The sequence below is a fragment of the Acinonyx jubatus genome, chromosome A3 (genome assembly GCF_027475565.1).
Source record: "Acinonyx jubatus isolate Ajub_Pintada_27869175 chromosome A3, VMU_Ajub_asm_v1.0, whole genome shotgun sequence".
Taxonomy (NCBI): Eukaryota; Metazoa; Chordata; class Mammalia; order Carnivora; family Felidae; genus Acinonyx; species Acinonyx jubatus.
Window position 1 is genome coordinate 10,234,747 of NC_069388.1, and position 243,793 is coordinate 10,478,539.

Below are 243,793 nucleotides of genomic sequence, written 5' to 3' on the forward strand. Positions count from 1 at the left end.
GAATCCCCAGCAGGCTCCTCGCTGCCGGTGCAGAGCCCCATGTGGGGCTCGAACTCACAAAACCGTGAGATCATGACCACGAGCGGAAACCAAGAGTCTGACGCTTAACCGACTGAGCCACCCAGGCGCCCCAAGAGATCTCACATACTCTTCACTCATTTTCCCCTAATCGTAACATCTTACATACAATGGTACATTTGTCAAAATTGAGAAATTAACTTGAGTAAAATACTATTGACTCAACTCTGCAGTTCATTACGATTGCATCCATTTCCCACTGATGTTCTGTTTCCTGTTCCAGGACCCAATCCAGTATAGCACGCTGCATTTTTCTAAAGTTTATTTATTTGATTTATTCATCTCTACACCCAATATGGGGCTTGAACTCACAACCCCAACATCAAGAACTGCTGTTCTTCCCACAGAGCCAGCCAGGTGCCCCATCACGTTGCATTTTCAGTGATATTTTTCCTAATCTTATTTTGTTTTCAGCACATTCTTTTTTTTTCTTTCGCCATGCAATAAAAAATCCTGGGACAGTGGATTTTTGAAAGGAATCCTAAAGTCGATTTATTTCAGTAATTCCTAAATGGCGGTACACATTTTACTAGTGGTACAACTGAGATAATTTTAGGTAGTATACTGATAAACCGTTTTTACTGAAATAATTATGTGTATATTTTAATGGCTTTTAGAAAAATATATAACAAGGGGCACCTGGGTGGCTCAGTGGGTTGAGGGTCTGACTCTTCATCTCTGCTCAGGTCTTGATCTCAGGGTTGTGAGTTCAAGCCCCACTTGGGGTGTGAAGCCTACTTAAATTGAAGAAGGAAGGAAGGAAGGAAGAAAGAAAGAAAGAAAGAAAGAAAGAAAGAAAGAAAGAAAGAAAGAAGGAAGGAAGGAAGGAAGGAAGGAAGGGAGGAAGGAAGGAAGGAAAGAGAAAGAAAGAAAGAAAGAAAGAAAGAAAGAAAGAAAGAAAGAAAGAAAGAAAAAGGAAGGAAGGAAGGAAGGAAGACAAGAAAAATATACAACAAGCCAATTAAGACCACCTTACAGGTATTATTTGCGAGGATGAGGCTAGATGTAAAAAAGGGAGTCCAAATAGAGATAGCTTATATTAAGTAATTGTACAAGGGGATTCACAGGTGAGTAAAAGCAGGAGCTTGGAAAGACTCCTCTCTTTCAAACCGTTTCTTATGCACTTGAGGAAACTGAGGCCCAAGAGGGAAGCAGGCTGGTGCCTCTCAGCTCCCAGGCCCACCTCCTCCTGGGGAGCCGTATCCCCAAAGAGGAATGGTGGTCCTGCGTGTCCTGTTGGGCAGTGAGTACAGTTCTGGGCTTGACATCATTCTAGCCGGTGAGACAGGACGACAAATCTGCCTGGGTCTCCAGGAAGGTTTTCCTCCATCTTTGAAAGGGACCCAGTCATCACCAGCGGACAGGATCCATTAACCACGGTGCCTCCACACGACCAAGGCTCCACAGGAACGAGGAATATCTGTTTGTGTTCCCCACCACAGAGGGGTCCCCAAAGCACACTGCCCTGCGGGAAAGGCCGGGAGAAATGTGTCTGCTTCTTTTGCTGCTCACCGTCTTGGACGGGGGGCAAGACACAAATACATATACTTGTCTGCCTACGTGAAAAAAATCACGGGGGCGCCTGGGTGGCTCAGTCGGTTAAGCGTCCGACTTCGGCTCAGGTCATGATCTCACGGTCTGTGAGTTCGAGCCCCGTGTTGGGCTCTGTGCTGACAGCTCAGAGCCTGGAGCCCGGTTCAGATTCTGTGTCTCCCTCTCTCGCTGCCCCTCCCCCACTCGCACTCTGTCTCCGTCTCAAAAATAAACATTAAAAAAAAACTCTTTAATAAAAAAAAAAGAAAGCAATCCCCAAAACTTGAAAAGAGAATAAAAAATTAACGAAACTAACTGTATATTTAGTTGGTAGCATAACCATACATAAGGGAAAGATGTCAAGGGACTTAACACACATAATTTGGCTCTGTCTTTGCGGCCATAAGGACAAAAGGAAATGCAAATAATGTATCTTCAAAACGATTTTTCCAAGGTGCCTGGTAGGCTCAGTCGGAAGACCATGTGACTCTTGATCTTGGGGCCGTGAATTCGAGCCCCGCGTTGGGTGTAGAAATTAAGTAAATAAAAACTTAAAAAAAAAATAGAACTAAAAAAAAAAACCCCAAAAACCACAACTCTTTTTCCAGATAGGTGGTGTTAACATTGAATGTCTTTCATTTAGTTTCCTCTGCATGACTGCCCACTTCTCTTATAAAATTGACATCATTCTGAATATATGTTCAGTAACCCATTTTTCAAATTTTTTGTGACTGCACGAAATTCTTTGCGGATCCCTAACGTGTTTTTCTGCATCTGCTACAATGTGAATGCCACGAGGGCAGAGCCTTTGAACAGTGTTTTCCCAGCCTTATTCCCGTATCCCACTCTAAATTTTGCTTATGTGTTTAATGGCTGTACAGATACTTAATATTTTCCTTTAAAGCAACTCACATTTTTTTTCTTAGCCTAACATTATGCGGTTGTCTTCTTGAAAGTGTGGGCTTGATGAACTAGCTAGACATTCTTCTAATAGGAATGAATATAAATACATAACTAATACAATTCAAATGTTCATCTGCATATTACTGTCAGTCATCTTGCCTACACCCAGAGGTGGGTGTACCCCATTTTGACAAAGTTCTATAGCATCCTATTTAAACAGACTTTAGGGGTTTCTTTTATTATCCACTTTGCACATGTGTCTACATTCTATGAGTTTTGACCCACTCTGAGAGTTGTGTGACCACCACACAATTAGGATTCAGAAGAGTTCCGTCAGCCCCCAAAATTCCCTCCCGGTGCCTCTTTGTAGACGGCTCTCCTCTGGACAGCCCACGGTCTCCTACTGCTGGGTCATCAAGTTGTTTCCTAGTTTTCTCTTTGATGATTAACTCACTTCCTTTCAGTATTGTTGTGTTTGAGGCCCTCTGGGATAGCTCCGAATTGTAATCAATCTGGGGTTTTAAGCACTTATATAAATACCCAGATGGACATAACTTACCCGGTTTTTCTTCTACTTTAATTCTGTCTCCCCAAGATTTTATGCATTTATGAGGAAGCCATGCTTTCTGAGGTCTCCGAGCACAATGAAAGAAAAACGGTGTAAACAAAGGTGGAGTACCTCAGATCTAATACACAACACACGTGGGTGCCCGGTTTGGGCTTGGGGTTTCTCTCTTTCATTCCCTGGGCCCTTCCCCATGCTCCTGCGGTAGGCAATCCAGCCCTGACCCTAACAATACCAGCCAGCACGTGGACCCCTCACCACCAGCCTGTGACCGTGAGAGACATCACTAGTCGATCGCCACACTCTTCACCTGTCCCTAGGTGCCTCAGAGCCCTTCTCAACCAGCACTCCAGGCTGCACCTGTAGGTGCTTAGGTTACGGTAACGTCTCTCTCTTGATCTGTTGAGTCTCTGAGCCCACGTGTCTTTGATCTTCACGGCTCCGTTCACTTTTCCCCAGTGTAGACTCAGGTCTACAGTCCCAGCTTAGGGCTGGGAGGAGGGTGTGACTGGAAAGGGGTAGCACAAAGTAGTCCTTTGGGGTGCTGGGGCCGTTCTGATGGTAATGGTGGTTACACAAATCGGTATATGTGTTGAAACACATCGAAACGTACATCCCCAAAAAGGAAGAGTTAATTTTAAAATGTTATCAGAAGTGAGAGCGGGCAGGGCGCCTGGGTGGCTTGGTCGGTTAAGCGTCTGACTTCGGCTCAGGTCATGAACTCACGGTTCGTGGGTTCAAGCCCCGCGTCAGGCTCTGTGCCGACAGCTCGGAGCCTGCTTCGGATTCTGTGTCTCCCTCTCCGCCCCTCCCCTGCTCATGCCCTGTCTCTGTCTCTCAAAAATAAATAAATGTTTACAAAAAAATTTTTTTTCTAAAAGGAAGTGAGAGTGGGTGCTATTATTCCAGAAGTAATTTTGAATCCATTCTCATTTATTTATTCTTTTTCAGATTTTATTTTTAAGTGATCTCTATACCCAACACGGGGCTCGTACTTGCTACCCCAAGATCAAGAGCCACATGCTCTATGGACTGAGCCAGCCAGGCACCCATGAATCCACTATTAATGGAACGTAGTGAACCGATTTCCAGCCTGGGTACTCTGACTCGTTAGGCACATTTCATACACAAGTGTACTTATGTCTTGATCCCAGTGAGGCTGGAAAGTATCGGCCAAGGACAAAGTGAACTATCTCGTTTTGACTTTTTCTGTTTGGACCAGAGGTATTCTCCTTTACTAGCAAGCAGGGTCCTTCCCGGTGGGGTAGTTGTTAACTACTTGGAGATCCCAGAGCCTCCTCCCTCCTGGCCTCATTCCTCTGTCGACTCTTCACCCCACTGCTTCCCCTGGAGCTTGGGTCCCAAGCGTCCTGGAAAAGCCACCTTCTCCCCTTCTCCTCCCTTCTCCTGGTCTGAATCCTGCCCGTCCAAACAGTTCCCTTTTCTACCCCGGCCAACTGAGACGAAGAGATGAGTTCATTTCAATTCACGCAGCACCTGTCCTGATCTGGATCAGGGGAGACCTTTCTGGAAATGGATCAAGGCAGTGCTCTGCGGGGTCAGGTCTTAGAAGGGCGTACGGATTCCACGTAGTAATTCACGTAGTAATTCACGTAGTAATTCATTCCACGTGCTCCAGCCGGAAGCGGTGCTTGCCGAAACTATTCCACCGTGGTGCTCCAAATGTGGTCCCAGGCCAGCAGCGTCAGCAGCACCTGTAAACTTGTCATAAAAGCAAATTCTCGGTCCCCGCCCCCGACTTACTAAATCAGAGACTCTGGGGGTGCCGGCCAACAGTGAGCGTTTGCACACACCCCCAACCCCCCCCCACCCCCCCCCCGCCCCCCGAGTGATTTTCGCACTTGCTGAGAAACGCTGAGGTTTGAGAGCCACTGGCCTCAGGTACTGGTCCCCCTCCTGACTGGGTATTCCGGGGGCCTGTGAAATCCCGACATCCAGGTAGGGGATGATGGCATCCGGGACAAAAGTGGCAGTGACGGAGGGGATCAGAGGTGGTCAGACACGGGATGTATTTTTGTGGCGGAACCAGTAGAATTCGCTGACGAGCTGGAGGAGAATCAAAGAGTTAGAAGCACCTGGGGAGCTTTGAAAACTGCCGGGCCGACCCCCCTCCGCCCCCGATCCTAGGCATTGCGGTGTTTCTTAGAAGCTTTCCAGACCTTTTCCAACGTGCAGCCAAGAGTGAGCAGGAACCTCGAAAAGCATTTCTCAAAAGTGCGATGTGCACGGGGACCACCCGGGGATCCCGTTAAATGTCGGCAGGTGGTGTCGGAGCCCGAGAGTCCCCACTTCGAGCAAGCACCCACATGATGCAGGTGTTGCTGGGGCCGCTGGCCCGTGGACCGCGCTTGGAGCACTTCAAGCAGGATCCCGGCTCCGTCGGAGGCTCGTCGGCCTGCCAGCTTCCCCTTGTCTCCTACCCTGCACCCAGTCAAAAGGTGAGTCCTGTCAACACTGCCTGGCGATATCCAGAGACTCACTACTTCTCACCTCCACTGTGCTAGCCCTCCACCGCTCTAAGGGCAAGTAACCACTGGGCTTCCCTACTGGTGACTGTTTTCTGTGCAGCAGCCAGAATAACCATCTGAAACCTTGGCCCAGATCGCACTGTCACTCTGCTTAATTCTGATCGCTGGTCTGACATAATCTGCAACACCTGTCCCATCTCTCTGACTTTGCTCCCTACCCCTCCGTCTCTCCCACATCTCTCCAGCGATGCCAACCAGAACCACAAGCACGTTCCTGCCACAGGGCCTTTGCACGTGCTCTTGTCCCTTGAAAGCTCTTCTCTATCTGCATCACTCGCTCTCCACTTGATTCAGGTCTCTGCTCCGCTGGCCCCTCAGCCATCCTATTTAGCCGTCACCCCCTGCCACCCTCCACCTTCTTTCACTCTCCTCCCCCTGCATTCATGATCCCTTATTGCATAACAGATTATCCCCAAACTTGATGGCTTACAGCAGTAGTAATGATTTATCATCTCACTTGGTTTCCGTGGGCCACAGATTCAGAAAGGGCACAGGGCGGAATGGCTTCTCTCTCTCCACACTGATTGGGACCTCAGCTGGAAGGCAAAAAGGCTGAGGCCTGAGATCACCTGAAGGCCTCTCACTCACAGGCTGGCTGTCACCTGGAACCCTCAGCATAGCCTCTCCGTGTGGCCCGAGTTTCCTCCCAGTGTGGTAGCCGGATTCTAAGGGTGAGTGTCCCAGGACGTCGAAAGAGGGCCAGGCAGAATCTGTATCCTTGGAAACCACATCACACGGCTTTACCACATTCTGTTAGATGTGGGCTCTCAGTCCAGCCCACATTCGAGGGCAGGTGAATAGACTTCACTTGAGACCTATTTTAAAAGGCCCACACTCGCCCTTACCTGGCCGTGTCTTTCCTGGGAACCGTATCACTTCCTGATGTGCTACGGTTCTATTTCTGGGCGTGTGTGTGGTGTTGTTCTTTCCCTTCCGAACGTCAGCACCTTGTTGGCCTCGATCACTCCCCCACCCCCTTTGCTCACGACCAGGCACGACAAAGAGCAGGTGCCCGATATCTGTTTTCTGCCGGAGTCCGTTACCGTAAGGGAATGCCTGTGGGATTTGGGAAGCAGTCCTGCTGTTTTCTGGAGACCCAAAGAAGCTGCATGAGTGGAAAACAGTCTGCTAATGGGGAAGAGGCTCAAAGAGGCTCGCGAGTGGCTGAGATGTCCCTTGTCGTCCACCTTCGGGAAGGACTCCCGCTCTGCCGTTCATGTGAGATGGTCCTGCTTCCCAGACAGGCTGCTTGCTCCCAAAGGGGAAGGGCCATGGACGCGTCTTAGTTGCTCAGTGTCCCGCTCCAGAGGCAGCATCCTTAAAACTCAGTGGCTACCTAACTGAAAGGCACCACAAGTGGTGGAAGGGTAGTGGCAGCTACCTTTTAAAACGAGGACCCAGAGTGAAAAGCAGCCAAGAGTCCGGGTACGGAAAACAATTTATACTAGGGGCTCCTGGCTGGCTTAGTCAATAAAACATGGGACTCCTTTTTTATTTTATTTTATTTTATTTTATTTTATTTTTTTTATTTATTGGGGGGGGAGGGAGCACGTGTGCGTGCACTCCCCTGGGGAGGGGCAGAGAGGAAGGGAAAGAAAGGATCCCGAGTACAGATCTGTAGAGTGATTGGGTCCCCGTCATCAGGTTATGCCTTCACGTTATATACTGTTTTGAAATCAATAACGGACGTGTATGATTTGGAGGTAAATAAATGCATCATTTGGTCATAGGCTGCCAGCTCCTGAGAAGCCACATCCGGACTAAAGCAGAGGAAGGCCCATCACCTAGAAGTACTCGGAGACTGAAGTGCCTCCTGTTGGGTGAGTCTGCTTTACTATGTTAACACAGGGCAGCTGAGGTAGCATTTTTAGAATTTTGTGCAAGGACGGAAACCGGTTGGAGCTTGAGAGTGCCTGTCGTTGCAGATCCTTCAGTCACTTTGTCCGCCGGCATGGATGTTTCTCTTTCTTCGTATGATGATCAGGGATTCGAAAGGCTAGGGAGGCACCGTTTGTTCCCGGCGGAATGGCAGGCTTTGCAGCAATTGTTGCGTATGGACCATATCAATTGAAGAGCAGGGGAGGTACTAGAATGTCTGTTCAGCTGATCCACGTGCGCGTGGCAGCCCAAGGCTTTGTCGTGGGAACAATGACTCTGGGTATGGGCTATTCCATGTGTAAGGAATTCTGGGCAAAACCTAAACCTTGGAAAAAGAGAAGCTGCCATGGGGCGCCTGGGTGGCTCAGTCGGTTGGGCGTCCGACTTCAGCTCAGGTCATGATCTCACGGTTTGTGAGTTCGAACCCCCGCGTTGGGCTCTGTGCCGACCGCTCAGAGCCTGGAGCCTGCTTCGGATTCTGTGTCTCCCTCGCTCTCTGCCCCTCCCCCGCTCATGCTCGGTCTCTCTCTCTCTCTCTCTCTCTCTCAAAAATAAACATTCCAAAAAAAAAAAACATTTAAAAAGAAAAAGAGAAGCCATCCTGGTATTGTTGGTGGTGCTTGTTCTGTACATCTCATGTTGAGTTTATATGTTGAAAATAAATGGCTTGAATGGGTCAGACAACAACGTGGGAATTTAAATATTGTCTTCCTTTCTTGCAGGCTCAATTTGCCTGGTAACCAAATTACTAATGACTAGTTAGCCGGGTCATTCCGGGGAGTCACATTAGCCCAAAGGAAACACGTCACTTATAAACGTACTCGTTAGTGGTAAAACATGCATCTTCTTAAAGTCTTCTGACAAAAGGAATGGCAAAGAGAACAACTTGGCAATCCCGAACTCCTCCCAGTGGCTGCAGATTGTCACGTGCTTTGGATGTTCTGTAGGAATCCTGTGTAATTTAACTTTTTTCTGCCTGTTTTGCAGACTGGTCGAGTACTTCAATTTCTAGGGCTCTTCGACCCCTTTCAGAGCAATGCATAGAATATGCTTTGTTTAAGCCAAACCTAAAAACCTGATGACAGCTGCTTAGAAGTAGTATTTATTTCAGAATCCTGTGTACACATGAGAATAACTTCAGTATGGGTCCCAGTTCAGCTTTTTTTATAGCTGCAGAATTATATTTATGCTGCTGTTGTATTAGAATAATTTTTAAATGTCCTCTGGAAATGGGAATGTGTATTTTAAGGACTAACGCAAAGGTAAATGGAAAACACTTTTTAAATGTATGAAATTTGTTTATGTTTCTTTGTAAGAAGCATAGATGTGAACAAATTACCTATAATCGAAGTGATTAGTGATTTGTCAGCAAGGTGGTTTGGTCAGACATTATACACAAACTTTGGTATATTTCAGAATGCTTTATTGCACTTGTGGAATTTTCTTGTCTGACCTGAATTTACATTCCGTGGTGATAACATGGTAAATGTAGTGTTATTAAAGTAAGTGAACACGCACACACACACACACACACAATTTGTGCAAGGACGAAGGACATTTACGTCCGTGTGATTCTCTGAGAATGATGGCCCCTGGGGTTGGGCAATAGATTGCTCCTGTCTTCCAGCAAGGTTTCTTCCATGGCCACTCTGCTTTCCTTGGAGAACTCCCTCCCACCTGGACCATGGGGAGACTGCCAATCAAGGTGTCTTATTGTGTCTCCCCCACCCACTCACCCAGAGATCAGCCAATTAGAGAGCTCTATTCCAGTCTCCTACCAACAGTGCCTCCCTGATTGGTTCAGAGATGAGCAAGGGCTCACACTGAGCCTATCAGAGCACACCTTGGGGCTCCTCTGCCAGAGTTAGCATGGAGAATAAACTTAGCCTTAAAGGTTAAGGAAAACTCCCCAAATTGGATGCCTTTAGGTCCAGGTTATCCTCCGCTTCAGCTCTGTCCCAGACATTAGATCTACTCAGTGGCCTTATCGCGAAGGCACAGAGATTTCTCTCCCTCCCCGTAATGGCCATCCTCACAATACCGATTCACATATACCCAGAAATTCAATTTGGGAAGAGAGATGGGCTGGCAATTGTAGGGGGAAAGAAAGTAGTGGCCTCCTAGCTTTATATTTAGAGTATTCTTTAAAAAAAAAAAAAATGGAGGGGTGCCTGGCTGGCGCAGTCGGTGGAGACGTGACTCTTGATCTTGAGGTTGTGAGTTTGAGCCCCATGTTGGGTGTAGAGATTACTTAGAGTTAAAATCTTGGGGTGCCTGGTGACTCAGTCAGTTAAGCGTCCGACTTCGTCTGAGGTCATGATCTCACCGTTGGTGAGTTTGAGCCCCATGGGGGGCTCTGGGCTGACAGCTCAGAACCTGGAGCCCACTTTGGATTCTGTGTCTCCCTCTCTCTCTGCCCCCTCCTCTGCTCTCCCTCCCTCTCTCTCTCTCTCTTTCAAATATAAACTTAAAAAAAAAAAATTAAATGTAAAATCTTTAAAAAAAAAAAAAAGGCAGAGGGGAGGGGAACTCTGGTTGCATATTGGTACCAACAGTGACCAGGTTTAAATTTGGATGCTGAATTCCTGGCACTGAAGGGTTTGACCCAGCCTCTCATGCTTACTCCTGTCTATTGCACGGTGATTCTATGCTAGTCATTGTGCTAAGCTCTGAGAACACAACCATGAGAAGACGTACCGTGCTGGGGAGGAACAGCGGAACATCAGAATTCAGCTCCCCCTGGCCATTCGCTATGAGAACTATTTTCTAAACCCACTTACCCAGAGCCCCCGGCTGTGTAGCCTCAAACCTGACAGACCCATTTTCTTCCTCAGGGTACTTGAAATTCAATAAATTCCAGAAAATATTCTCAGATTTGTCTCCCACCCTTGCTACCTGGTCACTGAACTTGAAACAAGTTGAACTTTCCGAGTTTGGTTTTATTTTGTGGGGGCCATTTGTTTTTTATTTCAAAATAAATTGATCACAGAGGTTATCCAGATTCCAGAGTTGTTAAAAAAGTGGGCAAAAAGGTTTGAACCATGGGCTACGTGGGCGGCTCCGTCGGTGGAGCATCCGACTCTTGATTTCCGCTCAGGTCACGCTCTACGGGTTCATGGGATTGAGCCCCTGCATGGTATTAGCATGGAGCCCACTTGGGATTTTCTCTCTCCTTCTCTCTCCCTCTCTCTCTGCCTCTCCCCGCCCCCCCATCTCAAAAATAAATACACATTAAAAAAAAAAACCGACAGCTAAGATTCTTTTGAGGACCTACTATGTGCCAGACTATTCCCATTTACTTTATTGTTATGAGAGGGCACTCTGCTTCTGTCCCCCCACCTTTTTTTTTTCTTTTTTTTGAGAGAAAGAGAGAGAGAGCACGCGTGCACAAGCAGGGGGCAGGGGCAGAGGGAGAGAGAACCCTAAGCAGGCTCCACACTCAGCGCAGGGCCTGACAAGGGGTTCGATCCCACAACGGCGAGATCATGACCTGAGCCAAAGTCGGGTCGAATGCTCAGCTGACTGAGCCACCCAGGCGCCCCACTTCTGTCTCACTTTAGAGCCGATCATAAAAGGGACTGTGAATGCGGCGGGGGGCGGGGAACCTCAAGTTCCGATCATCACAAATTCTGGATATCTTCCCTTACACACGTTTTTCACTCTTCCTGCCTAGTTAGGGGGCCGAAAATGGAGAACAGACTAACTGGTTCATCTCCCATGTTTCCCTGGCTCATAGGATCGCTTTGCTTCACTATTTTAGCCCCAGAGGCTGGGCGCTGCGTTATGATAAAGTTTTCTTAACGGAGATGGAAATAGAGTCGCATAACGTTCTTATGCCTCGTGAAATAGCCTTTTTTTTTTTTTATTGTTTCTCAGCCATTAGCCGGAATAAAGTGTTGCACCTTGCTGTGTGTGTGTGCACTGCGTGTAAACTGAACACCGTACCCCTCCCTTTCAAAGATTTTCAACCGCCTCCACACCCCCACCCCACCCCCACCCCGCTTAACAAGTTTCCTTCTATTGTGAAGAGAAAATTCCGTGCATGCAGAAGCTGAGGCTCATGAATTTTTTTTCTCCTCAAGGTGCTTACCTAAGATGAGCTTTGCGATTGGAATGCAAAGGGGCATCAAACAGAATCTCAATCGCATTAGAGAAGATAAGCAGTTATCAGATGGCTTGACTGATTGGCTGGTTAAGGATTTTGCTAAGGAAGCCACTTTCGGTATTGCATTCGAGGGGCTTAAGCTGGAGGTGGCCTGGTAAAGTCCTGTCACTAACTTGCTTTTTGGTAATATCACTTTTTTTTTCCTATCTGTTGCTGCCAACCCAGGTTGTGATTTTCCAAATGAAAAGTCTGGAAGATCTCCCTACTTTTCTGCCCACCGAGGCAGTCCCCAAATCAGTGGGGTCATCCCCCCTGCAATCAAGCTCATCGGTCTTCTTCTAAAATGAGGGTGTGGAAATAAGGCTGTTTGGGGCTCCCTGCCGAGATGCTCACAAGTAAAATTCCAAGCCCAGTTGAGAGCCACCCGTGGAAATTCTGAGATTCGAAAACCAAAGTGCACAACCGCCTCCAAAGCAGACTGATCATTTCGAATCCATTTCTTTTCTTTCTGCCTAAAGACATTCTCAGCATCTGAAAAAGCCCATTCAGCGGGCAAGAGGTGATCATTATCATACTCCTAAAAATGACAAGGATTTAAAAAGCCAGATGCCAACCCAGGGAGACTAGGGCTTAACAGGGCTTTGGGCGGCGGGACCCAGAGAAGTTTCCCATCTGCAGTGCGTAACTTGAAGGGAAATCCTGACTCCAATTATAAAGCAAAGACAAAATCCCTTGAATCCTTTCAATACATCCATCTTCCCCAGCCAAATTGTGTTCTTTTTCCTCCCCACACCCTACGCCCTCCCGCATTTCCATAAACAATATGACTATCGGCTGAGCCCCTTGGTCAGCAAATAAAGGCAGAGGGCTAAGTAAATTTGCTTCCCAGCAATTATTTTTGTGAGGTCACGGAGTTAAGCATTAAAAGAACACGACTGCGGCTGGGGGTATTCAGTAACTGTATGATTTGTGCTCAAAACTGACAAAAGGGCTCGGCCAGTCTTTTACTTCCATACCCACAGAAATCATTGACCACGAGGGCTTTGTTCCCTAAATTCATCTAAGAGGAATCTTTCACATGAACGCCCCTGCATGACAGCTAATCCCTCCTGCACTCTGCTTGCCAAAGAAAGTCCGTTTGGTTAGTCGGTCTGAGTCTACACCTGCAAATTATCAGGATAATTATGATCTTTAAAAAAAAAAATGGAAGAAAGTAAAAGAAAAGACAAAGGTGGGAGGCGGGCTGGGGAGAAAAAGGAAAATCTACCAAGATCTTTAGTCTCCGGAGTAGGAATTAGCCAGCTTTGTCTGTAATGGGGCAGAGAGGGAGCATTTTCTTTTTTTTTTTTTTTTTATTTTTTTTAACGTTTATTTATTTTTGAGACAGAGAGAGACAGAGCATGAACGGGGGAGGGTCAGAGAGAGGGAGACACAGAATCCGAAGCAGGCTCCAGGCTCCGAGCTGTCAGCACAGAGCCCGATGCGGGGCTCGAACCCACGGACCGCAAGATCGCGATCCGAGCCAAAGTCGGACGCTCAACCGACTGAGCCACCCAGGCGCCCCGAGAGGGAGTATTCTCAGCTTTGAGGGTCATACACAGGGTTTGTGTGGCGAGATCAGTAACTCTGCCTTGCGGCGCGAAAGCCAGCCAGATAATACTGAATGACGGTCGCACAGGGTTCCAAGACAACTTTATTTATAGTCACCAGAATTTGAGTTGATACAATTCGCATGTGTCATAAAAATCTTCTTCTTTTGATTGTTTCTCAACCATCTAAAATGTAAAAATTGTTGCAGGTTGGGCCCAGGGGTTGTAGCTGATCTAGAACAGCCAGGCTTGGAAACCCCTTTTGGTCTTGGTGATGTGAATCATTTTTGAGGGGTCTCACTACACTCACAGGGAAGCATGGACCCTTGATGACACGGCTTGGACAGTGGTTTCTGGATTTGAATATGCTCTTCAAAATGTAACGGGGGACTCCAGGGATTGAAGCAGGCTATCATGCCACAGGCACTGAAGCGTCCTCGTCGGGCTTTTAATTGCAGATTAATCCCATCTAAATCTTGGGAAACTTAGCGTTCTGGTCGTGCAGAGAAAATTCTCACCCAAGTGTCTTCCTGTAAACCACGTTTCTCAACTTCAGCACTACTGACCCGTTGGACCAAGTAACTCCTCTGTGGGGGCATCGCTGGCCTCTGCCCTCAGTTGGTTAAGCGTCCAACTCTGGATCTCGGCTCAGGTCATGTCTCACGGTTCGTGGGTTCGAGCCCCGCGTCGGGCTCTGTGCTGACGGCTCGGAGCCTGGAACCTGCTTCGGATTCTGGGTCTCCTTCTCTCTGCCCCTCCCCTGCTCGTGCTGTGTCTCTTTCTCCTTTAAAAATAAATAAACATTAAAAAAAGTTTAAAATATATATATATATATATCTATATATATCTAAAAATGTATTTAAAAAAATTTTTTAACGTTTATTTATTTTTGAGACAGAGAGAGACAGAGCATGAACGGGGGAGGGGCAGAGAGAGAGGGAGACACAGAATCGGAAGCAGGCTCCAGGCTCCGAGCCATCAGCCCAGAGCCTGACACGGGGCTCGAACTCAGGGACCGCGAGATCGTGACCTGAGTCGAAGTCGGACGCTTAACCAACTGAGCCACCCAGGCGCCCCTAAAAAATGTATTTGGAAAGAAGTCTGTAAACATAGCCAAGGGCCCCTGGCTCTAAGTCAGCTGTGTCAATAGAACTTTCTGTGATGATAGAAATGTGCTCTTACCCAGGCTACCTAGTACCACTGAGAGCTTGAGTACTCAGTACTTGTGTGTACCGAGTACTTGAAACGTGCTAGTGTGCCTGGGGAGCCAAATCTCTACTTTTATTTAATTTTAATTCCTTGAAAGTTAAATTTGAGTAGCCACTCATGGCTACCAGATTAGATGGTGCTGCTCTAACCTCAGGACCATTACCAACCTCCCCCCCGCCGCCATCCCCAGCACCCTCCCCATCACTGTGTAGGTCACGAGAGGAAGCACAGCTTTGTGCCTGCAGCAGGGACTCAAGTCAGACATGGAATCTGAGGCTCATTCATTTATTTAGTTAACAAATTCATTGAGCACCTACTGCATGCCTCGGGATAGACATATAGATGAAAGGGAGGAATAAAATCCCTTCGGGGACCTGCATTCTCCCGTTGAGAACAGACCAAAACATAAATGTAAATAAAGTAAATGAAAGCCATGATCCGGGCTCTGTGCAATAGAAAAAGCGGGGTTGGGAGAGGCTCTCCTTTAGATCAGATATCCAGCGATGGCTCTCCAAAGCGCCACTTAAATGAACTTTGCAGTGTGGATTGCTTAACACAGTGCACCCTGCCTGGAACAGAACAAAGACTTAGTGAATGTGACCCACTTTGCCTTTTAAAAGCCAGCACTCCTTGACCTTGTAAGACATTTCCTATGCGGCAGGTACCCTCGTAATCGTTATAACAAGGTTGTGTCTATTATCCCCATTTTACAGATGAAGAAAACTGAGTCCCATTAACTTGTTCAACACTACACATCTATGTTATGAGAACGCTAGGATTAGAACCCAGACAACCAAAGTAGAACCCAATCAGTGCCTGCTGGTACGTGAATGTGAGCAGCACGTTTGAGTTTTCTAGACCCCAAATATACTAGCATCAGTTTTTAAATATGCCTCACAAATTAGAGACAGGGAGGGAACAAGATGTGCCTTCCTGTCCTGGAGAAGAAGGACTTCTGCAGTCTTCACCTCTTGATGGAAATCTCCTGGCCACTGAGAATTCTTCAGTAACAAATTGTAACTTGTCTTGAATGTGTAGAAATCTCTGGTGTTTAGATACAATGGAAAACGTCGCTTTTGCTTCATGATTCCTGAAAAAGGAGAAGCTGGGTCAGCTGGGAGACTCACAGATGCAAACAACTGAGAAACTTTACCTCAACCTTTCCCCTGCCCTGACACCTTCACCATCACGCGGAGGCTGCCTCATCTGACCGCATTCACGCCAACGTGATCTTCAAAAGGCAGTGGATTCCCATCATTCCAGAATTGCATATTTTAGCTGCCCATGAAAGCTTATTTCCAACCCCAAAATCAATACTCTGGTATTTTCTCAGTCATTTGCAGACCTATGCAAAGAGCAGTGCCGGGTACACATTGCAATTTCTTTTTTCTTTAAGATTTAAAAAAATATTTATTTATTGAGAGAGAGAGAGAGAGAAAGCAAGCACAAGCAGGGGAGGGGCAGAGAGGGAGAGAGAGAATCCCAAGCAGGCTCCGTGCTCAGCTCAGAGCTCCAGGCGGAGCTCGATCTCACAAATCGTGAGACCACGACCTTAGCCGAAATCAAAGAGGACTCTCAACCGACTGAGCCAGCTAGGTGCCCCTAAAGAGTTTATTTATTTTATTTAATTTTTTTAATTTAATTTTTCATTTTTTAAAATTTACATCGAAATTAGCATCTAGTGCAACAATGATTTCAGGAGTAGATTCCTTAGTGCCCCTGACCCATTTAGCCTTTCCCCCCTCCCACAACCCCTCCAGTAACCCTCTGTTTGTTCTCCATATTTAAGAGTCTCTTATGTTTTGTCCCCCTCCCTGTTTTTATATTATTTTTGTTTCCCTTCCCTTCTGTTCATCTGTTTTGTCTCTTAAAGTCCTCATATGAGTGAAGTCATGTGACTTTTGTCTTTCTCTGACTAATTTCACTTAGCATAATACCCTCCGGTTCCATCCACGTAGTAGCAAATGGCAAGATTTCATTCTTTTGGGTTGCTGAGTAATACTCCATTGTATATATATACAACTTCTTCTTTATCCATTCATCCATCGATGGACATTCGGGCTCTTTCCATACTTTGGTTACTGTCAATAGTACTGCTAGAAACATGGGGGTGCATGTGTCCCTTCGAAACAGCATACCTGTATCCCTTGGATACATGCCTAGTAGTGCAATTGCTGAGTTGTAGGTAGTTCCGTTTTCAATTTTTTGAGGAACCTCCATACTGTTTTCCAGAGTGGCTGCACCAGTTTGCATTCCCACCAACACCACAAAAGAGATCCTCTTTCTCTGCATCCTCGCCAACATCTGTTGTTGCCTCAGTTGTTAATGAGCCATTCTGATAAGTGTGAGGTGGTATCTCATTGTGGTTTTGATTTGTATTTCCCTGATGATGAGTGATGTGGAGCATTTTTTCATGTGTCAGTTGGCCATCTGGATGTCTTCTTTGGAGAAGTGTCTATTCATGTCTTTTGCCCATTTCTTCACTGGATTATTTGTTTTTTGGGTGTTGAGTTTGAGAAGTTCTTTATAGATTTTGGATACTCACCCTTTATCTGATCTGTCATTTTTAAGTAACCTCCACACCCAAGGCAGGGCTTGAATTCGCAACGCCGAGATCAAGAGTCGCACGCATTGACTGAGCCAGCCAGGCACCCTCCACCCCTATCATTGCAATTTCTCACTTCAGCTCTCATGCTATACCCATGTCCTTTCCCCCACCTATTTGTTGCCATGTTTCGCATATCTTTGTGCTTTTTGTTGGAGACTGTGTTGCTTAGAATGGGCAGGGGAGGTTCTGACAAGTTCTGAAGCAGGGGAAGACTGGCATGTGCCTTAGGAGGCAAATCCTAGGGTTAATCAGGCTTCCTTCAGGCATGAGTTACAGTCATGTTGGCCATGAGCTCAATGTTAATGAATCACCATTGTATATTAAATAAGGTGTCTTTGAACAGAGACACACGGGAAACAAGGATGTGTATTGATTGGTGGATGAAAATGTTGTGACCATAGGCTTGGAGGAGGAACCTAACTCTGTATTTGTTCTAACAGCAATGGTTCGGTATTTGAGAATTCGGTGTTCACGGCAACTTTATGGAACACGGCTACCTTGAATAAGGAGAATCAGCATGGGTAGCTAATTTGGCAGGTGCCAGTCAGAATACACCCTGGATATAAACCCCCTGGGTGGTACCACCAGTTCATACAAGCGAACCCCTGCTCAGAGCGGGCCATAGCAAGCACTCACTGTACGTCGGCAAGGCTTATCCTGCCGATCGTGTTTTCTCCTTTCCGGTGTGAATTTTTCTTTTTATTCTTTATCTACTTTGTACACAAGTCTTTTGTCAGATATCATAATATCTGTCTTGGGGCACCTGGGCGGCTCAGTCGGTTGAGCGTCCGACTTCAGCTCAGGTCATGATCTCCCGGTCTGTGAGTTCGAGCCCCGCGTCGGGCTCTGGGCTGACAGCCCGGAGCCTGGAGCTGCTTCGGATTCTGTGTCTCCCTCTCTCTCTGCCCCTCCCCTGCTCATGCTCAGTCTGTCTCTGCCTCTCAACAACAAATAAATGTTAAAAAAAAAATTTTTTTTTAATAATATCTGTCTTGCCGCCTCACGGGACTGGGCAGATAAGATAATGAGCAGCAAAATGGTCTGCAAATGGGGGAACATAATTCAAATATTATTCACTAAGGGCGTAAAATCCTTCCTGTTGTGGTCACAGAAGCTGCCTCTCCTTGCTTTTCATAGACCAGTGCTGTGGAGCCGCCCAGGCCACCTGTGTTGGGTGCTATTAATCAGAGGGTTTTTGTCTGTCTTTCCTTCCCATGTCATTCCAATTTGCGACACACAGTCAACCACCATGTGTGTTTTTGGTTATGACGCTGGCCTCGGAGGCCAAGAAGTGATGTGAAGCGGGTTTCCCTGATTTTGCAAACAATTGTGTGTGTTGCGGGTCTTATTACGCCATCTTCTTCCAACACGAATTCATGGCGAGAGACCTTGAAGACCTTCTCCCTTCTTTCTGAATTTGATTTCTCATTATTGTAATGTCTGTTTGTTACTTTATTCTTTTTAAAAATAATTTATTTCTTAATGTACATCCAAATTAGTTAGCATCTAGTGCAACAATGATTTCAGGAGTAGATTCCTTAGTGCCGCTTACATATTTAGCCCATCCCCTCTCCCACAGCCCCTCCAGTAACCCTCTGTTCTCTGTATTTAAGAGTCTCTTGGGGCCCCTGAGTGGCTCAGTCGGTTAAGCGTCTGACTTCAGCTCAGGTCACGATCTCGCGGTCCGTGAGTTCGAGCCCCGCGTCGGGCTCTGGGCTGATGGCCCAAGCCTGGAGCCTGCTTCCAATTCTGTGTCTCCCTCTCTCTCTGCTTCTCCCCCATTCATGCTCTGTCTCTGTCTCAAAAATAAGTAAAACGTTAAAAAAAAAATGTTAAAAAAAAGAGTCTCTTACATTTTGTCCCCCTCCCTGTTTTTATATTATTTTTGCTTCCCTTCCTTTGTGTTCATCTGCTTTGTCTCTTAAAGTCCTCATATGAGTGAAGTCATATGATTTTTGTCTTTCTCTGACTAATTTCACTTAGCATAATACCCTCCGGTTCCATCCACGTAGTAGCAAATGGCAAGATTTCATTCTTTTCGATTGCCGAGTAATACTCCATTGTATATATATACTACATCTTCTTTATCCATTCATCCATTGATGGACATCTGGGCTCTTTCCATACTTTGGCTATTGTCGATAGAGCTGCTATAAACATGGGGTGCATGTGTCCCTTTGAAACAGCACCCCTGTATCCCTTGGATAAATGTCTACTAGTGCAATTGCTGGATCATGGGGTAGTTCTATTTTTAATTTTTCAGAAACTTCCACACTGTTTTCCAGAGCGGCTGCACCAGTTTGCATTCCCACCAACACTGCAAAAGAGATCCTCTTCCTCCCCATCCCCGCCAGCATCTGTTGTTGCCTGAGTTGTTAATGTGAGCCATTCTGACAGGTGGGAGGTGGTATCTCATTGTGGTTTGGATTTGTCTTTCCCTGATGATGAGTGATGTGGAGCATTTTTTCATGTGTCGGTTGGCCATCTGGATGTCTTCTTTGGAGAAGTGTCTATTCATGTTTTTTGCCCATTTCTTCACTGGATTATTTGTTTTTTGGGTGTTGACTTTGATAAGTTCTTTATAGATTTTGGATACTCACCCTTTATCTGATATGTCATTTGCAAATATCTTCTCCCATTCTGTCAGTTGCCTTTTAGTTTTGCCGATTGCTTCCTTCGCTGTGCAGAAGCTTTTTATTTTGATGAGGTCCCAGTAGTTCATTTTTGCTTTTGTTTCCCTTGCCTCCAGAGACACGTTGAGTAAGGAGTTGCTGTGGCCAAGATCAAAGAGGGTTTTGCCTGCTTTCTCCTCCAGGATTTTGATGGCTTCCTGTCTTAAATTTAGGTCTTTCATCCATGTTGAGTTTACTTTTGTGTCTGGTGTAAGAAAGGGGTCCAGATTCATTCTTCTGCATGTCGCTGTCCACTTTACCCAGCACCACTTGGTGAAGAGACTGTCTTTATTCCATTGGATGTTCTTTCCTGCTTTGTCAAAGATGAGTTGGCCATACGTTTGTGGGTCCATTTCTGGGTTCTCTATTCTGTTCCATTGATCTGAGTGTCTGTTTCTGTGCCATACGGTGTGAATTTTTAATACGTGTAAGATGGAGAGCAGAAAAATCCTTTAGGCTGTTCATCAGGTGCACCAGAATAGTATAACCTTGGCAGCCTAAATAATAAGAACAGCCAACACTTATTGGGTAGAAACTAGGTGCCAGCCATTCTTATAAGGGATTTACTTGAGTTTGCTTATAACCCTCCCAACTGTTCTGTAAGGCAAATTCTATTATTGTGCCCATTTTACAGATGAGGAAACTAAGGTCTCAGGAAACTAAGGGTACTGGCACCACCTCACACAACATGTAAGCCGTTGAGCCAGGATGTGAATTCAGAGCCCATGCTCAGAACCATGAAATTGTTCTGCTGTCTAGTCCCTGTGCCCTCTGTCTCCCTCCCTGTCGTGTCACCTTGTGCCTTCAGTGGGTGTCAAAGAGGAAGGAGCACATCTGTTCTTTGACTCCAGTTAAACACTGCAAATTTGCCTTCCCAGAAGATAGATCCTGAAAGGCTGCCTTTCCAGAGGAGCTTCTGTAGAAAGAAAGGCTGTCGAATTTTGATGATATTCTTTTGTAGCAAAAATCTGATCACATAGGACTGTCTCTGCAAGTGTCCCCCAGTTCAGATGACCAAGGTGTCTTCGTTGTGCCTTAGCCCATGCATGCCTCTATGCCCAGAACCCCCCTGGGACTTGTCACCATCTTAGATTAGTAATTTATCAACTCCCAGGATTTCTTGCACACTATTTATTAAGTGCCTACTGTGTGCCAGGCACTATTCTAGGCTCGAACGGTGAACAAAACAGACACACCACTGGCATTCACAGCGTCTAACAAGAGAGGCAAAATTTTAACAAGAACTTACAGAAAGCACTTAATTTTGCTTTGGAGCACTGCCATGATGGAGACACCCAGGACTGAAGGGCAGGGAGAAGGCAGATGTGGCTGTCACATGAGAAAAATGGCACCAGAGTACAGAGAGGGAGGCTCAGATGTGAGTTGGGGCCACGATTCAGGGGGTCTGGGGGGCAGCAGAGAATGGGGACTTTCTCCTGACACAACTGACAGTAATGGAAAGTGGGGATTGTTTCTGCCAACACTATTTTTTTTTCAATGAAGATGTAATTCAGGGGTATCTGGCTAGCTCAGTCAGTAGAGCAACTCTTTTTATAAAAAAAAAATTATTAAAAATGTTTATTTTTGAGAGAGACAGAGACAGAGCATGAGCCAGGGAGGGGCAGAGAGAGGGAGAGACACGGAATCCCAAGCAGGCTTCAGGCTCTGAGCTGTCAGCGCAGAGCCCGATGCAGGGCTCAAACCCACAAACTGTGAGATCGTGACCTGAACTGAAATTGGACGTTTAACCAACTGAACCACCCAGGCGCCCCTAGAGCATTCAGCTCTTGATCTCAAGGTCATGAGTTCAAGTCCCATGTTGAGTATAGAGCTTTGTTAAAGAAAGAAAGAAAATAATATGACTCATATACCATAAAATTTCTTCTTTTATTTATTTAAAGATTTTCTTTTATTATTTAAAAAAAATTTTTTTTTAACGTTTATTTATTTTTGAGACAGAGAGAGACAGAGCATGAACGGGGAAGGGGCAGAGAGAGAGGGAGACACAGAATCCAAAACAGCCTCCAGGCTCTGAGCTGTCAGCACAGAGCCCCACGCGGGGCTTGAACTCACAAACTGTGAGATCATGACCTGAGCCAAAATCAGGCACTTAACTGACTGAGCCACCCAGGCGCCCCAAAGATTTTATTTTTTTAAAGTAATCTTGGGGCGCCTGGGTGGCTCAGTCGGTTGAGCAGCCGACTTCGGCTCAGGTCATGATCTCGCGGTCCGTGAGTTCGAGCCCCGCGTCGGGCTCTGTGCTGACAGCTCAGAGCCTGGAGCCTGTTTCGGATTCTGTGTCTCCCTCTCTCTGACCCTCCCCCGTTCATGCTCTGTCTCTCTCTGTCTCAAAAAATAAAAACGTTAAAAAAAAATTATAAAGTAATCTCTACACCTAATGTGGGGCTCGAACCTACAGCCCCAAGATCAACAGTCTCATGGTTCACTGACGAAGCCAGGTAGGCGCCCCTGAAATTCACCTTTTTTTTTCCCTTTTTAATTTTATTTATATTCAAGTTAATAAGCATACAGTGTTGTCTTGGCTTCAGTGATTCGTCCCTTATGTATAACGCCCAGTGTTCATCCTGAGAATGCCCTCCTTAATGCCCATCACCCGTTTAACCCATCTCCATCTCCCCTTTAGCAATCCTCAGTTTGTTCTCTGTGTTGAAGTCTCTTATGGTTTGCCACCCTCTGCTTTCCTCTTATTTTTTCCTGCCCTTCCCCTACGTTCATCCCTTGTGTTTCTTAAATTCCAGACACGAGTGAAATCATATATTCGTCTTTCTCTGACTTACTTTGCTTAGCATAATACCCTCTAGTTCCATCCATGTCGTTGCATGACTTTCACCTTTGTAAAGTGTACGATTCAGCCTGGGACGGCTCAGTAGGTTGAGTGTCCAACTTCGGCTCAGGTTGTGATCTCGCGGTCTGTGAGTTCGAGCCCCGCGTCAGGCTCTGTGCTGACAGCTCGGAGCCTGGAGCCTGCTTGGGATTCTGTGTCTCCCTCTTTCTCTGCCCCTCCCCTGCTTGTTCTCTCTCTCTCTCTCTCTCTCAAAAATGAATAAACATTAAAAAAAAAAAAATTGAAGTGTAAGATTCAGTGCTGAGTATGTTCCCGGAACTGTGCCACCATCACCACTATCTAAGTTGGGAACATTTTCCTCCTTCTCCCCAACCCCCATAAGGAGCAGTACCCACCAGCACTGACCCCCATCCTCCACTCCCTCCAGCCTCACCTAGTTTCCGTCTCTATTGATTTGCCTGTCTGGACATGTCACATACATGGGTTCACGCGGCACGTGGCCCTTTGTGTCTGGCTTCTTTTGCCCGGCCGTGTGTTTTCAAGGTTCATCCGCGTTGTCGCGTGTCAGCACTTCATCGCTTTTTCTTTGTTGTGTTTCTCCCACTTTCTCTTTTGTTTCAGTTGGTGTGCTTGGTTTTTTGTGTTTGCGCTTTAAAGATTTTTATCTTTGGGGCACCTGGGTGGCTCAGTCGGTTAAGTGTCCAGCTCTTGATTTCTACCCAGGTCGTGATCTCACGACTCGTGGGTTTGAGCCTTGCCTAGGGCTCTGTGCTGACAGCACGAGGCCCGCTTGGGATTCTCTCTCTCCCTCTCTCTCTCTGCCCCTCCCCTCCTGGAGCTCTCTCTCTCTCTCTCTCCCTTTCTCCCTCTCTCTCTCAAAATAAATACACATTTAAAGATTTTATCTCCGAGGGAACCTCTACACCAAACACGGGGCTCGAAACGCACAACCCTGAGATCAAGAGTCCTACACTCCACCAAGTGAGCCAGCCAGGCACCCCTGTTTTGTTTTTTCAATGTGCCCTCCTAACAGTGTTTAAGTGTATATTACAGTAGCATTAGCTGCATGCCCACTGCGATCCCACAGACCCCCAGAACCCGTTCGTCTTCCAGGGCTGAAACTGTCCCCACTGAACAGCAACTCTCTGTTTTTCCCTCCTCCCAGACCCTGGCCACCGCTCTTCCGCTTGCCATTGCTGTAGGTTGGTTATTTTGGATGCTTCCTATAACCAGAGTGACGAAGTGTTTGTCTTTGTGTGGCGGGCGCATTTCGCTTAGCATAACGTGCTCTAGGTTCATCCATGCTTCAGCACGTGACAGAATTTCCTTCTTTTTGAAGACCGAGTAATACTCCATCGCACGGAGATACCCTGTCGCCTTCATTCAAATGTCAGCGGACGTCCGTGCTGCTTCCACATCTTGGCTGCTGTGCGTAGTGCTGGAATGAACGTAGAGGGGCACGTCTCTCTGTGAGGCCCCGTTTTCAACTGTTTCGGTTAAATTCGCAGCAGTGAGATTGCTGGGTCGCGTGGTAATTGTTAAAGGAAACTTCACACTGTTTCCGTCAGTGGCTGCACCGTTTTACAACCCCACCAAGGGTGTGCAGGTGTTTGAATTTCTCTACACTCGTGTCAACACTTATTATTTTCAGGGTTTTTTTTTTTTTTTTTTTTTACTGTGACCATCCTAATGAGCATGAGATGATACATCATTGTGGCTTGGATTTGTATCTTCCTGATGATCGGTGATGTTGAGTATCTTTTCCTATGCTTGTTAACCATTCGTATATCTTTGGAGAAATACAAGCCTTTTGCCCATTTTTAAATCAGTTTTTTGTTGTTGCTGTTTATTTATTATTGAGTTGTAGTTCTTTTTTTTTTTTTAAGTAATCTCCATGCCCAATGTGGGGCTCAAACTCATAATATATACAATATATGTATATATATATATACACATATATATATATGTACACACACACGTACATATAGACATATATATACAAACACACATACATATATATACATATATAAAAATATATTTATATTTATATTTATATTTATATTTATATTTATGTATTTGTCCAAAATATGGCTTGCAGGGGTACCTGGGTGGCTCAGTTAGTGAAGTGTCCGACTTTGGCTCAGGTCATGATCTCGTGGTTCGTGGGTTCAAGCCCCGTGTCTGGCTCTGTGTGACAGCTCGGAGCCTGGAGCCTGCTTCGGATTCTGTGTCTCCTTCTCTCTCTGCCCCTCCCCTGTTCGCACACTGTCTCTCTCTCTCTCTCTCTCTCTCTCTCAAAAATGAATAAACATTAAAAAAAATTTTTTTTAATATGGCTTGCAAATACTTTCTCCCCTTCCATCTGGGAGAAAATGATCACTCTGTTGATTGTTTCCTTTGCTCTGCGGAAGTTTTTAAGTTTGATTGTGGTCCCATTTGTGTATTTTTGTTTTTGTCACCTGTGCTTTTGGTGTCTAGTCCAAGAAATCATTGCCCATTCCGATGTCACAATGCTTTTCCCTATGTTTTCTTGTGGGAAGTTCATAGTTTCAGATCTTATGTGTAAATTAATCCATTTTGAGCTAATTTTTGTATATGGTGTAACAGTCCATCTTTATTCTTTTTTTTTTTCTAAGTTTATATACTTATTTTCAGAAAGAGAGAGAGAGAGCACAAGCGGAGGAGGGGCAGAGAGAGGGAATGAATCCCAAGCAGGATTTGCTGTGTTAGCACAGAGCCCCTTGTGAGGCTCGATCTCAGGAACCATGAGTTTATGACCTGAACCGAGATTAAGAGTCAGACATTTAACTGACTGAGCCATCCAGGCGTCCCATCCATCTTTATTCTTTTGCATGTGGACATCCAGTTTTCCCAATGCTGTTTGTTGATGAGACTATCCTTTCCTTATTGTATTGTCTTGTCACCCTTGTTGAAGGTCATTGGACCATATACACGAGGGCTTATTTCTGGGCTCTGTTCCATTGGTCTGCTTCATTCCTTCGTTGTTGTTGTAGTTGTTTGAGAGAGACAGAGTGTGTGTGCAAGTGGGGGAAGGGCAGAGGGACCCGGAGGGAGAGGATCTTAAGCAGGCTCCACACCCAACAAGGGTCCAACGCAGGGCCCCATCTCACGAGTATGAGATCATGACCTGAGCCAAAATCAAGAGCTGGACGCTCAACCAACTGAGCCACCCAGGCAACCCTACTTCATTCCTTTTCATGACTAAATGATATTCCATTGTATAAACGTACCACATTTTATTTAGTCATCACTAGATAGACATTTGGGTTGTTTCCAATTTTTTCGATGGGGAATAAGGCTGCTATAAACATTCATGTACAAGTTTTTGTGTAGACATACGTTTTCAATTCTCATGCCTAAATACCTAGACATAGAGTTTCTAGGTCAATGGAAATTCTGTGTTTAATATTTTAAGGTGCTGTGAAACTGTTTTCCAAAGTGGTTACACCATTTTACATTCCCATGGCAATGTATGAGCATTCCAATTTCTCTACATTTTTATCAACGTTACTTTAACATTTTTATTATTATAGCCACTCTAGAGGGTGTGAAATGATATCTAATTGTGGTTTTGATTTGCATTTTCCTAATAACTAATGGTGTTGAGCATCTTTTCATGCGCTTATTGGCCATTATGTGTCTTCTTTGGAGAAATATCTATTCAAATTTTTGCCTACTTTTAATTGGGTAATTTTATGGTCTTAAAAGCAATAAAATTGTTAGGTTGTTGTATATTTTGAATACTAGTCCCTTATCAGATATATGATTTGCAAATATTTTATGACAAGGTGTTAATCAGGCAGCGACATGGTCAGATTAATGGTATACAAAGATGTCTGTACAGGTTCATCCATTCTTGCCTGTTTACCAGCGGATGGAGTCAGTTATGGTACACATAGGTGTCTTTGTGTGTTCAACTCATCAACTAGGAATGGTATGGATTTTAAGAATATTAGTAGTGGCTAGGGGCACCTGGATGACTCATTCAGTTGAGCGTCTGACTTCGGCTCAGGTCATGATCTCATAGCTTGTGAGTTCAAGCCCCACGTCGGGCTCTGTGCTGACAGCCTGGAGCCTGGAGCCTGCTTTGGATTCTGTGTCTCCCTCTCTCTCTACCCCTAACCCACTCGCATTCTGTCTCTCTCTCAAAAAAAATAAATAAACATTAAAAAAAAATTTTTTTTAAGAATATTAGTGGTGGTTAGATCAATGGTATATTTGTAAGTACATAATTTACCATGTGTCAGATACTGTCTTAAGCATTTTACAGGTTTTAAACTCATTTAATTACTACTGTAATTACTCTCATCTGCATTTTACAGACACAAAAGCTAAGGTATAAAGAATGTTAGGTACTTTGCCTAGGGTCCTACAGCTGGTCAATGGTGGAGCTCAGATTTGAACCCAGGCCTCTGGCTCTCAAATCTGAGTGTTTAGCCACAGCACCGCAGTGAGTCTCGTGGGCAGCTGGGGATCTTTCTTCTCATCTGGAATATCTTTTCTAGTTTGTGACCCAAGGTAGGCTTCCAGCCTCATCATTTTAAAACTGGGTTGTTCAGGGGCGCCTGGGTGGTGCAGTCAGTTCCATGTCCAACTTCAGCTGAGGTCATGATCTCACATTTCATGGGTTCGAGCCCCACATCGAGCTCAGTGCTGACAGCTCGGAGCCTGGAGCCTGCTTCGGATGCTGTGTTTCCCTGTCTCTCTGCCCCTCCCCTGCTCATGCTCTGTCTGTCTGTCTCTCTCTCAATAATAAATAAACGTTAAAAAAAATAGTTTTAATTGGGTTGTTTAATAAGATGATTCCAGTGCCTTTTTCCTCTCAAAAATCTGTGATGTCATGGCCACATCTCTTTCCACCAGGCATTTAGAGATGACTTCACAGCTTACAGTTCATCTCATTTACATCATCCCAGAGACGCCACTTTAGGTTGAGTGACTTAGAGTACGGTTTTTGCTGTCAGGTGTTCCTGGGTTCAAGTCCCAGCTGTGCCACTTGGAGGCTGTATGACCGACCGCAGGCAAGTCCCTCAGCACCTCTGTGGTCCAGAGTCTTCCCTCCCCGCCCCCCCCCCATCACATGGGGGTGCTAATAACTCCCACTTGATGAGTTATTTTGGAAGTATAATGGTGCATTCACAGCACCTTGCTCATAGTTTATACCCAATTAAATCACTTGCAATTACAATGAAAATAAATAATAATAATTGATCAGGAACATAGGTATTATCAGCTTCATTTTACCAATAAGAATATTTGGGATCAAAGACAATGAGTTAAGGGCTCAAGACCACACTGTTGCCAAGTGTCAGGGTAGGACTTTCCCCCTGGCCTTCCAACACCACGTCTTGTGGGGATTTTCTCCCATGCCCTCCCCCAGAGGACCTGGAAATCAAACATACACATTTCACATATGAATTATTTATTCGATTGGATTCTGGAAACGCCATAAAATCTTGTGTGATTTTATGCAACAGTTCATCCACTTTTCTTTTTCTTCATATTTCATCCCGGGAAATATAAATATATATTTCCAAGTTAAATATAAATTGTATTCTGTTTTTTATTTTTATTTGGTGAATATTTATTTATTTTATTATTTTTTAAATGTTTTTATTTATTTTTGAGACAGAGAGAGACAGAGCATGAGCAGGGGAGGGGCGGAGAGAGAGAGGGAGACACAGAATCCGAAGCAGGCTCCAGGCTCCGAGCTGTCAGCACAGAGCCCGACGCGGGGCTCAAACTCACCAACCGCGAGACCGTGACCTGAGCTGAAGTCGGAGGCTTAACCGACTGAGCCACCCAGGCGCCCCAGTATTTATTTATCTTTGAGAGAGAGAGTGTGCACGAGCAGAAGAGGGGTGGGGGGTGGGGGGGGAGAGAATCCCAAGCAGGCTCTGTACTGTCAGGGGAGCGCCCTTACGCAGGGCTCGAACTCACGAGCCCCGAGATCATGACCTGATCTGAAACCAAGAGGGGACACTCAACCGACTGAGCCACCCAGGCTCAATACACTCCAAATTGCATTATGTTAAAAGGAACTATGCAAACCAAATGGGGACGGGGTAAAGTGCTGATACCACAACTTAACAACAACGACGAAAAAGTAACATTAAGATTTGAGTGAGTAGTCAGGAAGGGTCAATGGATATTGTGGCATATGCGTTTTTCTTTAAAAAAAAAAATGGGAGCGCCACAATGAGCAGGATTGGAAGGAGTAACCTATTTCCTTGTTCCTTCAAATTATAGATTCCGAGATTAAACCTGAGGTATCGGTCACACACTCTGGTTTGTTTCTCATCACTAATGGGTAGCACATCTTGGCGGGGGGGGGGGGGGGGGACCCTCAGCCTTCAACCAGGCCTATTTCAGGAAGAATGTCCACTGATTGGTTACAAAAACAAAACAAAAAAACCCCACCGTATTTATTTGTTCAGAAACTCCTCTCCCCGCTGAGAGGCAACAGTTGCCTGGCTTTGCTGATTCTGCACCGTCCGTGTTAAATTCCTCATCAGTGAGCCATGTGGGCCATCTGCAGAGGCTCCCTCGCCGTCCGCGCTCAGCACAAAACTGCACTCCTGGCGGGCGGACCCGCCCAAGATGACCATCCTGGCGGGGCAGTCCTCGCGGACGCTTGATGCGGTTTCGTGGGTTTCATTCGGCTGCGGCCGAGCAGCTTAGGCGTGTAAATTGCAGGAAGCACTGCGGAGCCAAAGACGCTTCCTCGGAAGCTCGGTCAGGAAGGGGTGGGATCGAGGGTCGTAAATTGCCCTGTGGCTTTTCAGGACTTTATGAGCTCCCAGGCCCCCTCCACAATAGGCTGCGGGATGACTCTTAACACCTCATTAAGGTTGGTTTTTACCAAATGCTAATAATAAAAAGGAGCCCTAAAAGCCTGGTTCATTTTTATTCAGAATCCTCTCCTCTGGAATAGAAAAAGATGTCATAAAATGGAAAACACAATGGAGAGCCCACATCTCGGGGAGCCCCATTGAGATTTTCTTGTTGACAAGAACCCAGGGAAGTCAAGGCTAGGCCCCTGGGGTGGAGGGGCCTCCTTCCCCTCCTGGCAAAGGTACCTTCTGTCTCTGCAGAAAAGTAATGCCTCTGAGGCCTGAAATTCGTGTATTGCCCATTTCCGGCTGTGCAATATTATTTAGATCTTTTTCTTTCTGATCACAACGCCGGGGCCTTCTCATGAGCTGTCTCTGAAGGCCTTTTATTTATCTTATAGTCCACAGCATCCACAAGGGCCAAAACCAATTTAAAAAAAAATAAAAGAGGGGTCAGTGCGAAAAAGAGGGGTATGTTCATAAATCCCGGGACAGGGGAGAAAAGATATTGAGTACGAGCTCTGAAAGCTGTTCTTGTTTCTGGATGTCCTGGTGTGAGACAACACAGTGCGATGGGGGACCACCTCAGGGACCCACAAAGTCTCTGTCCAGCTGTCTGGCCCCAGCACGGGACCACTCCTCTCTGCGCCTGCCTCCCTGCTCTGCAGACAAAGTCCAAGGGTAACAGTGCCTGCCTCTGAGATGTGGGCAGATGTTCTGCGAATTGAATGACCCATGCTCACTGGGGTGCCTGGCGGACAGAAAGCCTTCAGTGAATGCTACTTAGTATTCTTTCATGCATCCATTCAACACGTATTTCCAGAGCATCTGTGTTGTGCCCAGCACTGTTCCAATATCAGACAAACAAAATGTCCATACCTTACTGGGCTAAGCTTTTAGTAACTGTTCTCCAATCCCTTGAGCTCTGGGATGAGGATGCATGGGCCCTTTCTTGGGTTAGACCAGTTTCCCAGCCTTGGCGCTTTTGACATTTGTGCCTGGAAAACTCTTTGTTGGGGGAGAGGGGGTCGTTCTGTGCACTGCAGGATGTTTAGCGCCCCCCCCCCCAATCTGCGATAACCAGAAGCGTCTCCAGAATTGCCCTGTGTCCCCTGGGGTTGAAGTTGCCCCTGGTTGGGGAACCCCTGCTCTGGATGACTCTCTCAAGCTCCCCACACCTCAGTTTCCTCATCTCTGAGCTAGAATAACAATCTTATCTGTTTCGCAGATAGTTAGATGTGAGAAGTGAATGGAATAAAGCCCCGCCTGGCACGTAGTAAGCCCTCAATAAAAGTGATCTATTAGCTGATGTTGATGCTTCGGGGAGGCCAGGGTTTCCCCTGTGGTCACAGGTGCTCTGAATGCTGCTATGCCTTGAATTTGGTGGGGCAACCTCGCCTCATCCCATCTCTAGTCCTCCCCGGTGCTGGGACAAACAGGATGTGTACATCTGCGAGTGATTTATTGACCGTCCTTCCAACTTGGCCTCTGCCAGTGAAAAGGTCCAGGCAGCTCTAGAAAATTAGACTTGACTTTTTCACACACAAATGCATTTCAGCTGCAAGTCCAACCCCTCGCAGGGCATTTTCCTACCATCCTGGTGCACAAGTCTGCTTGCTCCCAAGTCTCTCTTTGTGGGAAGCTTCTGAACCCCACCCCCCCAAGAAAGCCCAGTTTGTGCAGGAGACAGGTCAAGAAGGAAGAGGGAGAAGAGAGCAATTCGGGGGATGAGTTATGGAGACATAGACACCGTCCAAGTACGACCTTAGGTAAGTCACTTCAGCGCTCGGAGCCTCAATTTCTGAACCTGTCAAGAACAGTGGTTGATTGGAGGGAGAAAAAGCATGAAAAGAGCTGTCTTGACACGTAGATATGGTAGCTAAATACGAAAAAAAATTCTGTTGCCCTGCTGAGTTCCAAGACATGTTTTTCCTCCAGGTACAGAGGAAATGGGGTGACTTTTTCATTCCAGGTTTGCCTGGGACTTTCTGGGGTTTAGCCCTGAAAATCTCAAGCCCCAGGAAATCCTGCGGTCCTGGGCTAAGAAGGACAGTTGGCCACCCTACGGGATGACTTTGAGAGAGATTTTCTGGTTCAGTGTCCTGGGCAGAGAGCCCAGTAGGGTTAAACTGTGACTAGCTGGTGGTTTTGGGGGAAAAGCTGTGAGCCCCTCACCACATGGGCCACTCAGGAGAGAATCTGCTTTGTGAGTTTGGAGAGAGGGTTTACGAGCACTCTTCGTGATGGTTTAATGGTCCCGGGTGATTTATCCTATCTGGAGAGTCATTGCGCTGAGGAGAAACCTGCTTCTCTGAGCTTCGGCTTTCCTTTATCATCAAACCTTTCATCTTCCCGCAGAGTGGTCTCCATCCTCCATAAATAACCTTATTACGGCCACACAAAGGCAGGACCTGGCCGCCTGTGAGACTGGACTTCTCTGACTGTGGTTTCATAAACCAGTTCGACCAGAACCTGGGAATACTTAATGGGATCTGCTGGGGATGTTTTAAATGGATGGAAAGATGTGGGGTGGGGGTGGGGGTGGGGGTCCATGGAATGATAAGCTCAGAATCACACACAACCCACTCTCCAAAGTGGCAGCTTAACAAAGAAAAGGTATCCACTAAATTACCTTTTCCTGGACATCTCTGAGGACTTCAAATGCAAGAATGCCTTCCCACGGAAAAAATCCTATCAAATGAGGTAGACAATGCTTTAAACCAGTACTATTCAATAGAAGTTTCCACTTCGATGGACATGGTCTATAATCTGCACCATCCAATATGGCGGCCACTAGCCACAAGCAACTGCTGGGCGCTTGGAATGGTGTTAGTGTGCCCTGATTACATTCCCTATGCTATATGGACAGCACGGTTTTAAAGGAATAAAATTGACGATAAAATACGTCAATGGGCAGGCTGTGCTTATAATTTTCCTTTCAGATCCAACAGTATGAAGGGAATGTTACCAACTGCATCGGAGCAATGGTCCTATGCTCTTGTAGCCTATGCGTGCTGGTCAGTTCTGAGCCACACACCCCCTCAGGGTGGGGGCATTCTGGGTCCTTAGAGATTTGCTTTGTTTTTCATACCTGTGATGGTCAACAGAAAATGTGGACACTTACAAAGAATAATTTGCAAAAATAGGTTTGTAAAAGAACAATAAAAATATGGGACACCTGGCTGGCTTAGAGGAGCATGTGACTCTTTATCTCTGGGTCATGAGTTCAAGCCCCACACTGGGTGTAGAGATTACTTAAGAATAAACAAATAAAGGGGCGCCTGGGTGGCGCAGTCGGTTGGGCGTCCGACTTCAGCCAGGTCACGATCTCCCGGTCCATGAGTTCGAGCCCCGCGTCAGGCTCTGGGCTGATGGCTTGGAGCCTGGAGCCTGTTTCCGATTCTGTGTCTTCCTCTCTCTCTGCCCCTCCCCTGTTCATGCTCTGTCTCTCTCTGTCCCAAAAATAAATAAACGTTGAAAAAAAAATTAAAAGAAAAAAAAAAGAATAAACAAATAAATAAGTAAACAAACTTTAAAGTGGATAATAATATATACCACTCCTGCAGCCTCTATCCTTACCATCCTCTTAACTCTGGGCCTTTTTCTCTATGCATTTAAAAAAATTATGTGTTTGTCTTTTTAAAAAAAATTTTTTTTTTTAATATTTATTTTTGAGAGAGAGACACAGAGCATGCGTGGGGGATGGGCAGAGAAAGAGGGAGACACAGAATCCAAAGCAGGCTCCAGGCTCTGAGCTGTCAGCACAGAGCCCGACGCGGGGCTTGAACTCACAGACTGTGAGATCATGACCTGAGCTGAAGCCAGACGCTCAACCGACTGAGCCACCCAGGCGCCCCGTGTTTGTCTTTTTTTTTGTATGAAAATGGGATCAGTTACACACATACTGATCTATATCTTGATTAACTTTTATTTTAAATTTTTATAAATTTTTTTTAATGTTTATTTATTTCTGAGACAGAGAGACAGAGCATGAATGGGGGAGGGGCAGAGAGAGAGGGGGACACAGAATCTGAAACAGGCTCCGGGCTCTGAGCTGTCAGCACAGAGCCCGACGCGGGGCTCAGACTCACAGACTGCGAGATCATGACCTGAGCTGAAGCCGGACGCTCGACCGACTGAGCCACCCAGGCGCCCCACTTTTATTTTAATTTTATAGGAAGTATATGAAAACATTTTTATTGTAGAGGCACCTGGGTAGCTAAGTGGGTTAAGCTTCTGACTCTTGATTTGGGCTCAGGTCATGATCTCATGGTTCATGAATTCAAGCCCCTCATAGGGCTCTGTGCTGAGAGCACAGAGCCTGCTTTGGATTCCCTCTCTCCCTCTCTACCCCTCCACAATTTGTTCTCTCTCTCTCTCTCAAAATAAACTTTAAAAAAAAAAAAAAGAAAGAAAGCAAGAAAAGAGAAGAGACACAGAGGCATAACAAGAGAGCATTACATGAAGACAGGAGAGATCAGGGCAGTGCACCCACGAGACCAAGATTGCCAGGAGCCACGGGAAGCTGGACGAGGCAAGGAAGGATCTGGTCTCTGAGCCTCCAGAGGGAGGATGGCCTTGCTGACCCCTTGGTAGCAGACTTGCAGCCTCCAGAACTGTTGGAGAATAACCTCCATTATTTTCAACCACCTCATTTGTGGTTTAGGAAACCAACATACCCTTAAAAAGGTTCGACCAGTTGATACTCCTACAAAACAACACGCGAGAATCCTCAATAGTCCTTCCTTAATTCCGTACCTTCCCCAACACTGAATGTTATCCCTCTTTTTTTTTTTTTTAAGTAGGCTCTACACCCAGCGTGGAGCCCAACACTGGGCTTGAACTCATGACCCTGAGATCAAGAGCTGAGCTGAGACCAAGAGTCGAATGCTTAACTGACTGAGCCACCCAGGCGCCCCATCCATCTTTTTTTTTTTTTTAATAAACTTTTTGTTTCGGAATAACGTAAATTTACAGTAACATTGCAAAGATAGTATGGAGTGTCCCATAAGCTCTTCATTCAGCTTCCCCTAAAGTTAACACGTTGCCCTGGAGCGTTTGTCAAAACTGAGAAATTCGTGTTGGTAAGATGCTACTAACTAAACTACAAACTTCATTTGGAGGTCACCAGCTTTTTCATTATTGTTATTTTTCTGTTCCAAGATCCAACCCAGAAAACTGCATTGTGTTTTTTAAACACATGCTCTTATATATATATGTATATATTTTTTTATGTGTATTTATTTATTTATTTATTTGATGTTTAGATATTTTGGAAGAGAGAGCACGAGCCGGGGGACAGGCAGAGAGAGAGAGGGAGACACAGAGTTCGAAGCAGGCTCCAGGCTCCGAGCTGTCAGCAGAGAGCCAGATGTGGGGCTTGAACCCATGAACTGCGAGATCACGACCTGAGCCAGAGTTGGAGGCTCAACCTAATGAGCCACCCATGTGCCCCTAAAATATATATTTTTTAAATTGTTTAAAGTTTATTTATTTTGAGAGGGAGATAGAGCGCAAATGGGGGAGGGGAGGGGCAGAGAGGGAGGGAGACAGAATCCCAAGCAGGCTCCAGACTCTGAGCTGTCACTGCAGAGCCCCATTTGGGGCTCAAACTCACAAACCATGAGATCATGACCTGAGCTGAAATCAGGAGTTAGACACTTAGGCAACTGAGCCACCCAGGCCCCCCTAAAAAAAAATTTTTTTTAATAGGTGTTTTCATTTACTACCTGAGCAAAACAGTTTGAGAAGGATCCTTCTCATCTTTTAATAAAAGTTTTAATAATCTTGGGACACCTGGCTGGCTCAGTCAGAACAGTATGAGACTGTTGGTCTCCGTGTCATGAGTTTGAGCCCCATATTGGACGTAAACCCTACTTTAAATTTTTTTTAATGTTTATTTCTTTTGAGAAAGAGACACAGCATGAGTCGGGGAGGGGCAGAGAGAGAGGAGAGAGAATCCCAGGCAGGCTCCACACTGTCATTGCAGAGCCGGATGTGGGGCTCAAACTCACGAAAACTGTGCGATCATGACCTGAGCCGAGATCGAGAGTTGGACAGTTAACTGACCGAGGCACCCAGCTGCCTCTGGAACCTAATTTGTTTTTTTTTTTTTTTAAGTTTTAATGGGGACACCTGGGTGGCTCAGTTGTGTCTGACTTTTGATTTCAGATCAGGTCATGATCTCGTGGTTCGTGAGATTGAGCTCCATGCTTGGGATTCTCTCTCTCCCTCTCTCTCTGCCCATCCCCCCTCTCAAAATAAATAAATAAACTTAAAAAAAATTAATGATCTTCTATTTGGAAGCATTTCGGACATTCAGAGAAGTACAAACAAATAATGCAGCAGATGGACCTGTTTTGTACCATCCAGATTTAATAATGTTAATACCTGCAAATCCGTGAGTCCTTATTTTCAGTTGCAAAATGTAAAAAGCCCTGAAACCCACAAGTTAATGTGAGGCTATTTGTAATCCTCAGATTTTACTTAATTTGAAGTACATATGTTTTATTGGAAATATATCAGTGTGTTTGATTACAGGGGCTGCCCCAGGTCCCTTGGGAACACTGTGTAATATAGGTATATGCACCATATTACCTTCCTAAATTCTAGAAAGTTCTAAAGTTTGAAACACATCTGGCCCCAAGAGTTTCAGATAAGGCATTGTGGGTCCATCGAATTAGTTTCAAATCTCTTCATACACAGTTTTTAAGAGAAATAAGTCATCACAGATAAAGCTCATGTCCCACCCACCCTCCATGATCTCAGTTCCCTCCATCCCCCTCCCCAGAGAAAACCCCCAACGTGAAGCTGAAGTTGATGTTCAGTCAATGGTGCAAGATAATTAGTTATCCTTAGGGAGAAAAATAACATTAGATCTCACCCTCATATCATACATAAAAATCTGTTCTAAAGGGTGAATTTTATGGTATGTGAATTACATCTCAAAACCAAAATCAATTCCAGGTGATCAAAGACTAAAAAGTGAAAGGCCAGTTTTGAAGATACAATATAGAAAAGTGTTTTTATATGCTTGCATTAGGAAATGCTTTCTTTCTTTTTTTTTTTTTTTAAGATTTTATTTGTAAATGATCTCTACATCCAGTGTGGGACTCAAATTCACAACCCTGAGAGCAAGAGTCACATGCTCTACTGACCCTGCCAGCCAAGTGCCCCTGAAATGACTTTTTACATAAAACACAGAAGATACAACCATAAAGGGAAAAAATTGATAAACGCAACTACATTAAAATAAAAAAAATTGGGGCACCTGGGTGGCGCAGTCGGTTAAGCGTCCGACTTCAGCTCAGGTTACGATCTTGCGGTCCGTGAGTTCGAGCCCCGCGTCGGGCTCTGGGCTGATGGCTCGGAGCCTGGAGCCTGTTTCCGATTCTGTGTCTCCCTCTCTCTCTGCCCCTCCCCCGTTCATGTTCTGTCTCTCTCTGTCCCAAAAATAAATAAACGTTGAAAAAAAAATTTTTTTAAAATTAAAAATAAAAAAAATTGATAAATACAGCCACATCAGAGGACACCACAAAGAAATTGAAAGGATGAGCTAGTATCTGGGAGAAAATACATTTACAGTTATTAGAAGATTATCCAGCGTATGTAAAGAGCTTCTGTAAATCAATAAGAAAAAGACAAAGAACTTAAGAGAAAATGGACAAAATACTTGAATGGGCATTTCACAGAAGAAGAAACATGAAAGCCCAACAAATGTGCAAAGTAATTATCGACCTCCTTCATCATTAAGAAGATGCAAATTAAAACCACCAGATTGGCAAAAGCTCATACATTTGAGAGCATCAGTGTCGGTGAGGATGTGGGTCAACCAAAACAGTTTTGCACTGTTAGTGAAAAGTGTAATTGGTATAATCACTTTGAAAAATAATTTTGAAATATCAGGTAAATCTGAGGATGCACATACCCTATGACCAAGTAATTCTACTTTTAGGGCACGTACCCTAAAAACGTCTTGCATTTACACACCAGGCATGATGTATGAGAATGCTCCCGGCAGCACTGTGAGAAATAGCAGGAAACGTGGACGCAACACAAATGCTTCTTCACAAGAAAATGGGTAAATAAAGTATGTGGCAGCCGTACATGAGAATACGATACAGCAGTGAAAATTAATAGTGTTCCTGTATGAACCTCGAGAACATAATCTTCAGTAAAAATGGGAAATACAAGAGAAGGTGTAATACATTTCCAAACAAGTATACAAGAATTAAAAGAATAATTGTTGGGGCGCCTGGGTGGCTCAGTCAGTTAAGCGGCCAACTTTGGCTCAGGTCACAATCTCGCGGTCCATGAGTTCGAGCCCCGCGTCGGGCTCTGGGCTGACAGCTCGGAGCCTGGAGCCTGCTTCCGATTCTGTGTCTCCCTCTCTCTCTGCCCCTCCCCCGTTCATGCTCTGTCTCTCTGTGTCTCAAAAATAAATAAAAAACATTAAAAATAATAATAAAAGAATAATTGTTTACTGATGTAGGTATAATGCAGTCGTACTATTAAAAAAAATGGGAGGGGCAGTAATAGGTCTAAAATTCATTATATGGATGGTGTTGGAAGTGAGCTAGGGGATAAGATATGAAAGATTCCGGAATATGGTGATTCAGGGCAGTGGATGGATGAGTGTTTGTAGTATTGTGATTGTATCTACCCATCATAGGTCTCTTATGGATTTCTTTCATATATTCAAATTTTAATTTTTAAAAAGTGCTTATTAAATTTTTAAAAATTTTATTTAAATCCAAGTTCACATATAGTGGAATAATGGTTTCAGGAGCTGAATTTAGTGATTCATCACTTACAAACAGCACCCAGTGCTCATCCCAAGTGCCTCCCTTAATGCCCGTCACTCATCTAGCCCATCCCCCCCATCTCCCCTCCAGAAACCCTCAGTTTGTTCTCTGTATTGAAGAATCTCTTATGGTTTGCCTCTCTCTATTTTTACCTTATTTTTCCTTCCCTTCCCCTATGTTCATCTGTTTGGTTTCTTAAATTCCACGTATGAGTGAAATCATGTATTTGTCTCTGTCTTATTTCGCTTAGCATTATGCACTCTAATTCTATCCATGTTGTTGCAAAAATAAAAAAGTGATTTTTTTTTCATGATAGAACCTTGGGTTCAAATCTCCACTCCCTCCTTTATAAACTTGGATCTCAGGCAATTATTTACTTCCCTAAACTCTAGCTTTCCCAAGTTTAAAATAGGAATTCTCGGGGCACCTAGATGGCTCAGTCGGTTAAGCGTCCAACTTCGTCATGATCTCGTGGTCTGTGAGTTCAAGCCCCGCATCAGGCTCTGTGCTGACAGCTCAGAGCCTGGAGCCTGCTTCAGATTCTGTGTCTTCTCCTCTCTCTGCCCCTCCCATACTCATACTCTGTCTCTCTCTGTCTCTCAATAATGAATAAATGTTAAAAATTAAAAAAAATTTTAAATAGGAATTCTCTGCAACTCTCGTATAAATAAAAAAAAAGAGAGAAGATAAAGCAACTGTGGCAAAATGTTAATTGGTGAGTTTAGCTGATGCTAAACTTGTCATCATCTTGCAACGTAAAGCAACAGGTGACATAACTCAAACTTACACAATGTTATATGTTAATTATATCTCAATAAAGGTATGAAAACTGGTGGGAGGAAAAGAAAAGGTGAGCTTTCGATTATAAATCTGATTTCTTAATCCTTAGCTACTACTTCCTAAAAGATACTTTCAAAAGTTTTATGTTTGAAAGAGAAAAAGTAGCACAGTGGCTGAGGATGTAGGGCTTTAGCAACAAGGAGACTTGGGTTGCATCTTAGAGCTGGCTAACGGTGCCTAATATTTCTTTTTTTTTTTTTAACGTTTTATTTATTTTTGAGAGAGAGAGATAGAGAGTGAGCAGGGGAGGGGCAGAGAGAGAGGGAGACACAGAATCCGAAGCAGGCTCCAGGCTCCGAGCCATCAGCACAGAGCCCAATGCGGGGCTTGAACTTGTGAACCCCGAGATCATGACCGGAGCCAAAGTCGGACGCTTAACCAACTGAGCCACCTAGACGTCCCTAATATTTCTAAGTCCCAATTTCCTCATCCCAAAGAGATAAGAATAGCACCTACTTGGCGAGGATGCGAATGACAATCAAATGCTGGGCTCTTTGAAAGCTCATTTATGTCTTATTTCTGTGTCTCTAGCGTGTAACTGTAGTGCCCGCTGCATAAATATGTGTTGGATGATCCTGATAAATGTATAAGCTTGTACCCCCAATATGGTCATGATTCCAACCAAATTTCCCATTCATACTTCTCATCTGAATGTCAATGCTGTATCTACACATGTCTACTCTACAGGTACTCATTCAGCCAATTCATCCATGCAACAAATACTTATTGAAGGCCAGACACAGCTCTAAGTTCTGGAGACACAGCAGTGACCAGGAGAGACAAAGTCACTGCCCTCATGGAGGAGACATTCTGCGAGTGTGAGAAGGATATTAAACAAATGAATTATTGAATGGAAAAAATATCTTGGTATGAAGTCACAGGAGATAGAATGGTAGGGAGGGGGAGATATGTTGACTAGATGGTCAAGGAAGGTCCTTCCAGAGAAGTATCTAGAAACATCTGGGCAGTGCATTTCAGAATGACAGCAAGTGCAAAAGCCCTGAGGTGGGCACAAGTTTGGCTTGTGCAAGAGAAGTCAAGAGAGCCAGTGCAGGGCGCCTGGGTGGGTCAGTCAGCTGAGCATCCAACTCTTGATTTTGGCTCAGGTCATGATCTCACGGTCACGAGATCAAGCCCCACATCGGGCTCTGCACTGAGCATGGAACGTTCTTGGGATTCTCTCTCTCCCTCTCTCTCTTTCTGCCCCTCCCCTGCACACGCACACGCACACACACACACACTTTCTCTCAAAATAAATAAACTAAAAAAAAAAAAAAAATAGAGCTCTCATGCCAGTGCAACAGGAGAAGAGAGTGAGCACAGGGTTGAATCGTAAGGCGTCAGGACGGGAGAGGCCAGGTTGTGTAGGGTTTGGAAGTCCAAAGAACGTGCTCCAGGTTGTGTTCTACGAGTGAAAGGTAGTCCCCGAAGGACTTTGAGCAGAGGAGTGAGGGACTCTGGGTTCCTTTTTTAAGGTATAACTTACCTACATTAAAATTATCTAGTGTTATTATACAATAATAGTTCAATTAGTTTAAACTTTTATAATCACCACCCAAAAACAAGTAGAGACGTTTTTTCCCATCGCTCCAGAAAGTTCCTTGATGTTCCTTTCCAATCTGTCCTCCTTCACACTTCTACCGGCAACTGTTTTCCGACTTACATCATCACTCATTAGCTTTGCCTTTTCTAGAAACTGATTTTATGTAAATAAAATCATCCGGTATATCCAGCCCCTTTCATCCTGCAGAATGTCTATAAGATTGACCTCTGTCATCGCTTGTACCCGTACGTCATTTCTTGCACTGATAAGTATCCCATTGCATGAACGCACTACAATTGGTCCGTCTGTTCTGCTGGTAGTGATCGGAGTAGGTTTTGGTTTGCAACATTATGAGCAAAGCTGTTTTGAACATTCAAAATGTTTTTAATTCCTTGTGGGCAAATATCTAGGGGGAAGATTGCTAGGTTATAAGGTACATGTACCTTTCACATCGTAAGAAATGTCTAAACATTTATTCAACATGTTTGCACCATTTTACGTCCCCACCACCTGCGTGTGAGAGTTCCGGTGACTCCAGATCCTTGCTGGCGTTTGATATCGTCAAATGTCATTCTTGTGCAGGAACGTTCAGATGCTGCACCCACCATCCAGTAGGGAGGACTGTCAGTCTTTTTTACGTTAGCCATTCTAGTGGGCCTGCGGTGACCCAGTGGGTCTCATTGTGGTTTGATTTGTATTTCCCCGATGACTGAATGAAGCTAAGCATCTTTTCATGCTGAGTTTCATTTTTACTAGATTTCACTCTGGCTGTTTGACAGAGACCAGCCTGGAAAGGTTCAGCAGAGGAAGTCAGGGGATGTCTTAGAAAGTGAGCTGGGGCGAGGGTAAGGAGGGACTCGAATGGACGTCTATTTTGGGATACAGGTGGCAGGAGTTCCTAACAGGTGGGATGTGGGTTGTGAGAGAAAGAGAAGAATCGAGGAAATTGCTCAGCTCTTGCCCTGAAACAAGAGGGTGACTGGTGACATCAATCCCTGAGCTGGAACCCACTGGGGAAAGGCAGGTCTGGACCCATTACTCTTGCGCGAGGAGGTGTCTATTGGGCATCTCAACGGTGATGTTGAGGAAAGAGATAAGCAGGTCTGGAACTCTCAAAAGAGGTCACAGCTGGTGTCATCTGTGGACTGAAGCCGTAGCGATGGCTAAGGCCACCAGGCAGTGGATGTCGGCTTTGGCTGTGGTTTGGAATCACCTGGGAGGGAGCTTTAGAAACACTGATGCCCACATATTGAATCGGTCTAGGGGCGAGGCTCAGGCTTAAGGATTTCTAGAAGTGTTCTGGGTGATTCTAAAGTACAACCTTCCCGGATTGAGAACCACTGATGGGAAGGAGTGGAGGTGAGGAGAGGAACTTTGAGAGCCCCTGGGCACTCTGTGTGTTGCCCATAAGGTCTACTCGGTAGCCTCAACCCCATTTGCCGTGTCTTATCCCCTACCGGTGTTCAGCTTCCCAAACTTCTCCAGTTAAGCTCAACAATACGCATCCACGGGAGAGTGGGAATGAATGTATTGACTGTGCGGATAGCAGAGTCGCTGGACCTCTGAATCTCAGAGTTTGAAATGACATTAAAGGTCGTGCCCACCTCTGTGTTATGGGAAGTTTTCTGCCTCTGGTTGAGTGCTCCAATCAGTGGGGGGCTCACTGTGGCTGGGATAAAAGTGGGGGGAGAGAATAAGTCCAGGGAGAGCTTGGATGGAGAGCTGGAGGCAAGAGAATCCAGCTGGAACCAGGGGCATCGGTGTGGGGACAAGGCAATACTTCCTGCCTGTCCCCCGAGGAGCGTTATTTTCTGAGATATGGACTTCAGGGAATATGTAAGCCATGCCTGCAAACATTACAGCCTTTCCCAGTAAAGGAAACTTTTTTTTTTTAACGTTTATTTATTTTTGAGAGAGAGAGAGCGTGTGCACACACACGTGAATAAGCGGGGTTGGGGCAGAAAGAGAGGGAGACACCGACTCTGAAGCGGGCTCCAGGCTCTGAGCTGTCAGCACAGAGCCCGATGCGGGGCTCGAACTCGTGAACCATGAGATCATGACCTGAACCGAAGTCGGACGCTTAACCGACTGAGCCACCCAGGCGCCCCCCTTCCGTTCTAGTTAAACCTCAGTTTAGCCGACCTACACCCTAAACTAATAGCAACACAATGGCAGCTGGTGCTGGCCCCTAGCTTGTGCCTCAATCTGACAGGAGTTCCTGACCTCACCCCACCACACCTCTGCAGCTGCCCTTTGACCGGGCCAAGCGATTCAATGTTTATTTATTTTGAGAAAGAGAAAAGATGAGCTGGGCAGGGGCAGAGAAACAGGGAGAGAGAGAATCCCAAGCAGGCTGTCAGCACAGAGCCCGAGGTGGGTCTCGATCTCACAAGGGTGAGATCACTACCCGAGCCGAAATCAAGAGCCAGATGTTTCACCGACTGAACGCCCCCCCCCACCGGGGCGCCCCGGTCTTTGATTCTTTTTCCAACCATTTTGAAACGTGGAAACCATTCCTAGAGCACAGGTGGTACAGAAACTTGTCTGTGGCTGTGGTTGGCCAACCCCTGACCTTAGGCAGACCCTTATCCGGAATGATCCATTTAGGGATGGACGTGTGAGCAAAGACAGCAGACCAGAGTGAATCCTGACATTTGTGGTGAAACTCATTGGAAAGACCATCTCCTGAATTTCTTCTGGGCTTGCTGAGCGGATAGTCTGCAAACCAGCACCCCAAGGGGCTCATCACGAGTTGGTTGAATGAGGCAGGAAAGCAGATCCAGAGACTAAGAGGTCCGTACCTGAGGACACGGTCGGAGACCCTGGATTCAGCCGTACCTGCAGCCTTGGGAGGGGGGGTTGTTTGGTAATTAACTTATTTTTATTTAAAATGTTTTCCTTTTCGGGGCGCCTGGGTGGCTCAGTCGCTTAAGCGTCCGACTTCGACTCAGGTCACGATCTCGTGGTCCGTGAGTTCAAGCCCCACGTCGGGCTCTGGGCTGACACCTCGGAGCCTGGAGCCTGCTTCCGATTCTGTGTCTCCCTCTCTCTGCCCCTCTCCCCCATTCATGCTCTGTCTCTCTCTGTCTCAAAAATAAATAAACGTTGAAAAATTAAAAAAAATAAATAAATAAAATAAAATGTTTTCCTTTTTTTTTTTTTTTAAATATTTCAAGTTTTTATTTAAATTTCAGTGAACACATGGCGTGACCTTGGTTTCAGCCGTAGACTTTAGTGATTCATCACTTACGTACAACACCCAGGGCTCATCAGAACAAGTGCCTTCCTTAGTACCCATCACCCATGTAGCCCATCCCCCCACCCGTGAATTTATTTTTGTTGTGGTTAAAAAAATAACACGAGATCTACAGTCTTAATATATCTTTAAGTACAAAAGGCAGTATCGTGAACTATAAGCACAAAGCATCAGTACAGAGGGGCAGTATAAGTGGCTATTACTGCATTCTGAAGTCTGACTGCCTGGGTTCAAATCCACCACGTGACTTTAGGCAAAGCCGCTTAACCTCTGTAAACGCCAGTTTCCTCCTCCGCACGATCAGAATTTACTTATCAAGGAAATACGTACCGATGCTATAATATTTCGTTTTGTTTGTTTGTTTTTAAGATTTTAATTTTAAGTAATCTCGGTACCAATGGGGGGCTTGAACTCACAACCCTGAGATCAAGAGTCGCACTCTCCGCTGACCGAGCCAGCCAGGCACACTGATCCTATGATATTTCTGACACAGGGGATGGAGTGGTGAAGGATACAGAAAAATCCCATTTCTTGCGAAGCTGACATTCTGTTTAAGAAGATAAGTAGATTTTTAATAATTTTTTTAAATGTTTATTTATTCTTGAGAAAGAGAGAGACAGTGCGAGTGGGGGAGGGGCAGAGAGAGAGAGGGAGACACAGAATCCGAAGCAGGCTCCAGGCTCCGAGCTGTCAGCACAGGACGTGATGCAGGGCTTGAACTCACGAGCCGTGAGATCATGACCTGAGCTGAAGTCCAACGCTAAACCAACTGAACCACCCAGGCACCCCAAGAAGGTAAGTGGATTTTTAAAAAGGAAGTAAAGTATGTGTCAAATTTTATAGAGGTAAGCACTAAAGAAAAATATTAAAACAGGAAAGAGTTCTAGGAAGCATTGGAGGGGGCATAAAATTATATGCAAGATGGCCTGGGAAGGTATCTTTAGAAGCTGAGTTTTGAGGGGACACCTGGGTGGCTCAGTTGGCTAAGCGTCCGACTTCAGCTCAGGTCATGATCTCATGGTTTATGGGTTCGAGCCCTGCATCAGGCTCTGTGCTGACAGCTCAGAGCCTGGAGCCTGCTTCGGATTCTGTGTTTGCCTCTCTCTTTGCCCCACCCCTGCTCATTCTGTCTGTCTGTCTGTCTGTCTCTCTCTCTCTCAAAAATAAACATTAAAAAAACGTTTAGAAGTGGAGTTTTGAGTAAAAACCTGCAGGAAGTGAGGAGCAAGCCATGCAGATACCTGGTAGAAAGGAGCAACAAAGGTAACAACAGCAAGTGCAAAGGTCCTGAGGTTGAAGTTGCGTGAGGATTTCAAGGAACAGCAAGGAGGCCAGTGTAGTGGGATGGAGGGAGCAAGAGTGAGAATAGCAGGAAATTACAGCAGAGAGGTGATGGGGGCCAGATGGAGTAGGGTCTTGTACATGATAGTCAAGATTTTGGCTTTTATCCCAAGTGAGGGTGGGAGCCATGGGAGTGTTTTGAGCTGAGAATGGATGCAAACTCACTTAGGTTTGTTTTTATTTTTGTTTTTGTTTTGTTTGTTTTTGTTTTGTTTTTGTTTGCAATCTTTACACCCAATGTGGGGCTCAAACTCGTGACCCCCAGATCAAGAGTCTCGTGTTCCACAGACTGGGGAGCTAGCCAGACACCCCTCCATGCTTCTCTCTTGGTCTCTCCTGATAGACATTGAGCCTCATAAGGACGGGGCTGGTGACCAATGTGCATGTCTGATTAAGGACCAGGATAAAATACAGCGGCTCCCTGGGGGCCGAGGCAAAAGACTGTAGAACAACACGCTTTCCCAGATTTTCTCTCTCTGCTCCCTTCAGGATTGAATGCTTCCTACAGCCAGAGGCCAAATTTTGCCTTTGCATCTAAACTGGGGTCTCCATGGAGTCCGTTATGTTCTATTTGTTTCTGTAATCTCAACAATCTTGCAGCAAGCACCAGGCAAGGGAGGCATCAATAAGTGAGTGGATAGGTGAATGGATGGATGGATGGATGGATGGATGCAGGAATGGAGGGAGGGAGGGATGACGGATGGGTGGATGGATGGATAGATCAATGGTGAGTGAGTTGTTGGATAGATGCATGCATAATTTTGTCTTTCCACCAAAGGCAAAAATTTTTGAGCTCTCATTCCATGCCAAACAATGTAAGCAGATCATTTGATCTGATCATCCCCACCATTTTCAATATATGGAAAATAAACTTCAAGAAGGTTCAATCACAAGCCCAGAATGACACCATATTCTGCCGACTCCTGAGTGGGCCTGCTAAACCATTATATCCTAATGCTGAAAAATCGATGAGTAAATGAATGAAAGATTTGTCTGGAAACAGGTTTTTCCCAGGGCATACACACAAGGTAAACAAGAATAAAACTGATCTGATATCTTCAGTGTTACCATTGCCAGGAACAAACCTGCAAATTCTTCTCCCGTTGCTTTGCAAACCAAGCACCGTATTTGTGGACTTTGGAGCATTGAAACAGACAAACAAACAAAACCATAGTGTGGGTGTTTAAGAGGGTTCCAACTTCTAAATTAGCTTGGGGCCCTTGACCATAAAAGGGTAGAAAGCCTGTGGATAGAGCAGCAGTCAGAGAGCCAGGATAGAAACTGGAATCTGCCCCTAGTTGTCCCTGTGTGACCACAGAACCTTAGAATCGTACTGGTCTGGTCAGTAGGTTGGATGATCATGAATGTCCTTTCCAGAGACTGTTCTGGTCAAGATTTGCACTCACGCTTGACCAGGACAGGGTGGAGTCGCCCTGAGCCAGGAAGCAGCGATGATGGCATGATTGTGGCGTGGGCTCCAGATTCAGTCAGACTCGGCCTCTGATTCCGACTCCGCGGGCTTTAGACTACTGACTTCATTTCTGTGCCTCACTTTCCTCCTCTGTAAAATTAGACTAGAAATAATTGACACCCCATAGGACGGTTGGAAAGCATTATCACAGTGTCGGCTACTGGTAACCTCAATTCAATATCAGCTATTGGGTTTTTTTTTCATTTTTAATATTAATTCAAAAAATAAAAATACATAGTCATCGCGATTCTTCTTTTTTTGAATGGAGTTATTCTAGAATATCCTAGAATAAAGTTATTGTATATGTCCTTCTAGAATTTCTACAAGGGCGCCTGCGTGGCTCAGTCGGTTAAGCATCCGACTTCGGCTCAGGTCATGATCTCACGGTCCGTGAGTTCGAGCCCCGCGTCGGGCTCTGTGCTGACAGCTCAGAGCCTGGAGCCTGCTTCCGATCCTGTGTCTCCCTCTCTCTCTGTCCCTCCCCCGCTCATGCTCTGCCTCTCTCTGTCTCTCAAAAATAAATAAATGTAAAAATTTTTTTAGAATTTCTACATAAATACAATCATTCCGTATAAAGCACTCCTGCCGTTTACTCTTTTTGCTTGATAATGGGACTTGGAGGGATTTCAGCAGAGTGGATATGTCTTTGCCTTACTATTTTTAAAAAAAAATTTAATGTTTACTTATTTTTGAGAGAGAGAGAGAGAGCACGCAAGTGGGAGAGGAGCAGAGAGAGAGGGAGACACAGAATCCGAAGTAGGCTCTGGGCTCTGAGCTGTCCGCACAGAGCCCAACGCGGGGCTCGAATTCACAAACCGTAAGATCATGACCTGAGACAAAGTCGGATGCTCGACCAACTGAGCCACCCAGGCACCCCTCTGTCTTATTAGTTTTAATGCTGCATTCTATTTTGTGGGTTGTTGGGCTTACAATTTACGCACCTAGTCTTCTACAGATGGCTTTCTTCTTTACTTTTTAAGCTCACTAATAATGCATGAACATATTCCCTTTGCAAAAAAGAAAAACTAAAACCTTATAAGTAAGGTTAAAGTCCACTTTGATGGCCTGGTTACCCAATTTCTTTCCCTCGCCTCCCCAGTGAAAACCTCAGCCATCACTTTGGAATGTAGGCTCCTAGAACTTTTTCAGTGCATGTTCATACGTAATTATGTATCCGTGGAGAACATACAGCACTGTTGTGTGTTTTCTGTGTTTTGTCTTGCAACTTGCTCTGCCCACTCCGTAATGTATGTAGAGCTTCCAAAGTCAGCTCATACAAATCCATCTCTTTTGCTTAAAAAAAATATTTTTAATGTTTTTATTTATTTTTGAGAGACAGAGAGAGAGAGAGAGAGAGACAGAGACAGAGCGCGAGCAGGGGAGGGGCAGAGAGAGAGGGAGACCCAGAAACTGAAGCAGGTTCCAGGCTCTGAGCTGTCAGCACGGAGCCCGATGCGGGGCTCGAACTCACGAACCGTGAGATCGTGACCTGAGCCGAAGTGGGATGCCTAATCGACTGAGCCACCCAGACGCCCCCCCCCCCCCCCCCCCCCGCCTTTGTCTTTAACTCCGGCAGAATATTTCTAGAGTCTGGACACATCCCAGGGCTTCAGTGCTTAGTTCCCTATCAGTGGGTGGTGTTCAGTTTCTCTGTCTTACCATTAATGCTACAGCCCACGTCCCCCTCCGTGTGCACATGGGACATCCATTCGTCAGTTGCTTGGAAGCCAGGTACGGGATACAGAGTCATCGACCAAGTGAAGGGATTTCTTCTCCATCGGTTTAGACCATGTGACCTGGTAGAAGGAGGGAGGGCAGCAGCACCAATAGAACTCCTCTTAATCGCAGCCTCTTACCAACAGCTTTGAGTCCTTAGGCAAACTGCTCTTTCAGAGAAGCTGAACCCCTCCCGGGACTGTCGCGAGGACCGACTTACACAGCATGGCAGGCACCTGCCCCTTAGGGAAGCCTTAGTAGATACAGACTGTCACTGTTAAAATGTAGTCTCTAGGGGCGCCTGGGTGGCTCAGGCAGTTGAGCGTCCGACTTTGGCTCAGGTCATCCTCTCCTGGTCTGTGGGTTCGAGCCCTACGTGGGGCTCTGAGCTGACAGCTCAGAACCTGGAGGCTGCTTCGGATTCTGTGTGTCTCTCTCTCTGCCCCTCCCTCCCTCTCTCTCTCTCTCTCTCTCTCTCTCTCTCTCACACATACACACACACACTCTCTCTCAAAAATAAATAAACATTAGAAAAACATGTTTTTAACGTAGTCTCCTTTCTGTCATCCCATAGAACCCGCAGTCTCCAGCTTAGACTTCCCATGCGGCTAACTTTTAAAAGGTTACTTCTGGCAATCTCTTTCTAAAGTGACAGTCAAGCGACTTAGCCAAGGTTTAAGCAAAATCCGAAGATTTAGATTTCCTGCCAATATACCAGCATTATGTAGCGAAACATGGCACATGAAGGGGGGGGGGGCACTTAGGTTACTTCTGGCAAGATCCAAGCTTCTCGCACTCACCCCAACCCAATAATTAATAGGAGCCAGGGCGAAGCCGCTGCATTTCTAAGTGCCGATCCCCGCTGTACGGGCGCTGCAAACATCTGAAGGAAAAACAGTTTGTTAATTGCTGTCTAGACAGTTTATTGCGGCAATAAGATCAAAACCCAGAATCCTAAGGTTTGTGCTATGAATCATGCAGACTAAACAATTGTTTTATTGCATTTACAGAGAACTTGATTTATAGTGTCACCGGGTAATAAAATTCCTTCATGGTTTATCCAAAATAATTTTGCTCCTTTTACACCACTCTGTGATAATTCCACCTCTCCGGGCCGTTAAAATGTGTTCTCTGTCACATCTAAACAGTTTCTTGTCAGATGTCTTGTCATCAGGGGCCAGGATTCATCCCGTCCCGGCACAGCCCCTGTGAGGGCAGGCAGCCCGGCTGGGTGGCCTTTGTGACCCAGCTCTCATGGCCGGGTCTGGCCACCCCAGGCGGACAGTTTCTGGGTCGAACACCTTCCTTTGTCGGCAAAGTCGGGTCTGATGGCTCTGCCTTCACCCCACTGACCAGTTCTTGGATGAAATGGGCCCCACTGACCAGTTCCTTGTGCCTCTGAGCCATAGGGCTGACTTCCCCCACTGCTCGCAGCCCCATCTATACCTTGGTCACCTATGGCATATAGAGAAGGAAGGAACAGGCCAACGGGCACACGTATCCTTACTTCCCCCAGTCCCCACGGTTGCCCAGTAGAACGGGGCTGCCCCCCGTTCAGAGGAGGGGCTCAAAGCTCAGAAAGTCTAAGCAGCTCACTCATGGTCGGATATTGGGATACTGGTCCTTCAGGCTCCGAGGCCAGTGCGCTTTGGTACCAGAAGCCATTTCTGGGCGTTTATTCCAGCACGATGAAAACCTAACATTCACACCAAAGCATGTACATGAGTGTTTACAGCAGTTTTATTTGCTACAGGCCCAAAGTGGAAACACCGCTGATGTTCCCGGCAGGTGAATGGTTAAAGTGTGGCGCATCCTGCGGCGCCTGGCTGAGTTAAGCGGCGGACTCGCGGCTCAGGTCATGATCTCGTGGTTCGTGAGTTCGAGCCCTGCATCGGGCTCTGTGCTGTCAGTGCAGAGCTCGCTTTGGATCCTCTCTCCTCTGCTCGCTCGCTCTCTCTCTCTGTCTCTAAAAAAATAAATAAACAACAAAAAACCCAAAAAACAAAACTGTGGTACACCCTTACGGCAGAGTGCCATTCACTAATGAAAAGGAACAAGCTGTTGATACATTTAACAGCCGGGATGAGCCTCCAGGGAATAACATGCATGAAAAAAGCAAATCCCAGAAAGTTACATAATATATAATTTGATTTATGTAACTCCTTGAAATGGCAGAACAATGGAAATGTAGAACAGATCAGTCCTTGACACCCCCCCCCCCAAACTACACTCCACCCCCTTGCTGGGGAGGGGGGCAGGGGGAAAGTAGATGGGTCCACAAAAGGACAACAGGAAGGGTCCCTGTGTCCTTATTGTATCAAAATCAACATGCTGGCCGTGATATTGTACTATGGTTTTGCAAGACGTTACCATCAGGGGAACCAGACAAAGACTACAACTGACTTTTTTTTTTTTTTTTTTTTACTTTTTATTTTATCTTTATTTTAGAGAGAGAGAGTGCACAAGGTGGGGGAGAGGGGCAGAGAGAGGGAGAGAGACAGAGAATATCAAGCAGGCTCCACACTCAGCACGGAGTCTGACGCAAGGAACTCAATCCCACCACCTTGGGATCATGACCTGAGCCGAAATCGAGTCAGACGCTCAACTGACTGAGCCACCCAGGTGCCCCTCCGCATAGTTTCTTACAACTGCATACGAATCTACACATATCTCAAAATTAAGGTTAAGTGAAATATATACCTGTTATGTTGCATCATGTCAACGTTTTGTGCTTCTATGTCAAAAATGGTTTCATATTGGCACTTTCACACGGTTCAACCTAACTTTTTTCTTTTTTCTTTTTTTTGCTACTCTACTGAGTCGGTAGCACCTAAAACACAGTGTGATGGCTTCTTTTTCTTCATTTCACTCTACCCCTCGTAGAATATTCCATATCAGCACAGACAGCTGCCTCCAGCTGCAGAACTACAATGCTGTATTATATAGATGACCATCACTTATTTCGACAGTTTCCTCCCGTGGTCTTTTTGGTTGTTTCCATTATTTGACTTTTACATACAATGTTGCAGAGTATTTCCTCCTCCTGACCTCATTTGTCATGTGTTCAGTATAGGGATCTGTAGGATACATTTCCAGCAGAATAATTGTTAGGTCAAAGGATATGCACATCTTTTATTTTAGTAAGTGTTTCCAAATACCCCCCAGGGAGGTGGAACCAATTTTTAACTCCCACCCACCAAGCCCAGGTATGAAAGAGCCTGTTTCTCCACACTTTACAAAGACAATGTTATCAAACTTTGTATCTGCTCATCTGATAAATGGGAAAAAAAAAGAGAGAGAGAGATAGCTCATAGGAATTTATATTTGCATTTGTCTTATAATGCCTGAGGGTTAAGAATCTTTTTTTATACATCCTGCTGACCTAATTCACAATATTCATTTGCAATCTCATAAAGGGATTTTGTTTTCTATTTGTTTTTATCACATAGAGTATTTGCATTCAGTGGAAACACTTAATAGCCACACCTGGACCCGGGCCCCCTCCCTTCTGAGCCTCGCCCTCACCTCCTGAGGCTACCATGGAAATGGCAATGAGAAATCAGAAATGTGCTCTAAGATGAGTAGCAAATGGAATTCCAGGCAGGGTGGGTCCGTTCCACTGGAAAGTCAAGCGTTGTTTTCAGGGTGATTTTTACAGGCTGTCAGGACACTGGATCCAAAGACCTATGAGCTTTGCAGAAGCCAAAGAAAAATGCGGAACTCCTAAATAGCTACAAAATGTATCATCATGCTAATTGGCACCTGCTACCGAACTGAGCTAGTTTTTAGGAGTCTTTCAATCCAAAGAGCTAAAGATTCCATTTTTAACAAAATCAATCATTGCACATTTAATTTTTGAAATGTTCAAAACGTGTGTGTGTATATATTATAAATGCGTTATATAGTAACATCCATAGAGCAAAATTTAAAGGGCTGTTTATTATTCCTGATCGTTTAGCATAAACAATGAGACGTTCATTGAAACATTCCTTAAAACAGTCTTCGAAGATGCATTTATATGAATTTCTGAATCTGAACCAAAGGCGAAGACCTCTGTTGACCCAATAATAGATCCCAAGATAACAGAAGCTTCTTATTTTGAAAAATGGGTGGGACTCGAGCTGATAAGGAACTTTCTATGCATTAATGAATGCTAACTAGGAAGATAGTTGGGAACTTTCCAGATGTTTATTCCTTTGCTCTCGCGCGCGCGCGCTCGCTCTCTCTCTCTCTCTCTCCCTCCCTCCCTCTCTCTCCCTCTCTCTCCCTCTCTCCCTTTCCCTCCGCCCCCCCCCCCTTCTCCTTGGGTGCTCCTAGATAACCATCATGGCACTTGGAAACTTCTTTTATTAAGCTGTCGCTTTGTATGCTAAGTTATGGTGGGCTCAAGACTGATCCCTTCAGAAAAGTCCTTTGTTTGGGGATTCCTTCTATAAACTGGAATCTGTGATCTTTAGCCTATTATATTTACCTAAATAAGTATTATTCTCTGCCCCCTTTTCTTCTTTTTCTCAAGCATTATTCAGATCTCGGGAAAGCATGAAAAAGACAAGGAAATTGCTAGCAAATGACAAGGTATTTCTGGCTTCTGTAGTTTGAAAAGGATTGCGTTTGGGGTTTGTTTGTTTGTTTCCCCTAACAAGCATGTGCCTGTTTTTGAAAAATTTTATTTCCCAGGTACTGGGGCCATGGGCTTTTACAGAGGACCTGTTTTCTCCCCCCAGCCCTGGAGATGGCCTGAAATGTTCTGATTTTGCAATATTTTTCCTTTTCTACTGTTCCTGTTCACTTTCATTTTTATTAGTTTTATTTCAGTAGTCAGGGTGGGATAAAAAAGGATGAAACTAGCTATTGCCTAGTCATTATTGTCATTCTAGAATAAGATCTTTATTCTTTTCTTCTTCTTTTCTTTTTTTTAATGGGATGGGGGTGTGCTTTAAAAGCAAAATTACAGAAATGTTTATTTTCAGTACTCGTTAAAGAACATTGGTGAGACCTTTAAGAAAAAAAAGGCTGAGCCCCATAAAATGAGAACAGCAAAGGAGGAGATGGTAATAAAGCGGGCATTGGGGGATGTGTGTGCGTCCCCTTAGGATGGAGGACGTCCCTCTCCTCCCGTGAAAAGCAGTCTTCTTTTCATGGGAAACCAAGCCCCTGGGTTATTAGGTTCACAATGAGTTCCCCAGATGTAGTTCCCATGAGCAAGGATTCTCAGAGGAATAAAGAGAGCCCTCGAGGCTGCTGTTTGTTTTGTTTTGTTCTTGTTTCAGTAAAGTTTTGAATAGGTAATGCGCCCAAGGGGTGCCAACCTCACAAAGTGCAACGCGCGGTGAAAAGTCTCTCCGTGGTCCTGGAACCTCCCCATTTCCCTTTGCGTGGTCGAACACGAGTACTTTTTTTGAGATAGGCTAAGATCAGAGGTTTACTGTGTACACGTTAACAAATACATATGTTCTGCCTCCCCCCCCCCCCCCCCATTTCTACACCACGTCAGCACAACTTACAGATCGTTCGGCACTTTTCTCCTCGCAGGACCCATTTCCTTGGCCACAGTCCCTCCCCGGACAGGCAAAGCCCATCAACCTTTTCTGTGGCTGCAGACGGTGTTCCACTGTCAAGGTGCCTTCACCTATGTAACCGCTCCCAGTCGACGGGCATGCGTTTAGCTGGTCTCTGATCCTCTGCCCTCCTGAGCGACGCTCCCTGGGCTAATCTCAATTGGACATCATTTCACACGTGGGCGGACAATTCTGAAGGGTGAATCCCCCCGAGTGGAAAAGGGAGGTCAGAGGGTGTTATCAGCCACTGGTGCAGGGGAAGGACTTGAGACACACATTATCCGTAAAGTGAGCTTTTCTTTCCTTTAAGACTTTCTGGGGGGGGGGGGGGGGACGCCTGGGTGGCTCCGTTGATGAAGTGTCTGACTCTCGATTTTTGGCTCAGGTCATGACCTCACAATTTGTGAGTTCGAGCCCCGTGTCGGGCTCTGGGCTGGGAGCGCAGAGTTCTGCGTCTCTCTCTCTCTCTCTCTCTCTCTCTCTCTCTCTCTCTCTCCTCTCTCTCCTCTCTCTCTCTTTCTCTCTCTCCTCTCTCTCTCTCTTTCTCTGCCCCTCCCCTGCTCATGCTCTCTCTTTCTCTCCCTCTCTCCCTCTCTCTCTCAAAACAGAGAGGCTCCGTACCCAATATGGGGCTTGAACTACAACCCCAAGATCAGGAGTCACACGTTCTCCTGACTGAGGCAGCCCAGTGCCCTTATAAAGCAAGCTTTTCATGCCTCAGTTTTACGCGATCTTAATAGTCAAATTTGAGTTACCCTAGTCATACATTAACAGGTTCTTCCTATAGATTAAACAAGAAAGAATCAGAAAGATAGATGGGAAAATGTGGAAGTCCCGCTTGACTTCCCAAGCCCCACCACATTCTCCTTCTTAAAAGCCATTTGCCTTCTCAAAATTAACCACGGTGAGCAATTAATGCATATAATTCCAGACCTTTCTACCCATTTATATTTTTATTCATGTACATATTTCTATGTATTCGATACACGGATAGCTACAAGGGGCATACGGGTGTTTATGTGTCAGTGTGCAAATGTAAAAGTTTACAGTGATACTTGCAAAACTTTTACCTGCTAAGAAAAAGTTTGTTAAATTGCAGGCTTTGATTCATTGTATCTGGGGTTGGGATCTGAGATTCCCCGTGTCTGACAAGCTCCCTGATGAGGCCAATGCTTCTGAGTCCGAGTGGGTTTTTTGCTCTGTCTGTCTTGTTTTGATGTGTTTTGTTTTGTGTCTACATAAATGAGATCATAGCTACTGATTGTGAACTCATTTTTTTCTTGGCCGGGTCCTTGGGGAAGGTAATGTGGATAAGGCCTTGAGCAGGTATGTACATATTGATACTATAAGCTTTTATGAAAGAAAAATCGTGGGTTTTTTTTAATGTTTATTTTGAGAGAGAGAGTGTGCGAGTTGAGGGCAGAGAGAGAGAGAGAGAGAGACAGAGAATTCCAGGCAGACTCTGTGTTGTCAGCACAGAGCCCAACTAGAGGCTCAAATGCACAAACCATGAGATAATGACCTGAGCCGAGATCAAGAGTCAGACGCTCAACCAACTGAGCCACCCAGGCGCCCCATGAAAGAAAAATCACTTTAATCGATTGTCCACTTGGGAAGCTTCTGAGACCTTCCCCAACTGATTAAGCGGAATTTAAAGGGCCAGTGGTGGTAATTAGCAGCAGTGTTTCTTTGCTAATGAAATGAGGCTAGTTTAGCTATTTGCTCATCAAGCGACAGGAGAATTTTTTCTGACCCGTTAGCCCATCCCGGCACCGCGCGACAACGTGTCTTTCGAGAATGCAAACAGGCGTGAGAAGAGGAGAGATTCGAGGTTCTCCACATTAATTCTCTTCACCGGCCCAAGCAAGTTTCCGGTGGGGATTTCAATTAACATAGAGAAAAACATAGCCCCGCCCAGGCCTTTCCTCAACGGATGTGCTTCTAGATCGGTTCTCACCGCTGCAAGGCAGGGGTGGATGGTTTGAATTTGGGAAGGTCCACCGGATCTGCTGGAAGGTCCACTGGAAGGTCACTGGATCTGCTATTGCTCTAGTCCCTTGAGCCGGAGGCGCGGGGTCTCGGAGTCTCCTGCCCACTCGGGCTCCAGGAGCAGACCTCTGAACTACATCGCGAACCCCTCCGTCGCACCCCCGTGCAATACTGCCATTGTCTCATGTGTATGGTGGAGGGACCTTCCTCACTGGTCTTCCCCTCCTCTCCCACTCCCTCCAGTGGGTTCTCCAACTGTAGCCAGAGGAGAACTGACCGAACCCAGAGCGAATCCCCTTGCACGAGTGCCCCCTGCAAGATGGTGCCGATGTTCCCGATTGACCCTCACATGCTGGCCTCGAGGCCTTCCCACGCCCGTGACCGTCTTCCTCCCCAGGCTCGTAACTGGGCCCTCCTCCTTGCTCAGCATCCTCTGACGCCAAGGGCTTTGGTTCCTTTGCTCACCCAGCTACCTATACGACCATGCCATTTCCCCTCTGCCTAGAATGTTCTTCCTGCCTGCCTCACCCAGTGACTTCAACCTACAGGATTCAGCTCAGAGGTCCCCTCCCCAGAGAAGCCCTCTCGCACTAACCCTACCTCCTCCCAGTAGCACCCACATCGTTTCTTCATACCAGTCATCCCGGAGTGTGATGGCATCTGTCTTTGGGAGTGACTATTCGACGTCCGTTTCCCTACAATAGAGCCTGGATTCCACGAGGGCGGGTGCCACGTCTGCTCTTGCTTATTGTTGTGCCCCAGTGCTAAACACAGGGCTCGGTATGTGACGGGCAGTCAGGTAATAATTTTGTTGTTCAAAGAAAGGAGAAGAGAGGACTCGGGGCACGACGGCTGTTGATGTTGTGGTCGACACTGTTGCAAGCGTGAGTCGGGGGGGATGTCGAGGGAGGTGACAGACTGGGGCAGTTTGGGTTGGGACGGCGAACGGGGCCAGAGAGCTCAACTGGAGGCTTTCTTCGTGGCTGGACCAGAAGGTGGGATATCGATGGCACCTCGGAGGCTACCTGGGGTGATTGAGTCTTGGCAGGGCTATCGTTTGACGGGGAAAAAGGAGAGCCCCTGCCTGTATATCAAGGCACTATATTGACTCCGGCCCACCCACAAAGAAGTGAGTAAGACTCAACCAGACTCCACCAATCTTAGGCAACGAGCGTGGGGTGGTAAGAAAGCACCACTCAAGGGTCATTTGGATCAGCCTTGCGGGTCATCCCCCCCCAAGTTACGGACCAACCCTGACCTCAGTCTGGAAAGATGGTGATAATCAGAGGTCCCACCTCAGGGCGTATGGCAGAGATTAGATTGGTCAGTGCATCGATAGCATCAGGCATCGGTAAGTAATTCAGGAAGTGGGATGTCCCATTGTGCAAGCCGGTCCTGAGCCACAAAGGACAACCTGGGGAGGCCGAGTGGGAGATCAAGCAAAGCAAGACTGCAGGGGAGGTCAGTTAGGACCTGTAAGGTGAGGGGTGGGCCCAAAACTCTGTTTCTAACAGGACCGACTGAGCACCAACATATCCGGCCCCAGAATGCGGAGACCTGATCATTTATCCAGCGTTTCTTTCTTTCCCCTCATTTATTTTGTTCGCCGCCCTAGTCCCAGTGCCCGGAACAGTGCCTGGCATGGCGCGTGCATCTTGTGCCCCGGGTGCCCGTCTTGCCTCACATTCCATCCCAGCCTGGCCGGGCACATGGCAGGTGTTCCGTAAATAGTTGTTGAGTGAATGACTCCAGATACGTAGAAACAACCAGATCTCCGAGTTAAGATTTGCTCCCAGATGTTTTGACCTCAGCTTGGAGCAGCCTCAGGCTAATTTGGTGACAGTTTCTCTGATCTTTGCCTCCCAGAAAACAAACGTTATGATCACCAGCACTTCGGTGATACTATTGCTCTCCGGCCCGTCTGGAACCTTGTATCTCTGTCTTCTACAGTTCTCGCCAGAACATCTGAAGGAACTGTATTTGCTTGTCATGCGCCACCATTGTGAAATAGGTCATGCGAGCAAGTGAGAGAAAAAGGAGAGAGAGACGATTGGCTACCGTTGTGGAAGATAATTTCCATGTAGAAAAGATAATACAAGGGCCAGCCTCATCGATGTTTCAATCCTGCTCTGACCGGCTTGCCAGCTAATTTAGTTCCGCACTTGCCCTTTACGTCAAAAGCAAGGTTATGCTGTTTGAAGACTTTGGGACGTGTCCCCTTTGCATTCCTGAAAGTTTCTTCGTTTTCTCCTGTTTGTTTTAAATGTTTAAAAAAAAAAAAAAAGCTTCTCAAATTTAATTTTTTTTTTAACTTTTACATTTCTATCGCCGCAGAAGGTTTTGGAAAAATATTCAGGGACGCCTGGGTGGCTCAGTCGGTTAAGCGTCCGGCTTCGGCTCAGGTCATGATCTCGCGGTGTGTGGGTTCAAGCCCCACGTCGGGCTCTGTGCTGACAGCTCGGAGCCCGGAGCCTGCTTCTGATTCTGTGTCTCCCTCTCTCTCTGCCCCTCCCCAGCTCACGCTCTGTCTCTCTCTCTCCCTCAAAAGTAAATAAAAACATTTTTCAAAAATTAAAAAAAGAAAAGAAAAACATTCACATCGTCAAATAGGTGATACATTCACATGACCCAAAACCTAGACAGAATCGGCATAATGGGAAGATGCCCCCAGGTCTCCTCCCTCCTCCACCCAGGCCCTCCCCATAATCTCCATTCTTGCAGGGCGTTGCCATGCAAGTAACTCCCCCTGTTTCTTTGACATACCATAGCCCGCTGTGCACATTCTTTCCCCCTGCAGCTCGCTTTTTTTCTCTTTGTCGCATTACCTTGAAGATCATTTCATATCTGTTTCTAGGAGCTTCCTCATTCCCCTTTTTTTTTTTTTTTTTCAAGTGAGCTCTGTGCCCAGCATGGGGCTCGAACTCACAACCCTGAGATCAAGAGTCGCATGTTCCTCTGACTGAGCCAGCCAGGCACCCTTCTTTCTTTCTTTCTTTCTTTCTTTCTTTCTTTCTTTCTTTCTTTCCTTCCTTCCTTCCTTCCTTCCTTCCTTCCTTCCTTATGTCCCTTCTTCCTTCCTTTCTTTCTTTCTTTCTTTCTTTCTTTTTCTTTCTTTCCTTCCTTCTTTCTTTCTTTCTTTCTTTCTTTCCTTCCTTCCTTCTTTCTTTCTTTATGTCCCTTCCTTCTTCCCTTCCTTCTTCTTTCTTTCTTTCTTTCTTTCTTTCTTTCTTTCTTTCTTTATCTTTCTTTCTTTCTTTCTGTTCTTTCTTTCTTTCTTTCTTTCTTTCCCTTCCTTCTTTCTTTCTCTTTCTTCTTTCTTTCTTTCTTTCTTTCCCTTCCTTCTTTCTTTCTCTTTCTTCTTTCTTTCTTTCCTTCTTTCTGTCCCTTCCTTCCTTCTTTGCTTCCTTCTATCTTTCCTTCTTTCTTTCCTTCTTTCCTTCCTTGTTTCTTTCTTTCTTTCTTTCCTTCTTTCTCTTTCTTTATGTCCCTTCCTTCTTCTTTCTGTCTTCTTTCTTTCTTTCTTTCTTTCTTTCTTTCCTTCTTTCCTTCTTTCTTTCTTTCTCTTTAATCGAAGTGGGTTGACTCTGCTCCCTCTTTCTTTGAAACAACCACATCATATTCCATTGCATGAACGAACCATAAACTCCAATCCTCTGTTGATGACTATGTGTGTTGCTTCCTATCTTTTGCTATTTAGACCACATGTAATCTGAAACTCCCAAGATATCTTAGATATTTATGCACACATATTTCACCCCCTCATTTGTGTTGTGATGAAATGATACATGTTCATTATTTTAAAAAATTCAAGCAGTACAGATGTATATAAAGTAAAATTCTGCCTCTATAAGATACAATAATAACTCAGCCCTAGATCCTACTTGCTGGAGTCTTGTTTTTGTTTTTTTTTTTTAATGTTTATTTATTTTGAGAGAGTCCAAATGAGGGGAGGGGCAGAAAGAGAGAGAGACCGAGAAGCCCAAGCAGGCCCTGCGCTGTCAGCACAGAGCCCAACTTGGGGCTCAATCCTACTAACTGGAAAGTCATGACCTGAGCGGAAATCAAGAGTCAGATGCTCAACCAACTGAGCCACCCAGGTGTCCCTCTGAAACTTCTTTAAAAAAAAAAAGTTTTTTTTTTTGAGTGTTTATTTTTGAGAGAGAGAGAGAGAACAAGCAGGGGAGGGGCAAAGAGAAAGGGAGACCCAGAACCCGAAGCAGGCTCCAGGCCCTGAGTCGCTAGTCCAGACCCCAACGCGGGGCTCGAACTCATGAGCGGTGAGATCACGACCTGAGCTGAAGTCAGACGCTTCACTGACTGAGCCACCCAGGCGCCCCTGAAACTTGCTTCTTAAATGTAATAATATGTATCGGGCATTTTTTTCCTATCGCCACTTACAGTTTTAACCCTTCCTTTTAAATTTGGTTTTATTCTTAACAGTTGTATAGCATTCTAGAATGTGACCAAAACACACTGTCTTTAACCATTCTTCTATTGATCTGGCCAACGTTTGAAAATAATTTCTCTCATAAGGAACATTTGCAGCACGTTACGAAGGATGAACACAACATGAGAAAGGAGGACGGCCATGCAGCAGTCGTGAGGAAGGAGCCCACTGAGGGCCATGGATAGATCAGGGAATTAGGAGGGTAGCACCTTAACCAAGGGGTCAGGGTGAACATCACTAATAAGACACATGGACAACAGGAAGCCCTGGATAAGATGCACTGGAAAGGACACATCCCTTCTATAGCATTTTTGCCGGAAAGGCATAACCTCTTTCGAATCACGAGACGTCCGATAATCTCAAGCTAAGGGGCGTTGTAGAACATAAGTGATGGGTGTTCTTGAAACGTGTCAGAGTCATGACAAGGGAAAATGGAGGAGCTGTCACAGATACAGTGGGGGATCCTGTCTTGGACCCTGGAAATGGAAAATGGGGGAAACATCAGTGGGAACACTGCTGACATTGGAATGAAGTCTGGAGCTTAGTTCATCGTATTGTATCCGTGTCACTAGTAATGTGCTGGTGTTAATTTCCTGATCTTGGTCATTGTAGTTGGTCAAGTCAGATCCCGGCACCTGGGCGGCTCAGTCAGTTGAGCATCCAACTCTCGATTTCGGCTCAGGTCATGATCTCAGGGTCGTGAGATCAAGCCCTGCGTTGGGCTCCGTGCCGAGCATGGAGCCTGCTTATTATTCTCTCCTCTTCCCGCCCCCCGCCCCCCCCCCCCCCCCCCCCGTCTCCCTCTGCCCCTCCCCTGCTTGCTCTTTCTAAAAAAAAAAAAAAAAAAAAAAAAAAATTGTAAGAGATGTTAACGTAGGGGAAAGTGGCGAAAGGTATAAAGGAATGTCTGTAGGGGCACCTGGCTGGCCCAGTCGGTGGAGCGGGCAATCCTTTTTTTTTTTTTTTTTTTTTAATGTTTATTTATTTTTGAGAGAGAGAGACACACACACACACAGTATAAGCAGGGCAGAAGCAGAGAGAAGGGGAGACACAGAATCCGAAGCAGGCTCCAAGCTCTGAGCTATCAGCACAGAGCCCGACGCGGGGCTCAAACCCACAAATTGTGAGATCATGACCTGAGCCAAAGTCGGAGGCTTAATCGACTGAGCCACCCAGGGGCCCCAGAGTGTGCAATTCTTGGTCTCCAGGTTGTAAGTTTGAGCCCCATGGTGGATGGAGGGATTACTTAAAAATAAAATCTTTAAAAAAAGAAAAGAAAAGAAAGGAATCTCTGTGATATTTCACAACATGTTATTTATATAAATTGAACATAAAACAATACTATATACACGTGTATATGTATAGTTAAAGACACATAAATTTAAGTACAGATACGTAGAAAGTGGATGGGAAGGATTCATTTTATTTATTTATTTGTTTATTTATTCGTTTATTTGTTTGTTTGTTTATTATTTATTATTTATTTATTTATTTATGTTTAGAGACACAGAGAGAGAGAGTGAGCAGGAGAGAGGCAGAGAGAGGGAGAAAGATCCTAAGCAGACTCTACGCTCAGTGCAGAGCCCAGCACTGGGCTTGATCTCATGACCCTGTCTGTGATCATGACCTGAGCTGAAATCAAGAGTCGGGTGCTCAACTGACCGAGCCACCCAGGGGCCCCTGGAAGGATTCATTTTAAGTATGCAAGAGTAGCTCTGTATGACAAAGAAGGACATGGGATTAGAGATGAAGGGGAAGAATTGTAAACCAATATTCTACTCCTGCATATGGGTCCTGTACATAGACTTGCATGTGTGAAATTATGTATAAAATGATAGATACACTCTCCCCTCCCCCTCCAAGGGCACTGCTTATAATCACAAAATACTGCAAACAGCCTAAATACTTAGATTAAGGGTTCTGATCCCATTAATCCTGGTCCAACACATGGTGAAATGGTATGCACCTATTAAGAAAAATGGAATGGGGCGCCTGGGTGGCTCAGTCGGTTAAGCGTCCGACTTCAGCTCAGGTCACGATCTCACGGTCCGTGAGTTCGAGCCCCGCGTCAGGCTCTGGGCTGATGGCTCAGAGCCTGGAGCCTGCTTCCGATTCTGTGTCTCCCTCTCTCTCTGCCCCTCCCCCGTTCATGCTCTGTCTCTCTGTCTCAAAAATAAAATAAACGTTAAAAAAATTAAAAAAAAAAAAAAAGAAAGAAAAATGGAGTAACTCCATGGGCGGGGCTATGGAATAAATCCCAAACTAGTTGTTAAATGAAAAAAGCAAAAAGCAAGACAAGTACATAAACAGAAAGGCAAGTCTGTGCGTCCGTGGACTCTCACTCTCAAAGGAGACACAAAGAAACTACTCCCCGAGGGACCTAGTCGGGGGGAGAATTTGGTGGCTGGGGTATAGGGAGAGGGAGACCCTCTTTCCCTGTTACACCCGTTTGAACCTTTTCAATTTGCTAACACTTTCATTGCGTAAAGAAGTAAGAGATTTTAGCAAAGAGTCCTCGTGCACAAACCCATGATGAAAGCATGAATGGGAGTGCACGGTCAGTTCATTACGCACCCTGGAGGTTCCTCAGAATCAATCCAAAGGCTCAGTGACAATGTGCAGATGATAATACCAGTGAGCATCCGTTGATAGGCCCACCCTCTGCTGCAATTAGCTCTGTGACCGTCAACAAACCATGGCACCTCTCTGTGTCTCAGGGTCTTTGTCTGTAAGATGGAAACAAAAGCGTCGCCCTCCCTGCCGAGGCCTTGGGAGGATGACTATGAAATTGAGATTGTGCGCAAGCAGCGTTTAGAACTGCCTGGGCCCAGAGTGCACTCCTTTTTTTTCTCTTTCTAAGGAAATGTTTGGGCACCTGGTTGGCTCAGTTGGTTAAGCGTCTGACTTTAGCTCAGGTCATGATCTCACAGTTTGTGAGTTCGAGCCCCGCATAGGGCTCTGTGCTGATGGCTCGGAGCCTGGAGCCTGCTTCGGATTCTGTGTCTTCGTCTCTCTCTCTCTGCCCCTATCCTGCTTGCCTCTGTCTCTCTCTCTTTCTCAAAAATAACTAAACATTTAAAAAACATTTTTTAAATTTTTTTAAAGTTTATTTATATATATTTTTTTGAGAGAGAGAGTACAAACGGAGGAGGGCCAGAGAGAGAGAGAATCCCAAGCAGGGAGCCCTATGTGGGGCTTGAACTCACAAACTGTGAGTTCATGACCTGAGCTGAAAAGAAGAGTTGGACGCTTAACCGGCTGAGCCAGGCGCCCAGGCGCCCCCCTCCCCCAGGAAAACTTTTAAATAAGGGAATTTTTTTATTTTTTTAAAGTTTATTTATTTATTTTTCAGAAAAAGAGCACGCAAGTGGTGTAGGGACAGAGAGAATCCCGAGCAGGCTCCCCGCTGTCAGTGCAGAGCCCCAGTGGGGCTCGAACCCATGAACCGCAAGACCATGACCTGAGTTGTCACGTTTAACCGCCTGAGCCCCCCAGGTGACCCCCGCGCCCCAGAGCGCCCTCCTAATGACTCCACCTCATGTTCCTTCTGCCACCTCTAAGCATTTCAAACTAGATTGACTTCAGGAATCCAAATCATCGAGTGTTAGGAGAGAGAAAAAGGGTGCTTCGTTTCAGGGATGGTTCAAGAAATCTGCCTGTGGTGGGGCTGCTTTAGGCTTTCCCTCTCCACCTTCTCCGAAGAAAGAGCTGGAGATTTGAGGTTTCTACAGGCTGTGCAGATCGCCTAAGGGCCGTTGGGCCGGGGCAACCCTCGGTCATTCATTCTCCTCCTTTCAGCCTGTTCCTGTGTTTATACTACCTTGTTTAGCTTAATGCACATCCCAAGATTACCCCTAATACACATCCTCAGAAATGTTTATGGAAATTCTTTATAAGCAAACGGCTTTATTTCCCTTGAGTAGCTGCAGATACAAAGCAGGGGTCACTTTTTTTTTTATTGACAGGCTTAAACACCTCGTGATGCCCCGGGCCCCCGCCCGGGGTGGGTCTGTTACCCCAGCCCACCCACGCTTACATCGTGGGATACCGCAGTTATGACAGGCCAGTGCTTGCCCACTCTGGATCCGTCCTGGATTCCCAGCCCCTAGCCATCTTTCCAAAGCAGGATCTTGGCGGTTCTTTTAGACATCTGGCTCTTTCCTCTGCTGGTGATTTTGTGCAGGTAGGGGGAGGAAGAGGGAGGAGAGAAGCACACATTATTCTGTATTTGTTTCCCCCCCACCCCTCCCCACATCTGTTAATGTCAGGCACTGTTCCAGGCCCCACAGATTCAGCAGTGAGCAAGTGGCAGCATTGGCTACCAGAGAGAGAAACTGCATTCCGATGACAGAGGCAGATCATGGGGAAACCCGCAAGTACATAAATATGATAACTCCTGAGGGTGATAAGTACTGTGAGGGCAATAGTAGAAAAGGAGGCAGTTAAGAGCTGGGGGAGCAGGAGAGCCAAGCTAACCAGGAAAGGGTGGCCAAGGAGGACCTCGACAAGGAGGCAGTGCTCAAGAGGACACCTGAGAGGTGGGGAGAAAGCCAGAGTTCTGGGAAGGGCATTCCACGCGAAGGGATCGGTAAGTGCAAAGGCCCTGGTGCTGGAGTCACTTGATACATTGGAAGAAGAGCGAGAAGGCACATGTGGATGTGCGGAAGGCAGTGATCAGGGAGGAGAGTAGGAAGTGATGTTGGTGGGGCAGACACAGACCAGTTTATCGGGGCCTTGGAAGCTAGAGCAAGTGCATGTGGATTTTGTTCTATTTCATTTTCTTTTTCTTTTTCTTTTCTTTTCTTTTCTTTTCTTTTCTTTTCTTTTCCTCCCTTTTCTTTCTTTTTCTTCCTTCCTTCCTTCCTTCCTTCCTTCCTTCCTTCCTTCCTTCCTTTCTTTTTCTATCATCTTTCTATCTTTCTTCCAGTAGATTTTGTTCTAATTTTAACGGAAAGCTACCAGGAGCTTTAAGCAGGGAAAGACATGATGTGATTTGTGTTTTTAAAGGATCTCTTTGGGGGCGGCCTGGCTGGCTCCGTGGATAGAGCATGCCACTCTTGATCTCAGGGTCGTGAGTTCAAGCCCCACCTTGGGCATAGAGATTACTTAAAAAAAAAAAAAAAAAAAAAAAAGTTCATGGGGCTCCTGGGTGGCTCATCTCTCTCTCAAAAATAAATTTTTTTAAAAAGATCTCTGTAGCTTCTATATAGAGGATGATTAGTATGGGAGAGAGTGAAATAATAATACTGAATTTAGGAGGTCACTGTTAGCTCAAGAGATTGTCCAAGAGAGGATGGTGATACAGCTCCTTCTGACATCTAACTCGGGGAGGAGGACAGATAGTGTCCTAGGAGAGAGAGCAGTCGGGCTCACTGATGGCAGGAAATGGAGATGATAAGAAGGCAGGAAGGGGCGCCTGGGTGGCTCAGTCGGTTGAGCGTCCGACTTCAGCTCCGGTCATGATCTCACGGTCTGTGAGTTTGAGCCCCAAAAGTCAGGCTCTGGGCTGCCGGCTCGGAGCCTGGAGCCTGTTTCAGATTCTGTGTCTCCCTCTCTCTCCGCCCCTCCCCCGCTCATGCTCTGTCTCACTCTGTCAAAAATAAATAAACATTAAAAAAAAAAAAAAAGAAGGAAGGAATCGTGGATGGTTGAGCAAGGGGGGGGTGGGCATTTTCATAGATGGGTAAGATCAGAAAAGGAGCCAACTGAGTGGGGGGACACCTGTAGACATTCCAATGCACATGGCACCCAGAGGTCTAACACTTGGACATTAATAAAAGAAAGGCCCCAATTCGTGCAACATCTGTCATGGGCCGGGCACTTTGGAAACATTCTCGCACACATAGTTTCAAAACCATCATCCTGAGAAGCAACGTGGCAAGATTATCTCCATGTGTTAGATGAGGAACTGGAGACACTGGACAGTTTTGGTTTTTTTTTTAATTTGTTTTTTTTTTTTTAACGTTTATTTATTTTTGAGACAGAGACAGAGCATGAACAGGGGAGGGTCCGAGAGAGGGAGACACAGAATCTGAAACAGGCTCCAGGCTCTGAGCTGTCAGCACAGAGCCTGACGTGGGGCTCAAACTCACGGACCGTGAGATCATGACCTGAGCCGAAGTCAGCCGCTCAACCGACTGAGCCACCCAGGCGCCCCGACACTGGACAGTTTAAGTAACTGGATTTGAACTCCGACACATCGGACTCTGTGGTGGGGGTAAATTGTCTACCCTGAAAAGACATACACTGTAGTCCTGTCTCCAGGATCTCAGAATGTGACCCTGTTTGGAAATAAGTTCTTTCCAGAGTTAATCAAGTTAAAATGAGGTCATTAGGGTGGGCCCTTGTCCAATATGACCGATGGCATTTTGGGGAAATGTAGACTCAGAGACCTGAGAGAGGGAAGACTGTATGAAGAGACATGCGGAGAAGACAGACTTCTAGAAACCAAGGAGAGAGGCCTGGAACAGGCCCCTGCTTTGCAACCCGCCCTCCCCCCCCCCCAAAAAGAACCAGCCCTGCTGAAACCTTGACCTTGGACTTTTCTGGTCTCCACAGCTGTGAGACAATTCATTTCGGTGGCTTAAGCCACTCAGTCCGTTATAGCAGAACATTAATAAATTAAGTTAATTAATGTTAATTTTGAGAATCCCTGCCTTAGAGAAGAGCTTCATTTACACACACTCCCAAACTCTACTGCCAGACCCTAACACCCATGCTCTCCAACTGCTAAGTCATGTTACAGTTTCTCATGGAATTCTCTATCTTCTCCGCTGACACCGATGCTCTCTGGACAGTTGGAATCACGAATAGCTTGCATCTCCGGTATCTGATGTGTGAAAGGCGCCTACGTGACATCAAATATTTGGTGTTTGGCTACCGTCTTGAGCTTGACCTCTCTGTGGCAAGGACTGCCTTCCACGGGGACAGGGAAGCCATCACGATATAAAGGCCCAAAGCTCCTGTAAGACTTTGATTTCTGACCGTCCTATGACAGCTGTAAGTGGGTCCGTTCAGGGGTGCCAGCAAGAATTAGAAGGCTTGGGGTGCCTGGATGGCTTGGTTGGTTAAGCATCCGACTTCGGCTCAGGTCATGATCTCGCAGTCCGTGAGTTCGAGCCCCGCGTCAGGCTCTGTGCTGACAGCTCAGAGCCTGGAGCCTGTTTCAGATTTTGTGTCTCCCTCTCTCTGTGACCCTCCCCCATTCGTGCTCTGTCTCTCTCTGTCTCAAAAATAAATAAACGTTAAAAAAAAAAATTAAAAAAAAAAAAGAATTAGAAGGCTTATCCAAATAGGCTGGCTGAGGAGTGTTTAATAAAGGGGATGTTTACAAAGGTGCAGGTAGGGTGTGGAGGGTTGAGTGGCACCCTGGAGCTCCCAGCAGCAGGGGGCCCTTCCTTCCCACCTCTAGGGCCTGAAAAGGCAGCAGGAAGTGACCTTGCGAGAGCTGTGGGAGAGGGTCACCCCACAGGAGCTGTGACTTCAGTAGAGGGGCACAGCCACCGCTCAGTCCAGCAGGCCAGGGAGTCAATACCTTGTCCTCACTCTCCCCTAAACTCACATCTCCGGCCCCTGCTCCCTCTTGGCCGAAGCCAGCAAAAACCCCGGTGTCGCAGGAGCTAGAGAATGCAGTCCCCACAGCTCAGCAGGAAGGAGAACATGGAGAGTGGAGCAGCAAGGGCAGATAGAATATTCCGCACACTCAAGATGTCCACGCGGCTCACACCGGGTGAGTCGACAGACCCCATTTCTCGAAAACCATCCAATCCCCGCTGGTTATTTATGTCGCTACCCTTTCGCAAGAACCACATAAAATATTTTACATGCTTTTAAAACTCATAAATGTAATGAAGCCAAGATGTTTCAGCAAATGTGCTTGACAGACAAATCCTGCCGAAGATCCGCTCTTAGCTGATGTCGGGACCAAAGGCGATCTCATGACCTGCAGAACGTCTGACATGGAAACCAATAAATTCATCCCCTGGCCCGCGCGGCTCCCAAGACGTCCAGGCTGTCACTACGTCTTGAGAAAGCGTCTGTTCCTTCATTCGCTTCCTGCCGGCTTGCAAGTATTTACTACTCTTTAAAAACCGAATCTGGAAATTCGAAGTTGGAAATGTATCAGTTTGCAAATGCAAAGAGAGATCCCTGCACTTTGGCTGGGCCTGATGCACACAACCTCCGATACGGGCTGCCTGAGACATTAATAAAAACCCGTGTGTCCAAAACCCGGGTCGATCATTTCGAGGGGCTCAGCGAAAGAAAATCAGTAACAGTTTAACACAAAGTCTGGTATGTGAAAATAGCTCATTTGAGTGATACATCGCCTGTCAAGGATGGTTCTAGCCTGTTCCGTGTAGTGACCCCATTCATCTTCCTAGTGGATGTAAAATGCATGTTATTCTTCCCATTTTGCAGATGGGTAAGTGCGGACCAGAGGCAGCTGAATCAAGTGGCCTGGGGCCACACAGCTGGCAGAGGGCGCCAGGAGTCCAGTCTAGACAGTCTGATTCCAGAGGACGTTTTCAGCCTCTGTGTAATGCCACCATGATAAATGAAGGATATTCTTGGGAAAATAGTTTAGGGCAGTGGCACATGTGGATGGCATGGGTTTAAGTGTTCGATAAACGGGTATTGATGGTACATTTGGAAACTCAGTCTTTAAATCTGGAGCTCAGGCTGAGCCACGGTTCTAATACGCGAGTGTACCCAAAGGCACACACAGGGCACTAGGGATCCAAGACGGGGTCAAACGGGTGTGGCCCCCCCACTCGGCTGACACCTACCGTCTAGAGAAGGAAGAGAGACCTTAGTCAAGTAAACTCACAAATAAAGCAACATTGTACCCATGATAAATGCTGGTGGAGAGGTGTCCAGCTCTCCAAGGGCCTTGGGTAAAGGATCCTATTCTAGTGGTGGCCGAAGGGGAGACAGGACTGAGTTAGGGCTCACGTTTGAGTCATTCACAAGATTAGGGAAGGCAGAACGTTTCAGGCAGGGAGTTGCAAAGGCACTGTGGTACGGGAGAAGGTCTGAAAAGAAGCTGGTGGAGGCTTGGAGGCTGAAAGTGAGGAGGTCAGGAAGATTTGGCAAGAGCTGTGACTTCTCTCCCTGGGAAAAGAATATGCAGGCGTACACAAAATGTTTTACACGGTGGCAAAGGGTTCATGGCCCCATCCCTCAGACCTTAGACTGCAGTTAAAAATTGTTGTCTTGGGGGGTGGGAGGGAGAGGAGGGTGGGTGATGGGTATCGAGGAGGGCACCTTTTGGGATGAGCACTGGGTGTTGTATGGAAACCAACTTGACAATAAATTTCATAGTTAAAAATAAAAATTGTTGGGGCGCCTGGGTGGCTCAGTCAGTTAGGCATCTGACTTCGGCTCAGGTCACGATCTCAAGGTCTGTGAGTTCGAGCCCCGCGTCGGGCTCTGGGCTGATGGCTCAGAGCCTGGAGCCTGCTTCTGATTCTGTGTCTCCTTCTCTCTCTGCCCCTTCCCCATTCATGCTCTGTCTCTCTCTGTCTCAAAAATAAATAAAAACGTTAAAAAAAAATTAAAAATAAAAATTGTTGTCTTAGGGGTGCCTGGGTGGCTCAGTCAGTTAAGCGTCTGACTCCTGGTTTCGGCTGAGGTCATGATCTAACAGTTCTGTGATTTTGAGCCCTTCCTTGGGCTCCACGCTGACAGTGCAGAGCCTGCTTGGGATGGTCTCTCTGTGCCTTCTCTCTCTCTCTCTCTCTCTCTCTCTCTCTCTCAATAAATAAATAAACTAAAAAAAAAAAAAAAAGAATATTGATTAAAAAAAAAAAATCTCTGCCTTAGAGAAGAGCTTCATTTACACGTACAAAGGGCTCAAAAACTCTGACCTAGAAACTAACATCTGTATCACAATAACGTGATATTAAGTCACCTGATGAATTAAGCAACAAACTTCCATGCCTCCAGTGCAGATTCTTTTCAGCCACACCCACGAGACTTCAAGCACAAACACTAAAGGAACAAAAGAATAGAGGAAAGAGGGGAGGAGGCTGAAATACAGAGGATATTAGAATGTGAGCATAACACAGGAGGTGGCAGAGCCCCGAAATTCTAGAAAGAGATTTTTTTTTCCCCATGCTGGGACACACCTACAACTCCACCCTCAGATGCTTCCTGTTTGATTCGCCAGCTCAGAAACCAGAATGGTTTGAGGCGACTGGCTTAAGGTCATGCCTGAAAGCAAAGGCAAGAAGCGGGTGCTTGCTGTAATTGACGGGCCAAACTCTCCAATGTTCAAATGCAGGTACAGGTTCAAATGCAGAGTCCGGGAACCCGGGAAGGTCCCTTGACCTCTCTGGGCCTTTTGTTTGCTCATCTGTAAAACGGGTAGAACGGTAGGTCCTTCCCGCTCGCTTCTTCCTCCTTTCTTGCTCGCTCTGGGATTTTCTCCAATTTCTGCCAAACCAGGCAGTGCTGGTTCTCACCCCTGCTTGTGAACAACACTCTTGTCAAGATGGCTCACGGATTCCCTTGCCCTAGCCCCAGAAGCACAACCACAAATTAAACCACGCTCCACTTTCTCTAGGCCCTAGAGCCTTCCGTCCTCAAGTATCTGAACATCTCCCCTTCCCCACCTAGCGCTCTAAGAAACACAGGAGGGGGACTCCATCAGAAGGGGGAAAGCCCCCACTTGCCCAACCGAATGTGTAAGCCCAGTTATTCCTGGATCCACTCATTCATTCACAAATAATTCTCAAGCATTTACTGTCTGCCCTACACTGTAGCAGGAGGTGGGGATACAGCCATGAGGACACCGGACAAAGGCAGGGAGCCTGAATTCTAAGAAGGAGACCATGGGACATGAATAAATAAATGGCAAACACTTAGGACAGGGTGGGATGGTGCCACGCAGAGAAACTCAAGCAGGACCAAGGATAGGAAGTCAATGATCACGAGGACCTTGAAGGCAGAAGGATGCTGTTGCCCAGGGGGGTGGTCAGGGAAGGTTCTGGAAAAGGGACATGCGTGCAGAGACTCCGGCAAGTCAGGCACCTGGCCATGTGGGTCTCTGCAGCAGGTGTGCGTAGCAGAGGGAAAAGTGAAACAAAGGCAGGAGCCTGGCTGCAGGACTTGAGCAAAGACCAGAGGGGACGGGCAGCTGAGCAGAGTGGGGACGAGGCCCCAGGCAGATAAGCCAGAGCAGAGCAAGGATCCTGTGGGGAGGGATTTCCTGCCTCGGAAAGTCTCTGTAGCTTCTTGCCTCCTGTTGAAGGTTTCTTGGGTTTCGATTTAGGACATTGGCAGGTGAGCCCAGAGCCCCTCTGAGCACGTAAGGAAAGCTATGAACCTTCTCCCCCAGGAAAATACCCCAAATTTGGCATGCACTGTTAGATGACACAAGCACCCAGGGAACCTACTTACGGAATTTTTTTTAATGTTTATTTTTTTTTTTTTGACAGAGAGAGAGACGGAGCATGAGCAGGGGAGGGGCAGAGAGAGAGGGAGACACAGAATGCGAAGCAGGCTCCAGGCTCTGAGCCGTCAGCACAGAGCCCGACGCGGGGCTAGAACTCACAGACCGCGAGATCATGACCTGAGCCGAAGTCGGACACCCAACCGAAGTCGGACACCCAGGCGCCCCACAGGGAACCTACTTATGGATCACAGAGCTAAGATTATGAGCCCCAGAGTTCATGTCTCGTTTACGTGGGTCATTCAAAATCTTGGCCGCCATGTTGCAATTTAAAAAAGGCGGATCTTCTGTTTTCCCAACAACTGAGCAATTCATTTGGAAGTGGATTATTCTCCTGTAACAGGTGGGATCTTGGGCCCCCCCCTACAAATAGGACGAGTGGTGTAGAAGAGAGGAGTATAAAAGGGGATAAATAACAAAAGAAAGGCCACTCTCCCTCCATCCTGTCTGAGTGTGGGGCTGACCAGCGCCGTCACTGAAGGAGCATACCTCACCCCCGGAAGTAAAATGCGTAATCTCATTTAATCCTGACAACAACATCCCTGTGAAGCAGGAACTCTGTTCCTCCCCCTTCACAGTTGTAGAAACGAGGGCTCAGAGAGGTGTCGACCAGTGCCCAGCTAGCCAACGATGGAGGCTCTGACCCCCAACTGCCTAATTCCAGAGTCTGACCGTCTCCAAGGCTGAGCCAGGGTCTTGCAACCTTCTCCCGGTTTGAGTTTCCAGACCCTCCTCATTTCTGATCTTCAGACTCTTCCAGCTCCTTCCTGCCTTGGGGCCCTTCCTGTTTTCGAGAACATTCTTCCCTGAGCTCGGAGCGGTCACCCATGAACATCCCAACTCAGGTGGCCTCCACCTCCAAGTCGGTCTCGTATTATCTTACCCTGTTTATTCCCTTCATGACGTAGAGAACAATCTGGACTTATTTGGTGTATAATTTACCTGTTTATTGTCTGTCTTCCCCACTGGGCCGTGAGCTCCAAGAGGCAGGACTTCTATTGCTGAATCGTGGGGCCTAGAACCTTGCCTGCCCCGTGAGTTGTACAAGGAAGCAAACGGATGACTGACTGACAGGCAGACAAGCTGACCCAAAGCCCGCATTGGCTGCTTCCAAGGTGTGTGCCCTAGGACACATCACAAATTTCCCCATCCTTGGTTTCTGCCTCTATAAAATGGAAATAGTGAAATCTGTTTCTCAGAAACGTGAGGACATTTACATAAGGGCACATTGCCTTCAATTTAGTTGGAACCAGTAAATACTGGTCTTTCCTGATAAACTCTTCTCACGGGACCCGCCCTCTAGAACCTTCTCCCACACCTCCCAACCACACCCAGTCTTTTATATTCCCTATAAAAATATCCCAGAGGTATACAGGGCTTTCTGCAGAGCTATGGAATTTCCTATCAGGGGTCAGATATGAAGGGCAATCGCAGATTTGTTCAGATTCAGTTAACGCTGTGTGGGTCTACGCTGACCAAATGAACCCATTTCTGAAACTAAATTCACTGTTTCTGACTCACCCTCTCTTGATATGTTCTCTGTCATGGTGAAAGATGCTATCAATTTCAACCTCCCCCCTCTCTCCTCCCGCCCACCAATTCATTCAAAAGCTAACATTTATCTAATACCTTTTGGGCAACACCACAGGGCTGGACTCACAGCCTGATTGTTGTTAAGTTCCTACGAATTGGGGGCCAATGATCATCCTGAGGTCAACAATGACAACTAACATTAGGGCACCTGGCTGGCTCGGTAGGTAGAGTGTGCAACTCTTAAGCTCAGGGTTGTGAGTTCAAGCCCTACGTTTGGCATTCAGCTTGGAGCCTACTTGAAAAATAAAAGTCATAAAAATTAAAAAAATTAAAATAAATTAAAAAGCTAAAAAAAAAAATCTGACAGTTGCTGAGCATTTCCTCCACTGAGAGCTCTTTGAACATAGTCCAGAGGTCAGAAAACTTTTCCGGTAAAGGGTCAGATGAAACATGTTAGGTTTTGCAGCCCAAGAGGCAAAACTGAGGATATTCTGCAGATTCTTACACAAGAGGGGGGAAAAAAAAGATTTTCACAAATTTTCTTTTTTTTTTATTTTTAAAATGTTTATTATTTATTTTTGAGAGAGAGACAGAGTGAGAGCGGGGGAGGGGCAGAGAGAGACAGAGACCTAGACTCGCCAGGCTCCGAGCCGTCAGCACAGAGCCCGACGCGGGGCTCGAACTCACGGAGTGTGAGATCACAACCTGAGCCGAAGTCGAATGCCCAACCGACTGAGTCACCCAGGTGCCCCGACCCTTCACTCTTTGAAACCGTGAGATCCTGACCCGAGCCGAAGTCGGACCCTTGACCGACTGAGCCACCCAGGCGCCCCTTGATTTTCACAAATTTTCAACGAATGAAGTATGAAACATAACAATAATTGATTATAATTTTTCCTAATACAGATCTACTGATGAAAAGAATGGAATTGTGTGGGACGATAACATTCTGTTTGGGGTTCAAAGTACATGTTTCTCGTCCCCAAATAGACGGTGAATGTTCATCTGTAAAGCTTGCTGGTCACGCACAAAGAAATGTCAGGTGGACTTGACCTTCAGGCCGCTTGATCCCTGGTATGGTCCTGAGGAAGTTGCCTAGTTCTGAATGTTGGCCTAAGACTGTGAGACCCTGGGCAGGTCACTTACTTTCCTCGTATCCTCGTCCTCACCTGGAAAATGATTACGATAATAATAATAATAATAATTGCCCCCCAGGATAAATGATTAGATACATGCGCAGTGGTTAGAACCGTGCCGGACCCCGAGGAACTAATTCCACAAATCCAGTTACTTCTACGACCCGATCTGCACCCAACCCCCAGCCCCCAACTTTCTCCAGTGTCTTCTGGTCTCTCATGGCAAAATCTCCCTTATGCTCATCCTTTCCTCTGAGTGTCCCCCCCCCCATCCTTTTGTTCTAAGCGACCCTCGGTTCTGCCCTGGGGATACTGCTTCCCCTCCAGCTCTCTCAAGGCCACCATCCTGGAGTTAGGTTACCCGAGCTCCTTGCTTATTTCCTCAATTATCCCCTTTTCCTCCTTCAAACCGTTCAGCCCACTGGGGGCCCAGAACTCAGAGATTCGTGTCCACACCCCCTCCCCACTACATCCTCCGTGCACCCCTGAGATCCTGCCCCTCAGTATCTCGCTCACCTGTAAGGATTCTTGGCGTGCCTATACCTATGACGAGGGTCCTTTGCGTGGCCTGGGTGCTGAGTCCCGAGACCGCCTCTCCATTCGGGGGCTTGGCACACACTCTGTGCTCAGACTCTCCTCGTTCCCGATAATGACCTCACCCCCAACACCCCAATTTCAAACCTCTCCCCCTTCAACCTCGTCCCAGTATCTTTCTAGCTCAGTCCCTTGGAGACCCCAAGCCCACCGGTTCCTTGCCCTTCCCATAACTTCTGCATCTGCTGGCCCTCACCGTTTGCCTCGTCACCCCTTCCTGCCCTGCCAGGCGTGGGTGCTGTTCCGCCCTACACACCCGACCTTCACCCTGAACACCCTTGCTCTTTTCTTTCTCTGCTGGCGTAACCCAGCCCGGGCTACATCCGACTCTTCGCTCCTTCTGCGCCTTCGTGGAAACAGCCGAAGACTCGGGGAAGAAACACACAATCCTGAGAACTTTTCTTCAAATGTGCCACCACCCACGTGGGCCCGGTCCCCTCCCTGCGTGTCCCTCTTCCTTTCATGTTCCCGGTCTCCTGGAAGACCGCTTCCCCCTTCCTTTCTCAGCAACCCTCCCTTCCTTACTCTTTCTTTCTTTCTCTTGTTCGTTCATTCTTTCTTTGTCTTTCTTCCTTTCTTTCTTTTGTTCTTTCTTTCTTTTTCTCTTTCTCTCTGTCTCTCTTTCTTCCTTTTGTTCTTCCTCTCTTCCTCTTTCTTCTTTCTTTTGTTCTTTCTTTCTCTTTCTTCTTTTTTTCTTTCTCTCTTTCTTTGTCTTTCTGTCTTCCTTTCTTTCTTTTGTTCTTTCTCTTTCTTCTTTCTTTCTCTTGTTCTTTCTTTCTCTCTTCCTTTCTTTTCTTTCTCTTTCTTTTGTTCTTTCTTTCTCTTTCTCTTTGTCTTTCTCTCTTTCTTCCTTTTGTTTTTCCTCTCTTTCTCTTTCTTTTTTTTCTTTTGTTCTTTCTTTTTCTTTCTCTTTCTCTGTCTTTCTCTCTTCCTTTCTTTCTTTTGTTCTTTCTTTTTCTTTCTCTTTCTCTCTTTGTCTTTCTCTCTTCCTTTCTTTTGTTCTTTCTCTTTCTCTTTCTTCTTTCTTTCTTTCTTTCTTTCTTTTGTTCTTTCTTTCTTTCTCTCTTTCTTTGTCTTTCTCTCTTCCTCTCTTTCTTTTGTTCTTTCTTTCTCTTTCTTCTTTCTCTTTTTCTTTCTTTCTTTTGTTCTTTCTTTGTCTCTCTTCCTTTCTTTCTTTCTGAGAGAGATTGTGAGAGGTAGAGGGAGGAAGAGAAAGAGAGAGAGAGAGAGAGAGAGAGAGAGAGAGAGAGAATCTTAAGCAGCCTCCATGCTCAGCACAGACATGGGGCTCTATCTCACAAACCTGGGATCACAGCCTGAGCTGAAATCAAGAGTTGGATGCTCAACCAACTGAGCCCCCCAGGTTCCCCGTCCACGGAGTCGCTCTTGATGACCGTCCATCTTTACGTTGCCCCAACTCAGTGGTCAGCCCAGGGCTTGTCTGCCTTGACAGAGAGTGGACCGGCCCCTCCTTACGAGGCACGTTCCTTTCCCAGCTTCCTGGACGGCTCACTCTCCGTCCTTCTGATCACTGGCTCCTCCTTCCCAGGCACCTTTGCACGTTCCTCCTCAGCCTCCCTCCTTTCAAGTCGGGAGGTCCCCAGGCCTCAGCTTTGCACTTGTCTCTTCCTTATCTCCCTCCCTCAGAAGGTCCCAGCCAGTCCTGCGGCTTCAAATACCATCTCGTGCCGTTGTCACCGGACTCCTGGGCTTCACCCCTGAACTCCAGACTGATCTATCCTCCTCCTGATAGGGCTTTTCAACTTGAATGTCAAATTGGCATCTCAGACGTAAGTCCCGAGCGAGTGAAGTCTCTCATTCCAGGCATCCTCTCTGCCGGGCTGGGAAATCGGCTTCTCCCACAGCCTTCCCTGTTCGTGCACACGGCACTTGCCTCCTTCCGGGTGCTTGGGGCACAGCCCTAGGAGTCACCCTTGACCTCCCTGTCTCATAGCAAGCCCTGTCAGCCAAACAATCACGGCGCATCCCTCAGTCCAAGTGCTTCCCCCCGGGCCGGCCGCCACTTCTGCCTTGATCCCAGCCTCCATCCTGTCCCTCCTGGACTACTGCCCTAGCATCCTCCCTGCCCTTCCCCCATCCACTTTCCCCACCCCCCCCATGCCCGTCTACCGCGGCATATTCAGAGCTCTCCTAAATCTAAGGAAAACGTGTGATTCCTCTGCTCAAAACCCTCCAACAACTTTTCATCTCACTAATGAAAAAAAAAATGTTCTTTCAAAAAACAAAAGGAGGGGGAGGGTTGTACTGCTATGGTCTTAGCATTAAGATGAAGCCTAGTAAATATTTCAACGCTTAGATGGTCTTGGTGCAGGACGATTAAGACTTCCTTAAGCGTTCTACTCATCACCGCTTCTGAGTTCTGCTTTGCATCCTTGAAATGCCCTAGTATTTGTTGGGGTATCTGTCTGGTAAGGTGCCACTGTGAGAAGACCCTTAAAATAAATGGAGAACGACAGCAGCTTTTGTTTGGGAGAAAAATGCATATATAAAGCCTGGAAAAAGATGCTTGGTCCCACCAATCATTAGGGGACTGCAAATCGAGACCACGATGAGATCCTGCCTCACACCTGTCAGATGGTTACTGTAAAAAAACAGAAGACAAAAGAGGGGCACGGGGCTGGCTCACTCAGAAGAACAAGCGACTCTCGATCTCGGGGTTGTTTGAGCTCAACGTTGGGTGTGGAGATTACTTACGTAAACACACACACACACACACACATACACACACAGTAACACATGCTGGTGAGGATGCAGAGAAATTGGAACCCCCATGCACTGTTAGTGGAGGGAGGGACACGTGGAGAGTTATGATCTAATGGGAATAGAGTTTCATGGAGTTTCAGTTGCTCAAGATGGAAACACTTTTGGAGATTGCACAACAACGTGAATGTTCGTAATGCCACTAAACTGTACGATTAAAAAGGATTAAGATATTGAATTCTATGTTACGTATATTTCACAATTTTTTTAATTGGAAAAAAAAACACACAAAAAACCTAGATTACTAAAGCCATACAACTCCACCTCCATGACCTCTCACTTACTCTACTCCAGCTCCACTGGCCTTTTTAAGGTTCTTCAAACACGTCAAACATGTTCCTGCCTCAGGGCCTTTGCACTGTCTGTTGCCTCTGCCTGGAATGCTCTTCCCATAGTTATCTGCCTGGCTCACCTCCTTCATGTCTCTGCTCACATGTCTTCTTATCAGTGAATCCTTTCCTGACCACCCTACGAAAAAGCATCCACTGACGTTCTCTATCCCTTTACCTTGCTTTAACTTTTTGCAGCCCTTGCTTTTGACATATATTAAAGGTATTTGCTTATGCAATGGTGAATGTGATGACCACGGCCCCTGTCATGTCGTGTCTAGTCTGGAAGGGGATGTGTCCTTATTTATGCTTTTCATGACTTCAACTCACCCCCAGCCCCATTCTAGGCAGAGTCCATGTATCACGGATCACAATTTTTAAAAAAATGTTCATTTATTATTTATTTTGAGAGGGTGGGGGAGAGGCAGAGAGAGAGGGAGAGAGAGAGAATCCCAAGCAGACTCTGGGCTATCAGCACAGAGCCCGACATGGGGCTCAATCTCATGAACTGTGAGAGATCATGACCTGAGCTGAGATCAAGAGTCAGACACTTAACTGACTGAGCCACCCAGGTGCCCCTACATAGGTCCGTTTTTGCATGAGCCCACAATGCTGATGTTAAGCTTTCACACATACGAGGTTGTGACTCTCTGAAATTTTCATCTCTAACATTCTGGGCACCTAGCTCAAGTCCTGGTACACAGTGGGCAAAAGGATGACTCATTAAGTGGAGGCATGAATGACCTAGTAAATCAAGTAATTCTGATCCCCAAACTAACACATAGATGGTGGGTCAACCTAATATTATGAGAATCCCCAGATAAATATTCCCGCCCGAAACAATGTGTGTGATAATGATAGATGTTTCCTGAACACCAGTTATATGCCCTAGACTTTACTGAAGAGGCAATGCCACAAGCAGGCATTAGTCTCCCCACAGAGACTACAAGAAAACAAGGCATGGAGAGACTGAGACAGCCTGGACAGAAATTGCAAGGGCAAGACCCACACCGAAGTCTGTCTTCGTGGGCTTGTCCACGTCGAGGCTTTCACACATTAACTTTGAGATCACCTGGAGGGTGAGAACTGAATGAAAACTGTCTCGTTCTTCCCTGTGCTTAACTCCCGTTCTGTTTCCTTGGACTATGATTCCTTCTTTTTTGCTGTCTTTGATGTATTCCCCGGCCCGCTGTATTTTTCTTCTTTAACATTTGCCTCCTTCTGCTCTTGGGTGCGTCCTTGGCTTCGCCCCCACCTCTCGCCTCTACTTTGGTATCCCCAGTCCTTTGGTAAGCCAACCGGACTGGGACCGGGCCGTTTGTTGACCTCGGAGTCTGGGATGGAAAAAAAAAAAGAAGAAGAAGAAGTTAAAATCTCTCCACACATTCAAACAAAGAAAAGAACATTTTATATTCCCTTTCATGGTCAAAAGATGATCCTTTCTTCCCGTTCACAAAATCCATTTAGGTGTTTATAGACCAGTTATCTTAACAATGACCGTCCTTTGCTTTTCTCTCGGTGCCAATTAACATTCTTAATTGCCTCGCTCCAACTGTCTCACTTTTTGTGTGTTGGGGAGAATTCCCTGACAAGTTTATTTTCAATTATAATTTATATTGCAAAGACGGGGAGATATTTATGACAGTAAACTTTCCTGCGTGCTGGGCTTTTAGCTCTCTAAAGGTTTGTTATAATAAAGAACACTTGTGGCAAATTTACAGAAGTGCCTTCTCGGTGATTTTTTTTTTTTAAAGACAGAGTTCAGAACAAGCACTTTTGGGGAGAGGGAGGCAGTATTTGTGTCTGGTAGATTAAAAAAAAAGCGGGAGAAACCTTTAGAAAAGGTTGTGGGTGCCAATACAGAAATGTTTTCAGTAAAGAATGAATCAGAACTGCTAAAAAAGGAAATGGAGTGGAAAAGCGTTTTTAGCTGAAAAGTTGTTCAATCAATTGAACCTTCAACTTGCTTTTGAAAATCTATATATTTCTCCTGTCCGGTTACGAAATATGTGAGTGTCCTGATAAGCATGTTTATGGGCTTAGCCATTTAGCTTGATCACTCATGTTACCAAGGCGCACGTCTTGCACAAGAGCCCGCAAAGGGAGTAAGATAGTATTTGGAAAAAGCTCTTGAAGGGTTGTGAGTCTGTGAAATACCAACATTCGTTTCAGAAAAACTCAGGACATGAGGCCGTGGGGAAAGAAATCCAAAATTTGAACAGAGCTGTATGCACAGGAGGTTCACTGAAATATCTGTAATAAAGGCAAACAATTCGAATGTAATGACAGGCGCTGCTGAGGCAAATTAAGAATTCGTTCACAGAGTGAAAAATTGCATTGTAAAACACATTTGCAGTGTGTTTGTTTTTTAATGTGGTGGGAAAGGCTTGTGACATCCTGGTTCAGTGAAATAAACAGAATGCCGGACTCTATTTTCAAATTGATCTCGATTATGTTACAGGTATGATATTCATGGAGGAAAGATTAGAAGAAAATTCACTAGAATGTTATCTTTTTCTGATCTACAGAGGAAGCAGATAAATTACTCCAATCATCCCACAAGCGAATATAAGATTGCGGTTGTGCAATCTTTGAGGGAAAAGGCAAGAATGCAGGGGTTTGATTTAGTTGGGGGAGGTGAAGAAGGCTCCCCTGGAAAAGACAAAAGGATTTGATTGTGATTTCGCGTTTTAAATTTTATTAGAAAATGTTTTGCTGTTAAAAAAGAAACAAACGTATCAGGTGGGTGCCACGGTCTTGAAGTCATACTTCCTATAGACCTGGTTTTTCAGCTCGGGCACTATCGACACTTGGGATCAGATCATCTCTTGTTGGGGGGGGGGGGGCGTCCTGGGCATTGGAGGCTGTTAGCAGGATCCCTGGCCTCTACCGTCTAGACGCCAGTGGCACTCTTGAGTTGTGACAACCAAAAACCGGCTCCAGACATTGCCAAATGTCCCCTGGTTGGGGAGAGAGAAAAATCGCTCCCCCCCTCCCCATTGAGAACCTCTGCTGTGGACTCAGAGACCCAGCATTCTCTCCAGCACGTGAGTGCCTGAGATTGACCTCAAGATCTGCATGCCTGGACTGGAGTGAGCTAGTCAAGTGGCTGAGGCACATAAGTGGCCGTCAGATCCACTCTTCAACGGAAGAATCTGCAGGAACAACTCTCCTTTTTGAACGTACACGTACAGGCTTCCATATATTAGCAGCAACGAGGAAGGCTCATTAGAGCAGGAGATTGTTCGATACCAATTTGGGATTGATAAAATGGGAACAAGCAGAGAGATACCAAAACGAGGGAGGGGGACTATCATTAGTTAAGTGGTGATTATTGCAATTAGCCAGACTTTGCAACCGTAAATCATCCCAACGGAGGGGCTCCGGGCCAGGACGCTCAGAAAAGTGGACATGTGGCCCCATCATAAAGCACTCGCGGTGAATTACAAGCATGATTTCTTAAGCGATTTTAGCTCGACTTCTAAATCTCCAGAATTTGAAGAGTTCCTTCCAGAAATAAAGCCTTCCAGGAGGCAGGCAGATATCAAATCGATGAAAGTCGGCTGCCTCCAAGAGGTTGATCCATGCTGAGAATACTTCCAGAATCCAAACCTTGCATTTCCCAAATTAAAGCAGCTGGGGTGACCATGCCGGTCCACATGGCCGTTTCCTGGCACGAATAATTAGAGACCCAAAGGGGCATACTTTTGCAGTCGTAGATCATGATTTATGGACACACCAGCCTTGCCACTTCAGCCGTTTCAAGCTTGCGATGCTGGGAATCCCACATAGGAAAAAAACCATCGCCGTACTTACGGCCCTTTCAATTATAGGGATAACCAACTATCTAATCGCCTTCTTCAAAACAGCTCCTATTAGGTATGCTTTACATGTCATAAAACCCACCCACTGGAAGTTTGATACTTTGTAATAAAGCACTACAATTGGGCAGCCATCACTTTGCAATTGCCTTCTTCCCCCAACTGTGAGAAAACAAAATAAAATTCTTTAACCTAAAGATGGTAAGAGTTTCCCATCTTCACTGTCTTTAGGGGCACTGCTCAGTGGTATTAAGAACATTCACATTGCTGTGCAATCTCCAGATCTGTCTCCGTCTTGCAAAACTGAAACTCCGTACCCATTAACCAACTAACTCTCCATCCTCCCCCCCCCCCCACTAAGTACCTCATATAAGTGGAATCAAATGGTATTTGTCTTTTTGTGACCAGCCTATTTCCTGTAGTATGATGTCCCCGAGGTTCACCCATGTTGGAGCATGTGTCAGAATTTCTTTCATTTTTAAGGCTGGATAATATTTCTTTGTATGTATACACCACATTTTACTTATCCATTCATCTGTTGATCAACCCTTGGGTGGCTTCCGCCTTTTAGCTATTGTGAATAATGCTGTTATCAACATAAGCGTACAAAGATCTCTTCACGTCCCTGGTTTTTGGTTCTTTTGGGCACATACCCACAACTGGAAATGCAACGTCATATGGTAATTCCGTGTTTGATTTTTTTTTAAATTTTTTTTTTTAATGTTTATTTATTTTTGAGACAGAGAGAGACAGAGCATGAATGGGGGAGGGGCAGAGAGAGAGGGAGACACAGAATCGGAAGCAGGCTCCAGGCTCTGAGCCATCAGCCCAGAGCCCGACGCGGGGCTCGAACTCACAAACCGTGAGATCGTGACCTGAGCTGAAGTCGGACGCTCAACCGACTGAGCCACCCAGGCGCCCCCCGTGTTTGATTTTTTGAGGAACCGCCATACTGTTTTCCACGGTAGCTGTACTAATTTACATTCTCACCAACAGGAATTACCTTTTAATACTTTATTTTGATATTCTGGCCTGCAGAGTCGTTGGCCATTGACGGAGTCATTCATTATCACTTATTGTGACTTCTGTGTTCCATTGCCATGGCAAAGCGCCAGGAACTCGGTGGTGAAGGGGTCTGCCTTAATGTCATGGCTTGCACTGTGGAAAAAACAAGCAACAGACAGATATACAATGAAATCTATAATCATACATTTTGAACCATGCTATGAAAGAATTAGAAGATAAGTAGTTGAGACCCGATTTGGATGAGGAAAGGTGGGTGGTAGGCAGGGAACTCTGCACTGAGACTGGACGCTTAGTAAGGGAGGGCCGGGTGAAGCAGACGGGGAAGTTTTGCAGAACAGGGTAGATGCGCTGAGTGCAACAGGGACCTACACCCTTTAACTGGACAGTCATAGCATTCACACATCCGGCTTATACTTGTCACTCTGAGCTTGTTTTCCCATCTTGAAGCAGGAATAAAAAAGGATTTTAATGAGGATGCCATAGGATTATGTATCCCGAAGATTCTCATTGACAGTAAAGCCTCGGTTTTCATAGAGCGCCTGCCTGAAAGATAGAACAAGACATGAATTTCCCGGGGCACCTGGGGGGCTCAGTCGGTTAAGCGTCCGGCAGTTGATTTTGGCTCAGGTCATGATCTCACGATTGGCTTCGTGGGATCGAGCTCCACGTCAGGCTCTACGCCGATAGTGAGAAGCCTGCTTGGGAGTCTCTCTCTCCCTCTCTTTCTGTCCCCCAGCCCCCACCCCCACATGCTCTCTCATTCTCTAAGTACATAAATAAATAAATACATAAGCAGTAAAAACAATAATTTCCCAACAATTTCTGCCTGGGGCAAACAGTGAGAATGATTGGATTATATAAACCCAGTCACCTAACAAAAGCTTAATATCTCTTGCTTTGATCTTTTTTTTTTTTTTAAGATTTATTTTATTTTGAGAGAGAGAAAGAGTGGGGGAGAGGAGCTGAGGGAGAGGGAGAGAGAGAGAGAGAGAGAGAGAGAGAGAGGGAGAGAATCTTAAGCAGGTTCCACACTCAGCACAGACTCCAACTCGGGGCTAGATTCCACAACCCTGAGATCATGACCTAAGCCTAAATCAAGAGTTGGACACTCAACAGAGTCAACGGGAGGCCTCAATCCTTTTTTTTTTTTCCTAACTCTGGTCCCACCCAGGTCTTTTGGTTGTTTAAGGAGTACTAAATAATCAGAAAAATTACCTTTGATTAGGGAGTTGCCCATAGTCCTGCTGTCTGCATTTACCCTCTCTCTGCTCTGCTCTGGTGGCTCACCGTTGGAGGCAGATTCAAAACGTGTACTGTGTCTTTCTTTTCTTGACACGGCGTTCATGGAAGGTTTCTGTTTGAGGAAAATCTCTCCTGGATTTTACCTGTGGAATTTACTTCTACAGACCCTGGGATTTTCAGGACATGCTTCACTTAACATGTTTTCTTTTACCACCATTTTTTTTCTTGTTCAATCATCTTGTCTATATTCAGCTTCGGATGCACGACTGGTGTGGGGATATAAGAATAATTTTGGAGCTGGGTTTAGGGATTGACCCCCAGCTCAGACACTTCCTATTTAAGTCACCTGACATCTCTGAGCCTCAGTTTCCTCATTTTCCAGATGGACAAAGCAATGCTGACCTCCCTGGGAAGAGAAAACAAAGGAGTGTGCATTTAGCGAGTCTGAGGCATACAACCGGGGCTCAAACAATAATTGTTATCATCACCACTTGGAGACACAGAGGCACAGTTTTATGACCTCGTTCTAAGTAGAAATGATGAAACGATCATCAACTAAAATAACTAAATATAAGCAACCGTATCTTTAATGAAGTTTTTCTTAAGCCACTAACATGGCTTGAGCTGTAAACCTATTGTACATTCATTTAGGCTTGTCATTTACATGTCCCACCACGCTATGTTAAACAGAAAAGGTGTTGGGAATAGAAGTAAATTAGTCAGCAAGGCAGGTGTTAATTGGCCTTTTTACTCAGTATGAGAATTCTAAATGGCTTCTATGTATTATTAAGCCAAATTCTTACCTTCCCAACTTTGGCCATTGACTGTTAATTCTATCTTTTTTGCTTTAGGGGACTTACATAAAACAATGCAAAACATTTTCAAACAGATTCAAAAACTGGAGGTTAACCTTCCTTCAGTAAGTCTTTATTGACGGCCATGAATATCAAAAAGATGATCAAACTGATTTATTTTCTGCCTTGGGATGTCCAAACACCCAGGTGAATGTATTTATGAGCCCAGCATTCTGGGCTTGTGTTTCTGATGAGCTTACAAGAAACTCTTACAAGCTGGGAACTTGATATATAACTAATCGAGAAAATGTAAGGCACAAATGTGGGTGGTTTACAGTTGCACAGTCTCTTACAATGAAGCAAATGCCAAATAAAGGCTCAGGCCCAGAGGCATCATATGGAAACACCAATCCAAGACTCAGAAGGCTGCACATTTCACCTTGGCTCAACGCTTACTGAGCATTTACATTGTACAAGGTGGTGGAATTAAATACCTATTTACTGTATCGATATATGTGCATGTAATATGCACACGCAGTTTTAGAAAGTGCCAGGCGTCCCGGGTCAGGATGATCCAATCGCTTTGAACTAAATCCCTTTTCTGTAACGAAGCCATGCAAAAAATTTCAACAATGGTTAAGATTACCCATAACCAGTTACTCTGACAGGACTCATTGCTATTTCGTGGGAGATGTTAGGAACATTGTCTCCGTAATAAAATATGATGTTATCAGACATTTATGGCTTGCGGGGGGGAAAAAATGCAATTGCTTGCTGTTTTGATATTATCTCTGACTATGCTCGCCTTGAATCTGCCTTGTCTGTATTTAGTATCCAGTCATTTTAGAGTAAAAATAAACCCCCAAAGCAAAAATCAAGGTCGCACTGCAACAACAAACGAATCCTTGTGAATATGAATGGGGGGGAGGGGGTGCTATTATTTAGTATTTAAAGGAAATAAATGGTCTGAAATTCTGGAAAGTCCAAGGCCACTTTAAGGGGTGAGACGGACTGGTAAGGTTGAATAAAACACCCTTTCCATCATCCTTCAGGCATCTCGAAATTCAATTTAAACATTTCAATCCAAAATAAGATCTAAGGAGACAGGGGTCCTATCTCAGTTTTTTTGTTTGTGACTTCTTTTGGTAGATGTAAAAATCGAGCCAAACTATTCCACCGAAAAGCCCTTCCGACCTGGGCTCGCGCGGATATCAGCCTTACAAAAGTAATTTCTGGAGCCCACTGCCAAACACGCTCGTTCCAAAACTTTTACGGAAGCTCCTAGTTTTTAATAAGCACACAATTATTTTCATTCTTCTCTCCAAGGACTCAGAGAGCAGGGGCGAGGACGGGTCCCCCTCCGATTTCGTGCACGACCTAGCCAATCTGAGCCCGGATGCTAATTATTGCCCTCCCCAGATGAACACGCCTTTGTCGCCTGTAGGGCCGGACTACAAAGCCCAGAATGCCTCGCCCCTCCCTGATCAATGAGGGCTTATTTAAATGATCTCTGAGGTCTTGGACCCAGGCCAATCAGCTGTCAGGGCTCATGATAAATCGCAATGCATTATTGATAATAATAATTACTGGGACATGCGCGTTCTGGCCGAAGGGGGGTAAATTTCCTAACTCCAGGAATTTGTGGCGGAGTGGGCAAATTACCGCGGCTCTCCAGGCGGCCCGATGCTCGCACCATGTCGAGGCGCAAGCAGGCGAAACCCCAGCACATCAACTCCGAGGAGGACCAGGGCGAGCAGCTGCCGCAGCGGTCGGCCGCGGAGTTTGCAGATGCGGCCCCAGCCGCGCCGGCGACGGGGGAGCCGGGTGAGTGGGGCTGGGGGCGCGCACCGGGGGCGTGCAGTTTCCCGGACGTTCGTGGGACCCTCCAAGGCGCGAGCTTCGGGGAGCCAGCGGCTTCTAGCGCAGATTCTGGAACCAAGATCTGGGGGCTCGGTCCTAGAGAAGTCACCCTCATCCCCCCCCACCCCCGCCCTTGTTCATTTTACACTTTTACCGCGTCCCTCTCGTGTAAGTTTCACCCCCAGGTCCGGCTCCTCTTGTAAGATTGACCCCCCCCCCCACCCCCTCTTGTCCCTCTTATTCCTGAAAGGTTCCCTTCTCATTCCTAGCCCCTCTCTTAATTGGTTCCACTCCCCTCGCTAGTAGTAACCTCCCCCCCCCACTTGTAACTTAGGTTCCCTCCCTCTCGGGCGCCGCTTTTAAAAGAAAGACCCCGAGGGTCCCCACCTTTTCCTTCACCCCTTGGGGGCTTTTCTAGGAGGCTGGAGAAGGGGCACACCCCTAGAAGACACCCCGGGGGGAGGGCGATCTGTTGCACGCGCCCCTCCCGGGCCCAGCGGGGGGAGGGGGCGCGACCTCTCCCCACCTCCCGGAGCTGGGGTGCGAGCCACCCGCTCCGTGGAGGGGACTGGAGGGCCCGAGGAGGTGGGGGAGGAGGGCCCGGTATTGCCCCTTTTCAGAATTTACTGAGGGTTTTGGCTTTTTCTCCCTGGGCTTTGCCGCCTGCGGATCTTCGCCCTAACCTTTCGGGGCCTGACCTCCAGCCATCTTTGATTTCCGACTTCCTAAAAATAACCGCGGCGAGCCGGAGGGGTGCAGGCCCCCAGGGGCCGGGGTCGCGGGCGCGCGGCCGCCCCTCTGGGGTGTACCCGCCTGGCGTTTTGTAGGGCTTTTCTGGGGCGCCCGGCTTTCCAGAAGCGCGCCCCAGGGGCCAGAGGGGAGAGGTCGGGCCAGGACTGGGCGGTCGCGGCCAGGGCGAGCTCCCGGGGCTGACCCGCCCCACGCTTCCGCGGCGAGCGTCTCCGGGGTCGGGAGGCGTTCGGGACCCCAGCCCCGCCGGGAGCGGCCGGGCAGACTCCCCTCCTCCTAGTCACTTAACCGAGGCGGTTGTTGGAGCGAGTCGATTTCCCACTATCGCCCCTCCGTCCTGGCCCGCCAAATTGTCGCCTGATAAGTTTCTAGCGTACGCGTGGGGGAGGGGGCGTCGTAAACCTCCTCTTGGGCCTTGTGGGTCGCTTCCCTTCGGCTCCCCGCCTGCTTTCTAATTTCTCAGCCGCTGATGGGGGTGAGCGCTGCACGCCCAGACGCTCTGAGCCACAATTCCGATGGGAAGGAATTGGCCACCTTCTCTTTTTTTTTTTTCCGGGAAGGGACTGTAATAACGTTTCCCAAGTTTGTAATAGGTGAATGTAAACCCCTTTTTTTCCCGCAAATAACATTTTTCCAGGGCAAATTAAAGAGATCGGCTTCACCAGGGGAGGCTGTGCGTTTTCGGGGCGTCTGATGGTCAGGGCTGCGCGCACCCGAGGTCCCAGGAGGATGGACTCTTCTTTGTGCCTCGGGTGGGGGGGTGCTGTGGGGGGGGGGAGCATGGAGAGGCTCGTCGCCTGGCCCACCTGGAACAAAAGGGTTAACCCTCCGCCCGCCCGCTTCCTCCCAAGAGGAGGGGCGAGCTCCGGGCCCTGACCCCTCCCCTGGTTCTGCTCTGACCTCCCCATTCTCCTACCCCCTTCATTTTTGGTGGGCGCATGCAAGTGGTGCTTTTCGAGTTGTTTGGCACCTTTTGGGGGGGAGCTTGTTACGGGGTAGGTTCTTAAATGAACCCTGGTTGGAGTTTGCAATCAGTTAACCCGAGCTGGGCTTAGGATCTCTGGCCTGGCTGTGCGCTATCTCCACGATTTGGGAGGGGGTGGGTTCGCTATTGATCGCTGGGTTGGAGCGGACCGCCGAGTTGCGCGCGGGCGCCCCCTGGAGGCCCGGCTTGGAGCAGCACGCTTTGCTGAGAGGCGGGTCCCCTCGCAGGTACCGGCTCACACCTGATGGGTGGGATGGGTTGGGGGTGGAGATGCAGAGCCCTGGGCTGGGCCAAAGGACGGGCGCCCCCGGGGATTTGAGCCGGTGGCTAGCGCGATCCCTGGCTGTACCTGGCCTTCTTTGCCAAGTCTTTGGAATTCTTGAAAAGAATTCCTCGAGATCCTAGATTGTGTTTGCAGAGGCTCCGGTTGCCAGCGTGGGACAGGAGGTAGTGTCCCCAAGCAGTATTAATGGCTGCATTTTGCATTTGAGCAGCCTGGATGTATGTACCTATCTGTGTATTATGGATGTGTAACTATACAGATACACGTGTCTGTATAGACCTGTATAGACAGATCTGTATACATATAAATAGAGACATAGATAGGTATAATTAAAAACAGATTGGGCCGGTCCTGTTTTGCAAGACCAATTGGAGATCCACTTGTAAAGAACGCAGTTCTAGAGGGAGGAAAATGGAGCTTGGCGATCAATTAGATTAAAAAATCTGCAGGTGGGCAGGGGACTCCGCGCTACATACGGGAAAATTAGCATTTTCTCAAAAGAATTTCGAATGCCCTTTGTGCTAAACTGGATTACAACCACCAACGATTAAGATCCCCAACTTTCAAACAAGGGCCTACCCCTGGCTGTAATGACTCGGAGGAGAGGGCATTTGGGAGTTCCTATTTTAATTGCGGGAGAGAGGGAAATCTCGTTGATAGTAGCTTGCGTGTTGCAGGCCGACTTTCTGTGCTTGGATCCGAGTTTGCGATGAAGGGGCTCCAACTTGCCCGCAGCCCCTTTTGTTCCGTTAAAAGTAAATTGCACCAGTCGGTACTTGGTCATTTAAGCCTCTGCTAGCTTCCTCATGGGTGAAGAGTTGGGGAGCCATCTTGGGAGACAGAAGATGGGCTTAACACTTCACCTCTTTGTAATGAAGTTAGGTTTTTGGTAAGGTTTTAGAGATGTGCATTCCTGTCGGGTATCGCTTTCAGCTGTGTAACCTTGAGACCTGCTCGGTTTCTCTGAGCGTTTGGATTTTTTTTCTTCCGTCTCTACAGTGGAGGTAAAGAATCCTGTTCAGATAATTTCAACTGCAAAGACCCAACTGTGTGCTGGGAATGTGATGAGTAATTAGTTTTGTTCACAATAACCATGTTTTCCATTGTATTTACTTACCGTGTCAAGATGGGTACGAGCTAATTGAGAGTCTGCCGCCTACCAGGCTGGGGACCTCAAGTACATTATCTGTAATTCTCATTTTTACTCGTTTTGAGTAAACAGCAGCTCCCAGTGGAAATGGCATGCTCACGGTGGGTTTTAGCCATGCTGGGAATCCAAGGGACTGTTTTATCATGGTCTGACTCGGATTGGTTATGGGATGGGGTTTTCTATCAGTCCCTTTGATGAGGAAGCCACGATGAGTGTTTAATGTTTGAGATGTGCCTTTTTGGACTTTACATTAAGGGATCCTTGGGAAGAGAGTTCGAAATAAAGCAGCGTTTGCATCTCACGCTCTGGGCCTTCTTGCCCTGGAAAAATGATGGGAAGAGTTCAGCAAGTTCTCCTTTTCATCAGCCCTTAACCTGTTGTACTTGTGATTCTTGAGAGAAAGCATCCGAACCATTTTTAAAAGACTCTGATTCCAGACAAGCTGCGCATCTCCAGTCGCCACCATCCTTTTTTTTTTTTTTTCCCTCCCAAATGAATTTCACGTCTAGGTCAGTCTTTGTTCTGGAGGGGCTCTGTGGAAGGGGACAATAAAAGCCCCTGCCTGCATGGAGTTTACAAGTTTGCCTAAAAGATGAGCTCCAGTTGAGGGAAAAGGGGGACATATCTCTTCATGTAAATAGCCAAACTCAGACGCTTTACCAGCGATTACAGCCTTGTTTGGTTCTTTGACTGCTTTTTTCCCTTTCAGCAGAGCCCCTGAATTTTGATCCAGGACTGTTTGGAACAAGTTTTTAGCTCTTAATCAAGTAGAACTTAATTATAGCTCTAACTTGCCAACTATGATTTGACTTAAAAGCCGTGTTACTGAAGCGTTTCTCTCCGATTGCTGAATTGAGATGTAAAACTAAACTGGTAAACGGGCACTTTCAACTGGTTCAAAGAACGTCTCCATTTCCTTTTGTTTTTTGGTAAGCAATTATCCTGTGGGTGGGGGAGGGTGGAAGATAGTGTATACTTCAGATAATCTACTCATTGTGGTTCTTTTAATATAGGAATGGGGGCAAAAGATAAGCTTGAGTCCTAATGCTTTGCTCAAGATTATGGAGGTTTTATTTTTGAAGCATTTTCAAGTCTGCAGAATGTGATTGGCTTCTAGTAGATGAGCTTTTCTTCTATACAATAGTAAGAGTATTTTCTATCCATTTGGCAGTGATTGAATCTAGGACCCCTGCTGGGTTTACTGCATTCTTCCAACTTATTGGATAACTAGATGCTGAGAGATAACATTCCTAAAATTCGGAGTGGGGGTGGGGGGGGATGGAAGAACTAGTTGCTGGGTAATCGCTCTGAACTTTGCTTTTTTCCTTTTGGGAAGGGTTAACGCGCGCATACCCAGCAGTTGTTCATAACCGAGCCCTCTTAACGCTCTGGCGAATACGGATTCGTTTATTTGCCGGTGGTGGTCTGGATGTGGAAGCACTTTTTACTGCACATGCATTCAGAGCTGCTGTTTTAAGACCCAAGTGGGATGTTGCTGGTAATGCATGGACGCTACAGAGGAGGCCAGCCTGTGTATACAGTGAAGGCAAGCTGGTATTCAGGCTGTAAATCACTCTTGGAAACAGTTAGCTCCTGGGGGGGAGGGGGGCTTAACCTTTTTTGTGCCGTAGACCCCTTCTCACCAGAATGTATTTCAGTGCAAAAAATAAAGGGCCTAGAAATACCAAGGAAACTACCTGGAAATAGAGTTCTCAAGAACATTTGTGATGTCATAACATGTGCTTCTTTATGAACACATTAAGTAAGATTAGCACAGCTGGTCAGGTAACTACCAGAATTTTCAGTCCTGCAACAGCATTAATATCATAGGAAAATACCTGTTTTCTGTTGATGATGAAGTTACAGGTTCTGCAAATACCACTGTGGTATGTTCTCTACATTTATAATGGAAAGAGATGTTAAATTTTAGTTCGGATTAGTGAAAATAAAGATCTCATTTTTTTCCCTTACCTAATTTCATGGACTCCAGTTAATTTTTTTTTTTTTTTACATTTATTTATTTTTGAGAGACTGAGAGAGACAGAGCGCAAGTGGGGTAGAGACAGAGATAGAAGGAGATACGGAATCCGAAGCAGGCTCCAGGCTCTGAGCTGTCAGCACAGAGCCAGATGTGGGGCTCGAACTCACAAACAGCCAGATCATGACCTGAGCTGAAGTTGGACGCTTAACCGCCTGAGCCACCCAGGCGCCCCTCATGGACTCCAGTTTAAGCATGCTGGTTTACAACCTGTTTTCAGTGAGGGAATATTGTCCCCGGGGGGGGGGTGGTGTGAACACTTCTTAGGGGGGGGCAGAAAATGTGATTACAGTGGTTTGTGGCCTTCGGAAGGCCCATGGTGCATAAACACATACAATATATTTGTGGCATTAAAATTTAATGGGTGGGGGGAGCCATGATTAGGAAAGAAGCTTTAGAAGCCTCCAGAGAAGGATGGAATGAAGGCTTGAGAAATAAATGACACCACTAAGTTTAGTGCCCTTGTAAATAGTATTTAAGAATCCAATCCCTGGTCGTCTTCTTCTGGTTAGTCTGTTACCCTGGGCCACCTAATCATGTCTGCTCGTGCCTCAGTTTCCACATCTGCGAACTGGGCACAAAGATGCTTGTTTATGTGGCTGCAAAGATGGAGTTAAGATGCACGTATTTTGTTGTTTGTGGAAGGTGGTGGTCGTTTTCTTTTGCAAAGTGGAATGGGTGTTCTCGCGTGGGCTTTATTGGGAATTTCCAGGAGTTAGAATTGTTTGAGTCCAAGGGTAGGACGTGCTAATTAAAAAAAAAATTTTTTTTAATGTTTATTCATTTTTGAGAGAGAGACAGTGTGAGGTGGGGAGGGGCAGAGAGAGAGGGAGACCCAGAATCCAAAGCAGGCTCCAGGCTCTGAGCTGTCAGCACAGAGCCGAACGCAGGGCTCAAACTCCCGAACCGGGAGATCGTGACCTGAGCCAAAGTCGGACACTTAACTGACTGAGCCACCCAGGCGCCCCCTATCTGAAAAATTTTTTTTTAATGTTTATTTATTTTTGACAGAGAGAAAGACAGACAGACAGACAGACAGAGCATGAGCGGGGAAGGGGCAGAGAGAGAGGGAGACACAGAATCCGAAGCAGGTTCCAGGTTCTGAGCTGTCAGCATGGAGCCCAACACAGGGCTTGAACCCACGAACCGCGAGATCATGACCTGAGCTGAAGTCAGATGCTCAACCGACTGAGCCACCCAGGCACCCCAGGAACATGCTAATTGAAAAGAAACCAGAGTATAAAAGCATATATTGAAAATTTTTCTCTTCTACCTTCAATCTTCAGGCCCATACTCTAAGACCTAGAAAGCAGCCTCAGTTTCTTTTCAGAAAATTTCCAGGTACAAATTTATATCTCTACCCACAAACCCAGATGAGACCACACATAGATACACATCCCATCCTCTACCTGTTTTTCCTCCCCTTGAAATCAATCTCAGGCATTTGTCCTGAAGCAGCACATATAACATAGATCTGCTTTTATTTTTGTAGGGACCAAGTGCCCCCCTGCCTTTTTCTTTCTGTAGCCTGGTTTATTTAACCAGAACCTTACAGCCTGACCAGGGTGCGTCCGTTTTTGTTTTTGCTGTTTGTTAATATGAGAAATGTATCCTTGTGTTATACAGAGTAAGTTCCTCACAAAGATTCATGCTAACATGATGTAGCCCAGAGTTCTGGAGGAGCACCTACCACCGCGTATTTCCCGCCAAGAGAAACTTTTTAAAAAGATCTTTTTCAAGTTCTTGACACATAATTGCCAGGATTGCTTTTAAGAGTGCCGCTTAACATCCTCACAAACACCTCATTTCAAGTCTTAGGAAAGTGTGGAGATAGATACTATATTCTGGGAATTGACGCGCCCGCGCGCGCGTGTGTGTGTGTGTGTGTGTGTGTGTGTGCGCGCGCGCGCGCGCGCGCGCGCGTGTGTTTCCAAATATTTTTAACTTGATTCTTGGGCTGTGACTGATGGGGAACCAGTATTAGGGCTGTAAGGAAGGAGGTACCTGTTGGGCTCCACCTGGACATAGCAGGAGTATGTTGTGTCCTAACTTATTTTTATTTATTGATTTATTTTAATTTTTTTAATGTGTATTTTTGAGAGTGAGACAGAGCGTGAGCAGGGGAGGGGCAGGGGGAGAGAGAGACAGACAGACAGAAGGAGACAAAGAATCCTAAGCGGGCTTCTGGCTCCCAGTTGTCAGCACAGAGCCAGACGCAGGGCTCGAACCCACGAACTGTGAGATCATGACCTGAGCGGAAGTCAAGACACTTAATAGACTGATCCAGCCGCCCTGTACGTTGTGTCCTAACTTTTAAAGTGGCTTCGGGGGGAGGTGGGGGGGTAGAAAGATGGCAGCAGGTGTCCTAGTCTCCTTTCCCTCTTGCCAACCTGACCCTCAGGCTTTTCTGTCCTCCCTAGGGGGTCTTTGAGAGGAAATAGAGTTGCAGTCTCAACAGAAGAAACATATTATGGTAGGAAGGGTAGGAACGAGGGAGGATCTGGGCGCTGCATGCCTGGGTTTTAATATTGGCCCTGCAGTTTATCAAATGTATTACTTTGGGCAAATCAAGGTCTCCTGTGCCTCAGTTTCCCCCTCTGTTACCTAGACTAGCCCCTACCTCATAGAGTTGTTAATAATGTATACATTGTTTAGAATCACACCTAGATGGGGCACCAGGGTGGCTCAGGGAGCCCTAAGTCGGTCTTTGCGTTGACAGCCCGGAGCCTGCTTGGGATTTGCTCTCCCTGTCTCTCTGCCCCTCCCATGCTCTTGCTTGCTCGCTCGCTCTCCCTCTCTCTTTCTCTCTGTGTGTCTTACAAAATAAACTTTAAAAACAGAATTAGAAGGCTCCTGGGTGGCTCAGTGGGTTGAGCATCCAACTTTAGCCCAGGTCATGATCTCCCGGTTCGTGAGTTCGAGCCCCGAGTCAGGCTCTGCGCTGACAGCTCGGAGCCTGGAGCCTGCTTCGGATTCTGGGTCTCCCTCTCCCACTGCCCCTCCCCTGCTCGGGCTCTGTCTCAAAAATAAATTAAAACATTTTTTAAAAGTTTTAAAAAATAAAGAATTCTGCCTGGCACACAGTAAGTGCTCAAAAGCTATTTATGACTATTTTCATCTGTAAATGGGGCCAGTATTTAATAGGCTTGTGTGATACACATATGGGGCACCTAGAGGTCCCTAGTCCGAACTGTAGTGCAGGACATAAGCCTCATTTGCGAGCTCTCCCCCACCTTGCACACAGTAGGGAGTGGGAACTGTTAGTGACTTAGGCTTTAGATGACCATTTTTCTACGTCTTGTTCTCCCACAGACCTAGTTGCCCTGCTAACCATTTGAGCCATTAGAGATAAATATGGAGAAACTAATGTTCCCTGAACACATGCCAAGTCTGCACTTTCCCCACATCCCATCCAGGGTGGTGCCCCAGGCACATTAGTGGGTACTTGACTCATTTGTTAAAGTAATCGCTTCACTTAACCCAGACACATCTACCTTACGAGGGTGTCATGATTATGCATGTTTCAGGCAAATTCTGAGGGGGAAGGCTACCACATCACACCTGTTTACAGGCGAATGCTGCTGGATCAGCCCTAACCTGATTTCCCTTCCCTGGCCAGACCTGTTTATGGTGGTTGGCTCTTTCTCCCTGCCCCCCCCCCCCAACCCATACACACCTTGCAAAACTTCCTATTACTGGGTCTAAAATTCATAAAGATTAGGCTACCTTACATAAATTTTAAAAGAGAAATAAACTTTTTCAAGATGAACTTCTGTTTCATACTGTGGGCCTCCTGTCAAAACCCCATGGTTTTAGGGAGTGTAATCACCCAAGGAGTTGAGAAGCAAAATAAATTAGTTTGCTTTAAGCAACAGGAATTGAACGGGGCACCTGGGTGGCTCAGTAGGTTAAGCTGTTTGGCATTAGCTCAGGTCATGATCGTGAGTTTGAGCCGGGCTCAAACTGAGTCGGGCTCTGGAACCTGCTTCAAATTCTGATTCCCCCTCTCTCTGCCTTCCCCTGCTCATGCACTCTCGCTCTGTCAACAATAAATAAACATTAAAAAAATTTTTTTTTAATTAAAAAAAAGAAGCAACAATTTATTTAAAAGTAATGTGTATTGGGGCTCCTGGGTGGCTCAGTCGGTTGAGCGTCCGACTTTGGCTCAGGTCATGATCTCACAGTCCGTGAGTTCGAGCCCTGCGTCGGGCTCTGTGCTGAAAGGTCAGAGCCTGGAGCCTGCTTCGGATTCTGTGTCTCCCTCTGTCTCTGCCCCTCCCCTGCTCATGCTCTGTCTCTCTCACTGTCAAAAATAAATAAACATTAAAAAATTTTAAAGTAATGTGTGTCTTTCTTGGCCTTTCCTCCACACATCGGTACATTTGAAACAGGTTTTCAACAAAAATGGTCACGTTTTACATACTGTTCTGCAGCCTGTTTCTTTCACGTAACTTCTGTCTCCATGTCAGAGCGTGCAGAAGTTAATGCAGTTTTTGGTCTATGAGTGAATCAAAATTTACTTTTGCTGCTGTAAACGTTGCTTTTAAAAAAATCCCTACTTATCTTTGTATATTTGTGCAATTATTTGTGTGATTTAGATCTGTATGCCTAGAGTTGGCTGGCTCCGAGGTATACTGCCTCTGTGACTAATTAGTTGGGGAGGGGGGGAAGGTATACATAGACTAGGATAGCCAGGAAATGAGAGCAAGTAGTTTACTCTCAGGACCCAGGCATCCAGATAAAGCAGTCCCAAGATGGGCGCTTTATTTATTTTTTAATATTTTTATTTATTTTTGAAAGATACAGACAGCATGAGCGGGGGAAGGGCAGAGAGCGAGGGAGACAGAATCCGAAGCAGGCTCCAGGCTCCGAGCTGTCAGCACAGAGCTCAACATGGGGCTTGAACTCATGAACCGTGAGATTACCACCTGAGCAGGAGTGGGATGCTTAACTGACTAAGCCACCCAGGTGCCCCCAAGATGGGCATTTGAATGTGCAGGCTATCATTAACACCGAAGGGAATAGTGCCTAATTACAAAAGAAACACACACACACACACACACACACACACACACACACACACACACAAGGAAATCCACAGGCCAATCCTTTTTAGGAATATAACTGTCCAGAATTGATCCTATGCATGTAATTCCAGGTATATAACAGTAGTAGAAGTTGCAAGTTCAGGGAGAGGCGTGAAACCCTTCGTTCCCCTCCCCTCTTCTCATTTTGGGGCTTCTCTCATTATCTGTGAGGTCGTTGAAATCTTTATCTATCGTCATGCCTTCCTTGAACATGAAAGCATTTCTGGGAATATCTGCTTGGCCTTCCTCGTCTAAATGTACTGTTTAGACAGTGTGCTGTCTCCATATTTTCGGTGAATTAGGCACTGCGGTCGTTGTTGGCATCTTGGAAGTGGGGAGGTGCACTGGTCACACTGAATGAGTGATTTACTGCAGTTTCGCTTTCGGTGGCCCCAGGATGGGGATGAGCACCTGTGATTTGAGCAGGTCTCCAATGTCATTTGTGTTGACTGCATGAAATTCACTTGCCTTTACAGGCAGACCCCGAGTAGGGTGCAGAGCTCTAAGGGGATTACTTTAATAATAAATTGTGTGAGTTTCCTACGGTTGCCATAACAAATTGCTATAAATTGGATGGCTTAAAGCAAAAGAAATTTAGGGGCCCCTGGGCGGCTTGGGCAGTTAAGCGTCCGACTTCACCTGGTGATTTTGAGCCCTGTGTCGGGCTCTGTGCTGACAGCTCGGAGCCTGGAGCCTGCTTCGGATTCTGTGTCTCCCTCTCTCTCTGCCCTGCCCATCTCGGGCTCTGTCTCTCTCAAAAATAAGTAAACATTAAAAGAAAATTAAAAAAAAAAAAAAAAAAACCCCAAAACAAAACACAGAAATTTAGTCCTACCTTCCTGGAGGCTAGACATCCGACATTGAGATATCAGTGGGGTCCGTCCCTTCTGGAGACGCTGAGGAAGAAGCCATTCCAGGCCTCCTTTCTACCTTCTGATGGCTTCCCACAATCCTGGCTTAGGGCCACATAAGTCTTTCACGTGGCTTTTATTCTGTTTCGTCTCTTTCCCCTATCTCTTTAAGGACACCCGGGCATTGGGTTAGGGACTCACCCCAATTACATTTGCAAAGACCCTATTCCAAATCAGGTCATGTGCACAGGTATTGGGTATAATGACTGGGACGTATTTTTTTGGGGGGGGGGGTTATCACAATTCAACCCCCTGCAGAAGTTCCCTTTTACAGTCTCCTGCCTGTGGGGACGGGACCCAGGTTGCCGAGGTCTCTGCGTCGTGAGCTGTGGTTTTTGCCTAGGAGTCGCCCCGCCTCCTTTCTCGGGCAGAATTCTTAGCTTTTTCTCTCTTGTCCCAGGTGCTCCAATGAACCACCCAGGGAGTGGCAATGACGTCAGCAGGGCTGGGGTGTCAGGGAAGAGGCCTCGTCGGGAGGAGACTCACGTCTGCGAGAAATGCTGCGCGGAGTTCTTCAGCCTCTCCGAGTTCTTGGAACACAAGAAAAGTTGCACTAAAAATCCCCCCGTCCTCATCATGCACGACGGCGAGGGGCCGGTGCCTTCAGAAGACTTCTCCGGGGCGGTGCTGGGCCACCAGCCGCACAGTCCAAGCAGTAAGGACGGTCCCAGGGAGGATGGCGGCGGCCCGGGGGACACGAAGGAGAAGCTGGGGGCCGAGTCCGTCGTGTTCTTGAAGACTGAGACGGCCCCGCCGCCCGCGTCCCAGGACGTGAGCTGTCTGCCCAAAGGCAAGGTGGCCAGCACCAACGTCACCCTCCAGGCCCTGCGGGGCACCAGGGTGGCCGTGAATCAGCGGAGCGTCGAGGCGCCGCCGGCCCCCGTGCCCGGCGCCAGCAGCATCCCGTGGGTCCTCGAGCAGATCCTGTGCCTCCAACAGCAGCAGCTGCAGCAGATCCAGCTCACGGAGCAGATCCGCGTTCAGGTGAACACGTGGGCCTCCCACGCCCTCCACTCCGGCGGGGCGGGGGCCGACACCCTCAAGGCCTTGGGCAGCCACGTGTCCCAGCAGGTGTCTGCGGCCGTGGCCTTGCTGAGCCAGAAAGCTGCAGGCCAGGGCCTGGCTCTGGACGCCTTGAAACAGGCCAAGCTACCTCACGCGCACGTCCCCGCCACGAGCGGCTCCGTGTCCCAGGGGCTGGCGCCCTTCGCCCTGAAGCCGGACGGGACGAGGGTCCTGCCCAACGTCGTGTCGCGCCTTCCCGGCGCCCTGCTACCTCAGGCCCCCGGCTCTGTGCTCTTCCCGAGCCCTTTCTCCACCGTGGCGTTGGACCCGTCCAAGAAGGGGAAGGGGAAGCCCCCGAACGTGTCCCCGGTGGAGGTCAAGCCCAGAGACGAGGCCGTCCTCTGCAAGCACAAGTGTAAGTACTGTAGCAAGGTTTTTGGGACCGATAGCTCCTTGCAGATCCACCTGCGCTCCCACACCGGCGAGAGACCCTTCGTGTGCTCTGTCTGCGGCCACCGCTTCACCACCAAGGGCAACCTCAAGGTGCACTTTCATCGACACCCCCAGGTGAAGGCGAACCCCCAGCTGTTTGCCGAGTTCCACGACAGAATGGTGGCGGGCAATGGCATCCCCCATGCGCTCTCGGCACCGGTCCCCGTAGACGAATCGGGCCTCTCGTTAGACAGCAAACCCGTCCTCGCGACAGGGACCCCCAGTGCAGGGCTACCTCAGAGTCTCTCTGCGGGGACTAACCCCAAGGACCTCGCGGGCGGCCCCCCGCCCGGCGACCTGCAGCCCGGGCCTTCTCCAGAGGGCGGGGATGGCCCCCTGCTGCTCTCCGGGCTGGGGCCACACCACAGTTCCCCCAGGGTCGGTGGCTTCCGAGGGAGCGGGACGCCCGAGCCGGGCTCGGAGACCCTGAAGCTGCAGCGGCTGGTGGAGAACATCGACAAGGCCACCGCCGAGCCCAACGAGTGTCTCATCTGCCACCGGGTCCTGAGCTGCCAGAGCTCCCTCAAGATGCATTACCGCACCCACACCGGGGAAAGGCCGTTCCAGTGTAAGATCTGCGGTCGGGCCTTCTCCACCAAGGGCAACCTGAAGACGCACCTCGGGGTCCACCGGACCAACACGTCCGCAAAGACGCAGCATTCGTGCCCCATCTGTCAGAAGAAGTTCACCAACGCGGTCCTGCTGCAGCAGCACATCCGGATGCACATGGGCGGCCAGATTCCCAACACGCCGCTGCCCGAGCATCCCTGTGACTTCGCGGGCCCCGAGCCAGCGATGGTCAGCGAAGGCGGCGGTGCGGGGGCCGTCTGTCACGACGATCTCCTCGAGAGCATCGACGTCGACGAGCTCGGCCCCCCGGAGGCCCCCGGCGGTAGCTCCTTGAAGGTCCCGCTGCCCCTGCCCAGCGGGCAGGCCGCGTCCCCCACCCTGGGGTTCGCCGTGACGGCTTCCCTAGACGCCCCCCCCGGGAAGGCGGGTCCCGCTCCTCTCGTCCTGCAGCGGCAGAGCAGCAGAGAAAACGGTTCGGTGGAGAGTGACGGCTTGACCAACGACTCGTCCTCCTCGGTGATGGGAGACCAGGAGTACCAGAGCCGAAGTCCGGACGTCCTGGAGACCACGTCCTTCCAGGCGCTGTCCCCCGCCAACAGCCAGGCAGAAAGCATCAAGTCCAGATCTCCCGATGCCGGTGGCAAAGCAGACAGCGCCGAGAACGGCCGCGCTGAGATGGAAGGTGATGGAGCTTTGGATTTCGCTTAGGTCCATTTTGGGCACGAGGTCATCCCACAGGAACCCGGGTCGAACGTCACAAACGGACAGTGTGATCTTTGCAAAGCAGCTCTCCCTCGTTAGGGCAGTTAGCCTCTCTGGCTAGAGGGAGATAATAACTCCCCCCGTCCTAGTACTCACATCGTGTTCTTTGCGGTGGTTAATGCGCACGGGGGATGGACAGCAGGCTTGTTGGTCTTTGCTTCTGTGTGTGTGTGTGAGCCCCGGGGAGACACTTGGGTCATCTTCGGGAAGTGCTCCGGGGGGAGAATGTGTGCAAAAGTGGGCGCACGCCTTCTTGGCCACCGAGATGAGTCCTAGGTCTTGCTTCTGAGGTCCTGCTCCCTAATGTAAGGTCCGCAGGTTAATAAATGTTGACAGGGAGGGAAAGAATCTAACCCATTATAAATGCACACGTAAATCGTGGGGTACCTGTTGGTGTCATTAATACTTGTCTTTAAGTAGTAGTCTCTCGGGGCGCCTGGGTGGCGCGGTCGGTTAAGCGTCCGACTTCAGCCAGGTCACGATCTCGCGGTCCGTGAGTTCGAGCCCCGCGTCGGGCCCTGGGCTGATGGCTCAGAGCCTGGAGCCTGCTTCCGATTCTGTGTCTCCCTCTCTCTCTGCCCCTCCCCTGTTCGTGCTCTGTCTCTCTCCGTCTCAAAAATAAATAAACGTTAAAAAAAAAATTTTTTTTTTTTAAAAGTAGTAGTTTCTCTACACCCAATGTGGGGCTCGAACTGCCGACCCCGAGGCCAAGAGTCGCGTGCTCCACCGACTGAGCCAGCCAGGCACCCCTTTTAAAGATAAAAACGTCTGATGCAGGAGCTTGAATTTCAGGTGTTTCCTGTCCATACCTCTCTGCCCCAGTGGTGACTTTTCGGAAGCGTTTGAGTTGTCACTCCCCGAGTGGGTCAACACGCTAAGGAGGAAAAGCCGCCTCTGAGGCACACGATTCCAGAAAGCCGTTTCCAGGCTGTCGATGGGCAGTGGTCATCACAGCTCTTTTTTGGTTTGAGAAGGAATGAGTACGGGATGATAAAGGTCTGGGGTTTCTTTTCTCTGGATACTAGGTCGTAGCAGCCTGCCATCGACATTTATCCGCGCCCAACCAGCCTATGTGAAAGTCGAAGTCCCTGGCGCGTTTGTTGGACCTGCGACCGTGTCCCCAGGCATGACTCCTTTGCTGGTGGCCCAGCCACGCCGGCAGGCCAAACAGCACGGCTGTGCACGGTGCGGGAAGAACTTCTCCTCGGCGAGCGCCCTCCAGATTCACGAGAGGACTCACACTGGGGAGAAGCCTTTCGTGTGTAACATATGTGGGCGTGCCTTTACCACCAAAGGCAACCTGAAGGTGAGTTTCTTCGGGCTCTCCGCAGGGATGGGGCTAGGCGTTGGCCAGCACAGCCTTGTTGGTGTCCCCCATTCGTGATGAATTCTTCCATTAAGACCAGATGGGATGGGGGTGCCCCGGTGGCTCAGTCGGTTAAGCGTCCGACTTCGGCTCGGGTCGTGATCTCATGGTCCGTGAGTTCGAGCCCCGCGTCGGGCTCTGTGCTGACAGCTCGAAGCCTGGAGCCTGCTTCGGATGCTGTGTCTCCCTCTCTCTCTGCCCCTCCCCTGCTCATGCTCCGTCAAAAATGAATAAACCTTAAAAAATACTAAAAAGAAAAAAAGACAAAGAGATTAGCAACTTGTGACAAAATCATAAGAATGTTCAACTCGGGGGTGGGGGGGGGCTTTGTTCTTTTCTCAAGTTATCTGTATCTTTTCAATTGTAAAAGCAGATTTCGCCCCTTTGAAAAGTTTGAAGGCCATCGGATTAGAGAATACCTATTCTTGGGGCCCCCGGGTGGCTCAGTCGGTTGAGCGTCCAACTTAATCGTGATCTCACGGTCCGTGAGTTCGAGCCCCGCGTCAGGCTCTGTGCCGACAGCTTGGAGCTTGGAGCCTGCTTCCGATTCTGTGTCTCCCTCTCTCTCTGCCCCTCCCCCGCTCATGCTCTGTGTCTCTCTCTCGAAAATAAATAACCATTAAAAAAAAAAAAAAAAGACCAGATGGGATACCGTATAGTCCTATCTCCCAGCTGGCTCTTGAAATAATTCATTAGACAGTATGTTTTCTCACATCACAACATGTCTGAAATTGGGATGCTTCTTATGGTCAGTGCCTGAAATTGGTAATTTTTTTTTTTTTTTTCCTAATCTTAGGGGCACAAGGAATAGTGATGCATTTTACAAAGGATGCTGTCTAGGAATAGGACACATGGTCTAATTAGAGATGCTCTTGTCTCTTAGTATAAAGTAGTTACACTTTAGGGTTGTTTTCCCTCCAATATTGGGGCAGACCATGACCTCTTTCAACAATAATCGAGTAGATAGGTAAAATCTAGCCTGGAAACCAGTGATAAATGTCACATAGTATAATGTGTGGAGAAATCATTTATGGGTTTGTGTGTGCATCCAGACTTGATGAGCACCCTCTATGTTTTGTTTTCCTAGCCTGCTAGGTTGAAATAAATAGCAGGAGTTAAACACTTATAGGATCCAGTGCCAGTGCAGTTAAAAAGAAGAAAGGCCTCAGGTTATCCGCTGTGCTTTCGAAACTGAGCAGCTGGGTCCTTCTGGAGAAGAGTCTGATATCAATAGGGACAGTCCACCTAAGATTTTACCTGGGGAGCCGGGAAGGAGACCTTCCCCACATGAGGCCTGAACGTGGCCTGTGTAAGCACAAGGGATGAGAACTGGGGACCTGGGGTTTTCCCTTTTGCCCTGCCTGTGGTTTGTGGGAACCGGGCCTCTGGATCTCTACCTGTCTCCGATGAGTAGACTAATTGAATTCTTTGTGGTTCAAATAAAGGTTGAAACTTAAAAGTTGACCAAGGAGACCGTATATCATTTAAAAAATGAAACGTACTTATTATAAAAGCAAGCTGTCCTCTTTGATTTATTTTTTAAGTTTGTTTATTTTTGAGAGCGTGCGAACAGGGGAGGGGCGGAGAGAGGGGGAGGCAAGAGGGTGGGAAGGGTGGTTCTGCACTGTCCACACAGAGCCCGACGCGGGGCTCGAACTCACGGACCGTGAGATCATGACCTGAGCCAAAGTCGATGGTGCCAGGTGCCCCCAAGCTATATTCTTTTAATTTTTTAGTTGGTGAAAACGACTAGGTAAGGAGCATGAAGTAATTTCATCTCTGATACCAACTTCTAGAAACAGAAAGCTTAAATGACTTCACAGGCCCCGGGATCAGCCCAGGGAAAGTCTGGAGCTGCTGTGTTTGTTTTTGTTTTGTTGTTGTTTCTCTCTGCACAAGTGGCTTTGGGCAGATGGCTCCTTGTGCCTCAGTTTCCCATGACTCACTAATGGTAGTGACAACTTCAGAGTGCTCCTAAAGATGAAATGAATTCGACTCCTAAATGTTTCAAATTATGCCTGGAACATCCTAACAGCTCGTAGCGATTAAGAGCAGGTCACTCCTGAGCGCACTTGGCCGGCTAACTACTAACTTCTCAGGATGTCAGGAAAGCTGAAACGGGGTACCTGAGAAACCTAGTGCCCATCACATTCTCCCCACTCTTTTTTTTTTTTAAGTTTATTTATTTTGAGAGAGAGAGAGTCAGTGGGGAAGGAGCAGAGAGAGAGAATCCCAGGCAGGCTCCAAGCTGTCAGCGCAGAGCCTGATGGAGGGCTTGAACCCACAAACTGTGAGATCACGACCGGAGCCGAAATCAAGAGTTGACGCTTAACTGACTGAGCGGCCCCCCCAGGCACCCCTCTTCTGACTCTTTTTGAAGCTCAAAGGGAGTTAGAAACTCAAAAGCCAGACTTTTCACTACTCTGGAGTAGTGATGATGATCATTGACGTCCTGTGTATCTGGTCTGTCCGTGCCATCATCAGGGCAGCATCTGTTCTGTTCCAGAGTTATTTGTTAACTCACATTTTTTATTCAGGTAACGGTGGGCTCCCGTGCAGTGAGAATTCACAGATCCTTACACGCTCTGACCAGTTCCCCCAGTGGTAGAATTTCGCGAAAACTATGAGTAACCGATAAGAACCAGGATATTGGCATGGACGGAACCTACTGGTCTCCTAGATTTCCCCCCATTTTATTTGTACTCCATGTGTGTAAGTGTGTTACCTTCTGCACAACTGTGTAGGTTTGTAATTCGCAAGTTTTAAATCTAGCACTTGAGCGGATACATAGTATCCTAGTATTTGAGCCTGACACATAGTAAGGGTTCCTGTAGGAACCCACTGGAACAGTGGGACAGGGACAGAATTGGAGCCTGTGGCCCTGCCTCGCTGGGCTTTACTTGCCTCTAGGCAGGAATGTGGGCCCCTTGTTGCCCAATCCTCTGCTTCCTCCCCTCCCCCACCCCAAGATGAGTCCCCGTTTTGGTGGGAACCTCTCTGTTCCTGTTCCCACAGGTCCACTACATGACGCACGGAGCCAACAACAGTTCTGCACGCCGAGGGAGGAAGCTGGCCATCGAGAACACCATGGCTCTGTTAGGAACTGATGGGAAGAGAGTTCCCGAGATGTTTCCCAAGGAAATCCTGGCCCCCTCGGTGAGCGTGGACCCCGTCGTGTGGAACCAGTACACCACCATGCTCAATGGAGGCCTGGCCATGAAGACCAACGAAATCTCCGTGATCCAGAGTGGCGGCATCCCCACGCTCCCAGTTTCCTTGGGGGCTAGCTCCATTGTGAACAACACCACTATCTCCAAGTTGGACGGCTCCCAGTCTGCCCTCGGTGCCGAAGTGGAAAAACCGGGTGCTGCTGACGGTGTCCCCAAACACCAGTTCCCTCACTTCCTGGAAGAAAACAAGATTGCAGTCAGCTAAGCTCCGGGAGGGATCCCTGGTTGAGGGAGGAATGCAGAGGCAGAATGACCTCCCCGACTATACTTCCCCCCCCCCCCCTTTTTAAAAGAACCCATCCCCTCCTGTTTGTTTTCTTACTGATGTGCAAATGATGTTTACAGTGTGAGATCACAACCTCAGGCAAATCCTACAATCAGATGTTATGCTGCTTTGCAAAAAAAAAAAAAAAAAAAAAAATTGAAAAAAGAAAAATCGAAAAAAGAAAAAATTGAAAAACAAAAAAAAACTAAAAAAGAAAAAATGCATACTAAAAAACAGACTAGAATTTTTTTTTTTTTTAAATTTTGGAAGCGGGTCTTGCAAAGTAGCTTTGTTACTTGCGACAAACTGTATACATAAAACCTTTGTACAACCTAGAGTAACTATTTCCAAAGACGATCCCCTTGTTTCAAGTTGGAACTTACTGAACCACAGTGGAAAAGGCAACTGTTAGCCTAATTGTGGGGGGTGCTGTATACTTCCCCAGTGACTGACTGTATGCGGGTACACGGACAAGATCTGGCATCTGTTTAGGGACCTGTTTTGTATGACCCCCAACCCTGCACCCATCCTTTGTTTTTTGGTTTTTTCCCCTGAATGTGCTTTTTTTTTCTTTTTAACTAAGGTTGTCAAACGAATTCCAAAATTCCTTCAACCTTGGAACCTTAAATAGAATGCCCTCGAATGGACTGATTTTTGTCCTTAGGGAGTCAATGCGTGTTGCTGCTTATTTAAATACAGTTCAGTTGGAACCCCAAGAGTGCCAATGTACTCCCTATGCTTTGCAAATGCCTCCTTCCTGAACCAGCAGGAGAGGTGGCCTTCGCAGGGACCCTCAGGTGACTTATTTTGGTTCGCCAGTGCCTACGCTGTGGAACGGGGTTTCCATTCTTTAAGAAACTCATGGAAGGGCATGTTTCTTATAGGTACACATACTAATTTGTACAAAAATGTCCTTGGTGCAACTTAAATGCCAAGTGATTGTGAAGATTGTTTTTGAGTATTGCATGAAGGCTACGAACAGGCAAGTCATGGGTGTGAAAGCTTTAATTTATCTACCTCATTTATTTTTATTTTTGTAGCCATAGTCTCTATTTTCCTATTTTATGACCGCTGAAGTGTTCTGACGCCCTGTCTTCAACCTGAGTTGATGTATGGTGGGAGTGACTGGACATTTAAGATATCTCTATGGTTCTTTGTTGTAAACGCCCCCTCCCCGTTTGTATATGTAATATGAAGCGAATGAGGGCACATTGCTCTAATGGTTTAACAAGGAAGGAGAAAGAAAGACCTTAATTTCTGAGTGGAGAAGTCTCCTTCTATGTGGAAAAGTAGATCAAGACTGTTATCAAAAGTTTGTGTTATTGCACCTGACTTTAGGATCCAAAAAAAAAAAAAAAAATTTTTTTTTTTTTTTTTTTTTTTTGCCACATTGTGCCTTTCTTCCTGGAATTGTAAGTGGGACACAATAACTAGTACCTGTCTACACTGTGAAGTGGATATTGTTACAGAGAACACCAGAGGCTTTCTTACTGTCAAGCAAACAATGCCTTGTGAATGTATGATCTATGGAGAAACCCCTGTAGTTTCACCTGCTGATGCTGTCTGTGTTGTTGGAGAATAAATTTCGGATGTTTTTTTTTTTGTCTTCCCCCCCCACCGGGTGCGTATGTCTCTGGTTAGTTTCTGCTCTAAACCTGAGAGTTCTCATTTGAACAATCACTTGCCCTCGTGACCCCCCCCCCCCCCCCCCCGGTCTTAGAATCAAAATACATCCGCTTATGTCCCTACTGGACCCATTTCTCAAGCACACACAAAGAACGACTTGTTGGCTGTTCTCTTGCTTTCTTCGGGCATACAAGTTGTGTTAGAGTAAACTGAGTCTAGAGAACTTTTGCTTGTGTTCCCTTGTGACCGCAGACGGCTTATCACGCTGTAGATTACCTCATATTTCAATCCCAACCTGGTACCAGTCATTGGGCAGAGAGAACCACGTAGGAGGTGGCACGTAGTTCCAAGAGAAGATTCTTTGAGAGGGTGGTGGAAAAGTACCCCCTGGGGAGAGACACAAAGGCAAGACCAGGGTAGTGCCCAACTGGCAAAGTACCCTGTTACCTCCCTTTTGTTGTGTTTCTCTCTGCAAACCCAGTGGCAAGAACCAGCATCAGATTCTAGGAGAATCTTCCTGGATGAAGACAGGACTACATCTGTGAATGGGTCCTCCTGACATCAGAGAAGGCTGGGGATTACGTTCTCACAGCCTTTCATCTGATAGCCCTGCATGGCAACTTCTTTGCAGGTGGATGCCCTCTCCAGGGTGTGTCTGTCCTTTGGCCTCAACTCCTCTGGATTTGGGGTGGGATGGTCACTCTTGACTCCGAAAGCAAGATTAACGAGGTCCTTCAGATAACTGAAGTGGAATTACCTAAGCCAAGATCCATTAGTCCCAAGGGTCTATGCTGACCCCTTCTCTCACTTGATAACCAACCCACAGTGAAGTTTTAGGTCTAGATTGAAATGTATGAGGATTATTTTTACTTGCGTGAAAGTCGTTTCCTCTCCTCCCAACATGTTTCAGACATTATTTCAAGGGAACAGCCGTTTCTGGCTAATCCTTGTTAAACACCCGCGGTAATACCAAAATGTTCAATCAGCTATTGCTGGACAAACTCTTGTTTTCCTCCAAACTATTAAATAGCTTGGGTCATCATTGTGGCAAAGCTTTCCTTCCACCCAGTTAACTGCAGGGTAAATTCTTCCTTGAGGGATTGCTAGGGCAAAGACGAACGTTGCCATGTGTTTGCAGTTGTGCACAAGAGTGTTGTGTCTGTACCTGTGTTCTCAGCCCTAATCTTTAAAGCTAGTCCTCCAGTAGATTGCAATGTGAGCACACTACCATCCATGGTCTAGGGCATTTCTCTGTTTAAGGAGCAGTACGGGTGCCATAAAACTTGCTCTTTGAGACCTGCCTACCTCTTTGCATGTTCCTTTATGGGTTCTGTGTATTCAAAGCTTTTTTTTTTAATTAAAAAATTTTTTTTGATGTTTATTTATTTTTGAGACAGAGGGAGACAGCACGAGTGGGGGAGGGGCAGAGAGAGAGGGAGACACAGAATCCGAAGCAGGCTCCAGGCTCTGAGCTGTCAGCACAGAGCCCGACGCGGGGCTCGAACTCACAAACCGTGAGATAGTGACCTGAGCCGAAGTCGGCCGCTCAACTGACTGAGCCACCCAGGTGCCCCTAAAACAATTTTCTTAATGTTTGCTTCTTTTTGAGAGAAAGTGTGTGTGAGGGCGGGGAGGTGCAGAGAGAGAGAGAGGGAGACACAGAATCTGAAGCAGTCTCCAGGCTCGGGGCTGGCAGCACAGAGCCCAACACAGGGCTTGAACTTGTGAACTGTGAGATCATGACCAGAGCCAGAAGTCGGATGCTTAAGCAACTGAGCCACTCAGGTGCCCCTAAAGCTCATTTTTCATACTGGATGGAGGATTTAAGGGAATTGCAACATCTTGACTTTAAGAATAAACGGGCAATCAGTGAGCTTGGGGGGAGGGGGAGAATAAATTTCCATATTTCCCCCTGACGCTCTGCCCTCAGTTTAAAGACAGGTGTTCTGGGGGAAGGAATTGTTGGTTTGTATGGGGTAGCTGTGTTTGTAGAGAGAGGGTCTTGGGGTGGATGGGGCAGGCCCCTCCCTCCAGGTGAAGTTTGTGCTTATTTGGCAGAACTTGCCTAAGAGCTGCGCAGAAGGGGGAGGCAGTGTGTGCGAGGTGGCTTGTCCTGTGGGGCAGGGCCAGGTGTCACTCGAGCTAAACTACATCAAGGAACGTGTCGTGCCAGAAGTTCTTCGGTTTCAAAGGCAACTCTCGCAGCAATATGACCTATTTACAATGCAGTAGATAGCTTGAGCCCAAACAGGAAAGTTCATGCACGCTGGCATGCGTAGAACACCCAGAAACAAAATCAGTAAGGGGTTTGATGATCCAGGTACATTTCAAGTCTGGGGAAAGGATGGGTTCGCGAGGTAACTGGTCATTTGGAAAGGAAGTCTCAGGCCAACATATAAGCTGGGTGCCCTACGGCAAGATAATCTGTAGAACCCCAAGTACCTCATTTGCACAATAGGGATAATTTTTTTTTTAAGTTTTTTTTTTAATGTTTTATTTCTGAGACAGACAGAGCATGAGCAGGGAAGGGTCAGAGAGAGGGAGACACAGAATCAGAAGCAGGCTCCAGGCTCTGAGTGGTCAGCCCAGAGCCCGACGCGGGGCTCGAACTCGCAAACCGTGAGATCATGACTGAGCTAAAGTTGAAGGTGTAATTCCCTGAGCCACCCAGGCGCCCCAAAATGTATGTTTATTTTTGAGAGAGACACTGAGCAAGGGAGGGTCAGAGAGAGAGACACATCTCCAGGCTCCAGGCTCCGAGCTATCAGCACAGAGACCAACGCGGGGCTCAAATCCATGAACCGTGAGATCATGACCCAAGGTGAAGCTGGATGCTTAACGGACTGAGCCACCCAGATGCCCTCTATTTCTTAATATCAAAAGAAAACTGGAGCATTAGTTAAACTAGGCCAAAATCAAGATAAGGAAGTAAATTTACCCTTCAAAAGTGGACTTCACAATTTTCATAGTTAAGACCTTGCAAATGTGTTCGAAAGAAGCATCAAGCTCTGCTTTCAAGTCTAAAGTATATTTGAAAGTGACCCTTGTGGGAGGAGAAACATCCCACATGGTCTGCAGAACCACCCCTTTGGCCCCTCCCTTATTATTTCTACCCTCCAACCTTTTGTAAACAACTGAATGTTTTAAGCAAAGAGTGAGTTGGAAGGAAAAGGAGTGTCCTAACTGAGCCACGGAACAAGGACGAAGTCAGTTTTATCCTGAGTGGATCGTTATGGGTCCTTAAAAGCTGGAGACCAATGACGTTTGTGCCCGCTGGCCCGTGCTGCAGGCATGCCCAGTGTTGAAGATGCTTTGCCCCTTCTGTTTACTTCCCATAAATCAGTTTTGGGTTTTTGTTTTTGTTTTTTTTTAATGTGTATTTATTTTTGAGAGAGAGAGAGAGCATGAGTGGGGGAGGGGCAGAAAGAGAGGGAGACACAGAATCCAAAGCAGGTTCCAGGCTCTGAGCTGTCAGCATGGAGCCTGACACGGGGCTCGAACTCACAGAATGCGAGATCATGACCTGAGCTGAAGTCAGACGCTCAACCGACTGAGCCTCCCAGGTGCCCCTTTTTAAATTTTTTTAAACGTTTATTCATTTTTGAGAGAGCATGGGGCGGGGAGGGGCAGAGAGAGAGGGAGACACAGAACCCAAAGCAGGCTCCAGGCTGTCAGCGCAGAGCCCGACGCGGGGCTTGAACCCGTGAACCAGGAGATCATGACCTCAGCCGAGGTGGAACCCTCAACCAACTGAGCCACCCAGGCCCCCCCTTGTTTTTGGTTTTTAACGTTTGCTGTTACTCTGATGGCTTTGGGGCCATCCTGATGGGAAAAATTACTTTCACTGAATTCTCTAACAGTCCTTGAGTTACCTGACATGTTAGAGGCCAATTCCGTCTTCATGTTCATTTTCTCACTTGGCGAAGACCCCAGAAAAGGGAGAAAAGGAAGCGGTACCGGAATTTCAGTTTGCTGCTCTTTGGGATTGCACAGGCCAGTGAAATAAGGGGGAAAGAGGAGGAGACTGTGTAGGTGGCAGGTTTTGACTTTATCAAGTAAAGATGATTAACAACTCAACAAACATGTCGTTCCCAACCATATCGCATTTTGTACTCTTAAGAATGTTTACTTGTTGATTTGCTGTCTGCTCTTGTAATATTTAAAACAAAGGAAAGTCATGGCTCCCGCAAACGTAAAATGACAAAGATTCTACTCTAACAGATGTCCAACGGATTCAAAGGAGAAACAAAGACCTCTCAAACCCAGGCAATCAGGAATGTCAAAGTAAATTTACAAATAGATGGAAAACATAGTCAGTATCTACAGGGCAATAATCAATTGCATTCCTCCGGATAGCACCATTTGCATTTCTGTGGTGTATTACTGTTGTTTCACAACAGAGTTGTGAAATAGCTCAAAGACATCGAAAGGCATTGGTAATCTGGAGGAGAATGCCGGCCAGTCTACCTTTGTTACTCATCTCAGAGTCTTCTAGAACATCTAGAAACCAGGGATTGTGTCTGTCTGTTGCCTGTGTCCCCAGTGCCCCGAATCTTGCAGGCCCCCAGTGAAGATTACGTGAATGAATGACTGTTCTGTAGAATTTTGCCTAAACTCCTTAGTGCCTTTTTGGAGGTAAAAAGCAGTACCACACAGACCAAATAGTATTACGAAATCGTAGGGAGATATTGTTGTTTGTGAAAAGCTCTTAAGCAGTTCTTAGTTTTTACCAAAAAATGGGGTGGGGGATAGAATGGGGAGGATGAGATTAGTGTTAGAGACACAGCCTTACTAGAGGTTTAAAAATGATCTAACCTCCTGTTCTAGCCTGGTGGGTCTCAACCAGGGACAATTATGCCCTCCAGGACATTTCACAATATCTGAAGGCATCTGTGGTGGTTTGGGGGGGGGGGGGTGGGGAGCTGCCGTCGGCATGTAGTGTAGGGAAACCAGGGTTACTGCTAAGCATCCTGCGATGCACGAGAAAGCCCCCACAATAAAGGAATGTTCAGCCCAATGTCAGTAGTGCACCGTGCCCCGGTTGAGAAACGGATCTAGGGACCTAGCATATTCACCGAAAACCATTCAGAGAGAAGATTCCAGGCACCCGAGGAATTTCATCCCTTCTCCCCTCAGCTGAAGTTTACCCGAAACATTTTTTATTAATTCTGGGTTCCCATATTCCCTGCCTCCATGTCAGCCCTGCTCATGCCCTTGACTTCTTGTCTACTTACTGCCAATACACTGTAAGCAGGAGGAGCCCGTCTGGAGGCCTGTGAAAACAAGGCCTGTACTGAGAGACTCCACATAGATTATGGCCTTCGCCTACCATCTGTTGGTGAGGTTGGGTGGCATCTTGCACCTCAGTTTCTCTGCTTTCTGGAAAGCAGAGGCTGGACTAGGTTGGCTTACCTGTCAAAGACCTTTCTGTTCCAGGTATCAGTACCAGAAGAAGCTTCCTGTGCTCAGGGCCTACTGGTTAGAGAGGGCTCTCAAGGGTCCCTGAAAGGGGCTGTTCCTCTGAAAGCAGAACCCTGAGGTGACCATTCCTAGGACCATGAGGAGAAGGCAGGGCCGGGCCAGGGAGAGGGAAGCCGTGTCCTGCCGGGTGGGACCCCAGTTGCCTGCCCCTCCAATTACTGTCCTGCCCCAGCCCTGCCTCTCTCCCGGCCCCTCGCACTGCTCTCAGAGGCCCCAGGGGCCTCTCTCCTACCTCCTGCAAGCATCTAGATCTCTCTCAAGATGGGATGAAAGCTTTTAAGTGCTTCTCTTCCTGTGGAATTGCTTTTCTGGAAGGGTCTTAAAAAGTGCCTTCTCCAATGGTTATAAAAGTGCCCTGGAAAAAAATTTTAGAAAATACACTAACAGTCCCCTCCCGCCTCTTTTTTAAAATTAATGTATTTTTTTAAATTTGCATCCAACTTAGTTAACGTATAGTGTGATAATGATTTCGGGAGTAGAATCCAGTGGTTCATCCCCTACATATAAAACTCAGTGCTCATCCCAACAAGCACCCTCCTTAATGCCCATCCCCCATTTAGCCCATCCCCCCCCACCTCCCCTCCAGCAGCCATCAGTTTGCTCTGTATATTTGAGTCTCTTATGTTTTGTCCCCTTCCCGTTTTTATACTATTTTTGCTTCCTTTCCCCTGTATTCATCTATTTCGTATCTTAAATTCCACATATGAGTGAAGTCATATATTTGTCTTTCTCTGACTAATTTCACTTAGCATAATACCCTCCAGTTCCATCCACGTAGTTGCAAATGGCAAGATTTCACTCCCTTTGATTGCCGAGTAATACTCCATTGTATATATATAGACCACATCCTCTTTATCCATTCATCCATCGATGGACATTTGGGCTCTTTCCATACTTTGGCTACTGTTGATCATGCTGCTATAAACATGGGGTGCATGTGCCCCTTCGAAACAGCACGCCCGTGGATAAATGCCTAGTAGTGCAATTGCTGGGTCATGGGGTGGTTCTATTTTTGATTTTTTGAGGAACCTCCATCCGTTTTCCAGAGTGGCTACACCAGCTGATTCCCACACCCCTCTCTTTTCATATGAAAATGTTACCACCTCTGGAGACTCAGAGGAGGCTCTGTGGTCTTTTAAAAAAATTATTTATTTAAAAACATTATAAAAGTGATACATATTCGCTAAAGAAAATAGAAAGGATAAACAAAAGTTATAAGATTCGCCTGGATGTACCCCACTAATGCAAGATGTTAATGTGGAAACTGCTGAGTTTGGGGTTGGGAGGGGTGGATATGGAATGGGTATATGAAGCTCTTTCTGCTATCTGCTCCAATTTTCTGTAAATCTCAAACTACTAAATACATAGTGTATACATTAAGTTACATTTTATTTTTTATTTTATTTTTTAAATTTTTTAGTTGTTTTTATTTTTTTATGTTTTTTTCAATATATGAAATTTATTGTCAAATTGGTTTCCAATATTTTATTTTTTAAAGATTATTATTATTTATTTATTTATTTATTTTTTTGAGAGAAGGAGAGAGCACAAGCCGGGGAGGAAAAGAAAGAGAGAGGGAGACGGAGAAGTCATGGCAGGTGCCACACTGTCAGTGCAGAGCCCAACGCAGGGGCTCGAACTCACGAACCATGAGATCATGGCCTGCGCCAAAATCAAGAGCTGGAGGTTTAACCGACTGAGCCACACAGGCGCTCCTAGTACACTATATTTTAAATATCTACCTAGGATCTTTTTTGTCCAGAGACAACCACTGGATGATCCCATTTTGCTCACTCTTTAATTAGGGGAAAATAAAAATATCCCTAGCAGTAGGGGGTGGAAGGATTGGACCGGCTGACCTTCTAGGAGTGTTAACCACATGCTCGCATTGTGCTCTGTGCTTTATGCTCCCGTGACGCACTGAACTTTTCCAGCTCTGTAACAAGCCTTACAGAGCGCTTCCTCTGGGTAGCCACTCTTCCGACTGTCTTGTATTCACGACGAACTCATTTAATCCTTCCAACAATCCTATGAGGCTGGTACTATCCCCGTTTTGCAGGAGGAAACTGAGGCCTGGCAGTTTGTAAGTTGTCTCAGCCTCTGCAGTGGGGAGGTGGTGAAAGTTATACAGGATCTCTGACGACACAGTCACTTGGATGTTACTCGAGATTTTAGAAAATGAGGGCACGGTCCGGTGATGGCGGCCACGCACAGGTTCCACAAGAACCAGAGGAAGCTTGGAGAATGTTCGGAATCGGGGTAGATACCTACTAACTGGAAGGGTCATAATTGTGATTATGCTGATCACAGGAGGCCCTTTGTCTGGCCTGCCAGAGCATGAAAAAGCAAGGCCCTGGAACCCAGCCTCGTTCCTTCCCTAACCGTGTTGCTCTGTGCGGGCCACTCTGAGCTTCAGTTTCCTCACCTGCAAAATGGGTTTGATTTAGGCCTAGTTGGCAGAACCGTGGGAGGATTCAATATGAAACTCCGTGCATGTTTTAGGCACAGGATAAAAACCAAAGCTCACGTGTATTGACCCCCAGCTGTGTTGGGGGACACCGGACTACAGGTGGTCACAGTCCCTGGCCTTTTCTCTTAGTCTGTGTGGTAGTGGAGTGGAGAAGGGGGTCTGGGTGTGAACTGGGTGGGGCTTGAGGCAGACTTCCCTTCCCGGGGAGCACGCGGGAGAGGGTGGGGCCTACTTTGATGCCATGATGGGGACAACTGGTGTTTCCATTTCCTCCACTCAACAAGCATTCGTTGATGGGGCGCCTGGGTGGCTTGGTGAAGCACCTGGCTTGATTTCGGCTCAGGTCGTGATCTCGCTGTTCCTGAGATGGAACCCCAAGTTGGGACAGCACAGGGCACGTTTGGGATTCTTTCCCTCTCTCTCTCTGCCCCTCCCACACTTGCACATTTGTGTTTGCGTGCCCTGTCTCTCTCTCTCTCTCTCTCAAAATAAACAAATAAGCTCAAAAACCCAAAAAACCCCAAGCATTTGCTGACTGTTGATCGTGCTGTGTCACGTGCCCAGCACTGTTGTGGATGCAGGAGAAAGCAGGAAGCAAGGCAGACCAGGTCTGTTTGCCAAACTGTGCTACTTTCCCCGAGAAAGGTGCAACGCGGCAATTCTAAAGGCATGTTTCTTTTCATGAGGAGCTTCATGTGGCCTGAGGTAAGTCACACTTCTTAGTTGGGGATCCGCCCTTCCTCATCCAGGGTCCCAGAAACACATATTTGGTGGCTCCACCCTTACAGCAGACATATGAAAAGGCACCCGTACTCCGCGTGAAATAGATTAGGTGTCACTACTTTAAACTTTGCTTTGGCTGCAGCAGGTTAGTTTATAGGGTTTTACGTTTTGAGGCTCTTCAATCACATACGGATTTAAAAAATTTTTGTTCATTTATTTTTGAGAGAGAGAGAGAGAGAGAGAGAGAGCGCGCAAGCTGAGGAGGGGCAGAGAGAGAGAGGGAGACACAGAATCCGAAGCAGGCTCCAGGCTCTAAGCTGTCAGCACAGAGACTGACCCGGGGCCCCAACTTGAGAATGGTGAGATCATGACCTGAGCCGAAGTCGGTCGCTTAACCGACTGAGCCACCCAGACGCCGCATTACCTACAGATTCTTAACTTACCCCAGCCTTCCCTCCTGTCCTTCCTCCCATCACCACTACTCGTTTTCTTTCTGTTCCCAAAATTTAACAGGTCCTTGAAAGTTAATGGATCCTCGACACTGTGGGAGAGGGTATAAGCAAGTAAGTGTGGCTGTAGGTCTGGGTGGGAGGATTCGTGTGTGTGTGTGTGTGTGTGTGTGTGATTCTCAGCTTGAATGTGTTGGAGCGACTGAGAGGGCAAGTGTAAGCCCCAGAGGTAGTTGAGGGAATGTGAGAATGAGTGTGTGCACGTGTGTGTGATTGTGAATCCCAGGGATCCAGGGGGGCGGGTGAGGGTGGGTGATGGTAAAGCATGGTGGGTGAGGGAGTCTGGAAGTGGAGTGAGGTGGGGGTGTATGTCCCTATGCCATTGTGATTCTGGGGCACAAACGTGTGAGGCCTAAGATTCAGGATTGGCCGACGAGGGGGAATAACGGGCGTTGAGTGTGGTAGGGTGTGCAGGTGTGCGATTGCGAATGTCAGATGTTGGGGAGTGAGGTGGCAGGGTGTGTGTGCAAGGCGTGCCCGTGTGATGGTGAATGTCAGGCAGTGAGGCGGGGGGTGGGGGGGTGGGGGTGGGTGGGGGGGGTGTGTGCATTCGCGCGGTTGGGAATGAGCATGTTGCCGGGGGAGCGAGCGGGTGAGAGTGAGCGTGTGTGTGTGTGCGGGGCTCGTGTGTGCAACTGCATGCCAGTGCCGGCGTGAGCACGCGAGGAAGTGCCTGCGGTGGGGTGGGGGGAGCGCGGCCGGGGGTGCGCGTTTGCGGGTGACGCGCGGCTGGCTGCTGGGGGGGGGCGGGGGGGGACGACGGGCGCGCGCGCGCACGGCGGGGCGTGGGCGGGGGGCGCGTGGCCGGGTGGGCGCGCGTGGGGGGGCGCGCGGCGCGGGCGGGGGGCGGGGACACTGCGGCGGCGGCGGCGGCGGCGGCGCGGACACAGCCGGCCGCCCCCCGTGGCAGGCGCGGGGCGAGCGGGCGCAGCGCGGAGCTCGGGCCCATGGTGCGCCCGTGTCCGTCGGTCGGGCCGCGCGGGCGGCTCCGCGCGTGGCCCGGCGCTCGCGAGCTCGCCCCCTCGCTGCGGGCCCGGCCCGCCCGCTGCCGCCGCCTCCTCCCCCGGGGCGGCGCGGCGCCGGCGGGCGGCGGCGCGGAGGCCGGACCGGGCGGCGGCCCAGGCGGCGCGGGGGGCGCGGCGGCCAAGGCGGGCGGCGCGGGCGACATGACGGACAACATCCCGCTGCAGCCGGTGCGCCAGAAGAAGCGGATGGACAGCAGGCCCCGCGCCGGGTGAGCGGGGCCCGGGGACGCCGGCCGCCTTTGTCCGCGCGGGCCGGGGCGGCCTGGCCGGGCCTGACAGCTTGGCCGCGCCCGGCGCCATGAGCTCGCGGCCGGCGGGGGAGGCGGGCGGGTCGTCGCGGCTGCAGCTCCGGCCCGGGCCCCCCTGCGCGACCGCGTCCCCCTGGGGCCCGAGCGCGCGGCTGCCTCCGCCCCGGCCCAGCTCTCCTTGGAAGCCCCGGGAAGCCCGGCCCGCCCCAGCGCCGTGCCCCGCGCGCGGAACTGGGACCAGCCATGGCTTTCCACCGTTTTATTGTTTCCTGATTATCCTTGTTGTGATTACGCCTCGGTCCCCAGCAAACCCTGCTCCGCGCCTGGAACAGCCCTCGGGAGCCCGGATGTGCTGGGCTTACTGGGGCGGGGGAGACGCGGCCTTCGCCGCAGACCCGCGCCACGGGGGTCCCGCATCAGCGCCTCGGGGTCCCGGCCCCTGGTCGGCCGCCTTCCCCTCCCGGCCCCGGGTGGGTCAGAAACCGGCAGCCGCAGGAGGCCGGGCGGGGCTCCTCCTGGCCGACCGGAGAACCTCCGGCTCCCCACAGTTGGAGGGAAGGCGTCCCCTGGCCCGGGTGGGGGTTCCACCTGCTGTGGCCTTTCCCGCCCCGGCCGACCCCATGGCAGCCCTAGGCGTGGGTTTCCCTCCTGGAGAGCGAGCGGACGGGTTGCCGATTTCCGCCCAGCCGTCCTGTCTTGCTGAGGTTGTCAGGGACTCTGTGGCATCGCCCGCGACAGTTACCTGGGGGTAAGGGTTGGGGGGGGGGGCTGGTTAAATTGCACATTCTCTGGCCCCTCCCAGGCCCTCCGCTCGGAGTTTGGGGGCGGGGGTGGGTGGGAGCTGGAAAGGTGCTTTTTCCCAGGCTGCCCAGGTGAGGCTGACGTCCCCTGAAGGCTGAGCCCGGCAGCTGGGCGGGGCTGCGGCCTTGGACCCGCCCTGCCCCCTAACATCCTGTCGGCTCTGGGCATTTCCTTGTGGCGGCGGCTTACTGGGGAGTAGGTTGCTTCGTGCCGGAGGTGGAGAGGGGGAACCCTTAGGGCTGCTTGCTTCCATCAGGTGTCCATGGAATTGAAAAAAAAAAAGTCATGATGCTAGCTGCCATTTTGTGCGGTCTTTGTCCCCGTCTTCCTTGAATGTTCCGGAGGCCCGGTTGATGTAAGACAGGAGGACCCGAGCGCAGTGAGGTTAAGGACTGCCGGGAAGATGCTGCAAAATGGAGACTGAAGTCGGGATCATTGGGCTCCCACACAGTGCTCCCTCCCTTCCTTCCCTGTTCTCCCTGGTTATACTCCTGACTACTCAAGGCGCAAGAATGATCCTTGAGCTCTATGCCTGGATAGCGTATGCGTGCAGTTTCCAGCCTCAGTAAATCATGAATTTGTGTATTCAGTGGACTCGAGTCCTCTAGATGTTCGCGCTTAAAGCAATTATGAGATGATTACAGTGTGCAGGGGCGGTGCCAGGCGACTGGGATACAAAGATGAATTAAATTAAACAAGCCATGTCTGACCCGTGCAGGCCTCCTGACCCTGGCTGTGTGCAGTCGCTCAGGAAGCTTGGCAAACCACTGCCCCTGCCCTGTTTTAGACCTTTGAAATAATCTGGAGTGGGACCGGGGTATCTATTCTATTTTTTATTTCTTTTTTAAGCTCCCCGATGATTTTAACATGCTGTCATAGTTGAGAACTCCTGATGCAGTGCATGAGAGGAAAATGTAGATAATTCTTTAAAAGTGATAATTAACCATGATAGAAATATGCAGTGTTAACGTGGGGGCTGACAGGGAGCGGTGCAGACAGTTAAAAATTTTTCTGTTTGGTATTTGAATGGAAGATCACACCCCCTTTTAGAATTTGCCACTTTGGAACTAATTTATTTCCTAAACAGTGACACAGATTCATATTCAAAGCATGTATCAGGAGAGCCAGGCAATTGTGTATATATATGTTCCTGTGTTTAATTTGCAGTTTTAGGAGTAGCTACCTCAAGGTGGGACGCTGGGGTTTTGGAAACACTTTTGGAAGCAAAGTGATGGAGAGTCTCCCCAAAATATAATGGGGGCGAGGAGTTAAAGAAGAAACTAATATAGATGTTTCTTTACTTTCCAAGGGATTACATCCCGATAAACCTGTTGTAAGTTGAAAATACCTTAAGGTGAAAATGCATTTACTACACCTAACCTACTCAACATCGTAGCATCGCTTAGCCTGCCTTAAACATACTCAGAACATTTACGTTGGCCTACAGTTGGGCAAAATCATGTAGCATAAATAGCCTATTTGATAGTAAAGTGTTGATTATCTTATGTAATGTACTGACTACTGGACTGAAAGTGGAAGACGGAGTGGCTGTATGTGTGTGGGATGGTTGTCAGTGTATCAGTATTTACCCTCCTGATTTCCTGGCCGGCTGGGGCTCGTTGCTGGCCAGCATCACAGCAGAGGATTGCACCTCTCAGAAGAGATTACAATTCAAACTACAGTTCATATGAAACGCATATTAATTTTGTACCATTGTAACAGTGAAAAATCTGAAGTGGAACATCAGAAGTCAGGAATTGCATGTGAATGGTCAGGCTCTCTGCTTGGGTACTTGACATAAATAGCCCTGTTTTATTTTTTTAACTTTTTTTTTTTTTAATGTTTATTTATTTTAAATTTTTTTTTTCAACGTTTATTTATTTTTGGGACAGAGAGAGACAGAGCATGAACGGGGGAGGGGCAGAGAGAGAGGGAGACACAGAATCGGAAACAGGCTCCAGGCTCTGAGCCATCAGCCCAGAGCCTGACACGGGGCTTGAACTCACGGACCGGGAGATCGTGACCTGGCTGAAGCCGGACGCTTAACCAACTGCGCCACCCAGGCGCCCCTTAATGTTTATTTATTTTGAGAGAGAGAGAAAGGGAGAGCAAGCAGGGGAGGGGCAGAGAGAGAGAGAGAGAGAATTCCAAGCAGGGTCCCATGCGGGGCTCAAACTCATGAACTGTGAGAATGTGACCCCAGCCGAAATCAAGAGCCCATCGCTCAGCCGACTGAGCTACCCAGGTGCCCCTATTTATTAAAATTTTTTTTTAAATTCTATTTATTGATAGTGCAAGTGTGTGAGTGGGGGAGGGGCAGAGAGAGGGAGACACAGAATGTGAAGCAGGCTCCAGGCTCTGAGCTGTCAGCACAGAGCCCGATGCAGGCCTTGAACCCACGAACCATGAGATCGTGACCTGAGCCGAAGTCAGACGCTTAACCGACTGAGCCAGCCAGGCGCCCCAAATGGTTGGTGATTTTATGGTTAAACCCCAAAACGGGCACCAAGGTGGCACAGTCAGCTGAGTGTCAGACTCTTGATTTCTGCTCAGGTCAACATCTCAGGATTCAGGAGTTCAAGCCCTGCACCAGGCTCTGTGTGGATGGCAAGGAGCCTGCTTGGGATTCTGTCTCTCCTTTTCTCTACCCCCCCCCCCAAAAAAAAAACTTAAAAAAGAAAACAAAACCCCAAAACATAGATGCCATGAGCCCCAGGAGACAGTTTAATTAATGCTGGGGTTACTCGGTATGTTTCCAAGACATGCACTTTATTTGCTGAGGGAATCTTGTGGCCCCGGTGCTGTTTTCTCTCTCTCAAGAAAGTTACCGCATCCCGATGCTGAGAAGACCCTTGCCGTGGTTAGGAAACGCGGCCTGTGCGGCACATTGCTGGAAACCATAGTCTGACTTCGCGCGCTTTGCTGACAGCTGAACGTTCCCTTCTTGGTGAAACACCAGAGGTTGGTTGGTAGGAGCGTGGGTCCCAGAGGGGAAGAGCTTGGTTCGAGCTCAGGCTCCATCACAACTCACGTTCGACTTTGGGAAAATTATCTTACCTCTCTGGGTCTCAGTGTTTTCATCTGTAAAGTGGGAGTGACAAGACTTATGGAGACCTCAGAGGGTTGTTTTAGAGATTTCATCCATGTAAAGTTTAGAACAGTAAGCACTTAGTACACTCTAGTATTTGCTGGGGCTGATGGTGATAAACAGGTCTTTGTAGGAGGTTTGCTACCGGGGGCTCTTGAGAATGCTCCTTTGATGGGGGGACATTTAAAAATACTCTGAGGGCACCTGAGTGGCTCACTTGGGTGAGCATCCGACTTCGGCTCAGGTCCTGATCTCGCAGTCTGTGAGTTCAAGGCCCACGTCGGGCTCTGTGCTGACCGCTTGGAGCCTGGAGCCGGCTTCGGATTCTGTGTCTCCCTGTCTCTCTGCCCCTCCCCCACTCATGCTCTGTCTCTCTGTCTCTCTCAAATATAAATAAACGTCGAACTTTTAACAAGTATTACGGATTTCGTGACTCTGTTCTGATCAAATCTGGGGAAATGATTCTGCATAAACGTCCAACCAGGTATGTAAAGGCTCTGTTGTGCTATGTAGGGCAGGGAGCAGGTGCTGTGGCTAAACTAAGACTTTGCCTTCAGGTTTTGTGACCAGTATGGAGGAGAATGCTTTGATTTGTGATGTATTTGGACTAGGAAGTTTTAGATGTGAACTGGGTTTAGAAAGAGCTGACTAGGTTCATATTCCACCACATTTTTTTTTTAAAACAACTTTGAGGCATAGTTTACATAGCATAAAATATTTATATAGGAAATGTACGGTTCGTCGATTTTTTTCTTAAAGTTGCAGAGTTTGCGCAGCCATCACCACAGTCCAGTTTTCAAACATTTCCATCACCCCAAAGTCCCTCATGCCCATTTACGCTCAGTCCCACTGATCTTTCTGTTTCTGTAGGCTTGCATTTTTGGGAAATTTCATATAAATGGAATCATGCACTATGTTGTCTTTGTGATTGGTTTCTTTCAGCACAACAGTTTTGAAGTTCCTTTTTTATTGCTTAGTCAAATTCGTTTGTCTGGATATGCCACTTTTTGTTTATTTACCAACATGGACATTTGAGTTATTTCCAGTTTTTGCATATTTTAAACAATACTGCAATGAATATAAACGTGTCTGTGTGGACATATGCTTTCTTTCCCCCTGTCTATCCTGAGACTGATTGATTGAGTCTTGTTTTTTAAGTTTATTTCTTTGAGAGAGTGAGAGAGATAGTGGGTGGGGGTTGGGGGGGAGAGAGAGAGAGAGAGAGAGAGAATATGAATGAATCCCAAGCAGGCTCCAAACTGTTAGCCTTATGTGGGGATCAATCCCATGAACTGTGAGATCATGACCTGAGCTAAAATCAAGAGTCAGACGCTTAACTGACTGAGCTACTCAGGCACCCCTATTTATTTACTTATTTGTATTTTTTAAAAATTTTTTTTAACATTTATTTTTGAGACACAGAGAGACAGAGCATGAATGGGGGAGGGGCAGAGAGAGAGGGAGACACAGAATCAGAAGCAGGCTTCAGGCTCCGAGCCATCAGCCCAGAGCCCCACGTGGGGCTCGAACTCATGGACTGCGAGATCGTGACCTGAGCTGAAGTCGGATGCTTAACCAACTGAGCCACCCAGACGCCCCTACTTACTTGTATTTTTAAAACTGTATTTTAAAACTGTATTCAAAAACTGCCAACTTTTTTCCAAAGCAATTCTATTTTAGAATTAGGAATTGTAGGTACTCCATATTCTTGCCAGCAGTTGGTATAGTGTTTTTTTTCTTTTCAAATTTTTAATTTAAATTCTAGTTAGTTAGCACACAGTGCAATATTGCTTTCAGGAGTAGAGTAGAATTCAGTGATTGATCACTTACGCACAATACCGAGTGCTCATCACAAGTGCCCTCCTTGAGACCCATCACCATCTAGCCCCACCCACCTCCCTCCACCAACCTCGGTCTGTTCTCTGTCTTTGAGAGTCTCTTGGGTGGCTCAGTCAGTTAAGCATCTGACCCTCAGCTCAGGTCTTGATCTCAGGGTCATGAGTTCAAGCCCCATGTTGGGCTCTGTGCTAGGGATGGAGCCTACTTAAAAGAGAAGAGTCTCTTATGGTTTGTTTCCCTCTCTTTTTTTTTTTCCTTCCCGTGTGCTCATCTGTTTTGTTTCTTAAATTCCACAGGACTGAAATCATACGGTATTTGTCTTTATCCGACTGACTTAATTGGCTTAGCATAATACACTCTAGCTCCATCCACGTCATTGCAAATGGCAAGATTTCATTCTTTTTGGTGGCTAATATTCCATTGTACATATATATATATGTGTATATATATATATATATATATATATATATATATACCACATCTTCTTTATCCATTCATCAGTTGGTGGACAGTTGGCCCTTCTCCATAGTTTGGCTATGGTACCCTGAGTTTTAGAGACACAGGTTGTTGGTGTTTCCTATATCCTCTGTGAGAGTCGAGTTCTCCTGCCCATCTTTGACCATTAAACGTTGCAGTTGCTCAAGATTTGGTCTTGGACCTCCTTGCCCTTAGAAGTTGGGTTGAGCTCAGTATCTCCTCCTAGGCTCCCTCTTGACACAGGACCTTTGCACCTCCTGTTCTCTGCCTGGAATGTCCCCTCCTCTCTTCATCTAGTCCAAGCTCAGTCTTCCATTAAGCCTTACTGGACGTCCTCAGGGGAGCCTTCCCTGCTGTTCCTGACTAGAGGTCAGATCCCACTTGGAGCGTCTCTGAGCACTGGCTCCTTTTCTTTCTCTCACAGTTGGCGCGTGACATGTGCTCATGTGATCATTCAGCTGGGAACACCCTGGGCCCCAGTTGGGGACAACTTAATCACCATCACCCAGAGCCTGGCACAGAGTAGGTGCCCAATGAATCCTTTCTGAGAGAAGGGAATGCCTGAAGCTGATCTCCAATTTATGCTGTCCTGGGGGCGAGGAGAGGATGCCTTTTCTAGAAGGTCCAGGCAGGGAGAGGTCTATTGGACATTCCCAGATGGCTGCCTACTCATTCCTCTGATCTTCGTGGCTCAGAGATCTTCACTTGGTGGCACCAAGTCTTCACCACGTGATTTGAGCGCGAGGGTGGGGAGTTTGGGGTGTGAGTAGCAGAAGGGAGCCGCAGGCAAAGAGAAGGCCTCCTGGGGCCCCTCTGCCTTGGTGTCGTTCCCTCCACTGAAGGGCAGCAGCTTAGGAGGTGCTCGGGCTTGGGAGGTGAGGTAGTTTTCATCTTTAAACACAAGGTGCATGATCGTGTGAAGAGTTTTTTTTGGTGGATGATTTATGGGAAAACCTTGATATGCTATTAATGCAAGAAGTGAAGCATTTAATGGAAAAGAATAAAAACATAGGAAATCTGGATTGTTCCAGAGGTTATGGCATGTAAGGTGTGGTGGGCAGAATAGTGGCCCCCGGGACCTGTGAGTGTGTGACCTTTCATGGCAAAAGGAGCTTTGCCATTGGGATTCAGTTAATGATTTCGAGATGGGGAGACTGTCCTGGATTAGCCAGGTGGCCCCGGTGTCATCATCACAAGAGTCCTTGAAAGAGAGGAGACTGAATCTGAGAGATGGCAAGGGGCGCCACTGCTGGCTTGGAGGGGGAGAAAGCGGCATGCAGGGGGCATCCAGAAACCGAAAATATCCGGAGAAACAGCCTCCAGGGGGAACCTGGCCCTGCCGACGTCTTGATTGGAGGCCCGTGGGACCTGCTATGGACGCCTGAAGTGTATGATCGTGAATTTGTGGTGACCGCTTACAGCAGCAAGCAGTGACCAGTGCAGACAGGTGCACCCCATAAGCCTGGGGGACACATGCCTGCCCTGGCTTCGTGTCCCAGGGAGGCTGTGGGGGGCGGGGCGGGGAGGGGACAGGGGCCACCTGCCTGCTGGGCGTGGGGGAGGCATCTTGGGGGCTCAGGCTTACGTTTTACTTGAGGACGCAGGATGTAAGTGGACACGTTGTGCGGCCCGTTCCCTGACCACTGAGGAGGAGCCCATACTTAGGGTCTGCGGTGCCTTGGGTCTGGACTCAGGTTTTCTTGCTCCTGCTGAACGGTGGCCCTTTGGTGTTGGTATTTTTTTTTTTTTAATGCTTTATTTATTTTTGAGACAGAGAGAGACAGAGCACAAGCAGGGGCGGGGTGGAGAGAGAGGGAGACGCAGAATCCGAGCAGGCTCCAGACCCCGAGCTGTCAGCACAGAGCTCGACCCGGAGCTCGAACTCACGAACTGCGAGATCGTGACCTGATCTGAAGTCGGATGCTCAACCCACTGAGCCGCCCAGGTGCCCCTGATGTTGGTATTTTTTGTTTGTTTTACTGCTAAGGAAACTGAGGCTGAGAAAAGTGAAGCAATTAATCCAGGGCAAGAACGAGTGGCAGAAACTAACAAGAAGTCGGGTGGGCTTGCCGCCAGCCTAGGAGAACTTGGGAGGGTTTCCCAGAGCAGCGAGACAGGTGGCTGCAGGCGTTGGTCGGGTCAGCTCTGCGCCCTCGATGTGGTTTTCCCCAGTTATTTTTCCCTCTAGTAACACACTGAATGATTTTTGTTTTTGTGTTTTGTTTTTTGCCACTGGCTGAGAATTGGGGAGAAATCAGAGAGAAATGTCTATACATTTTGAAAACTGCCACAAGAATAAAGATAATACTGTGGGCTGTACTTTAAATATTTTTCTATTTTTTACCTTTTCGATGTTTATTCGTTTTTGAGAAAGAGAATGCGAGCGGGGGGAGGGGCAGAGAGAGGGGCACGGAGGGTCTGAAGCATGATCGGAGCTGACAGCACAGAGCCCGATGTGCGGCTCGAACTCACGAACCGTGAGGTCATGACCTGAGCCAGAAGTTGGACGCTCAACTGACTGAGCATCAGTCAGGCACCCCTGTAGACGGACAGGCTGCTGGCCTTGTCGACTTGCAGTTAAGAGTCTGGATTCCAGGGTCACACAGACCAGTTTTGCCATTTTATTGCTTGTATTATTCCGGGCGACTGTCTTCTCCCCTCTGCGCTTCAGCTTCCTGTTTTGTAAGTTGGGGACCCAGGAAGGGCGCCTGGATGATGAGGCATCGTGCGCACAGAGTAGCGTCATGAGCGCTGGTGAGCGTCAGAAAGTGTTGTTCTCCCAGAGCCTCATGGGGACTCTTGTACTGGCTGACATCACCTCCTCTTCCTTCTGGGTCTTGGTAGAAGGTCTTCTTGAGTGAGAACTCCAGCTGGAAAATGCCCGCAGGCCAGAGACTGGCCGCCGCTGGAAGCCATCTCAGACCTCGCATTACTCAGCCTAATGGCAGGGCTGTGGCTGGCCGGGTGCGTCTTTGCAGCCAGGACCAGATCCGTCAGTAATGTGGGTTTTTCACTGTTTATGTGATTGAAAACAATTAATGCCAATGTAGGAAGTTCTTGGTTTTTTTTTTTTTTTAATTTTTTTAAACGTTTATTCATTTTTGAGAGACGGAGACAGAGCGTGAGCAGTGGAGGGGCAGAGAGAGAGGGAGGGAGACACGGAATCCCCGAAGCAGGCTCCAGGCTCCGAGCTGTGAGCACAGAGCCCGAGGCAGGGCTCGAACCCATGAAATGTGACATCATGACCTGAGCCGAAGTCGGATGCTCAACCACCTTAGCCATCCAGGTGCCCCAGGAGGTCTTCTTATAGATACATTCACTCAGCTGGAAGGTCTGAAGCTGCCCCTTCTAATTTGCGGGGTTCCAGTGCCCTTTCTCTTTTGACATAATGGAGGGGGTATTAGGTTTATAGCTTAGTTGATTCTTGTTATTCACGGTGATTGTGTTTCAGAAAGTCATTCAGGGTTTCTGCCAACCCCGAATTAGCGGATACCGAATCATTGCTCCTAGGGGAGGTACAGGGTCGGTCTCCTGCAAGCCTCTGGTCACGGTTTACCTTGTGGTAAAGGGATATTTTGGTTTCCAGCCACTATTTAACATGCATTGTTGATTCATTAACGTTGAACTCCTGACCAACAGCACTGCAGCTCACAAGCTTCCTGTTGTCAGGGGACTGGACAGCAGGCCAGCCTTATCCTTGGGGGCCGTAGTGATGTCATGAACAAAAGACTCCAGTACAGAAAGGAAAGCACTAAATAGACCGTGAACAGGACACGTGCTTACAGTAGGAGAGCTGAGACAGGAAGGCAGCGGCGTTGCCTTGTTTGACCTCAGCTGGGGAAGCCGCACGAGGTGATACAGGTGTTTTTACCACTCCGCACCTGTCCGTGAGTGACCACAGCGATGCTGCGAGTATTGACTTTGAGGTTATAACTTTCAGGCAGTAGGTGAATTTGCAAATACAGAAAGCACACATAACGAGGATCGAATGTACGTAGGCGCGTGTACGTGTTCAGGGTCCTTCTGACACGGCGGAGGTGGTGTTAGGTACACAGCGTATAGGGGTGTGTCGGGGGCAGGATGAGGACGAGGCTGTGCTGATCGGTGACATCCGCAGACCCCCGCCCCTCCCCTCTCCATGGTGCAGTGGAGAGTTGCATAAACAGCTCTTGGCCCCGTTGGATGCGAACAGTCAGAACAAGCCTTGGCAGCGGCCCATTGGAAAGTGCCCTGCGTGTCCTCCACCAGCCAGCCCAGCTGCCCTAGTGCCATCCACTTCCTGTTACGGAGTCCCTGCCCGGGACCAGGTCAGGTGCCACCACAGGCAGTAACACCAGGGGATGTGGAATCACATACCCAGGCACGGATGCTGAAGGGTACGGGTGGATACCAGAGCCATGCTTTGGCCTGGGGTGGGGTGGTGGGGGGGCTTTCCTGAGACAGGCCAGCGACTGGAGGCCCTGCATGCCAGTCCCGAGGAAAGAGCACAGCCATTTGACCTCGACCTAAGGCACCCATGCAACAAGTTGGAAGGCGGAGGTGAGGCACCAACCCATCTGTCGTTGGACTTGGGGTGGTTACTCCTCAGGATAGAACTTTCTTTTAGGATCGTTACCCAGATGCAAACGATGAAGGTTCTGAATTCGCTCTGGCTGTATTTTGGGGCCACCTTTGGGAATGGACATGGCATGTTGTCTCCAGCTTCACTTAGGACAGCAAGTGGAATTTGGTTTAGTTTCCAAAGAAAAAGACTTATTCGTCATGTTCTTATCGAGGCCTCTCACCTACAGAACTAGAACAGTGCTGATTTCTCAACGCTGATGTCTGTTTTCTTTCATTTGTGTGACTTGGAAAGATTGATGGAAAAACGTCGCCAAAGATCACTTTGGGTGGCTCGTGGCCAGAGACTGAAAGGCTAGCAATTATTTGCATGGTTCTTTCTCTTTGTGCCAAGTGATACTTGCTTTGTTTTTGCAGTCGGGATAGGGAGTTTCCTTTTGGAGTACGTTTACAAGAAAAAAGCAGAGAATTGGCTTTAAGAAAAGTATGAACTCAAAGTTCATGAGGTTTGTAGATGCGCCCCCCTCCCAGCCACGTCTGACCTTTAGGAATTGGCCGCCTATGCTAAAATCTTGCTTTTAGTCTAAAAATATATCGCTGTAAGGGGGAGGAGGTGGGATAATCTGATTTTGTTAAGAGATTGAACTTTTTTTTTTTTTTTTTTTTTTGGCCATGTTACCCGTGAAAAACATGATTTCTTTCTTTAAAAACGTGATTTTTAAACCGCGGTTACTTTACCACATCAATTGGGGATCCCGTTGTTGCTTCTCTCATTGTACAAACAGTTTGAGGGGATTATGGGAGAGGCAGTTGGAAGGGGTCCTGGGGAAGGAGAGGCTCCCTGTGGGAAGTGGAAGGGTGGCCGGGTGCTGTTGTCACCACAGTGAGATCTCTGTGGCATTTGCTGAAAGCCAGGAGGGGGAGGCTGCTGGCTGGCCGCCCTGAGGAAGGAGCGGTGTGGACGGGGACCACGCTGTCCCCATACGACAGGGCCCGGCAGGGTCTCCCCCCCCCCCCCCTCCGCCGGGCCATCTGCTGTGACATAGGGTGAAGTCAGACCTGGCCAGGTTGGACCTCAGGGGTTCTCAGCTCAGCACTACTGATGGTTGGGGTTGGCTAATTCTCTGTTGTGGGGGCTGTCCTGCCCCTCGTAAGAGTGTGACCGCAGTCCTGGCCTCGCCCACTGGATGCCCGCAGCACCATCCACCCGGTTGTGACAACTGAAGATGTCTCCAGACGTTACCAAGTGTCCCTGTGTGCTGCGGGGGGCGGGGCGTGAGTGGGCAGAACCACACCTGTTAGGAGCCCCTGGACTAATGGAATGAATATTCCCTGTGCATGGCCAGGTCCCTATTGTCCTTCAAAGGCTGCCTCCTTCTCTCTCTCTCTCTCTCTCTCTGTCTCAAGAAAAACCTGTTAGGCAAGAAATTCATGTTTGGACTGTCCTACTTCACTAGGAGTTCAGCTTTCTGATAGTGACTATGAAGCCTTGAGCGGTCGGAAGAGACTGTTTGGGAAGTGTTAGGGGCTGCAGTGCATCCCTTCACACAGTCCTATGCTGAGCCCTTAACCCCCAGTACCTGATTGTGACCCCTCTCTTTGCAGATGGAGCCTTTAAAAAGACATCATTAAGTTAAAGCGAGAGGCCTTTAGGGTGGGCTATTCCGGTATGACTGGGTCCTTATGAGAAGCGGAGATCAGGACGCACAGAGAGAGGCCAGGGGGTGAGAGGAAGAGACGACTCGAGGACACAGGAGCAGGGCGGCCGTCGTCAAGCCTCGGGGAGAGGCCCCAGAAGAAACCAGAGCTGCCCACACCTTGACCTTGGACTTGTAGCCTCCAGAACCGTGAGAAAATAAATTTCTGTTTAAGCCACCCGGCCTGTGGTATTTTGTGATGGCCGCCCAAGCAAATTCATGCAGGAAGCACCTCATGGCCATTTTGGAAAGCGTGGTGTCTCTTGCTGTTAGTAATAAGCCTTCGTTCTAAACTGATGATGAGTTCGTGAGGAATTTCCTTTAGAGAGTCCGGTCTCAAGAGCTCTGTATAAGCACATTACAAAGTCATGTGGACCTGAGCTGACCTGACCTGACCTCCCCCCCACCCCCCCCCCCCCCCCCCGCCTCTTCCTTTTGCTTAAAAGAGTTCCCAGGAGCCTGTCACACACCCATGTTGTGCTTTGCGTGGTTTGTTGTTAGCTCATGTTGCATAGATTGTGCGAGATTAATTTGATGAGAGTTATAATAGTTGCTCACCACTACTCCGTGCTTATCAGGTGCCCAGCACTGTTCTAGAGCTGTAAGTGGATCATCCTCTTTCTCCCGACAACCCTACTTTACAGATGGGGAGACTGAGAAACGGAGGGTTTTTTTCCTTTTAGAATGGTACCGGCTTAGAATGACAAAGACTTCCTTTCCGTGTTTTTAAAAGGCTCATTTTAATTTGAACGTAGGCAGCAAATTGCAGCTTGTGACCCGTCTTGATGACTTCTACTCTTTGACTTTTTCTGTAATATCTATTCAGAGCAGGTGATTATCGTTGAGGGGGAAAGGATTGAAGGTTTGTGAGACTTCAGTAATTTGGAGATAAGCGTGTGTGAATTCCACTGTTACTTTGAAGGCTGGTTGCAGAGGAAAATTCTAGAAACTTCAAATTACCCCAATAGCTATGAATTCTTGAAAAACATAGTATCTGTTTCCAGAGTTACATGTCGATTCTTATTTTGTTTTTCTTTTTAATGTTTATTTATTTATTTGGGCAGGGGAAGGGGCAGAGGGAGATCAAGAATCCCAAGCAGGCTGGTAACCCTGGGTATTGTCAGTGCTGAGTCCGACATGGGGCTCGATCCCATGAACTGGGAGATCATGACCTGAGCCGGAATCAAGAGTCAGACGCCCAACCGATGGAGCCCCCCAGGCGCCCCTCTTATTTTCTTTCTTGCCCTCTCTGTATGAGACATGTTGATGCTAATGGGGGGGGAGAGTGCAGAATATCCATTTCTAAAATAGCTACACTCACCCCGCAAAAGGAAATAATGCGATTCTGAATGCTTTTTAAAGCTTTTATATAGTCAGTCCCCATAAAAGTGCAACTGTAAAACGGGAGAACTCCCTCCTCCCCGCCACTATCCTCCCTCTCGTTCTTCTCCCCGAACTAGAGGCACCTGGGGGCTCTCATACAAGGAATGACACCCTTGTGTCCTGATAAATGACACAACCAGGTAGTAAACACGTAAGACGGCTTGTACTACCTGGCAGGCAGGGTTCTTTCCCCCCTAACTAAGCTGATTATGCATACTACATGCATAAAAATTATGCATAAATATGCATACATACATGCACATTAACACACAGAAAAGTGTGCAAATCATGCACAGCTCCGTGAATTTTCATAAAGTGAACACCCTCCTGTAGCCAGCCGGAGAACAGGCTATCGCCACGGGAGCCCTCTCATGCCGCCTCCTCCCGCACCTTACCCTGTGTCCTGACTTCGTCACACGCGTATTGTAATTTGTTCATCCCTGTTGCTGTATATGTAGTCATTTGTGTGACTGTATCATGATCTCTCTATCCACCTCTTTTTAAAAAAATATATATATTTATTTTTTGAGAGGGAGAGGGAATGCAAGTGGGGCGGGGGCAGAGAGAGAGGGGACAGAGGATCCAAAGCGGGCTCCGTGCTGACAGCAGCAAGCCCAGTGGTGGGGCTCGAGCCCTGGAACCACGAGATCATGACCTGAGCCAAAGTCGGAGGCTCAACAGACTGAGCCACCCCGGCACCCGCTTCATCTCTTGATGACGTTTCGGTCATTTCCAGTTTTGCCTGTCGGGAATAGTGCTCAAACATATCTGTCGGTACATGTATTATGTGGCTTTGCTGGGCCCTAGGGTATATTTGCGTGTAGTTTTCCAAAGTGTTTGTATTAATTTGGGCTTCTCCGGCCGGGAGAGTTCTGGGCGCTGGCACTGGTCTTGTCTGTCTCCTTCATTTCAGCCATCCTCGTGAGAGTAGTGCTGTCGCAAGAAGTGTGTCTTCTATGGTTCATCTGAGACAGGCTGCCTTTTCTCCATCTGAGGGTAAGCTGTAAACTTAGAGGTTAGCCAAGCCATGGTAACCCTGAGCCTAAACTTGGCAAAATGGTCCCCTCATGGTGGCTTTCCTCTCTGACCAAACACCTTCTTTTTTTTTTTTTTTTTTTCCAACGTTCATTTATTTTTGGGACAGAGAGAGACCGAGCATGAACGGGGGAGGGGCAGAGAGAGAGGGAGACACAGAATCGGAAACAGGCTCCAGGCTCCAAGCCATCAGCCCAGAGCTCGAACTCACGGACCTCGAACTCACGGACCGCGAGATCGTGACCTGGCTGAAGTCGGACGCTTAACCGACTGTGCCACCAAGGCGCCCCTAAGTTTATTTATTTATTTTGAGAGAGAAGGTGCAAGCAGGGGAGGAGGAGAGAGAGAGGGAGACACAGAATCGGAAACAGGCTCCAGGCTCTGAGCCATCAGCCCAGAGCCCGACGCGGGGCTCGAACTCACGGACCGCGAGATCGTGACCTGGCTGAAGTCGGACGCTTAACCGACTGCGCCACCCAGGCGCCCCCCAAACACCTTCTTAAGTGGTTTTACATTACAAGAGAAGGGTAAAAAATATATAAAATTTATTTTCTTTCAATTGTAAAATGAGCGCATGTGTATTAAGAACAATTACAGAGCAGAGAGGAGTCGAACACGGGTGTTGGCTTTCCCTTCAAAGACAACTGCCCATAACACCAACACCTACCATGTGCTGTTTTCTCCCTGCCTTGTTTCTGTGTGTACAATGTTCTACGAATGATAACCCATGTTTTTGCTTCCTACTGTTTTTTCTGTCTCATGAGGTACTTTGTAAGTTACCTTTTTAATGGCAACATGCTATTTCTTTGAGTAGCTGTGGCTAATTTGCTTTAACCAACGCCCTTTATTTTCACAAGTTGTTTCTTATTTTAGTTTCACTTTTTTAAAATACATTTTTAAAATTTGATTGGGGGGGGGCGGGAAGAAAGAGAATCTTAAGCAGGCTCCAAACTCAGCACAGAGCCAGAGGCAGGGCTGGATCCCATGACCTGAGCTGAAATCAACAGACACTCCACCAACTGAACCACCCAGGCTCCCCTGCTGTTACTTTTTAAATGTTTTCATTCTGAATGCTGGCCCTTGAACCAGAGGCTCCCCAAAGACACATAAAGGGAAAGCTGAGGGAGGCACAGACCCCTGAGCTTGAGAAGTGACTTGTCTGGGTGGGGATGAGCTCAGTCTGCAAGGTGACTCTCAAAACAGCAGTGCTTACTGCCCCGGAGAAAAACTGGAAACTCAGCAGTGAGTTTTGTACATTTCAGAGGATTGCTGTTTGTTCACTGGGTATTTGTGAGCAGCTACTCTGCCCCAGGCACAGTTTCTGTTGTTGTTGTTCTTTTAATGTTTATTTATTTATTTGAGAGAGAGAGAGAGAAGCAGAGAGAGAGGGAGACAGAGAATCCCAAGTGGACTCTCACTGCAAAGCCCAGTGCAAAGCCTCGAACTCATGAACCAAGAGATCATGACCTGAGCTGAAATCAAGAGCTGGACCCTTAACGACTGAGCCACCCAGGTGCCCCTTAAATCAACTTAAAGAAAGAGAGAAAGAAAGAGAGAAAGAAAGAATGAATTCAAGAGCTGGACCCTTAACGACTGAGCCACCCAGGTGCCCCTTAAAATAAATCAACTGAAAAAAAGAAAGAAAGAAAGAAAGAAAGAAAGAAAGAGAAGGAAGGAAGGAAGGAAGGAAGGAAGGAAGGAAGGAAGGAAGGAAGGAAAGAACAGAACATTTTAATAGGCTAGACTCTCCAGGTCACTGGGTTAAATGGAACATATGACCACATGTCCAGGGGCTGTAACTGTGTTTTACTAAGGGGTTTTCTGGAAGGGCTCTGCCATGTTGTGCCCTGAGAGAGCCAGAGTTGCCCTGTGTTCCAGGGTCGGGATCAGGTGATGGCCTTCTTCACCCACCACCGTTTTCATTATGCCTTTTGTCCAGTGGGTGCCAGTGAGATTGGGAAGGTTTAAGAAAAGAAAGACAGGAGCTCGCGGCTTGCTTAGTTGGTTAAGTGTCTGGCTCTTGATTTCAGCTCAGGTCACGATCTCACGGGTCATGGGTTTGGGCCCCACTTCCCGCTCTGTGCTGACAGCGTGAAGCCTGAATGGGATTCTCTCTGTCCCTCTCTCTGCACCTCCTTCACTCGTGTGTGCATGCACACTCTCTCTCTCTCAAAAAAAAAGTGTCAAAAACTTTGAAAAAGTAATGAAAAAATGAAACCACAGATTTACTATTTATGTTTCTTGATGTGTGGGACGGGTGGGGGGCAGAAGCAGCCCCTGGGTGGTTGAGACGCTCCTTACACGCCAAGCGTCAGTTTGCTACCTTTGGGAGCACCAGGCACATATTTGTTGAATACGAGAAACTCTTCCCGTGCGTACAGTGGCTCCGGGAAAAGCTGTGCGGAGACCCCGGGGCCAAGGGCAGGGACGTCTGGCTTCCCTGCAAAGAGCGGAGGTGTGCGGCACAGGCCTCTGGGGGCCCGGGCTGGCATCCCCCTGCCGCAGTAACGGAAAAGGCGTGGCCGCGCGCGCCACCGGGCGAGTGCCCTTCCCCACCTGGGCCGTCACTGTGCCCGACCCTCCGCCGCGCCGCCACCTGCGGCCAGAGGCGACCTCCGGGTAGGGGGCCGGAGTGGTGCGCTCCGGCGGTTCGCGAGCCCACGCCCTTGGCGGCCTCCCCCTGGCCTTCCCGGGGCTGCGGCCGCGCCAGAGCCACGCCCAGGCGCGGCGGTGCAGTGGCTGCTCACGTCCCCACGGGAGCCGGGGCGGGGCCGGGAGCCAGAGTCCGGGAAGGGAAGGGGCCCCGGCCGAGGCGACAGCGGCCCGCGGGTTGGTTGCGCGGCATCCTGAGGGGTTGCGAGCGCGGATTTGAGCCGGGCTGTCCCGGTGCGGGTTCGGGCTCCCTCCCTGGCCCCATGGCCTTGGGCAAGTGAGTTCCCCTCCCGAAAGCGAGCGTGTGGGTAGGGCCGCGCGGTTGAGGGGGCGGGGAGGGAGCCCGCGTCCTGAAGGCCGAGACCCCCCCCCCCCCCCACGGGCGCCTGGCAGGTGGAAGGACGAGGGGCGGGGCAGTGGCGGCGCAAGCTGAGCGAGCTTGGAGGGAGGAACCAGGCGGCCGGCCGGGCGCGGGGACCCTCGATGCGTGCTCCTGCTGTGTCCCCATCACGGGGCTCCTCCCCAGGGCGCTGTCGTCCCCGCTCCCCACCCTCCCCGTTCAGAGGCGGCGCTCAGATCCTACCGTGGGGCGAGATCCCCGGACGCCGGGGGGGGGGGGGGGGGGGGGCAGAGTGCTGGCTCGGAGGGCAGCTGCACCGGCTGCTGGGCCTGTCCTCATGGGCTGCAGGACTCGGGGCTGCGTTTCCTCCTCTCCCGCCCGGAGCCACCCTGGCGAGGCTGGAGGGACCGGTACTGCCGGCTGTGCTGGGGCCCCAGCCCCGTGTTAGAACCTGCGAGCAAATAGCCCGACAAAGCGCAGACGCAGGAGGTTAAGGCGGAAGGTCTCTGGGTGCTGAGGCCCAGGGGCCACCCCTCCCTGCATCCACGCGGAGGCCCTGAGCGCCTTCTGTGTGCCAGGTCTGGGGTGTGAGAGGAGCACTGTCACCAGGGCTCTGGTGTCCGACCCCCGGGCTGCGGCCTAGATCCGAAGCTGCAGACGGAGAGCTGCGTGCTGCGTGGGCCGCAGGGTGGGGTTTTCTGTACTGTTTGCAAATTAACTTCACCGTTTAAAAGGTACGGAATTGTGTCCATTGCTGACTCAGTCTCCCTCCACCTCCCCCCGCCACTTTAGCCACCCTGTACCCCTCCTGAGGCACCCACTGTCCAATTTCTTCTGTGTCCTTCTAGAGAATCTTCAACCATTTCCCCCCAAAAGGCCCATGTGTTTTGCATTTATCTATTTACACACACACACAGAGTTTTACCTTCTTTATGCAGTTGTTCGCATATGTTGCACAGTACAATGTATTTCTTCTACTTAATAGTACATGCTGGGCCTGTTCCGTAGCAGGTGCATAAAAAGCCTTTTCCTTCCCTTTTTGAAGAAATGGCTCTAAAGGATTTCATTGAGCAGACTTATCACACTTTTTTTTTTTTTAAGCAATCTATCACTGGTGGATGTCTAGGTTATTTCCAATGGTTTGTTATTGCTAGAGCGTTATGGTGAATGGCGTTGAACATAAGGCTTTGTGGCCATGGTAGGACGTCTGGAATATCTCAAAGGGGAATCACTGAGTCAAAGAGAATGTAAATTTGTAATTTTGAGAGCTGTTGCTAGGTTACCCTCCCTCAAGGTTCTACTGATTTGGACCCACCCCCCACCCCCAGCAGTAAAAGTGTCCGTTTGCCCATCCTGACCAACACAGGTGTTATTAAGCTTTTTGATTTTGGTTATCATGCTAAGTAAAAACTGATACCTCTGTGTGGTTTTAGTTTTGCATAATATTTAAACATTGCATCAGTTACCAACATTTAAAAACCGAGGGTTTGGGCTTCAAAATCTGTGCTTTTTGTCTTGGTCGTGAAGAATCTTACGGTCTGTCGTGTTAGGCTTGTGTGAGGGTGTATCTTGGTCAAGGTAGGATGGCCACTCCCTTCCCACACCTCTGGGCTCTGCAGTGTGCCCTGTCCCACTGGACCCCATGTTTATTTTTCTTCACTTATTACTGTATGTTGCTTGCTGGGCGTCTGTAGGTTTGAGCGTAAGGGAGAACAGAGCTGCTTTCTCTTCTCTCTGTGAAGAGCGTGGACTTGGCTTTTGAAGGATACGTAGAAGGGGGAGAGCGGGTTGCCCAAGGACATCTGATGTGAATGAGTCTTGCAGAGGGGTTGGACGTTGGAGAGAAGTACAGCAGAGTTCTGAGCTCACTTGCTTTGGCTGTAGTCAGTGGCTTGATAACCAAGGACCTGGGATGAAAGGTGACAGGCTTGGACTTGAGTCCACAATGATTGACTCATGGTGGGGGCAGGGTGCAGCATGAGTCACCCTTCTGTGAGAGGTGTCCTGCACTCCTGAGCAGGAGGGCACCCGCAGGGAAAGACTTCCCGGGTCGGAGAACTAGGGACGGTGACAGATGCCCCCACCCGTGACTGCCCCCTTCTCCCAAGAGAGCCGGAGTCAGCAGTCTGGTGTGTGTGTGTGTGTGTGTGTGTGTGTGTGTATTTGTTTCTCAGTATTATTTCCCCATTATATATTATTATGCTCTTTTGATCAAAGTATGGCATGATAAATTGCATATCTTTTGCTGTAGGTTTTTTTCCCTCCCCCTTCATCACTTGGGTCTTCCCCGGTCAGTGTGTGCATCAGCCTCACTCTTTGATTGTTGCAGGTCCGTCGCGTGGTGGTTCCTCTCTGATGGGCATTTGTTCATTTCCAGGGTTTTGCTTTCTTGCGGCTGTGAGCATCCTTGTGTCTTTCACCCATACTAGAACCCCTATATGATACACCCCTCCAGGTGGACTTGCTAGATCAGAGGATCTGTTTCTGTCTAGAGAGAAATTGCCACATTGACTTGGCCTTTTCCTTTGATACGACCCAATTTTTCCTCCAGCCAGTTTTCCTTCCTTTGATGTGGCCATTGCTATGGTAAGAGATACATTCAGGCTTCAGTGAACTAGCTTCCTTTTATGCATTCTTTCTGGTTTAAGATTTTATTTTTATTTTTAGTTTTTAAAGATTTAATTTATTTAAAAATGTTTAACATTTATTTATTTTTGAGAGAGAGCGCGCGCGTGCGTGAGCGTGAGTGGGGGAGGGGCAGAGAGGGAGGGAGACACAGAATCCGAAGCAGGCTCCAGGCTCCCAGCTGTCGGCACAGGACCCAGTGTGGGGCTTGAACCCACAAGCTGTGAGATCATGACCCGAGCCGAAGTCGGATGCTCAACCGACTGAGCTACCCAGGCGCCCCAAGATTTTATTTTTTTTTTAAGTAATCTCCACACCCAACATGGGGCTCAGACTCACCACACCGGATCAAGAGTCACATGCTTTACCAACTGAGCCAGCCAGGTATCCCTGACTTCAGAGTTTATATTGCCCTAGTTAAAAAAAAAAAAAAAAAAAAAAAAAAAAAAAAGCCTCCTACATGTTTTTAGAACACAGAGCAAAAATTTCCCTCGTACCTTCCTTTCCATGCCTTCTAGCACCCACTCCCCAGGCATCTGTGCTTATTAACAGCTTGAGTTCCGTTCTTCCAGTCCTGTTGTCCAGCATGCTATACACAGACCTATGTGGCTGTTTAAATTAATTAATGGAATAAACTGTAAACGTCACATTTTGAGCGCTCAACAGCCACATGTGGCTTGAGAGAACATTTCCATCATTGCAGAAATGTACCAGGCAGTGCTGCTCCAGGCCAGCATTCTCAGACTCAGGACTATTGGCATTTGGGGCTGGACGGTCCTCTGTGTGGGGCTGTCCTGTGCATTGTACCCGCTAGATGCCAGGAGTACCTCCCTGCACCTGCAGTTGTGACCAAACGGGTCTCCAGACATGGCCACGTGTCCCCCGGGCATGGGGCAAATCCCCACTCCTCCCACCCTGTGGAGGACCATTGCTGTAGACTGTTTTTTCCATACGGCTTTTATTTATTTATCTATTTTTAATATAATTATTGTCAAGTTAGCCAACTCCGTATTGCTTTTAATCTTCTCTACATTCTTTTTTAAAAATCTTTTTAAAAATTTTATATAATTTTGAGAGAGAGAGAGAGCGAGTGAGACAGCGTGAATGGGGGACGGGCAGAGAGAGAGGGAGACACAGAATCCGAAACAGGTTCCAGGCTCTGAGCTGTCAGCACAGAGCCCGACGCGGGGCTCGAACCCACTAACTCGCAACACCGTGACCTGAGCTGAAGTCGGCCGCCCAACTAACTGAGCCACCCAGGCGCCCCTTTCTTTACATTCTTCCTGGATCTTCCTGGTGTCAACACAGAGACTACAACTTCCCAGACTCTGGCTTTAGGAAAGTTCAGCAACACTGTGCAGGCAATTCAGCAAATATTTACTGAGTGCCCACGGATTGTGGTTACACCCAGAGCTGAGATGTTCATTTCTTCGGGTTGCAGCTCCTTGTTACAGTAGTTACTTTTCCAGAAACATTGTTCCCTTGGAGCTTCCCTCTGTGATCTTGGCTTTTCCCTTGCCTTTCGGCCAGATTGTGTGAAACCACCTGACGTCTTGTCAGCGGGCTGTCCTCCAGCAAGACCTTCGTCTGTTTTAGTCAGATCATAAGAAAAATTTACTTTAGGTTTCCTTTGTTTAAATGGTCTAAGCTAAAAGCAGTGTGAACTAAACTATTTGTAGCCTTACATCTTAACCTAGTTGAATAGCTGTTGCTGCCAACAGGTAAAAACATTGTTTCACATTTTCTTTTCTTTCTTTCTTTTTTTAATCTGGAAAGGTAATTTAAGAGAAGTAACATATATGTACCGTTAAGGGAATGCCTGTCATGTGCTGGGTATTGTCCTATCCCTTTCATATATAAAGTCCTGAATCCTAGTAATTCAGCAAGGCAATCTTACTGTCATTTTATAGAGAGAAAGAGTGGGGATCACAGAAAATGAGGAGGCCCAAGCCACACAGCCAGTGTGGAGCTGGGCTGGGCTGGGCTGGGCTTTGCACCCAAGTCCGTCTGACTTCAAAGCTGGCGTTTCCTACTCTACCCCTTATGGGCCTGCTGTTTCCAAGCTGTGGCTCTCACCCCTTACTTCTTCTGTAGTCTCTCCAGTAATTTCTCATTCTTAAGGAATCCTGTCTTGTAACCCCTCACCCTAGGGACGTAGGAGTTACTTCGTCATGGCAAGTGACAGCCTGGTTTGGTGTTAAGAAACAGTAGCAGCAATCCAGGGTGCCAGGGTGGTGGCGGCCACAACTAGCGCCAGGCAGCTGCCCCTCTGGGGCCTCCAGGGGACTGTGGTCCGTGCTCTAGACCGATGGGGTGGGGTGGCAGCCTCCAGGGGTAGCGAGAGTCACAGGTATAAACGCAGATGTTGAGAAGGAGCCTGGCTGCCATCTCTTCTGTTTGGAATGGGGTGGGGGTTGGGGCATGGTGGGGATGTGGTGGCTTATAAATTTGCCACCAAGCCCAAAGCTTCTACCGCGGGACAGTAGTTCCCCAAATATGGGCAGGCAGATACGTAGGTACAGCAGTGAAAAGGTCCATGCAATTCATGGACAGGAACTAAATCACGTTGAGACATGCAGTAGGGTACGTACTTCCTTTTTCAGTTTTCCTTCAATGTTTCTAAGCCGGTGGGGGCCACTTTTTAGGAGCCGGCACTTGCTTATCTCTGCATTAGAACGGGGAGAAGTGGCTGGAGGCTCAGAGACACTGCATCCAGTTTGAATTTAGTAACATTGTTTGCTTTTCATTGTGTTGATTTTTGATGTTTACCTTGTGTTTATGGGGAGTGATACTGGTTTTCCATTTATGATAATACTACAAAGTTACCTTTTACAGTTTACTAGGGGCGCCTGGGTGGCTCTGTCTGGTTGGTAAGCCCAAGACTCTTGATTTGGGCTCAGGTCATGGTCTCATGGTTCGTGGGTTCGAGCCCCTGCGTCGGGCTCCACAGCTAGTGGTGCAGAGCCTGCTTGGGGTTCTCTCTGTCGCCCCCCTTGGTGCCCCTCCCCTGCTCACCGTGTCTCTGTCTCTCTCAAAACAAATGAACTTATACACATTAAAAAAAAAAAAAAGAAAGAAATTCCCTTTAAAATTTATGTAAATAAAATCTAGAGCAGGAGATCTCAACCCCGGGTGCTGCTGGCATTTGGGGTCAGACCATTCTCTGCTGGGGGGCTGCCCCGTGCACTGTAGGACGTTTAGCAGGATCCCCGACCCCCACCCCCACTGGACACCCCTTTCCCCAGTTGTGACGACCAAAAATGTCTCGACATCATCAAGTACTCCTGGGGTGGGACCAAAATTGACCCTAGTTTAAGGTAAGCAAGTTTAGCCTGTACCATGACGGTAGGAGGTAGGGATGGTTGGATATTGTAGGAAATACCATGTGTGTATGAAAATCTCTTAGCCTGATTTCTGTCAGTTGCGAGGTCTGCTGACCGATGTTCCTGTGTGTGTCCTGGGCACTGATACCGCATAAAGATGAGGCGGAAGGAGATGTCTAGAAAGGGATGCTCTAAGCAGCGCTGTCCAGTGTAACTTCCTGCCATGCCTGGAACGTTCTGAATCTGCACAGCCCAGTCCCTAGCTGTGGGCCACATGTGGCCATAGAGCACTCAGAATGTGGCTAGCGGGAATAGGGAATTGAATTCTTCGATTTTAATTAACTAATTTAAATTAAAGAAAATTTTTTTAAGTAGGCTCCATGCCCAACGTGGGACTTGAACTCAAGCCAGCCAGGTGGCCCTCTTCCATTTTAATTAAATTTACACATAAATAGCCACATGCGGTAGAAGCTACCCCATCGGACAGCACTGCTAGAGAAGTCCGAGCAGTGAGGTCAGGGTAATAGGATGCAGGCTGGAAGGTGTTGACTGTACCCTTTAAAAGCTTAGAATTGGATGGGGTGCCTGGGTGGCTCAGTCGGTTGGGCGTCCGACTTCGGCTCAGGTCATGATCTCGCGGTCCGTGAGTTCGAGCCCTGCGTCGGGCTCTGGGCGGACACCTCAGAGCCTGGAGCCTGCTTCTGATTCTGTGTCTCCCTCTCTCTCTGACCTTCCCCCATTCATGTTCTGTCTCTCTCTGTCTCAAAAATGAATAAATGTTAAAAAAAAAAAAAAAAGCTTAGGATTGGAGACACACAGAACCCATAGGATTGTGTCTTCAAGGACAGTGCAGCTCTGTGGTAGCCAGGAATAGCAGACAGGAGGTTTGAGGCAGTGGTTAACACAGACCCAGCTAAAACTGCCTTGAGCGAAAGTAAAATGAAACCGACGAACTGATTCCTAAGACAGAAAAGCCCAGGGCGTGGACAGACGGACCGACCTATGCCTGAGGGTGTCAGGAACCTGTTGTGGTCTTTGCCTTCCTCCTCGTGACTTCGTTCTCAGGCCGACTGTCCCCTAAAGAAGGACAAGGTGGCCACCTGCAGCCCCACACTTCTTTTCTGCCACCTTAGCAACGTCGCGGTGAAGGGCACTTCTTTCCTAGTATTTCTGGTGAGACTCTCAGCCGGGGTCTTGCTGCCCTTTGTTGAGCCCCTCGCCACATCGGGGGCTCTGCTCGGCCACGCCTGGATCCGTGTGCTCACCACACCTGGGGCTAGGGGGTGGGTCTGGCCCAGCTAACCCAGGTGGAGAGATGGAGGGAATTGCCTTAATAAGTGATGATAAAGGATAATTAGAGAAGAAAACCCGGGCGTAGTGTAGGCTAAGGGAGTGGACCCAAGAAGGATGCGTTTGGAAGGGGGCCCTTCCCCAAGGCTGGGGCGCAGACGTAGGTGGAGACGGGCGAGTGCAGGCTGCTGGAAGGCAGGGCAGGAGCTGCTCTGCAGGCACGGGGCAAGCAGAAAGCGACCCCCAGGGTGCACGTGGGGCGGCCGGCACAGCTGGTGGTTGACACGTTGGCTGTGCCGGGGGAATGGGACACTGGGGCTACAGTGACAGGAGGACCTCGGAAGACAAGCCTGGGGGTGAAGGGATCAGGGTGCTGGTGCAGAGGAGACAGGATGTCCCTACTGTGAGGGCCCCGGGGAGGTCTCCACAAGGCCACGGCGGGGCCTGGAGGACTCCAAGGGACAGCACGTCCTGGGCGCGGGGCTGGGCAGAGCACCATTGGGTGGCCTCACGCCCGTGCCACTGATCCCCTGGGCCGCTGCCTGGGCAGCACAGGAGAGCCTGTCTTCCAGCGGTGTCCCTCCAGGGCCCTCTTTGTGAAAGCTCAGCACTGTGCTCACTGTACGGGAGAGGCAGAAGGGACCTACGTCTGTCATCCCAGAGCAGGTATCGAAGGGTGGCTGTGCGTGGAGCCGAGAGGCGGAAAGTTCACAACAGGTGTGAAGGTGAGTGGGTGTGGGGCAGGCACAGCCCCGAGGAGTGCGCAGGCAGGCGGCCACGGCTCTCGTTGGCCCCTACGGTGTCTTCCAACCTCAGGAGATGAAAGCCCAGGAAAACGCTGTGAAATCATTGTGCTGATCAGGCCATTAATGGCGGCGCAGGGGGCTCTCAGGCGCTGAGGATCTGGATCCCACAGGCCTGGGCTTAAGGCCAGCTTCCCCTGCTCAGGCGGAGCCAGTGAAGTGTAGATGTTGGGGAAATCACTGAGTCCCCTCGGGTTCAGTGTCTCCACTGTGAAAATGGAGGCAGGGGCCCCTGGGTGGTTCCGTCGGTTGGGCGTCCAACTCTTGGTTTTTGCTCGGGTCGTGCTCTCGCAGTTCATGGGTCTGAGCCCCGCATCGGGCTCTGTGCTGACAGTGTTGAGCCTGCTTGGGATTCTCTCTCTTTGTGCCTGCCCCACTTTCACTTTCTGCCCCTCCCCAGCTCGCTCGCTCGCTCTCTCTCTCTCTCTCTCTCAAGAATGGAAAAACTTAAAAAAAAAGAAAAAGAAAAAAAATGGGGGCAGTGCTCTTACACACCATGTAGGATTGTTGTGAACGGTACATGAAACAATGCTTTTTTTTTTTTTTTATGTTTGTTTAAAGAGGGTGCATTTCTACATCTGCAACATTTTGGAACTCTGTACCCGCTTGCCCCACTCTAGTCTGGACGGCTGTCTCTGCTTGCCTGGATGATGGCAGTAGCTTGCTAAACAGTCCCCGTTTCCACTTTTTTGGGGGTAAACACACAGCCTTATTAAGATACGGTTCACGTACCCTGCAGTTCACCTATTGAAAGTGTGCAATTAGCAGATTTAAGTATATTCACAGAGTTGCGTGACCATCACCCCAATCAATATTCAAACACATCATGACCCCAAAAAACAACCTCACAGCTATTTATTACCTGTTCTTACTCTTGCCCACTGCAGGGTCTTCTCTGCTCAGCAGGCAGACAAGACCGTTTAATAATGTCAGTCGGATCAGGCCAGCCCCTGCCGGTGACCCTCAGTGATCCCCGCTGTGCATGGAGTAGACTCCAGACTCCCTGCCCCAGACAAGGCCCCATGTCTTCTGGCTGCCCCTTCCTCCTCTGCCCTGCTCCCCTGGGGTTGGAGTATTCCAGCCACACCAGTCTTTCCATGAGCACGTGCACCAGGCTGCCTCCCACCTCTGGATCTTGGGTTTCCGTTCCAGTTTGTCCAGATTGTGCTTCCTTTGTACAGTTGCATGCATCTGCTGCTTGTCCCCCGGCTCAGCTGTCACACCAGCCTCCCTGACCATCCAGTCTCCCTGAGCCACATGCCTCCACCCCCCCCCCCCCACCCTGCTTGCCCAGGCCTTATTTAATTTGGGTGGTTGTACCCTGTCTCCCTCCCTCCACTAGAGAATAAGCTCCAGAGGGGGAAGAGCTGTCTGTTTTGTTCACTCCTGAATGCCCAGTGTCCAGGTGAGGGCCCGGCACGCCGAACACACAAGACAGAGTAAGTAGGTGAATGAGCAGGGGACCAAAGAGAAGCAGTGATTGCTGGTCTTATGTTATTGTTGTTGGTACGTGTCCAGTAAATGCTATTGACCTGAAAGTCAGGTTGATCGTGTATTGAACGTGTGCGGGTTATGTCCAGTGCAGGTGAAAGTGAATAAATGAGGTCAAGTTGGCTAAATGACATGGCCTCGGGGCTAACTGTGCTTGGTTCAGGTGACACAAAGTTTTTTGTTTTGTTTTTGGTTTTGCTTTTATTTATTTATTTGTTTGTTTATTAAATTTGCATCCAAATTAGTTAGCATATATAGTGCAACAGTGATTTCAGCAGTAGATTCTTCAGTGCCTCTTCCCCATTTCACCCATCCCCCCTCCAGTAACCCTCAGTTTGTTCTCCATGTTTATGAGTCTCTTCTGTTTTGTCCCCCTCCCTGTTTTTATATTATTTCTGCTTCCCTTCCCTTCTGTTCATCTGTTTTGTCTCTTAAAGTCCTCATATGAGTGAAGTCATGTGACTTTTGTCTCTCTGACTAATTTCACTTAGCACAATACCCTCCAGTTCCATCCACATAGTTGCATATGGCAAGATCGCATTCTTTTTGATTGCCGAGTAATACTCCATTGTGTGTGTATGGATAGATAGATATAGATATATAGATATAGATATAGATATACATCACATCTTCTTTATCCATTCATCCATTGGTGGATATTTGGGCTCTTTCCATACTTTGGCCATTGTTGATGGTGCTGCTATAAACATGGGGGTGCGTGTGTCCCTTCGAAACAACACACCTGTATCCTGTGGAGAAATGCCTAGTTGTGCGATTGGTGGGTCTAGGGTAGTTCTGTTTTTAGTTTTTTGAGGAACCTCCATACTGCTTTCCAGAGTGACTGCACCAGCTTGCACTCCCACAAAGTTTTTATTTTAGCCTGTGCCGAACGCTCACCCCTGTTTTGTCGTGGGGCTGTGAGAAAGGAGCAAGGATGCTGCTCCAACATCGGTTCCCGGACCAAATTGTCCTTCGTTCCAGCGGGACGCTCGATAAATGCTTACTGTTCTGAATTTCACAGAGAATGAACCACACCGAGCCCCTCTCCCATCTTTTGCCACCACAATGCATCCTGCGACGACCCTCCTGCTACTTTGTGCACATGCACACGTCTGCGGCTTACGTGACGAGCGGCCCGACCTGGCAGCTTGCTGTGCAGAGCGTTCTGCTAAAACAAAACAGACAAAACTCATGTGAACAGCCGACCTGATGGTTTTGTTAAGGTCATTCTCTAGCTTTCGCTTAGAAACCCTCAACTGCGGGAGCCATCGTTACAGGATTATTACAGGATGGGGAGAGGGGTGCTGGTTCACATCACGGAGGGGTCAGTCATGACCGCGGTTTCCACTAACCCAGAGGTCTGCTCCCCGTCAAGTGATTCCCCCTCTCTCTTTCCTGCTTCCTGCCTTCAGTGTGCACTTAGCGAGTGTCCACCGATGGCCAGCACGGGTGCTGCTTATACACAGACAGCAGCGGTTTGGGTCCCTCTGGTCCAGGCCTGCGTGTGTCTCTGGCCTTTGGACAACCGAGAACAGGGCCAACACAGATGAGTTACTAGGAGTAAAACCTGTCCTGATCACATATGCCCCACTTGAGCACCGATTTACTGGAATGAAGATGCTAGTTGTATTTCTTTGATTTTTTGTTAACTGTTTATTTTTGAGAGAGAGAGAGAGAGAGACAGAGTGCGAGTAAGGTAGGGGGCAGAGAGAGAGAGCGAGACACAGAAGCAGAAGCAGGCTCCAGGCTCCAAGCTGTCAGCACAGAATCTGATGCCGGGCTTGAACTCACGAACTGGGAAATCATGACCTGAGTCAAAGTCAGATGCTTAACCGACTGGGCCACCCAGGTGCCCCCGAAGATCCTATTTTTAAGGAAGAGCATTGTGTTTTGTCATGGGGATTTTGAGCATCTGGACAGGCAGCTTGCTGATGACCAGGGGGCTGAGTCTGCTCCACTCTGTACCCCAGCACCCCACCAGGGCCTGCCTGGCGCATAGGAGGATGGGAAGAAGGGAGGACCGTGGTGGACCTGCAATTACATAAGTCATCATTTCCCTGTCTGCTTGGTTTCACTTCGCTTGGCAACGTGGTGGGGGGGGGGGTGGCAGGGCTGGGGTTTCTGCCTTGTGTTTGGGCTCTCCGGAAGGACAGGTGTTCTCAAGAGTGGCTTCATTCCCCCGGACATGGATTGCCCTGCCTTGTGCGGGCCGCCTGGGAGCAAGTGCACGAATGTGCCCACCTCGCAGGGCAGCCCAGGCAGCTGGGGGCTGTCTTCCTGGCTGGCTCCTCTGGGCTGTGCTCAAAGGAGATCCGGGTGTGGAGAGATTCTTCCCCTTCTTTACCTGGTCATCTTGGTGGATCCGGGCAGCATGCTGGAAAGACACCAGGTTTTCTAGCAAGACGGAAGTCGTTCAAGGCCGGACTCTGTGGTTTCTCACATCTTGGCGCACTTGGTTGCTTTACTTTTTATTTTGTTTATTTTTAAGCAAATAGACATGTTGGGGGGTGATTAGAATTGCGATTTGAGAGACACAGATTGAGGTAGAAATCTGAATGGGGTTCTCCGTGGGTGCTGTATTATAACTGCTGTGGGCTCTCCTCTCTCATCAGCAAAATGTAAAGTAGAGGTAATGTGTTGCTCTGTATTTACTTTTTAACTTAAATCTCCTTTTAAAAATGAATCTTACACTTTGATGACGTAAGTAATCTGGGCTTGCGGACAAAGCGTATTTTGGACCACAGCTTCTTAGAAGCCTTGGCTCTGTTTTCCCCTCTCATGATGATGAAGTCCCATTCGTGGCCGTTGTCCTGACCCAGTAAAGTTGCTCTAGAGGAACACGTTCGGAGAGAAGTGGACAGGTGTGGGCGTGGCCTTGACGGTGTGGCTGTGTCTTTCCCACAGGTGCTGTGAGTGGCTGAGATGCTGCGGCGGAGGGGAGCCCAGGCCCCGCACTGTGTGGTTGGGGCACCCCGAGAAGAGGGACCAGAGGTACCCTCGGAATGTCATCAACAATCAGAAGTACAACGTCTTCACCTTTCTTCCTGGGGTGCGTACGGGCAGAGGCCACAGCCTTTATTTTCTTCTCACACCGGATGTGGGTGGTGGTACCAGGTTTTAGAAGACCGAGGTCCCCGGGGTACCTGGGTGGCTCAGTCGGGTAGGCGGCCGACTCTTGGTTTTGGCTCAGGCCATGATCTCACGGTTGGTGAGTTTGAGACCCGAGTCTGACAGCAGGGAGTCTGCTTGGGATTCTTTCTCTCTCTCTCTCTTGCCCCTTCCCCGCTCACACCCTTCCTGTCTCGCAAAAATAAATAAATATTTTTTAAAAAGAGAAAAAAGACAAACGTCCCTGTGGCCGGATAACCTGGGTCTTTTCCGGGCTGCCTTCGCCGCTGCCTGTCCATCTCCTGTGTCCTGAGTACCTAGCTGGGAGGGGCGGGCTGCCTTCTGAGATTTTTGCTTTGAGACGCCACCTGATCCATTAGAATAACGTCACATTTAGTTGGTGTGTTAGGGGCAAGAGTGAAAAAGATATTTTGGGGACCCAGCATTGTCACCAAAATACCAAAAAAAAAAAAAAAAATCTACAAAAACCAAAATCCCATCATTGCCTAAAGTATCCCTTCTGTCATCATGAAACGCATATTCAGCGTAGTAAATTCAGGAGATACAAGTATGGAGATTTTTTTTTTTTTTTTTAAAGGTAAGTTTTAATCCTACCATCCAGAAGGAATTGCTGTTGGCATTTTTGCTAATGAATATTTTGGATGTGCTTACTTGATATTTTGTGCTCTGGAGTCCTGGTGCTAGCATTTCCACATTAGCTTAGGCCAATCTGTGGATTTCAGCTCTACAGACCTTCCCCCGCCTCCCAACATGTGCTTGGATTGAATGCCTATTTTTACCCGACACGCACTGGCTGACTTTAGAAGCAGCAGCAGTGATCGGTTTCAGTGCTGGAAGGGGAAAGAAAAAAAAAAAATGAGTGTTTGATTTATTGAGAGAGGTTCCAGAAACACAAACGTGTAATGCTGTGGCTTACGGTCAATTTGAATGTTTTTTTAAGGGCAACTCTGACTGCCTTCACTGCTTCGTTCAGCCCACATCTCCCCCCACCCCCCCAAATGTCAGCATCTTAAATCAAGAAAAATCTTATTTCTCCTTCATGGAAATTCTGGTGCCGAGCGGCCACACTCTCTTCCGTGTTGCGGCTACACCGTCTGGAACACGAGGCCTCCAGTATCTCCATGACTGAGCAAGAGTGAGTTGGCTGAAAATGGCTCTTTACTGCCTCAGCCTCCAAGAGACACATCATTGCCGCTCAGCGCCCCAGGCAAGGCGTGTGGTGCCAGACTCCCCCCCCCCCCCCCCCCCCCACCTCCCAGGGCACTTGGGAGCCATCGAGGCTCCCCCACAACCCGCCTCCACACAGGGCAGGATTCCGCTCTGTTTTATGGTGTTGAGATCATATCGTGGAGATGAGAGGTTACCTCGTTTTCTTGATCAGTAAAGACACTAAAACCTCTTCTGAGCATTTTGAGCAGCCTCCCTGTACTTACAAAACAGTTTTTAAGAAACAACTTGTCACAGATAAAGTGGAAGCCCCCGGCATGCCCTCCCCGGCCCCAGAGGCACCCGCTGTCTTGAATTTGGTGTTAATAATTTCCGTGTGTATCATTGTTTGTTTCTTCATTTTTTTTTTTGACTTTTACGAATTCTGTTTTGATTACCCACATGTGTTTTCCTAAACAATACGCAGGAGCGTTGAAACTCTACGTAAAAGGCATCATGGGAGTTGTGCTCGTCTGCAGGGCCGCTCTCAACTGTTAATCACCTCGGACTCGACCCCCCGCAGGTGCATCACTCGAGCCGTGACTGTCTCTCTTCTCTCTCTCCTCTCTCTTGTCGTTGCAGGTGTTGTTCAACCAGTTCAAGTATTTTTTCAACCTCTATTTCTTGCTTCTTGCCTGCTCTCAGTTTGTTCCTGAAATGAGACTTGGTGCACTCTACACCTACTGGGTCCCACTGGTGAGTAAGGGGCGTGGTTTGTTCGCTGACCGTGGGGTTTGGGAACAGACGCTTCTTTGTCTCTCTCACCCGAGCATCTGCAGCCTTTTACGCGACAGGACAGCCTCAAGCCCCCCACCCCCAGCATTAAAAAAATTTTTTTAATGTTTATTTTTGAAGGAGAGAGAGACAGAGCATGAGTGAGGGAGGGGCAGAGAGAGACGGAGACACAGAATCCGAAGCAGGCTTCAGGCTCTGAGCTGTCAGCACAGAGCCCGACGCGGGGCTCGAACTCATGAACCGCGAGATCATGACCTGAGCCGAAGTCGGCCGCTTAACCGACTGAGCCGCCCAGGCGCCCCTATATTTTTTAATTAAAAAAAATTTTTAATGTTTATTTATTTTTGAGAAACAGAGAGAGAGAGACCAAGCATGAGCGGGGGAGGGGCAGAGAGAGAGGGAGACACAGAATCCGAAGCAGGCTTCAGGCTCTGAGCTGTCAGCACAGAGCCTGACATGGGGCTTGAACCCATGAACTGTGAGATCATGACCTGAGCCAAAGTTGGATGCCCAACTGACTGAGCCACCCAGGCGCCCCTAAAAAAAATTTTTTTTAATGTTTATTTTTGAGAGAGAGAGAGAGAGAGACAGAGAGACACAGCATAGGGCGGGAGGGGCAGAGAGAGAGGGAGACACAGAATCAGAAGCAGGCTCCAGGCTCCAAGAGCTCAGATCAGCCCAGAGCCCCACGTGGGGCTCAAACTCACAGACTGCGAGATCATGACCTGAGCCGAAGTGGGACGCTCCACCGACTGAGCCCCCCAGGCGCCCCAAGCCCCCCCAGGATTTTAATGGTGAGGCTGCATTTTGTACACCACTGGGGCCGGACTGGTGAAGTGGTAAAGGCCGGGCCCTTCATTCGTTCTGTCCTTCAGCCAGTCAGTCAGTTTTTTCAGCAACTGTGCATTTCATGCTTACGGCCTGTCTCGCCTGTTTCTAGACTCTGGGGATGCAGTGTCAGGCCAGAAGGACAAGGCTTCTATCTTTGTGGGTTGTGCTATTTGAATTGTTTTCTGAGATCCTGTTTTCTGTCCCTGTAGAGTCTGCCAGCAGGAGGGTTTGAAAAGTACCAGGTTTTGCGCTTTGTGTCTGAAGTGAGGCAGAACTGACCAGAAGGCCCCTCCATTCCCTCCCTTGCCTCCTTTGGGCAAATGGTTATCGAGTAGCGACTGTGTGCCAGGTGGCGGGGAGGGGGCCTCTGCTATGTGCTGGGGACACAGCGGTGAATGAAACATAAAAATTCCTGCCCCTGTCCAGTTGGTTTTCAGAGGAGACAGACAGTAAACATTTCAAATTGTGAAAAGTCCTGCAGAGGTTCTAAGAATAAGGCCACGGGCCAGATAGGCTATCCCAGGCCCATTTAATATTTGTTGAATGGATGAGGTGGGGGTGGGGGATGTAGAGGGGCAGCCTTGGCCAGTGTGGCCATGGAAAACATCTCGAGGAGGGGATGGGCTGAATAGGAAGGCGGGAGTATCCCAGGTACAGAGAGCAGCAGTGCAAAGGCCCTGCGGTAGGCATTTGCCCAGAGCATTTGAAGAACAGAAGGAAGCCCAGTGTGGCCGGGGTGTGGAGAGGGTGGAAGTGACATCTCTTTCTATCCAGGTAGAAGCTGTGTATTTCACATGAAGTGGGGCTTTATTTATGTATTTATTTATGGTGGCAGGTGGGAGAGGATAAGGATTTGGTGCACTGACACGGACGGTGTAGGGAGCCAGTTGCTAAGAGACCCATGAGTGGCCGGGTGGCCATAAACCGCGAGTGCCGTGTCATCAGACAGGTTAGGCCGGCAGCTCCAGCGCAGAGAAGGGAGAGGGGGTTGGGTTTTTCCACACGAATAGCAAAGGTGCTTTGGGGGTGTGCAAACAGTTTTCCCCCGACCTGAGTCATTTGCGGGTGAGTTAGGACTCTGGGAGCGGGAGAAGGCTTTTGTCACACATGCTTGCCTCGCGTAACAGACATTCCTGTCGGCGTGTTGCGTTCTCACCCACGAACGCTGCAGACTCAGAGGCCCGGCTGACACAAGCAGGCCTCGGGAGAACCGGGGAGCTCACGTCCCATGCAGAACGGAAGGGTCCGCTCCGTTCCAGCAGGTGTGAACGTGGTCCTGGAGTTGCCAGGCCCAAGAATTAGAAGCTTTGGAGTTTTATGTGAAATACCCCAACGTCATTGGAGGTTTTTAGTTCCACAGCAGCTAACTACATACCTATCTAGAGTCAAACCCTAAGTTACTTGTGTAAAAAAAGTTAGTCTCTAATGTATACAAAATGTAACTTATCACCTTGCCTTTTCCGGGATGCCTTTTAAAAGTGTGGTTATTTGAAAGGTAAGATGTTCACATGATTCAAGAAACACAGAAATCGCCCCAGTGAAAATTTCCCTCTGGTCCAGTCCAGGTGGGTGGGAGCAAGTAGCCAGCACTGGGGTGCCCCTCCCCACCCCCATTCCCCAGCTCCTGCCCACATCGCCTTGCTGAAATGATGCCAGGAGTTCCCAGAAGCCTGACCTTCCGTGCATGCAGTCAGAGTGGCCTCCGCCTCCTCCTGGAACCCCCCCCCCCCCCCCCCCCCCCGCCCGCTTTCCCTGGAACGGTGGCCGCAGGTGGGAAGCAGGCAGGGTCACAGCTGCCGCTGGCGGTCCTGACATTTTCGACTCCGCATCTGGGTCTCTCTTACAGCCCCATTTTCACTGTGAAGGTTTAGGATGTTGGTCTTACCGTCCTGCCTCTTCCCAGGGGCTACAGAGAAGAAGGTTTGGGGGTCAAAGAGAGACGAAGTGGGTGGCATGTTTCTAGGGGACAAGAGCTGATGTCCCCTAGATTTTTGTGCGCAGAATCACTTTCCGGTTCTTGACCAGAACGCATTTTGAAATGTCTCCGACCACCCTGAAAGGCCTCTCGTTTCAGAGCCAGCTATGGATAAGGGCTGAGTGAGGGCTGCGGTGTGGTCCCTGGCTACACGTTGGGAAGTTGTGTAATTTGAACCTCAGTTTTCTCATCTGCAAAACAGGCGTGATCGTGTCTACTTGCTTGGCTCATTGGGAGGATTAAAAGGAAGCCCTGCAAGTAAATTGCCTCCTTTTGCTCCCAATGGACAGGAAATTCTCAGGAAATACGCTCATTTGAATTTTAAATTTCTGGCACTGGTGTCATTGTTCCTTGTCTGGATTAAGGTTTAGCTTTTTTTTTAAAAAAAAATTTTTTTTTTTTTAACATTTATTTATTTTTGAGACAGAGAGAGACAGAGCATGAACGGGGGGAGGGCCAGAGAGAGAGGGAGACACAGAATCTGAAGCAGGCTCCAGGCTCTGAGCTGTCAGCACAGAGCCTGATGCGGGGCTCGAACTCACGGACCGTGAGATCGTGACCTGAGCGAAGTCGGACGCTCAACCGACTGAGCCACCCAGGCGCCCCAAGGTTTAGCTTTTGATAACCTTTTTCTTGGTACTGATATGTTAGAGGGAGAAATTCCTCAATAGGTAGCTGAAATGATCCCTAAAATTGTTTGTATGAAGAGCTAGATTTTTTCGTTACTGAGATATAATCTGTGTACCATGAAATACACAGATAATACGTTGACATTTGTCAACACCTGGAAACACCACCTCGGTCAAAATACAGAGCATTTCCACCACCCTGGTCCCCGAGTGCCCCTTTCCAGTCAATCCCTCCTGAACCAGAGGGCACTGCTTTTCTGATGTCTAGCTCATAGATTGGTTTTGCTTCAGGAAATCTATTTTTGATGTGCGACTTTACAAAAGGAGGCTTAACACTTTCAGAATGGCCTGTCTGGGCACTGTCACTGCCTCTGAGTCCCTTTCCGAGCTCAGACAATCCCAGCCCTCCCTGTTAAAGCCTCTTTCTAAATATCCGTGGATCTTAAGGACCTCTGAAGTTGGATGGTTGGAATTTATTTCTGGATGACATTTGCATCTCTGAGCAAAAGCATTTTCTAGCCTAAGGGATGGCAGGTCCTTTGGGTTTAATGGGAACTGTGTGTTGGGGGGGGCGGGGCAGGGGGAGTAGATGGGATAACTTAGGAGGCGGTATTTATTTGCAGCAGGGAGGTCACGGCTCCTGTCTTTGTATGAGTGCACACTTGCCATTAACATCAGGGGGATTTCGCTAGGCCCACGCAGCAGCAAGGGATAGGAACGGGAACATTTGCAAAAACAAACAGCAAACACCTGGGTTCTGGCCCGGAACAACGACCCGGCAGCGTGGGAGGGGCGCCCATTCTGCAGACTGGGTCTGTGCCCTGCCACCACAGGCTTCCTCTTACCTCCGGCTCTGGAGCTCTCATTCTGGAATGTCCCAGTCTTGCTCTGGCTGCATCTGGATTGGAAACAGGAGCAATCCTTTGATTGGAAAGACAAACGAGCCCTTGGAGAAGTCCCACAAAGCAGCGCATCTCTGGCTAGATTAACCTAAGAGATTTAAAGTCCTTTGAATGGAAGTTCATCTGTTTCACAGGATAAACAATATAAAAATGAAATCCCCAAAGAATCACGGCTGCTAACCTTCAGGGCGATGGTGCTTTCTGTATTAAAAAAAAAAAAAAAAAAAAAAAAGGCTTGAAAAGGAGAGATGACAAGGGTATTTTGTAAGAAAAATGAACGAATGCTCTTGCCTTTATTGACACAAGAGGAGGAATCTGCATGGAAATAGGTTTCCTGTTAGGGTGACTCACACCCCAGCCCCCGCCAAATTTTGTATGAGTTGAGGTACCTGACCCAGGAAAGGTCGGGCAGTTTCAGTGTTCTTTTTATTAGCAATTAGCAATAGATTTTAGCAATAGATTGCACTTAGCAATCTATTTATGCAATCAATACTTCGATGTGTTTTCTTTTTTTTTTTTCAATATATGAAATTTATTATCAAATTGGTTTCCATACAACACCCAGTGCTCGTCCCTCAATGTGTTTTCTTTAGAAGGATTGAAAGCGTTACAGAGAAGACTGGAGTCCCCTTTGGCCCTTCCCTCTCCCTCCCGTCTTTTCCTTGCGTAGGAATCTAGCCACTGGTTAAGGAAATTGGAAACTCTTTGCAGACTGTGGTCATTGCGGTTGGTGCTTGTATGCACGGGGTTACATTGTATGTGGCAAAGAGTTGATGTCCCTACTTGGGAGGTCAGTGCAAAAGTGATGGCTCTCACTCTTCTTAACTGGGCCGGGTGTGCTCTGTGTTGTTGGCTGATCTCCTTTCCACGTTTCTCTGGACGCTGAACGATGTGGCTGTTAAGGGCAAGGACTCCGGAGCCAGTGTCCTGCCTGTCACTTAGGAGCTTTGTGTCCTTGGCAAGATTACTCAACCTTTCTGTGCCTCAGAGCCCTCATGTCCGCAGTGGTAAGAGCAGGGTTGTTGTGGGGCTGTGACACCCCTCCAGTAACGTCCGCTGGATGAGGTACAGATGTCACCAGGTACCATCGCTCGGCCACTGCCTGTGGACCGACCACCTTCTTGACTCTTAGAAACCCTGCCATGGTGGTGGGTAGGGATGCCCCCGTCTGTGTGCGTCAGCCAGTGTTTCCCCAGGGTATGTGTGGAGGAAGGAGTCAGAGAAGTGGGCTTGCCGGGGCAGGTGCATTTGGGGCGGTTGGCAGGACCCGCCCTGCTGCTGTCCCGTGTGGCCTCTGGCCTTGTCTGTCCCCAGCACCAGGAGAGGGAAGTCGCTTTCCGCGGGGCTCACCCTCTCTCCCCTGTCTCTGCAGGGCTTCGTGCTGGCCGTCACTGTCATCCGAGAGGCGGTGGAGGAGATCCGATGTTATGTACGCGACAGAGAAGTCAACTGCCAGATCTTCAGCCGGCTCACAGCCAGAGGTCAGCCTCCCGGCTCCCCCAGGGCCGCGGACAGTCAGGGAGCAGAGGTCAAGGCCAGGGGCCGGCGGGTGTGTGGACACCGCGTGGTGGGACAGTCACTCGGCTGCTGGCACCCGGGAGGCCAACGTGTGCCCGGGGCCTGGAGGGACTCAGGCTTCCCCCTGTAGGCTGCCACGGGTCACTCTTGCAGCCTGGCCTGTGGCTGACTTGTGCATCAGGCTGGATTTAAACCCCATTCGTTGGGCAGCCTCCTCTGGCTGACCCTGTCCCCCGGCTGGCTGAGGAGGGAGGGAGGGAAGGAGGGGAGGGGCCCCTCTTGTCCGTGCTGAGGTTGCAGGTTGCGGAGGCTAGGAGTCTCTCCTACGTATTTCTGGGGAGCGAGGCTTTGAAAGATACTCTTTCAACATTACGAAACTAATGCCACAACTTTGCAACATTAGTTTATTTAAGTGGGCGCCAGGTTTATAGCTGCATCTCTGAGGATTCTGTTGAGTGGCATCTTATAAATCCTCCAGCTTGGGGCACCTGGGTGGCTCAGTCAGTTGAGCCCCCGACCTCAGCCCAGGTCATGAGCTCATGGTTGGTGGGTTCAAGCCCCACGTTGGGCTCTGTGCTGACAGCCTCACAGCCCGGAGCCTGCTTTGGATTCTGCATCTCCCTCTCTCTCTGCTCTTCCCTGACTCGCTCTCTGTTTGTCTCTCACAAAAATGAATAAACATTAAAAAAATAAAAAAAAAAATCCTACAACTTAAGGTGGAGAGTCTGACCAAAGAAGAAACCAGATAGCCCTTAAGCACTGAATCCCTTGCAAAGCACATGCATTAAAAAAAAAAAAAAATTAATGTTTATTTATTTTTGAGAGAGAGACAGAGCGTGAGCAGGGGAGGGGTAGAGAGAGAGGGAGACACAGAATCTGACAGGCTCCAGGCTGTCAGCACAGGGCCAGTGGATCACCAGATCATGACCTCAGCTGAAGTCAGATGCTTAACCGACTGAGCCACCCAGGCGCCCGGAGGCACATGCATTTTAAATTGGTGGAATTAAAAACAAACAAACTCCTGAATATCCCCATTGAGAACCCACCTACCGATCCAGCCAGCGTTAACTTGTGTTTCAACTACAAATTCTACAGGAGATAACCTGTAAGGCTGTGTTCAGAAATAAGAGGCTGTTACCTAAAGTCCCTGAAGATGACAGGCCGTTCAGGGACTGATAATGTTTTAGGAGCAGCAGAGGTGGATGAAAGCCGTGTTTAACCTTCAGGACGTCAAGAATTCTGAAAACCAGGAGGTAGATAGGTGTCTCAGGGAGCGTGAACTGCTTTTGATGCCTCAGTCTCCCCAAGGCGCTCACACACGGTTTCAGGGTTTTATTTTCTTTCTATTAATATTGACGGAGGAATATGTTTTGGGCTCACATTTTTTTTTAATCCCCTGAGGGCATGAAGGTATTTTGGTGCATTTAAATAATTTTCAGAGTTGGTGGTCTTAACATTTGGCAGAATGTCTCTGGGAGAAGTGGGGGGTGCAGCGTTGGCATGAAAATGCTTTATTATGGCTAAACTACTGTATTTAGGACATCTTGCTGCCTAGAGAAAGAAAACCCAGTGTCGTCTTTGCAAAGGCAGGTGGCTTGGGCTTTCCACGTGGGTAATCAGAAGACCCCTCCGCAGGGTGTTTTTTGTGGCCCGTGTATATTAAATCCTCCCTTAATAACATATTCTGACTATAACATTTAAAATGCTAGGCAACCGACAAAAGCCCCATTGGAGAGGGTGCTGTGGGTCTATTTAGGTGGATTCCGTTCATTCATCTGTCCCAGCTCCAAACCTTCTTTGGTCCTTTTCATATTGCAATCGCGTCTCCCGTGAATGATTTTTCTGCCCTCCCCTGCAGATTCCCTTCTCGCCTCCTCCTTTAGCTTCACTCACTTCTTGAAAAGATCCTTAGGAGAATTGGCAGATGGCTCCAGCATTAAACACTTGTCTTCCTTTGTCGGTCGGTCTCCTTTTGTGGCCCGTGGTTTCTGTTGTCATGCCAATGCAGCCATGGGGGAAACCGAGCAGAGTTCTGAACACTGACCCAGCCCCTGCTTGGCCATTTGTTCTGAAAGCCCCCCCCCCCCCCCCCACAAAGCACTGAAGAAACTGTCAGCTCAGAAAGTGATGGAGGTGAGTATAGTTACTCGACACGCTTTAGTGGGGAGGCGGGGAGCAGAGTGTGAAGGCCCAACTGGAAGATTTCAGAGAGAGGAAGAGAAAGAAAGCTTTCTTCACCTTCCTGTCTAGTTACTTACTAGTTTCTTGAGTGAGGCTTTTCACCAAGATCTTCGTTTAGTAAATTCAAAAGCAAAATGAAGCAAGCGTGTGTGTGTGTGTGTCCATGCAGAGCTCTTTTCTTTTGTATCCCATGATATCTTTAAAAATGTATTTTTCAACACCGTTTTTAGACTTGAGACACGGCTAGAAGCGAAAATATCAAGTCCTTGATCCCTGGATTATACGGGCCGCGTCATTTACCTACATTCTGATATCACTTCCTGATTAACGATAGCAGTACTTGTGCCGATTGAGTTGAAAACATTTTTTGGGAACAATGTCTAACGAGAAACAAAGTTACAAAATCCTGTGGTTGACTCCAATACCCTCCTCACCGCGCGTACATCAGTTGTTAACATTTTGCCATATTTGCTTTTTAATACTCTCGCTCTTAAGTCGTTAGAGTTAAGTTGCAGACATCATTCCCTTTACTCCTAAGTACTTCCGTGTTTAATTCCTAGCGGGGCATTTCTCTTACGTAACACAGTACAGTTGTCAAAATCGGGAAATTTAACAGTGGTACATTACTATTAATCTACAGCCCTTACTCAAAATTTGCCATTTGTTCCTAAAATGTCCTGGTTCCCCCCCCCCCCCCCGCCACCCCCCAACATCAAAAATGCCCTGTTTTTAACGGCATTTTTTTTTTCTTCTGGTACAGAAACCAGTACAGAGTTGCCAGTGACATTTACTTGTCCTTGCTCCTTATCTCCTCTAGTCTGGCACATATCCCGGGTTTTCTTTGATACAACATTGACATTTTTGAAAAGGCCCGGCCAGGGGCACCTGGGTGGTTTGGTCGGTTGAGCGTCCAACTTCCGCTCGGGTCATGATCTCACTGTTCCCAGTTCCCGAGTTTGAGCTCCGCATCAGGCTCTGTGCTGACTGCTCAGAACCTGGAGCCTGCTTCGGATTCTATGTCTCCCTCTCTCCCCGACCCTCCCCTCACACTCCGCCTTTCTCTCTCTCATATATAAATAGACATTAAAAAAAATTTTTTTTTTTTTTTTTAAAGGACCGGCCTGGGGCGCCTGGGTGGCTCAGTCAGTTAAGCAGCCGACTTCGGCTCAGGTCACGATCTCGCGGTCCGTGAGTTCGAGGCCCGCGTCGGGCTCTGTGCTGACAGTGTGGAGCCTGCTTGGGATTCTCTCTCTCCCTCCCTCCCTCTCTCTCTATCTCTCTCAAAATAAATAAATAAACTTAAAAAATGCAACTAATAATTACACTTTAGGTGTGGGAGTGGGGTGGCCGTCAAGGAACGTCCCCTTTCTCCACCACAGCGTTCCTGGTTCTGAGCACAATGTATGACAGTTGAAGAAAGTAGTGTTTCTGAGCCTGTGTTCTGCCTCGATTCAGGAGTCCTGCTTCCCCCTACACTCTGCTCCGTGGGCACATCCTTAACCTGTCAGTACGTCGGGAGTGATAACAGTGCCCTACCTTATCAGAGTTGCTCTACATACAACTCCCGTACGAGAAGAATCTAACACCGTGCCCGGGATTTGGTGTGTGTTCAAGAAAGGCAGTGTTGATGGTATTGTGGCAGAGGTCCATTAAATGTCGGTGGGTGTGAATAAATAAATGGAAGTATGAGCCAGGGGCCACGGGAGGTTATGGGGGCCCATCAGAGAGGAGGTGATAGGTGTTCTCAGAAGAGGTGACCTTCATCGTAAGTCTTACAGGGTGGAAGAGAACGGGACTGGCTGCGTGATTTGTGGTGCATCGTGCAAAATCAACACATGGGGCCCTTGTTCAAAAATTTAAGAATTTAAGGGGGCGCCTGGGTAGCTCGGTTGGTTGAGCGCCCAACTTTTGATTTCGTCTCAGGTCCTAATCTCACGGTTCTTGGGTTCGAGCCCTGAGTCGGCCTCTGTGCTGACAGTGTAGAGCCTGCTTGGAACACTCTCTCTGTCTCTCTGTCTTTCTCAAAATAAGTAAAATAAACTTATAAAGGAAATTAAGAATTTCAAGATGGCAGCAGGTGAGCACGAAACCAAGAACAGGACCCTTCTGAGCACGTGGCCCCGTGCTAGTTCCCAGATCACACAGGCACAGAGAGGCCGTGGTGAAGAGTCTTCCTTCCAAAGGCCACAGGTGAGATGTGGGTGGGATACATACCCCAGGTTCTGGCTCCATCTTGTCCATCTTGTTCTTCCCATTTAGGCTGTATTTCCTGAGTTTCCCTCCTGGGAAAACAGAGAAGATCATGTAGGCCAGTGAGGGCCTGGAAACTGTGGGAAAGCCCATCCTATGGTCTGGGAATCCACGGATAAGGCACGCTATAGGGAGAAGTTGGTGTTGGAAGTGTTTCAAAAATACTGTCCAGGGGCACCTGGGCAGGTCAGTTGGTTGAGCGTCTGACTCTTGGTTTCGGCTCAGGTCACGATCTCAGGATTGGTGGGTTCGAGCCCCTGCATCAGGCTCTGTGCTGCCGATGCGGAGCCTGCTTGGGATTCTCTCTCTCTCCCTTGCTCTCTCCCCCTCCCCCAGTTTCACCCTCTCAAAAATAAACTTTAAAATTGCAACTCTTTACAAAAAAAGAAAAAAATACTGTTGACGTTGGAAAGCAGTAGAAAAAAATGAGCGATGACCCACCGAAAGCCAGCTACGTGTTGAAGCAGGTCTAGGGTGTAATTTCTTAGACAGCCAGGTGGCTTTTACAGATGGGAGCAGCAGCTAGTTAAGGGCGGGACTGTGACTTGAAGCCGGCTTGTCTGAATGCACGTCTGTGGCCTGTGGGTCTAGGCACCTACTGTGTGCCAGGAGCTGTGGGCAGCACCTTCACCCAGGGTATCTCAACCGTAGCTACGACATTCAGCCTTTATACATACGCTACAGAAGCGCTCTCAGATTTAAAGAATCTCAAAACACGTTTGTGAGTCCAAAGGGACTTGTTACCCCAGCACCCTCATTCCAAGGTGGACACACTCGTTAGACAAAGTTGGTGGAAACCCAGTACGGCTCACACTTTGGGATAGATAAACATTTCTTCTCCTCCTTGAAATATGCATTTGCAGCGTGATCAGAGACTGGAGGGAGGTTCTTGTGAGTTGAGGCGTCTCCTCTAACAGCATTCGGTGGCACTGTCATCCCAAAGCCAAAGAAGAAGGGGGCTTGAAGTGGTAGCCAACTCGGCAAAACTTTTTGTTACTGGAAGGATGTGGGCTGGGTGGGGAGGGAATAATAAGTAAAGGGATTATTTCTTCTTCCTTGTGTCTTGCTCAAACCAAAAGTTGAAATCTGGGGGTGGAGTGCTTTGCCTCGATGATCCCGGGTGCTGAGGGCAGTGGATTTCTTTGCATTTTCACGAGATCTTCAACCAGGAACGTTTGCCCAGACTAACCTGTGATCAGGAGCTAAATGAGGCACACGGATAATTAGCTTTGAAAGAAAGTGCAAACAGAGGCACAGTGAATACAGTTGCTGGATGCTTCTTTCCTGCTGGGGACATCTGGGCATGCCTCGAGCCAGAAGCCAGAAGCTGGAAGTCTATGTGAAATGGAGAGAATCCGCCTTTCTTCAGTTCTGGGGTATATGTATGGTGTTGAAACCCAGCTGCTACCTTTCATCTCCCCCATTTCTTTCCAGATAGTTCTGGAAAGGGTCTCTTCACCCTTTCCTAGTGATAGAATAACCTCAGGGTCTCACTTCCGCTTAAGAGTGACATCTTTTTTTTTTTTTTCCAATTTATTTCAGAATCCGCTTTGGACTGTTAGTATTGTGGTTCATGTAACTGAATTTTGAGGTCAAAGGATATACGTGTCTTTCTTTTTGGCATTTGTATTCCTTTGAAGTTTATCAGGAGAAGGTACAACGATATAGGGAAGATGCATTCATTAATGGAGAGTTGTTTCGCTCGTGGGTTGTTAACTAAATGGGAACTTCGTGCTCCCAAACCCAAGTACTGTTTGTGTTTTTCATAGTATAAACTCTGTTCAGGCATGGGAGAACACTAAGCTATGTTTTATACTTTTAAAAAATTTTAATTGTATTTTCCTCAAGTTTCAGATATTTATTAATCCATGCAAACCCCAACACAATACACCAACATGCTTTTGTGCGTTTATAATGTTTATTTATTTTTGAGAGGGGGAGACAGAGTGTGAGCAGGGGAGGGGCACAGAGAGAGATACACACACACACACACACACACACACACACACACACACACAGAGAATCCAAGCAGGCTCCAGGCCTGAGCTGCTGGCACAGAGCCCGACATGGGGCTCGAACTCATGAACCATGAGATCATGACCTGAGCCGAGGTCGGACGCTTAACTGATTGATCCACCCAGGCACCCTGATTTTGTGCATTTAGAGGGGAAATATTTCCTGGGTAAGTGGAAAATTGTGTGGAGGGTTTCTGGGAGACCTCCATTGTAAGCAGCTTTATAGTGAGACGTCTCATGTAGAAGTCTGGCCCTTCTCCAGTTTGCTGTAATGTGCAGTCACTGAGCAGAACCTTGTATTGACCATTGGGACCCCGTTTCCCCCAGGGCTCTGGGTTACTCCTCCTATCCCTGCTGACATCTGGATTGAACAGTCCCAGGCACGAGACATACAGCCCTGCCCTAATGCCTCCTGCTCCAGTAAATGCCAAGAGGGGGATCAAGTTCTGAGGCTTCTTGGCCTGACCGAGATCTGGTGGGACACAGCTGTGGCAGGGGCCAGAAGAAGAGATCACATCCGCACGGCTGGCGCTAAGTAGTCCCTGCACCCAGGATCAACAGACACCCCTGTTTTATACTTTTTTGAGAGAAGAGAATTACAGTGAATGGTCTTTTTGATAGTAACCACGGCAAAAGTACCACAAAAGTCCTTGACTGAGGATCTCAAATCCAGTTTGGGAAGCAAAGTATTCCCCCGCCCAAGCTTTCCTCATGAAGACCCAAAGCATTTGCTTTTACGAGTCTTATTTAAAACAGATCTTGCAAGACACTTTTCTCATACCGTTCTCCGAGACATGCCAAGGTATTTCAGACCCGTGGGTTTCTTCGCCTTTTCAAAGCGCTCAACTTCTCTTTACTGCAAATCGTTGATGAACTCATCTGTTGTTTAATTAAAAAAGCCAAAAAAAGGGGCGCCTGGGTGGCTCAGTCGGTTAAGCGTCCGACTTCAGCTCAGGTCATGATCTCACGGTTCGTGGGTTCGAGCCCCGCGTCGGGCTCTGTGCTGACAGCTTGGAGCCCGTTTCAGATTCTGTGTCTCCCTCTCTCTCTGCCCCTCCCCCACTCGTGCTCTGTCTCAAAAATAAATAAACATTAAAAAAAAAATTAAAAAAGCCAAACAAAATAAAACAAAACAAAAAACCTGAAAACAATCTCACATACACATTAAGCTGTTATCTTTCCCAAAAGATAATCCCCCTGACGCTGGGGTATTGTTGTTCTGTTTCTTCATTATTGGGCACCAGAAGCAGGGAGGACCATTTATATATTTATTTTAAAAGCCTCTGTTGGGCATAAACTTGTTACATTTAAGCCTCAGCCTTTTTTTTTTTTTTTTTAAGTTCCCGCTATTTTAGAGGAAGGCCCTAGGAAGTGGCCATGGAATTTATAATAATGCTTTTCAACCCTTTGCCTGTTTTCAAATAACAGTCTTTTCTTAGGCTCTGGGGAATGCGGACGACTCTCTCGGATTATGAAAATTTCAGCTTTAAACCTGTGAACTCTGCCGGGTCTGCAGAGGCGTTTTAATGTCAACCCCAGGAAATTTACAACTCATCACTGTCACAGAGTGTGAGTTCAAGAGTAATACATTAACCGGGGTTGGTGTGTGGAGATGCGGCTACGAAAGCGATCCATATCCTGCATGCACAATGGAAAATCAAAGGAGGGCTGGAGGTGTTCGGGGTCAAAACATAGGCCCACACATGCTCGTGCCCCGGAATTTATTTTTAAGAAATTTCTTTTTTTTGCGGGCCGTTCTGCAGTTTGACTGAATTGTCATTTGCTTGTTTGGACTCCAGGGAAACATCTGGTTTCTCCCTGCAGTGTAGACAAACTGGTCTTATTCTGAAGCTGTCACCCATGAAAAGCACGGTTTGGGCTCAATAGCTTGGCTTATGAAAGGCTTGGGGTCCATCTCTACAGAAATAAACAGCTCTCGTAATTGGAATTTTGTTCCCTGTTATAAACTCTGGCCCAGAGGTGACTTGGGTAAAGTGTTGAAAGCTGAAAGGGATACATTTATTTTATAGAAGGCATTTAATGATTTAGGATGTGGCCAGCAGACAGTTTCCCACTTAACCTTTGTAAAAATCTCTTACCCAACTTCTGTAAAGTTTCTGCAAATGTATCTAAAAATCCCAGAGGCTGGAGGTGGGAGGCTGGGTGTGAGGAGACCCAGAAGAGGAGAGCGGTCTGGGAAGGGGGAAGTTCTGGGCCTTCAGTTCTCAGAACGGGGCCAGGTTTTCCTGTACGCTGTGCACCAAAGAGGTCACTCGGTGTTTTCAGTTTTGTAGTTCGCTGCAGGAGTGGCTACGTTGTTTGTGGGAACCGGAGCAAAATGAAAATGCAGGACTCCTTGTTGAAAAGTTAAGAATTTTAACTTGATAACTGGTCTTTCATTCACTCAAGGGTTGGGATGGGGGTGCCTGTGTGAACACACGGGTCGCACACCCCCGGGGCTGGCTCTCCTTCCGCCTTAGGAACCTCAGGGAAGATGAGAGAAAAAAGGGAAGTACCTGTGTCTGCTAACTTCTCGGTGGGGTGTTGGGGAGGGTGTCTTCTTCCAGGCAGAGAAGGGGCGATAGGAGCTGTCCTGCTGTCTTTGGAGACGTGTAGTAATCCTTGGAGATGTGCCATTTGTATTTCCCATATTTCTTTATTTTTGTTTTTTAATGTTTATTCATTTTGGAGAGACAGAGAACATGAGCCAGGGAGGGGGAGAGAGAGGGAGACACAGAATCCGAAGCAGGCTCCAGGCTCTGAGCTGTCAGCACAGAGCCTGATGTGGGGCTCGAACTCATGATGAACCATGAGATCGTGACCTGAGCCAAAGTCAGACGCTTAACTGCGTCCTTCCGTCCGTCCTTCCTTCCTTCCTTCCTTTTCTTTCCATTTGTAGAAAACTCAAAATACTTGTTAATGTAAGGTTAGGAATCATGTGTTTGGAGCCCTTTCCACGGTTTGAAGGTTTTTTTCATCGTGTGAGTTAATCCCAGCCCCCAGTGCCTGGCTAGTTGATCTCATTTTGTCCCCATTTCCCCCCTCATTCCCCTCCCCCGCCCCGGCCGTGGGGGCAGCAGCAGGGGCCACCTCGAGCTCCTTTTGTCCCCGCAGCCAGCTGTGGGGCGTGGCTGATGGAAAGCCCAGTAACCATTGGAACATACACACTGGTATCTGCTTTCCCTTCTCTTTTATTCCTGCCCCCTTTTCTCCTTTTGGTTTTATGTCTGTCCTCATTCAGAATACACACCTGCCTAGACACACGCTAACCATGTGTCCTGCACGCAGGCCTGAACCGTGCCTTTTTGATGGCTAAAAAAAAAAAATGGCAGTATGGAAAGGGAATCCAAATTTATGGTCAAGGCTGCATGATTAGCTCTAGAGAGTGGGAGGCTGAGGATAGCCCTTCGTTGAAGCTGCAAGGTTCCCCCCACCCCCCAATGCTGAAATGCTAATGAGGGAGCCACCGCGAAGGTCTCCAAGTGGCTCCCGCTGGTCCCTTCCCCAGACAGGGGATGACAGACAGACAGAGTAGAAGAGCTTGTCTCAAGGATCCGCCGGCAGGCCTTAGGCAGAGACTCCTCGGCATGCACAGCGGATTAAAAGGGGTTTTTGTTGAGGTGGAGCAGATGGACAGGGAGAGGCAGGGTTCACATTAGCTGATCATAAATCAGGACTCCGTCGTAGAAGGGAAAGATCTGGCTCTGGTCACTTAAAAGTTTGAGCTAATTTAATTTGTTCTTCTTTTTTTTCTTGTTGGAAGAGCCCCTCCTGCTTATAAACAGACAAACAAAAAAATCACTGTGAAGAGGTTAGAAAGCATACGCGCTGGAGAAAGGGATAAATTCCCTATGTCTCCAGCAAGAATCACCATCCACCCTTCCAGCATAACCCTCCTGATTTTGTCCTCCGTCCTGCCGTCATCCACACATATACGTGTATAGTTATTATTTAATAAGACTTGAGATGCACGTTCCTCTTTGAGTTACACGTAAAAGAAGATTTGTAGCTAGGTCTCCAACTTTGGAACACGGGCTCCGTGATCGTTTGGGTCAGTCCGCCGGCTTAAATTTTAGTAATAAAACCAGAGACAATGTGTAAATTTATGTTTGGGAAAGCTGGGGCAAGCTCAGGTGAAGGAAAAGTTCATTGGCACAGAGGGCCATGTTGAATTTATGATCTTCCTTCCTTCAAGCAACGCCTTGGTAAACTCCCCAGGAAGAAAAGGGCGACTCTGCCTATTTTTTCCTGTTGCCCCCTGGTGGGACCAGAAGAAATGTTCAGGCAGGAAAAGAATTCTGCACTTTGGACTCTCTTTCCCCCCATTTCTAATGCCCTGACTCTTTGTGTGTGTTTTTAAATTCTTCTGATGTTGTATTTATTTTTGAGAGAGAAAGACACACACGCGCGCGCACACACACACACACACAGAGTATGAGTGGGGCAGGGGCAGAGAGAGTGGGAGACCCAGAATCCGAAGCAGCCTCCAGGCTCTGAGCCGTCCGCACAGATTCCAACACGGGCAGGGCTTGAACTCACAGTCTGTGAGATCATGACTTGAGCCGAAGTCAGACGCTTAACCCACTGAGCCACCCAGGCGCCCCTCTGACTCTTTGGATTTTGGTGGAAATCTTCTATTCCCTCTGCAGATGTCTCGACATAATGAACGCTTGAGGCTGTGGGTCTCTCTCCAGCGTGCTAGGGCTCAGGCCCACGAACTGAATTTAGGCCTGTGTTTTGAGAAAATGAGGCACATTAAACACTGATGTGAGATGAGTGAGATGCCCACGCTGGAAGAGTCTAGAAGGCCCTCAGAGCAACTGGCGGCCCAGCTCCTCGCCACTTGCTACGTTCTGTCTAGAAGTTGTTATTAGTGTTTGTATGCTTTCCTTTTTTAGTGCCGGTGCTGTTACCATGATGAAATTTAATTAAACACAAGAACTAATGAAAATGAAACCCTGTGGAACCTCCTTGAAAAAGTTGTTTCCATAGCGATAACTTGGAATGCTCTGGAAAGCCTTGATCGTCGTGGTGGATAATTATTACAAAGACACGCTGAATTGTGCGAAAAGTAGAAAATGCTGTGAAAAACTGTAGAAGTCTCGAGTCGTACGCTTAGATGACCTCGTCAGTGTCTTTTAAGTTCTTCTCAAAACTAGCGGAGCTCCAACGAGTGAGCGAATGCGCCTCCTTCGTGAGCGCCGGGCGTTTGTTGAGTGAACAGGGAGGGAGTAGCAGCCGAGTGATTCCCCTTCGACTTTTGCTCTGGGTGCTGGGGAAAATGATACTTCCCTGCAGAGGACTGAGAGCCATTCCTGTCATTTCCTTTCTCCCTCGGCTCATCTGATGGTTTGTAAGTTAAATGGGCTTTTTACAATAGGCCAAAGACTCTCGAAGATTTTGATGTGTGAGAATGTGCCCCGCCCCCAGAATCTAGGCCCGTCTCCTCTCCGGACTTGTTCTTAGGGCCACCCGGCCCCGACCAGCCCTTCAGCCTTTGTCTCTTGCCGGTCCCTGCCTCCCATGCGGCGCTTCTGGTCTCGCTGAAGGAGGTGCAGCCTGCCACTGCACGCGCGCGTGTGGGCAGCTGACACGCACACTCTCTCCAATCTCGTGCCTTCCGCTCCTGGGTTACTGGTCACCAGTGTCCTTCATCCCGCCATTTCCCGTGTCACCTCTTGTGCACCTCCCTGAGCCCCTCCCACCCAATTATTATTTGCCCATCGCCTCCTTCCCTCCACTAGACCGTGAGTTCTGTGGATCCCCACCTGCGCATGACCTGGCATACAGCAGGCATTCCATAAATGCTGCTGGAATGTTGAATGCATGATCAAGGGGCTTCTGTGTGCACACTGGGCTCCCCTGCATCATTTCACACACTATTTAGCACTAACAGCATCTGTCTGACTCTCTTTCTCACCCGCTCATGGGTTTGCAAACTATAGCCCAGGGGCCAAATCCAGCCTCCCACCTTTTTTTTTTTTTTTTTTAATTTTTTTTAACGTTTATTTATTTTTGAGACAGAGACAGAGCACGAACGGGGGAGGGTCAGAGAGAGGGAGACACAGAATCTGAAGCAGGCTCCAGGCTCCGAGCTGTCAGCACAGAGCCCGACGCGGGGCCCGAACTCGCGGACCGCGAGATCGTGACCTGAGCCGAAGTCGGCCGCTTAACCGACTGAGCCACCCAGGCACCCGTTTTTTTTTTTTTTTGTTTTTTGTTTGTTTGTTTGTTTGTTTGGTATGGGCTGGGAGCTAAGAATGGTTTTTAGCCTTTGGTGGGGAACAGTCGTTGGCCCAGTGGGGAACCGAAACCGTTCACTGCTGTGGTCTCCACCAGCACGTTTGTTGACTCCTGGAGACCAGGCTTTTTTTTTTCTAGGATAAGGGGACTGTCTTGCATCTTTGAATTCCCATAGCATAGCACTCAGTACATGTGTTTTGGGGGGGGGGGAGGGGTTGAACTGAACTCACTTCTTTTTTTTTTGGTGTTTTTTATTCACCCTCTGGAGTCAGATGGTGGTGTGAATCCTGGCTCTGACCTGTTCTCACCGTGAGACTAGGGGTTTGGGTATGGTGCAGGTCTGAGCCTTTTTTCCTCCTCTGAAAACTTCAGACAATAATCCCTGTTTCTGAGGGCTGTCGTGAGGGTAAAAGAAGCTGTCACTCTGTCAGCATCTGTACTGTGCTTAGCACAGGATTGGTGTTTAATGTGAGCTGTTACTGTTTATCCAGACATCCAGCGAAAGTTGTGTAGTCTGAACGTCACATAAGCAAAATATCTAGCAATTGCAAGTCTAAAAAAAAAAAATCGGTCATTTTCGGTTGGCCCCAAATGCTTTCTAGGGTGTTGAAAATTAAGAGCTGACCTTCTGTCTGTGGATCTGACTCTTCATTTTCTTCCCCATTTCTGTGCTGTTTTTTGTTTTGTTTTGGGGCCGAATGAATGTCACGGTGCCGACTTAGGAAAGCTTATATGGCACCGGTGAGGCAGAAGGCCTCAAGTGAGGGGTGAGTTATTCCAGGGCTCGAAGGGGTGGGGACTCACTCCTCGAGCAGCCCCCGCAGCAGGTGAATCTCTCCGAAGAGGGGCAGGCAGTGTTGATGAGGTGGGCTGGGCAGGGGAGGCACATACTTCTGGGTGTATGACATTGACTTTGCAGGCTAATGGGCACTCTGCAAAGGCGTGAGGAGTTGAAATGCATTCATACGTGATGTATCTTGGATGTCTTTCTTCGCAGGGACGGTGAAAGTGAAGAGCTCCAATATCCAGGTTGGAGACCTTATCATCGTTGAAAAGGTGGGTGGGGTCTCGCGGTTTGTGACCAGGCTGCCGTGTGGGTTTGGTGGCAATGTGGGAAGTCATTGCCAGTTCACAGGCCCAACCATGTGGATTTGTGTATCTCGTAGACTAACTGAATGCAGGCTTTGGGGGATTTTTCTCCTCTAGCTTTGCCTGGGGAGGAAAACGTTTTTCCCCATGAGACGTACGTATAAAATACTTTTTCAAGGTTTATGTGGTTGGTTAGCTAGAATTTCTCCTTATAAACTCAAGTACAAGTTATTTATTTTTTTTTTTTTATGTTGATCTATTTTTCAGAGAGAGAGAGTGTGAGTAGGGGAGGGGCAGAGAGAGAGGGAGACACAGAATCCAAAGCAGGCTCCGGGCCCTGAGCTGTCAGCACAGAGCCCGACGCGGGGCTCGAACTCACGGACTACGGAGATCGTGACCTGAGCCAAAGTTGGACGCTTAACCGTCTGAGCCACCCAGGCTCCCCTAAGTTTTGATTTCCTATTTGCTGCATCTGTTTTTTGTTGTTGTTGTTTTTTTTTTTTAACTTACTACAAAATCTTTCCTAGAAGTCTGCTTGCTGAGTAAGCACGTAAAAATATTGGTCATTTACCATTTGAGCAGTTTTAGCTTGCATTTTGTGACATACGCATAGTACTTTTCTGTTGTTTTGTGGGGAGATGGGGTTAAGTGTAATACGAGAACGGTAAGGAGGCCAGAAAACACATTTTTTAAAATAGCACCCTTAACAAATGTTTGTAACCTTGGCAAACATCTCTTTTTAAAAGCTGTCTTTTTGGAAGGGAAGGTAGCGGGTCTGGGGGTGGCCCTGGAGAGTCTTGGAATAATATTTGATCGGAATGGGATCGTACTGTAACTGGTTTCTGTAGGAAGTGAACTATGCTCTTTTAAAAGGATTAAATCCAAGAGCTCAAAGTCGATTTGAGGTAAAGTGAAGCTCTAGGGGATTAAGAAAGTAACAGCAGCGTGCAAGATTTTTCAGATTCAAAACCAAATAAATCCCCAAATCTGTCTGGGACAAAGGCAGAAACTTCAATGAGGCTGTGGGTTTCTGGCCCCCTCCCCACCGAGAGGGGCCGGGTGGGGTGGGGGGGGGGGGAAGAGGGCGGAAACCCCACACGTGGGCATTCACAGTAACAGTCTTTCTTTTCATTACGCAGAACCAGCGGGTCCCTGCTGACATGATCTTCCTGAGGACATCGGAAAAAAACGGTAAACATCTGGGATCAATTTTGAAAATAACCATTAACCTTTCAGTGGTAATTTGGCAAAATAATCATTTGAAAATGGAACAGAAGTAGATGATCGTTTCGGAGCCATGGAGGCAAATCAAAAACATCTCTTTTAATAGGGCAGTCTTTAAAAAAAAAAAAAAAAAAAAAAAACCAAAACGTTCTTGGGGCTCACGGCTCAATAGATGTAGACCATCACGACGATACAATTAGTCGGGCCCACGCTGAGTCACAGCTGGTGAAGTCGCGCACGGTGGCCGGGATTTTCCTTTCTGGGCTGCTGTTAGGCTCAACTTCAGGGGCTGGTGGGATGAGGAAGTGTGTCCAACGTGCAGAAGCAAACAGGAATCCTCTCTCTTCGGAAGAAATGCCAGGTAGGCGGCCTTTCTGGCCCTTGGCTCATGAGTGGCGGGGCCGTGCCTCCCCTCGCCCATCCGTTTATTTGTTACCACAGCCCACGTGGGCCTGAGGGAGCTGCTCCAGCCTCTTAAGGAGACCCCGCTGGGGGCAGTTCTTTCCCGGTGGGGCCGACACCACCACCACGGCCTGCCCACCCACCCATCTGTTGACTCTAATCTCCTTTTTATTTTGTGTTATTGAAGCCGTTGCGAGGAAACGTTGTGGCTGTTTTCCTCTTGCCTACAGGCGCAATCAGATCTTTGAACGTCTGAAGAAAAAGGTCCCGTTATATTCCTTTGAGGTGGCTGCAGTCTATTTTATTATCAATCAAATAAAAGTATAGATGAAATTTTATACTAATAATATATTTAAAAAGCCCAGAGGTGGGGCAGAAGGCACTAGATTGAAAGTCTTTCTTTGAAAGCTGCAGCTCTGTCCTCCGTTGGCTCTGACGTCCTTGTCAGTGAAGATAGACCATTATGGGTTGGGGCCCCTGAAACGTATCCCCCCCCCCACTCCCCGAAAAAGAAAAAATTAGGCGTGTTTTTTCTTTTTTCTTATTTGTCTTATTTTATTTTTTATTTTATTTTATTTTATTTATTTATTTCATTTCATTTCATTTTATTCATTTCATTTCATTTCATTTCATTTCATTTCATTTCAGAGAGAGAGAGAGAGACAGAGAGCGGGGGAGGGGCAGAGAGACACAGAGACAGATCCAAAGCAGCCTCTAGGCTCTGAGCTGTCAGCACAGAGCCCGATGTGGGGCTCAAACCCACCAACTATGAGATCATGACCTGAGCCAAGGTTAGACGCTTAACCGACTGAGCCACCCAGGTGCCCCCCCTTTTTTCTTTTTTTAAAGTTTATTTATTTTGAGAGAGAGAGAGCATGAGCGGGGGAGGGACAGAGAAAGAGGGAAAGAGAGAGAGTCCTAAGCAGGCTCTGTGCTGTCAGCGAAGAGCCTGACTCGGGGCTCGAACTCATGAACTGTGAGATCACGATCTGAGCCGAAGCCAAGAGTCGGATGCTTAACCGACTGAGCCGCTCAGAGGCCTCTAGATGTGCTTCTCCTTAAGTCTCCAGAGGTGTTGGCCGCAGTGCCCACGAATTCAGTGCATCCGGGGTCTGATGAATACACAGCTAACCCATTGCTGAGACTTGCACGCCAGACTGAAATAGGCGTTCACGGGCCAGTAGTACCAGCACGGGTCCGCTCGTAGCGCCTTCTGTGTTCCGAGCCGTCTGGCAGGATCAGCCGTCGAGTCTTCCTCATGTGCGGCTGCTGCTGCTGTGTCCATGTTCACCGTCAGGGAAACCGAGGCTTGGGCCGCCTAGGTGGCTTCCCAAGGGCATGCTGCTGGTACGTGGTGCCTCTGGTCTGGCTGGCTTCCAGGCGGCTGGCTCCTGATGAGTGTAGACAACTCTGCCCAGAGTGGCCTGAGGTGCCAGCTGTGTCATGCCAGCCACCATGCTGGGGGCTCGGTCACCCCCAGGTCTTTACAGCAACCTCCCGAGGTCTGCGTTTCTCCCCGTTTTCCAGACAGGGCCTGCCGGTGTTTATTTAGCAAGGTCAAGGAGCTGGCCAGGTTCCTGCTTGGGGCGGATGGTGGAGTGAGGATTTGAACCCAGATCTCCGGACGCGAGAGCTTACAGGGGAAGTGGGAAACGGGGCGTTCGTCTTCCCTTTTGGTTGCTGGCCACTGGCTGGATTTTTACGAAGGCCAGAGCGGGAACTACGCAGAGCTGCCCGGGGGTAGACGGCGCCCACCTTCTTCCATAGGGTCGTGCTTCCTGCGGACGGACCAGCTGGACGGCGAGACTGACTGGAAACTGCGGCTCCCCGTGGCCTGCGCGCAGAGGCTCCCCACCGCGGCCGTGAGTAGCTTTCCCGCAGAAACACAGCCTGGCAACCGTGTCCTTGCAGGGCCAGCCAGCTCGGGGGGTGGGGGGTGGCGCACGTAGATCAGTGTGTGGGGTGTCACTTGTGAAGGAGGGGTGACAGGGTGGGGGCCGGGGGGGGCTCCCGAGCACCTGTTCTTTTGAGTTATGTGTCTGTGTGAAGCACAGCGGGGAGCTCTTTGGAGGGAAGCTCAGTCTTTTTTTTTTAAGTTTAGTTTTTTGAGAGAGAAAGAGAGAGTGGGGGAGGGGCAGAGAGGGAGAGGGAGAGGGAGAGAGAGGGAGGGAATCAGGGAATCCCAAGCAGGATCCACACTGTCCGCGCAGAGCCCGACACGGGGCTCGAGCTCGTGAACCGTGAGATCATGACCTGAGCCAAAATCAAGAGTCGGACACTTAACTGACTGAGCCGCCCAAGGGCCCCATGGCTCAGAATCTTAAGAAGCCCCGACAAGGTACTTAGCCTAAAACTGGAAGGGAAGGCAGGTGTATCATTTCTCTGCTCAGCGCCTCTCGTCTTGCTGAGAACCCTGCCTTCAGCCCTCGCTGTTGTCCTCAGGCCCCACGTCCTCTGTGTCAGTGCCGGAGCCCCACCCTCGGCCTGGGTGCTCTGCCCGCCAGTGCGTTCTCCCTCCTGATCAGGGGTCCTCTGCCTCCGAGTGTTTGCCCTTGCTGTTTCCTACACCGGGGGCAGGCAGACCCCACTGGCTGCCTGGGTGGACATCTCCATTCTGTCCCTTGGGTTTTGTGCTCAGGTCTCCTTATCTGAGAGGCATTTTCTGACAGTTCTTTCCTTGTATTCCCACCCCACTCGCTTCAAGGCGGTATCTCTGAGAGCAGAGTTCTGCCCAGTACGTTCACTGCTGAACATCCTGTGCGTGGAACAGTGTGAGGAACAGCACAGAGAACAGCGTGTTAGCCCCATTAGCCCCACGTCACTCATGCCATGATTTGTAAAGGGAGGGGGGACAGGGAGCCAAAGAGTAAGCTTAAACATAAGCCACATAGATTGGATGTGGCCCAAGGACGAGGTTACAGAGTCACAAAACGTAATTGAAACACTCAGAGACCAACTGGTCCGAAAGGGTTAGGCAGAATGTGTAAACTTTTCCCAGGCTAGTGGTCGGGTTCACTGTGTTCTGTGAGGAAGGAGCAGGCAGGATACAGTTCCGTGTTAACCTGCTAATAAACGTGCCCACTGTCCTGATGATTTTTCATAGCCAGTGACGAGTAAGATAACACTGGTATTCGTCTTAGTTTTTGAGCCAGGCATTCTAGAGTAGCGAGTTTCTAACCGTGGTTAGGAGCCCCTGGGAATCCTTAGAACGCACTCACCTGCCCCTGAGATGGTTCTGATTTTTCTGGGTGATGCATTTTAACTTCCTGGTGAGATTTCTGCAAAGAAAGCTTTCTGAGCCTCAAAATGATTCGAAGGATTCTCTTTAAGAGACAGCCTGGAAGAGCCTAGAATCATGAAGATACTTGACCGTCAGCTGCACAGAGTTGCATTTCTTGGTGTGTGCTTTGGATGTGTCAATTTAATAAATGCTCATGTTCCCCCCCACCCCCACTCCCGCCACCCCCGTCTGGCACAGGCCTGGGCTGGGGTCCAGATGCCACTGGACCGAAGGGATCTGAATGGGGTGCAACAATTTAACAAAGTTGTAAGTTAGAAGAACCGTATGAAAAGATTACGTGGGCATTACGTGCCTATATTCTTGTTTAAAAAAAATTAAATTAAGGGAGCCTGGGTGGCTCAGCCGGTTAAGCATCCAAGTCTTGATTTTGACTCAGGTTGAGCCCATGACCATTCGTGAGTTCAAGCCCCTCATTGGGCTCCGTGTTGACAGCATGGAGCCTGCTTGGGATTCTCTGTCTCCCTACTCTCTCTGCCCCTCCACTGCTCTCTCGCTCTCTGTCTGTCTCAAAATAAGTAAATAAACGTTAAAAAAATTAAAGCATGTGGAAAGCCCTGGAGGAAGAAGCAAACAGTGTCGTTCATGGCCTCTACCCCACACCTGACCCGCTTCCCCCGGGGATCACGTGAACTCCGTAGTGATCTTTGCGGACCGTGGTCAGCACCTTTCCTACAGATGTACAGCTGCAAACTTGTTGGAAGGGGGAGCTTTTACAAAGAAGGGATCCTACTGTATTTGCAATTCCACACCTTTACCCGCGCACTTTGGGTGTGCCTCAGGGCCTTTTCTTACCAGTGCATAGGGGCCACAGAACAAACACGCCTGCATACGGGGCCTCCTAGTGAGTTAGTAGAGGTCTCAGGCCCCGCCTGAGGGGCCGGCCCGTAGCCTCCACCCCACTCCAGACCCCTGATGGCACGGGGTATTGTGGTCTGAAAACCTGTGGTATCAGGTCCTGACCACCTGATTGGAGATTTGTTTTCTAAATCTTTTACTGTAAAATACACACTAGATTTACCGTTTTATCATTTTAAAGTGTCCAGTTCGGTGGTGGTAAGCACTTTCACACTGTTGTGCAGCCGTCCCCACCATCCATCCCCAGGTCTCTTCATCCTGCAAAACTAAGACTCCACGCCCGTGAAACAAAAATTCCCCATCGCCCAGCCCCCGGCAGGCACACTCTACTTGCTGTCTCTATGACTTTGCCCTAGGGACCTCTTGTAAGTGGAGGCCTACAGTATTTGTCCTTTTGCGACTGGCTTTGCTTCCCTTAGCGAAAGGTCCCAAAGCTCCACCCACGTGGCGGCCTGTGTCGGAACGTCCTGTTTAAGGCTGGGCAACGTTCCGTCCTGTGTACGCACCGCATTTCGTTCGTCCGCGTATCACGTATCCATTGATGGGCCCTTGGGTTTGTTGCCATCTTTTGGTAATTGTGAGTAATGATGCTATGGACCGGGCGCATGGTCTCTTCGAGACCCTGCTTTCGGTTCCCAGCAGGTGGCTTGCTATTCATGTGCTAATTCTGTGCCAGGGTTTCTGAGGACCCACCATACTGCTTTCCACAGTGGCTGCACCATTTCACATTCCTACCAACGGTGCACAAGCTTCCAGCGTCTCCGCATCCTCACCAACACTGTTTTCTGTTTGTTTGTTTTTGATGTTCATTTATTTTTGAGAGAGCGAGAGACCGAGCAGGAGTGGAGGACGAGTAGAGACAGAGAGAGCGAGAGACAGAGTCCGAAGCGGGCTCCAGGCTCCGAGCTGTCAGCACAGAGCCCAGCACGGGGCTCGAAGTCACGGACCGCGAGATCATGACCTGAGCCAAAATCAGACACTTAACCGGCTGAGCCACACGGGTGCCCCACTTTTTCTGTTTTTTGAGAGTAGCCCTCTTAGTGGGTGTGAGGTGTTCTTTTTTTGCTTTTCACCCCTCCGTCTTTTCCAGGGCTTTACACAGAGCAGGTGCCCAGTAGCCCCTTGTTGACTGAGCAAGTATTTTCTTTGGTACCAACAGCTCTTGTAAAGCACAGTGTAGCAAAACCGGTGTGGGAAACCAGTTTGGGAAACACTGGGTGTCCACAGATAAACAGGCATCTTCACAGCAGACTCTGTCAGGGTGTCTTGGGATATGGCAACTCCTAAGCTTCTTGAATAGAAACATTTTCTTCCTTCTTCCACCTGCCCTGTAATTTTGAGAGCCTGTTTGCTGTCTGAGAGCAACAGCTGCTTTTGAAAACTAGTGGGTGCCTCCCGAAATCTTCTCTAATTACAAACTTTTCAAAGAACAATTTTTATTTTACATTTATTTATTTTTGAGAGACAGAGAGAGACAGAGCACAAGTGGGGGAGGGGCAGAGAGAGAAGGAGACACAGAATCAGAATCCGGTTCCAGGCTCTGAGCTGTCAGCACAGGGCCCGACGCGGGGCTCGAACTCACAGACCTCGAGATCACCACCTGAGCCGAAGTCGGACGCTCAACCGACTGAGCCGCCCAGGTGCCCCGCGAACTTTGTTTTTAACTCCAAAACGTTACCTCTGTTGAACAGGACCTTCTTCAGATCCGATCCTATGTTTACGCAGAAGAACCCAATATCGACATTCACAACTTTGTGGGAACTTTTACCAGAGTAAGTAAGCCTCACTCACCACGGAATCCTGCCTTTATAGAGTTGTGCTGGTAACAGACCTGCAAAGAGGTGTTGACAGGTCTTTGTTAGGGAGCAGCTTTGCTCGGGGTGGGGGTGAAATTCCCTTAAGAAGCACCCCCCTCCCCCACCCTGGCCTTGAAAGCTGACATAGTGTTTCTCAATGAGATCGGCCCGGCTGGATTTTCTTCCAGCCTCTGACCAGCTAGAATTACCTGACAACTTAGAGCCGAGCATTGTTACGATTAATGTTAAAGCTCTGAAAGCACTCTTTCTGTCCCCTTCAGATGCATCCGTGACCCCTTCCACTCTCGCACGAGCCCCGTCTGCCTCCATCACAAGTTTTAAGCCACGTCCCAACTTTTCAGAATAGAAATTAAATTTGGGCTGAAATGCTGTGAAGAATCTGGGACAGGAGATTTGTAGACTCCAAATTAAATCCATGGTCTCCTTCTGGAAGCTGTAGGGCTGGCCAGCAGAGGGCTGTTTCTGTTCGACTGGCTTCTGCATTCTATTTCTAGCCTTGTACGCCATTTCTTCAGCGTTAGGAGCCTGTCCGGCTTCAGTCACAAACCACCCTTTTCACCTATCACTGTGGGATAAAAACACCCAGGAGGGTGGCTTGTGAGCTCGGCCCTTCTCTCCTGGCTGAACTGCAGGCATCCGAATAGGGATGCTCCTCGCTTCCTGTCTTGGGAGGAGCCAGCTGGAAACAGCCTGTGGATTCTGCCCAAACCTTGGTAGACAAATGCGTGTCCGTTGGCCTTTTCCAGGAGGACAGCGACCCTCCGATCAGCGAGAGCTTGAGCATAGAGAACACTCTCTGGGCCGGCACCGTCATCGCGTCGGGTAAGGGCGCCCTTGTTGAGGAATGTGTTAGCAATTTGAAAAGGAAAGAAAATCCTTTTGTGTAATTAGAATAATCATCTGTCAGTTGGGAAAATTAGTCGTGGTCAGATGGTGTTTTCCACTTGCTCGCGCCCCTCCAGGGAATCGAACTGGCGTCTAATTGGCCCTCGGACACTTGCGGACGTCTGTGAGAATCTGCTGTGCCAGTGGACTTCTCTGCAGCGTCCGCTCTGGGAATAGCCCTTAATTGCCTCCCGAGATTGACATTCTAATCTGTACCAGAAATTGGGGCAACCTGGGCGTTCTGGCCGGAAGTTGTGTCCGTGGGGGCTGCGGGGCTGGCCCCGCCCGACCAGGGGCCGTGGTGCCCAGGCAAAGGCCATGGGCCTGAGTTGGAGCCTTGGTGTTGAGAACACCAAGATGCCGTGGAAATTGGTGCCTTTTAGTTTTGTGAACACTGGGATGAAACTGGGCAGAAGGGGCTCCAGGGGCTGAGGTGTCTGCGGTGGCCGCAGTTGACCTTAGTGGGGTGCCTCTGATCTGTCGGGCACTTTGTTGAGCCCTTTATGTGCATTACACACTTCACTTAACCCTCCCAACGTTACCGTGAGGGAAGGTGCCGGTATCATTCCCATTCTGCAGATGAGGAAACCACGGCTCAGTGAGGTTAGTAATTTGCCCAAGGTCACACCGCAGGTAAAAGGCAAAGTGGAGGCTTGAACCCAGGCACTTTGCTCCAGAAGCAGAACTTACGGTGCAGCTGTCCTTACTGTATTACGTATGTTACGTAATAGTATCCACTGTTATTAACGTATGGTTGTACTGCTGGCAACTTTCTGTCTTTGCTGTTTGCTGGCGTCTGGCTTTTTCCCTTTTCACGCACATGTCCCTCCCGCCAGCCTGTTTTCTTCCCTTTGACGCTGCCTGTGGCTCTTCAGTACAGCAGATGCTTGGTCAGGGTCCTCTGCGACAAGGCCTGTGGATGACGAGCACAGACCAGCACAGAGTACACACGGGGCTGCTAGTTCACCCTCCGCAGGGGCTCCGCTTAACGCAAACGGGCAGAGTTGAGCGCTCCCTTGAGGTGCTCCGACCTTTTCCTTTTCCGCTGCCTGCCCGTATTGACGGCGTGATCCGGGATGTCTCAAATCCTCCTGATGACTAACCAAGTGAGGAATGGGTCCCTGAGTTTCAGCGTGGCCACTGGGCACTGCCGGCCATACCTTGGCCAGGCCCGAGGCCACGCCTGCATCCCCGCCCACACCCATGGCCACGCCCACCAGGCCCTGCAGGAGCCCCTTCCCCTTCAGGCTCTGCCCTCTGGCCTCTCCCCTCCCGCTTGTCCACGCATCTCTCAGAACTGGTTTACTCTTCCTTCCCAGTTGTTCTCCACTTTGAAGTCACTTATTAACAAGTAATTATTTTTTATTTTAAAAGTTTAATTAATTTAATTAATTCTAGAGAGCGAGTGCGAGTGGGCGGGAGGGACAGAGGGGAGGGGGAGAGTGAGCCTTCAACAAGCTCCAGGCTCAGCCCAGAGCCCAACCCGGGGCTTGATCCCACGATCTGAACTGAAATCAAGAGTTGGTCACTCAATTGACTGAGCCACCCAGGCGCCCCTAAAGGATTTTTAAGATTTTATTTTAAGTCCAGTCTCCTCCCCAACGTGGGGCTCGAACTCACGACCCCAAGATCAAGAGTCGCGTGCTCTATACCAACTGAGCCAGCCAGGTGCCCCCAAAAGGCTTTGATCAAGCACCTCTATGGAATGCGGCCATGCTCTGTTGCTAGGGCCTGGTGCTGTGGTAGCATTCCAGAAGATTCTTGTCTCCACCCTTGTGGTGTTTCTAGTTTACTCTAAACTTCATACAGATTATGATTTTGAGGTGGAGGGTCTGAGGTGGAAAAGGCTTCTCAGCCTTAATCTCAGAGATGAACAGCAATAAGTTTTACTTACCAGGCTCTTTTTATTTACAGAGTGTTTTGCTGTCATTCTCTTGTTTTGGTCTCACAGCATTAAATGAGGATTTAATGGAATGAAGAGGAATTGAGTCTCAGAGAGGCTAAGCAACTTGCCTAAGGTCACACAGCCTAGGAGGTCATCTCCCGGAAGGCAGAGAGTGGAAAGCAAGTTGGGACCTTGAAGAGGGGAGAAAAAAATTTCAGACCGTTTGTGAGTGGTGCTGTAGGAACAGAGAGAGCAGTGATTTCAACGATCCGGTAGCAGCATCTGCCGAGCCCTTCAGCGGGCGCAGGTTTTCGAGTGAGTCTGAGAAGCCGGACGTTTACTGTTGGTTTAGCTGGCCTCAGTTTCCCCTGCTTCTCAGTGAGTAGTTCTCTGACTACGTTGTGGTTCTAATGTGAGGTTACATACGAGCCACTTCCTTCCTGGTGCTCAACTCAAGAAACAGCCGTCCTTAATGACCTTGATTAGATGAGATTTTACTTTTCTGTTCTCTGTAGAGTCTAACTCCTGTGTTTTGGTCATTCTGCTCTTACCACTTGAAAGTTTAAAAAAAATAAAAAAGAAAACTTGCCAGGCAGCATGTAGGGTCCAGTGGCATTGGCCGGCATCAATCTGTAGAGGATGCAGTTGCCACGGTAACCCGCCACCGGGCCGCTTGGCTGAGGAGTCACTGGAGTGAGACACGGAAGGGACGGCGGGGGGGAGGCCTGGGGCCTTGGCAGAGCAGGTGGCCCGGCTGTGTCATGGAGCCCGGTTCTTCCCAGACTCTCCAGTCCGTTGTGCCGCTGCCTCCCCTGACCCCAGCCTGGCGGGTTGATCGTGGCCACCGTGTGACCCACATGCAGTCACGCCACGTGCCCCTCGCCCCAAGGCTTGGCGGGACACGTCCTTTGGTCGCATGCTTGAATGTTGCAGCAGCATCTGACTGCTGTAGACGTTTCTGAAGGCTTGCGCTCAGGGGGTAGCATTTGTCCTGTCACCGATGGGGAACAAAGGGGTCACAGAGCAGCGCTGACCCCAGGACCGCGCTGTCGTGGAGAGTTAGGAAGAACTCCGTGTGAAAGCCGACCGCAGCGGTGTGACTTGGGGAAAGAAACCAGCTGGCCAAACGGGGGCGCGTCTGACTCCGCAGACGGATGGCACAGGGTGACAGTGTGGAAGGTCAGGAGAGCTGACGGCACAGGAAGTGGGGGTCAGGCGTGGGGGGTGGAGGGGCTCTGGTCGGAGAGTCTTGAAGGGCTTGATTGGGCCCCGTGGGGACCAGGATGAGCCGAGGGCCTCCCCTGGCTGAAGCGAGTGCCTGTGCGTCACACCTGCTGGTAGTACGGTGGCAAACGCAGACCCAGTGTCACCACATCTTCTGATGTTCCGCGAGAAGCCAGAATTCTTAATTTCTTTTTTTTATGTTTTTTTATTTTATTTTTTTTTAACGTTTATTTATTTTTGAGACAGAGACAGACAGAGCATGAACGGGGGAGGGTCAGAGAGAGAGGGAGACACAGAATCCGAAACAGGCTCCAGGCTCCGAGCTGTCAGCACAGAGCCCGACGCGGGGCTCGAACTCATGGACCGCGAGATCACGATCTGAGCCAAAGTCGGCCACTTAACCGACTGAGCCACCCAGGCGCCCCTCTTTTTTTTTATGTTTTTATTTATGTTTCAGAGAGAGAGAGAGAGAGAGAGAGAGAGAGAACGAATGGGGGAGGGGCAGAGAGAGAGGAGACAGAATCCGAAGCAGGCTCCAGGCTCTGAGCTGTCAGCGCAGAGCCCGACACGGGGCTTGAACTCGTGAACCGCAAGAGCGTGACCTGAGCTGAAGTCGGACGCTTAACCGACCGAGACACCCAGGCGCCCCTTAATTTTTTTTGCATGAAAACTCCTGTATTTCAAAGTTGGCAATGAATTCAGAACCTTTATTTATTTAGGTTTATTTGTTTTGAGAGAGACGGAGAGGGAGGGGCAGAGAGAGAATTCCAAGCAGGCTCTGTGCTATCTGCATAGGGCCCGAAGCAGGGCTCGAGCTCCCGAACCGCAAGATCGCAACCTGAGCCGAAATCAAGAGTCGGACGCTTACCTGACTGAGCCCCCAGGCGCCTCGAATCCAAAACCTTTAAAGTGCTGTACAGACCAGCACAGGTCTGTGGTTTCTCTCTGGGTGACAGTGGCCGGCCTTTGGATCTTGTGGAGGTGGTTTTGGTCTTTAGCACAGGCGGAGGGTGGGTGGGGGGAGGCCATTTTCAGCGGCCTTGGGAGGCACTGAGGACAGCTGGCGCCAGCGGGGGACCCATTCAGAGGCCCTAGTTGTTAGGACCCTCTCGGACCCTGGACGTCGGTGACTGAGACCCACCACCTCTGTGCAGGAGTGGGTGCAGTGGCTGCGTGGCCACCCCTAGTCTAACTGTCTCCGCGGCCGCAGGCCTGCGTCACTGGAGCCTGCCATCTGCCAGGGAGTCTCCAGGGAGCTCTCCCCGGCCTGCCGTCTGCTGAGCCTTCCTGGAAGGGAACCGCATCGTGTGCATTAAGCTTGGAAGGGGGACTTCGGCGTCTCCTCCCAGGGCTTTGTCCCGGGGACACAGTCCCTGTGCTTCACCTGGGCTCGGGCCCTTCCACCAACTCTGTTTGAGGCTCTCTGAGGCTTTGCATGTCCCTCTGAGGGAGGAGAGTTCAGATGTTCCAGCAGAGACTAGGTTGCTTGTGCTCCTGGGAATCTTCCCTGGAGGTTTGGCAGGGCTGGTCCCTTCTCAGGGTTCGAGCTTCCGCTCAGGTGTCCTCAACTCAGAGACTGCTTTGCTGACCACCCGGCACAGACCGGCAGCCTTCCCCGGCCTCCCTTCCCGTTCTTCTGCCTGAACTTCACCATGGCACCTGCCGCTGTCCGTGACTACCTGTTTCTCGTTTGCTCCCTCGCTGTCTGTCTTCCCCACCGTGTTGAGAGTTGTCACGGCATACCCTGAAAAGGGCAGACAGTGGTAAATTTTTAATCTTGCCAGTTTCACCCCAAAACAGGTTGTCCCAACGTACGCTCCAGCCAACCGCATGTGCGGCAGAACCCATTTCTCCGCCTCTCGGCTGACCCTGGATGTTCTCAAGCTGTGGAATTTCTGTTGCTGTGATAGGGATTGAAATGGCTTAGTTTGCATTTCTTTGATGATTCACAAAGTTGAGCATCTTTTCTAATGTCAGCTAGCCTTTGATGTTCCTCCTATAAATTGTTGACTTCTAGAAAGCGCGGTATGGGGGGGGGGTGAGAGGGAGCAGGGGAGTTCTCAGGAAAGAATTGTCTTGTGGACAGACATTCCCCCCCCCCCCCCCCCAGTAGTCTCGTTAAGACACAGTGTCTGAAAGGAATCGGACTCAGCGGGAAGAATATGCTCTAATAAGAAGAGTGTGTATTTGAACTTCTATAATTGTTTATGAAGATAGGAATGTTCTAGGCACCTCTGGAGACCTCTGAGGGCAGAGGCACAAAGGACAGACCTCCACTCCCCCCAGGCTGCTGGGCCGCACAGACCAGCACTGAGCAGCGGACCTTATGGCAACGGTGCAAGTGCTCTGTATCTTTGCCGTGACTGTTGAGCACTTGAACCTGGCGAACGTGGAGTGAGAATGGGCAGCTGTATTTCACATACTACTTTCAATTGCATTTAAATCTAAATGGCTTCATGTGGCCACTGGTCACATGGCTACCATACTGGTCACTGTGGCCATAGATCATCGTCTTTGTTAACGGCCCTTTGCATTATGCTTTCCTGGTTTTAGGTACCGTTGTGGGTGTTGTTCTGTACACGGGCAGAGAACTCCGGAGTGTCATGAATACCTCAAATCCTCGAAGTAAGGTGTGTATGTGGTCCTAAGACGCATCTCCTTGTCAGAACTTTTTGACTTGATGTATCTTGATGATTGGTGTTGGCTGGGTGAGGGGCTAGATTTTGGCTTTTTATGTTTATTTATTTTTGAGAGAGAGAGAGCGAGAGAGAGCATGAGCACGGGAGGTGGAGAGAGAGGGGGACAGAGGATCCAAAGCGGACCCCATTGTGACAGCAGAGAGCCTGATGCAGGGCTCAAACTCACGGTCTGTGAGACCGCGACCTGAGCTGAAGTCGGACGCTCAACTGACCGAGCCACCCAGGCGCCCCCGAGGAGCTAGATTTAAAGACAGTAGGGTCGCCTGGGTGGCTCGGTCAGTTGAGCGTCCGACTTCAGCTCAGGTCACGATCTCGTGGTTCGTGGGTTCGAGCCTCGCGTTGGGCTCTGTGCTGACCGCTCGGAGCCTGGAGCCCGCTTCCCATTCTGTGTCTCCCTCTCTCTCTGCTCCTCTCCTGCTCATGCTCTTTCTCTCTCAAAACTAAATAAACATTAAAAAAAATTAAAAATCAAGGTAGGAACACCTAACAGTGTTATTTCATTTATACAAACTTACCGCCTTTTCATATACGGGTGCACGTGCGTGTGTGTGTGTGTGTGTGTGTGTGTGTGTGTTTATGTACCTACAGATGCGTTCATGTAACACATAAGCAGGTATGCGTACGTATGTATGTGAATTCATAAAAATGTTAAAGCTCGTAGGTTAAAAGTGTTGAGCACCTACCGTGTGCTGTGTGTTCTCCATTCTTCACCCACATCCCACTTGCCCCTCACCCCAGCCTCTGAGCCCAGGCACTTCCACAGGCTCATCTGAGCCGAGCGGTGGCCTTGAGAAGCACCGCGTTCGGCCGAGCCGCACAGCGAGGAGGGGGCAGCCTCGGGTTCCCCCACCCCGCTGACGGCCGGCTGTGGCAAACGCGGTCCACGGTGCCCTCTGCCCGGTGGCGGCCCCGTTGTCGCCTCTTTCGCACCGTGACTTGCCCTCCCAGCCCGGCCCCTCCTCCAGTTTCGAGGAGCCAGAAAGTACAGAACGATTTCCTCTGTCGACACCGTGAACGAATGCCACTCACCGTCATGACCGTCCTTACAGCCGGAAGGCCGTTTGTTTGATGTCTCAGCCTTACCCTGGGCCACGTTTCTGTGAAGTTCTGGCTTTGGTGTGCCAGTTACGTTTTTGTTAACATACACGTTAGCGTAAACACGCAGTTGGTAAGATCCTCGTGTTCAGCAATACAGCCCTTAAACGTCAGGTGCCCCCGGTGTGTGTGCCCTGAACTCAGGCAGCGCTGGATCAGCGTGTGGTGCAGATCTGAGAGGTGGGGGCGGAGTCATTTTACAGGCGGCAGTGGCGGATGGCAGAGGTCATGCCACACAGAGCGCCACCAAATGCAGCGGTAACCTGCTTATATGTTTGCAAGTCCCCATATTCTTTTTTTTCTTTTTTAAGTTTATTTTTGAGAGAGAGAGAGAGAGAGAGTCTGTGCACGAGTGGGGGAGGGGCCGAGAGAGAGAGGGAGAGAGAGAATCCCAAGCAGGCTCTGAGCTGTCAGCACAGAGCCCGACGCGGGGCTCGATCCCACGAACCGTGAGATCATGACCTGAGCCACAGTCAAGAGTCGGTTGCTTAACCGACTGAGCCACCTGGGTGCCCCAAGTCTAACTCTTCTTAATCGTTAAAAAAAAAAAAAATTGAAATCCAAATTCTTTGAGGTTCTTTGGATGTCTGTTAGGAAGTCCAGCCCACAGAGCCCGGTATTCTCAACCAAAGGTTCCGGGGGCTGATGGGTCCTACCGACTCACCGGGGTGGAGGTATTCTTGAGTGGAGGACCAGTTCTCCGGGTAGTGGACCAGCATCCACTAGCTCTCCTTTGTGCCTTGTCCCGCAGATTGGCCTGTTTGACCTGGAAGTGAATTGCCTCACCAAGATCCTCTTTGGTGCTTTGGTGGTGGTGTCGCTCGTCATGGTTGCCCTTCAGCACTTTGCCGGTCGTTGGTACCTACAGATCATCCGCTTCCTCCTCTTGTTCTCCAACATCATTCCCATCAGGTAAGCAGAGGATGAGCCATGACATTGTCTTCTCTTTCCTCGTGGTCCCTTTGAAGAACGATGACCGGGAACTGTCAGGGTCAAGGATGTGAGCCGTGCTCTGTGGCTGTAGCATCAGGAGGGAGGGCGCCTTCCTCCCTGAAGCATCCTTTCCTGAATCAGTCTCTGCTCGGAAGATCTTGCCTTGCCTGCTTTATGCCAGGGATACCGCTCAGAGTCCTGTCTCCCCTGCCGGCTCAAGAGGTTGGGAGTGGCTGCTGGGAGTGCTGTGTTGAGACAGGTCCTGAGTCCGGGCTCAAAGGGGACCACAACAGGGATGAACCCTGAAGGCACTGTGCCGAGGGAAACCAGCCGGTCCCCAAAGGACAAATCTGTGTGATTCTCCTCCTGTGGGCTCCCTAGAGCAGTCAAATTCAGGGAGACGGAGAGTAGATTGGTGGGTTCCAGGGGCTGGAGGAAGGGGAGAACGGGGCGTTGTTTCATGGGTATGGAATTACAGTTTGGGAAGATAGAAAGTTCTGGAGACGGACGGTGGGTGACGGTGGTACAACAGGCTGATCATACTTGATGCCGCTGAGCTGTGCACGGACTGGTTTCAGTAGTAAACTTGTTAACGTAGATTTTGCCACAAGTTAGAGCAGCACATTATCAAAATACGTTGGCTCAGAGGACCAGTAATTAGGAAAAAAAAAAAGGACTAAGACAACTACCGTTTCAGTATTTTAAAAGCATTTAAAGTTTTCAGTGTCTTATCTTAGTCCAAAATAGAAGCGCTTCACAAAAGTGAAAACTTGGGTGGTGAGTTATCTGAGAGCGGTGTTGACTCTTGTCAGATATGGGGATTCAGCCGAAGACGCGCGTCTGTAGGCAGGGGTTCCAGATATTGTAGCCCAGATGCGTGTTAAGAGTCCTCGCCATCTGCAGAGACCCTAGGAACCTCGCATATGTGCTGTTATTAACCTGTTTGCTCTGGTCTTCTGACTAGTCTGCGTGTCAACCTGGACATGGGCAAGATCGTGTACAGCTGGGTGATTCGGAGGGACTCGAAAATCCCCGGGACCGTGGTTCGTTCCAGCACGATCCCCGAGCAGCTGGGGAGGATTTCCTACTTGCTCACAGACAAGACAGGTGAGCTGTTTCCTGGGCCTTCTGAGGCTTCTGGGTGAGGCGGGTGCCTGGATTCTCTTTCTGGAGGTGTTAGAGATGGTGCTCCTGGACCTTTGGATGAGGGCTGATTATTTGGTGACGGTGACCGTGATGGTCGTCACCATCGTCAAGCAGCAAAGCCTTACACGGTACTAATTACACACGGGGCGCTCTTCTGGGTGTTCATTTATACTTGTTTAGTTAATCCTCCACCTAATCTTGTGGGCATTTTTATCCCCATTTTACAGACGAGGAAATGAGGCACAGGGAGGTTTACTGCCTTGTCAGAAGCGCAGGGCGACAGAGCAGGCAGTCTGGCTTCAGGCCCTCGTAACCACACCCCAAAATACTTTGCAATTTAATATCAGAGTGACTAAGAGCAAGGCCGGGGGCATGGCGATACCTGGGCTTAAACTTCATCTCTACCATTTGGCGGCCGTGGGACAAGAGAGCGTCCGTTACAAAGGTCTGGGGTGGCTCACCAAATCAGAGAGAAATTAGGTTTCAGGAGGGAGCAGAACCAGAGAATTTCTGGGTATGTTAGCAGGTCTCTGTAGGACTCCGTCACTGGGGTGAACTTGATTCTGTTCGTCTTCTGTCCAGGTATCTGTCTGCTCGAGGTTCAGACGCCTTCAGCATAGAATCTAGTGCACGTCCTGGGCCACCATCCTGGCCGCTGGAATGAGTCAGACACCCTGACCAGCCCAGGGAGGGACGGTGGTCGTGTCCCCATGGAACCGCAGGATGCCGTTTCAAAAGAAAAGGAATTAGGTTCTGGGCAGGCCACATAACACAGAGGTCTGCCCGGCGGGGGCAGTGTGGAGGCCAGCGCAAACACCTAGCAGTAAACTCTCAGGAAACGGCAGCCGTGGTCACGGTGAACGACAGCCCCAGGATGTGGGCACAGTTACTCGATTTGTCTTGTGTTTCAGGAACCCTTACCCAGAATGAGATGGTTTTCAAACGGCTCCATCTGGGCACCGTGGCCTATGGACTCGACTCCATGGACGAAGTACAGAGCCACATTTTTAGCATTTATACCCAGGTAAACCCTTCTGTTTTGACACTTGAAACAGTTCCTTTGCATTTATTAACACTTGTGTTGAGCTGTCGTTCGTAACACTGTCCAGTTCGCCCATTTAGAGCGTGCCCTTCAGTGGTTTTTGCTTTATTTATAGTTTCGTCTTCATCACCCGGGAGAGAAATCACATCCCTGTTCGCCGTCATTCCCGCTCTCCCCCCCCCGCCCCCACCTCGTCTTCCAAACCCATGGTGACCTTCGGTCCTTTGTGTTTTGGATGAAATTGCCGTTGAGGGGCACCTGGGTGGCTCAGTCGGTCGGGCGTCCGACTTCAGCTCAGGTCACGATCTCACGGTCCGTGAGTTCGAGCCCCGTGTCGGGCTCTGTGCCGACCGCTCGGAGCCTGGATGGAGCCTGCTTCGGATTCTGTGTCTCCCTGTCTCTCTGCCCCTCCCCAGCTTCCACTCTGTCTCTCTCAGAAATAAATACATGTTAAAGAAAAATTAAAAACAAAAAAAGAAACTGCAGTTGAGACTTCCCCCATCTACCTCCTTCCCAGAGTTAACCTGCTCTACGGAAACGCTTACGGCTCTTAGGAAAAACCTAAGAGAAACTTGTTTGCCAGAAATAGCTTTGAGAGCCTCCTGGTTCGTGTCACTTCCTGTTCCTGGTCAGGAGCCAACGCAGCGGGAATGAGCCACCTGCTCCTGAAACAGTGTCACCGACCAGCTTCCCTGTCAACCCCGCGACCGCGTGCGGGAGAGTAGCCTGTCAGAGACGGCCTTCCGCTCTGCTGCTGCTCCCACATTTTTTCCCACAGAGTTTTTCAAAATCGATCCTTTTTTCACAGAAAGGTATTGCTAACATTCCTTAAAAGTCACACCAGTGGCTCCCACCTCGGTTCCTCGGAATTGCTGCTGACGTTTTAAATACAAAATGGAACAAAAACAAGGGATACCCGAGAGATTCTGATGTGTTATGATTAGGGGAGGGCTGGGCTGCTGTGTGTGTGTGTGTGTGTGTGTGTGTGTGTGTGTGTGTAATTAAAAAAAATTTTAATGTTTATTTTTGAGAGAAAGAGAGAGAGACTGAGTGGGGGAGGTGCAGAGAGGGAGACACCGAATCCGAAGCAGGTTCCAGGCTCTGAGCCATCAGCACAGAGCCCGACGCGGGGCTCAAACCCATGGACCATGAGATCATGACCTGAGCCGAAGTCAGACACCCAACCAACTGAGCCACCCGGGCGCCCCTGGGTTTCTGTGTTTTAATCTTAAAATGAGGGGGCGCCTGGCTGGCGCAGTCAGTTGAGCATCCGACTCTTGATTTTGGCTCAGGTCACGATCTCATGGTTCGTGGGTTCGAGCCCCGGGTTGGGCCCTGTGCTAACAGGGTGGATCCTGCTTGGGATTCTCTCTCTCTCCCTGTCTCTCTGCTTCTCCCCTGCTTGTGCTCACTCGCTCTCTCTCTCAAAAATAAATAAACTTAAAAAAAAAACAAAACATAAGATGACATACCAACAGATGCCTTGGTAATTCTGAGACACATCAGGGCTAAGTGCTTACCCGCAGGTACATGTTGTGGCTCTTGTTTGGAGAGGAGAAGAAAGAGGCCCTGTTTTACTTAAATTTGTCAAAATAGACGATGATTTTGTTGTCAGAAATCCAGTTAGAAATGTGCAGGAAGTATTTCTCTACAGGGGTTAAAGGTGGAATCCATGAGTACTGCATGGCACAGTTCTACTGGGCATTTAATTTTCCAGGACATTCGCTGGTAGGCATGCCTGGGTTTCCAGGTTATCTCCTAAAAACGGCAGAGCAGGAGATGCAGCTGGGAAGTGGGAGTGGGTTTTAAATGGAGGACAGTTAATTGGATTTATGTAACGTTCTCCTGTACAGTCAGTGGTGAAACTCCTGTAGTTTCTTTGAGGCTCCCCGTGTGGGCATTTGTGGCTTGTCTCCAAACGGATCCATGGACCATTTTCAAAGATGTACTTTAGGATTCCTAAAAAATCACGAGGACTCTGTTGGACAGGAAGGAAAGGCCACAGCCAACCCCCGTTCCTGCCCCTCTCTCTGACCTGTCTTCCTCTGTGGCACCGGTGCCCCCAGGGCTCTGTCCCAGCTCCTGTACCTCCGTCCTAGGCGGTCCCTTCACCCCCCCCCCCCCGGCTTCCATTGCTCTGCAGATACTGGTGTTCCCCCTCGCTGTCTGCACCCCAACCCTTCTCACTCGCTAGAGCGAAATTCCGCTCTCCCTTGCTCGGCTGTCTACAGTCTCCCTCCCGACCCCCCCTGCACGGTTTTCCTGCTTCTCCTCTTGATCAGGGGTCCCCCTTGTACCATCAGCTCCCTCTTGGGGCTGAGACTTGCACGTGGTCCAAGCGTGGCCTTCATGCCCACCCTCCTCCCTCCCCCCCCCCCCCCCCCAGGGCAGGGGAGCTGCCTCAGAAGGGACTCTTCCGTCTGAACCATCGGCCCCCAAATGCCTTCCGGGCCCCACCTGAGGGGGTCCACCATGTGGGATCTCATGCTTACCAGTGCCTGGCCGGACACCCCTGCCTCTCCAGCCCCCTTCTCAGCACCGCTGGCCGGCTGATGATTACACTGCACAGCTTCACGGTCACGGTGCGTGTCCCCCGGCAGGAGATAAAGCCTGGCGCATTTTGGTGGTGCTTTTATGAGCTTGTGGTATTTACAGAAACCATCCCTTCTCAGGGATATTTGCGTAGCTCAGCTTTTATGGTCCATTTTCACCTTAGCACAGATAGCACTCATAGTAAAGTGTTAAAAGGCAGAAAACGATGCGTCTTAACCATGAACTCTACCCCACACCCCTTCCTTAGCGGAAGCTCGTGAATTGATTTGCCCGTCCTGGACTTGCATTTAAAATGCCTGGGTGTTATAGGGTTAGGTTGTCTGGAGACTGGAGTGAGCTCAGAATAACAGTACCCGCCCACCTCAGCGAGGTGTGTCCTTTCTTTTCTCACGACATCTAAAAATCCTGCAGTGAGCACATAAATACTTTTGTGATGGGGTTATGGAGGCTTTCCTGGGTTTTTAAAACAGCCATAAAATTCAGCTATGTTGTGTCCCTTTCAGTAACTTTGTTAGTAAGTTTACAGAGTTGTGGAACTATAACTAAATTAGATCGCTACAACCCAATTTTGGAATATACCCACCACCTGAAAAGATTCTCCTGAGCCCATTACAGTCACTCACTTAAATTTAGAGTTGGATAATGGGATTTTTGTGCCAGTGTTTCACGAAGCCCAGTATTTGGAGCAACTGGGTCAGATCACTTGGGACAGAATCTCTAAACATAAAACTTGTAACAAGTGAGCCTTCCAAACAACAGCTGTGTTTGATAATAGCTACTGTGAATCTGAAGTTTCCCCTTATTTTTCAGAACATCAGTGTCTAAATCCGTGGGCTCTAAAACAGTTTGCAAGATGACCCGTGGAGTACCGGAAGAAAAATCACTCTTTATTTTCCATCTTCAAAATTAAAGCAAAATTTATTTTTATTTTTATCTTTTTTTTAAAGTTTATTTTTGAGAGACAGAGACAGAGTGTGCGTGGGGGAGGGGCAGAGAGAGAGAGAGAGAGAGACGGACAGACGGACAGACAGACAGAATCAGAAGCAGGCTCTAGGCTCTGAGCCGTTGGCAGAGTTCTACACAGGGCTCGAACTCATGAACGGCAAGATCATGACCTGAGCCGAAGAGTGACGCTTAACCAACTGAGCCACCCAGGCGCCCCTAGGATACATTTCGTTGCTGCAGAAGAAATAAAGAATGTAGATAGGCATGAAGAAAAAACATAGATTTACACTGCCAAACTCTTCCTCTGCTTTTGCGTGTCTGGAGGGAGGTATGTTTTGTTTCTGTGTATGTTTCTTTTTCCTTCTCAACACGAAGCCGTCATACTTTCCTAATTCCTTTTAACTAGAGTGGAGCATCAGAATTGTGTGTAAGGTTTAGAAAATCTCCCTCTGTATCTATATCTATGCTTGGGCCTTACTGCATTCTTTAGGTATAGAAGGCCCAAACATACATATTTCTTAAAATCTTTATTGGTTATTCTGAGAAGCGTTTCCAGTTAAGAACCACTGTTAGAATATCACTATCAAACTTACTTTTCTTCACACGCACACACACACACACACACACAAGCCAACTTAACTTTTTTTCACTCGTGTCAGTGATTATGATAATTTTAATGGTTTTCTAACAGGGCCAGGACTAGGGTAAGGAGACTGAGGTTTTCCCCCAAGGAGCAAAACTTAATGAGATGCCGGAAAAAACCTGCAACACCCCCAAACACAGCAGTCAAGATAAATCCTATGGTGATGCGATATTTAAAAAATTCAGGCAGAAGTCCGTGATGAACACAGTTCTGCAGTTTGGAATCAATGGGATCCAGCTCTGGATTAGCACGGTGAAGTCTCCCCTCCCGCACCCTAGTCCAGGCCCTGGCTTTGTACCCTGGTTCTCAGCCCTGGCACAGTGACGTATCGGGCCGGATCGTTCTTCGTTGTGTGAGCTGTGCGTCGCGGGATGGTCAGCAGCGCCCTTGGCCTCTACCATCCAGGTGTCTGTAGCACCCCCTCCCCCAGCTGTGACAACCAAGAGTATCTCTGGACACTGCCCCGTGGCGGGGGGAGGGGCGGAAGTGCCCATGTTGAGAACCCCGGTGTTCTGTGGGGTTCAGTTTCAACAAGTTGAAAAGCGCTGCCTGTGTCATGCTGGAGGATGTCTGTTGAGCGGTAAACGTTGTGGTTATTCAGCCGCTTAATCATCCTGTGCCTCCGTGGACTCATCTGGAAGTAGTGGGTGTGAGCCTGTCTCTGTGGGGGTGGCCCTTTGAGGTTAATGAGCTCTCAGCTTTGAGCTTTATTTGGGGAGCGAAGCAGGGCTGTCGAAACAGGACTCCTTCCTCTTTGGTGTGAGTGTATTTTTATCAGTGGCGGCCCATTCCTAGTATCCGTGAGTATTACACATGCTCGTAAGTGGTGACGTTTTCATTGCATTTCAGAAAGAAAAGGGATGCTTGTGGTGACTCAGCATTGAGTTTTTGCATTAATCTCTCCTCTGGTACAGAGACTGGAGTTCTCGCTGGGGCGCGTCCCTGCCATGGATCGATAACGAGAAATGGAGGTCTATGGTTCATTTTCACCTCTGCGTCTCATGTGTTGGCTGGGATATGTCGAATGACCTCGAAGCATTATGTGGTGCGAGGTTCCCACCCGAGGGCCGGGGCCAGGGGCCCTTGGACGTGGGGGTCTTGACTCCTCCTCTAGCTTCTGACCTCATGTGGAGCTGTGCTGTGCCCCTTCCACGAGAGGACCGGTGGTTTCTCCCCAGGGCGAAAAGAGCTGTAACCTGCCTCTGTGGACACCACATCTGTTTTTATTTTCCCCTGGTATTTTTTAAGTAAGGAGAAATGTGTGTGGGTTAAAGGGCCTGTGGGGAGGAGGCTGGAGATAAACACTGTACGACGTGAAACTCTTCCATATGGGCAACGTGAGGGTGTTTGAAGACCGGGCCCTAATATGAATGGGGAAGCTGGCAGAGCCCCTGGGAATTCCCAGCACCTTAATGATCTACGTGGATTGCCATTCGGTGTGTGGATGAGCCTTTTCTTTGAGAATTAAAAGCCAGTTTCAGAATCGGCAATTCTAATTCCTCCTCCCTGAGACATCTTGGTTGGAAAGGGGGGTAACTGTTGATTGGGGGGAGAGACAAACGAACGTGGGGACATTACACCAATCCCTGTGATGTTGGTTGGGGCCAGTCAGCCTCGCCTTCTGACTTGTTGTCAGATGGTGCCCTGGTCTGGAAGTGAGGTCTTTGCAAAGACCTGAGCGGCCGTGTTTCTCTCTCTGCCTCGCTCTAGACTGGTTTCCCCTGGGATACAAAACCCCAAAGCTCTGTGCCAGCCCACATTTGAAATACTGCTGGAAGCGTGTGACTTCTGCAGACGTGACATCAGATTGCTTGTAAAATCCAGAGGTTTGCGAAGGATGCCCTTCGCTCGTCCTTTCCTTCAAACCCGCTATCCGCAAACCTTGCCGGCCAAAGCGATGGCTTGGTCAGAGGTCTTGCTGTTGCCCCTGATGTTAGATAATAATTTGGTCCAGGTGCTGAGGAATGTGGACAAAATGAAGACGCGCGTCTGTGGCTAGAACATAAATTACAGAGCTCAGAGAGAACGTTCTGGATTTGCTCTTTCCAGTGGAGAGGACCTTTCTGTAAATCTTCAGTCCTTGTTATAATTTTAGAGGTAAATTCTTTATAATTAAAAGCACTTGGCAAATAATGATTCATTTAAACTGGAGTTCTGATTCATTACCCTAATTATCGTAACCATGCAGTGCCCTTTGGCCTGGAAGTGAAACTCGTGTCCTCTTGGCACCAAAGGTTAACAGAGCAGGAAGCCAGAGCACTGTGTGTGCCTGTATGACCAGAATAATTTAGTAATTGTCTAATTACCTGAGGAGTCTAATGCCACTGCTAAAAATAGTATTAAAAAATTAAATGAAAGTCGTTTCTTCTCATCTGTTCTCTATTTTGGGCAACCACATGTTCACGGGTAGAAGATGGGATTCATTCGAAAGGATCGGGTCCCTTCTCTTCTGCTGGATGAAATACGTTTCTAATGGACCGTGGGCTCCAGTCGCTCCCGAAACTTCTCTGACTTCCGGGGCTCAGCCGTGGAGCAAGACTATGTTGCAGGGGTTCTTTTTGTCCCAAACTGTGATGTAAAACCCAGAACTGATGTCGGCCAATTTGATATTTATTTCTTCCTGGAAATAGAAAAAAAAAAAATCCTGTCCGGGCAAGATGTGCCACTGTCGCCTTAGCAACACAAAGTTGTTCATTTGCTCCTCAAATACTGGTGCGTGCCAGGCGCTGCCGTGGGCCCTAGGATTGCGGTGACAGACAACACACACATGGACAAGTTCCGTTCTCACGGCTTAATGGGAGAGTCGTCAGGTCAACAAGTCGGTTTTAGCCGGAACACGACATCCCGCACTGCAGCGTGGAAGCATGACTTCTGGCAGGAAGATAAGCTGGGACTCTTGCGGAGGGCCTCTCTAAGGATGCAACATTTTAATCGCGACCTTCAGTGATGAGATGGAGTGAGCCAGCCCTGCTGAGATCTGGGAAATGATGTGCCCGGCAGAGGGCAAGGCAGGTGCAAAGGCCCTGAGGCAGGAAGGAGCATGGCAGTGTTCAGAGAACAGAAAGGCCAGTGTGGCTGGAGCAGAGAGGAGGATGAGGAACGTGGCAAGAAGGGAGGTTACAGAGGTGGGCAGGGGCTGACCAGGTAGGCTCCATGGACCATGGGAGGGCATCTGAGGTCTGTAGAATACAGAGCACAGGACAGCCCCTGCAATAGAGAATCATCCTCCCCACATGTCGGTAGCACCCAGCTTGAGAAGCCCTGACCTCACCGGCCTCGCCTGCAGCACAGTGGGGGCTTCGCTCTGTCAGAGGCCCTGACGCCACCGAAAGGAAGAAGGATTCACTTGTTCACGGGTAGAATGACCCTCATCCCCTGAATTGTAGTTTTTTCCTCTGTTTTGCTGTAAATGATTGGGCTCCTGAAAATTACTTGCCGTTGAGTGCAGTGTCACTGCAGATGTCGTCTGAGCGCTGTGCATCGAAGCCACGCGAAGAAAAGCAGTGTCTCCACATGGTTGCTCTTCCACACATTCTAGACCCTTCTGTGTCTCCAGTCATCCTCCTTGTTCTTTTGTCTTTCCTGTAGCAATCCCAGGACCCGCCTGCTCAGAAGGGCCCCACGCTCACCACCAAGGTGCGGCGGACCATGAGTAGCCGTGTGCACGAGGCCGTGAAGGCCATCGCCCTCTGCCACAACGTGACTCCCGTGTACGAGTCCAACGGCGCGACCGACCAGGCCGAGGCTGAGAAGCGCTATGAAGACTCCTGCCGCGTGTACCAGGCCTCCAGCCCGGACGAGGTAAGCTGCCGGCAGGCGTGGCGAGGCGCCGAGAGACGCCGTGCGCCTCTGTTCCACACGCCGGGCGTGGGGTTCCCCGGGGAGCCACCTGTGAGCAGACACGAGCCAGGGTGACGTGGCCCTGCCAGGGAAACACACTTTCACACGCGTGCAGAACTTCCTTCCCCCTAGAGGAAACACTCTCGGACTTAAGATATGTCCCAAACGTGGGGCGCCCGGGGGGCTCGGTCGGTTGAGCGTCCGACTTCGGCTCAGGTCATGATCTCACAGTTCGTGAGTTCGAGCCCCACGACGGGCTCTGTGCTGACAGCTCGGAGCCTGGAGCCCGCTTCGGATTCTGTGTCTCCCTCTCTCTCTGCCCCTCCCCCACCCACCCCGTCTCTATCTATCTCAAAACTGAATAGACATTAAAAATTTTTTTTTAAAAATCAATGAGGATACTCAGAGTACTTCATTAAAAAAAAGAAGAAAAAAAAAGATCCTTCCCAAGTGCACAAATAGCAAAGAGGTGTTGTTTGTGATTCAGATGGCCAGCACATAAGGGTCCCGTTTAATCCGCATCTTCCCTTTTTCAAAAACATCAGCCTTATTAAGATACAATCCACATGCCATACAATTACCCATTTAGCATTTAGTATCCTCGCGGCCTGAGGCCTCCATTACACAATCAGGGGGAGAATGTTTTTATCACCCTTAAAGGAGGCACTCCATCCCGTATCTTCTGACTCCTGCCCGCCCCCCCTCCCCCGCCCCCGCCAAGCTCACTCTCTCCGGATTTGCTGAGTCTGGACGTTTCACACAAATGGAAATTTACAGTATGTGACACGTGTGTCTGGCTTCTCTCACTTAGCGTGTGTTTTCAAGACGCATCCATGCAATGGTACGTCTCAGCCCTTCATGCCTCTCTGTGCACGAATAATGGTCCATCGTGTGGATAGTGCTACATTTTGTGTATCCGTTTGTCAGCGGATGGACTTTCGGATTGCTTCTCTTTTTCTTTTATTCTTTTGCCGCCGCGGACCTTTGTTTCACAAGTGTTTGGTGTATCTTCGGAGAATCTTCATTTCTCTTGGCGTATCTTTCGGAGTAGGACGTGTAAGGGTTCCAGTTTCCCTCCTTCTTTGCCATCCTGTGTCCTTGTCGGGCCTTTTGATTCTGGCCATCCTAGGGAGCGTGAAGTGAAATCTCCCTCGGGGTTTTCATTTGCTTTTCCTTGATGGCCACTAAGGCTGAGCAGCTTTTCCTGTGCTTCGAGGCTATTTGTGTATCTTCTCTCCAGTGTCCTTTGCCCCCTTTTACTTATGTGTCTTTTTGTTGTTGAGTTGAAAGAGGTTTTTTTGTATATTCTAGACCAGAGTCTCTTATGGGATATATGATTTGCAAGCAATTTCTCCTATTACGAAGGCTGTCTTTGTACTTTCACGATGGCGTCCTTTGAAACACTAAAGCGTTCTGATGAAGTTTCGTCAGCCACGTCGTTGTTTATACGTAAGCACATTATTTTGCTAGGACCACAAGGACTCATCTGATTCCATGTTCAAGAGCAGAGAGTCTCGTAGCATGGCTGATCTTTATTTTTTGTAACAAGCCCCTAATTGCTTTTCCTCCTGGGGTCTCATATGATGGGAGCACTCTGCATACGTGTAGCAGAGCACTTGGCCAGTATGAAAATAATATATTCTTTGCCTTCCTGACGTGAGTATGATTCAGGCATAGGGAACATTCTGGTCTTTTTTCCTTCTCCCTCCTTCCCTTCCAGAAAACTTGTATTCTGATTATGAAAGCCATTACATTTCAGGATAGAAAATTTGGACACTTCAGACAACTATAAGAAGAAACTGGGTCACTTGCAGTCTCGTTCTTAAAAGATGACAATAGGCAACTTTCCTTGAGCATCTGATACCCGTCAGATCACATTTGAAGTGCTTTCTGTGTATTATCTTAGTTAATCTTTCTAGCAACTAAGAGGTACTTTTATTATCTCGATTTTCAGAAGAGAAACATCCAGGACAGAGAGGTTAAACATTTAGCCTAAAGTCACCTGGATTTTTTTTTTTTAAACTTTTTATTCTGGAAATAATTTCAGACTTACAAAAAAAAGTTGTAGAACTAGTACTTAGAATTCCCCTTTTACCAAAACTTCACTCAGATGCCTCCAATGTTAGCCTTTTTCTACCTGTGCTTTATCAGTCTCTCTCACCTTCGAAGAGTCAGCTGCAGACATGATCCTTATTTGCCTTTTTTTTTTAAGTTTATTTATTTTTGAGAGAGAGAGCAGGGGAGGAGGGGCAGAGAGAGACGGAGACAGAGAGAGAGAGACTCCCAAGCAGGTTCTGCACTGCAGTTGGAGCCCAGTGTGGGGCTTGAACCCACGAACCCTGAGATCATGACCTGAGCCGAAGTTAGACGCTTAACCAACTCAGCCACCCAGGCGCCCCCAATCTTTTTTTGCTTTTAAGTGTTTAATTTTTTTTTCCTAAAAAACAAGGACATTCATCAGAATCAGAAATTAACATTGCTACAGTACAATTCTCTGTCCTGCAGGGGTTATTGAAATGTCATCAGTTGTCCCAGGACTTAGCTTCTACTTACTTCACGAAAAAAAAAAAAGAAAAAAAAAAAAAAGAATCCCCCTTCTCCCCCAACCCCCACCATCAGAATCCAACCCAGGAACACACACTGCATTCTGCTGTCACACCTCTCGTCTCCTTAAATCTGGAACAGCTCCTCGGCTTTCCTGGACTTCCATGGCCTTGACGCTTTTGAGCAATACAGGCGATTATCTTGTAGAACGTTCCTTAGTTTGGGTCTGACACTTAGTTACGGGGCAGGCTCTGTGTCTGTGTCGTTGCCGCTGTCCTCAGTGCGCGTTGTAAGGAGGCGTGTGCTGTTGGCCTGTCCTGCTGTCAGAGATGCTAACGCGGCAAAGCTTCCCTTCCCCTTGCTGATTCATCGTATTGCGGCAGCCCCCTGAGTGACAGGGCCAGGGTTTTCACCCAGGGGACGTCTTGCCAGAACCTGAACTCTTAGTCATTTTACTAAGTTATTTTCTACAGGCCACTAAGAAGTTTTTGATGTGTGATCTTCCAGTATCTTTTTTCTTTTTTAATATTTTATTTCTGAGGGATCTCTGCATCCACTATGGGGCTCGAACTCACCACCCTGAGATCAAGAGTCGCATGCTTCACTGGCTGAGCCAGCCGGGCACCCCCAATATCTTTTCATATGTTTTTAACTGAAAAGGGAATTTTAGCATAGAGTTTCATACCCTCTGTTTTAAACTTGATATTTCATCATCCCTCCTTCCCAAATTTTTGAATAGTCTTAAAGACAGCTTTTTATAATTATGTGTATGTACCCCAATACCTTTTTTTTAAATGTTTTTGTTTATTTATTTATTTTTATTAAAAAAAAATTTTTTTTTAACGTTTATTTTTGAGACAGAGAGAGACAAAGCATGAACGGGGGAGGGTCAGAGAGAGGGAGGCACAGGGTCTGAAACAGGCTCCAGGCTCTGAGCTGTCAGCACAGAGCCCGACGCGGGGCTTGAACTCACGGACCGTGAGATCATGACCTGAGCCGAAGTCGGCCGCTTAACCGACTGAGCCACCCAGGCGCCCCAATGTTTTTATTTATTTTTGAGAGAGCATGAGCCAGGGAGAGGCAGAGAGAGAGAGAGGGAGACACAGAATCGGAAGCAGGCTCCAGACTCTGAGGTGTCAGCACAGAGCCTGACGGGGGGCTCGAACTCACAAACTGTGAGATCATGACCCTAGCTGAAGTCGGACGCTTGACCGACTGAGCCACCCAAGCGCCTCCTAGAATCATTTTTAAACCATCTTACTCTTCCCTCAGCGTTACAAAGGCTTCCGGTTGTTTTTGTTGTTCATTTTAGGGAGGGACGGGGCTTCTCTGGTAAATGAAGTGTTTCGAAGGTCCAGACTAATTGGAGAACATCGGTGAGCCTGGTGCTTGATGGCGTTTGGGGAGGGGCGGGGTTACCACAACGAGAACCTGTTCCAAACTTCAAAAATTAAAGGACTTTCGGATGTGGCTTTCCCTGTCCAGTAGCTTCTTTCTCCTTCTTGGGGGCACTGGATTGTGGCCCCTGGGGGATGACCCCTTGTCATCTGTCCTTCTTGGGGGCACTGGATTGTGGCCCCTGGGGGATGACCCCTTGTCATCTGTCCTTCTTGGGGGCACTGGATTGTGGCCCCTGGGGGATGACCCCTTGTCATCTGTCCTTCTTGGGGGCACTGGATTGTGGCCCCTGGGGGATGACCCCTTGTCATCTGTCCTTCTTGGGGGCACTGGCTTGTGGCTCCTGGAAGGCGACCCCTTGTGGTCTGCTTGGTGTTTATGGAACAGCACAACTGTGCACCCAGTTCATCCGTGAGCACTGACATTTGAACCAGATTTCCAGGGGTGAAGGATGTTGCAACCCTTGGCCAGATTCTGGGATGGGCCTTGTGTGTAGAGCGAGGGAAAGTGGGAGGAGGACGGATTTGGATGATCTGACCCATTTCTTCAGACTTGTGCCGTAATAACCAAAACCTTCAGATCTGTCATCATCTCTCCACCGAATTTAGTCTATTTGATCTTGCTTTTCCATCTGGAACTGGGAGACACTATCCCTGAATAGATGTCTAAGAGGGCCAGATTCTGGGTAGTTATGGGCGGAGGACCAGTAGCTTGGAGGGGGTTTAATGGGATTGGCATTTGAACAAGTTTCAGAAATGACGATCTGATCAGTACCACTCCCTGTGAGCTCCTAATTTTGGCTATTGATTGGCACGCGTACGGGAGGCCTTCAACGCCTGTCCCAGGCTCCTGGTTCCCACCCAACTTTGATATATTTGGTTTAGGGCCGGGCAGAGTTTTTCCACGAGGGTTAATCTTTCACAGAATGCTTTGTGCTTCTCCGCTCCTGTTCATAAATTCCACTCAGATTCAGATTTCTCTTGTTTTTCTAAGATTCCGAGTAGTGATTGAAAAAAAAGAAAAAAAAGAGGTATTTTCTTTTGGTCTTTTGTGTCTCCACAGAGGTCAGTGTCCCCCCCCCCCCCCCCAGCTTTATTTATTATCGTATAGTTATTTCGCGTTTATGGCAGATTATGTGAAAATACAGATAAAGTAAAAAGCAAACTGTCGTCCTACTAACTAAAGGTGTAACTGCTATTAATATTTCACTGACCTGCCTTCCAAACTGTTTCAAAAGATGCAGTGTGCATCTTCCGAAAATACAAATCTCTGTGTATAAATACACCAGGTGGCAGAAAGGAGGCTAAATCTAGTTCCAGCAAAATCTTTCAGAAGGCTGTACTGTTTCTAAATCCCTGTGGGATTCCGCATCGACTTGGCTGCGTCTAGAATCCCACGTTTGAAATCCTAGATCGATAAAACATCGCTGGTCCAGGCAAGGTCACGTGTACGGAATCCACATAGAGACCAGCACTCGTTTTACTTCGGAGCCTGCCTGAATAATTTCTACCAGTTGGGGTAGGATTCATTTCCTGTAACAGAAAGCAGGATTTCCTGGATTTGTTTCCTGTGCGCATTCTGCTTTGGAAGGCTTGCCGTGTCTTTATTCAGCTATTGATTACAGCCCGAGGGGCGCTGGGCCCTGCCTGCCACCATGCAGTAACTCCCAGCGGAAATGAACTAGATCTAATCTGGCCAGAGAGAGGTGCTCCTGGGTGCTTGGCCCGGACAGCATTCCGTCGCTTCCCAGGTGTTTGTCAGCGTCACGGGTGGGGTGCAGTGGGAGAGGGTGGAGGGGTCGTGGTCGTGATGCACTGTTCTCTAATGAGTTCGTTTCTTGGCGTGAATGGTCAAGGAGGTGCTCTCCTAAGGCAGGTAGAATCAACCCTGCGATCCATTCGTTTGTCTTTCTCAGGAATTCTTTCATATGAAAAAAACAAAATACAACTTTTTTTAGGCATGTGAAATCACAAGTACTTATGTCTTCATTACAGAAAAAGTAACAATGTAGATTCAAAAGAGAAGTTGATAAACATTAATTCTATCCACCACGTAGAGATTACAGTTTACATTCTGTTGTAAATTTTCCCCAAGCACATGCGTCTCTATGTAGAAACATAATTGCAGGTTTCTGTGGTACAGATTCATCGTGTAGCCCAGGGAAGGAAGGAGGGTGAAGTGAGTGAAGTCACATCCCTTACCAAATCCTGTGGCTGTCACATTCCTGTTGGATTTCTGTCTGCAACAAGTGTGTGTGTGTGTGTGTGTGTGTGTGTTTATGTATCTGTGTTTGTGTATATGTAGGGGTGCTTGTGTGTGCACACACATGTGCCCTGTGAGTACGTGTCTGTGTGCGCGATGTGTGTTTTGATTGAAAGTTTCTCGATGCCTTGGCCATGCCTTGAATAGCTCACTAATTTCAGAGCGATTAATTACAAGTTCTCATCGCGTATAGGATGTTCTGCAAGCCTGCCCCATGCTCGTGTCATAGAATGAAAAGCGTGTCTCCTTCTTACCCTGAAACCTTCATCTTGCCCCCTCTACACAGGACCTCCCCCTCCTGGACATCTTTCTCTGAGACGCCCATTGTCACCAGTAGCCGAGTATTCATGCAGAGATCTTTCTTTGCATATATTAGAATTTTTTCTCGCCCCTTAATTATTGACACATTTTTAAAAATTTAAGAAGAGCACGTTGGAGATTATAGATTCACTTTTGTACCTTGCTTTCAGTAGCTCTTTTTTTTTTTAATTTTTTTTTTTTGACGTTTATTTATTTTTGAGACAGAGAGAGACAGAGCATGAACGGGGGAGGGTCAGAGAGAGGGAGACACAGAATCCGAAACAGGCTCCAGGCTCCGAGTGGTCGGCACAGAGCCCGACGCGGGGCTCGAACTCACGGACCGCAAGATCATGACCTGAGCCGAAGTCGGCTGCTCAACCGACTGAGCCACCCAGACGCCCTGAGAACTGTAGCTCTTGTTTTTATTTTATTTTATTTTTTTTTTATTTAATTTAAAAAAATTTTTTTTTTTTTTTTCAAAACGTGGGACAGAGAAAGACAGAGCATGAACGGGGGAGGGTCAGAGAGAGAGGGAGACACAGAATCGGAAACAGGCTCCAGGCTCTGAGCTCGAACTCACGGACCGCGAGATCGTGACCTGGCTGAAGTCGGATGCTTAACCGACTGCGCCACCCAGGCGCCCCTGTAGCTCTTGTTTTTAAAGCGTGTCAGTACTTGGAGCATCACTGAGGTGTGACATCAGTAGAGGCCTGAGGTTGACTAAAACATTGGGTTGCCGTGGGTTCGTATGTCTCTCGATGGCATTTCAAGACCCTCCTGTCTGCTGACTTTCATGGAAGGCAAGGGTATCACATTGGCCTCCTGAGACCCCCGATCGCAGCTGCTGGCTGTGTTTAATTGCCACATTCTGACCTGATTACCGGGGGGATTTTATTTTTATTTTTATTTCTTTGGCGGGCGGCGGGGGGGGGGGGGGGGGGGGGAAGGGGTGGAGCAGAGAGGGGGGGGTGGGAGGGGGAGAGGGAGGGGGAGAGAGAATCCCAAATGGGTTCCATGTTCAGTGCAGAGCCCAGCGTGGGATTTGATCCCACAGCCTTGGGATCATGACGTGAGCCGAAACCAAGAGTCGGGTGTTTAACCAACGGAGCCACCTAGGCACCCCCATTTTACTTAGTTTTTGAATTAAAAAAAAATTTTAATTTTAATTTCAGCATAGCTGACGTACAGTGTAATAGTAGTTTCAGGTGTACAATATAATGTTTCAGCAGTTTCTGACCCCACCCGGTGCTCATCCTAAGTGTACTCAATCCCCATCCCCCAACCCCTGTCCATCTGTCCTCCGGTAACCATCAGTGTGTTCTCTATAGAAGTCTGCTTCTTGGCTTGTTTCTCTCTCTTCCCACCCCCACCTTGCTCATTTGTTTTGTTTTAATTCCGCATCTAAGTGAAATCATATGATACTTCTCTTTCTCTGACTTATTTTGCTCAGCATTATACTTTCTCACTCCATCCCTGTGATTGCAAATGGCAAGATTGCATTCTTGTTTTAGGGCTGAATAATACTCCGTATTCCATACAGACACGCACACACAGTGGGATATTCTTTATAGATCATCTGTCACTTCTTTATCCATTCATCTGTCAGTGGACACTTGGACTGCTTCCATAGTTTGGCTGTTGTAAATAACAGGGGTGCGTATATTCTTTTGTTGTTTTATTTTTGGGGTAAATACCCAGTAGCGTGATTACTGGTTGTAGGCTAGTTCCGTTTAATTTTTCCGAGAGAGAGCGTGTGTGTGCCGGTGGGGGAGGGGCGAAAGGAAAGGCGGGGAGAGAATCTTGAACAGGCTTCACGCCCGTCATGAAGCCTGACACAGGCAGGGCTCAGTCTCACAACCATGAGATCACGACCTGAGCCCAAACCAAGAGTTGACAAAAAAAAAAAAAAAAGGGTTGACACTTAACCGACTGAGCCACCCAGGTGCCCCGAGTAGTTCTGTTTTTAACTTTTAATTTAACTTAATTTAATTTTATTTTTATTCTTTTTTAACTAATCTCTCTGCCCGATGGAGGGCTCGAACTCACGACCCCAAGACCAAGAGTTGCATGCTCTACCGACTGAGCCAGCCAGACGCCCCTACTTTTTAACTTTTCGAGGAGGCTTCATCCTGTTTTCCACAGTGGCTGCACCAGTGTGCATTCCCACCAGCAGTGCAAGAAGGTTCCTTAGTGGGGTGATTTGGGGCAAATCGTCAGTGAGCTGACGACAGTAAGACACGGCCACCTGCCGAGTACCTGCTTGGTGTGCCAGGGGCACTGTGCTCTGGGCACCTCCTACGGCTCACGGGTACTGCGGTGGTGCCCATTTAGCAGATGAGGTGTAGGTTGGCTGACGGGTGTCCCCAAGGCCACGTGGCTGGCGAGACGAAAACCAGGCAGCCCGTGTCCCGGGGCTGGTTCTGTGACTGCGATACTGCTTCTCTGCCCATGGGAGGAGGGCTCGCATGTTTGTCGCTCACGAAACACTACTGAGTGCTGTGCACCTGTGTTGGGAGCTTCAGGCTGATGTTGGGTGAGCTTCCAGAGCGTCTGGTTATTCTGGCCTGTTCTGAGCCAGCATTCGGGGTCTGTTTGCCTCCCAGGCTCCGTGAAGTGTGGTTTTTGATCCCTTCCCTCTGTCTCATCTGGAGAAGCTAACACACTGGGTGCTAAGAAAACTTCTGGGAGCCCCCCGAGTGGCTGGTCTTCACCACCCATCTCTCCAGGGTCCCGTCCTTAGAAAGACAAACCAAAAGGGTATGTTTCTCCTCTGATCTCCAGTGACCTTGAAACAGCCCTGTTACAGACAGCACGAGAGATCAACAAAGAGCTGCGTGCACAGGTCCGCCCATCGATGGCAGAGTCTGCCAAGGAGGCCATTCCTGAGCCCGTGTCACCTTGCTGGGAGATAGAAAAGTATGGTGAATGGGCGCCTGGCTGGCTCAGTCAGCGGAGCGGGTGACTCTTGATCTCGGGGTTGTGGGTTCAAGCCCCACATTGGGTGCAGAGATTACTTAAAAAAATAAAATCGTAAAAAAAAGTACAGTGAAGATACAGCTCAGCGAGAAGCAGATTTTATAAGTGTAACATAGGCTTGTTATAGAAATGGTAAACAATTAGAGAAAAAAACTATTTTGGTATTTTTCCTCTCTCTTCCATACCTATAATTTAAATGTTTAGTCATTCCACATTCTATCTTGATTTGTCCACCTGGTAATAGATTGTCTTATCCCTGTCCAGTAGCCATCTGTGATAGGATTTTTATTTTATTAAAAAAAATTTTGTTAATGTTTATTGTTGAGAGAGGGAGAGAGACAGCAAGCAGGGGAGGGGCAGAGAGAGAGGGAGAAACGAGTCTGTAGCAGGCTCCAGGCTCTGAGCCATCAGCACAGAGCCCAACATGGGGCTCGAACTCATGGACTATGAGATCATGACCTGAGCTAAGTCGGTTAAGACACTTAACCGACTGAGCCACCCAGGCGCCCCTGTGATAGGATTTTTAATGGCTATGCTCTTTCCTGCCGCTTAGGTACACCACAGATTATTCATTTTGTCTCCCGCTTCGTCTATCTTAAATTTTGATGTCCTGACATAGCCTGACGGGTTCAATCTCTGCACATCTCGGAGTGTGTGTGTTTGTGTGTGTGTGTGTGTGTGTGTGTGTGTAAAAGGCTCCAGGTGTCTCGTTTTGCATCTTTGTAACTGTGTTGCAGAGAGTGAGGATAAAAACCACCCCCGGGAAGGGCAAACCTGTGGCCTTGCTGGGGTCCTGCCTTCTCAGCCCTTGTGCGGACCTGAGGTTTTTCCCTCCAGGACCACATTCATTGCTCAGGGGTGCCCTTCCTTAAATGCCTCCTTGTACCTGTGCTCCGGGCTGTTGGACAATGGCTGCATTCAGACGTGTGTGCAAATGAGGGAGAAAGATTTAGGAGGTGGGTGGGGCTTTGCCCTCCTGCTGCCTTGTTTTTGCCCCAGGGTGAGTTCAGAAAACAGAGGTCAGGAACTTAAGGAGAAAACACTCAGACAATGTTATTTATTAACCAGTGGGGTAAGAATCTTGAAATAGGGTGTTGGTTGCTCAGAAGAGAGGGGGTGTTGGGAATGTTTTAGGGACGCTGTAGAAAACCTATCAAATGACTTATCCTTGGGATTAGCTGTTCGGTGGGCCGGTTCTGTCCCGTTTCTTGTTAGTGTTGGCCCGGAATGGACTTAAGGGCAAAGTTATTTCTGAGTTCCTAAGATTTTATGGAGATGATGTCATTCTTTCTTTTCAAATCTAAATTTTCATCAGATTAAGTGATAGGAGCCTGAATTTCAAGTACAGGGTCAAAGAAACTTGGATCAGGGAGTGGCCTTTTAACCACCATCTTGCCCAAAGATTCATAAATAAAACAGGGGCAGTGTTTTGTTTGCTCCGCGCTGTGTGTAAAAAAAAAAAAAAAAAAAAAAATCTGCAGCAATATTTTTATTTTTTTATTTTAAAAAAAAAAATTTTTTTTTCAACGTTTATTTATTTTTGGGACAGAGAGAGACAGAGCATGAACGGGCGAGGGGCAGAGAGAGAGGGAGACACAGAATCGGAAACAGGCTCCAGGCTCTGAGCCATCAGCCCAGAGCCCGACGCGGGGCTCGAACTCACGGACCACGAGATCGTGACCTGGCTGAAGTCGGACGCTTAACCGACTGCGCCACCCAGGAGCCCCCTTTTTTTAAATCACTTAATGTTATAGAAAAGTCAGCTTTTCTTGGGAAAGGTCAGATCTGGAAATGGTGGGCCCAGTTTCTCCTGGGCAGTGGCTGGCTGAATGGGGTGGCTCCTGCCTCAGTTTACCCCTGCCCCCATGGGGCCAGCCTTACTCCTGTCTGCTCCCTGTCTGCTCCCTGTCCAGCTCCCCCCCCCCCCCCGGTAGTGCATTGTCCATTGAGCTTCCTAATTAAGAATACCTTAGGTCTCTGGATGCATTCATGGTCTTGAAAGGCCGGATTAGTGCGAACTGGCTAGTCTTTGCGAGTCTGGGTGTTGATCCTCTCGAAGGCCACCAGAGATACCAGATTCACGCACGCTCTGACAATGGCTGCGTATCCTACTCCTGACAAGAATTCAAGGCTTTTTAGCCTGACCTGGCGTATTTCCCAAGCACGCGTTTCCCAGGTACAAAGGGAAAATTATTAAGACTTGTCACAGGTGGTTTATTGCTGACCCACAAATGATGAAAAAGCCCTTTCATGGATCGTTCTGGCCTGAATTCTTCAGATGGGCATTTTGGGGAGGGAGCATAGCAGCCCATCCTTTTGATTTCCTGGCCCAAACCGAAACACGCGGCCGACTCAGGAGCCCCACTCCCCGGCCTTCCGCCCCCTTCTCCGTTTCCATTTGGTAGAGTTAATTTATTTGTTCATTCATTCACCTTAACGGGTTTCTTTTGCTGCTGCTGCTCTGACCTCTGGATATTCTGACCTGAAGTCTCAGAGCACCCCCTCCCCCCGACTTCTGGCTGTTGGGGACAATGAGACTCAAGACCCCCAAATCCTTTTTGATCGGACGATATGGAGTGATTCTCTTGAACGGAGGTTTGGATCCGTCAGGATAAGAAGTAACCTCATTTCATGTCCTCTTGTTTCGCAAAGACGTGCATTGGTCTCTCCTGACCCCTGAAATGTGTGTCCCTGCTGCATTCGAGAAGGGTCGGGGAGCACCCCAATGCCAAACCAGTCTCTTCTCCGTAGGACCTTGGGGATTTCTGTTAGAAAGGAGCTTCAGATTAACGCTGTGGGCCAGAGAGTGGAAGGTGAGAATCAGTGACCCGCCCCCTTGGTAGGGCTCAGGTCCTGGGGGCACCAGTCCCCAGAGAGACCAGGGAGGTTTTAATGAGGAGGTTGGACCCAGGGTGGGGAGCAGCAAGCCTGGTGGTGGCTCGTTCCTTCGCTCCCGTGAGGGGTTCGCTGCAGAAGAAATCGAGGTTGGAAGATGTTTGCCTACAGGTGTATTTCACCCATCAGCGGCACTTATCAGTGCTCACCATTTCGGAATTACAGACTGGCTGTCCCTCCAGTACAGCCCTGAGGGTCCCTGGCGAGGGGGCTGGGCTGGCCCAGGCGGGAACTGCCACGTGCTCTTGGAAGCCACTGCCGGGTTCTGCATTCTTCCCATTGTAGTTAAGAGCAGGCTTTGGGGGCGTTAATGCATTTCCATGAAGCCCACTACCACTGACCTTTCACATCTGTTCAGAACAATGAAATGGGTTTTTGAGGGGCAGTGTAGCAGCAGCTTGAAAACAAGAATGAAAAAAACCCCTTTCACTGACAGTCACGGTTGAAGGCATCTCGAGAAGAATTTTTCTTTGTTACAGAATCGGTGTGTAAAGGAGGATGTAAAGTTAGGGTTTTTTTTGGCTCGTGTGTACCTATGTATTTGTAATATGTCGTGTTGAGATATGTGTTTACTTAAAATTAAAAGAGGGGCACCTGGGTGGCTCAGTCGGTTCAGCGTCCAACTTTGGCTCAGGTCATGAGCTCATGGTTTCTGAGTTCGAGCCCCGCGTCGGGCTCTGTGCTGACAGCTCGGAGCCTGGAGCCTGTTTCGGATTCTGTGTCTCCCTCTCTCTGACCCTCCCCCGTTCATGCTCTGTCTCTCTCTGTCTCAAAAATAAATAAACGTTAAAAAAAAATTTTTTTTTTTTAAATGAAAAGAAATGCAGGTACATGAGGAAGATATTTCCGTGGTACAGAGAGAGAGAGAAAGTAGGAGATAGAAGTATTGCCCATCACACGTGTCACCCTATAAACAGTATACGTGGAGATGCGATCATTTTGTGTGTGTCCAATCTTCACTGATCATTTTAGACTTGGAGAGATGATTGTTTGCAGGTAAGACAAGCCCTATGGAAAGAGTCATTGACTCAGACCAGTCAATGAATGGTTTTTTTCAAAGACTGATGCAGACTATTAGCAAACAAGACAAAAAACAGTCATTGCTAGACTAGCCCTTCCTTTGCAGGAGGAGGTCAGTGTGACAGTATCTTCTGTTGGTCAGAGGGGAAAGCTAGTCCATGGGAATCCTGGTTGACTTGTTCAGACATAATTCGAGCAGAGTAGAGTTTCTTGGAGACAAACCTCTTGTTCCAGCATAAATCCAGTTACTGGCCACAACAGAAAGCCGGTTAGGTATCTGAGCAGAACCCACTGAGGATGCCTACACAGAATGTTTAGGGCTGGGACAGAAATGGAAAAGAAGCCACCTGGCGGGAGTGGGGGGGGTGCAGAGCGGAGCTAGAACCCCAGTTTGATCTGTGCCCCCCCCGCCCCTCCCCGCTCCAGGGAGTAATAGAGCAGCCCAGGAGAGCCTGGGGGTTCCCGAAACAGGGAGTAGCAGGTGTCTGCCTGTGCAGCATCTCTTGGTAGAAGGAAGGGGGAGCTCCGGAAGCATCCTGGTAAGGCAGAAGCTTGGGCAACTGTGATCCCCCGGGAAAGTGACTCTCGGTGTCCTCCGCCCCTGCAGGGACACTGAAATACTGCACAGTTACTTACACAGTGATGGCCCCTTGTGACCCACCACCCAGCTGAAAGATAGTAAAGCATCTCAGAATTAGCACCTCCTGGGCACCCCTTTCTCTGTCACCCTCTGTCGCTCCCCGGGTCTGCTCTGTCCTAAAAGCTGCCTCCTTTTCCTTCCCTAAAAGTTACACTTTATAAGAAGAAAGGGGGAGGGCGTACCTTTTCTTTTCTAGACTCCATCCTCTCGGGCTTGGTTTGGAATAAAATGGCGGCTTGTCGGGCATTAAAATTGGAAGCGTCTTGTGTGCGTTTCCTGTCGTTGGCTGTAGCAAATTGCTGCACTTCTGCTGTTTGGAAACACTACAAATTTATCACAGTCCTGTAGGTGAGAGGTCCGATCCAGGGCTCACCAGTCGTCCCTGGCGCCTCTGTTCCTCCCGGAGGCCCCAGGGGTGAATCTGTTGCCTTGCCTTTCCCAGCAGCTAGACGCTACCCTGTTCCTTGGTTTATGTCCCTGCCTCTCTCTTCAAAACCGATGCCATCTCCTCTCTCTGACCCTCCCTCTGCCCTCAACTTCCTCTCTGGCTGCGGCCAGGAAAGTTCTGCCTTTTGAGGACCCCTGTGATTACATTGGGCCCACCTGCATAATCCACGAGTGGCTCCTGATGGCCAGGTCCTTAACCTTCATCACCCCTGCCAAGGCCATTTGGCCGTGTAAGGTAACCTGTTCACAGGTCCCGGGGTTAGGTTGTGGGCATCTTTGGGGGCCGTTTTTCTGCCTGCCGCACGTCTCAACTTTCTGCCGGTGACAGTGTGTCGGGTGGATGCCTGAGTGCGGCCAGGCACCACCGAGGATGGGCCGATGAACTTGTACCCCAGTCTAGGCCCCTGTGCTTGTAGGGCAGGCCCCCAGCTGATCTGGGGTTGGCCGTTTCCATTAGACCCAGGATTAGATCCCATGTCACGCTGTCACTGCTTTCAGCCGGGAGCCTCCCACCTTGCTTGCTTCTCTGAGTCTGGTTTTTCATATCCACTCAGGTGGAGTGGGTCATTCTTAGCTCAGTGGGCTCTCTGCTGGGCATGCGGGGTGGCCCTGTCATTTAGGCTGTGTCTGTCAGGCACCCCGTGGGCTCTCCACACGCTCTTGTGCCTCCTTCCTGTGGCAGTGGGGGAGGGGGGAAGGGCAAGTCCGGGTGGGGACCCAGCACTGTCCAACCAACCCCTTCCCAGCTCCCCTCTCTGTTGTTTCCCTTTTCCCCTTGTATTTCCTTCTCTTCCTGGAGGCCCCTGGCCAGGTTCACAGGCTTTTATTTTTATTACTATTTTTTAATGTTTATTTATTTATTTGAGAAAGAGGGAGCGCATGCATGAGCAGAGGAGGGGCAGAGAGAGAGGGAGAGAGAGAGAATCCCAAGCAGGCTCCGTCCGTGCTGTCTGTGTACAGCCCAGTGTGGGACTCGGTCCCATGAACGGTGAGATCATGACGAGCCGAAATCAAGAGTCAAGGGCTTAACTGACTGAGCCACCCAGGCGCCCGCAGATTCACAGGCTTTTAAAACATGCAAAGTACTGTTTATATTTAAAGGGAGATCTCAGGCACAGGTCCAGATTTCTGTTCTTTTCTCGAGAAACCAGAAGCTCTGGCCATCCGGGCCGCGCCCCCTTGGGGGTAGTCTCCTCCATCAGCGCAGTGCACGCTGGGCGGGCTCGTTCGCCAGGCAGCTCCAGGTTACCCCCCTGGCCTGGCAGCTGAATGAGTAGCTTCCTCCAGCGCCTGTTTCCTCTTCCGTGTAGACCGGGGTCCTCACCCGCGGGCAGGACTGTCTTCTGGGGCTGGGGGTAAATCTCTGCTGTGTGTTGGGATGTCTGACAGCCCCTCACGGTGGAGGCCAGGAGGTGCGGGTACACGCCCCCTTCTCCAGCTGCGACCACCAGCAGTGTCCCCGGACGTGGCCGCACGTCCCCTCGGGGGCAGAGCCGCCTGGCTGAGAAGGGCTGTGGACACCTACCCGGTTGCTTACTCGTGAGGCTGCCTGTTGCCGCGGGCTCCGTGCAGGTGTCGCAGACGCGGTCGCTCCCGACCCTCTGCGTTCCCTCTGCCACGGCCCTGGCACGCAGCCTGCCTCTGGGCCCGGAAGAGAAGGTGAGTTGTACCGCGCCGAGGGCAGCTGGGAGGTGGGAGCGCCCGCAGGCCGGGAGGAGCGAGGCCGTCGTGGGCCGGCCCAGCCTCCCCGGGGCCCCAGTGGCTGCCTGTGCCCCGTCTCCGCTACCAGTTCCACCCTTGTGTTCATTTGCTTGACCTGTGAGCCGGGGCCCTGGCGGCGTGTCTGATTTCTACCCTGTGTCCTGTTTAGGTGGCCCTCGTACAGTGGACCGAAAGTGTGGGGCTGACCCTGGTGGGCCGGGACCAGTCTTCCATGCAGCTGAGGACCCCTGGCGACCAGATCCTGAACTTCACCATCTTACAGATCTTCCCTTTCACCTACGAAAGCAAGCGCATGGGCATCATCGTGCGGGTGAGTTACCCTCCTTCTGACTTCAAGTGAGTAAATAACTCAAGCGGGCTGGCTGCTTGTGCCCCTGTAGCTCCGCGTCCTTTCTTAACCCTTTCCTACCCTCTTGATCGTGACGTCTGTTGTCCAGACTCAGAAGAGAATGTAATTGCCTGAGCAGAAACGGTATCAGTCCCTCAGGCGGACAAGACCTCGGAGAGCTGATCGGCTTCTGGTTAACCTCGTTCTAGACTAGGGAAAGGTCTAACGTATGCAGATGGGGCGTTTCTTGGTAATAATACATTTCTCATTGTGTACGCTTTTGTTGAACCCAACATACCTCTCTCGAGGTGAGGTTGACATCAGCGAACCATTTTGAAGTGAGTAACTCAGTGGCATTTAGGACTGCCGTCAAGTTTCAAAACATCTTCGTCACCCTAAAAGGAACCCTCCTACCCATGAAGTAGCGGCCCCGCATTCTTCTAGTCCTGGAACCACCGCTCTGCTCTCCATCTCTAGGGATTTACCTACACCGGATGGTTCGTGTAACTGCATTCCTGTGACACGTGACCCATCCGGCATAATGTTGTCTAGGTTCATTCACTTTGTAGTAGGCATCAGAACTCCATTCCTTTTTTTTTTTTTTTTTTAATGTTTATTTATTTCTGAGACAGAGACAGCATGAGTTGGGGAGGGGCAGAGAAAGAGGGTCGAGATGCAGAATCCGAAACAGGCTCCAGGCTCTGAGCTGTCAGCACAGAGCCCTGTGCGGGGCTCAAACCCACGAACTGCGAGATCATGACCTGAGCAGAAGTCGGACTCTCAACCGACTCAGCCACCCAGGTGCCCTGAACGCCATTCCTTTTTATGGCTGCATCTGTTGAAAGACACTTGGGTTGTTTCCACCTTTTGACTGTTGGGAATGGTGCTACTTTGAGTATTCGTGTACAAGGATTTGAAGATCTGTTTTCAGCTCTTTGGGGTATATACTTAGGAGTGGAGTTGCTGGGTCCTGCTGGGTCCGTTACCCACTTGCTGGATAATTCCATCTTTTAGCTTTATGAAGAACCTCCAAATGGTTTTCTGTCATGTTGCACCATTTTGCATTCCGCCAGCAATGTAGGAAGGTTCCGGTTTCTCCACATCTTCGCCAACACTTTTTATTTTCCTTCTTCACTATTTTGATTAGAGCCATTTTTGTGGTTGCAAAGTGGTATCTCGCTGAGGTTGTGATTTGCATTAACTTTATGACTAACGATGTTGAGCATATTTTCATGTGCTTATTGGCCGATTTTATATCTTCTGTGGAGAAATGCATATTCAAATCCTTTGCCCGCCTTTTAATTTGGTTGTCTTCATTGTTGAGTTGTAAGTGTTCTTTATATAGTGTGGCTATTAGACCCTTATCAGAGAGATGCTCTGCAAATATTTTCTCTTTCTCTCTAGGTTGTCTTTTTATTTTTATTTTTTTGTCTTTTCAGTTTCTTTGATAAAATTTCTTTGATTCACAGAAGTTACTAATTTTGGTGAAGCCTAATTTATCTTTTTTCTTTTGTTGCTCTTAGGTGTCATATCCAAGACTTTATCGTTAAATCCAAGCTCATGAAAATTTACTCCTATGTATCTTTTTAAGAGTTTTGTAGTTTTGGCTCTTTCAGTCATCGATCCCTTTGGGGTTAATTTTTGTATATGGTGTGAGGTAGGGGTTCAGCTTCATCCTCTTGCACGTGTGCAAACGTTGTTCCAGCACCATTTGGTGAAGGGACCGTTGTTTATCCACTGAGTGGCCTTGGCATCCTTGTTGTAATTCAGTATTTTCAATGGTTTTTCATTCGTACAGTCACTGAAGTTATCGGGAAAATACAGCGATCGTTCAGCAGCATCATTTTGTCATATTTATTTCAAATTGTGTTGTTATACATTTTGAAACTTGTATTGCAGTATAACCTACACAGAGAACTGTGCAAACATCATAAGCGTGCAGCTCAGGTGTCTACAAAGTTAGCACACCCACGTCACCAGCATCCAGAGCAAAGATCAGAATCCCACCCATTGTCACCCCAGCAACTCCGTTGTGCCCCTTCCTGATCACCTACATCCCTCTCTCTCCTCACAGAGATATGACCACTCTGTTGATTTCTACCACTGATTAATCTCTTTTTTGAGATTTTTTCTTTATAGAAATCATGCAGGAGTTTCCTTTTCATGTTTGAGTACATTTGCTCAAATTTATATTTTTAAGATTCATCCATGTTTTTGTGGGTATTGTAGTTTTAAAACGTTTTTATTTTTATTTATTTATTTAAATTGTTTTACATGTTTATTTTGAGAGAGAGAGAGACAGAGAGTGAGAGGGGAGGGGCAGAGAGAGAGGGAGACATAGAACCCGAAGCAGGCTCCAGGCTCTGAGCTATCAGCACAGAGCCTGACGTGGGGCTTGAACTCATGAACCGTGGAATCATGACCTGAGCCGAAGTTGGACACTTAACCGATGGAGCCACCCAGGTACCCCTAAAAAAGTTTTTAAAGGAATAAAACATTGTGTGTTCAACTGAAGGCCCGTCTGCCCCTCCTGGATATGCCTCCTTTTTATTCCTGCACCAAATTCAAAATTTTAATGAATTTTAAAATACTATTATCAGACATGTTTGGGTATAAGTAACCTGTATTATGGTTGTGCATATTTTTATTCTTTGTATGAGTGGCATCGTATCATAATCTCACTTCCTGTTTTAAATTTTGTTAATGTTTATTTATTTTTGAGAGAGAGACAGAGCACAAGTGGGGGAGGGGCAGAGAGAGAGGGAGACCCAGAATCCGAAGCAGGCTCCAGGCTCCGAGCTGTCAGCACAGAGCCTGACGCGGGGCTCGAATTCATGGACCACGAGATCATGACCTGAGCTGAAGTCGGATGCTTAACCGACTGAGCCACCCAGGCGCTCCAAGGGAGCTTTAAAAGTGCAGATCACTTTCATCCCATCCAGATCTGTTTTGGTCTTGGGATGGCTCCTTGGTATTTGTAAGGTTTTTCACATTATTCGGCTTGATTGGGGTAAACCCTGCTCAATCCTGGGCAACTTCAGAATGTGACTCCTCTTTTTGGTTTGGTCTTTAAAAGAAAGGAGATTCCCCTCTTCTTTGATGTACCCAAGTGTGTTATGCCTGAAAGATCAAAGAGCTGTAGGTTCTATTATAGTAAGTTGGTAACAGTAGTGTGAGTACTTAGCGATCAGGGTAATTAGGAGCAGAGGTACCAGTGACAGTAGGGATGGTTTCGGCTGTAGGAACAGCAATAACATGATGACAGGTAGCGTTTAATGATGCTCGTTGTGTGCCAGCGGCTGTTCTAAAGGATTTCCAGAAACTCACTCATTAATCCTTAGCATAAGCCAACAAGGTAGGTACCATTTTGATTGGCATTTGACAAAGGAGAAAATGGAAGGGTAGGGAGGCTCAGCATTCTCCCCACGTTCACACAGCTGGATAATGGCAGAGCTGGGGCTGGACCCCAGGTGATATGGCCCCCAAGTCCAGGCTCTTTAACCACTATGACCTAGGAGTTTGGGTGTGGTGAGTGGGGCATCGAAAAGCTTGTGGAGCACCCCTAGTAATGCTGGAGTACTGTGTCGTGTGTTCTGCCTGGCAGATTTCCCCACACTTAGCGGTATAAAACGGTAGAAGGTAGTATCTCACGGGGTCTGTGGGCCAGGAATCTGGGTGCAGCTTCGCTGGGTCCTCTGGCCTGTGGTTTCTCACAGGCCGCTGTCATCCGGGGGTCAGCCGGGGCAGGATCCAGCTGAAAACCAGATAAAATCAGTGCTGTGGGTGGGATTCGGCTCCTTGCGGTTTTGGACGGAAGGCTTTAGTTCTCCGCTCTTTTGGTAGGAGGCCACCCTCGTTCACTGTTCCACCCGCCTCCCTGTAGGTCAGCTCCCTTGTCAGCGGGCTTCATCAGAGTGAGCAAGATGGAGGGCAGAGTCTTTGCAACCTGATGTCAGAACTGGCCTCCCATCGCTTCTGCCTTGCTTACTAGAAGCTGGTTACAGGGTCCAACCCCCACTCAGTGGGAGTGGGTCTCACCAGGGCATGGAGTATGAGGGAGTGGGGGTCATTGGAGGGGGTAGGGGTCATTGGAGGGGGTAGGGGTCATTGGAGGGAGTAGGGGTCACGGGAGGGGGTAGGGGTCATTGGAGAGGACAGGGGTCTTTTGAGGGGGCAGGGGTCATTGGAGGGGGGGCAGGGGTCATTGGAGGGGGTAGGGGTCATTGGAGGGAGTAGGGGTCACGGGAGGGGGTAGGGGTCATGGGAGGGGCAGGGGTCATTGGAAGGGGTAGGGGTCTTTGGAGGGGGCAGGGGTCATTGGAGGGGGTGGGGGTCATTGGAGGGGGTAGGGGTCTTTGGAGGAGGTAGGGGTCATGGGAGGGACTAGGGGTCATTGGGAGCCACAGAAGAAACAGCTCCATGAGCTGCTGTTCTGATGACCCAGTGACACAGCCTGAATGTGCTTTGAATTTTTGTTAACATTTATTTATTTTTTGAGAAAGAGAGAGAGACAGAGCATGAGTGGGGGAGGGGCAGAGAGAAGAAGACACAAAATCCAAAGCTGTCAGCACAGAGCCCGATGTGGGGCTCGAACCCATGGACTGTGAGATCATGACCTGAGCCAAAGTCGGACACCCAACCGAGTGAGCCACCTAGGGGCCCCGAATGTGCTTTGAAAAAGACACATTTTAAGGGATTTTTATGTCCCTGATTCCAACTTTTGTGTGGGAGGGGAGCTTTTTCTCCCATGCTGCTGCTGCTTTTCTCACTGGCCCATACCTGGTCTGACCCATGGCTTCTAGACTGTATCTTGAGCACACATCTGATGTCAAGAACGTGGCCTGGCAGCTGCAGCACAGATCCTGTGTGTGGGTGTTTCCTGGGGAATCAGAGTCATTAATCGCCTCCGGAATCGCTTTTGTTCCAGCCTTTATTTTTTCAAGTTCTAGGACCGGGGTCTCCGCTGAAGTCATTCGAGGGTTGAATCATCATCAGATAGTACCCAGTATCAGCCGTTCTAGGATAAGTGAGCAATATATCCGCCCTTCCTTTAGCTGTGAAGGGCTTTCATTCCCAGATACACGTCCTATTTTATGACATGTGGGTCCACATCTTCTCACAGCAAGAACAGGGCCCTGTACCTTGAAGTAGGGGATACTTACTGGATGGGAAAAATCTATCATTAAACTTTTTTTTTAATGTTTACTTTTGAGAGAGAAAGAGACAGACAGACAAAGCATGATTGGGGGAGGGGCAGAGGGACAGGGAGACCCAGAATCCGAAGCAGGCTCCAGGCTCCGAGCTGTCAGCACAGAACCCCATTCGGGACTCGGACTCATGACCCGTGAGATCATGACCTGAGCTGAAGTCGGATGCTTAACCGACTGAGCCACCCAGGCGCCCCTATATCTATCATTATTTTAAAATAGCATCCCCCCCCCTTCCAAGGTTATGGAAAACAAACCAACTCGACATTGAATTAAAGCATTCAGAACAGATACATACATCAAGAGCTCAAATTGTTCTTTGTTTTCACCACCAAAGACCAACCATTCATCCCTCTTCAGAGACTTTCCCTTTTAGTTTTTTTTCTACGCGTATACGAGTGTAAATACCCACACGCATTTGTATGAACTTGGCATTGAGCGTCACATGAGGCTTTCTAAACTCTTCCCCCTGTTGAACAATATGGATGGTGGAAATTTTCTCATATTAGTAAAGTGTGATTTTTATGATTTTAATGCATGCGTGGTGTTTTGTTGAAAAAATATACCATTATTTGATTAAATATTCTCAGATACTGCACATTTTTCATTTCTCACTACTAAAAGTCAGTCTGTGAGCACCTGTCTTTGTTAGGCTGGCTTTAATGACATGCGTATTATTGCTAAGTTTTGTTTTCTGACCTGTCTCCCTCCTTATCCTTGCCTTTGACCCGTGGAAATCAGCCTTCGGGGCAAGTGGACAGGTTCTCCATTCTCCAGAAACCTCCCTAAACTCTTCTAAGGCAGCCGTTCTCGCCCTGGGGCCATTTTGCCCCCAAGGGGACATTCGAAAAAGTTGGGAGACATTTTGGTCGTCTCAAGTCAGGGTTGACCTCCTCTCCTAGGTAGAGGCCAAGATGCCTCCTCACGAAGAATAACCCACCCCAAACGTTAATTGTGCCAGGGCCAGCAGCTTAGTTCTCATGCAGCCAGATCCTGGCTGGTTATTTGGAAATACCCACCCGGTCACCTGAGGTGAGGGAATGTCAGCTCCACTGTGACACATGTTGGTTTGGTGACTGTTGGCAGTTACGGGCTCACTCACCTCGCTCACCAGCCCTCCTGACGCGTGCGAGCTCTTGGATGGCACTTGGCAGGGACTTGCAGGCAAAGTCCTTCCCTGGTGTGCATCTCTGCCTTCTGGGGTTTCCTTGGGGGCTCGTGCGCTTGTGTCTCTGAAAGGAAGGCTGCCGTCGCCCGCCCTAGTTCTGTTGCGTGCAGATGTTCCACTGCCCTCCCCCGGCCCGTCCCACGCGGAACGATGGAGGCCGATCGGTGCTGTAGATCAGACCCTTGTCATTGTTTGCATAGAAGAGGCCTTTGAACAGGGGCCAGGATGAGACCACGGTGGAAAAAGATGAGGCCCCAAAACAATGCCGCGCAACTGGCAGCTCTCCGTAAACGTACAGCGTGATCTCGCCATCGTATGGGAGCGAGGTAACCTTGTGATGAACCGAGTGGGAGGAAGTGAGTAACGGGAGGAGACAGTCGGTGCAGTGTTTGAATTGGACGAGCCGTCCGCGCCCTCCAGAGCGCCCTTCGCAGTAGAGGAAACTGGGGAGGGGACGCTATTTCCTACGGCTCTGTTGTCAGGCACCGTTCGGGTTGAGGCAAGAGGGAAAAAAGCCCCGGGATGCTTCCGTGCTCAGACCCCACGGCTCTCTCCGGCCCGAGTCACAAGCAGGCGTGGGTGTGTGGGATCCGTCAGAGGTGAAGCATGGCTGCTGCTGGCTTTAGAGACGCAGGTGCCGGTTCGTGGCCGGCAGGCGCTTTTGTGAGCAAGCGTGTAGTTCTCAAAGATTATCAGCGATGAGAGGGCCCTGGAAAGCTGTTCTGAAGAAGGAGACACGCACCACTCATTTGGCCCTGGGCATTTATCTCGTGTTTAGTTACCGCGTTCACAGGCGGGCTTTCGGGGCTTTCCCGGGGAAGGAAAATTGAGGCATGAGGTGGTAATGGCCATGCTCTGTTCCCTCACCCCTCTCTTCCCCCCCAGGCCCCCCACCCCCGTGGTGGGAGTTCCCGAGGAAGGAGTCACAGAGTAGGAACCAGGGCTGAGAGCCCTTGTTCCCTGAAGCCAGGACTCCTCAGCCTCCGTGCTGTCGACACTGGGGCCAGACGGTTCTTGGTTGTGGCTGTCCTGTGCACTCTGGGACTCTCAGCAGCATCCTTGGCCTCTGTCCGCTGGATGCCAGGAGTAGTCACCCCCTCGTTGTGACAACCAAAAAGGTCTCCAGATACTGCCCCATGCAAAATCCCCTCCATTGAGAACCACTGGGCGAGGCCTTGGTCCCCACACACGGTGCGGTTGAGGGACGCACAGAGTTACCGTCACCCTAGCGGGCTGATCGCGCTGAGTGGGCGTTTTCTGTGTGTCTGGCCCTTGGCTGCGTGCTCTGTGTAGGTGACTTCGTTTAAGCCCCAACAGCCTGCGTGGTAAGAGTTGTTCCTGTTTTACAGATGAGAGAACTGAGGCTTAGAGAAAAGAAGCAGCATGTCCCGAGTGCACACAGCTGAAAGCTGGCGTCGGGTCTAAGCCTTCGACGCCTGGGCTGTGGTGTTATCTACCCCCCCCCCCCCCCCGCCCCGAAAAGCTGGTCAGTGTGAACAAAGATCTGGGTCATTTGATGGCTTGCAAGCCCTCAAGTAGACACGGGTCTGGAATGATCGGGATTAGCAGTTCTCAGTGAAGGCAGTTTGCTCCCCAGGGGACATTTGTTTATGTCTGGAGATATTTGGGCTGTCCCCATGGGGGTGTGGCCGACCTCTAGTGGGGACGGGCCAGGGACGCTGTAGAAGGTCCTGGAATGCACAGGCCAGCCCCCACGGCAAGGAATTCCCCAGCCCATATGTGAACAATGCCAAAACTGAGAACCCCACTCTGGGATAAGTACCTTACTTCCCATCTTTTTGGGTAGACCACAGTTGGGTGATCCTGGCAGTCCTGTGTGTAAATTAAAGATGATCTTACGGGGGCGCCTGGGTGGCTCAGTCAGTTGAGCGGCGACTTCGGCTCAGGTCATGATCTCGTGGTTCGTGGGTTCGAGCCCCGCGTCGGGCTCTGTGCTGACGGCTCGGAGCCCGGAGCCTGCTTCGGATTCTGTGTCTCCCTCTCTCTCTGCCCCTCCCCCGCTCACGCTCTGTCTCTGTCTCTCAAAACTGAATAAACATTTAAAAAAAAAAAAGACCTTACAGCGTGCGAGTCTGTTTCTGCTGAGATAGTAATAACTTTAAAGACAAACTTCTGAAATCCTTTTGATCTTTCTTTCCTCATTTAATGCTTTTCCAAACGCTTTGAGTTTTCTTCTATTTTCTGTGGCCTTTGCCCCCAAGTGAGTGCCGCGCCCCCCTCCGCCCCCTTCTGGCTTTTTATCTTTGGCCAAGTGACAAAACATCGGCGTCCGCTGAGTTTGTATGCCATCTGTCATGGGAGGTGGGCACTGGAGCAGAAAGCGGGTGTTCCTCTTGGGTATTCATTCCGCCGGCCCCCCCCCCCCCCCCCCTCTAGGACGAGTCAACGGGAGAGATCACGTTTTACATGAAGGGAGCGGATGTTGTCATGGCTGGGATCGTGCAGTACAATGACTGGCTGGAGGAAGAGGTACGTGGGGTGTGGGGAGCGAGAACCACAGAGACATGTCTTGGAGGCCTTGCGTGGTGTGGTAACATGGGTCTTTGTGCTCGTTGTCTGTGGCTGTGTAACACATCACCCCCAAACGTAGCAGCTTAGAACGACGCAGTTTTATTTCTCATGGATTCTGTGGGCCAGGCATCTGTCCACAGCTTGGCTGGCCGTCCTTTGCAGGGTCTCTCAAGCAGTTGCTTGGGACTGGGGTCTCATCTGAAGGTTCAAGCGGGGCAAGGCCCACGTCCAGGCTCAAGAGTCTGCCCCTCACTGGTTTTTGGCTGGAGGCAGGTGGCAGGAGGGTGGGGATCCTTGAGGGTCCGCGTCACGGGCTGCCTATCTTGATTGGTGATGTGGAGAATTGGCCACAGCAAGGAGAGAAGAAACTCTTGGGTTTGTCGGGTCATTTTTCTTTTGTCTCTCAGCTCCAGGTCGGGGGGTGGGGGGGGGGGGAGGCACAGTTTCCATTCAGTAATGTTATATTTTCAGGTAGAGGGTTTGCAAACTCAAAGGAGGGGCTGGGCGGGTAAGTCAGATAAAACAGGCTGGGGGGGGGGGGGGAGTCTTTCCAACAGGGTCGCACTTTGTGTGTTAAGCCTATTGGAATATTCTTCACCTGACAGCTGTTTTCTGGGAATACGTAGAAGCAGCTGCTTTTCGTCCATCATTGGCTGTGGTCTTTTGGGAGAGCATGCATGGTTGTGTCAGAGGTTTGGTTTTTTCCCAACAAGACAGATCCAGGTTTGTCTGTGAAGTCTTACAGTGTTGTCTTAGCTTTTGAAACATGTACTGTGCCCGTCAAAGAAGACCTATGCGTAGACCATGGTTGGCCTGCAGGCTGCCGTGTTGCAATCTCCCTTTAGAAGGTCTGCTTCAGGGAAGGTTGCTTTAGGGGAAAGCGATGTTTGGGTTGGCCAGTTTGTCTCTGTCCCTGGTAGGGGCCTGTCCACGTTAGCGTCCAGCCTTCCTCCGCGAGAGTCAGGGGCTCGGAGGCAAGGCCCTGAGTGTGGCTCTCCACCGACTGCGGTCTGCTTTTCAGTGTGGAAACATGGCCCGAGAAGGACTGCGGGTTCTCGTGGTGGCGAAGAAGTCTCTAGCAGAGGAGCAATATCAAGACTTTGAGGTAAGTGGTCCTGTGATCTTTCCATTGTGTTTTGCAGTTTCCGTACGTCTTCCCCTCTCTGGCTCTATCTCCTCTTCGTCTGCCCCTCGCTCAGTCTGCTCTAGCCATGCCGATGTCCTTTCTGAGCACCCCAGGCTCACTTCTGTCCCAGGGCCTTTGCACTTGCTGTTCTCTCTGCCTGGAACTCCCTTCCTGCACAGACCTCCCTGGCCTGCTCCCTCGCTTCCTTTGGGTCTCTGCTCAAATGCCGCCTCCTCTGAGAAGTCTTCCCGGACTCCCCATCTAAGGCAGCCCCACCTCACCACTCGCCGTCCACCACCCCGCTTAGCTTTCTTCACTGCACTAATCACCATCTAGAATGGACTCGTTTATATGTTTACATCTAACATTCTTCTTAATACCTCCTTTCGGGAATAAAATCTTTTCTAGAGCAGAGGCGGTCAGTCGGGTTTGCTGTCACATCCTAACATTTAGGGTGGTCACTGGCACGTAGTTCACCCTCTGGAAAATTTGAAATGAATCACCCCCTTGGAGCCCTCAGTTTTTTGAGCTGTAAAAAGAGTTTAACTAGATCGTTGACTTTCACGGCTTAGGGGCTCCAGCGTAAATATGCCTGGTTTATCGTCCTCTTGTCCCGCGGATTGCATGTTCCTTGAGGGGAAGGGCCCTTGTATCCCCAGGCCTGGCACAAAGCGAAGTGCATGCATGTGCGTAGGACCGAAAGGGAGAGACAGGTGTTTGGGGACAGGCTTCTGGGGTCCTTGTCATGCTTCACCCAGAGAAGCTGTGCTTGATGGTGTCTCTTCCATGTGCTTGAGTTCTTTGTAAAGTTTTCTTTAGCAAGAGTTCCGGCCCTGATAAATTCTACTGTCTTTTCATGTTTAAAGGCATGTGTTTGAATCGGCTCCTTAGGGGATTCTTGATTTTCTTCCATGTCTTTACCACCCCTGGAAAGTGGCTAAACAGAAGGGTTGGGTCGGTGGTCTTTGGAGGTGGGACTTCGTCTTCAGAAAACCCAGTGATCAGGGATTCTTGGTCACAAAGTGCACGTTGTGTGTGGGAGATCTTGAGGGTACCAGTCCTTATGACAACCCAGCGAGGTGGGGGCTGTTACTGCTGCTTCCTGGGTGAAAACAGCTAAGGCTCAGATAAGTCGAGCAACTTGCTGGAAGTTGCACAGCCAGATAAGTGTCGAGGAAAGGGTGGAGTCAGGGCCCGTCCGAGGTCTGGGCTGATCAACTTGGAAGGAACCTGGGAGCCTCGGTTCATCCCTTTGAGGTCCAGCCACGCGCCGGGGTCCCCCCTTGGTGTCCTGCTCCTGACGGCGGTCAGCCCGGCCCCCTCCCCACCGCCAGCAGTGACTGTGTGTCCCCTGCCGTGTCCCAGGCCCGCTACGTCCAGGCCAAGCTGAGCGTGCACGACCGCTCCCTCAAAGTGGCCACGGTGATCGAGAGCCTGGAGATGGAAATGGGGTTGCTCTGTCTCACGGGGGTGGAGGACCAGCTGCAGGCGGACGTGAGGCCCACCCTGGAGACCCTGAGGAACGCGGGCATCAAGGTAGGGAGCGCCTGCCCGGGACCCGGCCGCTGAAACGGCCGCCGCCTTGTGGGAGCGAGCTTCAGAATCATCCTGCTGCGGGTTAGAGACGAGGAGGGGAGGGGGGCGGGGGGAGCGAGGGAGGAACGAGGAGCGGAGTGCATGGGCAGCGACCCAGAGCCCTGTCTCACCTGGACCGCTGCGTCCCTCCCGCTCCTCCAGCCCTGCCCCGAAGGCCACACCGGGCCCCCCGAAGGCGCGGCTGCGTGCAGCTCCGTATCCCTCAGGGCCGGGCTGTGTGTCCAGATGCTCGGGGTGTTCAGTACCTTCTCGCTGAGTGACCGGACGGCCAGCCGTCTGCTGCTGTTCTGGGTGAATGAGTGACCGCCCGCACCTCAAACTGCCGTATTTATTACGCTGTTTGGGGCCCAAAAGAGAAAGAAAAAAAACCCAACCTGACAATCCGGTAGTTTCACCCGGAGAGGCCAGTAGAGGGCGTTGGAGGAGCAGGCTACGCCTCAGAGGACCCCAGCCGAACAGCCTGACTGGCTGGAAGCTCCTGGAAACGTGTCATGTTTGCCCAGAGGCAGCTCTCCCTTGCGTCCCCCGCCAGTACGCGGCACAGGCTCCTGTGAGCGGGGCCACAGTAGGGGCCGAGCTCCGGCCACATGAGCGGGGAGGGCGCACGTTTCACCGTGAACCGGGTTCTGTCACGTGTCCTTGGCCCCCAGACCTGGTCCCTGGTGAGGGAGTTGTCAGCCACGTCCCAGTTTCGGAAGAGCCGTCCGAAGTCGGAAGGGCTGGTGCTTAACTTTGTCACTGGCAACTTCTGAGGCCGCTTCTCTCCGGGTCGTGGAATATTCTGGTTCCTGCTTCTGGCTTCATCCTCAGCTGCTCCTCCCCGAGGCCGCTGTCTCCAGAAGGAGGGGTGTTTTGTTCCCACTGTGGACTGGACTTCTCTTCCTGCTTTCCCTGGTCAGACGGGAGGGGGAAGGGAGCACAGGGGCGAGGCGTCCAGGGACTCTGTAGGTGCGGTCTAGCGGAAAGCTCTTTCACGGGCCGGAACGTGTCGGAACTTGGACAATGGCTACTTCAGCCCCTTCCCAGAGGCAGCAGGCGGGGCCAGGCGAGGCAGGAAGGTCCTAGGGCTCAGGCCTGGGCACTTACCCACACGTGCCCCCCTGTCGTCCCCTCGTGGGACATCAGTCATGTGGTGCACCAATGACTTTCCATGGGTTTCTAGAACTTGAGCCTCCCAGCTCCGTTCCCGGTGTTTGCTTTCATACAGCAGACCCTGAAAACTGGCACCAAGCTGGGGTCGCTTAAAAGGATATTATCTTTATGGGCGGATGGGACGTTGAGAGGAGGGGCTGACAGCCACCAGGGGCCGGGCCAGGGGCAAGGGCCCCCAGAAGGGCCCGCCTGTCTCACTGCCTGGGTTGGAATCTGATTTCTCCACCGACTGCCTCGGCGATCCTTGGCAAGTGGCTTCTCGGCGCTCCGTGTCCTGCCTTATAAAGTTACCGTGAAGGCCACGTGTGCTAAACGTGGACAGTGTTTGATGGGTACCTAGCACGGTGAACGCTCGGGAAACCGTTGCTCTTCTCCTTCCTGTGCCTCCCCACTGCCAGCATGCGCTTTGTCCAGTGACTGGGAGAACACACGGCTGATGTGTGGACTTAGCAGAGCAGGAAGCGTATTCCGCTTACACTTGGGAGACCTGGATTCTGGGCCTGGTCGGGACCGGAACTAGCTGTGTGGCTTTGGGGCAAGCCGCTCCCCTCTCTGGGCTCACGGCGGCAAAATGCAGAACGACGTCTTAGGAGGTGTGGAGGAGCCTGGCGCATTGACCGTTGGCTTAACCGACCGCGTAGAAAGACCGGATGCGACGTGATAAATCAGTGTTTCCTGTAGGACCCGGAAGTGACCCCTCCCCCACACCGCCTTTCCCTTCTTTGAGATTATTTATTGCCTTAAGAGAGATTTCCGGAATCTCTCTTAAGGGGGATTATGAGGTCAGAGGCCAAGCTTCGTGGTGTCTGTTGAAGCACATGGGCAAATGCTTCTCTGCAAGTATCGTACCAGCCTTTGCTGCCACCAGCAGTGGTTCCTTGGGGGTCCTCGAGCCCCCCAAGTGGGGTATCCCCGTGGTTTGTGCTGGGGACACCGGGAGCCTCGAGGTAAATGGAATGAATCAAGTTTAGCTCGGTGTTCTTGGGGACCGGGGCTGACACGGGCTCCGGGCTGGCCTTGACCACTTACAAAGAGGAGGCCCCCCGCCCCTGTGCTGCGATTCCAGGTTTGGATGCTGACGGGGGACAAGCTGGAGACGGCCACATGCACAGCCAAGAATGCACATCTGGTGACCAGAAACCAAGACATCCACGTTTTCCGGCTGGTACGGTGCTCTCTGTGTTGGGGCCTTGTGGGGGTGACGCTGCAGTTTTGCCCTGTGACCTCATGACCTTGAGTGGACCCCTAAAGTATAGAGGGGAAAACTTACAGCACTGGTTTGGGTGGGATTACTGAATGACCCAGGTGGGGCTACAGGATTCCTCCTGGGGGTGGTTCAGCAGCACCTCGTTACTGCTGTGTTCTTAACCTGGCGGGGGTCATGGTCCCTTTGAGAAGCTGTCAAAAAGCACAGTCAGGACGAAGGACGCAGATGAGCCCATACATGTGAAATTGCACACACGAGTCCAGATTCCACTGAAGCCTTGAAGGCCGAGTCCTTGGATGAGAAAAATTTCCGGATCACAGACATTGGGCTGTCTGCCCTCCTGAAGGAAAACCTTTAGGAGCCTTTAGAAGGAGGTATATTGGGTGGGCAAGCGAGAAATTTTTTGCCCTGGTGGCAAGCACTTGACCTCAACAGGGCAGGCATGAGGAGGTGCCCTAAGGCCAGGAGCCAAGACTGGCCTGACCGGGTGGGGAGGTGAGTGCCACTCTGTAGGCGGGACACAGCAGTCCTGCTCCTGAGGTCGGAGCCCCCATACCCAGTGAGTGGAGAGGCTCCGCGTGCGGTGGGAATGTCCCCTTGCCCCCGCCTTTGGTCCCTGCCACGCAGAGCCTTCAGGAGACGCAGCCATTCTGGCAACAGCACAAACCAGCATCGTGTGGAGGCACATATGGTCAGTCTCCATTATACGCGGACTCCATATTTGCAAATTAACCTACTTACTAAAATTTATTGGTAACCCCAAAACCAGTGCTCAGGGTGCTTTCAGAGTCCTCTGTGGGCATGTGCAGAGCAGCGAGAAATTGTGGCTGCCAAATGTGTGCATCATTCCCAGCTGAGGTCAAACAAGGCGATCCCCTGCCTTCTCTGCTCTCGTGCTACACAGAAGCCCAGTTCCCGATCTACTTAGTGCCGCCTTTTTTTTTTTTTTTTTTTTTTTGCATTTTTGTGTTAGTGATTTCATTGTTTAAGATGCCCCCCTCCCCATCACAGTGCTGGAGTGCCATCTAGCATTGCTGAGCTCGGGAAGGCTATGATGTGCCTTGTGGAGAAAGTACGTGTGTTGGATCACCTTCCTTTGGGCATGAGTTATAGTGCTGTTGGTTGTGAATTCAGTGTTAATGAATCAAAAAAAAAAAAAGGTCTATTTTAAAAGATGTCTTTCAACGGAAACACATATAAAACAAGGTTATGTGTTGATTGACAAAAATACTGTGGCCAGAGGCTCACAGGAACCTGGCCCCGTATTCCACCTACAGGAGCAACGAACAGATAGTTACTTGTTAAGTCGGTGTTCACAGTGACCTCATAGAGTGTAGCTACTGGAAATAACAAGGACAGACCATATGTTCTTTATATTCTGTATTCTATGCATTCTGTATAGTTAGGGGTTACAGGTGCCAGCCCGTGTGACTGTCTGCTTTTGTAAATAAAGTTTTATTTACACACAGATATGCTCCTTTGTTTTCACCTATTGCCTCTGGCTGCTGTGATGCCACGGCAGCAGAGTTGAGTAGTTTTTTTTTTTTTTAATTTTTTTTTTTAACGTTTATTTATTTTTGAGACAGAGAGAGACAGAGCATGAACGGGGGAGGGTCAGAGAGAGAGGGAGACACAGAATGTGAAACAGGCTCCAGGCTCTGAGCAGTCAGCACAGAGCCCAACGCGGGGCTCGAACTCACGGACCGCGAGATCGTGACCTGAGCCGAAGTCGGACGCTCAACCGACTGAGCCACCCAGGCGCCCCAAGAGTTGAGTAGTTTTGACGAACACGATAGGGTCCACAGAGCCTGTTTGACATCTGGTCTAGTACAGAAAAGTTGGCCACCCTGCCAGATGCCTGGCTGCTGACGCCTGCCCCACGGCCCCCTGGGTGTGTGGCTTTAGAGGGGCTCACACAGCTCGCCACGCCTTTGTTTCCTTACGTGTAGAGTCCAGCCATGGCCGTCGCGCACCTTGTAGGGTTGCTGGGCGAGGTCAGTGGGGACGATCCACGAAAAGTGCTTAGCGCGGTGCCTGGCACTCAATGAAAGTACGGTCATTTTTAGCTCCTGTTTTTATGCTGTGGGTCACAGCCGTCCTGGGGGAAATGCAAGGTGATCGTTGGTGCACAGGCCCTCCCGATTCCCACAGAATCATAACAAACAGGATTGAATTTGGCTCTGGGTCTGCCGGCAGGGGAGGGGCAGGGGTCCTTGGCTGGGGTGGCCATTGTCTCCGGACCGGCTTCAGGAAGCCACTGTTTGTTGTTCTTCCATCTCCGGAGAGCGGGGCCCCCTCCACGCCTGTGTTCCCTTCCAGGTGACCAACCGGAGTGAGGCCCACCTCGAGCTGAACGCTTTCCGCAGGAAGCATGACTGCGCCCTGGTCATCTCGGGGGACTCCCTGGAGGTGGGTGCGGGGCCCCTGCCGGCCGGGCTGTCCCGGGGAGCGCGCACCCCTCCCTGCTTTGGTGGGGGCCGCGGCCTTGGTTAACAACCCCCGCCTTCCCCTCCCAGATTTGCCTCAAGTACTACGAGTACGAGTTCATGGAGCTGGCCTGCCAGTGCCCGGCTGTCGTCTGCTGCCGCTGCACCCCCACCCAGAAGGCCCAGATCGTGCGCCTGCTCCAGGAACGCACGGGGAAGCTCACCTGTGCGGTAGGTAGGTGCCGCCCCCGCCCCCCACCGGCCCCGTCCCGCTGGCACGTGGATTTGCTTTGTAAGGGTAACGGGGACCCTGCTGCAACTCAGATCCCCTGGGCCATGTTCCTTGGGTTGTGATTCTTTCCCCCAGCTGACGCGGGCTCCGGAATTCATATGATTATGATTATTATTTTTTTTAATATTTCCCTTTGGGTTAGAGTCGATAAGTGTGTTCTAGAGCTTTCCTCCATGGCTTGCTCTCCTTTGCTAGTGATGCAGGAGGCAGCACAGCCGAGGGCTGGAGGCCGCATGCCGTGGAGGGGACCCGGGTTCCCAGTCCGAGCTGGTTTTACTCGCTGGGCGCCCGTCCGAGCCTCGGTCTGCCCGTTGGTAGGATGGGGTAATAAGCACTCATCCAGTGGTGAGGGTGGAAAGGGGTGGATTCAGAAAGCGCTTACGACAGGGCACGGTGTGCGTTGAGCAAGTGCGGCGTGGGTCACTGCTGCTGATGTGATGTGGGGCCCATGCGCCCCCCAGGCAGGGGTGTGGTGGTCGTAGACAGCGGTGAGGTGTGGACACGGCCCCCCCCCACTGCCACTTGGCGGCCGGACTCTGGCCAGTCACCCGGTGTCCCTCTGACGCTCAGCTCCTCCGCCCGTGAGACTGGGGGGTGTTGGAGCAATTACGTGGAGCGCGCAGAAGGGACACTTAGCGAGCCCTCGGCGAAAGGCGAGACACGCACGAGTCTTCAAAGTAAGAATGATGTGTCGGGGTCCCGCTTCTCACTTCCGCCCAATTTCCTGGCTTTTCTCTCCGGCCCATGTGGCTGACAGGTGACGGAGGCAATGACGTCAGTATGATTCAGGAATCCGACTGCGGTGTGGGGGTTGAGGGGAAGGTGAGTGCGGGCTGTGGGGGGTGGGGTGCTGCTGGCCGTGGAGGGGTGGGTGCTGGGGGTGGGGCTGCCATGCCGAGGGCTGCTCTGCCTCCCTCGCGGGAGTTTCTTTTTCCCTCGAGACACAGCTCTGACGCTTCTGAAAACTCGAGATTAGAATGACGAAGCATAGGAACCGTGTCACGGAATTGCCTGGCGTTATTACCTGGGGGTCAGAGGTCCGTGTCACCGTATCTTACGGACGACGATGCTGGTTTTCCGCGTGTCAAAACTTGAATTAAACACACAAAAAAGAGTGTTTTGCTGTGTTGTTAGGGCACAGTGAATGCACTTCAGGCTTTTGCGTGGTGGCTGCAGCGTCCGTAAAAGCATCGGTCGCCACGCCCCGTGCTAACGTCTGGGGCGTCGTGGAGGGAGGTGACACGGTGTGTGGCTCAGAGGCCTCGGCAGCTGCAGTGTCTCACGAAGCTCGTGTGCTGTGACGCAGCTGTTGTTTCCTGCCCTTGTCACGCGTGTGCTTGTCCCGCAGAGTTGGCTCTGTCCTTAGTTCTGACCTCTAAATGGCTACGGGCAACATTGGTTACCAGGCTTGTTGGAACTGTGTGTGAAGTAAGAGTCCAGAGGCCCTGAGGGAGGGCTGGAGACGCTGTCCTGTGCGTTCGGTCCCATAGCTTCACGGATTGGGCTGACGCATACGCTTTAAAAATTTTCTTCTCTCTACCCTTTCTGGTTTTGTGGTGCTCATCCAGTTGACAGTTATTCGAAGTTGCAGGATTCGGTGATCTTTGAGATGTTCCTGGAACGGGACCTTTTAACGCAGGTGTGGCCCCTTAGTGGCATCCATCACGCGTCCTTTCCAATTAGAGAATTCCATTCCACGGTGGCACTTCTATGAATGTGCAAAGTTGTACGCTCAGGAATGTTCCGTTTGGGATCGTTAGTAGCCTCAGCCCCCCACCCACCCCAGGCTTCCATTTCACTTCGAGGGTCTGAGTGCCTGTCTCTGAGGATTCTTTGCTTCTGATACACATTATGGGGTGGGCCTACCCCCCCCCCAGAGGCTTAATACCAGATCCATTTGACCTCCGAATTATCACAATCTGTGATTCAGAATGTTTTTTATTTAAATACATTCCTCTTTTTAAATCAAATTTAGTCTTGGACCACCAACCGAGTACAGCGTGAAACCAAAGAAGCTCTTTATCGAAGTTTTCCAAAGATCTCCTTACAACGTCTTGCTTTTTTCAATTAAAAGAGAAAAAAATGTGTTTGCCTTGACCTCTGGTGCTCCTGACGGTGCCCAATTTTATTCGATTTTAGGAAGGAAAACAGGCTTCCCTGGCTGCAGACTTCTCCATCACCCAGTTCAAGCACCTTGGCCGGTTGCTCATGGTGCACGGCCGGAACAGCTACAAGCGGTCAGCTGCCCTCAGCCAGTTCGTGATTCACAGAAGCCTCTGCATCAGCACCATGCAGGTGGGTGGCCGTCCTGGAGAAAGCCCGGAACGAGGCTGTGCTTTCGAGCCGTTACCCGACCTGGCCAGTTTCTTTCTTTCTTGACTTAATTATTTTTCCCACCCGGCGAGTTTAAATCCCAAACCGGGTTGACCTTGGATTGTCACAGATCCTTCCCTTGATAGACAGTGCGGGTCATCCTTGCTGCGGGGGAGCAGATGCAGGCATTAACACCAGTGCCTGCCCAGCGCTTGGCATGAAGGAGATGCGGTGTAAATGCCCAGAGGTGTTATGATCAGTTTGCCAGAGAGAAAAATGCAGAGAGGTCAGTGCTGGTCCCGGCTTTTCCAAATGCAAAAATAAGGGCCAGCAGAGAAGAACCACCGAAGAATAACTTGCTTTTCTCGAGCACTTCCTGTACCCTGGGCATCAGGCTCAGTGTTCACCATGCAAGTGGCTCACGCGGTCCTCACAGTCGCCTGCGCCCATTTTACAGATGGGGAGTCTGAGGCTAAGTGAGGGGGAGAGACGTGCTGCAGGGTCCCTCGGGGGTTTAGACTGCAGTGGCGTGGGGATTCCAGAGCCCGTGTTCTTCATCACGGTGTCTCCTTGGGTGCTGTCGATACGGGGAGGCCGGTGCTGCCTCCGCTTGCGGGGGCTCCCAGGTGGGGTGGCGTGGCCCATGGCCCTGGGGGGCGTCTGATATCACAGTTCTGCCTCCCGCCATCCCTGGTGGGAGTGGAGCTTCGTTACCACGATTGTTCATCTTCTCGGGAATAACGTCTCAGGCCCATCTTTTTCTCACAAAAAGATTCTAGAGTATTTTCCCACCTCCTGTCTCCCCAGCTCCTTTAAACATCTGTCATCAGGCTGTAGCAATTAAGTGCATACTGGGAGGAAGGCCAAAGGGTGGGAAAGAAACTATTCTGGGTGTTGAAACACTATTGACTGATTCTCCTCCGTGGACACTTAGGTGAAAACACCCCCATTAAGCGGAGAGAACACAGGGGTGATGTGTCTTGACACCCACCTCCCTTTCTGACCCCCCCACTATGTGTCTCTGAGACTTTGAGCAAGTCGCTTTCCCCCTCTGGGCCTCAGTCTACCGTTTGTGACATGGGGATGGTAAGATGTGTCTTGCCTCTCGGCCAAGGCCACTTTGAGAAGCAGAGTTTTCTAAGGCATCGAGTGCTGAAGGCATCCTTACTGCTGTTAATCAAAACAAAACAGGGAGATGTGTACCATAAGGGGACATTTTAATCTGTGGGAAAGGAGCTTAATCACAACATAAAAGATCCTGCCTTTCCAAGTAAGTGCACCTGAGGCCTCCCCTCCCTCTTCTTTCTTTTTTAAAAACTTTTTGAATTTTTTAAATGTTTATTTTTTGAGAGAGAGAGAGTGTACGAGCAGGGGAGGGGCAGAGAGAGAGGGAGACACAGAATCTGAAGCGGGCTCCAGGCTCTGAGCCATCAGCACAGAGCCCGGTGTAGGGCTCGGACTCATGAACTGCGAGATATGACCTGAGCCGAAGTCAGACACTGAACCAGCTGAGCCACCCAGGTGCCCCTGATTTTATGTTTTCAGTATCTGTTGCATTTGAGAGCATAGAAGCCTTCAAGTGATTTTTATCAACCTGATCAAAATAGCTGTTATGATTCATCAGACCACATCTGTACCGTACTTTTTTTTTTTTAGTGTATCTATTTATTGAGAGAAAGAGCGCACGCACAGCCTGCAAACCAGGGAGGGGCGGAGAGAAAGGGAGAGAGAGATGCAAACCAGGGAGGGGTAGAGAGAAAGGGAGAGACAGAATCCCAGGCAGGTTCCGCACTGACAGCACGGAGCCCTGAAGCGGGGCTCGAACCCATGAACCGTGAGATCATGACCTGAGCGGAAATCAAGAGTCGGACGCTTAGCTGCCGGGCCCACCCAGGCGCCCCAGACCACATCTGTGCTTTTAATTTAGGTTAGCTCATGAATCACACTGGATATTACTATGATTTAATCACTGGAAGATTAATCAGCTTGTCCGTGGCCATGCACACAAGAGCTGGCCTGGATGAGCTGACTTCAGTAATGTCTGTATGTTACTATGAGCCTCAGTTTAGAAAAAAATTCCAGGATGAGAAATTGTTCTTTGTGCTGTGGGAAAATGCGTTCACCCCTGTCCACTGTGCTGAAAGTGATTGGCTAAGAGCAAGTCCCTGTTAGGACTGCACTTCGACGTTGTTCTCTTTGATAGATGTGGCCACAGTGGTTTATTTTCCCTAAAGTGTTCTCTCCAAGATGAAGAAGGCTTTTGGCCAGCCAGGCCCTTTTAGGGGAAGGAGGCTCTTGACCTTGATTTGCAAAACTACGCACCAGATTCTTGACTTTTTTACAAACGTCCTTTCTGTGCCACGGCCCCGCCTGGGTGAAAAGTCATTTGAAAGGTGGCTTTCACCTTTCAGTTCTGAAATATGACCAGGGGGTACAGCTGGGGCTGCCCAGGACCGCGGTCCCAGGTGGCACCTGCATTTGGAGCTCCGTGCCAGGTCAGCACCCAGAGCGGGCGCTGACGGGGAGATGCCTCCAGTGAGACACCCTTGCTAATGGCCAGCCTGCGTCTGCCTCTTGTACTTAGTCTTTGAAAAGCCTTCAGTTGTCGCCGGCCTCTTTTTGGTTTTCCGCTCACAGGAATTCGCTTTGAGGCCACTTTCCTTCTGTTAGCCTGTAGGTGTCCAAAGAAGGACCTAACAGAGCATCAAGTCAGATTTTATCTCCCCAGCCTGTTTTTCACTGCCAGTAGCTAATATTTTCCAAACCAGGAAGTAGATATTTCAGTAAAGGTTTGGAAATGCTGCTCTTGTCTAATTGCAAAGGTGTTCCTGGTTGTGGGCTCTTCGTAAAAGTTTCCCAGAATTGTAAAAGGTGTCATGTGAGAAGGGAAGCCTTGTCTGTAACCCCCGCCCTCCGGGGTAACAGGTGCCCATCCTCATGGCGCAGGTGTCTCTGTCTGTTTCCATACCTCTGCTAACTTGTTTCTTGGGCGCATGCCCAGAGAGGCGGTGCTTCTGAGCTGTCAGGAGCGTGGGCTCTGGAGACAGAGCTGGGTTTAACCCTGCAGTGAAGTTTACCTGCTCAGATTCCCCGTCTGTGAAAGGCAGGTGATATTAGGACTTGATCTCATGGGTGGTTCTGGAGATTCACAGAGGTCATGGAGAGAGCGCCCCTGGGTGTAGCCTGTGTAACTCAGTGTTCACAAGGGGGCTGAGCGTGGTCTCTGGAGCTAAACTACCTGGGAACGACTCCTGGCTCTATCACTCGTGAGCTGTGTGATTGTAGGTGAGTCACTTAACCTCTCTGTGCCTTACTCTTCTCCTCTGTAAATAGGGGTTGATGACAACAGTACCTGTCTCATGAGGTGCTTGTAATTGTTAAATGAGCTGATTTACTCAAAGCACTCACAACTGTGTCAGTAAAGCTTGTGCTACGTTAAGGGTGGGGAGTTGTCATTATATAAAGTTAGGGCCTTTGTCAGTGATTTTTGGTAACATCTTCCTTTCTCGTTGGCACAGGCTGTCTTTTCCTCTGTGTTTTACTTTGCATCGGTTCCTCTCTACCAAGGATTCCTCATCATTGGGTAAGGAAAGCTAGGCAGGGTTATTAACTTTTTATGAAACCTCCCTAACATACCACAGAGGAGAGAAGAAACATTGTGTCTCGACTGTTCAGCCCCGGAGTTGCCTGGGATGCACTTGAGAACCTAACTTGGATTTTTATTTGCAATGTTTTTGGTTTGTTGTTGTTTTTTTTTTTTAATTTATTTTTGAGACAGAGAGAGACAGAGCATGAGCAGGGGAGGGGCAGAGAGAGAGGGAGACACAGAATCCGAAGCAGGCTCCAGGCTCCAAGCCATCAGCACAGAGCCCCACACGGGGCTCAAAGCCCCAAATGTGAGATCATGACCCGAGCCGAAGTTGGACGCCCAACCGACTGAGCCCCCCAGGTGCCCCGGAGTTTTATTTTTGAATGGCTCAGCCTATACCCAGACTGAGAAAGTGGAGCTCGGTGGGCTTGTGGTTCACAGCGCTTGGCGGTTTGGACCTGGAGGGGGGAGAATGCTTGCCCATGAACGTCCGAGCTTATTGGTGATGGCGACCAAAGCAAGATCGAAGGTTCCCAGACTCAGTGATTTCATTGGGGTCTTAGAAAAAGGGGAAAGATGGGTCTGGAAAGTACCCTCCCTGACGTGGACCTGGTAGAATGTCCTGCTGCTGGGTCTCTCGGGCGGGCCAGAGCCTTGCTGTCCCGGGAGATGTCCCTAGCAGAGCCTGACTGCTGTGTGCCAGTGACCTGTCAGACAGGGGTCACGTGGACATTTGCTGCCATCGGCTCCACCCCCATTCCTGACTCGGAACTCATGGCGTTCCTTTTGATCCTTCAGAGTCACCCAGGTAGGTGGATTGGGTGACACGTGTCCTAGATAGAGACGTGTGTAGGGCACATGCCTGGGTAAGGAGGCAGGAAGCACAGAAAGGCTGGCTGGTCCCAGGGGAGAGTCTCACAAAGAATTCTGCCTGCTTTTTTTTTTTTTTAATTTTTATTTTATTTTATTTTTTATTAAAAAAAATTTTTTTTAATGTCTATTTATTTTTGAGACAGAGAGAGACAGGGCATGAACGGGGGAGGGTCAGAGAGAGAGAGGGAGACACAGAATCCGAAACAGGCTCCAGGCTCTGAGCTGTCAGCACAGCTCGAACCCACGGACTCTGAGATCATGACCTGAGCTGAAGTCGGCCGCTTAACCAACTGAGCCACCCAGGCGCCCCATGCCTGCCTCTAACTGGAAAAGTGGACTGTCCTTTGTCAGGTCCTAGAAGAATGAAAGAACCTGCCAGAACGTAGGGGCTCCCTGAAATGTGTTCTGTGTGGCCTGCCGCGGAGCCCTCGCCCCCCTCAGTTCCTATCTCCTCTCTCCCCCTCACTCACTCAGGTCCAGCTGTACTGGCTGCCTTGCTGTCCTTCAAACAGGTCCTTGCCTCAGGACCTTTGCACGTGCTGTTCTCTCTGCCTGGGATGCTCTTCCCTTCATTTGGGCACGGCTGCCTCTCACCTTTTATGGGTGTTTACTCAACTGTCACGACCTTTGGGCACCCACTCTAAAAAATCATACCACCCCCACGGCTCTTTCCCTGTCCTACCATTACAGTGGTAGTGCTTCCTAGCACTTACCTGCAACACACAGTGTAGTTTACCGACTTTGTTGGCTCACAGATGAGCAGGATAGCTCTCCGAGGGCAGATGTTCTGTTTCTCATCTGAATCTCCAGTCCTTAAAACCAGCCCTGGCACGTAATGGGTACTTAGTGAGTAGTGCCTGAATAAATGCGTGGGAATGGGGCTCCAGAGGCTGGAGAAGCAGACTGTTCCTTTTCCATCGGCTGGTCTCACTTGTGGTGACTTTTCACCCCCAGGTACTCCACCATTTACACCATGTTTCCCGTATTTTCTCTGGTCCTGGACAAAGACGTCAAGTCAGAAGTTGCCATGCTGTATCCTGAGCTCTACAAGGATCTTCTCAAGGTTCAGTGAACTCCTCCTTCCCTTCCTCCTCCTTCCCCTTCTTCCTCCCTCTCTCCCTACTTTCATTTCACACAGACCCTCCATTTCCGGTTTGAACACATGGATTTCAACGATTTGAACTGGGGGCGGCTTTCTTGAGAGGAAGGAGTACGGTTTTACGTTCTTTTTTCTTAAAGAAGCCATATGTATGCTCCTAGAGAATATTAAACTGTACAGTAGTATGTAAACTGAAAACTTAAACTAACCAACCAAAAACTTAAAAAAAAAAAAGAGCCCCTGACAGTTCCATTCTGCCACTGAGGCTCGTGTCTGCTCCTGGAAGCATTTTTGTGTATGCTTCTAAAAAGTGTGTGTGTGTGTGTGTGTGTGTGTGTGATTTCATTTATTTGTCTTCAGGGAGTTTTACTGAAGGGCAGATTTATTCCCACCGAATATCAATTGTCTTTTAAACGTGTAATTTCTCAAACATGTCCAGACATGTGCGAGACGCTTTTTTTTTTTTTTTGATGAAAACAGGCAGGTTGCCTTGTTGGTGGCAGGGAAGCGCGGGGCAGCTGACACCCTGGGTGAGCCACACACCATAACCTGCTCTTTCTTGTTCTCTCGTTTAGGGAAGACCGTTGTCCTACAAGACCTTCTTAATATGGGTTTTGATTAGCATCTATCAAGGTGAGAAAAGTCACACCAGCTGTGGGGTTACGCTGGGGGTTCTGTTGTCTGTAGAACACGAAGAAGCTGGAACCCTGAAACTGGGTTAAGGGGCGGGACGGTGCACCCCAAGGGGGGCCCTACCCGGCATTTTGTAAGGACCAGAACATTCAGCACGGTGATAGATCTGTGAGGAGGTGCTGTCTGCTTCAGGAGACAGACTCAGAGAAAAATACAACGAACACCAATCACAACCTGCTGGGGTGTGCAAGCCACTGTAACAAAAAGCGGTTGCTTTCTGGAATGTTCTGATACTTTTTCTGAGGTGCTTATAGTTTTTGAGAAATGTGTCTGCTTCACTGGCCTCCAGGGAGGGTCTCTCAGACTGCAGGGACACTTTGTAGGATGACTTTTAAGTGTAGGAGGAGAAACTACCAAAACCCCTGTTGGTGTTTATTTCTATTTTTATGCGTGTTTTATAATATATGTAATTGTGCAGTGGTCTTAATATCCGTCTACGTCTGCCCAGGTACAGACGTCTACTTTACAAATATACATTGTGTGTTGTGGGGGGTGGTCTTACTGATGGCATGTGCAACCAATAGGTGTAGATACTGTTAAAATTGTTGGCAGGAAGTTAAATTATCAGTAAAAAAAAAATCGGGGGGAGGATTTTTAAGAAGTACGTCAAAGTATAATATACGCATTGATTTTTGCAGCCACCTTTTGTATGTAAAAGTTCATAAATCAGGAGCACTGAAGCCCCATTTCACCCCTTCATCCTGAACCCCTGGCACGATGGGCAGTCAGCCGCTTGAGGAGTTTTGGGGTTGAGCATCTCCTGGCTCTGCCTCTGTGTAATATTCTTGTGCTGTCAGATATTTGAGCTGTGTGTGAGCACCATCTACCTTTCTGCTGTGCTAGAAAGACACGTATCCGTTCCCTCTCCCACTTTCCTTTGTTGCCTCCTTATAGGTACAGGATGCTCTGAGTGTCTCTGGGTTACCTCTGGCATTGTGTGTGTGTGTGTGTGTGTGTGTGTGTGTGTGTGTGTGCGCGCGCGCGTTGTGGGCGTTAGGGCATAAAAGAACACATGACTTAAGATTGACCATCTTTTTTTTTAAACTTACATCCAAGTTAGTTAGCATCTAGTGCAATGATGATTTCAGGAGTAGATTCCAGTGGTTCATCCTCTATGTATAACACCTGGTGCTCATCCCAAGTGTCTTTCTTAGTGCCCCTCACCCATTTAGCCCATCCCCCACCCACAACCCCTCCAGCAACCCTCGGTTTGTTCTCTGTATTTAAGAATCTCTTATGGTTTGTACCCCTCCCTGTTTTTATCTTATTTTTGCTTCCCTTCCCTTATGTTCATCTGTTTTGTATCTTAAATTCCACATATGAGTGAAATCATACGGTTTTTGTCTTTCTGTATTTCGCTTAGCACGATACCCTCCGGTTCCATCCCCGTTGTTGCAAATGGCAAGATCGCCTCCTTTTTGATGGCCGAGTAATACTCCCCTGCATCCATATACCACATCCTCTTCATCCATTCATCTGCAGATACCGTCTTTTTAAGGGTACACTTCACGAGTGCTCAGTCTGTGCACACGTGTGAATTACATTGCACATCTCTAGTATTATACTGTTGTAAGGAAAGATCTCCAGAACTTTTTCATCTTGCAAAACAGAAACTCTGTCCCCATTCCCCCTTCCCCACCACAACCCCTGGGAACCAGCATTATCCTTTCTGTCTCCATGAAAGGGACTAATTTAGGTACCTCCTGGAAGCGGAATATGTCTTTTTGTGACTGCTTACCTCTGTTATTTTAAAGAGTGTGTTTAAATTTGTTTCTTGTCTCACCCACTCCAGATACTCTGTCCTGCCTCTCTGTTGTTTTTTTCCCCTTTCCATTTCTCCCCTTCCCTCCTTCCCTCTGTCTCTCCCTCTGTCTCTCTCTCTTTCTTCTCCCCTGCAGTTATAGACTCCTTATGACGTAAGGTCCAAAGAGAAAGTAGGAAATCAGAACGAGACACCTCTTTAAAGCCTCCATAAAGCACCACTCATCAACCTCATTTAGCAAGTGCCATCTTTCATGTCTGAATGGAAAATAAAGGAAAAGGAGCCCAGGCCGAGGGGACTCTGGAGGGCAGCGGGAGGGGCGGCAGCTGCGGGCAGGCAGGGCTGTGCGGGGACACCGGCTCCGTCTGCTTTCACAGGGAGCACCATCATGTACGGGGCCCTGCTGCTGTTCGAGTCCGAGTTCGTGCACATCGTGGCCATTTCCTTCACGTCGCTGATCCTCACGGAGCTGCTCATGGTGGCCCTGACCATCCAGACGTGGCACTGGCTCATGACCGTGGCCGAGCTGCTCAGTCTGGCCTGCTACATCGCCTCCCTGGTGTTCCTCCACGAGTTCATCGGTAAGACCCGCTCTGTGGCTGAAGCCGGGCAGTGAGGTCCAGGGGCCCCCTCCCCAGCGCTCATCCTGGGGTCTTGGTCCAGCTGGCCTTGGCACTCTGCTGCCCCCATTTTCTTACTGGTATCCCCGTGGGGCAGATAGCACCTGTGGATCAGCTTCCCGGAACAGAGGCTGGTGGGCACAATGTCAATGGAGTGTTTCCTTTTAAAAACACACTGCACTAAGTGACTTAGAAGGGGGTTCCGTTGAATTCGACAGAGACCTGGTAGGTTTCTCGAGGGAGCTGGGCACAGTGCCGGGCTCTGGGGGGCGAATGCGGTGTCGGACATCCAGGTTTTGTTCATGAATAAATGGTAAGTCCCGCAGGATTTGTCCTCATCGGTAGGTTAAGAAACTCCACCTTCCCCTGAAGGCGTCTCTGATCAGGTCTCGTGTTCATCAGCAAACGCTCCATAAGGTTTTGGTCAAGGTGAAAGGAACATCCGGTTACTGAAGTCTTAGTTTCACCCTTGTCCTGAGAGTCTCTCAGAATGCGTTTTTGTGAACACCTACTGTGTGCTCAGTGGCTTGGGGGTGGCGAGCTCTGCCCTCAGGAAGCTGTCACGGGCTGGCTGGGCAGACGCACGGGTGGGACCATGGCCCGTGCCAGCCACACGCTCCCCATCTGTGCCCCAGAAGTGGTGTCCACTCCACTACTGAGGAAGGCTGCGGGCTGTGCTCTGCTCTGCTCTCTCAAAACCCTGCAGACCGCGGGCTCACTGTCCTGCAGCAGAAGGGGGCGTCCGTCCCTCAGTGGAAGCCCCCTAGGCCACCTGGTTCCCGCTCTGCACCGCCCTCAGACCTGACCCGTCCTGGGCTTTGCTGACCATCCCGGAGGCGGGGGGAAAACACGTCTGGTGTCAGAGTGCCTTTCTGCTCTCGGGAGGCGGGGTTTGCCAAGAAAAGCGCCAGCTGTCAGATTCCAGATCAGAAACACCTGTAAGAATTGTTTCTGCCTGTAGTTTTCTTTTCCTGGTGTTGGAAGTAGCGTTCCAGTCCTGTCAGTGGTGGCACAGGTCAGAGAGAGGAGGGAGTGGGGAGAATCCCAGCCCTGGAGACAGAGCCCAGGAAAGGGGCCGGTGCCAGGAGGCCATGTGTCAGCGAGGAGAGGCAGCGTCCCCCCTCCCCCCACCCAGTAGCTATGCTGGCAGTTCCTGAGCCGCACAGGCCTTCTGGAACATTCCGTCCGCTCACCGCCGTCCGCCCTTTTGCTTGCATTGCAGATGTGTACTTCATCGCCACCTTGTCATTCTTGTGGAAGGTGTCCGCTATCACTCTGGTCAGCTGTCTCCCCCTGTACGTTCTCAAGTATCTGCGCAGACGGTTCTCCCCGCCCAGCTACTCGAAGCTCACCTCGTAGGCGCGCGCGGGCCGAGGGCCCCGCGGCCTGTGCGCCCTCCCGGTGGACAGAGGTCAAGGTGCGTCTTTTTTGAACGCCACCTGTGGATCTCGCGGCAATGGCTACCACGTGCCGTTTGGACGCGACGCGGCTGAATGTGCAGAGTCCCGAGGCGGGTTCAACGGGGCAGGCTCCTGGGACGTGCCCGTGGGGCCTGCTCGAGCCCCGGATGACTCGGCCTCAAGTGAACGTATATACGTGAAAGCTGGTGGCTCGGCTAACACATTTACACGTGGGTCACCGTGCGAGCTTCCGAGGACTGGGATTCTGGTGTCGTGCGATAGAAGTTTCTGTCCAGCTGCGGATCGTAGAAGGGTCGGTTTGTTTGTGTTTTTGTTTTAAACAGTCCTAATGTGTGTGTGCTCCCCGCGTCTTTCTTGCTCTGAAAAAACTGGCTGCAGAGAAGCGTCAAGCTCGCGGTCTACAGGTTTGCAGGAAAAGGCCATGACTCTGGTCAGAAGTGACCCAGACGGTAATCGCACGGCCGAAGTGCTACCCACCCCGCCCGAGGCCGCTCTGCTTGCCGAAGCCACGCTGCCTTCCCGGAGCGACACAGAGCGGACCAGGGCAGAGCGAGCGAGCCGTAAATCCCCTCTGTTCTCCTGCGTCAGATTCAGCTTCGACAGCGCCCGAGTTAGCGCCACCTGCCTCCTCGTAAAAGAATTTCAAAGGTGTTGCCCTGCTGTGTTCGGACCTGGTAACAATTACAAAGCCTGTGGCCATCTGAGGACACCCCTCAGACATTTTCAGCAGTTGTTTTAGCAGGAAAGGTGCCACCGAACGGCTCCTAAATGTGTCGACAGGGTGATAAGAGACTCGGCTAATTCTTTAGACAATGTAGCGTATGCGGCTCAGGCCTCCTGAGTCCAGAGTGCAAGGTCAGGGCTGGGGGCTCTTGGCTTCCACAGAAATCTGTTTCCCATTAGGAGGATGAAACGGCCAAGGCAGAGGCATCATAACCATGCCCTTCGTCGGCAGCAGCTTCGAGCAGAGAGTCCCTGGGAGGAGGAGGCCCAGGCTGCCGGCTCTGGGGTCGGGGCTCCATTCCGCTGCCTCTCGAGATCTCCAGGGGGAGCTTGCTGGAAGGCCGCCAGCGGTAGAGACCCCTCCCCCACCGGGATGGCGTACCCGCACGTGTGTTTCTTATAAAGCTGTGGCTTCTCTTTTCCGAGGAGGGAAGGGAGTTTTCAAGCGCTGGGCGTGGCGGGGCAAGGCATTCTTGGGTTTTCGAGTCACTCGGTGCCACATATGCGTGCCATCAGGGTTAAGTCGGCGGATCTTCAGTGACTGTTTGCGATCTCGGATCCGTGGTTAATTCCTTCAGCCCTTCAGCATGACGCTTCTTGTGCGTGCTTCAGAGACGTGAGCTCCAGCCTGGCTGCCGCGTCCATGGCCCTACGCTCAGCCTGCGGCTGGGGGGTTGGGGGCGGGAGGAGCGGGCACGTGGGTTCCTGGCCTTGGGAGCACTCTCCATATGCTCATGTACTTATGTTGCCCTTTTAAACCCTTATAAAATGATACTAAGTTTCAGGCACTGGGTAAACTGGCTCTTGGCATTGCTTCTGTTTTAAGATTCTGCATTTTTGCAGTATTTCGGCCGTTCTGTTCCAGCCATCTCTGCCACACCGGAAGGATCTGCAGGGAATATAGGTCGCCGTGAATGAATGGTTATTTAGGAATAGGACCTTTCAGCTGGAAAGATTGAGTGGGTCTGACTTCTCTCTGAGTGACGTGACGTCGTTTCGAAGGTCGAG

The 243,793-nt window shown here is 48.9% G+C and overlaps 2 protein-coding genes, 2 long non-coding RNA genes and 1 other non-coding gene across 9 annotated transcripts; 3 read left to right on the forward strand and 2 right to left on the reverse strand.

Annotated features, from left to right (window-relative positions):
* Positions 1-7,257: 7,257 nt before the first annotated feature.
* SALL4 (spalt like transcription factor 4) lies at positions 7,258-105,947 on the forward strand. Of its 4 annotated transcripts, none has more exons than XM_053199820.1 (4): positions 7,258-7,448; positions 98,487-100,835; positions 101,941-102,221; positions 105,297-105,947. In XM_053199820.1, the coding sequence occupies exons 1-4, from the start codon at positions 7,340-7,342 to the stop codon at positions 105,714-105,716; spliced, it is 3,159 nt and encodes a 1,052-aa protein (XP_053055795.1). In that variant the 5' UTR covers positions 7,258-7,339; the 3' UTR covers positions 105,717-105,947. The 4 variants fall into 4 exon arrangements, with proteins under 4 accessions (XP_053055795.1, XP_053055796.1, XP_026902426.2 ...); XM_053199821.1 differs by lacking the exon at positions 7,258-7,448 and adding an exon at positions 86,498-86,846 and having other exon boundaries at positions 98,487-99,506; XM_027046625.2 differs by lacking the exon at positions 7,258-7,448 and adding an exon at positions 86,499-86,846.
* Positions 13,086-13,170, reverse strand: TRNAQ-UUG (transfer RNA glutamine (anticodon UUG)). The gene has a single exon. It is a non-coding gene; the product is annotated as a tRNA-Gln (tRNA).
* An 11,716-nt stretch (positions 105,948-117,663) lies between the features above and the next one.
* ATP9A (ATPase phospholipid transporting 9A (putative)) lies at positions 117,664-243,573 on the forward strand. Of its 2 annotated transcripts, none has more exons than XM_053199819.1 (28): positions 117,664-117,819; positions 148,167-148,311; positions 150,180-150,293; positions 156,042-156,150; positions 169,874-169,932; positions 171,105-171,156; positions 173,359-173,453; positions 177,439-177,519; positions 178,311-178,386; positions 184,112-184,188; positions 186,104-186,264; positions 187,250-187,392; positions 188,343-188,455; positions 196,203-196,415; positions 212,807-212,968; positions 221,759-221,851; positions 222,915-222,998; positions 224,385-224,555; positions 226,834-226,932; positions 229,294-229,383; positions 229,491-229,635; positions 230,450-230,514; positions 231,832-231,987; positions 235,524-235,588; positions 237,422-237,530; positions 238,142-238,199; positions 240,399-240,602; positions 241,864-243,573. In XM_053199819.1, the coding sequence occupies exons 1-28, from the start codon at positions 117,752-117,754 to the stop codon at positions 241,998-242,000; spliced, it is 3,144 nt and encodes a 1,047-aa protein (XP_053055794.1). In that variant the 5' UTR covers positions 117,664-117,751; the 3' UTR covers positions 242,001-243,573. The 2 variants fall into 2 exon arrangements, with proteins under 2 accessions (XP_053055794.1, XP_026902428.2); XM_027046627.2 differs by lacking the exon at positions 117,664-117,819 and adding an exon at positions 128,565-128,602.
* Positions 152,902-154,901, forward strand: LOC128311092 (uncharacterized). Its single transcript, XR_008289045.1, has 2 exons — positions 152,902-153,503; positions 153,748-154,901. It is a non-coding gene; the product is annotated as an uncharacterized LOC128311092 (long non-coding RNA).
* Positions 182,285-191,391, reverse strand: LOC113595727 (uncharacterized). Its single transcript, XR_003416316.2, has 3 exons — positions 190,966-191,391; positions 189,994-190,432; positions 182,285-183,302 (listed from the first exon to the last, which is right to left on the reverse strand). It is a non-coding gene; the product is annotated as an uncharacterized LOC113595727 (long non-coding RNA).
* Positions 243,574-243,793: the final 220 nt, after the last annotated feature.

Bases quoted from the DNA above. Each gene is read 5' to 3' on its own strand.
- SALL4 (XM_027046625.2), top strand. From the start codon at position 86,717: ATGTCGAGGCGCAAGCAGGCGAAACCCCAGCACATCAACTCCGAGGAG. The intron at 86,847-98,486 runs GTGAGTGGGGCT...CTCTTGTCCCAG, and splicing joins GCCGGCGACGGGGGAGCCGG to GTGCTCCAATGAACCACCCA. The intron at 100,836-101,940 runs GTGATGGAGCTT...TCTGGATACTAG, and splicing joins CGGCCGCGCTGAGATGGAAG to GTCGTAGCAGCCTGCCATCG.
- ATP9A (XM_053199819.1), top strand. From the start codon at position 117,752: ATGACGGACAACATCCCGCTGCAGCCGGTGCGCCAGAAGAAGCGGATG. The intron at 221,852-222,914 runs GTACGTGGGGTG...TCTGCTTTTCAG, and splicing joins ATGACTGGCTGGAGGAAGAG to TGTGGAAACATGGCCCGAGA. The intron at 222,999-224,384 runs GTAAGTGGTCCT...GCCGTGTCCCAG, and splicing joins AGCAATATCAAGACTTTGAG to GCCCGCTACGTCCAGGCCAA.